The 206,530-nt window shown below is 38.6% G+C and overlaps 1 protein-coding gene and 2 pseudogenes across 2 annotated transcripts; 2 read left to right on the top strand and 1 right to left on the bottom strand.

Annotated features, from left to right (window-relative positions):
• The first annotated feature begins 378 nt into the window (after positions 1 to 378).
• On the top strand, positions 379 to 172,507 carry DOCK11 (dedicator of cytokinesis 11). 2 transcript variants are annotated; one of them, XM_087829402.1, is made up of 54 exons: positions 379 to 484; positions 44,155 to 44,271; positions 44,365 to 44,454; positions 44,859 to 44,941; positions 46,607 to 46,676; positions 47,290 to 47,385; positions 59,771 to 59,905; positions 62,321 to 62,498; positions 62,888 to 62,967; positions 64,619 to 64,702; positions 68,097 to 68,237; positions 69,399 to 69,611; positions 75,406 to 75,528; positions 77,001 to 77,083; positions 80,621 to 80,743; positions 81,024 to 81,100; positions 83,932 to 84,116; positions 84,208 to 84,273; positions 85,986 to 86,078; positions 88,325 to 88,448; positions 92,082 to 92,203; positions 92,703 to 92,789; positions 94,269 to 94,358; positions 99,367 to 99,485; positions 100,995 to 101,064; positions 101,145 to 101,270; positions 101,897 to 101,968; positions 103,575 to 103,721; positions 106,637 to 106,720; positions 107,738 to 107,849; positions 108,356 to 108,394; positions 110,023 to 110,201; positions 116,032 to 116,148; positions 117,951 to 118,026; positions 119,090 to 119,199; positions 121,252 to 121,366; positions 126,452 to 126,518; positions 128,053 to 128,100; positions 129,496 to 129,638; positions 130,896 to 131,011; positions 132,860 to 132,997; positions 137,311 to 137,493; positions 139,691 to 139,804; positions 143,959 to 144,174; positions 144,263 to 144,320; positions 148,229 to 148,335; positions 155,037 to 155,159; positions 159,320 to 159,433; positions 159,979 to 160,125; positions 164,952 to 165,162; positions 165,534 to 165,724; positions 166,176 to 166,276; positions 167,509 to 167,647; positions 171,175 to 172,507. In XM_087829402.1, the coding sequence occupies exons 1-54, from the start codon at positions 383 to 385 to the stop codon at positions 171,295 to 171,297; spliced, it is 6,267 nt and encodes a 2,088-aa protein (XP_087685528.1). In that variant the 5' UTR covers positions 379 to 382; the 3' UTR covers positions 171,298 to 172,507. The 2 variants fall into 2 exon arrangements, with proteins under 2 accessions (XP_087685528.1, XP_016058190.2); XM_016202704.2 differs by lacking the exon at positions 108,356 to 108,394.
• Positions 26,089 to 26,408, top strand: LOC107529319 (large ribosomal subunit protein eL30 pseudogene; annotated as a pseudogene).
• A 6,179-nt stretch (positions 172,508 to 178,686) lies between the features above and the next one.
• Positions 178,687 to 179,538, bottom strand: LOC107529335 (small ribosomal subunit protein eS4, X isoform-like; annotated as a pseudogene).
• Positions 179,539 to 206,530: the final 26,992 nt, after the last annotated feature.

Below are 206,530 nucleotides of genomic sequence, written 5' to 3'. Positions count from 1 at the left end.
GCCACTTCCCCCTCTTCCCTCGTGACCTCGCCCCCCCCCCCCAGCTCTTCCTCCGCCACCCCCTCCCCACACCCTTCCTCCCAGACACGCCCTCCTCCTTGGGATCTTCGCGCGCTGGGCTTGATTTTTCTAGGGGAGGGAGCGGCCGCCGCCGCCGCCGAGGGGCTAGACGGAGCGCGAGCGCGGGAGGGGACGAGGGAGGAGCCGCGGGAGAGAGGGAGGAGCCGCAGGAGGGAGGGAGGGAGGGAGGGAGGAAGGGGTTGGCGGGCGCGGTGCGGCGATGTGGCCGGCCGGTCCTCGGGTAAACAGAGGGAGCACCAGCGGCCGCCACCGGCCCCGCCCGGGGCACTGAGCACACCCGCCGAGACCCGCACCGGCGACCATGGCCGAAGTGCGCAAATTCACCAAGCGGCTCAGCAAGCCTGGCACGGCGGCTGAGCTTCGGCAGAGCGTGTCGGAAGCCGTCCGGGGCTCCGTGGTGCTGGTGAGTGGCGGGGGCATGGGGCGTCTCTGGGTACCCGCTCCGGGCGAGAGCCACTGGATGGCTTCTCGCGCGCGGGGGCTGGGGCTGGGACCGGGACCGGGACAGCGCTCCGGACTGCTCCCCGGTGCGCCCGCGCTCTTCGTCTCTGGTTCAGTAAGTTTGCGCACCAGCCGCAGCTGGCCGGGGTCCGAGTCCTGGGCGCCTGCTGACAGCTCTGCGGCTTCCGGGCGCGGAAGGTTGTGCGCCCAGCTGGACGCTGGCGGGCCGTCGGGGGCTCGGAACCCAGGCCCGGGGTGAAAGCTGGGGAGCGGACCCCGTGCAGTCCTGGACCCTCCACAAAGAACCGGGGACCAGGAGCGTCCGGATTCCGATTCCCGCCTGCTGGCACCTGAGGCAGCCTAGGCGGAAGGATGCGTTGAACGTTTTGCACTTACACACTCGCGCGCGCGCATACACACGGTGTGTACAAAAAAGAACCCCACCCAAAAAGCCCGGGGTGCCCAAGCTCTGGCGGGCGGTGAGAACAGAGGAAGCAGAGCGACTTCCTCCTGCTACTGGGGAGAAAGAGGGTGGTGATGGGTGTTGAAGAGGTGCTGCTGCTGCTGCTGCAGCCGCGGAGGGAGGGGACTGGAAACAACGGGGTTCCGGGGCAAGTGGGCCGGGGTCGGCCGCTTCAGGGCGAGGAGTCCCGTGGGACCTGGGAGTGCTCCAGAGAAAGGAGATGGGGAGCCGTGGGGGTTTGGGGGAAGGTGGGGTGTGCCAGTTCAGGGATGGAGGACCTGGAGTGAGAATCCCACCGCTTAGGGCTGGGGGGATGGGGATTTGAAAGCGCGCTGACCCCCTGGGAACCCTCCCATCACATCCTCAGCCTCATCCGGATTGTCTGACTGGAGAAAGGGGATGGGTGCTAAACGGGCACTTGCCCCTTCTCCTGTTTTCTAGACAGTCGTTGCTAATTTCCTGGACTAGCGAGCAAGCCCTAAATAAGCAATCAGACTGGTTAACGAGTGTTTTTTGTTACTTTGGTTTTTTTTGTTTGTTGTTCGATTTCCTCTCCACTCTCTACCTTTAGTATCGTCTGCTGTGTTTAAATTGCATCATTTGAGAGTGGGCCTTATTGTTGTTGTTGTTGTTAAAACAACTTATCGGAAGGGAATTTCACAGCTTTTTCTTGTAATTTTTCTGTTGATATTGTAGAATTTGCGATAAAACCAACATTAAAGGGAAGCCGGGGGCCTGATCCCAACAGTGGAGAAAGTTGACATTAGTGGGAGTTCTGGAGGAGGATCAAAGGTAGAATGTGTACCTTTGAGATAAAGATCTGATCCGTAATAGCTACAACTGTGCAAAGCCAAGTGACTTTAAAGAAATCTCTCTCTATGGTGGCTGAAGCCTTGGAAGTTTAATCCTGCTGTTTAGCAGAGCAAAACCCAGACCTTTAACGTTGTTTAAATGGACTTGGCTTATTGTGTGTCTCACTGATTTTAGAATGAGGTCCTGTTGGGTCAGATTAGAACCTCGATTTGTCATCAGCTAGTTAAGAGAGAAAGGCAAGCTGTGTGTAGGGCATTTATACCAGGGCCCTCTCTTGGGTAATTGCTAACAAGTGATTCAATCAGCCTAGCACAGGAAATACTTTCCTAAATTCAGGAAGAAAGAAAACCTTGCTTGAGCAGCAGTGGCTGGCTTACCACATTGTGTGAAGGGAGCCTGTGAAGTGGACAGATGGTCTCGAGAGAATAAATGGGACTCAGCAAACCTCCACTGGGATTTGACCAGCATTTGACCTGCTACCCTCAGCAGCAAAAAGTTAATCTTAGCACTCTTGTCCAGGTTTTTAGGTTTTAAAAAGAATTTTGTGTAGCACAGGTGCAGCTGCTCCTTCCTAACCATTGACTGTGTGGCAAAGCTGGAAAAACTATTAGTGGGAGGAGAGTCTTCTGGGAGACAGTGCCAGCCTAGCTTTCTTGGAACCAAGGCCACAGATTTTTACCAGGCAAGGCACAGGAATGATATTTATTACTCCTCTGGCTTGTGATCCACATTGAAATTTGGGGGGAGGGGGAGAACAGATTCTAGGAATTTTAATCAACTGATATCTATTGAACCTCTACCGCGTGCAAGACACAATGATGCACTACAATTATAAGTGAATGTGGATGACTTCTTCTCCATATATTTTTATTAGTTCCAACCTGGGTTGGGTCTGTCCGTGCGTATGTCCTTCTCAATAGAACACCCAGAACATGTACACAAGTCAATTTTAGATTATTCATGGCACCTTAGTGAGTGCTATTTTCAAGCAGTTCATTCAGTTAAGAAATAAGGAAACAGGTTTAAATGGAATGTAGTCTCCCAAATGGCTCTCTTTCTTGGCCCCTGCTTTTGACACAAAGAGCTGGTAACCAGAGTTAGCAGTGCCACAGTGGCCAGATAGCCAGTGGACCACGTGACAGCTGCCTCCATAACTTCTGATTCTTTTCTGATATAAGCCCTAAAGTATTTATTAGGAGTATTTGAAGTTGGACCTTACACTTGCTGCTCTAAACCCATGGCACTAATGTCATTAGGACTTCAGTATGGAGTCATTCCCGCAGCAGTTCAAGCTTTCCTCTGGTGTATCTGTCACTAGAACTTTGAAAACCCACCAAGCTGAACAAATACAGTATTTCCTGTTTAGGTGGTTGGTTTTCTTTTTTTTCTTTCTTTCTTTTTTTTTTTTTTTTACAATTATACCCTTGTAGGTATGTTGCTACCATCATTCCCTTTTGCTCACTGTTTGAAAAATTCAGAAGGCGTGGGCTATATATAGTATGTAGTTGTGTATTCAGACCTTCATTCAGTTGTTAGGACTTCCACAAATCTGTTAGCTATGTAATGGAGTACACAGAGAGAGACTATTTCGTTGCTGCATTTTCCTGTATGGCATTTTTATGAAGGTCAGTTTTAACCCAGGGAAACGGGTAATTACAGAATTGAACACTGGCAGAGAGTTCTCAAGGGAGGCATGGAGAAGAATATTATAACCCAAGAGTGTATGTGATTAACTGAAAAGTGTTTACATATATACATGTTTTAAAAGCAGAGGTTTTTAACGCTGTTTTTGTTATAATTCAGGATATAGCTATTTGTGTCTGGGGGAACAATGGCATGTGATAAATTTGTTGTATTCTCCTCTCCTTGAGAGGAGTCATTGGGCCTGGGAAGGTTACCTACTAGGTGTTTAAATACTGTTTGCTTGCTACTGCTGAATTTAGCCTCAATTCCTTGTGCGCCAGAAGATCAGGAAAGAGTTGCTAGATATTACAGGTTGTAGCCCCTTGAGGCCGGGTAATGCATGCAATGTCCCCTGGCAGGCACAGCCAGATTTCATATAATAACTCCTACAGAGAAAAATTCCCCCAAAGCTGAGAATGGCTGAAAAGATTCTGTAGCTGTTGACTCCCCCACCTGGCTTACACTACCTTTGCATGGAATGTTTGTTAGGTTGGAATTTAGGGAAAGCCTGAAAAGGATTCAGGGAGCTCCTCTGCTCCCTTGTCTCCTGGGGAATTTATGGAAAGTACTTAATATAGGACAGAACAACTGACACTGGGAGTAAAGCCAGTTTCAGTGGGCTTCTTGACCAAGCGTTTCCAATTCAGAGACTTAGCTTGGATCTGAATGAACTAAGAGTCAGGAGAATTACCTGGAGTGTTGGTTCCTGAACATGGAATAGTCTCACTACTCCTGCGGGCCTTTCCAGATTAGGAAGGTCCTGGGCCAAGATACTCCTGGAGGATCTTTCCAAAAGCACAGCTCAGAGTTTGCTGTGAAATATGGTAGAGTTTGTTTTCTAAGATGAACACGTTAGATTCTCTGGATTGATTCTTTTCCTATTCTAATCATCAGTAAGCCTTCTTTCTGAAACGTTTATTGTTTTATTACATAATGTATGTGTGCTGTAGAAGAGTTAGAAAACCAGAAAAGAATAATCATCAGCATCTCATCACTCAGAGGGAGCTCAATATTCTGACATATTTATGTCAAAACTCCTCTCTGTCTCCTTTGTGTATATATGAAAACATGGATTGCCCGGCCTGGCGTGGCTCAGCCATTGAGCATCAAACTAGGATCCAGGCGATCAGGGTTCGGTTCCTGGTCAGGGCACATGCCCGAGTTGTGCGCTGCAGCTGATCAATGACTCTCTCATCATTGATGTTTCTCTCTCCCTCTCCTTTCCTCGGTGAAATCAATAAAAAATATATTTTAAAAAAAAGAAAAGAAAAGAAAACATGGATTAAATAAATATATAAGCTTTAAAATTGCTTTTTTCACTTACCAATATTGTCTGAATATTCACACTAATAAATAAAAATCTACATAATCATGTTTAATGACTGCCAAAATTCCACTTTGGGTGTAACATAGGTAATTGTCCTTTATTGTTTGATATTTTGATAGTTTCTAATTTTGTGGGATTATAAACCTGAGCTGTCTAGCACAGTAACTACTAGCCACATTTAAATTTAAATTAAATTTAAAAATTAAAAAATTCACTCCTAAATTGCACTTGCCACAGTTCAAATCCTCACTGTCTGGCTAGTGGCCACCACATAAGACGGCACAGACATAGAACATTTCCATCATTATAGAAAGTTCCTTTGGACAGCACTGGTATAAACATTAATTGAATGAACATCTTTGAGCAGGCATTGTCAGACTTGTTAGATTGTCCCTTTTGGATAAATTTCTAGCATTGGAATTGCTTGCGAAGACATTAGACACTCTTTTAGTGTTAAAAATTCCTCTAAACATTCTTAAATTGCTCTGCAGAGAGTTGTTGCTATTTACTCTTTCACCAGTAGGATATATGTGTGTTCATTTCCTCTCTCCCATGCCAACACTGGTTATTAATATTTCTTAATTTGTGTAACCTGATAGGAGGTAAATGGTACATCACATTTCTAATTTGCATTTCTTTGAGAACTCTTGAACAGTTTTTGTATGTTGATTAGCCATTTGTATTTCTTATTTTGAGGATTTGAGTGACTCTTCTTACAGACTATTTCCTTGTTTGTAATTCTTGCAATAACGGTCTCCACCCCCAAGATTCTGTTTCGATAAGCCTGGGGTGGGGCCAGGCGTCTGTATTTTTAAAAACTGGTGAGTCTGATGTGCACAGAAATGCTGATCTAGACCACTTGCCCACTCAGGGCAGGAATGTCTCTTATACTCGTCCCTGGCAAAATGATTATTTGGCTTCTCCTTAAACACTCCCTGCCTTTTAGAGGACTGTTAGAAAAGGTTCATGAGCTGAAACTTACTCTGAAGTTCCATCCTGGGCTAGGCCTTGCTCTGCTGTTCGCAGCTACACAGCATATGTTTGCTTCCTCTTTTACATGGCAACCCTTTAAACATTTGGAGACAGCCACCATGTCATTTTTTTTTTTTTTTTTAAATACATTTTTATTGATTTCAGAGAGAGGAAAGGAGAGGGAGAGAGAGATAGAAACATCAATGATGAGAGAGTCATTGATCGGCTGCCTCTTGCACGCCCCCAGCTGGGGATTGAGCCCACAACCTGGGCATGTGCCCTGACCGGGAATCGAACCCCGATCGCCTGGATCCTAGGTCGATGCTCAACCGCTGAGCCACGCCCGGCCGGGCACCACCATGTCATTTTTAAATTCACTCTTTGAAAAGCCGAAAAGCCTTCATTTCTTTCCTTTATTCCTCACATTACTTTGTTTCAAGATTCTTCACCATCCTGGTCAACCTGTTTGGGCTCTTTCCCAAGGTCTCAGTGTCCTACTTAAAGTGTGGGAGGAAGAGCACAGGCTCAAGAGTCAGACCTGGGCTTGCATCTGACCTGTCACATGCTTGCATTGTGAACTGAGGCAAGTAATGGAGTTCTTGTGAGGATTAAAGAAGGCAATATATGGGAAGTGCCTGATGTATAAGTAAAGCATAAAGGTTAAAAAACCAGAGATCTGGTGTGGGGGGAAATGCATTCTGGAAGGGTCTATCAGAATGCAATGGGGAAGAGGACAATATTTCTTACTCATTCTGGATATGAGTCATGAAGTTAGAAGCTGTGTATCTCAATTCCCAGTGCCTCACTCAGTGCCTGCAATGCAGTAGTTACTCTGTGGGAAATGCACTAACAACAGTAAGTAGGATGGGCCGGATGTTCGGTGATTGGAGGCCAGGTAACTAGTTAAAATATGTAGTTCCAGAGAGAGATATAACAAAGGCTTTAGCAGAGGTAGTGAGAATGGAGATAAGGGGAAAAGTCTGTAAGAGGTATTTCAGTGATAAAATCAACAGGATTTGGTAACTCTTGAAGGGGGACGAAAGGGGCAGGGAGGAAGAAGTGGGAGGAAGAGAGGGAAGAGAAGAGGTGGAGTCAAGATGATTTTGAGATTTCTCAGCTTTGGTGAACTGATGGAAAAGCATGTTCTGTACTACGGGAAGGAAAAAGAAAGTGAACCACCTCAATTTGAGAGGGTTGTTCAGGGCAAAGCGAGGTTTCATTTAAGTAAGGTGGTGGGGAGAACATTCCAGGAAAAGGCTGAGCAATAGCCATGTATTTTGACAAAAGACCAAGGTTCATGAGGACAGAGAAGTGTTCCAAGTGGGATCAGGAAGGGGAGGAAGAGCCAGAGGAGATTGTAAGATTAGCTGATTGTAGAGGTTTGCACCATTGGGGGTGATTAGGGAAATGGGAGTCAGGCAGGGTGTGGAGGAATGGTCTTGAGGCCAGCCCCAAACTTCCAGTTAGATCTGTGATGGTAAATTATGTCACCCCCTGGGGCAGCTCCCACCAGGGTTTGAGCAGTGTTGATGAGGGACTGACTAGTGTCCTCCCCCAGGTACCTGAAGAAGCTGAATAGGACATTTCCTGTGCTCAAGGGACTCACCAGCTAAGAAGGGAGATTACATGTATGCAAAGAACAGAGAAGATAGGAGCACAGCAGGAGGCTAGTGGTTCTGCCTTCTACTTTCAGTTATTTACAACATTTCTGCCCTTGCACCTCAAGCTCTTTTATTGTGATCCTTAATGTTTTTCAAGAGTTTGATTTTTCCTGCCTTCAACAATGTTCAGTAGGGCTTTGCTAATGAACAGTGTTAATCTCTGTGGCATTTCCTACATTTATTTGACTACAGTGGCCTTTTTAGAACTGGGAATGAGGAAAGTAAATGGTAGCTCTGGCACTGAGAAATTCGCATATAGTGTACGTGTGTTAGTCATCTTGGCATTCCTTTACTTGACCTCTGGGGACTGTATAAAGTGCTTAACTACCCTCCCAAATCCCCAGGGTTCCACCCCAGGACCCCCTCTTGCTCATTGGAATTCAGAAGTCAATTTGTTCACCTACCTGGTTTTGGCTTCTGAGGTGCAGAATTGTCAGTAAGGAACATTGAAAAATTATTAGTTTTTTGTTTTTTAAACACAGAAGGGAAGGCTGAAAACCACAGGAGGGAAAAGTAGCTAGAGCAGTTTCTTTTTTTTCTGTAAATGCTAACGGTAACTTTATGATACATATCTCTTTGGGATTTGATCTGTTTTCCTTTAGCGTTTGACAGGAGTGCAGGGCGGTTCATGGGTAACATTGGCCAGTGGCTTATATTAACGTAGAGCCAGATGCCTTGTTGATTCTTGTAGGGCCCCACCCTGGAGACTCCCAGAGCAGTAAGCGGGGTAAAAGGACAGTCTCATTTGGCTGGAATTTGCTTGGAAGCTTGTGCTTGTTAGAGCAGAGTGCTTTGGAGTGGGCTCTGGGAGCACACAGCCCAGGTTCAAAGTTCAGTTTATGTACTTACCAGCTGGGTGACCTGGGGCCAGTTATATTCCTGTGCCTTGATAACCCTCTTCTGGGTTTGTTGAAAGGCTTAAAGGAGTTTTTGCATGCAAAGCACTTAGAACAGAGCTTGGTACATGGAAAGCCCTGGATAACTATTGGTTCTCATTTTTCCCAGGCTTTATGGTGGGCAAGAGAAGTCTTTTGTGTGTTACAAGTCAACAGACAAAAGTAAACTGGCAGAAGGGAAGCAGGTATCCTTGCTTTTTAATTTTGTTTCCTTGTTCCAGATCATGCCCAATGGGTGAGCTACATGGCTGAGCCAGGACTCAGACCCTTCCTGGAAAAAAAAGCTGACAGACCCCTCTCCATCTCCATTATGTTCTTAGTAATATCCATTTCCAGTTGGACTTGGTCATGGTTAAGAGCCCAGGGGATGTGAGCTAGGGCTCTGGGTCTTTGGCAGTTCTCGCCTTTAGACTAGTTAGTTTGATGTGGGAAGGCTACTCCTCTAGTAGGGAGGAACACCCAGTCCTGTGCCCAGGGAGAAGGCCCTCCAGTCTGGGGAACTTGTGTATGTGGCCCCTGCAGAAGCAGTCACTTTTATGACAGCCTATTCACTGTAGTTTACACAGAGGGTGGATAGAGGAGAGTTGGGCTCTGTATGGAAAAATAGAACTTTAGTGCTCTTTCTCTCTCAAAACTTTATTGACATCTCTTTCAGTCATTAATCCTCTCTTTCAAAAATCAAATGAGTATTGAAATTCAAATGCCTTTTTAAAGCTTTATTTTGGAAGTATGCATTTTTAGTGGAAACATTTAAATCTTAAAGGTCTCCTAAGATATTAATGTACTTTTCTATTTGGCTATTCTGGTTTTGTGGTAGCAGGATAAGTTCTATTAGGAATAGCGTGTACAGGTTTCCAGCATAGTCGGTACTGCAGAAAATATGCCATCTGCTCCAGTGACACGTGGTTTACCTATTGTCTGTGCACAATCTCACACGATCATGCCTAAATTTGCTATTAATGATTTCCTGCAATTCTTCTCCACCTTATTTTTATTACCCATTGAGTTGATCTCTCACAGGAAGCTGTATTTTTGCCTTTCCTGACAGCTTGTGTCGGATTGTATATGTTTCGAGCTGCTGAGAAATGTTTGAAGATATTCTGGTACTTGGGCTTTCCCATCATGCTGCTTTCTCTAATGACTGAAACATTTTACTGGGTGAGATTTAACTAAGAAGTCAAGTGTTCTTCCAGGCCTCTGGGAAAGAACATCTTTATTTGAAGTGTTTCAGTGAAATGTGTCAAGAGGCTGGGGAATGCCTTTGTAGGAAATGTTTTGTAGACGATGACAAGAGCTTGTATTTTTATAGCCCCAAACTTATGAAGAGTTAAAAATGCCATTATGCCTGTGGCCTCGCATGTTCTTACAGGTCATGATTAAACACATACCACATGATCACCACCTCTCTTCTCTAAGTGGGGAAACAGAGGCACGGTGTCAGGTGAGGCAGACTGTAGGTTGTCCATATTTACTGAATGACAGAACAGATGATGAACTGGAGATGTCTCGGTTCCTTTGTAGTAATTAGGTAAAGAAGTACTAGCTCCTGGGCCAGATTCCACAGTAAATCAGGTGGAGGAAGCTCTTTTTATGTGGTTTTGGTAATGATCTCTTTCTATTGGGAAATAGTGTTTATTTCTGAACAAGCTTAGGTTTTTAGTGGAAAAGTAGGAGGTGAAGACAAAAAAAAAAAAAAAAAAAAAAGGAGAGGTGGGGTTGTTATTGAGAAATGTGGGCATGATCAGTATAGATTTTTCCTTACCAAAGTAAGCCTAAGGATTTTGAGAACTGTTTGCAATTGGCTGTTCTTCCTTTCTTTGCTATTTGAAGAACTGTATGGAAAAGAAAAGCTACAGAACACTGGCCCTGCGGAGATCCATGGGATCATTTTCATGGAATTGTTTTTATGATGTTTTTCAAGTGGGTTAGTGCTGTCCAAAAATAACAACATATATATTTCTCTCCATGCCTTTTATGTTAGTTTAGTTTTCCCACTTGAGAAATTGCCAGCTCTATGCCTTGCAGGACCTGTTGTCAGTGTTCATGGTGTGAGGGGAAGAATGCTATTGGCATAACCAATTTATTTTCATAGGCTAACAAGTTCCTAATGCATTGGTGCATTAAATGGTTTCCCAGAGACCTGCAGAAGAGGATACTACCTTCTAAGATGCCTAATTTACCACCAAGAAATAACTTAAGTTCACCAGGGCTCTGAATCAACTGTTGCAAAAATTGAACTAAATAGTTATTTAAAAGCTTACAGGGACATGAACAATGGTGGGGCGAGGGACTGGGAAGGGGGAAGGGACAGAGTGGAACGGGTCATTGGGGAGAAAAAGGGACATCTGTAATATTTTAAACAAAAATAAAATTAAAAAAATAAAAAAATAAAAGCTTACAAGGCCAATAGGGCCCCTTCTGTCCAGCAGAGTGTTTACATCATGCTCTATTGCTTGTGGGGCAGAGAACGCTCTCTCTGCTAACCTGCCCCGGAGGATAATTGCTCCTCCACTACTAATGACCAACATGACTGCTTGCAGGGGAACTTGGCCTCTGTTTGCCCTTTTCAAACAAAATGGTCTGGCAGAATTCTCATCAGAGGAGCCAGAGGAGAATTCCATAAGGCTCCTTTAAAATAAAATAAAATAAAATATAAAATAAAATAAAATAATAAAATAAAATAAAATAAAAAAATAATAAAATAAAAATGTTTTCATTGATTTCCGAAAGAGGAAGGAAGAGGGAGAGATAGATAGAAATATAAATGAGAGAGAAACATTGATCAGCTGCCTTCTACACGCCCCCTACTGGGAATCATTCCTGCAGACCAGGCATGTGCCCTGACCGGGAATCGCAACGGTGACCTCCTGGTGCATGGGACGACGATGCTCAACTAACTGAGCCACACCAGCCAGGCCATAAGGCTTCTTCAGTTCTGTAATTGAAGCCCTTCTCCCTTTCCCTGCCTCCTTCCCTCCTTTCTCTGCATGTAGCTGGAGCTACTCTGATATCCAGAGCTGGCTCAGCACTGCACCAGGCCCAGATACCAGCCTGGGTCTATGCATAAGACATAAGAGGCTCTCTCATTCAGACTCTGGGCCTCAAGCCCTATAAGCCATTGGTTCTGCTCTGTCTTTAAAATCCATTTAAAGTCACTGGATTTTTTCTTTTTCTTTGTCCCCTTGTGTCACTATCCCAGTCACTGTGTCCTTATCTTGATCCCCTACCCTGTATGTAACCCTATGCCTTGGTTTTCCTGTCAGTTGCCCAGTTCTTCTAGGAGTAAGGCTTGGTCTTATTGCTGGTCTTGAGGAGAGCTGTCTGTCCTATCCTCACCATGACCTTATCATAGCTTACTCAGCGTGGTGGTATGGTGGACCAAAGGGATGCCTGCTTAGAGAACTCAGAGGAGACAGTGTCTGGGATGACGCGTTCTAGCCAGTGGCCCTGCTGAGGGTTGGATTAGATGCATGGCCTATTAGTATCCTGTAGCTGCTATAACAAATTGCCACAAACTTCATGTTTTAAAACAACACAACTTTATTATCTCACAGTGCTGGAGGTCAGAGGTTGTAAATGGGTGTCCACAAGGCCTCACTCCCTTCAGAAGCTCCAGGGGAGAATCTGTTTCCTTGCCTTTTCCAGTTTCTCGAGGCTGCCTGCATTCCTTGGCTCATAGTCCCTTCCTCCATCTTCAGGCCAGCAGTGGCTTGTCCAGTCTTTCTCACATTGCATCATACCGACACTGCTGCTGCCATCACATCTCCTTCTCTGATTCTGACTCTTCTCTGCCTCTCTCTTTCACTAAAAAGGACCCTTATGATTTCATTGGTCCCATCTGGATAATCTCCCCATCTCAAATTTCTTAACTCAATCACACCTGCGAAATCCCCTTTGCCCTGTAATATAACATAGTTACAGGTTCCAGGGTTTAATATGTGGACAGCTTTGGGAAACCATTATTCTGCTTACTGCTCAGGCATTGCTGCAGGTTGAGGAATGGTGGAATGCTGGGGTCAGGTGGGTTCCCACTGTAGATTCTGACATTATGGTGGAGGAGGGACAGGGATCTAATAGACCAGCAAACAGCCAGGTGCAGAAGTCTTCACAGAATAACAAGGACACATAATCACTTTTGAGAATTTTGGCCAAAAGAAAGCAATACAGGTTTGCAATCTGCAGTTTCAATTTGGATGTTTTCTTAAATTCTTCATAATTAAACATTTTTATCCCACACAAAACTCCCTCAGTCTGGAGTTCTTGTAAGTGGGCACTGCTTTCAGACTTGAGGTGTTTCAGGATACAAGCTGGCCAGACACTTGGCAGGCACTTAGCCAGTTCAGGCCTATGGAATTTTCCAGCCTCAGTTAAAGAAAAGAGTAAAGAGGTAGGTCTGTGTGTGTTTAAAAGAGAAAGGGATGGCTGCACATCACAGAGAATAACTCTGGCTGGCATCTCTCATGTGTCCTGTGTGAGAGGCACTTCAACCATCCTGAAGGTCAAGTTAGACCGTGCATGGCCTTCCTTCATTTCCAAGGTAATTAGAGGACCCTTTTGTTACTGAGGAGACAAGTATGTTACTGGGAAGATGACGAAACCTTGGTTCTTGTCTTCTTGAGGGAAAGAGTTCAATCAAGAGACAAAGTGTAGAAAAGAAAGCAAGAACTTATTGGCAGCAGCAAAAATATATTTAGAACAGTGAAACAAGAAAGGTGCATAGAAGAAGTAACAGAAGAGCCTAGGCTGGGCCGCTTTGGCTCACTGAGGAGTCAGAGAGAAGGGGGGCCTTAGAGAAAGGTTCAGGGAATAAGCCTGGGATGAGCTGCTGCTGCCCATTGCTCCCCTGGTTGCAAGTCTCCTGGGGTCCCCTGGGGGCGTTGGAGATGGTGCTGGCATGCTTCCCTGGGGGGAAGAGCAAGAGCTGGGTCCTTTGTCCTGAGCATATTTATCTCTTTCTTACAGGCGGGAAACTTAGAGGGTGTCTCAGGGGAATGTCTCAATAGAATAGTCATCAGCTTTCCAGGTGTGCTTCTTCGGGGTCATGGTCCTCACTGATTGGTTGGTGCCAGGGCAGGGGGTCACTAGTCAGTGTAGCTGGTCCTGAGGCAGCCACAGCATCACTTATCTGGTTTTGCTGCTTTTCTGGGCCTGGAGCTGAAATACAACTGAGGCCTAGATGTTGTCTCTAGGGAGGAAAGGCTCACGGGGTGTAAACTGCATGACCAGCGATATGCTAGGGGAGGATAGGTCACCCTGGGGAACTGTTTTCCCAGTTTCGCTCCTTGCTAGGCATCTGGGGCTTTCTGCCCTGGTGAGTTTCTGTACCTGGCCCCGTCGTTCTTGCTCTGCTCATGTCTATCTAACTGCCTATATAACACTTTCTTAGAAATGGGTTTCTAAAAACAAACATATGATTGGAGAAGCAGAGAGAAGGACTGGAAAATCTCTCAGATTTCTTCCTGCTTCATGATGATTTCAATTGAGAGAGAAATTGAAACTTCCTCTCTTCACCAAATCTAGTCACTGCCATTTTAGAGACAAGCACCACAAAAGCTTCCTGGCTGATCACATTTGCACCAGCCCTCATGATGAGCTGTCTGGCAGAGAGCTTTACTGGCTCAAAGAAGTACTCTATCATAGATGTGGATTGCATTTTCTATTTTTACATCAATTCTAATTGGCCATGGCTATATTGCTCCAAGGCCTCGCCCAGCTTTTTTTTTTTAGACCCTTGGATAACTGACCTGGCTGTGATGCACTGAAAATCATTATGTAAAAAGTTACGAAACCCCCAGATTTTGTTTCAAAATATGTACAAAATATAAATTAACTGCCTTCACTTTCTCCTGTTCTATTTTTCATTTTTTCCACCTCAATAGGAAAATAGTTTCAATTTTCCTTATAAGCCGCCTCAATTTAAAAAAATTCAGATGTTTTCACTGGAATTATCTTAAATTTTTTTCTAATGTATTTGTATACTACTAATCTCTACTATCTCTAAAACATGAAAGAGTATTTATTAACTCTTTAATAAATACTATTTAAATCTTCTTTAGAAACTGGTGTTCATTTTCTTCAAATTATAGGCTCTTTCCCTTCAACTTGGCTTATTATATTTTATTTCATATTATTTTACTGATTTACTACTTTTCTGTTAGAGATTTTTTACGTTTTAATTTTTTAAAATTTATTGATTTGAGAGAGAGAGAGATTTGTTGTTCCATTTATTTACACATTCATTGGTTGATTCTTGTATGTGCCCTGACCGGTGATCGAACCCACAGCGTTGACGTATGGGGACGATGCTCTAACCAAGCTACCTGGTCAGGACCAGGGGATTTTTGCTTTGTTACAGGCTCTCATCTGAAATTCATGGCTTATGGGGGCAGCTATATATGCATTCAATCAATGAGCTTTGCGACAGAGTCGATGCCTTAGAACTTGAACATGCGGGGCTGTGGTTTATACCAGAAGGAACTAGAAAGCAAGTGTGTTGTTAGAGAGGGAGCTAGAGAGAAAGAAAGACATGCTGAGCTGTGGAAGAGAGCCTTAGCTGAAGGAAAAGATACTTTCCTCAGTTCATGCTCAGATCCCAAGGGAAATGGCTTTTAGAACTATTGCTTGAATTGAAAAGAAGCAGAGAATGTATTTTCACTGATTTCTTTTTAGTGGATTAAATCCACTTAGGGCAAGGTTGCAGAGAGGTTTGGGGAAAGGAAGGCAAAACAAGGACTTAATTTGAGGAAACTAAAAGATTTAAAAAAAAAGTTAAGATGGAAGGAAGGGTTTGTGTGTATGTTTGTTTTTTTTTTTCATTGTAGTAGACCAAGAGACCAGAGATTAAAATATTAACAATATTTAATGAGTATATTTTTAGATTCAGACAGGAAGAAATCAAACCCTTTAGAAATTGTACTAGGTAAATAGAACTGTTAGATAGAACAAGGGTCTCTCAAGGTCTGGGCAGTTCTAAATGTTATTTCTTGCTAAATATTAAAATAAGGCACAGCATTTTGTAGATGCAGTCGTAAACAGGATGAGCTGACAGGAACACAAAGGGTTGAAAGTAGCCAACTGCAAGGAAGAAATCAACATATAACCAAATGGTGTATATAAACAATGGCTAAGCCTTCCTTCAGGGAGGCAGAGCTTTAGGTAAGAATCCTGCCTCCTTTCCTTGCTGCAAGTAAAATAACACTACTTTGTGACAACCGTCTCTTGTTTTTAAATAGAGTGCCCCAAGCAGCGAACCCCTTGAGTTAGTTAACGGAACAGTTTTGTTTGGGACAAAAGTGGTGTCTAGACACTTATTCAGGGGATGGAGGCAGTCAGTGCACATGGTCAACTTCCATAATTCAAGACCCTAAATCAATTAGTTGAGGAACATAGGGAAAACTTGTATGCAGTTCCCTACTGTATATGGTATTTGGAACCCAATTCTCCAATTTAGGTGGAGGATAGGATTTGTGAGCACCAGAAACCTGTAAAGGCCAGATTTCTTTTGAGGTTTCTAGGGTGGAGGGACTCATGTGTGAGGTTTGTCTACCCTCACTTCCTCGACATCCTCAGGTAGATGGGGCAACAGCTCACACCTATTCCAGACCCATATTTCTCAAGGCAGCAAACCCTGCTAGACAGGAATGGGAGCATTGAATTTGAAGGCTGCCACTCTGAGCCCTTGAGACTTCCTCTGAGAGTGGCCTTCACCAGGACTGGCTTCCTCTTACTATGTCCTCTCCCTACTAAGTTGCTTTCTTTCCCTTTCCACCTTCTACTATCCCCTACTGTTATCCCCTCATTCTGATTTTCCTCAACTGCTGCTCCTGGTGTTCACCTCTGCTGTGTCACTCACATTCCAGGATAATCTGTATAACTGACTCCCTGGTCCAGCCTCACCGCCATACCTCTCCCATAGCCAGGCCCTTTGCTTTCCCTTCCACCATGCTCATTCCACTGTGGGTGGGCACATTCCCACTCTCCCATTCTTATCTTTTTCTCACCTCTTCCTTTCCTCTCTCCTCAGTGTTTGCTCAAAAAGTGTTCTCCATGGGACAGGGCCATTATGGTGTTTATTTTTTTTAACCTTTTTCTTTAGCCAAAGATGGAAAATTCCAAAGGCCTGAGCAAGTAAGGGATGGCTGGGTGCCTTTTCTGGAAATCCAGTGGCCTGGATGGTAAGGGAATGTTGTGGAGCTACAAATCTGGCAAGGTTGTTCCCTAAAATGTCCTGGCTGTGGATTTCGTTCTAATTAAAAGAAGTAGAGGTCCTATTCTGTGGAATTATGGTGTAAGAATGAAGAGTTTAAGAAATGATATAATTACAACTACAGAGCCCAGTTTATGTCACTTTGTTTTTTCTGCTTGGTTTAATTGGGAAAGAGTGGCCTTTGGCTTAGTAGACCTTTTAAAAGTAAAACCTTCCATGTGAAAGACAGATGAAGTTCCCATGGCCCAACTGAATGGAGGATTTTGCTTTGTTGGGGTAATTATTTGGGAGAAGCCATACCCTGTTCAGAGTAACCAGGTACATTTCAGAGTTGGTCTTTGGACCCCAGTTGACATTACGTGGAACTGAGTAGGTCTACTCCACTGCCGTTTTTCCTCTCCCTTCCCTGGAGGAATATTTTAGGCAGGATTTTTTTTCACATATCCCTAGGCTTGTTGTGGTATTTTTTGTTTTTTGATAAATCACAGTGGACCATTTTGACAATAAGCAAAAATGTTATTGTCTTTATAGCTAGAAACTGACCATCATTCTGTTGTCTCTCAAGAGAGGATAAGGGGAAAAAAAAAGATTCCCAAACCCATAGAGATATCAACTCTATCTGCATTGGCTCTACATTGCAGTGAATGAGCACCCAGAATTCCTAGCAGCCCATCCCACCTTTGAATTCTCTTCCAACATATTCCTTTCTGTAGTCTAGCCATGCCATGGCTGTGGACAAAAAGGGGCCATATACTAAACCTGACAAGCTCAAGGAAGGCCTGCTTGGCAGCCTTACAAACTCAGAGACTGAAAGTAACCACATAGGATGATCTGAAATTAAAACATCCTACCTAAAAGCAGGTCATATTGGGCAGTCATGTCCTAGGCTAGAATCTTCCCTTACAAAAGTAAATCTTTACGTTAACTGAGCCTGTCTATTGTCTTTTGTATCTATGATAACATACCTTTGGCATGTCAAGGTAACTTCCCTTTTTTCTAGACCCCAAAGAGCAAAGACCACAAATCCCTTCATTGCTGTTACTATAGTGTTAATTGTTGACTGTTAACTATCCTGTACTCACCTATGTAAAAGATGTATATGTCTATCATTTTACTTTTCATCCAATCCTAGAGGTTTCCTCACTTTGCTTTCTCCTACCTTCCTAATCTATGACCAATAGATTTCATGTAACCCACATACGTCTTCTCTTTTGATTATAATGTATAAAATAAGGTACAAAACTGCCATTCTCTGGAGCATTATCTCAATCCATTGAGATTACTCAAAAAAATTCTCTACAGATTTCAATGTTTCTTACATTGACACAGTCCATTGCTGCTCCCCAAACACACCCTACATTTTCTCACCTCCATGCCTTTGTGCATGCTGACCCCTCTTCCTGGAATGCCCTTCTAACCCTTTCCCTACTAAAGGGAATCCTGTCTGTCCTGCTGGATTAGGTCAAACCTCCCTGCGCTGCCCCTCCCCCCCAGCAACTTGGAGCACAATTCTCCTGCAGGATTATAGCCCCTTTCTGGTCATATTGGTTTCCTGTGGCTGCTGTAACAAATGACCACAAACTATGTGGCTTAAAACAACAAATTTATTCTCTTATAGTTCTGGAGGCCAGAAATCTGAAATCGGTATCACTGGGCCACACTTCCTCTGGAGAATTTAGGGAAGGATCCGTTCCTTGCCTCTTCCTGTGCCTGTAACTGCCAGCATTCCTTGGCTTGTGGCTGCATCACTCCAGTCTGCCTCTGTGGTCACATTGTCTTCTCTTCAGTTGTGTGAAATCTCCCTCTGCCTCTATCTTACAGAGACATTTGTGATTTCATTTAGGGCTCACCCAGATCATCCAGGATGATGTCCTCATCTGAAGACCCTTGATTCAGTCACCTATGTAAAGACCCTTTGCCATAAGGGAACATTTGCAGGTTCCAGGGATTAGGATGGGTGCATGTCTTTGGTGGGGGGTGGGGCATTTTCCAGTTTACCATGCTAGTTCTTCAAGTTTTAGAGAGGATTGATTTCATTCTGCCTCGTGACTATAGTTGAAAACTTCTGTGAGCCATAATAGCGTGTGAATGCCTTAGGGAGCTAGCAGGAGAGTGAAGAAGCTAATGCTTAATGGGAATGCTGGAAGGGCCCAGCAATTCCCCTGATAATCTGTTACCTTGGGCAGGCTATTGCTCTTTAATTTTGTGGAACCTCCTTGTGCTTATTTGTGAAATGGAAATAGAATTGACCTCAGTGAGCCCTACAGAGCTGTTTACAATAGTAAAACAAACAAGCAAACAACAACAACAAAAATATTCCCAAACTTAAACAACCTAAATACACAAAAGTAAAGGACTGGGCAAATATACATCCAAACATCAGAAAACCATACAGTCATTAAAATGCCCTCTATAGCCCTGGTTGGTGTGGCTCAGCTAGTTGAACCACACCAAAAGGTGGCGGGTTTGATTCCTAGCCAGGGCACATACCCAGGTTGTGGGTGCGATGTCCAGCGGGAGTCAGTCGATCAATGTTTCTCTCGCACATCTCTCCCCCCTACCTTTTCTCTCTAAAATCAATAAAAGAAAATTAAAGTGCCATCTATATTTATTATTGACATGGAAAAAAGTTTAGGTTATGAAACAGCATGCAAAGTATGATCATATTTTGCTAAAATAATGCATGTGTGATATATGTAAATTTAGTTACTTAATCACTCTGCCTCAGTTTCCTCATTTGTAAAATGGAGATAATAATAGTATTGACCTCACAGGTTGTTGTAAGGATTGAGTAAAATAAATAATACAACAAGGCACTTAGAATAATGCCTGGAACATAGGAAACACTGAATAAATATTAGCTCTTTTTATTGTTACAGTCAAAGAAAACATTCTCAAAAAGTGGGTGCGTGTATGTCTACATTGTATGTGTATATATATAATATCAGTGCATATCTCTGGATCGTGGGATTATGAGTAAATTTTATTCTTTATATTTTCTGTTTTTAAAATGTTTATTCATTTATTTTATTTTACATTGAGCATGTATTTTTATAATAAAAAAGGTAGCATTTCAGATAAGTTTCATACTTTTTAATTTGCTATTTTTATGTGGCATATATATGATATATAGTACCTATATGGTAATTAGCATGGTGCTATTATTATTAAGGTAATTTCTCCTATAATCCTGCAGCTCCTTGACCATTACTTTGCACATCTCACATTATCTGACTGCTGAACCAATAAAATTAGGATGGTCTAGAAATTCTATTTCAATTCCCATTTGCTTTCATTCCTGTCTGCTTAAATTCCCCAAATTTTGATCACAATGTATTCTTTATAAAGTGAAGTTCCAGAGAATACATGTATTTGTATATACACTCACACCCGTGCTATACATGCCTGTATGTCTCCATATAGCTATGTAATTAATATTTCATATTATCTTTAATTTTTGAGAAGCAGAAATGTATACCTTGAATTTCTTGAAATATAAATTAAAATCGCTCTCATCTTTCTTGCATGTGAAACCTGTCTCACATTGTTGCTACTATAGTCATCCTCTCTTCCATTAATAATAACATTAATCACTAGAGGAGCTTAAATTTCAAGTATAAAGCCAATTAATAGATGACATGCATTGATATTGTGAGGATTTCTGGTTTCAGTTTTTCTGATTTTGAACATGCTGTATCTTTTCTTTTAAAAAAAATAACCTTAAGACTTCATGTGGATTTAAAAACAAATGCATAAAAGAATTACTGATGAATTAGGGGCTTTGAAATGGAAGATCTTGTCTCTGGCATTTAAGATAATTAGATTCTTGTTCACTTCTAGGTAAGCAGGGTCTCTTTTTCTGTCTCTATTGTGTCCTTTCCCCCCATCAGCATGCCCATCCTTGATTTTGTTTTTTGTTGCTTCTGTTCTTCTGTCTTCTCTCCACATTTTTCACTCTTTCTTTCCAACCTCCAACTCTGATTGTAATATAAAAGTGGATATAAAATGGATATGTTGTATTTAAACTGAGTTTTGAATATTTCCTCTTGATAAAAAAGTAGGGAGAGGGAGGCATAAAGAAGCAGAACACAGGGGGTTTTTAAGGCAGTATGAGACTTTAATGGTATATATATGTCCTTATATATTTGTCCGAACCCATCGAATGTTCAGCACCAAGAGTGAACCCTAATATGAACTATGGACTTGGGTGACTGGTATGTCAGTATAGCTTCATCGATTGTAACAAATGTACCAGTCTGATGGGAGATGCTGATAATGTGAGAAGCTGTGCTTCTTTGTGGGCAGGAGATACATGGGAACTGAACTCTCTGTACTTTCTGCTCAGTTTTTAAAACCTGTTTTAAAAAAGTAAGAAGCATGAAATATTTTGTTTTCCTGTTTGTAAAAAAATAAACTTAAGTATTTTTTCTTTTTGCTGCTCTGATTGTTTTTCTACCTTGTCTTCTAATTCGCATATTCAAACCTCTGCTTCATCAAGCCTTTTTTTAATTCCTTCCAGTGTGTTCTTTCTTTTTTATTTTTAAAACTTTTTTTAAATTAATTTATTTTTTTCCAGCGTGTTCTTGATGTCAAATACTATTCTTCATTTCTGCCTGGTTCTTATTCATAATTTCTATATCTTTTTTCATGCTGATGTAGCTTCCACTAAGTTCCTTGTAGTTCCCACTGAGTAAAATATAACCAGAAACATGGAAAAATGGAATAGACTGACTAATCTCAGAGAGAAGGGGGGTGGGGAGACAGGAAGAGATTAACCAAAGAATTTATATGCATATATACATAACCCATGGACTGGGCCAATACAGTGGTGATGGCCTGGGGTGGGGTGGGAACCACTTGGAGATGGGCAAGGGGGGGGAGAAAAGAGGGGCATCTGTAATACTCTGAACAAGAAAGATTTAAAAAATAAAATAAAAATAATTTGAATATAAAAAATAAACTTAAATGTAGTTCTTTTGTACTTATGTGAACCTTTAATTTTTCTGCCTGTCCATGGTCCTAATTATCCCCTGCCCATCCCTAATAGCTTGGAAGGTTGCATTTCTAGTTTTCTTGCCAACTTGTTTGGCATAATTATGAAGACTAGCAAATGTGTATTGAATACTTTGAAGGCTTTGATGATAAGTGCTAGGTAAAAGCAAAGCAATTTTATTGTTAGAGTTGGGGAGTGAGACAGAAATTTTAAGGTGGACTCCTCACAGTATTACTCTGGAGGCAATGCCCTCCCCCCCCCCCAGTAAAATGGGTAAGAACCAATGAAAGCACAATGAAGGGGTACCTAATCAAACTCAAGCTTTGGTACAGCTGTACTTGCTCAATGACACCCATATGCAAATTTAGCATACATTAGGGGAATCTGATTTTTGAATAAACTTGATGGGAATACTTTGGCAAAGCAAAGTCCTTTGTAATGCAAATGACCACCCACTAATTTATGTCTTTTGCAAGGTGGGAGTTAATGCTTTAGGGTTTTTCAACTCCTGCCATTTAAAATCCAATTGTTGTGGGGGCGGGGAGAGAAGAATCTCTGGGGAAGTCGCATTAACTCCTTCAACCCTGAAGAAGCCATTTAGTCAGTTATTGTTTCTGGGAACTAAATAATACCCTTGTCACCTGAAAGATTTAAAATAGCCTTTGTAAGTGACTCCGCAGTCTCTGAAAGAACATGACTCATTCCTTCTTTGTAATCTGAAAGAAATCCAAGTGTCAGAAGACACTGGGAAGTGGCCTTAAGTTATACTTCTAAACATAAATGCTAGAGGTTTGAAATATTAGGAAACCATTATGATATGGGTTGAAAGTCGATGGGTGTAGTCACTGTATTAGGATGTGATTAAAAGGGCAAGGGATGGATTCACAATCCTTTCTATAGTAATCCATGGGGAAAATCTTGCTGGCAGATTTAAGGGTCTTGAACTCTGGTTGTACTCTGTGTACCACAGGTTATCTTATTTTTTTGTTCTGGAGCCCCTCACCCTGCATTTCTGACTGCCCCATGTTTACACAGGGCCCCATAATGTATCTTCTGCCAGCTCTACTTAGGGTTGCTGACCCCCTCAAGCAGCTTTTGGATCCATTTTCTTCTGCATATGACCAGTGAAAGGAAACTATTAGAAGGTCCTGCATTAGTGCTGGGAGATAGATTGCATTCCTGTACCTCTTAAAACTCATGTTCTTGACAATATAAAATGGGGCTGTGGAGGGTAAGGTTCTCCAAGTCTGGGTCAGCCTTTGCCTTTCATTGACCTCAGTGGATGCCACTTAATGGAAAAAATGTGATCAGGGTTCACCCTATGGAATCATTGCTTAATATTGTAGATGACTCATTGGAACTAGTGTGTGAGAAAATCACTTCCAGATGTGTAGCCGTAACTTTTCCAAATACACTCTGGAAAACTGAATTCGTTTTCTTTTTATGATCTTAGGGCAAGAATCGAATCTTCCTGTATATGGTTAGTCAACGTATATTTGGAGTTCTCAGTAGTATGATCCAATATCGTCCTTGCTCACTTACTTTTAGATTGGCACCCACATCAGTGTGGGGGCTGCCTTCAGCCTGTCTCCTTATCTCATATCAACTTCTTCCCTCTCCATGCCTCCCATCTTCTCACAGGGATCAATGGTCTGGAAGCCTTACCTACTACGCTCAGGCCCAGGCCTCCTTCTTTATTGTTATCAGCAAACATTTCTTGAGCATTCCTATGTGAAGGCACATTGCTAGTTCTGCAAAGGATGGCAGAACTTCCTAGTTGGAGAGCAGCAGAAGTAGGGGTAATACAGCAAAGTGACTGAGAATGTGAGCTCTGGTTTCAGCATCTGACTTGAAATGCCACTTTTCTGATTGTTCAATATTGGGAAAGTGACTTAACCTTTCTAAGTCCGAGTTTCTTAGCCTATAAAATGGGAGTGATAGTGATAATACCTACTTCATAAGGTAAGTGTGAGGCATAAATGAGATAATCTTTGGTAAACACTTGGCACCAGCTCAGTCAGTGTTAGCTATTATTATTCATCTAATTTGCCATCATGTACAGTTTGTGTGTGATAGGAGACCATGAAACAGGAGTTTGCTGACTGACGCTGTCCAAGAAGCAACCACAGGGTTTGATTTTGGGGGGATTCTCTTTAAGTTGATTTCATTCTAACAGAGAATTCACTAATTTCTCCTATTCAGTGAATTGGGCCCTCTTAAAAGAGGTAATGTGTTGTCATCTCTTTGGAGACACTATATGACAGATCTTGCAGATCATGCAATAGTCAAATATTCAAAAGTAGCACAGCCTGAGCCTGGAACCCTTACCAAAGCCACACCTGCTTCAACAAGGTGTTTTTGGTAAATAAAATCTTATGTTTTACATACTACTGGTTTTTTCACTTCTTATCACATTGTATTTGAGCAGTTTTCTATTGAACCAATAAATGTATCTCTTTACTAGAATATGATGAAAACATTTTTAAAACTTGAAAACTGCATCAGAAAAGGAAAAGATCATAACCATTACTATTCAATAGAAATGTATGTCTCTATTCTTTTTGAAGAGTTAAAAAATGGTTAGGAATTTGTGAAACTGATACAAAAACTACTGAAGTGGTTGAGAGCATGCACACCAGAGTCAAACAGCCCTGGTTCGAATCCTGACTGTATTAGTTTTCTGTTGCTGTGTAGCAAATTACCACAAACTTAGCAGCTTAAAATAACACTTCTCATTTCATAGTTTCTCTGGGTCAGAAGTATGGGCAGGGCTCAGCTGGAGTCTACTCAGGGTTTTACAGGTGTTGGCAGGACTGTATTCTCATGTGGAGGCTCATGGGCCTTTTCCAAGGTACTTCAGGTTGGCACAATTCAGTTCTTTGTGATTGTAGGACTGACTAGTCTGCTGTCTTGCTGGCTCTGAGCTAGGGATGGTTGTCAACTCCTAGAGGATACCCTTAGGTCCAGCCACATGGGTTTCATAACATGCCATTCTGCTTCTTCAAAGCCAGCAGGTGTATCTCTTTCTCCAGTAAGAGCCCAGTTCCTCTTCTAGGGATACCTGATTAGGCCAGGCCCATTTAGGATAATCTCCCTTTTGATGATTTTAGAGGCAGTTTATTAGTTACATGATCAGGGGAGTAGTGACATTTCATAATATTCACAAGTCCCACTTACACTGAAGTGGAGGGGATTATATAGAGCCAGTAGACTGGGAGCAGGAATCTTGGGATACTGCCTACCACATGACTATATCTCTTACTTGGGCAAGTTGCCTAACCTCTCTCGGTCTTTGTTCTCTTTGATAAAATCTGAGTAATGATAGTATTTTCTACCTTGTAGGATTATTTCAAGAATTAAATGAGATAACATATGTAATGCATTTAACACAGCACCTAGGGCTTAGCAATAAATGTTTTCAATAAATGTTAGCTTTCAATAAAAGCTTTCAATAAATGTTAGACTTATGGTAGAGAAGAGCTACTTTTTCTTTTTCTCTTTTTCTCCTCTTACCTTCTCTTTAACTGGCCTCCACCCCAATAATGAAATGGCTTTGAAGGTGGAACATGTGAGCAGATGGTAAAGGAGTTGAGGGTTGTTGTTTTTTCCTAATTGAAGTACAAAAAAGGATTTCCTAAGAATTATTTAACACTAACATTTCTAAGCCAGTTGCTTTGGAATGTCTAAGTAAAGGCCTTCCTACAGATATCCTTCTAATTTGATTCTTTGCTAAGTGTATGCATGTGCAGGACTCAGTTCATGCCCCTCCCTGCCCTGGGGTTTGAGGTGTGTTTCTTAGTTAAGGGATAAGTTTCAGATATTAGTCTACTTATGAAAAAACAGTTTGGTAGATCAGTGCTCTATACTTGAGAATACTTTTGATAGCAAATGCTTACTTTGTAGAGCAGGAATGTTAGTTTACAGGACCTGCACTGGGTTTCTCACCTTTAGTCTAAGGATATTCAACAATTCAGCCTCCCAGTAGTCCTGAAATTTATACTTGTTTTATTCACATAAGCTCCTGAGACAATCATTGCAGGGGATTTGACTATCCCCTGATAGTGCCAGGACCATCCCTAGAAGAAGATGAGTATGTATTGTTTCTTCTCACTGCCTGTAGAAATTGATTATATTTCAGAAATACTTGGAAAGTAAATTCCCACGTGGCAAATAGTTGTTGAGAAGCCCTATCTTGTTGGTGGGAGTGGAGAGAGGAGAGCAGAAAAACAAAAGGCAGAGAAACAGAAAAAGGCAATGACTCCAATTGACAAACGGAGGGAATCATTTCTGGAGAGTTTGATTCTTTGGGGTGGAACTGACCTTGGGTGTCACTTTTCACAATAATGACATAAACATTCCATTCAGTAATAAGTCTGCATGTTTATCTTTCCTGTGAGAAGTTGGAAGTTTTGGGAGTTTGAATATGTGTAGTCAAGACCCAGCCAGAGAAAGGGTAGCTGTCTGGCCTGTCTCATTCCCTAGCCATCTCCGATGCTGCTCTTGTTTGGTGACCATCCCACATCTCAAGCAGGAAGATGGTGGTCGTAAGAAGATGAAAAAGTTGCTAGAGTCGATCAACTCTAGGCTCCAACTTGTTATGAAAAGTGGAAAGTACGTGCTGAGGTACAAGCAGACTCTGAAAATGATCAGACAAAGGAAAGTGAAATGACATCCTTGCCAACAACTGCCAGTCTTGTGGAAATGGATTACTACACCATGTTGGCCGAGACTGGTGCCCATCACTACAGTGGCAATACTTTTGAATTGGGCACAGTGTGTGGGAAATATTGCAGAGTATATACACTGGCTTTCATTGACCCAGGTGATTATGATATCATTAGAAGCATTTCAGAACAGACTGGTGAAAAGTAAATCATGCAAAAAAAATTTTTAATAAAACTGACCAGAGCTTGTTTAAAAAACAAACATCTGCTGGGTGGAACTGAGGAATCTTAAAAGTCTATAGGATTTCTGCCCCCACTGGGCTCACCTATCATACCCAGTATGAGTTCCCTTTCTGTGACTCTCACTAGCACACAAGTGTCCTACAGCATTAGGTGCCTAGGGAGAAGTCAAGTTGAAGGGATGAGTTATGAGTTGTTACCTCATTGAGAAGACCTCAGTTCTTTCTTTAGTCATCCAAGGGAGGTGTAAAAAGAGGTATAAGGATTCCCTTCCACATCTATACCAAATGTTGGAGAAGCTGTAGAGAAATCTGAACCCTTGTGCACTGCTGTGGGATGGTAATATGCTGTAGCCATTGGGGAAAAGAGCTTGGCAAGTTCCCCAATTGGTTAAATATAGAATGACCCTATGATGCAGCAATTCCAATTCTAGGTATTTACCCAAAAGAACTGAAAGCAGGGACACATACTGGTACTTGCACACCAGTGTTCCTCTCAGCATTATTCACAAAAGCCAAAAGGTCCAAGCAACCCTAATGTCCATCAGCAGATAAACAAAACACAGTATAAGTCTACAATGGAATATTATTCAGTCTTTAAAAGGAATGAAATTCTGACACATGCCGCAACATGGGTGAACCTTGAAAACATCATGCTGAGTGAAAGAAGCCAGGCACAAAAGGACAAGTATTGTGTGATTCTACTTATATTAAGTAAGTATAATAGGCAAATTAATAGAGACAGAAAGTAGATTAGAGATTACCAGGGGTTGGGGCATGTGGGATGGGGGAGTTAGTGTTTAATGGGTACACAGTTTCTGTTTGGGATGATGAAAAGATTTGGAAATGGGTAGTGGTGATGGTTGCAGAACAATGTAAGTGTACTTAATACCACTGAAGTGCACACTTAAAAATTGTTAAAATGGTAAATTTTGTTATGTATATTACCATAATAAAAAAAACAAAGAGTGTGTGTGTGTGTGTGTGTGTGTGTAATAGGATTATAGGATTATAAGAGCAATATTTGTGCTAGAAAAATTTCAAGAAAAACAAAAGGAAAAAGAAGAAAAAAATCACCCCTAATTCCACCACTCAGGATACATCTTTTCATTTGACCACATTTACTTTCAACTACTCTCCCCTTGTCAGTAAAAATGACAGTCACTTTCTACCACTTCCTGAATAACTGGCACAGCAGCACCTACTCATTCCTTGGTGAAATTTTGGTGTTCACAAACAGAAAAGAAATAAAAAAGGCTGCAGAGTAGTGCAAACCGTAGCTGGCGCGGGGGCCTTTGGTTGCAAAGCCTTTCCCCAGCAGCCAGCGTTCTCAAACCATGATGGTATCGTGGGAGCAGCTGCTGGCCAGAGCACAGGGCCCTAGGGTCAGTAGGCCTGGCTTCCAGCTACAGTTTTTATGGAAAGTATATAAAAGGGCTTGCAGGTCTGGTCATTCTCATGCTACACATTGAGCCCTGGAGCAGCATGCATTTAGCCACCGCTCAAGCCCTCTTTATACTGTGTGTGGTTCTTATCTCTTGTGTCCACTTTCAGCCATTCTATCTACTTCCGAAAGAAACTTTGGCCACGGGTTCCTGAGGGAGAGAAAGATGCCACAGCATCACAAGGGACTGCCTCTGCCTCTTTGCCTGATGGGTACCTTGCTTACAGCCTGAAAGCTAAGCGGCTACCCTCCCATTGTGGTGTTTACAAGAAAGCAGGGCCAGCCTTTGAAGTGGCCAGAGGCTGAGGCTTCTACAGAAGATGCTAGTACATTCCTGAATTCCAGGAAACTCTTATTGGGTTAGGCCTGGATTGCTCCCTCAGAGAAACCTCCAATGGTCAGAGGAAAGAGGAAAAGGCTCAGTGGTTTAGCAAGGAATGGGGCAACCTGATAGAGCTCTTAAGCATTTCACTGTGCCCTGCCTTGAGTTCTGGAAAGAGATTTATTTGCTTTCCTGCTTGAAAATGGGATATTATTTAAATGTGGGATGAAAATTGTATTGGAGAGAGTGGATTTAGATGGCAAGGAATTCTTCAGTCGGCCCCTCCTCTGCCTTATATATATTTAAAGCAGAGAACCAGTAATCCTGTTTTGCCAGAATTATCTTGATTGTGAAATATGTTAGCAGTGATGGTGAAGTAATTACACTGATCTTCCTCTGTAAACACAGTGGAATTCCACCTGCAAACGTTGCTGTCCTTTTAATGGTCACCACTATAGGAGGCCACAGTTTCTCTCTAATGTCATTGCTCAAAACACAAGGAATTTCCCCCAGAAAGAGTTTATGGGTCCTATGAGATTACCAGGGCCTTTACCATATACTCTTGTCTCATATGTATTTATTTTTACTATGTATGTATTTTTATCATTAGATGAGAGTCCTCATTTTGGTAATAAAGGAAAACTCATTAAAAACACACCTGACTTCTAATGATTTAATTGCATTTCTCGAAGTCTACAATGACATCATTGTTGCTGTCTGCCTCCCCCCCTTTCTTAGGTTGGGGATTCACATAGCCTATTGAAATCTCTAGAATTTTTAGCCATCATGTGTGAGAACTTGGATAAGGATTTCCCTCTTTTATTTTGGAGTAGTACGTCATGCACACAGGAGGTGTTCAATAAATATTTCTTGGTGGATGTGTCTTGGATTTTTGAATATTAGTCCCAAATTCTTTGTACTGTGAAGTTTATTGTATATTATTTGGAACACTGTAACTATCAGAAATCAACAGTGTGAATCCCATGTGGAAGGATAAAAAAATAGAAAAGAGATGGAGGAACATTAAAATGGTAACAGTGGTCATCTATGGACGGTGGGATTCTAAGTGACTTCTATTTTCCTTTTTAAAATTTTAGGCTAAAAATTCTTTTATTTCCCACATCTGAGTAGAAGTTTCATTTTTTTCCAGTTCTTCCAGTTTTTCTTTCTTTTTAAAAATGGAATAAATTTGACGTGTAATGTTGCTTATGTTTAAGGTATACAAGGAGCTACTTTGATGCATTTATATATTATAATGATAGTCAATTAGCAATATTTATCACATTACATAATTATAGTACAGTATTATTGTCTGTATTCAGTACAGTGTACATTAGATCTCTAGGGTCATTTACTACTCATTATAAATTTGTACCCTTAAACACCATGACTATTATCCCCAGCCCCAGATTAAAGTTTTTTCAATAAACATGTATTGCTTTTATAATTATACAAAACCAATACATCTTATATAAAAATAATGCAACCTGTTTATAAGAAGTTGGTAAGACAGTACATCTTAAACTTTCTTGGGTCACCCACTCCTTTAAGATTATGGAAAGCTCTGGCGCCTGTCCTACAAAGATGTTCACAGAACATTTTCCATATAATTTTAGAGTTTCATAGCCCATCTAAGGATCACTTAAGTCCCCAGATTAGGAGTCACTTTCGGAATGGAGAAAGTGGCACCCAAAAAGGGGTTGGCTACCAAATAAATGTGGAAGGAAGTAGAGTTACATGTATGTTGTTAACATCAGTGTGGGGACATCTGATTCAGTAGTACAGCCCTTTCATCAGGCTATGCAAATCAATCAGGGCATCTTTGTAAGAGGAGATTTTCCATTTGTGAAATCGCGAATGTCCTGTTCTATAGGTCAGGGAGCTAACCAGATATAAGTAAAAGCCTTGGGGTTGGGACTGAGAGCCCAACTCAACCTAGGATTTTGTGTCTGTGTAAATGAAGTCTCCAGCAGCAGCAAAGAAAAACAATTCAGGGGTACGGTGGGAGTGTTGATCCAGGGCTGGGGAGTGGCTGTAGATGTGATTCAGAATGACAAGGGATTAGTAAGAGGGGTATTGGCCATGGGGTACAGGTTGAACTGAGAATGAAAGCGAGGCTGGAATGCACTGTCATATTGAGAGAATGGGCTTATGTTAGTCTAGCTGGAGAATTTACTGGGGAGAAGGTGTAGAGATTCTTTTCTGGAAAAAGAATAGTTTTATTGTTATGACAGTGGTTCAGCCACATGCTCTAGGTCAGGGGTGGGGAACATTTTTCTGCCAAGGGCCATTTGGATATAACATTATTCACGGGCCATACAAAGTTATCAACTTAAAAATTAGCCTGTTATATTTGGTCATACATTTAGCTCACCCCTAATGTGATGGCTGGAACTGCTTGTCTTTGGTGAGGCTTTGGTAGGGCCAGACCAAAGGATTTTGTGGGCCATATAAGGCCCGAGGGCCAGATGTTCCCCACCCCTGCTCTAGGTAGAGGCAGGATTGTTCTAAGTCTGTCTCATGGGGTATTCACGAGGGATGAGGGTTAGCATTGCAAAATGCTTAGATCAGGGATTGGGGGAGTGCTTCTTGCTAGTGCTTCTGGGCATGTGTAACAGGGATACACTTTGGATTACTTTTAGAGGAAGAAGCAAGAGCACACAGAGTAAATGTGAGTTGGAGGAAGAGAAGGATGGGGAGAGAGAGGCTATTTAGGAGAAAGTTTGGCAGTGGGGAGGGAAACTATTACCAGTACAAATGGAGTTTTGCCTGAGTCATCAACTTCCTTTCTGGTTTAATTTGAATGCTCAACCAACACGATTTTCTACTTCCTGATACTACATTTCTTCTTGTAGGTGTGCCTGGTTCTATGAAAGTTTCATATATGACATTGTGAATTTACCAAATGAGAAACTAATGGGTGATGATTTATGTTATGAGAGTGTTCAATAGCAGGGCTCCTTTGGACAGCAACCCAGATGTTTGTATTTCATTGAGTATTTTGTAGATTGTGGTCATCTTGAAAAATTAAGAGAAGCAGAAAAATCTTAATGCTGAGTGTTAGAAAGATATTGACAATGGGTTTATAGTTTGTTCATTCAGTCATTCAAGATAGAATTTTGGGGAGCTAGGAATAGAGCAGTGAATAAGACAAAGACTGGAATTATAGAGCTTTCATTCTGGTTGCGGGGGGACAGACAGAAAAGGAAATGGACAGGCAGTGCACCTCAGCACCTTGTGATAGGGCTGGGATGGGGAAGGAAGTACAGGTACTAGCTCTGGGTTTGAGGAGGTGGGTAGCAATGGGTAGGCAAGAGTGGCCATTTATACCTAGAGAAATTGGCAGCTTATAGAGTCTTGTAGTGGGGCTCAGGGGAGAACTAGGCAGAGGTTTCAGGATAAGCAAAGATGGCATAACAGGGCCCATTAGGAGATCTGCCCACTGTGGTTGGAAGGCTTGGGCTGGAAGCTGCAGGTGGAGGCCAGATCTTAGAAGTCTTAAACGGTTTGAATATTTTTTCTGCAGGCTATGGAGAGCCATTAAATGAGTGTCAGCAAAGGAATAGTGATCCAACTTATGTTTCATCAAAAGTTTAACTGTGTTGGATCAAATTAGCCATTGAAAGTGTGTTGGAAAGTGCTGGCCAGTGTGGCTCAGTTGGTTGAGTGTCACCCCATGCACCGAAAGGTTGTGGGTTTGATTCCAGGTCAGGGCACATGCCCAGTTGCAGGCTTGATCCTTGGTAGGGGGTGTGCAGGAGGCAGTCGATTGATGTTTCTCTTTCTCCCTCTCCCTGTCTCTCTAAAAATCAATTTTAAAAATCTTTAAAAATTTTTAAAAAAAGAAAAAAAAAGAAAAAAAAAGAAAAGGTGTTGGAAACAAATTAAGTACAGATTGGCAGCTGTTCTTTTCACAATGAAATGTTCAGGCTAATTTCATCTCTGTCACACAAGGAAGATGCAAGCATTTCTCTCTTTCAAAGAAAGCCTCTTCACAGACACAGCTCTCACTTTATTTTCCTCAGTAGTTTTGTATGTACCTCTAATGAGTAGTTTTCCATAATTCAGCATATTGCTCCTGGAAAATGTAGACAATGGGTCAAATTTTCAGCCTATGCTGTCATTTTATGGATTAATTTCCATTAGCGCTGACCTTCTGGCTTTCTGTGCATAATAAATATGAGTAAAACATCTGTTCATGTCATTCCCCTGCTTAGAAACCTCTGCTGGCTCCCCATTGCCTACACTAGGAAACAGTCCAAACTCATTGCCTTGGCATACAGGGTCCTCCACAAACATGCCTTTCTGGCTCATCTTGGTCATTTTTCACTATTCTGTTCATCTTCAGTCTCTGAGTACATGCTGTTACTCCATGCTGTTATGCTTTCTTCTTTGCCTGGAATGCCTTTCTTTATTCACCTTGCCTGCCATGGGCATTTTAAATCAGTTCATCAAGGCTCAGCGCACCTGCTGCCTCCTCCCTGAGCCTCCTTCACCAGTAGAATTAATCTCTTCCTTACCTGCATACCCACAGCACTCTGTGTCCCCTGTGCTAGCCCTTACCCCATCATATTTTAATTTTCTCTTTAGTCATCTATCCTTCCCTCAAGCCCATGAGTTCATAAGGGCAAGGCCCACATCTTGTCCATCTTTGTTTTCGCAGCTTTCTAGCCCACTGCCTGACACATGGTTGATGCTCAGTGACTTTGTAGAACTAAGCTGTGTGTTTTGGATTTCTGTTTATAAGATCTCCAGAATAGCCGTCAGAACGATGGGGCTGCCTTACTTTTGTACTCCTCTGGTCAGTGGGATCTATGTCTACAGTATAGGATCTTCAGGCATTGACACCTAACCATTCTAGAGAGGAATACCATGGTTTCTGTACTGGGAACTCATCTCTTACTAAATATTGGAGGGACTTTTTTTAGATATGAGGAAGTAAAACTGAGTAGGTTATTATTAAAAAACTTTTTCAAGTACAGTTGACATTTAAATTTATATTAGTTTCAGGTGTTCAGCATAGTGGTTAGACATATAACTTATGAAGTATTCTCCCAATATTTCCAGTACCCACCTGGCACTATACATACTGTTGACCATATTCCCTCTGCTGTACTTTACATCCCCGTGACTGTTTTGTAACTACTAATCTGTACTTCTTAATCCCTTCACTTTTTCTCTTTTAGTATTCTTAAGAGCTTTGTTGAGATATACTTCACATACCATACAACTTATCCATTTAAAGTATATATTTCAGTGGCTTTTAGTATATTCACAAATAATCAGCAACTATCACCACAATCAATTTTGGAACATTTTCATCACCTCAAGGTTATTTACTTAAGACTTTCAAAAAACCTTTCATAAGGGTCAACCCCTAAAACTCTTCTTTCAAATGGTATCTCTGGTGACAGGACATTTGTCAATAGGGAGGGAATTGGCTTAAAAAAGGAAACAAAGATTATAGATAGGGCAGCATTTTTTTTAAAAAAATGAAACATGTGAAAAAGCTGAATAGCCTAGGGGTGGTTGCCCAGAGGATGTCAGTCTGATTTAATACCCTTTCGTATGAGTTGAGAGAGTCCAAACTACAGGAGCTGTACTGCAGTGCAACCCCATAAGGCTGGATAATGTGGACAGGAAAGTGAGAGATGAGTTTCTGGATGAACAAGAACTGGGGAAATAACTGAAACTTATTAAATAGGAGAGTAGATTCTGAACTTGATTACATTCAGTTAAAACATCACGAGAGTGATTGTAGACCTGACATTGAGGGCAGTCTGCCCAGGATGCGCTAGGGCCAATAGGACAGTAAAATGTGGAACATGGTTAGGAAGGACTTTGCAACCATTTATAGACTCCTGTATCACCTCACCAAAAGACAGAGCCTCGCTGAAGGTGTGCCTGCTTAATCCTGGGTGGGTAGATTGGATAAACATGGATCAGGCCACTATCTACTTACTATACCAAGAACTGGGACATCTCCTGACATTTTAAAGAGGTAACCTTAAGAAAAGTCAAAGGAGCTATCACTTTATTTACTTTAAATAGCTTTTAGAATATATTATCTCATGAAATGCTATAGGCTGAAAAGTACTGTTAGGTTCAAAAAAGTCAGAGAGAATTTCAATTCATGGCTAGATCCAATATGTCCGATCATGGAAAATGAAAATATTTATAGAAAGGTACATTTTTGCCCCTTACAAGGTTGATTTAAAAATGGGGCCCATCAGTTTTCTTTACTCCATTATCAGGAGCAAATTAATGGGATGGGTAAAACAGTGGTCGGATCCAGTGTGGAAAATGATGTGTGGCTGCTTTATAGATTACTGAGATTTTGTAACTAAATAGACTTGTTTTGTTGTGTGTGTTCAGATGGACACAAACAGGACTTTTGGGTTTTTATGTTTTCATTGAATGCAAGTAATCTAGCTAGCTAAATCCACATACCTACAGAGCATCAGTGCACTTTACATTTTGTTCTTCTCAAGAATGCAGTGTATGTTATGGTTCTGCTTATAAAACTCAGGAAAAAGTCAACGAGATTTTTTGTTGTTGTTCAAGTTTACAGTGGGCACCAAGATCTAAGGCAGGTTATGCATTAGTTGACAGGCACAGAATGAGTACGATCTAATTTCTCCTATGAATGAATTATCTGCAAACAATAATTTTGTATGTCTGTGTGAACCTGTTAATTCTTTGATTTATTAGAAAGAAAGCCATTATGTATAACCAAGGCATGTTCTTTTTTTTTTTTTTTTTTTGTCAATAATGGTTTGCTAAAGAATAGAAAGTGTTCTATGTTTATAAAGGTACTTTGTCAGTTTCTCAATTTATTCAAGACTTTCTTTTAATTTTTAACCATTTTTTAATGTTTTTATTGATTTCAGAGAGAGGAAGGGAAAGAGAGATAGAAACATCAATGATGAGAGAGAGTCATTGATTGGCTTGCCTCCTGCACTCCCCGCTGCCCCTACTGAGGATGGAGCTGCAACCGGGGCATGTATCCTGCCCTGCCCTGCCCTGCCCTGATGGGAATCAAACAGTGATCTTCTGGCTCATGGGTCAACCACTGAGCCACCCTGGCTGGGCCATTTTTACCTCTTTTTGTGTTATCTTTGAGTTATTTAAATATTTATTAACACAAAGTGAACACAAAGTCAGGAATTCAAATCAATTGAATTAAAATCAGTTTTCCTACCTGTCAGCATATTCAGTAAAGTTATAAGTATTGGTTAAAATGAAGTTTTGGGGTATAGAGTTCATCAAAAGTTTTGGGGTATAGAGAGTTCATTAGTAGATAATCTAGATTATTTGCATAATATTGTGTTGGATGTAATGAAAAGTACTTGTTAACGGAGTTGGAACTAATATGTATACAGACTTGTTTATTTTATGACTTTTAAATAAACAATATAAATTCGTTGTACGTTTTAAAAAATAGTTCTTCACTTTATATAAGTAGTTAAATAGACTTGGAAAAGGGAAGTAATATGTCATTTAAAAAGATTTCCTCCCTCTGCAAAAACTCAAACTGTAAAGAGAAAAGTGTTTTATTTTTCCTGTGCTTCTGTTAGATTTAAATCTCATTTTGCTGATTCTTAGAACGGTTGTTTCTAAATTAAAGCTGAGATCTGAAAATTAATTCTGAAAGCCCTAGCAATGCCTTTTCTCTCTCTTGTGTGCTGCCATTTTGGCTTGGTAGGCACATACGTGTAAGATCACTCTCTTTGTATTACTCAGCTGGTTATCCCTCATGAGCCACAAAGCTTCTGGCTTTGTAGTTCTCACCGCTCTCTGCTAGGTTCTGTGGAGGAAACAGATGAATTAGGCACGGTCCTCTCAGGGTTGTTGTGTGTTTTTTTGTAATTTGATTCTTACCCACTTGAAGTTAAAGCAGCCAACTCCTTCCCCTGAAGTAAAAAGACCTCAGGTGCTAATCCCTCCTCAATGAGGGCAAATGCTAAATTGGAAGTAACAGCTTAGAAATGCAAAACTCCTTATCCAATTGTATTACAAGCTTTCTAAGCCAATCATGCTCAGCACCATCAGGGCAAGAGAAGGCAAGATCTCAGTTTAGTTAAAATTATAGGGTAGTTTGAGAAAGCTTTAGCAAATCCTAGAATGCAAAGTCCATTCATGGAAATGAAACGTGGTAGGAGCCAGGGTGGGGAAATGTTTTGTTTTTGTTAAGTTCAGTGTGCATAGGTTTATGTGTTTGTTTCATGGTTAAGAGCACTGACTCTGGAGTCCATCAGATACAGATTTGAATCCCAGCTCTACTAATGTGTGACAGTAGACCTGCCTGAGCCTCAATTTCCTTATCTGTAAAATGGGCGCAATAATCTCCCCTGCAGGGTTTTTGAAAGAATTAAATGAGATAATAGATATAAAATGCTTAACTTGGTATATAGTAATGCTCAATGTAAGTGGTAGAGAAAGCACAAGGCACCCCATTTCTCCCTCCAGATAATTACAATTCTCGTAAGGAGACTACTTAGCAAACTACCCACAAAGCCTTTCTGTGCTACATCTGAGTAAATGCCACAATGGTCGGTAAAGACAGTAAGGGCTGTAGGGTTAGAGAGGTTGGTGGTCGAATGTCAGAGGAAGAACATGAGCCAAAGTGTGGACTGGGAATAAGCATGACCCAATGGTCTCATAAAATGTTATTTGCCCTTAGTTGTTAGCTTTAAAAAAGGTCAGCGTCTTGAATGCAATTTGTATGTGGGTTTTTGTGCCAAGATTTGCCATGATAATCTTTATTAAAATATGTTCATCTATTTTGCCAAGTTGGGTTGTACTAATAAAAAGAATGACTTTCCCTCCTGTAGTATCATCATCAGGTTATATTAATTCAAAGCTTCTTCAGTACTTGGAGTTCCTACTGGGAAAGAGGAAAAGAAATGGGCTGGTGAAGGTAATTATATGATTTAGAAAAGAAAGGATCATAACAAAGTCAAATACTGTTTATTTGAACATTATGAAAAAGTTCCGTATAGTTATGGTTTGTTGCCAAGCTGTGTAGGGTCCTCCTCTAGAAATCTCTGGTCTGTTGTGGTGACATTTCTCACTTTTGTTAGTCACAACACAACTTTTGCTGCCCCTCATCCTCCTACTCTCGACAGTTACCTAGTCTCTGATCTTACGGAGTTTTCAACAAAAGTAGAAAACAAAATGCAATGATCAGGGACCACATATACCCATACAGGGAAATTCTTCTGATTGATATAGATGTGGATAGATGGGCTCACATACTTGAGCATGCAAAAACACTTGTGCATTCGCTTTGTTGGAACAAGATGTGGCTGTGAGAGAGTGTGACAGATGCATGGAAGCCAAGTGGCACTCTAAGTTACAATAGCTTTAGTGATCAACTTGACCATCTTGGGTTTATTGTCCTCCCCATTAGACTATGTGCTTTTCAAGGGTAGAATCTGGTTCTTTTTCATCTCTGCATTAATAGGCACCAGCACAGGACTTGGACCTGAGTAGGGCCTTGATAAATTTGCCTTACACCAAACTTACTTTCTTTTCTTTGTTGCCGGAAATTGCATGCCCCCAGTGGCCATTTTGAGTGCGAAGTGTTATTTTAAGATACTCTCTGTGGAGAAAGCACTCCAAACCGTGCTACGAACGTCTGAAACAAAAGGGGAACTGAATGCGCAGAGGGTTTGGAGAAATCGCCAAGGGAGGGAGGCGGAGGAGTGATGGAAGAAGAGACTCATTGAGTAACCCCCTTTTTTTTGAGTATGTTACTTCTCTCCTAAGATTGTTATTTTTCAATAAGAATAGCTTCAGATGCCATGAAACTAGTCTGACAGCAATAAATGAGCTTCTAACTTTTGGGCTAAATAATTCTTTTTCTTAAACCAGCTGTTGCCATGTTCCTTCTTGCACTGAAATTTAATTTGGTGAATTGGGTGGTGGTGGTGCAAGGAGATTTTTGAGTTGGCCCTGTGCCCCACTGCTAAGCTTTCTGTCTGCTTCTGGTCTCCCTCCCAGTGTGCTATAGGAGGCATTCTGTGAAGTCAGTGTTCACTTTAGACTTGCAGAAGAGACATTCTTAGAATTCTTAAGGAGAACTTGATTCTAAAGTAAAAGATTTACCAGGAAACTAATGACCTTTGGTGTAATATCTAAACAAAAATAACCCAGCCTTTTTCACATTCTTGACACAGAAACATCACACAATTTATTGCTTTTTAAATGAAATTAAAATTATACGGTTAAGTTTTTAATGATAGCATAAATAGACTTGCTAGTCATGTGTATTTATTTTTAAATACATGAGTGGTTAGATGGGTGAATATCTACATGGTACATACATATTTACATTTTTATTTTAGGATTACCAGCTTGGTTTTACATTTGTACAGATATAGTTCAGATGGTGAAAGATCAGTCATCCTGTACAGCATGCACAGGAACTACCACAGAATCATTAAGCCTAAGTATTTGATTTTGTTAGTGACTCCTAGTTAGGAGCCATGTTTCCTCCCCCTGGCCCAAGAAACAGACGGTAACTGAATCTGTGCTAAGTTTCCTTTTTCAGTGTCCGTCCTTTCACTCTGTCTAACACAGATTTGATTTGATTTTTAACAAATCAAAAAATCATCTAAATTTGTGGAATTGTGTATTTCTTCACAGTTTTAGGGTTTATACATGGAGGAAGTCCATTTAGATTTGGTCCTTAGAGGCCTGAGCAAGCCTGGAAGAGTGCACTGTGTCCCAAACTATGGTACAAAGATGAGATTTTTTATTTGTTAGAGATTAGGAAAATATTGATTTATTTTCTTGTATGGGGATGATATAAGATGGCTGTTTTAATAAATGTATTTCAATTAAGAAGAGATTTAATTTGAAGAAAAATATGAAATACATGATAGTACAGAAGATGTGCCAAAAATTTTGAAGATTGTACGTAAGTTTGGGAAACACTGCTAAAAAAAAAAAAAAAAAAAAAAAGATGAATCTCAGAGGGAGGGGGTGGATGGGAAGAGATTAACAAAGAATTTATATGCATATAGGCAGTGCCTATGGACAAAGACAATAGGGTGATGAAGGCCTGGGGTGGAGTGGGAACAGGGTAGAGGGGGCAAGGGAGAAAAAGGAGGGGCAGCTGTAGTACTCTCAACAATAAAGATTTTTTAAAAACTAAAAATAAATAAATAAATGAATGAATAAATAAACAAATGAATAGAAAAGAAGATCAGGATCTGGAAGACCTGCATTTGAATCCTAGTTCTGCTACTAAATGTAGGCCTCTGACCCAGTTTCTTCATGTATAAGTTGAAATGATAGTATTTTCTTTGTCTACTGGAGAGGTTTTTGTGTGAAAAAGGTAGAATATATATTGAAAGTGGTGTGTGTGGTTTTTGCTGGCTCACTGTTTAAAAATTTAATTTTTCAATTACAGTTGACCTTCAATATTATTTCATATTAATTTCAGGTGTACAGCATAGTGGTTAGACAATTATATGAAAGTGTGGGGTTTTTTAAGATTGCAGAGCGATCATCAAATTAAACAACACTAACAACAAACCAACCTGAATAATATCACTAGCAAGATATTTCAAAAGAGATTAGGAAATCAGTAAATGAGAACGTTCAAAGGCAAACCATTTTTTTTTTTTTTTTCCTCTTGGAAACTGAGTAGGTTCCAAATTTCAGTTGATTGTTTTCCTGTCACTATTTAGGAAGAGAGAAGTCTGAAACATATGTTGCTTCTCTCCAGATTGTATAAATGCTTTTGCCTTTTACTTAAAACTGCTACAGAACTGTGTAGCAGTGCACAGCGTGACCTTGCTATTACTTGAGTGTTTGTAAAGTACTGTTTATTACATGACAGCTTTCTTGAGTTGTGAAAAAAGCACCTTTCAGGCCAATCCCCACACAAAGTAGCAGGGAGGAAAACCTGAGAGAATGACCCTTTTTGTGTGTGATAGAAGCTTTATTTAGGGTAAGCCTAATAATAAGTCTAATAATAAAATGATAAATAAGAAAGTTAGATAAGGGATATGTACTAGACTGCAGAGCAGGGCCACCATTAAATCATAATTCGAAAAGTCAAAGATTTTCCTTGTCTTGGATGCCAACAGAGTTATAAGAATCCAACTGGAAGGGAAATGTAGGGTGCGGTTCTTTGGGACTGACTACTACTTTAGCCTCTCTCTTCCACTTCTAGTTTGAACTGTGCTTTTAATGCCTGGGAGAGGGATGGAGTTAAAAAATGGGGATTAGAGGCAGGGGTGGGGTGGTGGTGGTGGTGGTGGCGGCGGCGGCGGCTCAACCCCTCTTTTTCTTCTTTAAAACATGAAGTCTGATTCACTGGACTAGATTTTCTTTTAGGGGAAGCTTTGTGGGTATCAGAATAGCTACCCCAACTTTTTCTGTAATTGAGTTAGCCCTGACAAAGGAAGTAGGAATGAAGACCCAGAATGCTTAGTTTAATCAGTTTTAAATGAAAAATGAAACCTTCTTTTCTGTAACATGAATATATGGCCTTCAAAACACATGGGGAACTGTGAGTTTCTTTTTTAAAAGGTATATACTGTGCATTTAAGGAAGTGATTTTGTTGTTGTTGTTGGTAATCCTCGCCAGAAGATATTTTTTTCTATTGCTTTTCAGAGAGAGTGAAAGGGAGAGAGGGAAGAGGAGAGAGGGAGAGAGAGCTAGAGAGCTAGAGAGAGAGAGAGAGAGAGAGAGAGGGAGGGAAGGAGGGAGAGAGAAACATCAATGCAAGAGAGACACATCAACTGGTTGTCTCCCGAAGGTGCCCCCACTGGGGGTGGGGAGCGAACCCGCAATCCAGGTACATGTCCTTGACCAGGAATGGAACCCCAGACCTTTCAGTCCGAGGGCAAATGCTCTAACCACTGAACCACACCAGCCAGGGCAGAAGTGATTCATTTTGACGTTACTTTTCCATATTAGTTTGTCAACTATATTACAAAGCTGAAGGAGCATTTTCTTTTTCACAGTTACTTGGAGAAGGTACTGGTGAGATTATTGTATGGAAAGATTAGCAGATTCTAATTCAACAGGTTAAACATTGAAATTTGAGGACTGTTTTTGCAGTCTGTATTAGCAGAATGGTTGGCACCCAAAGCAAGACTTTGAAATTATTTTCAGTGCCTGAGGCTTGCCTTCTAAGATGAGGCTTTATTCATTTAACTTCTCTGAGAAATTGATCACAAACATTGAGTGTTAGAGCTGGAAGTTGCAGTCACAGTTTCCTTTCACTTGGGTCCATGAGAACATGGTACATATGGGACAAGGGGTCCAATTTTCCTATTAGAAGATCTCTGAGGTCCCTAAATTGTTTTTGTGTTTTTTTTTTTCTATTTTGACTCATTTATCATGAGTACTCACAAACATGATAGGGATGATCTGCTTGATTTGAAGTGTACAATGTGATGATTTAATATATGCATACATTATGAAATGGTTACCACAATCAACTTAATTCACGTCTGTTGCTTCACGGTTACCTTTTTTTATATGGTGAAAACTTATAAGATCTACTCTCTTAGAAACTTACAAGTATACTGTAGTCACCATGCTGTACATTAGATCCTCAGAACTTATTCATCTTACACTGAAGGTCTTTGACCAACATCTCCTTTTTTTCCTTCATCTCTCTGCCCCTGGAAACCACCATTCTACTTTTTTTAGATTCCTCATATAAGTGTTACCATACAGTATTTTCTTTCTCTATCTGGCTTATTTCACTTAGCATAATGCCTTCCAGACTTATCAATGTTGTCACAAATGACAGGGTTTTCTTCTTTCTTGTGGCTATATAATACTCCATTTTGTGTGTTTGCATGTGTGTCTATGTATATGTGTATCACATTTTCTTTATCCATTCATCTGTAGATGGACACAAGTTATTTCCGTGTCTTGGCTATTGCGAATAATGCTGTAATGAACATGGGAGTGCAGATAGCTCTTTGAGATAGTGATTTTATTTCCTTTGAATATATACCCAGAAGTGGGATTGCTGGCTTATTTGGTAGTTCTTTTTTTTTTTTTTTTTTTTTTAATATATCTTTATTGATTTCAGAAAGAGGAAAGGAGAGGGAGAGAGAGAGAGAAACATCAATGATGAGAGAGTCATTGATCGAGCCCGCAACCCGGGCATGTGCCCTGACCGGGAATCGAACCCCAATCGCCTGGATCCTAGGTCGACGCTCAACCGCTGAGCCACGCTGGGCCGGGCTGTAGTTCTATTTTTAATTTCTGGAAGAACCTCTGTACAGTGTTTGTTAGGATTGTTTAGACTTGTTGGACACTGATTCTCACTGGTCAGAGTGGATTACTCTAATCTTTCTAAGTAATTTTATAAAGGAAACTCTGAGATGCCCTTCAGATTTGGAACTGTGATATAGCTGTGACCTCTTATAAACCAATTACAAACCGTTTTCAAAGGATTGTGTTGATACAGTATACTGGAGACTGCCTCAGATACTGTGTACACAAATATAAATATAACCTCACAATCCATCATGATACTAAGTTTTAGTATAATCTTAAATTCATCCATTATGATGTTTTAATATATTTCACATTCAAGTTTTCTTTATGTAGTTTTTTATTATAAATTTTTAAAATCATTTTCAATTTTTTAATTACAATTGACATACAATATTATATTAGTTTCAGGTGTATACCCCAGTGATTAGACATTATATAACTTACTAAGTGATCATCACAATAATTTATTATAAAAGTTTTAAGAAAAATAATCTAATTTAAGTAAAATATTATTATTAGAAATCTCTAATATAGCCACCTTGGTTTAGCATAGTGTATTGAGACATGGCTCTGATTGAATCTGAATATGTCCAAGTTCATTCAACAATTAGTGATGTTCTAGGTGCTGGGATTATGGCAGTGAACTAATGAAGGAGAATCCCTGTTCTTAGATAGGCAGAGAGGTAAATAGATGGTGTATCAGATCATTGTAAGTTCAGTGAAGGAAAAGATGATAGGAAGGGAGGTGATGAGACCCTATTCCAAGATCAGTACCTTGAACATAAGTAGCTTTGTGTATTTCAGGGGGGGAGGAAAAGCTGCTTGAGGTAGAAAGAATAGTACCTTTGTATTCATGGACCCAGGTTTGAATTCCAGCTCAGAAGGCAGGCAAGTTACTTAAACTGAATTGAGCTCAGGATTTCCTCATCTGTAAAATGAGGACAAAGATTCAACCTTTTTCATAGGGTTGTTATGAGTATTACATGAGAAAAGGTAGAGAATGCACTTGGCGTGGTGCCTGGCATATAGAAAGGGCTCAGTAAATGCTTTTAGCTCTCTTATTAATAAATCATGTCTTAGATTACTCAGTGTCACTGGCCCTGCTCCTTGTAACCGTAGCCTCAGGCTGGGGCCTTACTATCAATGGCCAGGTTGCTTGAAAGTCCAACAGGGATCCACTGACTTTGCCACTTGGAACCTCACCCTTTTATGCCCTTCCCACTGGATCAAGCATCTCTAGTACCTGTGCTTGCCCCAGCTGTGCTGGAACTTGATACACCCTTTGGACAGTGTGTCTGGTACAGAGTAGACACATGAACGTTGAAACTTTCTCCCCTTCAGTTACCCAGTGAATGGCCCATATTCAGTAAATATCAACTGCTAGGCTTCCAAATATACCACTTTTTGTGTTATTTTAAATTCAGTCAATTTTTAGGAGGCACGTGGATAAGCCGAGTATAGTGCTTTCTCTCCAGAACTCTCATCTTTAGCAGAGAGGCCTATGTGTATGTATGTGTTTGGTGTGTGTGTCTAGTTATGGAGAATATTTTTCTTGAAAAATGTCTTCTTTAAGTGCTTATTATAATCTGTAATCACTTTTCTTGTGAAATAATGTATCTCTAGTACATGGAGAGAAACTTACCTCTTGTGAGTTTAACCATATTAATTTTCTTTTTGTCTCTTATTAAGGAGAAGACCAAAGTTGTTGAGCCCTTGGACTATGAGAATGTTATCACCCAAAGAAAAACCCAGATTTATAGTGACCCCCTCAGAGACCTGCTTATGTTTCCAATGGAAGATATATCCGTGAGTTCACAATCACTTTTTTTAAAAAGAAAAAAAACAACACCTGCATTTTCCAAACCAGTTCTTACAGCAAGAACGGTCCTTGTCTTTTAGATCTCGGTGATAAGTCGTCAGCGCAGAACAGTGCAGTCCACTGTACCAGAAGATGCTGAGAAGAGGGCCCAGAGTTTGTTTGTCAAAGAGGTAAGAAGCTCAAAGGCTTTTTATATATTCATCGTATATTTCAAATATTCTTCCTTTAGGGTAAGTGGAAAATAAAATTACTGTCACTATAACTGACAAGTCTATGTGATGTGGTACAGATATTACAGCTTCAATCCTTTCACAAGTAGCATGTGTTCTTAGTCTTTTTCTTTTGGTTTTGAATATTGTCTGCACTTGGACTCAGTGTTCAAAAGAGCATAGAATTGGCATTTATTACTTCCAGTTGGTTTAGGGAAACACAGTCAATCCCCAAGGGTTGATCCGAATACCAAAATTTCCCAAGTGATTTTTAAAAGCCTGTCAGCTTATTACCAGAATTCTAAAAAATGGTTATATGTAGAATTTTTGTACACATCAAATGAGAGATTCCTCTTTTCTTTCAGTGTATTAAAACCTACAGCACAGATTGGCATGTGGTAAACTATAAGTATGAAGACTTCTCTGGGGACTTTCGAATGTTGCCATGGTAAGTTCAGAATTCACAGGAAGCCTCCAAAAGGAGAATTATCAAGCATTTTACTTTTTCTTTAACCACTTGTGAAACTTTTTAGTTATAATTTACAGTAAAGCAAAACCTCAAACAACCAAACCAGCATGTTTCGTAAATGCAGTGTTTTGGGTAACTGAATATGTTTTAACTTTGCTCACTGAAATCCTTTCCAAAATGTATGAGTTCACGCTTTGGCTTTGGCGTGTCTGTATTGACCATAAAATCACCTTCATTTGATTCTGGATAACGTACTGAGTATTTTCCAGTGGTGTCAATGAAAAGGCTAGAAAATATATGTCTCAATCTGATGACCCTAGATAATCTCTTGACAAAGTGCCTCTCATTCAGTTGAGTTGAAGAACTGCCATGACCACACTGGCCCAGAAGTCAGACTGTCAGGGTTCAAATCTTATATCTACCACATACTGGCTAGATGACCTTGGGCCAGTCTGTTTGAGTCCTCACTTTTTTCCTTTTTCTCATTCATACTACCAACCTTACAGGATAGCATACAGATAACGTTTTGGAGAAATAAGACTTTGTGTAGCCCTTTAAAGTTTTTAAAGCACTTTCCCATAGGAGAAAACTAAGTCCTAAAGATGTCCTTTAAAACTGAGTCCACCAAGGACATGGACAATGGTGGGGAGAGGGACTGGGGAGGGGGATGGGACAGGGTGGAATGGGTCATTGGGGAGAAAAAGGGACATCTGTAATATTTTAAACAAAAATAAAATTTAAAAAAATTAATTAAAAATAAATAAATAAAACTGAGTCCTACCCTGACCGGTGTTGTTCAACGGTTAGAGTATTGGCTTGCACACTGGAAGGATCAGGAGTTTGATTCCCAGTCAAGGGCATGTACCTGGATTGCAGGTTTGATCCCCAGCCCTGGTTGGGGCACGTTTAGGAGGCAACCAGATGATGTGTCTCTCTCACATCGATGTTTCTCTCTCTTTCTCTCCCTCCCTCTCTCCCCTCCCTCCCTCCCATACTCTCTAAAAATCAATGGAAAAAAATATCCTTGGGTGAGGATTAGTAAAAAAACCCCCACAAAAAACTGAGTCTTAAGATAACCAGTCCAAGGTCATACACCAAATAGATGGAAGAGCCATAATTACACTATGTTGTTTTTCAAAATATATGTTTTTATTGATTTTTTGAGAGAGTCAAAGGGGGAGGGGAGAGAGACAGAGACATCAACTGGTTGCCTTCCGCTCCCAGCCTGACCAGGGATCAAACCTGCAACCTGGGTGTGTGCCCTGACCTGGAATCAAACCTGTGACCTTTCGGTTAACAGGATGACAACCAACTGAGCCACGCTGGCCAGGGCGTATATTGCATTTTGACTTGGGGAAAGATAAGGTTCTGCCACCAATAACAGCTCTGGCACACATTCTTTGGCAATTTCTGCCCTTTCCTGACAATGTATCTTTGCTGCTGGATGCACATGTGGGAGTCCTTATATAAAAGGTAGTATACATTTACCAGAAGGGAGAATGAGTTTGGAAAGGAGAAAAGAATTTCTCTTCCTCATGTCTTGGCATTTTCTTGGTTGTGAAAGAAAGACGTCCACTGATCTTGTTTTGTTTTGTTTTTGTCTGTTTTGTTCAGTGTCTTAAGACAATTCTCTTGCATTTTCAGCAAATCTCTGAGACCAGAAAAGATTCCCAATCATGTATTTGAAATTGATGAGGACTGTGAGAAGGATGAGGTAAAGATTGGGGCCACTGCACTGGTTTCTTCAAGGTCACTTCTACTGAGAGAGATTTCCTTAGGAAAAGATGAGGGAAAGAATTGTATTTGAATGATCTGTGGACAACTTTCAAACTAATGAGTTCTTTTTTAAAAAATTAAAGAAAGTTGTTGCATTTCCTAATGGAATTGAGGAAAAATCAAGTGAACTGGGTTGTGATTTGTATATAGACATGTTTTCCCACCTGTGGGACATGCATATGCAGTTGCTTTTCCCGCACTGGACACGTGGTGTGGTGATTCATCTGGACTCTCCTGCCTGATAGATCCCTCATGGGACAGATGAGGGATATCTGTGACATTTTGAGGTGCAGTTTGCCTGTTAACATAATGCAGAAGACTTTCCCGGGTGATGGCTCATAAGATTAAGTAAATATTGAGTGCCTACTGTGTGCACAGCACAGAGCCTTTCATTTTATAGTTAAGGATTTCAAGTTTAATCAGACATCTTCTCAGAGGGAGGGGAACTTTATGCTTCAATTAGAAACGGGCAGGGCCTCGTTCATGCCCCCCAAATAGTATTTGATTAGATGCACTGCTGTTGTTTCACTGATGATTTTTGCTCTTTCCAGGATTCATCTTCTTTGTGTTCTCAGAAGGGTGGTGTGATAAAACAAGGCTGGTTGTATAAAGCGAATGTAAATAGCACCATCACGGTTACCATGAAGGTAAGAAGTAGTTATAGTATTTCATCATTTTAAGGATATTCTCATTAGTAGCCTGTATGGAAAGAATATTTCTTTAAAAAAATTTTTGCAATGAACCCCTACCAAAAAAATCTTTAATGAGCGGATTCTCACAGATGTATGCAATTTTAAAAATCTGAAACCTCGGGATGAGTTTAGAAGTGCAGCTTTTTAAAGAAATGTAATTACCCTCTGAATCAAGAAGCTGAAAAAGGAGGCTGTCAGTGGAATAAAGAAAATAGATTTGAACCCAAAGGGCATCAAAGGTTTCTTTTATTTATTTATTTTTATTTCTGAATTACAGTTTACATTCAATATTATTTTGTATTCAGGTGTATGCATAGTGGTTAGATAATCATATACTTTACAAAGTGTTCCCCCTGATATTTCCAGTACCCACCTGGCACCATACATAGTTATTACAATATTATTGACTATATTCCTTATGCTGTACTTTATATCCTCACGACTGTTTTTGTAACTACCAATCTGTACTTTATCCCTTTACCTTTTTCACCCAGCCCTTCAGGTTTCTATGTGGAAATAAACGTAGTGAGTAGAGGGAAAATATATGATTATGTAAGATGGGGGTTTCTCTCCTCCATACTAGCTAGATAAGAAACATACCAAAATAACTACTATATAAAGCAGTACATTAGTACTGTCAGAACTAGAGAGTTTTGTAGTTTGGTCAGAATAGTGAATTTATGTAAGGGCTTTGGTCAGAATTGTGAGTTGTATAAAGACAAGGTAGAAATGGAGAGAGGGATTAAATTGTGCAGGGCACTGAATGTCTCAGACATGAGGTTGGCTTTGTTCGGGAGGCTTTAAAGAGCCATTAAAGTCCAAAGGTAAAACTACTTGAAGATTCTGGGCAGGGAAAAATGTTATTCTCTCATACCCAATAGAACTGCTCTTTCAGATGTTCAATATAAGATCATGTGGTTTCCTGAGGATGATTCACACTTCCATTAATTTTTGAAGGTCATTCTTTCACATTGCCTGCAAGCAGAAACCATGGGCGTCTACCAAGGGAAGACTCAAATTTTATCTTAATTTAATATTTCGCCTGCTGGTTTCCATTTAGTGGTCATGTCCTATTCTCACTTTCATTTTCAAGCTCTGAAAATAACGAATACAAGTTGTAGGATGCTTCTTATGTGTCTCCTGCACCTAAGCACGGGCCTCTGCAAGTGATGATAGGAGAATCCATTTAGTGAGTATGAGCCAAGCACCATACTGATTTATATTCTGTATCTCATTTAATCCTCATGGCAGCCCTGTGTTCTAGGTACTGTATTATTCTTAGTTTATAGATATGGAAAGTGAGACATAAAGGAATTCAATGATTAATCCAAGGTCACACAGCTCCAACTCTTCAGAGGTGGGATTTGTGCCTAGGCAGGCTGATGCCTGAGCCTATGCTCTTAACCAGCACACTGTTGGTGCTCACTAGCTGAGTGGGTGAGACTCAAGTCCTTATTATATCTCCTGTCAGAGTTACCAGGTAAAGAAATGCATGTGTGAAGGTTACAATTCTGTGCAGGTTGTCAGAAAATGGTTTTATGGTTTTTAAAAAAATTATATATGTTTTTATTGATTTCAGAGAGAGAGGAAGAGAGAGGGAGGGAGAGAAAGAGAGAGACATAGATGTGAGAGAGAAACATCAATGTGAGAGAGAGACATTGATGTGAGAGAGAGACATTGATGTGAGAGAGAGACATTGATGTGAGAGAGAAACATTGATCGGCTGCCTCCTCTATGCACCCCAACTGGGGATCAAACCCCCAACCTGGGGCCTTGATTGGAAGTCAAAACAGCGACCTTTTGGTGCACGGGATGACGCTCAACCAACTGAGCCATACTGGCCAGGGAAGTTCTATGGTTTTTGACTGTACTCCTTTCCCCTAATATTCTCAAAATATTTAAAGGTTTTATCCATGCTCAGGCCTAAAATAAAACATTAGGGAATTAACATATTTATAAAACAGTTCACCACAAGGTTCCTTTCAATAGTGAGATGATCTAATGCTGGTAAATTGTAATTTGCTTTACATAAAACTTTTTTTTAGGAGCCCATTATATTATAAATCAAAATACAGTTGCCTATAAAAAGTATATGCTTTAAATTTTTTTTCATAATTTATCAAATACAGATTGGTTGATGTGGGAGGCAGAATAATGCCCCCCCCCCCAAAGATGTCCATGTTGTAATCCGTGGAACCTGTAAATGTTCCTTTACACAGCAAAGGGAATTAAAATTGCTAATCAGCAGATCAGATTATCCTGGACTCTCCAGGTGGGCCCAATGTAATCACAAGGGTCCTTCCTTATAAACTGAAGAGGGAGGCTGAAAAGGAGAGTTGAGGAAAGAGACAGAAGGATGCAAGCAGGGTGAGAGCCTTTGATAACAGAGGAAGGAGCCATGGGCTAAGAAATGTGGGTAGCTACTGGAAGCTGGAAAAGGCCAGGGAATGGATTCTCCCCTAGAACCTCCAAAAGGGAACACAGCTCTGCTACAACTTTTTTTTTTAAGCTTTCTCACTGGCAGAGACTTTTTAAAAATATATATCTTTATTGATTTCAGAGAGAGGAAGGGAGAGGGAGAGAGAGATAGATAGAAACATCAGTGATGAGAGAGTCATCATTGATCAGCTGCCTCCTGCATGCCCCCGACTAGGGATCGAGCCCCCAACCCGGCCATGTGCCCTGACCAGGAATCAAACCATGATCTCCTGGATCCTAGGTCAATGCTTAACCGCTGAGCCATGCCTGGCCGAGAACAACTTTTATTTTAGTCCCATGAGACCTATGTCAGACTTCTAGTCTGCAGAACTGTGAGGTAATACATTTGTGCTGTTTTAAACCACTGAGTTTGTGGTGACTTGTTACAATGTCAGAAAACGAAATTCCGTCATTTGGTCTGAGGTTGATTGTTCAGCTTGTGTATTAGCTATCCCCAGGGTTGCAAAGTCCACCACTTACAGGGGCCAGCCAGGAACCAGAAATGCATGAAGTGGGTGGCGGGTCTGAGGCAACCTGGTGACCATGTGGCCTGGCTGAAGGGAACAGCTGTTGCTTGTCTCCAGCTAACTGTTTCTCTGCTGCTGCTGAGCCCAGGCTCTTTGCTTTTCCTCCTTCTTTCTCCAGCTGTTCATATATTTTGGCCACTTCTTTTTATTTTTAGTGAGGTAGAATTCACATACCATAAAAATACTTATTTCTTTTGAAAACCTCTACCAAACATTAGGCAAACGAAGGAAAAGAAGAATAAACCAAACTGGTCATATGTGCTACATAGCTTTTTTTTTTTAAAATGAATTGAGAATAATTTGAAATATAAAGGCCATAATGAGATTTGGAAATTGTTTCTGGGTATGGATTTCACTTATTCTAGCTATTCTCCATTATGGATTGTGGGTCTCCATTTTGGATTTCTGGGAGGTGAACATATATCCTGTAATCTTCTGGTTTCACCTCCTAAGCCATAGCAGTCGTGTTGTATTTCAGGATTTATCACAGCGAGAATGGGCATGAGAGGAAGGTTCAGCTCAATTCAGTTAAGGTGTCTGAAGGATTTTGCCAAGATACTTTTTCCTATAATAATTGTGTTTGAACTGTTTTTTAGTTCAGCATCGCTGAAATTAGTTGAAACTTGCAGTGTTCACTGTACTCTCTCTGCCTGTGAATAGAGGGCATGTGAGTATGGGGAGCAGAGCAAGCCAGGGGTGGACTGGGCATGGGCAGCCGTTTTGTAGTCACCAGGCTGGAATTTGGAGTGAGGGGCAAAGGGAAAGTTCAGGCCTATAAACCAAGGGGCATGGCCGGGGGGCGGGGGAGCTTCGGCTTGTACCCTTAGGTATGCTGTTCCGGGGATGGAGGGGTCATCCACCTTCCTCCTGCTTCACCCCTGGATTGGCTCGGGCCTAGAAGAGAGGCTAAACCTAAAGGTGGGGTGAGTGGCTGACCCAGCTCTTGGGGAGTTGGGAAAAGCAGAGGCAGAACTGAGGCAAAGGGCTGACAGAATGTATGAGACATTCTGAAATGAAATTTCTATATATTTGTTTCTACTATGAGATCTTTGAAGTGAAGAAAATTCATGAGTCTCTCAAGCAGATGGGAAGATGATTTGGGCGTGCTATTATCTAGTCACTTTCCTAGTACTGGTGGCAGTTTTACCCTCAGTGCATCTGGAGTCCCCTGCCTGCTGGGACCTTCAGTCCACACTGGTGAGAAGCTTTGGTAGCCTTAGCAACGATCACCAAAAGGCTAGAGCTCACAGCGTTGAGAGCAGAGAACCTTTTCTATTGGAAAGTTCAGCTTTGATAGCCTGGCTAACTCACAGCAGAGGAACCAGGAAGGTACAGCAGAAGGATCTGGGTGCTCATCATGACGCAGTGGCAAATAACAACCTGCAGGAGCCGTGCATCTTCCCTCCTGTTTCATCTGGGCCTCCTCAATGCGCTGTGGCTTGACATTCACCTGTAGATCATTCTGGGGCTGACAGGGATTAAAGCAGAGCAGCTTGGTGCCTTTTAGTGTGAGGCATGCATGTAAGGGTCTTTATTCATCTAAACATTTCTGGATTTTAAAGATAATGTAGAATTTATCTTTTGGCAGGTTCGAAATGATGCACAACCATTTTAAAGTGCTTGTATATGGTAGTTGTATTTTTTATTTTCTGGAAGAACCTCTACTGTTTTTGTTTAGACTTGTTGAACAGTGATTTTCAGTAGTTAGAGTTGTTTACTCTAATCTTTCTAAGTAATCTTATAGAGGAAGCTCTGAGAGTCCCTTCAGATATAGAACTGTGATATAGCTGTGACCTCTTGTGAAGCAATTAAAAACCGTTATCAAAGGATGGTGTTGATTTGTACTGGAGACTGCCTCAGATACTGTGTACACAAATATAAATATAACCTCACAATCCATCATGATATTAAGTTTTAATATATTTTAAATTCAAATTTTCTTTAGTTTTTATTATAATTCAAATCATTTTTAATTTTTAAATTACAGTTGACATACAGTATTGTCTTAGTTTCAGGTGTACACCCCAGGGATTAGATATTTTAGCTATCAGAAATAAGGGAATGTAATAGCAATGAAGAGAAAAATGAAATTATGAGAGAAGGTGGAAAGAAAAGAATGAAGGAAAGAGAAGAAATTCATCAAAATCCAGTGGATAAAAGGGAATCAGAAGATTCTTACTGTAAGGTCTTTTGAGAAAGCAGCCACAGGACCTGTAATGTGATGTGGATAATGTAGCCAAAGTAATTCATATGTGAGTTGCTTTAGAAAGCTAAACCTCCCTAGCTAGCTGCCACAGAGTTTTCAAGAACATTCAGGTTGATGGTGAGGGGCTCTAAGGAAAAAGGGGCTGGTGAAGGAACTAAGCTGGGTTCTTCATATTGGAAGATTATATGACCCCATATTTGTGGGATAAAAATTTGCATTTCCCCCAGTATACACCTTCCCCCAAGTTCTGGTCTGTTGTTATAGTCGTCACTGTTTTCTGCAGTTGTCATTTTTTTCCCCCAGAAGTGCTTCCTGAGCATCCCCATTATTGACTGAGAAAGTAGCCTGGAGGAACCCAGGCTTCAGGAGAGCAGCTAATGATATGGATCACTCTCCAAGTCTCAGTCTCAGTGCCGGAGCACTTCTTCTCACTGAGGAGGATGCTGGCATCACATAGCTCTTGTAGAAGCTCTGGTGGTTGTCTGGGCACAGTGATCACTTTACTCAGAGCCTATAATTGGCTTTGTTTTTGGTGTTCATGTTAAAACAAGACAAGACTTGTCATAGGTGATTAATTTCCTCAATTTTTACTTTCTAGTTAATGAGAACACACCCATTGGAAAGTTCAATTCCTGGAAAAGTTTTAGAGGGAAGTTTAAGATATCATAGAAAAGAAATCCTCCCTTTGACAGAGACTCTAATTCCCACAGAAACCTATTCGTTTACATTCTCTCTCAAGAAGCTGCTAGACACATCTGTTTTCTTAAACTTCTTTATGTATCAGTGCAGGAATTCATTGTGGATTAGCTAGCTATGATATTGGACATGACCTTCCCCTGGTATTTAGAATTGTTTTCCCTAAGGGATATAATGATATATGGAATAAGGAAGACTCTGCTCTTTGGGGTGGTTTTTTCATTAAAAAAAAAAAATCTGCTGCAGATTCTTGGCCAACCCTTGGGAGACCCACCTTTATGCATCTTCTTGGCTCAGTTTGATCACATTCCTCTAGCTTCCTCCTCCCCATCCTCAGCAATTAAACGTTGAAGTGTCTTGGTATGTTATCGGGGTTGCAAGTTTAACTGCTTGATATATGACTCACTTTTGGTGCCCTTTCTTTTTCTTCCTTTTTTTTCTTTGCACAAAAGAGAGTCATTTGTTATATATCTAAAGTCTAAAAGTCCCCACTTGTTTTTGGACTGTTACCGGAGGGTTTTTCCCCCTTCTGCAGTGGGAGAACAAACCAAAAGAGTATTTTACTTAAGAAAATAAGAAAGCACATACAATATTAAAATAATTGCTGGGAGGTCAAGGTCACCGTGTTTTTTGGAACAAAAAGGAGAAAATCTTTGATGTGTTAGTGAGTCGTATTGCCAAATCTACCATACTGTCTCTCACAGCTAACAAATGGATTGCACTCATTTTATGGGTAAGGGATTTTTCATGAATTTGTTTTTTATGCTTTATTTTCTCTTATTCATTGGTGACTGTTGAAAGTCATTTATTAGGGGCTACTCATATGCCTGATGCTATTAGGAATCAATTAGTTCATCACCAAATATACACTGAACACTAGTATAACATGCTAGCATTGCAGACGGTTAAGAGAAGTGTGACTTGTAGAGCTTAAAACCTATTTGGGGCGATGAGACATAATAAAAATAATGAATTGTTTAAAGGTGTTACAGAGACCAAGTGTTATATGAGTCCAGATCACTGTGATCTGGAGACAGAGAAGGCTTCTTGAAGGAGGTAGTGCCTCAAAGGAAGGGAATCAGAAAGGAGATGAGTATGGCAGGTAATATGTACAGGGCAGTTGTGTTAGGAGAAGTTGGGTAGTCATGGGAGATAAAGTTGGTCTGGTCCTTTGGTATTTCCTTGTACCTCAGTTTCTCCTCTGTAACATGGAGATGATAATAGTAATTACCACACAGGGTCGTTATGAGCATTAAATGATATAATATGAGGAAAGCACTTTGCCAGAAAATGTAATGGACTAAGCATTCCACAGATGGCAGCAATTGTTATTATTTTATATTATTAGTAGAATTGTGGGAGCCCCTTGAATGCTGGATCAGGCATGTGAGTCTTACCATGTGGATAATTGAGGGTGATTGAAAAAAATTTTTAAATATGTTTTTATTGATTTCAGAGAGAGGAAGGGAGAAGGAAGGAGAGAGAGAAACATCAATGATGAGAGAATCATCAGTCGGCTGCCTCCTGCACACCCCCTACTGGGGGTCAAGTCTGCAACCCAGGCTTGTGCCCTGACCGGGAATTGAACTGTGACCTTCAGGTTCATGGGTCGACACTTGACCACTAAGCCACACTAGCCGGGTGAGAGTCACTGAAAATTTGAGCAGGGCCATTAGATGCTGAAATCAAGCTGATAAAAGAATTCATCTGTAACAAGAAGGGTGGATTGTAGACCCCTCCTACTAGACTTTGCCTCAAACTAAATAGTTAAAAAATGTCCAGTGCTCAGTTATGGTGGAATTATTTAAGAAAAGCTATTTGATTTTTAACCAGTTGCATAGAGGGTAGACCTATGTGATAGATTAAAACTTGGTGGGACTATAAAATGATATGGTGGAGAGAGATGAGTGATTTATTAGATTCCAACCTACTGATAGGGGTTCTGCAGCAGGATAAACTTCTTGACATTCTTTCTTAATTAAGCACAACCCAATTTTCTGGTAAGTTATGGGGTTTTCTTCCCCATTGTGTCTTTAACCTTTGTGTAGAACAACTCTGAGACCCAGTATGTCTCTTGCTCTCCTGCTTTGTCCCTTTCCTCACTGCCTCTTCTTTTCTGTTCTGTCTGAGACCTCCATAAAGTCAGTTTCCCTGGCCCCATTTCTACTTTGCTAAAGCCTTTAGCGCATCCTTTCTCAGGGGTCCTGGTTCATGTAATTGGCAGAAAAGAATTACCCTCTAGGTAATACACATAGGTAAGCACTATTGAGATTTGGTATATAAAATGATAAAAGGCTCTCCTAAATTAAAGGATTCTGGGCTCTCAAACTTTCCTGCCTTCCATCTTTGATTCAGATGAGTGTTAAAAGGCCTTTGTTCTTGCTCCAGAAAGGGTCATGTTTAAAAGGTTTTCATCCAGACAGCTCAGGACCTCTAGAATGATCTCTGGCTTTCTCTCTGTTGTTTTCTTCTGGGTGGTCTGAGTGGGCCCCTTGTCAGGATTCGTGCTTCTCACTGAGCAAGGTGGGAAGTTTTCACCATCTAGGAAAAATAATAAAGGCGAGGAGGAGAAGTATGGGCATTAAGAAACACCATTCTATTGGAAGAAACTACTAGAAAGTTTGCACTAGAGAATGAATTATTCATTCATCATTCATTTTGCAAAATTTGATTGAGTCTAGGCACTGTTATAGGTACTGGGGGTATAGCAGTGGATGAGACATGGACCTTAGTAGTATAAAAGAGAGAGAGCAAATAAACAGATAGGTGAATACGATATATTTGGATAGTGATCGTTCTATGAAAAAAAAATATATATGGTATTACAGTGAGGCCTCTCAGAAGAGGTAAGATTCAAGCAAAGACCTGAAAGAAATAAGAGAGTGAAGAATGTGTATAGGTGGGGAAAAGGATTCCAGGCCAAGGGAACAGAAAATGCAAAGGCTTGAAGGATTGTGTTTGAGGTGTTTGAGGAACAGCAGGTAAGCGCAGCATGATTAGAAATAAAGTCCATGAGGTAATTCGAGGCCAGATCATGTACGTTATTCCAGGCTTTGGTGAGTATTTTGGGTCTTATCCGAACCGTGATGGGAAGCCATTGGAAAGGTGTGGGCAAAAGTCTCTTTGTTTGTCTCTGTCACATGATTCTGATTCCAGCTCCAAAACTGACTTGCCTGTGTGAATTTTTTTAATATGTTTTTTATTGATTTCAGAGAGAGGAAGGGAGAGGGAGAGAGAGAAACATCAATGATGAGAGAGAATCGTTGATTGGCTGACTCCTGCACACACCCTACTGGGGACTGAGTCGACAACCTGGGCATATGCCCTGACCTCAAACCATGACCTCCTGGTTCATGGGTTGCCATTCAACCACTGAGCCACATGGGCCAGGCTTGCATGTGTGAATTTGAGTGAGCTCTTGGTCTCTTAGTTTGCTGTTAGGTAAAATGTGGATAATGATTCTTATTCCAGAGTGACATCAAAGGAATTAGTTATTGGTTACAAAGGACTTGAGGCCTTCGGATGAAAGGTATGATATAGAATAATTACCACTGTTCTGTATAGTCATTATTTTAACAGCTGTCTTCTTTTTAAAAAGGAAAAAAAACCAACAACAATGTAGACCTGTACCCAAAATAGCAACATCTTGGAAATTTAAAAAGTGTCAGGGAAGTCATGTTTCTGATTTTCCTTTTGCTTCCACGTGAGAGATTTAGGCTACTCCTTTCTTCTTTGAAAGGCACCTTAAAAGCTTCCTGGAAGTTGAAACCTAACATATATCATAGAATATTAGAAAGAGAAGAGATCTTACAGATATGTTGAGGCAGAGTCTGATTTCTACAGAAAATGACTTTTAAAACTTCCTTACTGTACAAACTGTGCTTTTATTTATTTTTATTGAATTATTGGAGTGACATTGGTTAATAAGATTATATAGATTTCAGGTGCACAGTTCTACAATACATCATCTGTATATTGTACTGTGTGTTCACCCCCCAAGTCAAGTCTCCTTCCATCACCGTTTATCCCCACTTTACCCCCTTTTACCTCCCCTCACCCCTGCTTTCCCTCTGTGCTTTTAGCCTGTGGGAAATTTTTCGGGGAGGGCAGCTCCTAGCCTAGGAAGGCTGCTGTGTTATTCATTCAGTTTAAATAAAATTATTTGTAGATCATGAAAAAAATGATCTTGCAGATCATCTAGTCTGATCCCATCATTTTACAAGTGAGGAAACTGAGAGAGAAGCAGTCTTGAGACAGTTTCACTGCTGTGAGCAGGAGTGCTGGATGAGAATCAAGATCATATGACTTGTAGGCATCTGCTCTCTCCCCAGATTCATGAGCTACCTACCTCAGTGTCACATTTAGACATAATTACAGTGTTACAGGAAGTGATTTACTATAATTTCATATCCCTTTCCATCTCTTTTGTAATGATGTGCTTGGCTAATATTGGAAGTGGCGGCTGCCACAAAACATCTTTCCTTGGTGAGGCACCTGTGCATGAAAAAATTTTTACAGACTATAATTTGACTCTGTGCCACAAATATTTGCTCTGTATTTTCCTTTCCTCTTCCCCCCCTTTGTTGCTGGCTATGGATTCTGTAAGTGGATTCTACAGACTGTACCACTGTACTGAGTTTTAGATTTGATCATTGTTCAGATTCTAATCTGGTTGTAATCTTTCATATTCATTTTTGCCTGGAAAATGTATTTTAATTTTCCTCCAATAGTTATTATAACAACTTTTTAAAAATTGGTGTTTTGTTCATTGGAAATAAGCTCACTATGTAATTTTAGGTCCTCTGGTTCCATCATTTTAATAACAGATGTGAATGAACCATTGTCATGAAAATAAGCAAACATATATCTATTTCCGTCTATATATATTTACCATGTGTATACTTGTGTATGAATCTAGATTTCTCCAATCAATCAAGTTTTCTCAGATTGAGTAAACTTAACTGTGGGTAAATCAAATATGAAAATGTATGTATATGCTACCACACACACACACTTTCTACCTTAGTATCCTAATGCTGTAACATTTACTTGATTGGCATTGAAAAACAAAGTGATATTTTCTTGCTTGGACTCCTTTCTGTTGATACGACATAGCCCACATGGCCACTCCCTGAAATAGAAGCTGTAGCATTTACCAGTCTAACCTGTTAGGGTGTTCCTCCCACTGGTATATTTTTGTCATTCATTGTAAAATTGATATTTAAACAAGGCCAGAATAACTGCAAGTATATTACTTCTATTTACTGGTTTTCCTAAAAAGAAATGCCCCTTAACATGTTTCTATATTTTGTTTACTGATGCTATGGAGAAATAAATTGTTGATATTTCAGGTACTTTGCCAGAAGTGAAGTAGTTTTCAAGAATGAGATTGCCAAATAATACTCTTTTCATAATTATAGTTCTTAAAATAGTCACAGATCATAACTGGATAATTGGATGGGCGATTAAATATGGCAAGCTTAAATCTGAAAGCGAACTCCTGCGAGTAACATAAGATGCATTGGAATGCATTTCCTCAATAATAACTAAAAGTCTATTTCCTAGTCTCTCTTCCCATTCCCTGATGTTATTCTAGATCCGTCATCCTGGTGAATTTTACCCTAACAAATGCTTGACACAGCTTGGAGTTTGTGGCTTACTGAAAGAAGCATAGATTCATCAGCAAGCTCAAAATCCCCTTTTCTCACTTTCTTCATCAGGTCCAAGATTCTTTTCAGGGGAGAATAAAGGGATAGCATGAACGAATCAGGCTTTTTCCTTTTCCCCAATTCCTGTGGCTTTTGCTATGAGTTGTAGGAACAGACTACTTCTTAACTGTTGTGAATCCCCAGTTGCAAACAAATGGCACAACTCCACTGGGCCTTTTGACTCAACTCTCAGCATTCAGGTCATTGCACAATTGGTAGGTAACTAGTGACTCTCAGTGAGTGCATTATAAGCTGGACTCTCAGAAGTGGGGACACTGGAACAGCATAGGTGAGTGCAGTCAGATGTGCGGGTGAAATATAAATATGTGATAGAGGGCTGTGTTTGTGTATGTATATATTATGTTTATACTTGGATTTGTGATGATATGATGGAAATTATAAGACCAGTCATGATTTGCAATTAAATGGGAAAAGGATGCTATAGTGAAATAAATAGTAATTCAAATACAAAAATACTTCATAAACTTTAAAGTGTTAAAACCTCTTCTCTAGATATTTGATTAACTGAGAGTAAATCACTTGACTTCGAATTCTCCATCTTAAAAAAAAGAGTCATTATAATTCCTAACAACTTCTCACAGTTGTCTGAGGATTGTTCAGATATAATGCCTGTGGCAAGCTTTTCAAGGTTTTTAGTTCAAAGAAACATTTCAAATGCAGTGTATAAAGTAACAAATGTATCATTGCTGGTCTTTCCCCCATAGGTGTTCAAGAGACGGTATTTTTACTTAACTCAACTTCCTGATGGTTCATATATTCTCAATTCATATAAAGATGAAAAAAATTCAAAAGAATCTAAAGGTTGCATCTACTTGGACGCCTGCATTGACGTTGTTCAGGTAGGGCTGTAGAGGTAATCTTTCTTTATCTCTCTTAAAAACGGTTATTGATCAACTCTTAAGAACCTCAGCATTTTTCTCTCTTGGTTAACGGCATCTCATCCACCAACATGGTTATACTAGACAATTCAGAATCTTCTGCAGTTGGCCCACTCTTGATCTGTGCCAGTATTCAGGTGTTTGCCCAGTCTTTTGAAGTCTAGCTCTGAAGGGCTTCTTGAATCTCTTACCATTTTTCCATTCTCATTTCCCTTCCTCTGGTTCTCCTCTTTCTCCTCTCTTGCCTAGAGCCTTGCCTTCCTGCCTTCGGATTTGTTGTCCTGCTCCAATCTATCTTCCTAAGACAGACATAGGGTCCTTCAGTTGTCTACCCCAAACCTTTTGGCTCTTGGTTTTTTAAAAAAAAAAAAATATCTTTATTGATTTCAGAGAGAGGAAAGGAGAGGGAGAGAGAGAGATAGAAACATCAATGATGAGAGAGTCATTGATCGGCTGCAGCCCGCAACCCGGGCATGTGCCCTGACTGGGAATCGAACCCTGATCGCCTGGATCCCAGGTCGACGCTCAACCGCTGAGCCACGCCCGGCCGAGCTTAGCTCTTGATTTATTGTCTTGCAGAGTGAGATCTAAATGTCTTACCATGGCATTGCAGGCCCATAGTGATTGGGCCTTACCCTGCTTTATAAGCACATCCCCCCATACAGTCTGTGCTCTAATCATACTAGGCTAAGCCCTCTACAGAGTTTCACATGTATGTGCCTTTCTTACATTTGTTTCTCTGCTTGACATATACATTCCCCTTCTGTTCCTGTTTGAACCTTATCTTTCAAGACTCGGCTCAAATAGCACTTCTGCCATGAGCAATTTTCTTTTTCCTTCCTCATCCTCATACCCAACAAGTGGAATTAAGCTCCACCTTCCCTGTGTGACCACTTTGCTTTTTCCTCTATTATTCTCTAATTTGTGAATCATACTCTAACTTGTGGGTAATTCTCCACCTTCATATTTGGACTATAGGGGCCATGTCTTATTCATGTCTGTGTCCTCTATAATAATTATCAGTGTTTTACACACAGTAGTGGCTTACAGATGTTTGCTGATTTGAATTATTGAGAGGTCATGGACAAAGATGGGTGGGAAACAGGGCAGAGAGATGATCTAAATAAAAAGTCAATTGACCAAGAGATAGGAGCCATTACTACAGAACCAGGGTGGCATGGTCAATTAGAAGGAGCACTGGGCTGATTAGGAGGCATGAGATGTGAGTTCAATGCCCTCAACATACCTGAATCTTAATTTTCAAAACTGTAAAGTGGGATTAATGATGTCTATTACCTGATCAAATGAGATTGTCATAAGAATGAAATGAAAAACAACTTGTAAAAATATGAAAATCTATGTAACTAGAAGGTGTCATATACATATAAATAACAGCTTTTTTATCTTACTGGAAGAAAGAGAACACACAAACCACAGAAACTCTCAATTAGCTGTAGTCTGGATTGACCTTTCTTTATAGTGTTCCTAGGCTCTGCTTTCCTCATCTATTTATGATCACCCCTCCCAAATATTTTCAAATATATAAATCTTTATGACTTACTACAGCAGTCTGATGTCATCCTTTACTATGCTTTGAAGATGAGAAGGAGCAAATTTCTTGGTTCCTTCTTGAATAATGACTGTGCAGTAGAAATGATTGATTCATGAACATTTCTTAAAGCTAATGCTGAGGTATTTGGGAGAGGGAGTGTGTCATTTCTTTGGTCATGACAGAGAAGGTGGTAATATAAAAGAATGTGTCATCATGTTTGAAGAAAGGAGGCGGCTTTTATTTGCCATTTTATCAGCATTGGCCATTTCCATTTTTTATTTTATTTTTTTACTGGGAGCCACAATTTAATGTGAATCAACTACAGTTTTGTGCATCTTATGCATGGTCAAGTGAATTAGATATTGATACTGCATTTTATGTTATGATATAAAGCAAGTACCAGATTTATTTCAGGTCCACTTAAGCCTGTTTTTAAGGGCCAATTTTGAAAATCTACAAATATGCAAGGAAAACTTTAAGCAGGGTGAAAATTATAAAACATTGGTTACTTTTATGTTGCAGTGTTATTCTCTAAATGTGATGGATGTCAAAAGGCCTTAAACGATAATACTCAACAAATAGCATTTTATACTGACTTTGTGCACATACCACTGTGCTCAGTACTGAGAGAACGAAAAAGATGACATTTGACATGGTCATTCATTGTCTTGGAATTCCTATTTCTAGTTGAAAGAAGCAATTCTTTCGTAAAAGTATTGGTGCACTTATGTGCTGTGTTGAGGTAGAAGTAAATAAACTAGTGAAATCTAATATTAAAAGAGCAACTAGACTAACTGAACACATGCTTTCTTTTTTTCCTCTAGTGCCCCAAAATGCGCCGCCATGCTTTTGAACTCAAAATGTTAGATAAGTACAGCCATTATCTGGCTGCTGAAAATGAGCAAGAGATGGAGGAATGGCTGATAACTTTGAAAAAGATTATCCAGATCAATACTGACAGTTTAGTGCAAGAGAAAAAGGAGACAGTAGAAGCAGCACAAGGTCAGAATTTTTTAACGATTCATTATTGAGGTAAAGCCCTTGTCTTTAATCCATAGAAATGTCTGTTGTGTAGGGTGAACATTTAACTCTTAATCTTGAAGGTTGACCTGCTTCTTCATTAAAAGTGACTATGGAGGTTGATAGATTTTTTTAAGAGTTGATACTGTGTAGGCTCTGACACATGAAATATAACCAGACTAAAATGGATAGAGAATTCATGGCAGATTTTCAAAAGTCCATTAAAGTTTTCCCTATGCTTTCATAATCAAAATTCTTTGCAATAAATCTAGTAGGTGAGGATGGGGTGGGAGAGATAGTTAAGATATTCCTTTTAGGTTATTAGTAATGGTCTGCATGATTTGGAACATCTGCTTTCAATGAATTTACAGATGATGAAACTAGCAGCCAAGGCAAAGCCGAGAGCATCATGGCCAGTTTGGAAAGGAGCATGCATCCAGAACTGATGAAGGTACCTCTTTCTTATGGCAACTTGCCTTCAACTGAGATAATGCAGGATTAGCTATTAAAGTTTTAATGCTGGATTCCATTTGGCAATGTCATTTCTAAGTTAAAAGCAACAGCAAATTAGTGCAACAGGTAGAGATTTTAAAAGAAAAGTTACACTCCTGAAGTTGGACCTGTAAAGTGCCAACTAACAGTTTGGAAAATCTTTTTTCTTCTTCTAGGTGCCAGGAAGTACTTGTAGATTGTTGTGACTTTATTAGTTTTATTTGCTACTTCTTATTCAGTTCAATTACAACCATCCCTCAGTATCCTCACGGGATTGGTTACAGGACCCTGGGGAATACCAAAATTCGAGAATGCTCAAGTCCCTTATATAACATGGCATAGTATTTTCATATAATGTACCTACATTCTCTTGTGTACTTTAAATCATCTCTGGATTATTTATAATACCTAATACAATGTAAGTATTAGGCAAGTAATTGTTATACTGTATTGTTGAGAGAATAATGACCAGGAATAAAGTCTGTACATGTTCAGTACAGGTGCAACCATCATAGGACTAAGTACATAGTACACCATAGCAGCAATGTAACATTTAAAAAACAATATTTTTGATCTGTGGTTGGTTGAATCTGTGAGTGTGGAACCCATAGATATGGAAGGCTGACTGTACTCTGTGTCATTCATAAAATAAATATTCTCCTTTCAAGGGGCTGTTGATGCAGATTGAACATAATATTCAATCTAATGATTTATATATGTTAATTTCATATGCAAATCATATATTTTCTATATGTAAATACATATGTATATAAATAATTTCAAAGATTTTGGTGAACATATATAATTTGTGTTAATTACTCTCTGCGTGGAGCTTGAAATGAGCTAATTTTGAAAGCATGGAGGTGATTATCACACCTATCTTAGTAGGGTTAGATATTATACTCTGTGGACTCTATACTACAATAGATTAGAAAGTTTAATGACTCATTTATTTATTTAAATACTTGTCAAACCTGTTTATTTTTACTTTATTCCTTTTCCTAGACTACTAATTTACACAATTTTAGAAGTATCTTTTTATATTTTAAAATTATCCTTCTCTTAAGTTTCAAAGCTATTTTCCAAAATTTAGGAACATCCTCATGACCCCCTGATCTAGGATTTCTGTGATTTTATAGATTTTAACATACCCCTTCTGACTCTTTGTCATTTCAGACTGTACAGCCCATTATGTTTTTCCTAAGGTGACAGAATCAGAATTGTATATAATATTCTATGGCTAGCACCATGAATATGTAAAAGAGAGTATTTTCTGTCTTGTTTATTTCTCTTTTGCATCCAGTCTCTTGGATTCCTTTTGGTACTACTACGGGTTGAACAATATTCTTGATGTTATGAGAGGAACATAGAGTGTCTAAGAACCTGATCTATAGCTTATTGTGGGTGATAGTGACAGTGACTCTCTGCCAAGCAAGCATTCTTTATCTGTCTTAAGTACATGGAAATAGAGAATGGGATATTTTTGAAGCTGTGTCAGGTTGCTAGTTTCACAGAAACTATATATTTAAATGGTATTTAATACTGTTTTGAAGGAAATAATGTTTGGTGCATGTATGCATATATATAAATATATATTTTGAAATTTTTAGTATGGAAGAGAAACTGAACAGCTAAACAAACTCAGTAGAGGAGATGGAAGACAGAACCTCTTTTCTTTTGACTCGGAAGTTCAGGTATTAATAATGTATTTATTTAAATAATCCTACAATTATTGCTTATTGGGAAAAAACGCCACCTGTAAAATGTTGAAATCACTGATTTTTGCACTCCTGGGAAATACTGATTGCTTTATATTTGTCATATGAGGACTGTCACATACCCAGATAGTTTGGGACTAAATATATATGATTTTCTTTCTCAATTCTGTATGTTCTTTTCACTTCATCTCATGCCTCAAAATGGATAAGTTAAAGAATCCTTCAAGATGGTGTTGGTGCTCCTTTAACCTATTAGATACAATTGTGGTCTAGTAACAGTGAGTTTCAGCAGTATAAAGAACACCAGGTCACGTGAAACAGGCGACTGATTTTCCAGTTTTGATGTAGGCCTGTAGAACCGGTAATTTTCATGTCTGGCTTACTATCACTTTAAATGGGAAGTGCTACAGGAAATGCAGGTTTATGTGCATGTGGATTTTTACCTTTTCATGAGTTAGGTACTTTTTAAACGAAGAGATACACAGTTAATATTTAATTTCATAATATTTTCTAATTAAATTGCTGATTGGTTGAAATGGAAAAATTCTACAGTATTTAAGTATTACATGTATTTTTCCCAATGAAAAACATTTCATGAGAAAATGCAATTATTTGTGGTATGACTGATTTTTTTCTTTTCACTTTTTCTACATGTGATTTCTAGTTAAAATCTTTGTGTGTTTTTTTAAATAGAAAAATATGCATTATATTAGCATTACAGTTTTTTCTTAGTGAAAATATAATTTTGGGAAGACTGATTTGGTGCCTTCTTTTTGCATCTTACAGTTTCCTAATTACAATATTTTTTTGTTTGAAATGGAAAAAGTATATAGTCTGTAAATAATGCAGAAATTTTTTCCAAGTAATTTTATTTTTTCATGTGGTATTTTTATTATATGGGAAAAATTTGTTTTAAATGTTTCATCTTCCCTTTCCCCCCTATATCATTATTACACTGTGCATATAAGTTATATGACTTAACAGTATAGCAGGCCTTGGGAATGTTAGTTCTGAGATATTCATTCAGCTATTTCCTTGTTCCAAGCATGTCTGAGGCTTTGATCCCCCTCCCCCCTCCCTCCTCCTGATTGGGCTTTAATTGGACATGTCAGCCCCTTTCATTCTATACAAAGAAGCCAATTGACTGTGGTTGAAACTAAATTCAGCATCTTTAAAAAAAAAAAAGTGATGTAGTGTTTTTGTGGTCATGGAACTAAACTGATTTTATGTTTGAATTGCTTATCAGTGAGCTACAAGTGAGAGAACAATTCACAGTAGTGATGAAACTTTGAAGACAGAAAATTGAATTTAATGTTGATTATGGAAGGCAGCCTCGTTAGAGAGAAGCCCATGTCGTATGTGTTGAGTACCTTTACTAGGCGAAGTGCCATCCTGTGACATCAGCCTTCTCTTCTCGCCACAGTTCAGTGTTTACAGATATGCTTTCTACCATGGACTTTAGAGAATAAAGAAACACTGACTGACTGAAGGGAATGGCTCCCACCTTGAACTACTGGGGGGCCATATGTCCCAATATTTGCACTCACAGACCTCAGAAGGGAAAGGATTTGGGGGCTGGGGTGGTTTAGTTCAGCTTCTCTTCACATTCCACTGTCTAAGATAGAAAGGAGAGCAGATAAATGGACGGAAATTAGAATTGATCTCCATGGCAATGACTTGCCTCCTCTGGCTCCACAGATAGATAAGTGTTCAGGGGGGAGCTGTCTAGGCCCACACATTTGTATTCCCTTTGTAGATAAATAGACTCAGGAGTGGGGAGGGGAAGGATTGTGCTTTCAGGTATGCATATTATATTTTGGGCTCTTTTAAGGAGGATTTTGTTAGTGATACAGGCTGGGTCAGAATGGCTATAATTATCCAAGATTTTTTAGGTGCAATACCTGTTTTGGCTTGAATTACTTGGGCAATTGAGAAAAATTCTTGTGTTTCTTGGCTTGAGTTTTTCATATTGGCAGTATTTTCTGCTCAGATTCACCCAGTCATTTCCTGCCTGCCATGTCTCTGGTCTTAATGAAAGTAGAGTAAGTTGTCCCACAGTCGATACTTTTCCTCCCACTTGTGAACAGAATGTCAGTCTGTTCAAACGTTCAAAATGAACAGATGAACTTAGATTGCCTGAGCTCTGTGAGCTGAGGAGGAGGATTCTGTGAGTTTGTTTGGGGAGGGACAAATTCCTCCCGTACTAAGAGGAATTCCTTGACTCTCAATATCTTTGTTTTAAACTTTAAGCAAATTCTATAATACCAAAAATTAAAAAATATATATATGTGTGTGTGTGTGTGTGTATATTTCTGTGGCAGCTAAGGTACAATACCACAGCTCTTTTAGAAGCTGAGCTCAGTGTTTATCAGTTTCCTACACAGACACCTCTCTCCCTCTGTTCATCATTTAAATGTAGGTGGTCACCAGGGTTCCAACCTTGTCCTCATTCTCAACCTAGTTGCCACTGACTCCCAAATCGAGATCTCCAACCTAGACCTCTCCTGTTTTTCCAACCACTTACATCACCTCAGACTCAACACATCCCAAACTGAAATCATCTGTACTCATTCTCTCCTCATATTTGCTATTCATCTTGATTTCACAGTTAAGTTCATAACATCACAATCTACCGAATCTTCCAAGTTAGAGACCATTGTGTAATTCTTGATTTCTCCCATGTCCATTCATGTCAGTTTTGCCTCCTGTACAGCTCATAAAAGAAACGGAACTCCTACCATTCTCAAACATATATTTTGTGGGGAAGGCAAACAATAAACACCTAAGTAAACATTTTAAAAGTATTGTTAGAAAACTAAATCAAGGAAAGGGAGTATAGACTCTCAGAGCGTGTATAGTTTTTTATAGAGTTAAGGAAGGTCTCTGCGGAAATGGCAGTTGAATGAAATGAAGAGAGTAAGCCATTTATCTATCTGAGGAAGGAGGGTTCCCAGCAGAACAGCAAGTGCAGAGGCCCTGAGGTGGGAGTGTATTTGGTGTGCTAGAGAAACAGCTGAGGATGCCAGTGTGGCTGGAACAGAGGGTGGGGGGAAAGTCAAAAGTAGTAGGAAATGAGGTCAGAGAGGAGAGGTAGGAAGTCATGTGATATAGGGCTTTGTAGGTCATGGTACACCATTGTGACTTTTCCTTTGCTTGAAATCAGAGCCTTATTATCTCCCTCCAGCATTTCTTTATTGGTGTTTGAACCTTAGTCTAAGAACTCTACAAAGGCTTGTTGAATAATAAAATGAAAAGAGTTCAAATGAGGAATGGACAGAGAACTGTTGGATTCTGTAATTTTTACTCATAGATCTATATTAATATGAATCCTATTTTCCTTTGGAAATGATTCATGTTATCTGTGTTGTAGAGATTGGACTTTTCAGGAATTGAACCTGATATAAAGCCATTTGAGGAGAAATGCAATAAACGTTTCTTGGTAAATTGCCATGATTTAACTTTCAATATTTTGGGTCAAGTTGGAGACAATGCAAAAGGACCACCCACAAATGTATGTATGACTTTTCCTTCTACCTCCCTTAAACCAGTGCATTAAGAAAACATCTTTTTTTTTAATCACTGAGAACTAATTTACTGGATAAAACTTCCATTGCTACATGTTTTGATACCTTTGACATGGAAGAATTTCATAAATGTCTTTCTTGTGCCAAAATAGGAATATGTCTTCATGTTGAAAGATTTGTGAAAGTGTTACCTATTTAAAATAGCAGATAGAATAGGCTCTTGACATTCAAGAGAGACATGTCCCCAGAACCTGGAGAACCCTCAAATTTGTGAATTCTACTAGAGAATGTGACTTCTGTGAAATTGGCTCAGAGCCATGAGTAATGAACACCAAAGCCATGCAGGGGTCCAGATGCTGTGCAATCAGCCTCACTCACTGTTCTCAGAGTGAATAAATTTTGTTCTGCACAGAAAATTCTGATTATTAGTGGATCATTTGAATTGCTCAGAAATACTTGAAACTATAAATGTAAATTGCCAAGAGTCTGCATTTCATGATCATCTTGATTGTTTTTGGTTCTAGTTTTGTCTTTGAAAAATATTCTCTTACAATAGAGCCGAAATACACCAGCAGACTTTCTGTGTGTGAAGGGTTAATCTTTATGCCATCTGGCATGAAATTTCTCTTTGTGACCAGCTTTCAAATGCCATCTGTAGAGAGGAATCATGTCTTCCAAAGCTGCTGATGGGGCAGCAAAGCTTTTGTCAAGTAATGTGATGTTGACTGATATTAGCTCTTATGAAATGTATAATCCAGTTCACTGTAACATAACAAAAGGGAAGATTTATTTCTGTTCTATAACATTGGCATTATTTTGGGGTAATTTCGATAAATCTATAGAAAATTAAATGTTATTTATAGAACAGTTGGTGTGCTTTAAATTTAGCTTCTGATTTTTACTCATCATTTAAAAAATTATAAGTGTGAAATTATTTATACCTGACAAAAGTTAAAATTTGTATGCTTGTCATCTAGAATGTTCTTTCTTCTGTACAAATGAGCTGTAATGCAATTTTAGCTAAACTCAGAAAGAAACTGTAATCACAGATACTTGAGGAATAAAAAAATTATTTTGTAATTTGTGTCCCTTCCCACCCTCCACTTAAAAAAGTCTTAGTTTAAAAATGGAATTGTCTTCATTCCCAGGTTGAACCTTTTTTTATCAATCTTGCCTTATTTGATGTAAAGAACAATTGTAAGATTTCAGCTGACTTCCACGTAGACCTTAATCCCCCATCTGTTCGGGAAATGCTGTGGGGCACTTCAGCCCAACCAGCCAGTGATGGACATGCAAAAAGCTCTTCACCCGAGTCTTTCATTCACGGAATTGCTGAGTCTCAGTTACGCTACATAAAGCAGGTAAACGATGATCTTTTCGTTTTGGCAGCGCCTTCAGAATAAGAAACAGAAACACCCTTGGGTTATTTCATTGTTTCAGGCCAGTGTTTTCAATGGGCATTCATCTCTTGTAAGATCTGTGTATAGGTGTTTTTCTAGTGGCTGAAGTTGGAGAGTAAAAATAGAAACCAACAAATAAATATGCTAGTAATACACTCGAGAAGTAATGTTTTAATTGGGATCATGATGTGAGTCTCAAAGTGTTTTGTGACATAGACTGCAGGTAACAGACACACATACACAAGCATAGAGACAGACAGACACATAGATACAGACACACACGCGCGCACACACACACACGCCCATGTGCATACTTCTGAGCAGGGCAATAGGTGCCTGAAAGGCTTATTTCTTTGAAGAAAAAGTGACCTCACAATAACCTCCCATCCCTAATTCCTATTTCCATTATGAGTAGATAGTTTTAATGGAGCATAAAGGCTCTTTATATAAGGAGTTCCGGTTGAAAAGCAATGGGAGGGAAATGCTTGTGTTGCAGCTGTAATGCTACTCTCTTCCGTCCTGTCTGGTACAAAGAATCCCCTTTAGAAAGAGCCTAACAGTTCCCTGGCATTTTGACCTCTGACCAGAGTGGCAGCTATAAGAGGTTAGGCAGAGCAGAACTGATTGCCTTCTAGACTTTTGCAATTGAAAGGAAACTAGAGTGTGGCAAAGAATTAAAGAAGAACAAAGCAGCTCACATTGTAAGGAGGTTTATTTTCCCCAAAATAAAAATGTTCTTTTTTATGATTATAAAGATAAACACATTATTATGTAGAAAATTCACACAATAAAAAAGTAGAAAGAAGAGAGTAAAAACACCACCCACAGAGTAATTATTAACAATTTGGTGAACATTTTTCTAGATAGCTCTGTTGTGTGTATATATAAACACATACAGTTTGTATAAAAGTATATGTAATGTATATCATATTCATGCTGTTTTATACCTACTGTATTCATTTAACATTGTGGTTATCATTCTATATCAATATTTCTAGATAGTCACATTCTTAAAGGCTAACAGTATTCCATTGATTTAGCTAATTAGAATATTTCTAATTTTTGGAAATCATAAATAACACTGCATTGAACATCCTTGTGTGTACACGTTAGCTAATTTTTTGAATTATCTACTTAGAATAAATTCCCAGCATTGGGGTTTTGAGGGTCAAAGATTATGCTCATTAATACAGACTGCCAAATATGTGCTGTCACTACCCTCTTTGGGCTATAGCTCTTTGGTAGCTTTGTCCATTGTCCCTTATTCCCTTACGGCCCCTTAGCTTGTTACTCAGACTATAGTTGTCTCATATATGCACATTCCATAAAACAGTCTGTGCTTCTAAAAGAGAGATTGAGTGAGTTCAGTGTTATAAATATTTGAGAACTTGCTATTGAATTGTATGTTTACAATTTCCTGTACAATATCAAATAGGTCCTTTTAAGCCAATGATGTATTTTACTGTATTACTTCAATGTACCTAGCTATATGTTCAATGCAAGAAGTTGTGATCTCACTTCCAGGTGTCATCCCACTTGTAGTCTAAGTCAGGAAGAAAATCAACATGTTTTGAATATCTGCTGTGTGCCAGAGTTTTCCACTGGTGTCTCATGGAATCATCACACTCTTGTGAAATCGTATAATCATTGCTGTTTTGCAGATGAGGAAACTGCAGTTCAGGGAGGTTAAGTAAGCTGCCCATCATTACAGAACCAGTAATGGTGCAGGCAGGGTTTGAACCTAGGTCTGTTCGAAAGGCCTCAATCAACAATGTCAGGCAGAATGCAAGTAAGTGCTAAAGTATACAGCATAATTGTAGTAGAAGAGCTTGGAATGTGAGGAGAGGTCAGTGGTCAGGAGTTAACTTAGAAGACTCCATAGAAGATGTGGGGCTTGAGAGAGGGCTCAAAGGAATAGATGAGAGCTGGGCACATGAGAATGATGGGCAGTGGCTTCAAACAGCTTTATCATTTTGAACCCTTTTTCAAATCAACTAAAGATACCAGAAAATGGTCATTGACTTCAAATAGTTGAACATTTTATCTGGAAGAAGTCTTTTTCTCAACTTCTTCCCATTTAGGACAAGGAAGCAATGCTATGTAAGAGACTCAATGCTAGCAGATCTCAGCTCAGCCATTTTCCAGCAACAATGGCAATTCAAACACTTACTACTGATGATGTATTTCTCTAGGTATTTATCTGTATGAAGTAATTTAATTCTTACAACACCCCAGTAAAGTAGCTAGGCACTATTACTATCCCCATTTTACAGATGAGCAAACTGAGCACAGAGCAGTCAGTGGCTTGCCCAAGGTCACGGAGCTAATAAGATGGGGAACACAATGTGAATCTAGGTATAGCAGGCTCCCTAAAAAGCCCAGGTTTTTACCCCTATAATGTACTGCTTTCACATCACCCTAGAGAGAAGGAAGCAGCCCCAGCACTCCCACAAAGGGCTGACTGGCAGCCATTCCCTTCCAGCTCGGCTATTCAAGTGGCAGCATTATCTATAGGAAAAAGCAACTTCCAGGGTTTAGTAGATGTCGGGGGCCTGGGGGCCATTCTAGGCTCTCTCCATCTGCTCCTCAGAGTCTTTCTCTCCAGTGGCTTCCTGAGGAGCAATGGGGTGGCCACAGGAAATGGAGGAAGTTGGCTCCATTTAGTACTTTTGCTTCCCTGACACCACAGTTAGTGTGACCAGTCACTTTACTCTCAGCCCCCTGGCAGTTTCTTCCCAGATGCCCTGAAAGCTCAATGCCCCATGTCCCCCAAGATTGAGTTGGGATTGTGGGGAGCTGCTGACTCTTGGGTGTCTGCCTCCCTGTGGCTCTTTGGCCTCCCTGCTGGGGGATAGCAGTTGTTGGGCTGGTGAAAGGGTGCAGAGAGCACCCCCACCCCTGCCACTGCATGCCTTGCCATGCCCTAGAGGGTTATGTAAGTGCTGGGAACTGGGGGAACCTGACCTATTCTTTTGAGGGAGGGAGAATTGAAGTGGGTAAGAGTTACCTTGTGGGGGGTGTGGGTACAGGCACATCTATGCCTCCTTGGTGAGAAAGGAGGACTGGACCAGAGGCCTTGTCTAAAGGGCAGACTCCCAGCCCACATGGGCTTCCTGGACTCTCTCTGGCTACCCTTCTGTGTGTTGGGAACAGGGCAAGGCTAGAAGCTAATTCGACAAAAGGCAGAACAGCTCCAGAGAGTATACCCCTACATTGGAATCCTTGGTGTTAGTTAAAAAATGAACATCTCTGTGCCTCAGCATCCTTGCCTGTAAACTGGAGGTAACATTAGTACCTGTGTCCCAGGGCTGTTGAGAGGGTCAGACAAGGTGTGCCATCCTGGAAAGTGCTCGGCACTGGACCAGGCTCACCATGTTAGCTCGGTGTCATGTGGTTGTTAGGAGGGGCAGCAGTAATAGTGATCACAGATAAACAAGTGGAAGCAGCTTGCTCTTGTCAGTTGTCAAATTGTTTCAGGTTATCATGCTCCTTGCTGGCATTGTCAGTGTGGGGAAATGCTGAGTACTGGGAATGAGAAACCATAGATACTCAGTGGACGTCAGCTACAGCAGTAATCAGTACAGTGGAACCTCACTTCTCAACTTAATTCGTTCTGGAAGGCTGTTCAAGAAGCTATTTGTTCGAATACTGAGTCATTTTTTTCCATTAGAAATAATGTAAATGGAATTAGTCTGTTCCAGACCCATAAATGATTCTATTTTAATATTTGTTGTATACAGTACATGTCTAATATATTGTTTAATCTATAAATAAATACTTCTTAAATGTATCAAACCACCCCTACTAGCCTTAAACAAATTTTTCATGTATCACTACCTCTGAAATGCTATCACCGGCTAACTGCTTTTCATTTATCCAAATCAACAGTTTTCCTGCCTAATCATTTGCCTGTGATTGTGGTTTTGAGAGCACTTTCACACCCTTAGCAACATTAGCACTCTTGATGGCCTCTTTATGTTTTAAAATTGTGTTAATCTTCAATTTTGCCAGCAACAAAAGCATTCTTGCCTTTGTTGCCTGAGGGACACTTTTTGTCGTGCTGAGGTATCAGCAGGAAAGGGTTGTTAGGTTGACAACTGAGACATTTTTTTTCCTTGAACATCTTGGTCGAGAACCAAATTGTTCGAGATGGGAGACGTTCCAGAACCGAGATAGTACTATTCTCACCCAGCGTCATTGCGTGAGATGTTGGCTGCAGGGCTGTATACAGTCTGGAAGCCCTGGCCCACTTACTTGCTGTATAAACATCTCTAAGCCTCAGTTTCTTAATCTTTAAAATATGGATACCATAGTGGCTGCTTTGAGGGTTTTTTTGAAGACTGAGATAATGCACAAAAATCTAGCATAGTTAGGTGACAATCGGCAAGCATGAAATGACACTCGAGGCAGTCTGCCAGCCACATCTCACAGCTCGAGCAGCATGTTCCTGGCAGTATTGGAAATCCAGTTCTGTGACCTTGAGTTGCTTTGGGCCACTCTAGTCAATCAGGTACCTAATGCATATGACTTCACTGAATCCATACAAGAAGTTGATTGAGTGGCTAGTACTATCATCCCCATTTCATAGATGAGAAACTGAGACATAGGATGTGACTTGCCTAAACCCCATAAATGGTAGCGCCAGAATTTGAACCCAGGAAATTGGGCTCCTGAGCAGTTTTAACCACTTCGTTCCATGCTTGCTGCTTGGGAATTCAAACCCAGATCAGCCATTAACCCGGGATCCTTACAAGCTTTTGGACTATGGGAGGAATTACTTAGCTTAATGTCTTGCACTCACTTTTCTCTTCTGCTCTGTCTACCTCAGAGGGTTTTATCTGGAACAAATGAGATAATGTGTCTGAAATGCTTTGAAAACTGGAAAGCACTATCTTAACACAGTTGATAATATACCAAGTAGAGAAACAAAACTTGGTAGAGTCCCAATGATGGATTTTTCCACTTCAATTCCTTTGTGTGATGCTCCTTTAAACAACAGACATAATCAACTAACAGGCTGTTTGGAAGACATTATATTTGGAAAAAGCTGAGCTGGGCAGGGGGATGACAAGGTTGTTCCACATGCATTCAGAGAAAACGTCTGTATCTTCAGTTACATCTACATTAGTACCCTTAAATAAAGCCCACAGGAACAAAATGAGATTTGGATCCTTTGTCTCCTGCCTTTACATTGAAAGCCCCAGAGCTCTTTACCTGTCACAAATAAATCCTTTCTACAGGATGTTTTAGTTTTTATGTTATGCAGTTTGAAAGCTGTTGAGCAGACCAGTACCACATTTTCTTCCTTAGCTGCAATCAGTATTAATTGTCAGTGAATGGATCTGGAGTTACATGCAGTCACATTTAATTAAAAATGTTTACCCAGTTCCATTTGAGAAAAGCACAGTATTTTAGCACATGCCAATTAAGCCAAACAAGACGCGTTGTATTAATTAAGTCCAACAATGTACCTTGCGAACAGCTAAACACAAGAAACTAAGCAGCAAGGGCAACCACCTGCACTTTAGAGACTAATTGATGTGAAGTAGGTGACAAAATAGAAAATCCACTTTGGAAGGAACATCGGGAGTTTGGGGAACTCTGAAAGGAAATGTTAACCTATTTCCATAGCCCTGGACATGATTCTCTGTTGACTACCAACATTCTATGCTAAAAACACTACTAGGAATCGTTAATCAACAACAATATGTGTGAGGTTACATAAACAAGTCTAATGGAAATCATTTTTTTCCAGGGAATTTTCTCAGTGACGAATCCACATCCTGAAATTTTTCTAGTTGCACGGATTGAAAAGGTGCTCCAGGGCAACATTGCGCACTGTGCAGAACCCTACATCAAAAACTCAGACCCAGCAAAGGTATTTATAAAGATCGTCTGTGAACATTTCAGCTTAATGTAGAACTTGCCTTTTACGGATATTCTAAATGGAATTGTCAGTGACCCCTCAAAAAAAAAACCCAAAACCTACTTTCTCGACATGTGAAAATATTGTACATTAGACTAGGTGACTGTGCATGCTAAAGCTTGAATGTGACTCCCCACCCTTTTCATTTATGCTTCGTTTACATGACAATCTGATTTCTGCTGGCTTATCAAAATAAGAGCTAAAGGTTTTTCAGTAACATCTGTTCACTGAGACTGTACTGTGTCCTTGGCAATAGCCACCTTTCTTCCCCCCCCCCCCCCCAGCCAAGCTCTATGGACGACCCTAGAATGTCAGAGGTGGGAGGGTAAAGATCCAGTTCTGTAGTTCCCAGACGCCAGACTGTAGTAGTCGAATTTACTCCTGTGTGAAGATGAAATGAGAAAAGAAAGACAAGATAGTGAGCAATTCCTGAAGCTAATTGTGCTCAATTCAAAGGGCTGGGCTTTATTCTGAGATTTTTGCCCTTGCCATTTTGTAAACATTACACGTATTTCTCCTTCATGAAATGTTGGTATATTAAATGGTAGGGATTTTTACTGTTTCTTGTATTTAAATGGCAACATTAAAAGTCAGCGAACCATATAATCATCCAAATTTCTGGACTCTGAAGTCTAAATTTAAGGAAATTATTGATTGAATTCTCTGCTCTCATTTTATAAATGAGAAAACTGAGGCCCAGAGAGGGACCGTGTTCACGCACAGTTCATTAGAGCTCTCCAGCTACTGAGTATTTATGAAGAGTCCATCTGTTCTATGTGGCATTTACTTGTGTATTTGAGTAGTGTTTATGAAGTGGAAGATGCTGAGGAGACGTGACTAATTTATGAAGAAAAAAGGGTCTCAATATAGATAAAAGCTCCTGGCATCTGTATCCCTAAGGACAGCATGCAGCCAGCATTTCACAGCCCGTTGAGATTCTATAGACAGTTAATATCCTTTGTCATCTCCCAGTGCCTGTGCGTACAGCAGCTCCTATCCCCGCTAAATGAATTGTATTGACTCTTGGTCACTTGGCTTTTAGTTTGAGAGTTCAGAGATCAACTATATCCACTTCTCCCAAGAATGATGAGTGTTAGTCTGCTCATGTGTAAAAGGAAATACACATTTAAACTGCTTAAAATTTTCCCAATTGGAGTCTTTGGTCCAGAACATACCCTACATCCATTTTGTCTGTCTCCAGATATCTCAAAGGCTCTGTTAATGGGAAAACATAAAACCTTTAAGAAAGACTGCTTTGGTCTTGGAAAGTGGGTACCTGATGTGTGTTGTGTTTTATTTGTAGCTATTTCAATATATTTTTTCTAGATTTTGGTGTTTTATACTATATAAGTTGGGGAAATTATTTTAGGGGGAAATCCCTGATAGTTTGAACAAATGTGAGCTTATCTTATTTCTGACCTTAGACAGCCCAGAAGGTGCACAGGACAGCCAAGCAAGTGTGCAGCCGCCTTGGACAATACAGAATGCCCTTTGCCTGGGCTGCCAGGTGTGTACATATGTAATCTTGACCCTCCTCATCATGCTCATATGTGAACTTGAGGAATGTTGTCTTTGCCAGCAGCATTCAGCAGTTTGTTTCTGACAAGCCAGTTATAGTTTGCCAGTTATGTTGTGGGGCACCTGGGATGTGTCCTAGTCCCTTCAGGCTGCTATAACATTTTACTGGCTTAAACAAATGTTTATGCCAAATGTTTGTGGCTTAAACAATAAACATTTATTTCTCACAATTCTGGAGTCTCAAGATCAGGATGCCAGCATGGTCAGCTTCTGGTGAGGACTCTCTTCCAGGTTGGAGACAGCTGAGTTTTTTTGTCCTCATGCTGTGCAACGAGGGCAGGCAAGCTCTCTGGCTTCTTCTTATAAGGGCACTAATCCCATTCATGAGGGCTTCACCTTCATGACCTAATCACCTCCAAGGGTACCATCTCCTAATGTAATCATCTTGGGGATTGATTTCAACATATGAACTTTGGCTGGGGAGGGAGGGGGGCAGGGGCAGGATCCAAACATTCAGTCCATAACAGGATATGAGAATTCTTTCTCTTACAATTTGCTGTGCATCAAAGAACCCTTCCATTTCTTCTTATGTTTTGCTTTCAGGGAATTTTTTTTTGGCTTGGGGTACTGATCCCACTGACACCACTCAGTTTTATTGCATTTTAAAGCAGAGCTTATTTGCTAAAGTGATGGAAATTTTTTTCCAGAAAACCAGAAATTATAGTAAATGATGTACATCCAGTATGCCCACTATTTCAGAGTTGGCTGGGTTTATGCTTTGAAAAGCTAGCATAGAATAATTCTGGAAAACATACAAAAACGAGAAGGCAAAAAATGCAGTTGTTAAGTGCAAGTGTGTAATTAATAGATTTTTTTGCTTTCTGATGACTAATTCGGCAAACCCTTCAGAGGTAGTATATTTATCCGGAAACGTTATCTATACCACATATCTTATGGTAGATTTACATGATCGCCCCCTCCCCCAAATATTGCAAATCTGTATACAATGATTACTTAAAATGTGTTTCTTGCTTATCCCACCTTTGAAGTACAAGGTTCACTGGCTTGTTTGTGGAACAGCCTGTACACAGCTCTCTAGAACTTCTGGGGAAAGGGCACCATGTTCTGAATAATTCAATTAATTATGTTCCGTGGGTGCTGGAGAGTAGCATAAGGGTAGGAGACTCTAAGTTAATTAACTCTTCCGTCACTATTTATAATCATGTCATTTTTGTGAAGGTCTCAAAATGCATTGTATGTTGATAGATGAAAAAGCACACTGTCCTTGTTTTACAGAATGGGGAAAAAAAGATAGCCAAGGATAGGTGAATCGCAAAGAGTAGGGAAGGGTGGTATAGTTAGGCATTATATAAGGTTAAATATAAGCATCCTTAGTGATGCCCCGGCCTGAAAAGTCAATTGCTGCTGCTGCTGTTATTATCATTTATAGTTATTGAGTGCTAACTCAATAACTGTATAAGGCAGTGGTCTAATTGGTTAATGTACATTTTCTTAAGAGATGGATACTATTATCCCCATCTTGAAGGAAATTGAGGCACAGAAGTAAAACGAAAAAATTTACACAAAATGTGTGTGAGCAGGGATCAGAACCCATAGCTGACTTCAAAACCTACTCTAGACTACTGTTGCACACTGTGCCCCCTTAAGGCCATAGCAGTAGCTGCTTGATGCTCGTTTTGTTTTGTTTTGTTAAAAATATTACAATGCCCCTTTTTCTCCCCAATGACCCGTTCCACCTCATCCCATCCCCCTCCCCAGTCCCTCTCCCCACCATTGTCCGTGTCCTTGGGTTGTGTATATATGCATATAAATTCTTTGGTTACTCTCTCCCCTCCACCCATCCGCCCTCCTCCATCCCTCTGACATTCGTCAGTCTCATCTATGCTTCCATGTCATTGAATCTATTCTATTCATCAGTTTATTAAGTTCTTTACATTCCACATATAAGCGAGATCATGTGATGTTTGTCTTTCGCTGCCTGGCTTATTTCTCTAAGCATAATATTCTCCAGGTCCCTCCATACTGTCCCAAAGGGTACGAGATCCTTCTTCTTTACAGCTGCATAGTGTTCCATGGTGTAAATGTCCCACAGCTTTTTTATCCACTCATCTACTGATAGGCACTTGGGCTGTTTCCAGACCTTAGCTATTGCAAACTGTGCTGCTATGAATAAAGGGGTGCATATATTCTTTCTGATTAGTGTTTCAGGATTGTTAGGATATATTCCTAGAAGTGGGATCACTGGGTCATAAGGCAGCTCCATTTTTAATTTTTTGAGGAACCTCCATACTGTTTTCCATAGTGGCTGCCCCAGTCTGCATTCCCACCAGCAGTGTACTAGGGTCCCCCTTTCTCCACACCCTCGCCAGCACAAGTCATTTGTTGATTTGTTGATGGAGCCATTCTGACAGGTGTGAAGTGATTGATGCTCTTTTGCTCATAGAGAAATTAATTTTAAAATCTTCAAAGTTAGAAGATTTGATTCCCTAGTTTGGATGAGAAATTATGCTATTTTTCCTTCCTGAATTATTTTGGTTGTCAGCAGTAGCAGGAACTCACTCTGGAGGCTTGGCTGGAGTATTTAAAAGATGTATAATAAACCTGTTTACTGAAAATAAAGGATGTATGCTTAGAAGTAGGAACAGTGGTTAATGTCTGTAACCACATCTTCAGAGGCTTTGCCAGGGGAATTACGTTTCTGGCGATAGCTATTCCAGTGTGTTGGCTACTTGCACATTACTTCACATATTTTTGCAGTAAAATAGCTGCTTTAAAATGGGAGAGGAGAAGGGGGAGGGAAGAATTCAAATTTATACTGGAAACTCTACATGTATTATAAACTCTATATAAATTGATCTAAAGATCTAATTTATGTTTTGTCAACTTTGAGATATACTTTATCTTTGATGAAAATGTACACATTTTATATGTCCAACTTAACGAATTTTCACAAATGTATACAATCATGTGAAGTAGAGAAATTGTCAGTCACTCCTGAAAGTTTCCACAGGTTTCTGTCCAATCAGCCATCCCACCCCCACCCAGGCAACCACCAATCTGATTATCACTATAGATGACTTTGATCTATTCTAGACCTTCGTATAAGTGGAATCATACAGTGTATACCCTTCTATTTGGTTGCTTCTGTTCATTCTGTTTCTGAGATTCATCGTATTATTGTATGTATCAATTTTCATTTTGAGTAGTAGTCCATTGTACGAATATACCACAGTTTGTTTATCCGTTCACTTGTTGAGGAATATCTGGGTTGTTTCCAGTTTGGGGCTATAACAAATAAATATGCTACGCACATTCATGTACCATGTGGAAATATGCTTAGGGGCGGAATTGTAGAATCATGGTGTAGGTGCATGCTTAACTTCCTGAGAAACTGCCAAACTATTTTCCAAAGTAGTTTCACAATTTTATACTTCTACCAGTACTCATTTTATTATTTATCAATCCTGTAAAAAAATTTTTAAACCCCTTTTTGTTGCTATTTTAGACCCATTTTCAAAGATATTCAAGGCTCTCTGGATCTCGACGGGAGATTTTCTCCTTTGTATAAACAAGACAGTAGCAAGCTTTCAAATGAAGATATTCTCAAGTTGCTCTCAGAATACAAGAAGTAAGTATGTGGAGTTACTGCAGTAAATCAGTATAATAGAATTATAATTTCTTAAAATGATGAATGTGAGTCATATACAGGGTAGGCAAAAGTAAGTTTATAGTTGTTTGTGTAGAAAATAATGCAATAATAAATAATATAAGAATAAACCATTTCACATACTCAAAATTATAAACCTACTTTTGCCCCACCCTGTATGGGAGATTAAAATTTTTAAGTTTAACCAGTCCATTTAGTAAACATCATTTTTAAGCATAAAATATTCTTATTTTATCCCTAGGCCAGAGAAGACCAAATTGCAGATTATTCCTGGGCAGCTAAACATCACAGTAGAATGTGTTCCTGTGGATTTATCAAGTAAGAACTCATGTATTGCAAATAAGTCTTATGGCTATGCTTAAATCTTAGGTTTTTACTTTTTTAATATTTTTCTTGAGGTTTACATGGTGTATTCATATCCTGGGGCTGCTGTAAGAAAGTATTACAAACTGGGTGGCTTAAGATGACAGAAATTTATTCTCATGGTTCTGGAGGCTACAAGTCAAAGTCAAGGCGTCACCAGGGCTATGCTCCCACTGAATGCTCTAAGGAAGAATCATTTCTTGCCTCTTCCTAGCTTCTACTGGCTCCGGGAAATTCTTGGCAGCCCTCAGTTTGTAGCTGCATCACTCCTTTCTCTGCTTCTTCCATCACTTGGCCACCTTCCCTTTTCTAAGAGCGCTAGTCATTAGATTTAGTGCCCACCCTAATCCAGGATGACGTCATCTTAACTGATTACATATTACAAAGACTTTATTTCCACATAAGATTACATTCTAAGGTTCTGGTGAACATGAGTTTTTAGGGGCACACAAATTCAACCCAGCACACATGGTGAATAGTTACAGAAAGCTGATTGTATAAGATGCTGCTTCATATATAATACATGATGTTGTGAGTGTGCCCCAGTCACTTTCTGCTGCCTTTTGCCTTGGATAAGTTTCATCAACTAAGGGATCAAAACGGAGAAGTTCTTATCTACAGACAGGAGCCTAAAATCCCAGAAGAAAAATGAACAAAAGACACTTTGCAAGAAATAAAATTAAGTGGCTAGTAAATATTTGAAAAATGTTTAATCTTAGTAATAATGCCACTAATGCAATTTTAAAAAGCTTTTGCTCATCTATCAAATTTACAAAAATGTTTAAAGTGAAGCTGTCTGATGCTGGTAGGTTTTAGCCAGGCACCATCACCTATCATGAGTAGGAGTACAATTTTGCAATAGATATCCATAGATGTCCATAACTAAGGCATTCTAACTCTGAGATTCTATATATCCATTTACTCACTGAATAAGAACTTATTGAGTTAATATTTATTGAATACCTACTAGGTGATTTAAAATTATGGAGATTAAAGTCTAGAAGGAATGACACAGAATAAATCGGAAAACAAATGAGTGACTAATTTCAGGCTGTGATTGGGGTGGGCTGCTTTCAAAAGGATGGTCAAGGAAGGCCCATCATGTGGCCCAACCAGCATGCAGTAGTTGGTGGGACTGTACCGTTCCCACTCTGGGCATTGCACATGTACAGACCTTGAAGTGGGAGAAAGCTTGGTTTATATGAACAGAAAGGAAGCCATTGTGGATCTAGTGTGGTGTGCAATGGGAACAAGGGAGACAGAAGACAAAATACGAGAAGTAGAAAGCATTTTATCATGCAAGGAATTGTATAGACCATGGTAACTCCTTAAAAGATTGGATTTTATTCCAAGTGCAATGAAAAGTCACTAAAGGATTGTAAGAAGGGGAGTAGCAGTTTATATTTTAAAACATCTGAGAATACAATGGATTATTTTTCCTAAAGAAATAATATGAAATGTAGACAGTTTATGCATAAAGATGTTCTTCACAGCATTGTTTATATTGCGAGAAAATTGGAAACAACCAGAGTCCAACATGGTCAGATAGGGTAAGCCAATTATGGTACAATGATACCATGAAACTTTATGCAGCCATGAAAAATGATGTTTATAAAGAATTTGTGAAATAAGACATCAGATAAAATGCCCCCAAAAGGAGGATAAGGTCCTTTATATACAGTAGGATTTTTGTATTATTATTATATAAAACATGCCTAGAAAGAAGACTGGAAGAAAATATGCCAAAATATTAACAGTTGTTACCTCTGGGTAGTGGAATGGTCACTTGATCTGTGTACCTTTACTCCAGATATTTTATTGTAAGTATTGCTATAATAATCAGAGAAAACTACCCCCACTTAAATACTGTGTCCCCGGGTCTGCCTCTCGCTGGACCTTCCTTCTCCATCATTGTGGCCCTGCAGCAAGGACAAGCAGTCTTAGAACCCCTTAGAACCCCTTTACTATAGTGGCTACTTCAATAAAATACACTGCTACACTTCTCAAAGGCTTTGTATTTTCCATGCTCAGGAGTATTGAATTTATTTTTGGTAACACATCGTAAGATCTGTAGTTTCAAAAGGCTTCCATTATTTCTTAGGTGGAAATTTGCACCTGCACCAAGTTAACTTTTTAAAAGTGACTGGCCATGATCTAATAATGGAGGCATAAATTTACTGTTATTTCCCTGATACCAATAAAACTTTGCAGTAAAAGCGAAATTGCAGCCCCAGGAGGAAAAGTGTAATGGATTTCTTTGCAGACTTTAAATTTGTCAAAATTATGATGTGTTATATTTGGCAAATCACTCTACTGTACACTGAGAATGAAATAGCAATCCATGTCTAGTTTGAAGGGTTCCACTGAAACAAGCATCAGGCTACTCTAGCTTGTTTTTGTGGGCTCTTGAAGTGATTATATGACTTTTTGTCAATCACTGAGAATTCTGTTTTTAAAATCACTCTTTGAGCCTTGGAAGGTGTGACTCAGTTGGCTGAGTGTCATCCTATGTACCGAAAGGTTGCCGGTTCTATCCCCGGTTAGAGCACATGCCCACGTTGCGGGTTTGATCCCCTGTTGGGGTATGTACGGGAGGCAACCGATTGATGTTTTTCCCTCTCTCTCCCCTCCCCTCTCTCTAAAATCAATAAAAACGTATTTAAAAAAAATACTCTTTGAGAATACAGTCAATGTATGTTTTTATAAATGTAGGAATATGTTAATGATTTTTAAATTGTATTGTCTTTGCCTGTGTGTTTTTTTGTTGTTGTTTTTTTTGGCTATAGATTGTATTACTTCTTCATATGTGCCCCTGAAGCCTTTCGAAAAGAATTGTCAAAATATTACTGTGGAGGTTGAAGAGTTTGTTCCAGAAATGACAAAATATTGTTATCCTTTTACCATTTACAAGAACCATCTGTATGTATATCCCTTGCAGTTAAAATACGATAGCCAGAAAACATTTGCCAAGGTAAACAGTGAAAAATATACATTTGGGGGTATAAAATGTTATTTATAACCTTCTTATTCTGTGACTCATTTGGAATGATTAATCATTTTAGGCAAGGAACCTTGCAGTCTGTGTGGAATTCCGGGATTCAGATGAAAGTGATGCCAGAGCTCTAAAGGTTTGTTTATGATATTAATAAGCATCTTTGGTAGAGATAGAGATTTTGGTAGAGATAGAGATTTTGATGCTTAGTAGTTCCATACACTAAGTTTAATTTATTTAAATGTCAAAAGAAAATGTACTAAAGTGACAAATGTTATACTGTCTTTTCTACTCTTACATTTGTTAAATATTAAGAAATAACAAAATGAGGTAGGAGCTTTAAAAATGGGTAAGCTTCATGTACCAGATTTCTGCCTTTGCTCCACATTGATTTTTGCATTCTCTGATGCCCAAGTACAAGGTCATTTTCTCCTTTGACCTGACAGTTTATAATGGTACCATCAGGGGAGTATAAACTCCTTTGGTTTTGAAATCTGACCGGGCTTTGAGCTGACAGAAACACAGCATGACTGCTTTCATCTGAGATAGACATCTACTTTGTGACTCGCCAAATGGTACCTCCAAACTTGGATTAGTGATCTATGAAAAGCAGCATCTTAGTACTATCTGATACAGCAATCCTTAAGTACCTATGACCTCACATTGCCTTTGCATTTTTACTCTTTCTGCTTTTTGCCTTTTGCTCTTTACCCCATTAATCAGAGGCCTGAGAGAGAAGGCAGAACATTTAGCCATCATAAAGTGTTTATCTGGCTCTCCATTTCTCTAGCTTGAGCCTAAATCAGACAGATGGATGGCTAGTCTTCCACTCAAACTACCTAGGGAAAGAGGCTGGACTGCCCCCTAACTAAATTGTAGAGTGTTTTATAGCCCTACCTTTGAAAAGAGATTTCTTTTTCATAGAGAAACCTAAGTTAAATTAAGGCTGGCTCAAATGAAGCCTGTTTTCTCTGATTCTCCCTTTATTGGAGATGAGAATAACTGTTCCTTTTCCCCACGCAGTATCCTTTTGTGTACTTAAAGATTCTTAGGTTACCTCTCAGCAGTTCCTGCAAATTACCTTCATAACCATATTTAAGGAGAGCTGGCTCTATACTCACATGGAGTCTCAATTTCATTTCTTAGCTGCCCTAGAGGCTGGCTCTGAAGTAACAGAATGAGGCAATTAATACCTTGGCATGCTGACTCCATATTCATCCTTGAGCTTATTAAGGCCTGTGGAAGTGAAAAAGTCACACTAGGAATGAAATCAGATCTTTTCATGGAACCATAGAAGGCCTTACGTTTATTTTATTGGTATCACAGAAAGCCAGTGACTTTTAAAATGTGGCTGGTAAAGTGACAGAATAGTAAGTTGTCTGTAGCTTAATTTTGAATTTCTTTGGGCTACAAATGTGTCTGCTGTTTTTTGTTGTTGTTTTTAACCCCTCGCCTTGCCCACTGCACAACAAGCATTCAACAATATTGGTGACTTGCTGTGTGGGAACTTTTCGTATTAAAGCAATGCAAAGAGCATTAGAGAAGTAAGTTTTCTGGACCAGGTTTGAGAGTGTTTCCCTTCCAATGATTAGCTGGGTTAGGTTTCTTATTGTCAAAAAGTTTGCAATTGCATTTCTTTGATGGCTGGAAATTCAGAAGCAATCTTGCAGCCAAGTTAGGTGTTGTCTGGGGTGACTATAAATGATTCGGAATTTATAAGCTCATGGTGAGAACTCTGTCAGTGGCCTTGGCCATGGCCTTGTGCTCACAGGTACTTCTAACTGTATGTGGTTCCCTAGCATCATGTTTGGAGAACTGCATTGGATGACTCTGTTTCTTCTTTTGCAGTGTATTTATGGGAAACCTGCAGGGCCTGTTTTTACCACAAATGCTTACGCCGTTGTTTCGCATCACAACCAAAATCCAGAGTTCTATGACGAGGTAAAAATACATTATTTTGGCATTTATAAAACACAGTGGTTGCTCTTCTTTTTCTCTTTCAGTTGTTTTCGTGCACTTTTAATCCCTTGAATGTTTTGTCCCTTGAAAATGGAAAATGTCACATTAAAACAAAGGGTCACTGCCTGCTTGGTTCCCTTTGATTACAGCAGAAGGTTTGCCCACAAATTGAAGGGCTCTGGCATGATGTCACAATGTAGGAAACAAACATCAGACTGGGATTAGGATTCTGGCCCTACCTTTGACATTAACTGGCTCTCTGACTTTGAGCAAGTCACTTCCCCTTTCTGAGGCTCCATTTCCTTAGCTTTAAAATAAGAAATTCAGAAGAGGTTCTTTGGAAGGTCCTTCTAGCTCTTTCCTCCTGTAGTTCTGCACAGGGGTGTGTACCTCTCTGTAAGTGAAAGGTTTCAAGAGAGAAGTACGGCTGGACCACCAGAATCCCACTGGCTGTACCAAATGCCTCTGTGCAGTGTTGAGTGGCATGGTTTCCCTGTCACTGCACTCCCTTCCTCAGACCCAGTCTCTGCCTTTCTTTCCTTCTTCCCATGTGTCTGTCTCTATGTCTCTGTGTACTTCCCAGTGGCTCTCTTAGTGTCTCTTTCACAGCCTCTTCTAGTCCATATATACCTGGCTTATCCAAATCTGCACACTGCTTTTTTAAAAAATATGTTTTTGTTGATTTTTGAGAGAGAGAGGAAAGGAGGGGGAATAGAGAGAGAGAAACATCGATGAGAGAGAAACATCATCGATCGGCTGCCTCCTGCACGCCCCCCACCAGGGATCGCGCCTGCAACTCAGGCATGTGCCCTGACCGGGAATCGAACCAGCAACCTCTTGTTTCCTGGGTCAGTGCTCAACCACGGAGCCACACCAGCCGGACTGCACACTGCTTTTGATTCCCACATGTCTCCATGGCACCTGGATGTAAATCCCAGGCCAGAAGCTCTGCTGTTTCTGCTTCTCAGGCCTCATGTCTCCATTCTTGACTTTGTCTGAAACTATCACCCCTGCTGTCATGATGTCCCCAGGTCCACTTGCTGTCATGTGGAAGCCTTCTATGCCAGCCTTAGACCTCACTCATTGCTTTCTCAATCTAGTCCCCCTAGTCTCATAGCAGATGGGGAAAAGGATAGTGACCTTGTGTTTTTCAGCCCAGGGAAGGAGTATGGCCATATTTATGTGCAGCAGAGCATTAGATAACCAGATGGACTGGATGGTGTGAATAGGCACATTCTGTGGTGAAACATACATACAACAGAAATTAGTTAAAACATCAGAACCATGCTTTATGTGAATGATAATTACACCAGATGTCCCTCACCAAGCTGTTGAACACATACTCCTCTATAGCCAATGCCAGTCACTACAGAAAACGATGATGTAGTAAGTAGTCCATATTATCTTTAGGATGCCAGAGTTAAGTAGGCTTTATAATTATTCACTATATATTGACCAGGAGAGAGAGATGGAGAGAGGGAGAAGAGAGAGAGAGAGAGAAAGCATGTTTGCATGTGTTTCTGTGTAGGTATATACATGTATGTTAAATCAATTAAATTTGTAATTTGTTTCACATACTTTCAAGAGGCATTACAAACATTCAGTTCAGTTCTGTTTGGAAAATTACTTGAGATGTTTGTATTAAAGTATTAATTTTTAGGATTAAATTCATGCGTCAGCTATGACGATTTTTTTTTATCATGGGTAAAGTATTTTTCTTTTAAAGAAATTTATATGAACTGTAATTTGTGTATACCATAATACCAGAGTGACTTTTTGCATCTTTAATTGCAAAGCTTCATTTTTTTTTTTTTCATGCAAAGAAGGGCAGCAACTTAGAAAATAGTAGCCTTTCAGATTCAATGCCTGTTTTGGATGATTGTATTCGCTGACTCAAATTGGGTGACAAAGCATCCCTGGGCTGTGAAGATGTGGTTTTGATCCAGTGTTTCAGAAAATCCTGCTACAAAGTTGAATCCAGGAGAATCCACTGGACTTTCCTTCAAAAGTAATAAGTTGGCCCCCACAACCCAGGAGAATATTGTCATCAAACTGAAACTGAACAGATAATTGTGTGGAATACATTTTAATGATACCTATTTTACCACTTGGCCTGTCATTTAGAAAAGTATGTCATTGGAAAAGTATGACGAAACAACTGTAGGACTGACAGTCCATCTTAACAATTAAAATAAAACAAAATTCTATGTGTAATTTTGTCATTTCAGATTAAAATCGAGCTTCCCTTTCACTTGCATCAGAAACATCATTTGCTTTTCACTTTTTATCATGTAAGTTGTGAAATTAACACAAAAGGAACAACCAAAAAGCAGGACACAGTTGAAACTCCAGGTACGTGTATGCTTTCAATGTCTCTCTCCCTCCCAGGCTCTTTGCGATGGAATTGTCCAGAGCACAACCTCTTTTCATCAAGCAACAGACCATTTCTTTTCCTCACCAAAAAGTCTCCCATTTCTGAGTTAAAAATTTCATTGGTAAAAAATGAGTTATATGTTCACTTTATCATCATTTCTATCAAATGTCCAAATGCTTGCCAATGTGCTTGGACTACCATAAGCAACATAAGTAATATTGCCCTTCTCAGAGAGAAACACATATTGTGATGCAGTAATTGTACTATTTCTTTTATGTAGAATAGCCCAGCAGCTAGAATTTTCCAGTTCTACTCACTGAAGAAGAAGGAAGGAAGTCTAGAGCTAGGGGCATTTTTTAGCCTGAGGGAGATTGGGGGCTGCCTGGTTCTAATGAGAGAACAGATTTGATGAATTTGAGTAAGCTTGAGTAGTGAAGCCCCAGTACTGGTCCTATTCAGCAGGGCTTTAGATAAACTGATGGGAAGCATCCTTGGGAGAACAGAGAAGTCTCTATGAACATGGCCTGTGTCACACCTACTATATAAATGTTAGCATGCCCCAGGATTCAGATCCAAACTAGCCTGGATTAATCTTAAATTAATTCATTTATTCATTCATCAAATATGTCTGAATATTATGCTCAAGATGTTGTAGTAGGTACTATGGGGAATACAACAGAGAGTCAAAGGTAGATCTCATCTTCAGCGAACGTATGATCTTATAGGGGACATGAGACCTATGTATATAACTATGATACAAGATAGAAAGTAGTAGTTACCAGGAAAGTGGTGTTGTGTGATCTCAGAAAAGAGCGAGCTATTACTTCAGCTGGTGGAGGGACATGTGGCTGGGAATCCGGGAAGGCTTCCAGGAGGAGATGGTGTTTGGGTGAGGCCTTAGGGGCAGGGTAGAGTTTAATAATGCACTGATGACAGAAAGGTAGAGGATTCCAGAATAAAGCAACAGCTTGTACAGAGGCAGAGTATTGAGAGAAATGAACAGGGAGTCATAAAGAGTTCAATACAACCAAAGCACAGGATGCTAGGAGAAGAATAAGGGATGTCAGGTTGAAAAGGAGGCATCAGATCATGGAAAGCCCTGAATGAATGCCAGGCTGTGGATTTGATTTTATTCTGTCATCAATATGGAAATACTAAAGCATTATAAACACCAGTAAGGGTTTATTTTGTAGGAAATCCAACCAGGCAACAATATAATGGGTGAGGTGAGTTGGAGCAGGAAGAAGGAAGGAACACCAGTTAGGGAGTACTTCAAAAGCCCAGGAAAGAAAGGGGGCACACTGTGGCAGTAGCAGAGGGGTGGAGACAATGAGACTTGCAGAATAAGAATATATTAGACCTAGCAAATGAGTGACTACTAGAGAGATGACTCGGAGTTAGCACTGCAGTTTCAAAATTGGAAAGAAGGTACAGTTGACTCTTGGACAGCATGGGTTTGCATTGTACAGGTCCACTTACATATATTGGATTTTTTCAATTGACCTATGCAGTTCAAAACTGCATTGTTCAAAGGTCAATTGGTGGTTGGAAATCACATGTACAGAGGACTGATTTAAGCTATATGCACATTTTTGACTGTGTGGGGGTTAGTGCCCCTAACCTGCACATTGTTCAACGGTCAATTGTATTGCCAAGTAACAGAATTGCAGGTCAGAATGATGATTTGGACCAGTGTTGGGTCTGACATCTGAGTAATGTCCAACAGGTGGCAGGACTAAATATTAGGAAGTTTCTTTTGTGGATAGTATGGTCCTGTTCTGTATCCCTATAGAGGGTTGACAAGAAATCTTGGAGAGCAGAGTGAACCCATGACAGTGTACCTCCTGAAAGACAAATTACTATTTCCTTATCCAAATCCTAGGCAGAAGTCGGCAAGATGTTCAGTAGAGCATGAGACTGTTATTTTATGTCCCACTCATCGTTTTTAACTGTCCATCCTTTAAGTGGCTTCACACCTTAGAGCCAGATGGTGTGTGCTTGACATTGTACATTTACAGCTTCCAAGTGCTCTGTATGAGTTTTGACTGAGAGGCACACTTGACCATGCTGTGATGAATTCACAGTGCGAAAATGTTGTTTAAGCAATTCCAAAATGACAGAAAGTAAATTAGTGGTTGTCAGCGACCAGTGGTGTGGGGGGGACTTCTAAGGGATATGGAATCTTGTTTGGGGTGATGAATAGATTCTGGAATTAAGGTAGTGGCAATAGATGCACAAATTTATGAGTATCATAAAAACCGTTGAATTGTATTTTAGATAGATGAAATGTATGGTATCTGAATTATATCTAAAAAATTTCTATGAGGAAAAAATATTGCCTAAGAACAAGAAATTATATTTTCCTATTTCCTGGGCTGGAAACCTTCTGTCATTTGTCTAATTTTCAGTTTAATTACTTTGACAGAATCCTTTTGAATGGTTCTTCTGTTCATGTTACTTTCCTGTATGTTTTATAAAGGAAGAGCTCTGGGTAAACCATTTCTGAAGTTTTACTAATAAAGATGCCCTTCAGATGTGTTTCAGAGTCTGAGAAAACCATTTCGTCTACTTAGAGAAAGCAACATATTAGTCTTCTTTTAAGAATTAAAGCATGTGCCAAAGTAAACACGTGAATGAAAATATTCTAACCAGATTTGTGTTGACTTCTGTATTCACAGTATAAACACGCAGGCACGCCCACACACACGCTGACGGAAAGATTTTAAAGAATCAGAAAGCAATGGCTTTAAAAAGTGCTCTCCAGCCAACACCCCCTTTCAAATGCCAAAACTCCATCCAGAGAAGATTTTTACGGCTGAGTTAAAAACCCTTGAATCCCAGAGCAATCTCTATAATGGAAATACTGACACAGATGGTTCTGGCTTTTTTAGCTAGAACATGATGAGTTTTCTAATACAAAGCCAAGAGGCTCTTTTGAGTAGAACTGTTAAGAAATGTAGAGATGGGGAAATCTCTCAGTGGATTCAAGTTGTAAACACTGTGCCCTGATTGCATTTTCCTACTATACTTCCTCCTTCTGTAATCAAGAAAGCTGTCCAACCAAATACTGCCTCATGTAAATATGGAATGCAACCTTGACTTGTAACCTTAGTCTTTCATAGTCCCTTACCCTAGGGTGGCTATAAGATATTTCAGACCCTGGTCATTGCTGTCTGAGATAGGCTCAAATAAGGGACTGCACCCTTAGTAAGGGTAGATGAGACAAATCTGAATTGTTAAAAAATAAGTCTACCCAAATTTATCCCCAAAGTGTAAAGATAATGATATCGATGCACTTTTCACATTTTAAAGTGTTTTCATACATTATCTCACTTTGGTCTCTCTATAACTCTATTAAATGGAAAGACTGCATGTTGTTCCCATTTTTATAGTCAAGGAAATAACATAAATAACTTGTTAGTGGCCATGCTGGGGTTAGGATGTGACCCAAACTCATTGTCCCTCCCCCAGTACTCAGATGCCCAACACCTGGACTCCAGGTGCAGACCTCTGGAAACATCACCACCTTGTCCTGCTCCCCAGCAGTCAGACAGTTGTGTAGCTAATTGCATTTGCAATTTCATTTCTCATGGTGATCATTGTCTTGGCAGTTGGCTTTGCCTGGGTTCCTTTGCTGAAGGATGGTAGAATCATCACATTTGAGCAGCAGCTGCCAGTTTCCGCCAATCTTCCCCCAGGCTACTTGAACCTGAACGATGCAGAATCAAGAAGGGTAGGAAAACATCTGCATTTGTTGAAGTAATCATGGTAAAATGTTGAAAAAGTAGAATTCTGTTGGCCTAGTTTGGTCTAGTTGATAGCAATTCAAAGTGTAGTCTGAGGAGTGCTGCTGGTTCACAACAGAGATACATATGGAAAATGAATGATTAGAAAACTTTATAATAGTTTGACAAAGTAACCTTATGCCTGTTGATTCTAATAACAATCTTAAAAACGGGTTTGGGTTTTGTGCATCATTTTAAAAGATTCATTTAATTTATAATTCATTTTTATTGTAATTATAAAACTATCAGCCTGTGAAGGATTGGAAATTCAAAATGATCTAGGATACATTTATTCTAAAGGCAGGTTATTTTATTCAATAATTCCCTTTGTATGAAACTAACACATTTGTTTCTGAAAAAAAAGTTGAAATGCATAAAGGTGTGATATATTGCTCATCTAGCCATTGCTATGTTATAGAAACTCATGTGTGTATTTTCTGTTCCCAGCAATCTAATGTGGATATTAAGTGGGTAGATGGTGCAAAGCCTTTGTTGAAGATTAAAAGCCACCTAGAGTCCACCATTTACACTCAAGTAAGTTGCATTATCTGAATTTTGTCAGTTTTAATACTAAATAGTCTATATATGATTCCTACAGCTTTATAGACGTTGTGGCCTGGGAGACTTTCTCATTAGTAATAACATCATTTTTAATAATAATAGCTCAAGTTTTGTAGTTCTTCTCAAATTAAAAAATCCTTTTATTCCCATTAATAGGTTTGAGCCTCATAAACTCTGAAAGGAATACGGAGGCTATTACCACCATTTTTTAAAATTTTATTTTTTTTAACAGTTTTAGATTTACAGAATATTTGTGAGGATAGTACAGCATTCCCATATACCCTGTACCTAGTTTCCCCTATTATTAACATCTTATATCAGTATGGCACACTTGTTACAATTAATGAACCAATATTGATACATAATCATTAACTAAGGTCTGTACTTGATTCAGATTTCCTTAGGTTTTACCTATTAATGCTCTTTTTCTGTTCTAGAATTCTATCTAGGATAGCACATTACATTTAGTTCTCATATCTCCTTAGGCTTCTCTTGGCTGTGACAGGTTCTCAGACTTTCCTTGTTTTTGATGACCTTGTCAGTTTTCTGGAGTTACTGGTATCTTGTAGTTATTTTGTAGAAGCTCTTCTATTAGAATTTGTCTGATGATTTTCTCCTGGTTAGATGGGAGTTGAACACAGATATTCAAAGTCAGTGGATCATGGGTGTCTAGCTACTGTAGTTGGCTCTTAGCCTCAGCATCCATAAAATTACAGTCAACTGTCTATGAGAAGCCTCAGGCACAGTTTGAAAAATCATAGCTGGAGAAGAAGACTTCCATGCTCCTTGATGTGGCCTCCAGGGTCCTTCTCACTCCCCCTTGCCCACATCATCATTTTATACATGAAGAAACAGGCTCAATCAGTTTAGGTGATTTACCCAAAGTCACACAAGTAATAATTAAAGGAAGCAGGTCAAAATCCAAATTTCATTATTCCAGTTCCTGATGTAGTCTATGCTGTCCACAAAATCAGTGCTTGTAAGTTCCATAGAGGACAGCTGGACTCACTGGCCAGTGAAACGTCATGGCAACTTGGGCACTGAGTGCCTGAGACTATTGTTCTGGTAACCCCCTGCTGCTATCTTTGCTTCACCTGTCAGTTCATACATGTTCCTGCTCATTTCATTCAAATGTAGAAGCAGCCCAACTTCAGAGACTATACTACCAGTCAAAAAAGGAATTAAATGAATGAAGATTAGTTGGGCATAAGTTGTGGCCTACCTGATATGCTCAGGCACATGTTGAATTTACCTGGTCTTGCTGCTTCATGTGATGGGTGGTCAAGAGGCTCATGGGGCATGGATGCACATGTTGGTAGGTGCAGCTGCCAAGTCTGGGCATCAGAATACTGGATAAATAGGTTTGCAAGATGCAGGAGGAGGGAGAAGGCAGAGCCTGCGTTTGAGGGTAATGAATCAAGTTTCATATGCCTGTGTCCATCTGTTTTCCAGGATCTACATGTGCACAAATTCTTCCATCATTGCCAGCTGATTCAGTCAGGCTCGAAAGAAGTTCCAGGGGAGCTCATTAAATATTTAAAGGTAAATGAACAGCAGCTTTCTGTGAAAGGGTTGTTTTTGATTGATGCCTTTCTGTTGCCACATTTTGATTGGAGAATCAAACTAATACGTTAAAATACTTTTGGTGGTGTATCCTCAAGAGAACACTTTCTGTTATGTACTTTTCCAGCAAGTGATTGTTTAGAAGCAGAGTTGCTCCATTAGGAAGAAAATGTTATAGCCGGAATTCGAGGACATCTTTTGGAAAATCTCACGACAATGTTTATTTCAGTCCTAGAAATTGATTTTTCAGATCTTTTCTCTTCCTGCTGACTGCCCAGGAAATGTAGAGAATGCTATGGGGGAGAAGCCAAGAGAGGTGGAATCATTTTGCTTGGAAAAAAATGTGAAATGGTTCCCATGGCCATGCATGAAAGACTATCATCAACTAAAGAAACCTAGTTTCTTTGTGTTGCATAGAAGAGAATCTAAGAAACACCATATTTATCAAATGTGTTGAGAATCCAACACTTTATTTAACCTGCTAGGACTGAAGTTCATGTCATAAGTTGCTGACAGCAACTTTTTATCTGCTTGCTCCTTTACTAGGTCAGCCATGGGTAGTCTGAGGAATTTGGATTTTTAAATGAAGCCTCTACAGGATTTCCCTTTGGACCTACGTTAATGCTTCATGATATTCTCAGGAAACAAAAATGTTCATTTCTTTTAGAGAGGTAGTATAACATGAGATGATATGGATGGGTTCTGGAATCACAGACTTGAGTTTGTATCCCAGATCTGTGACTTAGTAGCTCAGTGATTGACCCCAGCCAAGTTACTTCACTTCTCCAGGCCTTTGTTTCCTCATCTCTCACACAGGGATAACAATAACACCAACTTGTAGGGTGGTTGTGAGGCTGAAGCAAGATAGGGTATCCACTGTGATAATTTATTCCACACTTATTTTTTAAGTGCTTCCTATGGGCCAGGCATGTTCTAAGCATTGGGAATGTAAATGAAGAAAGCAATGTCCCTATTGTCAAGGAGCTTGCTTTCTTGTGGAGGCAGATGGACAATAAACAAATAAATGATTAAATATTTATGTCATGTCTGGTAATAATAAATGCCATAAAGAAAACCAAAACATAGTGAAGGGGAATAAAGGGTGATAAGAGGTCCCTCTGGAAGATAAGGTATCAAAGAAGAGCTCTTTGGTAAAGTGACATTTGACAGAGATCTAAAGGAAATGGGGAACCAGCTATGTGGATTTCTGGAGGAGAGATGGGAAAAGCAAGTACAAAGGCCCCAAGGAGCTTGCTTGGTGCATTCAAGGGACAGCAGGAATTCCACTGTGGCTGCCCACAGGGTGATAGGATATCACATCAGAAAGGTAGCTGGGGACCCAGTTGGGTTAAGGCCTCATAAGCCATGATAAGTAGTTTGAATTGTACCCCAAATGAGATGGGAAGCCTTGCAGGGCTTTGAACAAAGGAGTGACATCCTATGACTGATTTTTAAAGTATTATTCTGCCTATCATATAGAAATGTACTGTGGGAAGGATAGAAGCAGGGAGATAGTCAACAAATGGTGGCTGTTATTCTTAATTATCATTAAGAAGTATAGTAGCCATATACCTTTCAAGTCCTTTCCTGAGGCAATGTTTAGAACTCCAGCTCTATGGATGAATGAATGCTTAGTCTGCTAAGATATTTGAGTTTTTCTCCAGTTAGGCAGCTTTATAAAGGTTTTAACAGAATGGAATGGAACAGGACATCATTTTCATATAGTGTTATTCTTAAAATGGAAAGAAGAAAGTACTCATATTTGTAGTTGTAAGGGTGTGAAATTCCTGACATTTGTGACCTACGCTCTCCCTCTAGTGGCAGTGAGTGAAGTGCCATGTGGTTACAGAAATAACCCACCACCTCTAAGGAATGCTAGTGCTGAAGGAGATTTTAGAGATTTTTTTTTTACAGATGAGGAAACAAGCCCAAATAGAGGAGACTTGCTGTGGTTATTCAGCTGGTTGGTAGTGGAGTTGAGCTGAGCCTGTCACACTTGTCTCTTGACTCCTAGTTTTATGTTCTTTCTACCACACCTTGTTGTCCCTATAAATGACATTGTTTCATCAACCCAATTAACAATTACTTGTTGAGCTCTTATTCGAGATTTAATATTTCCTTAGATGATGTGCAGCTTGTGAAGAAGAATAAGTTAGGGTTATTGTCTGTAAGGATCTTACTCCCTAATCGGAGAGGCAGTACGTACATAAGTTAAATGACAATATAAGTTAGCAGTACAAATGATTGTCCCAAGTAATATGTGATTAAATGCCAATCGAAGGATACAGGGTGTAAATGCAAAGGGTTCAATGAACTGAGGAACTGCTGAGACTAGAGGCTCCAATTTTTATTTTACCCTTTGGTTCCTAATTTTATTTATTTATTTAGTCATTCACGAAATGTTGAGCACATACTGTATGCCAGATAGTGTACTAGGTGCTGGGAATATAATGGGGACCAGTTCCAACAACATTCCTACAGTAGTTGGGGTAGAGAGATTGTAACTGAGTAAGTAGTGTTACATAGAGATGAGTGCTGTGAAGAAAATAGACCCGGTTAATGGGATCTCACATGACCAGGAATGCCTTCTAGATAGAGCTGTCAGGGAAGGCCTTTCTGAGGAGATGACGTGTTAAGCTAAAGAGACTGATGAGAGGAAGATAAACAGCTGATAACGCTGTGTAAAAGGATAACAGAATATTGCAACAGCTGTAAGCCCCTTGTGGTGGCATGTTTGAATGACGGGGAAAAAGACAGGACAGGGTAGCTAGAGCACAGTGAGCAGCGAGGGGAGAGGATGACATGAGATGAATTTGGAGAGATAGGCAGGGTCCTGTAGGCACGGAAAGCCCTTGACAGCTTTTTGTTCATGGTGTTTTGTGTTGTGTTGTGTTGTGTTGTGTTTGTTTTGTTTTGTTTTGTTTTGTGTTGTGTTGTGTTGTGTTGTGTTGTGTTTTGTTTGTTTTGTTTTGTTTGTTTTCCACAAGGGGAAATAGCATCGAATGTTCCTTTCATAAAGAATGCTCCGGCTGCTGTCTTGAGAATAAATGGAGAAGCAGCACTGGCGTAGGGAGATCAATTCTGCATGCACCACCCATCCCTCTTTTCTCTTGTACATTATTCCGTTTATCCTTTAAACTTCTTCCTCTCAGACATTCTCTGCTCACCTGAAGACTCAGTTGCTTTTTCCTTTGTGCATTTTGTGTATAGCACTATTGTACTCTTTATTGTTTGTATTGTAGTAATTTAGTTCTTTGTCTTTCCCCCATAGACTGAGAATGGCTTGATGGTAGGAATCATGTTTTTTAGATGTGCTTGGCAATTGGAAGCTCATTCAGTGCACCTTTGTTGAATGAGGGAATGAATGGCTTCATTGAAGGGGGGTTTGAACTTGACTTGGAAGGGTGGCCAGAATTTGGCTAAAAACTGAACAAATGCACAAAAGTAGGAATGCTTACGATACACGTATTCAAGGAGTAGTGAAGACACCAGTTTGGTCTTGGGAAGAATGACGACTGTTAAGGCTAAAAATGTAGGTTGGGTCTTAAGTAAAACTTGGACTTAATATTCTAGGTCCGAGCTTCTCAACCTTGGCACTGTTGACATTTTGGGCAGGATAATTCTTTGTTGTAATGGGCTGCCCTGTGCATTGTAGGATGTTTAGCAGCATCTTAGACCTCTACCCACTAGGTGTCAGTAGCACACCCCCAGTTGTGACAACACAAAATGTCTCCTGACATTACTGGGTGTCCTGTGGGGGATAAAGTGACCACTGATTGAGACCTACTGCCCTTGGTAATGGGGAGGCTTAAAAAAAACTTGGCAAGGATGAACTGACATAATCAGTATATGAGGAAAATTAATGTAGAAATGAGAGTTAGGGTATTGAAATTAAAGAGAAATTGTAGAGACCTAGAAAATTATTAGACTATTTTGGTTATAGGTTAGAAGGTCATGAAAAGAGATGATGGTAGTAGGGGTGAAGGGAAGGGGAAGGAAAAACTTGAAGGATAGCCCATGGGTTCCCTGAGCTCAACGTCTTGCCTTATGCATCTGCTTGAAGAGAGTTGCACAGAGATCTAAAAGGTTCCTGTTGAGGTGACTCAGATATAGATTAGATAGTGTCGTGGAAAGGGATGGTGAGAGAAGAGATGGGAAGATGAAGCATAAGTCAGAGAGACAAAGATAAATATTGAATTCCTTAGGCACAGAGGCTTGTCTCATTCATCTCAGTACTTCCTATAGCACTAATTGAATTGATGTAGTAGGAGGTGCTCAGTGAGATTTATTTTCACTTTTTTTTTTTTTTTTTGGTTAGCTGGTTGCTTAGATGAGTGAGTGACTGAATGTGGAGAGAAGAGGAGGAAGAAGAAAGAAAATTTACCAGTTTTGCTGCATGTATTATTTCTGGGTGTATATGCACACATTTCATCTTTATGATGTTAGCACACCTATCACTAGAGACAGAGTTGTGGCACTTTGAAGTGTTTTATGAGGGTGTTAGAATGCAGAACTGCCTCAGTTTTATAGATGGCGCCAGTGTAAAGCCAACTATATATAGAAACACACTTTATTGAATCCCACTTATCTTCTCATCAGATTAACTGATGGCCCACATTCCCATGTAAAACACACTGAATGCTCGGGTCTAGTAGGCGTCTCCAGTACCTCCAAACACATCTGATCTCTCCTCAATTGAGTGTCGGTTTACCAAGAGTCAGTTGTCTTTATTCCAGAACCTGTTTATCTCAGTTATACTTGTTATTTTCAGTAAGCATTTACTATTAAATATATTAATGAGATCTGAGTGCCAAAATAGAGATGCAGATAAAATAATTAACAAAATCCCCTGTTCCATGGAGCTCACATTTAAATAAGCTTATGTTCTAGTGAATATATTTCTCACTATTTCATTTTTTGTTGTTTCACATTTGCAAGTTATAGCATATTTCTGTTTGTCTTCATAACTAATAATGACTTATTTTAGTGTTTGCATGCCATGGAGATCCAAGTCATGATACAGTTTCTACCTGTAATGCTTATGCAACTCTTCCGAGTTCTCACAAATATGACCCATGAAGATGACGTTCCTGTCAACTGCACCATGTAAGTTTTGGTGTTGAAATACCAAGAAGCAAGTTTTGTTTCCTTTTGCATTTCTTCATTTTAAATATAAATTGCTCTTCCAAATGAGAACCTGAATATCAGAAATTTAATATCAGTTTTCTTTAGTTTCATGTTTCTCAGATGGAGGGACTTGTATCCCCAGGGATGGATGGTACCATAAGCCATAGTAGGATAAGCTTCATGTGTTTTCCTTGACCAGGGGTTCTAACACTTGGCTGCATGGTAGAATCACCTGGGGAGCTTTTTAAAATTCCTCTGCCAGGCCACACTTCATACCAATTAAACCAGAATCTCTGGAAGTAGAACTCAGCATTAGTATTTTTTAAAGTTTCCCAGGTGATTCCATAATGCACCAGAGTTTGAGAACCATTGCCCTTGACCAGTGTTGTCCAATACAACTTTCCCCAATCATGTACTATTTACACCTGTGCTGTCCAATATGGTAGCCATTAGCCACATTTAGCTATTGAGCGCTTGACATGTGGCTAGTGTAACTGACAAATTGAATTTTTAATTATATTCCATTTAAATTTATATAGCCACTTGTGGCTGGTGGCATTCATATATTGGACAGAGTCACCTTAAGCCATCAATTTTTACTTGAAAGGGAAAAGAAGTGTTATTTTGATATGAAACAATATGGATATGTTGTAGAGTAGAATGCAAAATGCAACTGAATTTAGAAATTAAAACAGGAGACTTCAAAAAAATCGTGAGCTCAGTGGTGGATGTTTCTGGCCTTGCTGCTTCTGCTGCTACCACCATCAGGACTCAAGCTACACACACCTGCACACTGTTTGCTCTTCTCCGCTTGCTGTTGGGGATAGTCTGGATGGAAATTTAAGAAGCATTACTCTAGTCCAGAGCTTCTCAAAATGCGGTTCCCAGAACAGTAGCATCAGATCACCTGAGAGCTTAGCTTATTTAAAATGCTAATCATTGAACTTCACTCCGGACCTAAAAAATCAGAAATTCTGGGAGAGGGGCTGAGCAGCCTGCCCTCCCTGTGACTCTGATTCATGCTAAATTTTGAGAACCACTGCTAATCTCTTAACTTTAAAACTTTCTACAACTTTTATATTTACTTCCAATTTTAGTTCATGTTATTATACCTGTCCTACCTCTCCCTTCCCTTTTTCCCCATCTGTTGACATGCTGCTCATTTTATTTTTCTATTTCTTTTCTTCTCACTAGAGGGAATTTCAATATTTACCTTACTCAACTTCTTTTACTTCATAGTAGCTATGACTATACTTCAAATGTAGACAGAGATTTAAAAAGGAGATGAACATTTGGGTTGCCAAACTAAAATATCCTTTTGAACCAGTTAGACACAAACTACCATTACATCTTATGCAAACATCTCACCTTTAATTATTCAGGCAGTAATGGGAATTTTTAGGGTTAGATATGGTGGTCTTATCAAACAGTCAAATGATGGTAATTAATTGTAGCCTGACATGCTGACTTTTGTGACTGTTGTTTCAGGGTTCTTTTACATATTGTCTCAAAGTGTCATGAAGAAGGCTTGGATAATTACTTAAGATCCTTCATAAAGGTTTGTGGAATAAGCTTACTTTCTGAGCAGTTGATTTTGTGTGAGAATTTTGTCTTACGGTTCATTTTCTTTATTTGTAGTATAGCTTCCGACCTGAAAAACCAAGCGCTCCTCAGGCCCAGCTAATACATGAAACCCTGGCTAGTACAATGATAGCAATATTGAAACAGTCTGCAGACTTTTTAGCAATAAACAAACTGTTAAAGGTAAGGAAACAGGACAAAAGGGGAAAAAAGCAGCCAGAGGTAGACTTGTTTGATACCCTCCCATTTCTAGTCTTTTATCATTTTTTCATGTGACCCTCACTTTCCTCATCACTTTGCCCATGCATCCTTTTTCCTCAAGTTCTCCAGAATTTCGTTCTCTTCACCCTCCCCATCCCCTCCACCTCAGTCAAATGTGTAATAGAAAGAATTTTGGATCAGGTAGACATGACTTAGAATCATGTATCCACTACTTAATAGTTCTGTGGCCTAGGGCTGTTATTTAGCATCTCTGAACCTCAATCCCTCATTTCTAAAATATAAGTAAATCATAAGACATCGTTTCTAGCATGTAGTAGTCATTCAGATGGTGGCTCTTATTATTGTCATTATTTTCCATTAAGCAAACATTCTCACCAAAAGCCCATTTGTACATCACAGTTGGCTCTGAGGTACAACTTGACCTTTCTGCCACCATTTGAAGTTACTCTGTGGAACTTAGATTGTGAATTGTGATCACTTTAAAATGTTATTAAAGTTAGACATAACATCCATATGGATTTGTTAAAGTTTTCTAAGCTTCAAAGATTTGGGTAACTATTAAGATTGATTTTATTTGTTTATTTTAGTACTCATGGTTTTTCTTTGAAACCATTGCAAAGTCTATGGCCACATACTTGTTGGAAGAGAATAAAATTAAGGTAAGTAGACTCAAGGGTAATACTTAATTAGCATAGACAAAGAAGGCTAATTGTATTCACAGGTGGCCATGACATGCAAAGCCACTTTTATATTTAAGGGCTCTTAGCCCTTCGCTTTTTCAATTTTGCTTTAAAAAATGTATTGCATAGCCACTAAGGAAAACAGTATGGAAGTTTCTCAAAAAATTAAAAATGGAACTGCCTTATGATCCACCGATTCCTCTTCTGGGCCATATCTGAAGAAACCCAAAACACTAATTTGAAAGAATATATGCACCCCTATGTGCATTGCAGCATTATTTACAATAGCTAAGATTTGGAAGCAACCCTAGTGCCCATCAGTAGACAAGTGGGTAAAAAAGTGGTGGTACATATATAATGGAATATTACTTGGCCATAAAAAAGAATGAAATCTTACCATTTGCAATAGCGTGGATGGACCTAGAGGGTATTAATGCTAAGTGAAATAACTCAAGACAGAGAAAGACAAATACCATATGACTTCAGTTATATGTCAGATCTAAAGAACAATATAAATGAACAAACAAAACAGAAACAGACTCATAGACGCAGAACAGACTGTTGGTTGTCAGAGGGGAGGGGGCGTTGGGAGGCTGGGTGAAAAAGGTTGAGGGATTAAGAGTATGAGTTGGTAGTTACAAAATAGTCATGGGGATTAAAGTACAGCATAGGGAATATAGTTATAACTATGTATGATGCCAGGTAGGTACTAGTAATATCAGGGGAACACTTTGTAAAGGATATGGTTGTCTAACCACTGGGCTGTACACCTGAAACTAATACAAAATAATATTGAATGTAAACTGTAATTGAAAAATAAAAAAATTTAAATGTATTGCATAAACCTGAGGTCTGACATTGACAGTTCATATTTTTTTAAGTCTAATCTTGAGAGGTTCTTTTACCTAGATTCTTTCATATTAGTTATTTGCCATGTAAAATGTATTATCTTTGAAGCTTTCCATTTGTCTTATGGTTTTAAAATGTCTATGTTGAAAACATTCATTTGGAATAACAAGTACCAAATCAGAAATGACCTTCCTTTTAGAAAGGTCAAAGGCATGTACACAGTTAAAACCACTTTATGCAATAGATGTGTTCCTAGAATGTGGTATATACATTTAGTTGTGTTTTCAAACTGTTTTAAGGTACAAAGAAATGTTTTTAGTTATTAAAATTATAAAGCCAAGACTTGTAAATTAAAAAAAAAATTACCTCATCTCTATCATTTTAATTATAATTTTCAGAGAAAGGGTTTACTGAAATTGAGATGCATGGATGCATCTATATTTTGTGTGTTAGGAAAAAAAATGGAATGAAAAACTGGGATGTGTCTACATCTGAGGGACAGGATTCTAAACTTAGATCAGAATTACTATACTCTTGTTGATGATTTCAGCCAGTTAAATTAGTAGAGATCCAGATAGTTCCTATCATGATGTAAAATATGCCATTTTTTAACTTGGGAGAAAAATTATACTCTAGTTAAAAAAAACACTTACATGTAGAATATATGTGAAAATAAAAATGACAATTGATTTAGACCTTTTGCAACTGACTGTTTTCTATGCCTGTTTAATTTAAGCTTCCCAGAGGCCAGAGGTTTCCTGAGGCATATCATCATGTCTTACATTCCTTGCTTCTGGCAATAATTCCCCATGTGACTATTCGCTATGCGGAGATTCCTGATGAGTCCAGAAATGTCAATTATAGTTTGGCTAACTTCCTGAAGGTGAGTTAAAGGCAGCCAGAACATGGTTAAGAAGTTATTCTTCACCCATATCTTCTTTAAAGCCAAAGGAAAAAATTAGCTAATTTCTAAAGATTCAGCTAGGTCTCTATAAGGCTGCTGGAGAGACTTGTAAGTGAATTGATTTATCAATTTTGTTAAACAGCCAAAGTTTGATTTTTTTTCTTCCCACTGAAATGACTAATTAATTAAACTAGAGGTCCCACACTGGTGACTTTGCCAGAGGCATGTTTTACATGTTTGTTTGTTTGTTTTTTCAAATATATTAAATTGAGTGTCTTTAGTTAGGTTACCAAAATCCCCACCACTCCTTAGTGTACCCCTGACTCTCTGTGCATTTATATCACTTCTCTGACCCCTGTTGGTCTTTTGAACTTAAAGCAACCTGTTACTGATGTAACCGCAGTCTACATGTTGCTAATCCATGTAGGTGAAAATTGGTAATTTTGGTCAGTGAGATTATTTTGTTTGAGTGATCCCAGAAACTTTTATAGTTATGGAAGACTGCATTTATTGTTATATTTTGTTATCAGTATGTAAGGGGAAATGCTAGAATGCAGTGCTCTGAAGCGGGTAACAACACTGTTTGATTTGTTGTGGGGATGGGGCATGGATTTGTAATGCACTCAGTTTTGACTTGCTCCTTTCCACCCCCCTCTTGTCACAACTCCTTATCATGTATCAACCATACATTAAAAACCTGATAGCCAATAATCCATTCAAGCAGGTTAGATGTCTAACATTACCCTCATTTTCTTATTAAAAATTCACAGCCAGGTTTCAGATCTCCAGAGTAGGATTTTCTGATATAAGACCACTCTTTGCCAGAACTAAAATAAAGTTTTAACACTACTACACAATACTTTTTGTCTATTAAAAACCAAACATCCACATATCTTTTTATTTTTTATTCATTTTTTATTTTTATTTATTTATTTTATTTTTAAATTGATCTTTATTGTTGAAAGTATTACAGATATCTTCACTTTTTCCCCCGTTGATCCCCTCCACCCTGCATCTGCCCCTCCCTGCCCCCGAGCCTTCCCCACACTATTGTCTGTGTCCATGGGTTATGCATATATCCATATAAGTTCTTTGATTAATCTCTCTCCACCCACTCCCCCAACCCCGCCTTCCCACTGAGACTCATCAGTCTGTTCCAAAATAGATCTCTGGACCTATTTTGTTCCTCAGTCTTTTTTGTTTATTAGATCCCACATATGAGTGAGATCATATAAAACAATCAGGAAGAATCAGAAAACCTGACTAGGGTAATAACAACTGATGAAATTGAAGCAGTAATAAAAACTCCCAGCAAACAAAAGCCCTGGTCCGACAGCTTCACAGGGGAGCTTTCTAATTCTTTAAGTTGTAGGGTTAGATAGTTTACTAAAAATTGTTCTTGCTTTTTGAGGTAGGCCAGCAGTGCTGTGAACTTCCCTCTTAGAACTGCTTTTGCTGTGTCCCATAGATTTGGGGTTGTGTGTTCACTTTCATTTGTTTCCAGGAAGTTTTTTATTTCTTTCTTGATCTTATTGGTGGTAACCCATTCATTGTTTAATAACATGCTATTTAGCCTCCATGTGTTTGAATGTTTTTGAGTGTTTTTACTGTAGTTGATTTCTAATCTCATGCCATTGTGATCTGAGATGCTTGATCTGATTTCAATCTTCTTGAACTTGTAGAGACTAGTTTTGTGTCCTAATATGTGATCTGTCTTTGAGCATGACCCACGTGTACTTGAGAGGAATGTACATTCTGCAGCTTTGGGGTGAAATTTTCTGTAAATATCAATTAAATCCACCTGATCTAGTGTCCCATTTAAAGTCACTGTTTCTGTGTTGACTTATTGTCTGGGAGATCTATCCAGTGAAGTCAGTGGGGTGTTAAAGTCCATGCCTATGACTGTATTGCTCTTGATCTCTGCCTTAAAGTCCTTAAGGTTATTGTTGATAGGTCCTTATTTATTGCCATTTGAATTCTTTATGCCTATGTTTCTCTCTCTATTTCTTCTTATTACAGCAGTCCCTTTAATATTTCTTGCAATGCTTCTATTTCTTAGAGGCAATAGAGAACTCTTAAAAGCTTTTAGGAAGGCAGGTGACATGATTAGGGCTTGGAGTTAGAGATTAATCTGGAAACACTTAGGTGGATGGAAAGATTAGAGGCATGAAACTGGTTAGGAGGCTAACTGTAGTGTTCAGCTGGCAAGGTAATGAGAGCCTTAACGAGGAGAATGACAGCAGGCAAATATGAACAATTAGGAGGGCTGTCACAGAGGAAGAATGTTTTAATAGCCAAGACTTCATAAAATGCAGAAAAACATTTGGGCTGAAATATTTACATAGGCAAGCCTCACTTTGAATAGCAAAATGACCACTTTACACTTCACTTTACACTTTGAGAGTTGACCCAAATGGGGCCGTGCAACTGAATAGGTTACATATATGTGTGTATGTGTATATATGGAAATATATGTGTATGTGTATTTATGGAAATATGTATATATAGATAGTATATGTATGTTTTTGTATATGTGTATATATATAGGGTGTCCCAAAAAATGTATATACACTTCAACAACTGATAGCTCAAATGATGTTTCTTTCTTTTCAGATTTAACCCATTGGAATTAATAATTATTCAACTTGTGTATACATTTTTTGCGACACCATGTATAATTTTATTTATAAAATTGTACAATTGCATTCCAATTCCAGTGACAACTCTCTCTTTCTTTAAGGTCACCTAATGATCTGAAAACTGTTATTCTATTACCTGTAAAAGAAAAAGTGTCATCCCAAAGATGTGGAACAAATTTAAAAATTAAAAAAAAACTTATATTGACAGACTTAGACTTATGAAGCTAACTGTTCATTGTGATTTGGTTTCTCTAGCGCTGTTTGACACTAATGGATAGAGGATTTGTTTTCAATTTGATAAATGACTATATATCTGGATTCAGCCCCAAAGATCCTAAGGTAAGTTATAAGGACATAACTGTAGTAGATGTCAGACATTGTAGTGTGAGATCAAAGGTGACATTTATTGTCCCCTGGAGGATTTGAAACTGCTGTTTTCATTTAGGTACTTTGAGTATAGCTGTACCTCAAAGAAGGGAATATTGCCCAGCCGGGCGTGGCTCAGCGGTTGAGCATCAATCTAGGATCCAGGCGATCGGGGTTCGATTCCTGGTCAGGGCACATGCCCGGGTTGCGGGCTTGATCAATGACTCTCTCATCATTGATGTTTCTATCTCTCTCTCTCTCCCTCTCCTTTCTGCTCTCTGAAATCAATAAAGATATATTAAAAAAAAAAAAAAAAAAAAGGGAATATTACATAGTGTTCTGGGGGTCACCTAAGACCATCCACATGTTTGGTGGTTTAGTAGAAAGACTCATAGGACTCAACATGTAGTCGTACTCACAGCTAAGATGCTCAGCTAGATCAGTAAGGGAAAAAGACATCAAGTGGAGTCCTTGGCAATGTGTGTGCAGGCTTCCCAAGCATGTCCTTCCTCCTGTGAAGACTCACACAGCACGCCTTCTCCCCAGCAGTGCAAATGCAGCCACCAATGTGCAATCTTTCTGTTCAGAGAAGCCCATTTGAGACTCAGAGTTTAGGGTTGTTATTGGGGCAGTTCATGGATTGAAAACTGGTCAAAATTTCAGCCTTGGAAAGGAAAGGAAAGCAGGTGTTCACCATAAATCATATTGTTTGTACAGATAGTCTGAGCTGGCTGGCACAGAATGTACACTCTTATCATGTAGGGAACGTTTTAAAATCCAGTTTCCCAAATGCCAGCCAACAACCAACCGGTCTTTTTAAGAAGAGCAGTCTTGGGCCTGTTGTGTTAACTCTTTCCTGCACGGGTCACCTTTCCAGAAATACTTAAAATACTAAACACTTCTGTTTTGAAAATTAATGTTCTGTATTTAATTATTAAAATATTTAATGCCTCCTGACTATGTATTCATGTCTAATTTCTTTCCATTTAGGTTCTGTCTGAATACAAGTTTGAATTCCTACAAACAATTTGCAATCATGAACATTACATTCCTCTAAATTTGCCAATGGCATTTGCAAAACCTAAACTTCAGCGAGTTCAAGGTAGGTATTTGTGTTTTCCATCATTTGGAATTGTGTTCTCCCCCCCCCTTTTTTTTTTTTTTTGCTAGCACTAGTATAGTATTTTCTAGTTAAACCAGTCAATTTAACCTCAGAATTGTTACTATCTGCAGATAGGTTTGTTAATGGTATTCTGCATTTCCTTCATAGTGTCAGTATGGTAGTATTTATAGTGTGAAGAAATCTGGTGTGTTACAGAGATTGTTACTTAAACACAGATGTTAGATACTAGAAAAATTGCTCTCTGTAGTAGTGTTTGTACTCTTGTATGAGAATGAATTAAGAAAATCATATAAATGCATTTCTGCTGGAACGAGCTCAAAAGAACTGTATAAAGGCAGAAATAAAATAGTAATATGTATGTATTAAATTTGTGAAATGCCTTCACTTATCTCCATTGCTAGTTTTATTGAATGCTTTGTTGTGTAGCACTATTCTTATGTTATTATGTTTTTTATTTGTCCCTTTTCTTTTCATGTATTAATTAGATTTTTTTTCATTTGCGGTGGACCGTTTGACTTCAGTAGGTAGGTTTAACTCGGTTCACTCTAAAGTAGTTTGCTTTCTTTAAAAACAATTGATTTGATGAATGGCTAAGATGGACGGGGCCTTTGTTTGCTTTTCAAATCCTCCCTAGCCAAAATGAGGCTTTAGTTAATATATCCAGAAAATGTAGGAGGCAGTATATTTGTTTGCTTTTAAAATAAACTTGAGTGTTGATTTCTAGAAGAATCAACTTGAAAACATTATCATCAGAAAACAAGTTTAGGCTCCTGCCAGCACGAGGGCTAGAGGGTAGCTAACACAGTCCTTTAAGTGTGTGTCATCTGCCATGCTTGCCTTGCTTCTCTCTGACCCTGTTTCATGACTGCTTGGGCACAGTTTTGAAGGAGTGGGTGAACTCATCTGATTAGATTTCTTTAAATCACTGCAGTGAAAAACTGCCATTGTAAAATCTGCCCAGATAAGGCCACCCGGGCTAGTCAGTACTGGCTCTTGTGCATAGAAAGTGATGGGGGTTCACAAAGGAGCATGACTAATGGCAGGAAGGAAGTCATCTGCTTTGGTTTCTAGGGTGTAGCTGCTGAGCAGTGGTTTCAGTGATTGAATTATAGCCAGTGAAAACAGAGGGAAAATATTCAACTGCTCCCTTATTAGATTTTGAGCATGTATAGCTCACATACTTCTCCCAGTATTTATTAATAGTTATGAGGAAGTCAGAGAAAAGGGGTGGATAGAGCATCAAGATTTAGGATTAAATCTGACTACTCACAGCATTTATTAACTCCTAACTGAATGCATAGCATTATATTAAATGCTAAAGTGGCCAAAAAACAAAATAGAAGATGTATCCTTTGGCTTTATGGCCTAACTAAATTAAAGCATAGCCTAGAGGAAATATTGTAGAAATCTACTCTAGAAATTACTAAACTTAATCACAATCTTTGCTGGATAGTTGTAAGGCAAGTCCCAACTAGTGTATTAGCAGCTGGGATTGAAAATGGATTGAGGATCTAAAAGGAAGTGAAAGACATAATTTGAAGTGTTGATTTTATGAAATAAAATTTAGATTTGTATTTACATGAAGATGAATTGGAATGGAATGAGGCTGCTTTTCTTATTGTTCTTGTATCTCATTGTATTTAGGTCACTATGTGACATTTACTAGAACAGCCAGTAGTTAGTACTGTTAGAATGATTCAGTTGTCTAGTTTTTCTTCCTTTTCCTAATTTGCAAGTATAAACAGATAAGTAAATCAAGTATTGTCATATAGAATTACTCCAATTTGTAGTCGTAACTAAATCTCTTCAGATAATAAAGAAATGTGTTAAGACATTGCCAAATATTACCATTATCATTCTAAGTTCTATTCTAAGATTTCCAAGCATTAAAAGAATTAGGAAGGAAAAGAATCTAGGGACTATCCTACCCCCTGAAATTACCATTAAGGCTATCATCTAGACCTAATTATGAGGGCCCCTGTCTTGTAAAATTTTGCATGCTAGTTCTGTATGATAAAATAATCGTTCAGATTCATTAATAATAAAATAATAACTCTTGCTAGCATGATCATATATTACTAAATAGTATTTTAATATTAAAATAATTTTTGAATATTTTTATAAATGAGTTTTAAATTTCATTGTACTGCAGATTCAAATCTTGAATACAGCTTATCAGATGAATATTGCAAGCATCACTTCTTGGTTGGTCTACTTCTGAGGGAAACCTCCATTGCTCTTCAAGACAATTATGAAATCAGATATACAGCTATCTCTGTCATAAAGAATCTTTTGATAAAACATGCATTCGATACTAGATACCAGCACAAGGTAAGGATGTCTATATAATCATCAATGTCATATTAGTAAATTTCTGCTAAGATTTCACATTAAAGATGAAATTTTCAGTAAGGAACATAATATGACATTGATGAACTTATTTTTACAAATATGTTTTGTTTCCATTTCAAATGATTAGGTTTTAAAAATATTGTTTAGTTAACTGTTGGAAAAAAACACTGTTTTCTCCCTTTGGCCATATTTTTCCCAGGAAACTCAATGGGATTTTTTTTTTAATATATCTTTATTGACTTCAGGGAGAGGAAAGGAGAGGGAGAGAGAGAGAGAAACATCAATGATGAGAGAGTCATTGATTGGCTGCAGCCCGCAACCCGGGCATGTGCCCTGACCGGGAATTGAACCCGGATCGCCTGGATCCCAGGTCGACGCTCAACCGCTGAGCCACGCCCGGCTGGGCAATGGGATTTTTTAATGATATATAAACAATGTGTATTTGCCTTCCTTGAATGAACTGAAAGTGTTGTCTTAGTTAAAAACAAAAAACCCCCACTGATTTCTCATGTTACGTTTAAGAACAACATAACCATTTCATGATGTTACATGAATGTGTATTTGCCTTCCCTGAATAAACTGAAAGTGTTGTCCTAGTTAAAAGCAAAACTAAAAAAACCCAAAGTGTTGTCCTAGTTAAAAAACAAAAACAAAAAAACCCACTGGTTTCTCATGCTATGTTTAAGAACAACATAACCATTTCATGATGTTACATAAACAAATTATGATTTTTCAAAAAACGTCATATACTGTTGTATCCATGTGAACTCTTTCAAATATATACCTTAATATATATCCATAAATAAATATATTGATTTCTAAGTGATTAATAATAAAACATAAGTATGTCAACTATAGAATATGTAATAGGAAGTTTTTCTTCTTACTGAATAAATGTGGATGTGGATGTAAACCTTGCATACATTACACATGAGTCTGTGTGTGAAGGCCATGGCTATAGTTCATATTTGCTATACCTTTATTTTTTTATCTTATTATTATTTTTAAAAATATATCTTTATTGATTTCAGAGAGAGGAAAGAAGAGGGAGAGAGAGAGATAGAAACATCAATGATGAGAGAGTGATTGATCGGGTGCCTCCTGCATGCACACCCCCTACTGGGGATCCAGCCCGCAACCCGGGCCTGTGCCCTGACCAGGAATCGAGCCTTGATCTCCTGGATCCTAGGTCGACGCTCAACCGCTGAGCCACGCCCAGCCGGGCTTGCTGCACCTTTAATGTATATATTCAAACCTTATTAACATTAAATCCTATGGGCTTGAAAATGTGTACTGCAAACTATATGCATTTAGAATAACCTAACTCACCTGCTATCAAATGGCTCAAGGTAACATATTGTTTCATAACTAATCATCAGTCCCTTTGTTTTTGCATTCAAATATAAATAAAGTTATGTTACTTATTATAATCACTTTGGAAAGCTGACTTGGAAATTTATTTTATTCTTTCTCTGCAGCATTCCCATTTGTCCTTAATAAACAGAAAATGCCTGCCAGCTATATCCAGTTATATTTCCTTAATTACAACTTTTTAATTACAGTTTTTTGCTAGTTTGCTTTACATGATTTTATTATAAAATAGATTTAAACTCCTCACCTTTAAGATGTTATTTATTACTTACTGTAGTTTGCATTGTTTTTGTCACATTATAACTATAATAACATTCTCCCACTTATTGTAGTTTGCTCTGTTATGTGCCCCCTTTTTGGTGAATGTTGATACTGACCTAACACAAGTTAGCTTTTCATTTAGATATATTATACCAGTTATCTTAAAAGTCATCCATTCCAACCAAGCTTAGTCACACCTTTAAAAATGCTAGTTACTGCTGGGCTCTGGTTAATTGCTGCTTATGCCATTAGTGGGGAAAAGGATCTTATGCAATGTGGAGGAAAACATCTTTAGCTGTGATTTCAATGGATTCACAGGAAAGGTACAAAATGAACTTTCCCTCCATGAAGCAGGAAGCTGTACTCCCCTCTACCCTACCTCTTTAGGTGAAAGTGAAGGAAAAGGGATTTCACTAGTGCCTTACCTAGAGGTGGAATTTTAAATACAGATGCTCCTCAACTTCTGATGGGGTTACATACTAACAAACCCATTGTAAATGGAAAATATCGTAAGTTGAAAATGCATTTAATACACATCTTACCGAACATCAGAGCTTAGCCAAGTCTACCTTAAATGTGCTCAGAACACTTACACTAGCTTACAGTTGGGCACAATAGTCAAACACAAAGCCTATTTTATAATCAGGTGTGGAATATCTCATATAGTTTATTATGCATATCACTTTCACACCATTGTAAAGTAAATAAAAATCATAACTTGAACCGTCATAAGATGGGGACAATCTGAATTTTACATCACCCATTTGGACATTGTTTACTTTTAAAATTCTGAGAGTAGTATATGTACACACACACACACACACACACACACACAGCTATTGTTATCTGTAAATAAGTTAAACATTATGCCTGTTTGAGTGTTTGAGGTTTTAGACTATGGGAAAGATTGAAATGCCAAACCCATTATTCTTTCAGTAACTTCCAAAGCCCTTTCCTCTCTGTTCAAAACCTTCAGACAGGTATTAATGAGTATGGGATTCTCTCCAATAGAGCTTTGCTTCATGGGCCTGATTAACCAAAGCTTAAATTCCTTCCTCTGTTTGGTCCAAATAATCCACAGGTGGCCTAAGAGGCCATTTGTCAAATAATAAATAAAGATGCCAAAGTGAGGGTAGAGAGAGGAGCTTCAAGTACCTATAATTTCAATCATGTCTCCCAAAGTGACTCCAAATAAATACACAGTCAAGAAAAGAAAATGCTTCCCATGGAAAGGCTGCTTTGAGACTAGATCCCCTAGTCACCTCCTCTTCTCAGTTCCAACCACATTGCCATTCCTCAGCCCTCCTCTAATGAAATTATGGAGGTGTCACTGGTCCCTGTTCCATGTTATTCATAAACTGCTTTGGGAAATCTCCCAACTTCTTATAAATTACCATGAGACATCTTTCCTGCTCAGAACAAGAACGTCCAATGTCTAACGTGTGTCCTGAGGTCTGTATCAGTTACTGTACCCACTGCAAGTGATGTTGATACCTAAGAGAATTCCAATTTCTACTTGGGCTGTGGTCAAATCTTTTTTTTTTTTTTTTAAAGTAATCTGCATACATGGTAAAAATAAATAAATAAATAAATAAATAAATAAATAAATAGTGCCTTTCTTACATTCCTTACCTCCATGCCCCAATTCATCTCTCCAGAAGCAGCTGCTGTTATCATTTTCTTATATATGCTTCTATTTTACACATGCACAAGCCTATATATAATATATACAGGGTGGCGCAAAAGCAGGTTTACAGTTGTTCATATGAAAAATAATACAATAAATAATAAATAATAATGCAAAAATAAACTGTGTAACATGTACTCACAACTCTAAACCTACTTTTGCCCCACCCTGTATAATAGAAACCATTATGCATTTTCCTTTTTTCATTTAACAATACACCCTAAAGGTAGATCTACCACATTTAAAAGAATTTGCAGTATACCATTATATGGATATACCTTATTTTATTTAGTCATCTTCTATTAATAGATTCTGAGGTTGTTTTCTTTTAATATATTTTGCACTGACTGTATGTTTTCCTGTGTTCCTGTTCACCTGAGAGAACTGTAGCCTCTCCTTCTCTAGTGATCACTCACTATCAGAACTAAAATGGGCTCTAATCTAGAAGCTATAATATTAATAATAGTAGCTAAAATTTATTGAGGCATCTCTGTGCCAGACACTGTATTGAATAACTCACATGAATTATTATCATCCCCATTTTACCAAAGAGAAAACTGTGGTTAAGTGATTTGACCACAATCAAGTTACTAGTAACAGGAGAGCTGAAATTCATGTGTTTCTAAAATCTAAAATTCGTGCTCTTACCCACTAGATTGTATTGCCTCTCAAATCTTAAGTGGGACACTGAAATATTAGAGAACTACTAAGAAAGGGTGATCGTGATGGTGAAAAATCTTGAAACCAAAGCCATGTGAAAAGTAAAGGAAAGTAATAAGGGCTGTTTCGCCTTGCAAAGAGTGAATTAAGACAATTGATGGTAACTGTCTCCAAATATTGAAAGGGTTGCCATGTCAAAGTGGAAGTGGAAGTGGAAGTAGGCTTATTCTTTGTAGTTCCAAAGGGAAGAGTTATACCTAACAGGTAGAACCTTCAAGGAGTAAATCAGCTAAAGAACCTTTCTATCAGAATATATGAAAAAATTGGAATGTTTAAGAAGTTTATAAACTAACCATTTGTCAAGGATACAGGTAAGGTCCATTCCTGCCTTGAGGAAGTTGGACAAGATTAATATACCCAAACCTCTGTGCACATCAGCATCATCTGGGGCAGATTCCCAGGACTCAGCCCAGTCCTACTGAACCTGAATCTCCCAGTGATAAGAGACTGTTATCGATAGGGTTAGAAATTAGAAGTCTGTTAAGATGGGTCCTTGAAATGCACAAAAAAAGTGCAGATGGCAAATTAACATGCAAAATTGTTTAAACTCAAGAATAAATGCAAATATGCAAATTAAAGCAAGATGATGTACTATTGATCTGTGTTCTCTAGGTTGACCTTTGTGCCCTAGAGGTCTTATCTAAATCTCCAGACAAGCCTCCTAAAGTCCTGAAATATAGAGGGCAACTCTTGTGTCATGAAAACCACTGTTTTTGCTGATTTGAGTGTATGCACATATCTGGTGAGGAATGTCTATAGCTGAGAAAAGCAATAAATAAATTTGTATAAGAGGTACGACATGAGTTAAGACTATTGTGGCCAGCTTTATTTACATATTTATAAATATATCAATCTCCCAATCCCTATAATTGATTTAGGGGCCAAGATCACATTGTTTTAATTGCTGTTTTAATCAAAGCAAAAAAATGTTTCTTGAACGAATACAGTAATTTGTTTTTTTCACTTCATTCATTCATTTATTCATCTATTCAGCTAATGTATATTGGCCATCTGCTATGTGCCCAGGCACTGGGGATGAAGCAGTGAACAGGACAGACATGCTGATCCCTGCTCTCATAAAACTCAGCCCTCACTGGAGTGAAAGAGTAGGACTAATATTATCTGCTTTTCTAGATCAACTCTTCTTTAAAAAATAACTTTTGCCTTTTACATTATGTAGTTGTGTTTGAGGCATGTGATTTGACTGTATTCTGTATAAATCCAAATACCAACAATGTTCTGTGGTAATTCTGAGACTGTAAGTATAAATAGACTCATGATTCACTAATTGGTTATGGATGTTAGCCTGCTTTTAGTCTTAAAACTGATAGAGCCAACTTTATTTGTAATACATACATATTTTATACCTATTAAACTTTTTTTAAATGTATTTTTCAGTTACAGTTGACATACAATATTATCTGTTTTAGGTGTACAACATAGTGATTAGACATTTACATACCTTATGATGTGATCATCCTGATAAGTTTAGTACCCACCTGGCACCATACATAGTTATTACAATATTATTGACTATATTCACTATGCTGTACTTTATATCCTCATGACTATTTTATAACTACCAATTTGTACTTCTTAATCTCTTCACCTTTTTCATCCTTCCTCCCAACCCCTCCCATCTGGCAACGGTCCATTTATTCTCTGTATCTATTAATTTGTTTCTGTTTTGTTTGTTCATTTATTTTGTTTTTTAGATTTCACAATAAGTGAAATCATTATACCTATAAGCTTCTGATAATTATTTTTCAGAACCAGCAAGCCAAAATAGCACAATTGTACCTCCCATTTGTTGGACTGCTTTTGGAAAATATACAGCGATTAGCAGGCCGAGATACCTTGTATTCTTGTGCAGCCATGCCTAATTCTGTAAGTAGTAATGTGTTTCTATTGGTGTTTTATCTTGTTTTATTGACTACATTTGTAATTGGGCTCATATGCTGTATGGTCTCAATTTACGTGGTTCACTTTTCACTCCATTTTTACATTTACACTTCTTCCTAGAGCAGTGTTTCTCCAACTTCAATGTGCATAAGAATCACCTGGGAAATTTGTTAAAACAAAGATTCTGATTCAGCAGGCCTGGATGGAGCTTGAGATTATGCGTTCTAACAAACTTTTGGCTGCTTCTGCTCCAAGGACCACACTTTAAGTAACAAGGTCCAGGAGAACACCAAGAATTCCCTGTACCCAGTGTTTTAAGATTTGCTGCTGTTCTGTGCCTTCATATATTTATTCAGCCTGAAAACGGAACAAAAGATTCTTCACCTCCAAAATGTTAGGCACCTGGGATTAAACTGTTCCTTTGCTCCTCTCCTCCCTTGACAGCCCCCTTTCAGCACTTCTTGAAGAGTTGATTTTAACTCATCACAATTGGTCTGTGCCTTTTTTCCACTTAGACTCTTAGAGTTGAAAGGAACTTTGGAGGTGATCAGTCTCCCACTTAGCCAAACACCTTTTGCCATTATAATAATCAAAACTTCCCTTCTCACATTAGACCTAAAAGATTTTCTGTCCACTTGTTCTAGTTTTGCCTTCTAGAGATAGTATATAGAACAATCTACTCCCACCTTTACATTGATACCTCTTATACATGTGCCTTCTAAATTTTTCTCCAGACCAGCTATCTCCACTTTATCATTTGTCATTCTAAAACCTTTATATTCTTGGTTATACTCTTCTGGATATGCTCCATTTTACCCATCATCCTATTAAAATATGGTGCTTAGAAATGTACACTTTATAGTCTGCCCAGTGGGACTATTAACTCCTACCTCACCTCCCCACTCCATGTTCTGTATGGCCCAAGATCACTGTTACACTTTCAGTAGCCCAGTCACATTGTTGAGTGGCAGGTTAAACTGTGTCCTTTAAAGCTTCCTTTGGAAATACCCCTATCTCAATTTGTCAGGCCTGCACTGGTTTCCCCAGAAAGCTACTTCTATGCCTCCCTAATGATTACCTGTAGCTCCCGATTATATCACCCACCTGGGTGTCAGGCTGGTCTTTCTTCACAAATACAGTAGCTCATGCTTATGTTTACTTCACAACATTTGACAATGATATTTGGAAATATTTTACTTGCCTGTTTTTTCTTTTGGAGCTCAAGTTCACCTAGGGCTTCTGTTCACACCCCTCCTTCTAGCATTGCCCCTGGTTCCAAGCAAGGAGAATTGAACCAGACTGTACCAGTTGCAGCTTTTACCAGTCATCTAGAGTTATATCACTAATTGTACCTTAGCCAGAGGTCATGCTTACTACAGTATGCAAATACCCATTTTTTAAAGATTTGTCGCCTAAATACCGATACTGATTTGGACTTTCACTGTGAGCTTCGTTTAAGCATCAGTCCTGGCTGGTTTGTCTCAGTGGTTAGAGCATTGGCCCACGGACTAAAGTGTCCCAGGTTTGATTCCAGCCAAGGGCACATACCTCGGTTGCAGGCTCAATCCCCGGCTCTGGTCGGGGTGCATGTGGGGGGCAACCAATCGATGTGCCTCTCTCACATCCGTGTTTCTCTCTCTCTCCCTTTTACTCTCTTTGAAAAGCAATGGAAAAATATCCTCGGGTGAGGATTAAAAAAATATCAGGGTATCATTTTAGTCTAATTTGATTTCTTACCCTAGTGTACAAATTTGTTTAAGTGACAGAGGTATCACTTTGTGTTACAGGCATCCAGGGATGAATTTGCATGTGGCTTCACTTCACCTACAAATAGAGGGAGCCTGAGCACTGACAAAGACACTGGTAATTAAGTCCTTTAAAGATTATACATTGCATGGCTGTTTAGAAATGTATTTTTTGAAATATTTTACAATAAAAACTATACATAGCATGATCTCTACTAAAGTTTAATTAAAACCTGACTCACACTTGCAGCCACATTTCTTTGTTTAGATTTCCTTGTCTAAGCTTGTCAAATATATCTTAGTATACTGAGATAGTAGAGGATAATGAGAAAAACACTGGCCTCCAATCCTCTTATCTGTCTCTAGTCTTGGACAAGACACCTTCCTTTTCTGGGCCTAAGTTTCCTTATCTATAAAATTGCCTCTCAAATTGTGTGGCTTTTTAAAAAAATTATTTTAAAGGAATTTCATACATAGTAAAGTGTTTCAAGAGATACCAAAAAAAAAAAAATGCTAACCCTTTATTTGGCTTCTTATGTGTTTTGATATAATATATAAACTTTACAATTTTAGCTGATGAAGATCTAATCCCTAAATTGTATCTTTACTTAAATTAAGCTAGTACTTAGAGGTTTCACTGTGAAGCACTCACTGTGAGAATATTGTGCTAATCAAAATAAGCCAGGCAGAGAAAGACAAACATCACATGATCTCACTTATATATGGAATCTAAAGAACTTAATAAACTGATGAACAGAAATGATTCAATGACGTGGAAGTATGGATCAGACTGATGAATCTCAGAGGGATTGGAGGGGGGTGGGTGGGTGGAGAGATTAACCAAAGAACTTATATGCATATATGCACAACCCAAGGACATAGACAATGGCGCAGAGAGGGACTGGGGAGGGAATGGGACAGGATGGAATGGGTCATTGGGGAGAAAAAGGGACATCTGTAATACTTTGAACAATAATAAATAAATAAACACCATAGAGAAAAAGACTGAGAGATTTGACCACATAAAAACTTAAAAGTACCATATGTCCAAATAAAAAAATTTTTAAAACCTTAAAAAAAAAAATAAACAAAATTAATTAATTAATTAACCCAGTACTTATTTTAAAATGTATTTTTGGCAGTTCCTGCTGTTGCTAACAATTACTTGGCTTTTTTTCCAGCTTATGGATCTTTTCCAAATGGACATGGACTTAAGAGGGAAGACTCAAGAGGTTCCCTCATCCCAGAAGGAGCAACAGGATTTCCAGATCAGGGCAGCACTGGCGAAAATGTAAGAATATACATACATGCACGCTCGCATGTGTGTGCATGCATGCGTGTGTGTGTGTGATAACCCTAATGATGTGTTTGGCTACAACAATCTTCCTTTTTATGTAAATAAGAGGCCACTCTCCTGTAGTCTGTACTGGATTTGTCAAAAGCATCCCATAATTTTTGGTTTAGCACTTGCTTCCTATCCTGGCAGCTGCTACTTGGACATCTTGAACTCTTCATAAGGGCTAAGACACTTATCTTTAAGAGTTCTAACTCAGAATACCTCCTTCAACCCCTAGCACACAGTACTGTAACCTGTTTTAGAGAGAGAATGTTCAAGTTTAAAACATCTAATGTACCTTGTCACTTAAACCAAATCACTTCCTGGCAGGATTAATTCAGCCTTACATTCTTTTATAATAATTACATTAATATAGGGAAAAAAATTAGATCCTCAAATTAAGGATTTCAGCATCTGATATCACTTCATCAGAATATGCTCTCTGACTCTTCCATCTCATTTTTTCAAGCCTAACACTAAAGTTTATGGGATATGTATGCACTGAGTCAGAAAAACCTCATTTTATTTTTTAATTTTTTTTAATAGATCTTTATTGATTTCAGAGAGAGGAAGGGAGAGGGGGAGAGAGAGAGATAGAAACATCATTGATGAGAGAGTCATTGGTCCGCTGCTTCCTCCATGCCCAACTCTGGGGATCAAGCCCACAACCTGGGCATGTGCCCTGACCAGGAATCGAACCTTGATCTCCTGGATCATAGGTCGATGGTCAACTGCCGAGCCACGCCAGCCGACCAGAAAAAAAACTCATTTTAGACCAGTAAAACCTTGTCATGCTGCTATGTGATATCATAGAATCATATAAAAATTAGTTAGAAAGGTCCATGAGAATAATAAATTTCAACTTTCAGTTTACAAATGAAAACTGAGATTGTGATTTAGGACAGTCACACAACTCTGTCAGGGCCAGACCTGGACCCAGATTTTCTAATTCCAGCACTTCTCCTCCTATATCATGGCACTCGTTGTGTGCATCAGAATCCCCTGAGGTGCTTAATAAAATAGATGGTTGGGCCTCAGCCCCAGAGTTTCTGATTTAGTTGGTCTTGGATGAGGCCTGCTAATTTGTATTTCTAAGTTCCCAGGGGATGCTGATGCTGCTGGTTGGGAACCACCCCTTGAGAACCACAGGACTATACTTCCTTAAACCTTTAGATAAATAGTAATTTACTCACAAAGGTTTCTATTTCACACCATTTAGAATTACGACACTATCATAGGTAAGGCAAATAAAGGACAAAGAGGTTAAATGACTTGCTAGTAGTTACACAGCTAGCAGTCATTCAGAACTTAGATGTTTTACTCCAACTGAAAGTTCTTAGTAAATCTTACTTTATTAAATGTGTATCCCCAGCCCACTGTAGCTCAACTGAAAGTACTGATTTTTAACAAGGGTAAATTATTTATTCATATAAATCCCCAAATAGGTCAGTTCTTGGCATGCTTAACGACTGATACTTTAACAGAATAGGAACATCACTACTTTGTAGAAGCTCTAGTTTTGAAGTATTACTGGGTCCTCCTTATTGTAACTATCTTGTAGTATCATTAGCCTTTTTGAAGGTAGATTTCTGACCTGTAATTTGGAGTTTGGACTATAAAAAACTCCAATGAGAGATTAAAGAGTTTAAAATGTTTCTTATACTTTTATGTACCTTAGTTAAGTTCCTGCTTGATGTAAAAGCTATTTTCCTGGAATAGCCACATATGATTATTTAAATTTTTTACTACTAAAACATGGGACCTGTGGGAATTAAACATTCACAGTCTTTATGGCTATATCTTGGTGAAGACACGAAGGTAATTTCTAGTGATATTACTAGGTGCGGTAGCAACAAAGAGCCCATTTACCTTCCAAGTGTGATATAAAATTTGGATTCATTCTTAGAATTTTCCCAAACAGGACTAATGATAAAAATAGTTGAGTTAAAGGCTATGGGAAACTATAGTACCAGTATTGTTCACAAAATTCCTGTCTTTCTATTATAGACCCGGCAGAGTTCTACAAGGAGCAGTGTATCATCCCAGTATAATCGATTGGATCAGTATGAAATCAGAAGCCTCTTGATGTGCTACCTGTATATAGTAAAAATGATTTCTGAAGGTGAGTTACCAGCATATTAAGCCTGGACTCTAGTAGACATTTACCTTCACAGGCTATTTCATGCAACAAATGTTTGACCATCATTTAGAGCACAGGCTCATTAGAAACAGATCTGTGAAGACTCTGTTCCTATATTTTAAGGTTCATTTCAGTCATGTACATTTGATTCTTTGAAATAATTTTAATTCAAAATTCAGTTTCTAAAATGAGGAAATAGTTTTTAAATTGCTAAACATTTTTTCCTGCAGAGCATATAATGGATTAAATGACCAATGTAAACAGAAAAGAATAACAATAACAGGAATTCATATTTAATACTTTAACTTTTATTTGACCCAGGATTTGGAAAACAAAAAGCAAACAAAAAGACAAGAAGGGTTCTTTGAGGGTAAGGAATGCCATTGTTACATAGTACAACTTTATGGTTTTGTATGGTTTCAGGTTCCTTTTCACACTTTTCCCCCCCTTGGTATGTAATTATATTATTTACTAGTATTATCAATTCCTCTTTACATTACAAAGAATTTTCATAAACTACATGTCTTCTGGACCTGGAAGTCAAATCAGATTATCTTATTCTCAAATATCATATTTATTCACACAATTCCCTTCCTTTTCTGAATATTTTTGCTCAAAAGAAAAAATGCAGGAATGAAGAACATAAAAGCACCTGGGTTCTGTTCATTACAGTGGTTATCTTTCACTTATTTTCCATTTTCAGTAAATATACATTGCTTTAAATCTTTCTTATAACAATGGATAAATAATAAAAAACATAAAGTAAGTTGATAGCTAGAGAGACATTAAAACAAATCAGTAGCTAGATATAATAAATTCTAAGGTACATTTTAATAAAACAGATAAAATAAACAGATAAAACAGAATCTTTACTTAAAGTAAAAGTCAAAGACAACATATATGCATAATAGTGTGGGGAAGGCCTGGGGTGGGGCAGGGGTTTGTTGGAGGGGGCAAAGCAGGGAAAAGGGGGGACATCTATAATACTGTCAACAAAAAAAGCTGTTACCCCCCCAAAAAAGAATATTTTAAAAATAAAAGTATATTTATGTTTTACATAGTACTTTATGGAAAAAAAAAGAATATACTGAGGCTATGTGATGGACCTCCATGTTTTGTGAAAGAAATGAGTAAAGGGAGATCATTTTCAACCTGGCAGTATTTTTTCCCAGGAGCTAATGGATCAGTTAACAACTACAGCTGTAGCTCACTGTTTTTGTCTTCCCACAAGGTGAAAAGTGGGAGAGTATAGACAGTTAACTGCTAATGTGTACAAGGTTTCCTCATAGGGTTATGAAGATATTCTAAAACTGTGGTGATGGTTTTACAACTCTTGAAATATACTATAAACTGTTATGCTGTGTACTGTTTAAAATGGGTGAGTCTTAACGATACATGAATTTTCTCAATAAATCAAAAAAAAAAAAAAAAAAAGACCCAACAGACACATGGAAAAAAAAAAACTGGGAAGAAAAAAAAGTTCACCACCACCACAGCTCAGGGAAAGTAAGATTGAAGAGAGGAGGAGATGCATTGCTGACTAGTTCTCCCCTCTTCCACTCCAGTACATGTGCATACATGCATGACATGCACACACACAAACACAAACATACCCTCCATATACTGTGGCATACGCGAGGCATGTGCATACACATGCACGTGTGCGCACACACACACATACCCTCCATATACTGTGGCATACGCGCACACACACACACACACACATACATACCATATATTGTGATGCCAGTGACAAGCTCCTGGCTGCTTTTTTGATGTCATGGGTAAAACCATAACTGCTTTGTTTCTTGAGAACTTCATAAGTCCTCCTCATAAATGTTGACCTTACTTGCTAAAAATTTGATCTTTGTTAGACTTTTCTTTCTTCTGCTTTTTGATTTTTTAAAAGCATATTTTTAATTAAGTAGTATACAGTCAGTGTCACATCTCCTTTTTATCTTATGTACATATAAGGTCGTGCTGTATGATATCTATAAAGTCATATTCATTTTATTCTGAAAAATTTCAGCTTCTGGGTCCTCATCAGTAGATGTATTCTAGTTATTTGTCTTGTCCGGTAAATATTTCATTTTAGTCATTCTATATGTGTTTAAGTGTTGAACTCACGTCAGGTCTTCTCTTGGCTTTCTTTTATATTAGTTCATAAACAGTAGCAACTTAATTTCAACAAAAAGATGCTTTTATATAGAAGTAGAGGGAGCAGTAGTTTTTTAACTGGCAGTAATTCAGTTTCAAAGTCTAAGATATTTTCCAAACTATGTTTTAAGTGTTATTGCCTTGTTTACTATGTCCTGAGAAATGGAATCAGAGTCAGAGGTTATCAGTTATTTACATAGTGTCAAATGACTGGAAGACTGTCCTCTTGTGAAAGAAAAGCAGTTTCCTTAAGAGAGAGGATGAGGGAGAGTTACTTCCTTCTTTCACGCTGCATCCTGGCTTTTCTCTTTATCCTAGACCCCAAAATGGGACTGTCATCACCTTGAGGATTATCAGCACCATACCCTGTTGCAACTGTAGATTCACTAGTATTCTTTCTCACAGTCAATTGTTCAGTGGAAGATATCTGGCAACTGCTGTCTCTCCCCAAAAACCCAATGTTGTAACGAGGAATACCAACTGATGATCTTTTCCTACTTGAAGTATAGTCAAATGGAAATACATTTGAAGAGCGTGTTTCTTTTTTCTCTGTGAAAGAGTGAAGTGAGATTCTATTATCAGGCATATTTTCCTCTGCTGAAGTTTCAGACATTACTTCAATTGCTGGATTTTGTTCTGTAGAAAAACTGGAAAAGCTCCAAGGGAAGTCCATCTGAGTAGAGGTCTTCTGTGTGGAGGTCTTGTGTGTAAATATCTGTATCTTTTTTGCCTGGTCAGGCTTGTCTTCAGAACGGTTTGAGACAACTTGAATTTCATGCTCCCTTTGAGTACTCTGTGTATATATTAAGGGAAAAAGTGTAGGTGACTTCTGGGTGGAAGTACCTCCAGTGGTAGACTTAGTGGCATTAGACGCAATACTCTCAAAAGTGGTGTCTGCCATGTCAAAGAGGTCTGGACTAAGAAATGGCTTTGTATGTTGTTCCTTTTTCCCTCTAGATTTCATCTGTTCAGTATTTGATTCCTCTCTTAATCTCATAGGCAGAAGCATCAGATTTCCCTCTGGTGGATCCCTGACTGTAAAAACTGACCCACGCTTTTGAGCACAAGGAATGAAGTCATCATCACTCTCAGAAAAACTAAGCTTTTTCTGTGTCACTTTAAGTTTTGCAGAAAGCATTTTATTTTCTTCTCTTAGTTTATTCCTTTCTGCAGTAATCTCGGCAATAAACCTAAGGTTTCGTTGTTGGATATCATAAAATTCTTGCTGTAGTGTATTCTTGTATGTTTCATTCACTATACAGCGGTCACATGTTTTTGAGCGTAACTGCTCTCGCAAGGCCTGAATGGTGCCATTAAGGACTTTTTGTTGCTCAGTCAGCTCTCTAATTTTGGCTGTGGAACCTGTCCATCTTCCATCCCCCAACCGCTCTTTTCTCAAACTGGTTAATTTTGCCTGTAAACGGTGTAGCTCTTTGTCATGGAGCTTTTTTAGTGTTAGCCAGGTTTTTTTAAAATCATCACTCGACACGTCACATATACTTAACTCCATTTTATCAGATTCTGGAGGTATCTTATCATCTTTCCTGTCTTCTCCACCCATGTTCCCTGTGCGCATCATGTCTCACCAATTTCGGATTTGGAAATGGCTGAGACTAGCCAGCGGCTTGATGACGCCACAGACTAAAAGATGGTTTAAGAGTTTCTAAGTGTTAGCCCGCCGCAGGGATAAGCCCTTCACCGTTTTTACAGACCTTATGCAAAGCTGCCTCAGGGTATGGTGTCACGGGGCAGGGGATGGCTCAGGGATGACAAGAAGGAGTCCGGATTTTTGGTGGAAAGGAGGCCCCAGTCTTTTGACAGGAAAAGCTGGTGCGCAGCAAAGGGAAAATGGCGCCTGTGGTCGACCGTTTTGTAGAGGCCGGAAGCCGGAGAGGCCGGAAGCCCGGTGACTTCTGGGAGCCCAGCTTCTCAGAGCTGAGAGGCATCCAAAGGCAGGCGGGAGGGGGGGCATACAGGAAGTCACTTCTAGCTGAATTTAAAAATACAAAACAAATCTAATTTGACTCAGGTCTAGCATTTTTATTCTTGATGACCAATATTTTATAATCATTGGAAACTGCCAATACTCCTGGTCTTTAAAAAATTGTAAGTAAAGTCAAAACCCTCATACATCTCCCCCTTCATATAAACCAACATTACCTGGTCCTCCATCCCTATCCGCTGGGAGGCTCTAGCTGGGCTTGCAATTTGTTCGTTTGCCTGCTTTTCCGATACCTGCAGGATGTTTACACTTAGAAGTGGATCTGCTGACACCGCTAGCTATATCTGAGAAAGATGAAAAAGAATTAGAGAGTTAAGCGGCAGCAATTTCCTTTAAAAAAACAACTCCATAAGCAGGTGTGTTGGAAGTAAAGAAATAGGTAAAAATATAAGTATATGTAATAGATTTAAGGGACTTTTATATCTGAAATAGTTGGAGTTTGTGTGTGTATTGCCAGGACTTGAGTTTATAACCCAAAGGCAAAGAGGAGGAAACATTATCTACTGTAAAGTTTACAGTTGTCAGACTTTTTGGTTCAGAGACCCTTTGAGTAGCAGGCAGAGGTACTTGATATCCCCACCATTAGGCAAAATGCTCATAAATGAACCATCTTGCATAAAATTTGAGGAAGTTCATTAAAAACCCCTGGTCTGCTTCCCTTCCTTTGTTTTCAAGGATGATAGGAAGATTGGGATGAGCTATCCAAAAGAACATTCATAAAATAAAAAGAAGTTAAAATAATTAGACTAAAATACATATATTTGGAATTAATTCAAAAGAATACAGTGTGTGTATTGAGCAAAATTGGCGGTGAGTTGATGGTTGTTGAAGCTGTTACTGGTACTTTGGGGTTCACAGTGCTATTTGCTCTATTTCAAGATCTAACACTTTATTTATTCCTTTTTCAGATACTCTCTTAACTTACTGGAATAAAGTATCACCTCAGGAGCTCATAAACATTCTCATACTTTTAGAGTAAGTTAACTTACTTTTATAAATTTTCCCCTTTTGGGGGGAGCTTAGTTTTATACATAATAAAATATTACCTTTTTCCTGCTTTCAACATCTTATTTGCTAATAATGTAGGAAATTTTAAACTATTTTGATAATACAGATACTGACATACAGGTTCTTCACACATAGAGGGAAAATATGGTGATGGAATACTTGTGATATTATAGAAAACCCTAGCTAATAATAGATCATTTTTATAGCTTAGTAGGAGTCTTTTTGTGATCTGGAAAACTAGAAGTGGCATCAGATGTCCTACATCATTCAGGGCAGATGCTGGCTTAATAGAGAAGCTTAAATGATTGGAATTTAGAATTTGTACTCTAAGGTGGAGCTGAGTAATTCCACCCACTTCACAAATGCATAGATACATAGATAGATGATAGATTGATATAGATACAGATATCTCCATTCCAAGGCACTTGGGGGAAAATCTAGTCTTTTTTTCTAGGTAGATGTGGGAAGTTGTTCTATACAGGGCAAGGCAAAAGTAGGTTTACAGTTTTGAGTATGAGAAACAGTTTATTGTTGTATTATTATTAATTATTGTATTTTCCATACAAACAACTGTAAACCTACTTTTGCCCCGTCCTGTATTGTATGTTGAACTATTTTTACATTAATGAAAACTAAAAGAAAAATTAGAATGAAATGTAGGAAAATTTAAAATAAATAGTACATATATTATTATTATTATTATTATTATTATATTATGTTATATTATATTTATTATATTATATGTGCATATCTACCAAAACAAGAGTATAATCAATTCATAAATATTTATTAAAGTCTTTCAGAATTTTGCAGGAAATTGCAGCAAACAAAACACTGAAGATTAAAAAGAAAACAAACTAATTATTTGAAAGTATTGAAATATTTCCTAATGAAAACATATGATATTAGGGATTTGCTTCAAAAACTATGGGAAGTATGGAGGGAGGGTGGAGGGAGAGCAGAGGACTTGTTCAGTGTAGAGATTAAACAAAAATGGCTATGAATTGATTATTGTTCAGGCTGGTAGGTGCTGGGTATGTTGGAGATTAGAATGCTGTTCTCTCTAATTTTGTATGTATTTGAGATTTTCAGTAATAGAAAGTGTTTTAACACCATTATAAAAAAGCATAGCAATTACTCCAGTTTTTAGGGCTTATGAACCTTTTTTTAGGTATTAATAACTGTACTAGATACCTTTGCTATGATATGTTATAGGACTCAAAGGATGATTTACATTGACGGGGTTTTTTTATGTTGTTAAAATTGTACATGAAGACATGGACGTTTCTGATGCCGATGTACTTTTAGCAAATAAATGTAGAAAGATATAATATGGCAAGCCCCCAAGTAGTTATGTGTATATTTATTTCTGTCTGCCAAAACATACATTATAATATGACTTAAGTAGTCATTCTTTGTAGCACATGACTTTTCAAATATTACTTGTTAAATTGCAGAGAATTATACTACTTTACTAACATGCTGCTGTTCTTCTTTCTAGAGTATGTTTGTTTCACTTTAGGTACATGGGGAAAAGAAACATAGCAAGGTAATTCCCTTGGCAATTTCCACTTTTTTCTTTTTCTTCCAACAGAGGGCAACCTTGATCATGCCATGTAAAAAGTACATTATTAATACATTTTGAATTCTCTTGAAACCTATATAATTTTATTAACCAATGTCACCCCAAGAAATTTAAAAAAGGACAACCCTTGATTTATATAACATATCTCAACTCAAAGTTTAAATTAAACTAATGTGAGCTGATACATTTAAGTTTTCCAAAGGGTAATGGTTAGCCCTATACGCAGAGTTTCTTTCCTAATCTGGAACAAATGCTGTCTTTTCTGAAGGATGTATTTGGAAGGGCTAGATTCAGGAGAAGGCAGGAAACCATAAACTGAGGACAGTTGTAAGGTCTGTACTTTTATCTACAAACTCTCAGTACACACCTCAGTTGCTAAGGTAAACAGAAATCCTCAACAGTGATTGGGATAACATTATAAATGATCAATTTTTCCTTTTTGCTGTATAAATCTTAGTGAAATAAATCTTTAAAAGTGCTTGAGGGACCCTAAGGAAAATATTATTTGCTTATCTCAATGAGATAAATTGTAGGAGTAGAGTTAGTTGTCATTAAAGAAACACAAACAGAGTTCATTTTTTTATGTTAAATTCCATTGCACTTCCAAAAACTGAAGAGGCTGTTTGTATAGGGTTTATAATTGCTGCGTCTCTGGAACATCCTAATAATAGGTAATTCAGGTGACAATTTCCACTGTCTTTCCCCGTGATTTGAAGCTGGCATGGCATCTACCACCATGAGCCTTAACCTCTAACATTCTGCTGACTCCCACTATGTTTCCTAGAGAATAGACAAACTCATTTTCTTCTTTTGTTCCTGTATGACCCGGTTGTAATTTTTTTTTTAATGGAGCCTTAACATTAAAGAAAAAATTGCAAATTCTTGCAATAGGCCTGTTTAAAGAGTAAAAATTTCTGGCCCAAGTTTAACACAAGTTTAGAAACATTTGATTGACACTCGTTCTTCAACATCCAGGAATTCCCCCCACTCCATTTCAACTCTTTAGCAGCCCTCTCACTGTTTCCACTGACTCTTGCCCTTTCTCACCTCCTAAGAAAAGATTGAATCTTGTAGAGTGTTGTCTACTTTACACTGATGTAATTGATGAGAAGGAGGGAAGTAAATAACTCTAAATTCCTTAACTATATTCTTAAAGTATCAGCTCTTTTAAATATACATTAAAACTTCATAAAATTTCCAGTGATGTCTCATTTAAGCCAAGTAATAGTTGGAAGAATATTGATCATAGTATAGTGTTTATGTGGAAACCTAATCTTTTTTTTTAGTTAAAAAAAAAACACCTAACATTGAAATACAGTATCAGAGTACTCCAATTCCTAACTTTAAATTTTATTTTAGGGTGCATGATGCCTGGCTGTCAAAACACTTTGGAGTAGACAGAAAATCTCAAACCATGCCAGCTCTTCGAAACAGATCAGGAGTAATGCAGGCCCGACTTCAGCATCTTAGTAGCCTGGAAAGTTCATTTACACTTAATCACAGTAAGTGAAAATGTGTGTAGGGCACCCATTTGAAACAGACATGTAATACTATTTAACCTTGTTTTAAATAACCAATATAATTGAAAATGATTTCACATACATTGATCTGTTTGCATATCTGTGTATTTATATACCATCATTTCATCATACATGACTGTAATGAAATATGCATGGATTTTTCAGCAATTTTAGGTAATGTATTTTTTTCTTAGTTCAGCATTAAGTTAATTTTTCTCACTGAGTTGTTCTTATTCTGGATATTCTTCATTGCTACTGTTAAACTTTTTTTTTAAAGAATAGTTTATTGATTTTTAGAGAGAGAGGCAGGGAGGGGGAGAGAGAAACATCTATGTGAGAATGCAACATTGATTGGCTGCCTCCTGCACACCCCCTACCATAGATTGGGCCTGCAATTTGGACATGTGCCCTTGACCGTGAATCAAACCAGCAACCTCCTGGTGCACAGGACGATGCCTAACCAACTGAGCCACACCAGGGCTCTACTATTAAACTTTAATGCAAATAATAGTATAACATAATAGTATATGTAATATTTATTTAAAGTTACTATTCAATGATTTTAAGGGATTATACATGCTGAGCTGACTGCAAAAATTAAAGAACTGTAAATACTGTTTTGACAAAGGTGTATTTCACACAGGTTGAACTATTGACAAGGCATGTAGGACAAAGAGAGAAATCTTGCCCAGCTGGGGAAGCTAGAGGGTTATATAAATGGAAGCTATCCTCTGAAAAGCAAATATTAATAAAAAGTAAAAGAGAACACTTTCATTTTCATACAGTCCTCTGGAGGTTGCAGAGAAGGAAGCCAGCAAAAGTGGCCTTGTGATAAGGACTAATTATAAAAACAAATGCCTTGAGCAGATGGGCCCTGAGCTAACAGACTCAAGACGTAAAAAAATGCGTCTTACAGCCTGCATGGCCTAAAATGCCTCCCACATTATTTCCTAGTTATATCGCCCTAGTTCATCACTAAAATCTTGTCTCCAAAGGAGTGGGCACCTAATTATGTGTACAGAGCTGTTGATATGTAGCTGAAGTAAAAATTAGTAGACTTGATTAACCAAGACCATATTTGATTCAGGAATAAATACAGGGAAACTCATTAGATCTGCAAGTATGGAGAGCTTCCTCTCTTCTTGCTTGAGTTTTTTTTTTTTTGGAAAAAAATCATTCAAAACTATAATGTGAATCTCCCTGTTCAGCAGTTTTACTTTACTTTTTTTTAAATCCTAGGTTCTACAACAACTGAAGCAGACATTTTCCATCAGGCACTTCTTGAAGGCAATACTGCTACTGAAGTTTCTTTAATAGTACTAGATACCATATCATTTTTTACCCAGTGCTTCAAGGTAAAAATAAAGAGTTAAAATTCAGCTGGCATCATTGCAAAGAAAACATTATACAAAGAATAACCAGTCAGAGGAAGCATAGCAATCAGGAAACTTGGATGGCAGACCAAGTTTGACTAAAGTGTGACATTGAGAATTCACTGAGATTTACTCATATCTAATAGTTTCATTTTGGTGGTTAAAAACAGTTCTCTTTCATACTTTCATTAAAATATCCAGTAATTTTTAGCCCAAATTATGATTGAATCGGTTTGCTCAAATCCGCGTTGTGATGAGATGTCTTCTTAAGCTAGATAATGTCCAGGCAGCCTGGCTGGCATCCCTAGTCAGGCACTTAGTGTTTTTTCTCAGCTGTTTGCCTCTCAGTACAAATCATTATTGCTATGATTAAAAAGAATAAGGTAAAGGCAGTGACCTTGCAAGGTTGTTAAAGGAGTAGACTGAGATAATAGAAGTGTTAGAAGAGTTAAAACTACAAAACTGTAATGTAACATCGGGGAGAACTGAAAATTGAAAAATCTTGCTTGCTTATACCTGAGTTATACAGATAATTTTTTCTTTTCTCCCCCTTCTGTCCTTTTTAAAGAGGCTCATAAGGGAAAGCAGAATTAGATGCTAATAAGAAATAGGCTTCAGAATCCCTTTATGAAATATTGTTTGTTCTCATTAAAATGCAAACCAAATTCATTTTTTATTGTGCCAATAAGTAAGGGTATTTAGTCTCAAGGCTTGCATTGTATTCCTCCCTCCTGTTAAGATGCTTCTTATTTATTTAACAAACATACCTCTTGATTGATGTCAGGTACTACCCTAAGTGCTTTACAAATATTAATTCAGTTTTTTTATTGTGGGGCTGGGGGAGGGAGAAGGGGGATGACTGCAAATGGGCACCAGGGATGTTTTTGAGGTAAGAGCAAACTGAGGCTCACAGGGAGGTTAATGTCATATAGCTGGTCAGTGGCAGACTCAGGATTCAGATCTAGGCCAGTCATCACAAGGCTCTATGCTTCTAACCATACATCATACTTGAAAATAGACTAAGGAAAGAGCCAGAAAAATCTAACACCCTTCATAGATTCTGGCTGTCGATGTTACCATTAGATTTATCACAACTCTGCATATTATTTTGTTTTTTGTTGTTGTTGTTTTTGGCCAAGTTGTAACTTGTTAGTTTTTTGAAGGGATAGGAGAATAGGGCTGGAGAAGTTAACCAATACTTTTTTAAAGAATAGCTTCATAAACCAATAGATATATTTCTCTACAATTTATTGTGTCATTTATATCTCTCTTTACAAGGAGCATTTAAACAATTTATATGGTCTGTTCAATTGTCATACCTGTTATCTCTACTCATAGGGGGTTTAATTTTTCACCAGCGGCTAAACATATCTTATACTAAGCATGCTTTAAAAAGTAAATTAGATAATAGACTTTTAAAATAGGATTAATATTTTCCTTAATTCTTACATTATTTAGTCTCCCTCAGAGGAATACAAAGGCCAGTTTCTTTTTATCCATTTATTTTAAGTTTACTGGTTTTTTAATTGAGAAGTAATATGGTTAGGTTAATAGAAATTACTCTTCCCATACTAGTTCTGTATTTGGCGTGTTGCATTGGAAAAATAATTTTTTCATCTATGCTTAAAATGATAGAATCAAGTACAAATGAATTTATGTAGTATTTTGAGATTTCCAAGTTGAAAGATGGCACCGATGTTTTAAACTTCCTGTGTTTCTGAAACTTTCGGACAGTGGATTGATAAATGGGCATGGGTCAAGTCAGATCTCTCATTCTGGGGGCATGGTGGCATAAACTATTTCTATAAAATGTATTTTCATGTTTTTTAGAGTCAACTTTTAAATAATGATGGCCACAACCCGTTAATGAAAAAAGTATTTGATATTCATCTTGCTTTTCTTAAAAACGGACAATCTGAGGCATCACTGAAACATGTATTTGCCTCATTGCGAGCTTTCATTAGTAAGGTAAGGACAAGAGCTTTCTAGCTGCTAGTGGGCTTGCTTCATGGAAAAACGAAAAGAGGGAAAAGAGGATCGTTGTGATGAGATCTACATCTCAAATACTGAACCCATTAAGCCAGTACAGTAAAACCTCCATATAACGGACTAATTCAGGTGAAGGGGTGTCTGGTTTCCCGAATACGTATATTAAAAAAAATTGACAAATCAGTTAGTTTACCTGTTTTTACTTAAGTAAACATGTTTGTGTAATTAATGTATGAAAAGTTTAATTTCACAGAAACATTTTCCATATGTATTACTGTCATTTTAAATTTATACTGAATAGGTCTAGTAAATGCGTGCATTCACCAGTCACTGAGATTAAACAAATGCGCATGGCTGGGGTGTGGCTTAGCACACGTGGGAACATCTGCTGCACAAAGTCATGCTGTGGGAAAACAGAACCAGTTACCATTTATGATACAGTGTGATCATGTGCTAATCATTCCCTGAACATTGTTTATGGGCGGTGACTCTTGGATTTAAATATGTATACTGTAGCTGTAGATATGTAATATTAATGATGGTGAAATTACTACAGTGTTTTTTCCAACATATGGCCTATTTGTTTAAAATAACAGTGAATTAATAACAAAAAATAACCTGTTAATTTAATTATAAGCAAGTCTTGGTTAAAAGCATTTTAAAATTAACAGGGTGTTAATTTTCACATATGATATATGGACTGGAAATTTTGTCCATTAAATCAAAGTCCATTAAATCTGAATTCCGTTAAATGGAGGTCTGCAAAATCGAGGGTTTACTGTACTGCCTTTGTAAATATAGAAACAGAGCAGCCAAATACATAAAGAGGGTCTAACCAAGAATCCCCTAAAATCAGAATGTGCTTTTTATTTCATTTCACCTAGTCATCGCTGCACCTTTTTCAGTAAGCTCCTTTGAAAAATACCATTTTCAATTACAACTTTGCCAGTTTTTCTTCTGTTTTGCCTTTTTTTAAGTATTATGCCGAAGGTATATAAGCTATTAGTGCATTCATGTATAAGTACTTTGAAAGCACACACTGAGTTTTATAACCCCTTGTGTAATATCTTGCAAATGGTAGACACTCAATATAGGGTCAAATGAATGAGCTCTTCCTTTCAATGCTAATTGTATCTGTGGGCTGTAAATTTTCAGGCCACTTACCTCATTTAAAAAAAAACTTCAGGCTGGACTTTTAGGAATAAATATGACTGAAACAGCAGAGAATTATTTCTGGTCTGCTGTTAGCTTTTAAACATAATAAAAAGCATCATAAACCAAGATGGAGTTAAAATTATAGAAAGGTACAGTTCAGGCCTTCCCCTCTGGTATGTATAACTCTAATAAAATAAAGAAACGCAGTTAATTGATTTGTATAATCGGATAACTGAGCATGGAAAACTTTTTTGTCATCACTTGTTGCATTTAATTGATATAGAAATTAGGTAGATTCGAAGGTTGTTTTTAATTGCAATTCCTTAATACAAAAGAAATAAATGGAAGACCAAATTCACTATAAGCATCTTATAAGAAATGAGAAAGAGATTCAAAAATAGTTCATTTAACAATTACTGGGTAGGTTCTTACTGGTGCTAGATACTATGTTGGGGATATGGTCCGAGAGCTTATTGTCCAGTAGAGAGAAGTGTGCACACAAACACACACACACATCCACAAATGCCATTAGGATAAAAGAAGTCTATACAGAGAACTGAGGGTGGGCAGAGAAGGAGAGCAAACACTCTAATTTAGCAAAAGCTTCTCTGCAACTGTGGAGCTAGGACTTAGCATGGACTCAGCAAGAGATGGGATGAAGAGGTAAATGTGTACTCATCTGAGGAGTTAGACTGCATCTTTCAGGCACCAGGGAGTTTTGAAGTAACCCAATTAGATTTGTACAGTATTAACAGAATTGGTGTGGACAGGGAAAAATCTTTAAAAAGTAGTGTGGAAGATGGATTGGTGATGATACTAAAGGCAGTAAGAAGACGTTGCAATGGGCTAGATACAAATGAGGCCCTAAAGTAAGGCAGTGGCAGTGGAAGTGGAGAGTCAAAGGCAGATATAAGACATGATAAGAATATAGATTTTATAGGATTTGGTCATCAGTTTAGTGATTGTATAGTGGGTCATGGTGGTTGATACAAAATGTAGAGAAAAGGGTAAAAGGTAATGAGTTCTTTTTTAGGGTGCCTAAAGGATATCCAGTTAGAGCTGCTAGCATCGACAATCAGATATATAGACCTTTGCTCTGGAGAGAGATTTGGGTTAGAGAGCTAAACTTGGAGTCATCATCCATATATTCATCCATACTATATTTGTTAAATACCTTCTGTCTGCCCAGCACTGTAGCAGGTACTGGAGATAGAATAGTAGAGATATAAAAGAACAATCTTGTCTTCATAAAGCTTTCAGTCTCCTGGGGGGGGGGGAGGGAGACAGCAAATAAACAGGTAAATAAAATAGTAATTATGATAATTGCTAAGAAGGAACCAAGGTGCTATGATAGAGAATAATGATTTGTGAGAGATTTCTTACTTTAGATAGGTTTGTCACTGTTTAAATGAGACAAAATATGAAAAGGGGCCAGCTGTTGGAAAAGCTCAAGGAAGAACACTCCAGGGAGAAGGGCAAGCATATGCAAAAGCCCAGAGTTGGGAAAGAGCTTGAAATTCTGGGGACTGAAAGGCCCAGTTTAGCTGGAGCACAGTGAACTGAGGAGATCATCAGCATATGAATGGTGGTTGAAGCCATGGGAATGATTTGATTTCTCCTGGAGTGTATATAGAGGAAGAAACAAAAAATAAGTCAAGAGTAGTACATTGGAGAAAAACAACATGAAAGAGGTTCGAAGAGAAATCTGCAGAAGAGATTAAAGGAAGCAGTCATAGAAGTAGGAAGGCAAGAAAGAAGGCTATCATGCAAGCCAAAAGAGAAGAGAGTGTCAACATTATTATGAGTTACAGAGTGATCTAACAAGATAAGGGGGAAAGGAAGTCCATTGGAATTGACAGTTGGGAGGTCACAGATAATTTTGGCCATTGCCCACTCAGAGTAGTGATGTGGATAGAAGACTTAATATAGTGAATTAACTACATTACAGCTATGTCCTCCCATATACCTTTATTTTCATAGTAGAATATCTTGTCCAGCAAGATTTGTTTTTATCTGATGAAACTGTTAGTGAGATTTCCTGTTGGCCAATCAGAAAACACTTATTAAATATTCATATCTTCATAGCATTGTGCTTGGTGTTAAGGTGATAAAAAGATAGATTCCTACAACATGGGTTTAAATTCAAGATTTCCAAGAAGTGATTTTGTAAAGGTTGACCCTCTAGCTTCGCACTTCCTGAAAAACATCCATTGTGTACCCAGAAGCAGCTTACTTCTTGCTTGCCTAGGCATGCAAGCATGAGAGATTGTAACAAGCCCATGTTATGTGTATAGTTTATCTTCCACAAAGCAGACTGAATACATTCTTAAAGTAATAGCCACTTGGCTGTTTTAAGTATTAGACTGTTGTACTCTCTTTCTATGCCAAAAATACGTCGTTTTAAAGTAAAGTTGACATACAATATTGTATTACTTTCAGGTGTACAGCATAGTGATTTGACACATATTCATCAGATATGATCAGCACAAAAAGTCTAATAACCATCTGTCACCAAAGTTATGATGATAATATTGACTACTTTGCCTATGCAAAATATATCTTAACGCTTTTTATAAACAGAGGGTGCATGTATATGTTTGTGTGTATACACTTCATCTATACCCCATTTTGTTAAAAGGTGAACTTTAATTGCTCAGTAGATTCTCACTATAATTTTCTCAGCATTTGGAAGTTCATAATATAAGGAACTGTTTAAATATAAAGCACAAGAGTAAATAATTCAGATTGTCCTTCCCATTTTTAAGGGTCAGATTGAGACCCATCAATCATTCATTGGTTCAGTCATTCATTAATTTAATGCTTATTATCAACAGTCTACTTATCATTTTTTCTAGATCATGATGAGCTCTTCTCAATCTGTACCATTTATTTTCAGCACCTCACATATTTATAGTGACTTGTATACTGACTCAAATGGCTCTGTAATTGACACATTCTGGCTTTTATGTGTTTAACTAGTTCAGGTTCTCTAGAGCAGAGCCCTAGTCTTTAAGTTCATTATGTATCCTCAAAGCACCTAGCATAGACTTAGGTGAGAATATAGTTGGCATTTGATAGTTGGTTGATTTCTATGATTGGGTTTTCAGATACTTAATTATGTTTTTCCTGTTCTTTAGTTTCCCTCAGCCTTTTTCAAAGGAAGGGTAAACATGTGTGCTGCATTTTGCTATGAGGTTTTAAAGTGCTGCACCTCAAAGATTAGCTCAACCAGGAATGAAGCGTCTGCACTTTTGTATCTTCTGATGAGAAACAACTTTGAATACACCAAAAGGAAAACCTTTCTGAGGACCCATCTGCAGGTCAGTGAAAATCAAAGCTCTTCCTCTTCTATTCAGTCTTTAGCCTCTAGATCAAGACCTAGAGCTACCCAGTCCAATATAATAGCTGTTGGCCACATGTGGCCATTTAGCACTTGAAATGTGGCTAGTCTGAATTGAGATGTGCCATAAATATAGCTTTTGAAGACTAAGTACCAAAAACAGTAAACTATCTCAGTTGTTTTATGTTTACAATATGCTGAAATGGTATTTTGGGTATATTGGGTTAAGTAAAATATATTGTGTCTTTTTACTTTTTAATGCAGCTATTAGAGAATTGAAAATTATGTGCATGGTTCACATCGTATTTCTATTGGAAAGCACTACTCTAGAGCATAAGTGCTAAGAACATAGACCCTAGTTCAGGCTCCGGGACTAACACACTGTATGACTTTGAGCAGGTTACTTCCTTAGTGTGTCCATGCCTCGGTTTCTTCATATGTAAAATAGTGGTAAATATTTGTGCCTACCTCATAGGATTGTTGTGAAGATTAAATGAGATGACTAAATAACAAACAAAACACTTATTAAATATTTCATAACAGGTAGTAATACAGTTTGTGTTTTTCGTGTTCCAGCATGACCAGTAAGTAAAAAATGAGAGAAGTCTCAAGGTGTAGTGGAAAGAATGAACTTTGGAATCAGACCTACCTGGGCTTAATCGTAGCTCAGCTACTTACTATGTGACCCTAGGCAAGTTTCTCAGTCTGTCTTAACTATTTGCCTCATCTGTAAAATGAGGCCAAGTATATTTCACCTTGCAGGGCTATCATGAGGGAGAAAAATAAAGTGTGTGTAGTGCCAGGCATAATGACTAGCATGTAATAGACACTTAGTACATGGTAGTTGTTATTTAACATCTCCATATTTTTCTGCTTATTTAATGAAACAGCCTTGAACTAAAACATAATTGGAACTTCTTAGCTTAGTGGACCTCTTTGTAATATGGGAAACCTTTGGTTATATTTATGTCTTCACTGCTATGGTCTGTCCCATTGCAGGTGTTTATTGGAAATGGGTCATGAATGGGGAAACAGCTATAAGCAGGTTTTTAGAAATGTCATCAGTAACATGGAAATCCGATGAAAGTGTATTCTTTTTGTAAAAATCTGCTATATAGTTACTTTTGGGTATTAGGGCCAGCATTATATGTAAGGGCCTTTATAATTCACCTTTATATGAGGATGTCACTTGAATAACATCTTCCCCCAAACATATCTGCAATTAGTGTGCCAGTATGCCTGAAATTCCCCAGTAGGGTCTGTTCTTCTGGGTCAAAGCATCAGCTCTCTCAAGTCTGTTATTCAAATGTAAATCAGTTCATAAATGTGAAGACTTGGAACCATGTCTGGCACATAGTAAGTGCTCAAAAAAAGGATTAACTAGTATTATTATGATTATGACCTCTCTAATCCTCAGAACATCTCATTCCCATATTACAAATGAGGAAAGTGAGGCACAATAGGGTTAAGTAAATTTTCCAAAGCCCCACAGTGAATAATTGATAAAGTCAAGATTGGCATCTGAAGCAGTTTGATTCTAGAGCCTGCACTCATAGCTCCTATAGTATCCTGCTTCCCAAGACCAGAGGTAAAGCTTCCAGCCATTAACACCTTAGCATGAATTAATCAGGCATTCCTTAAAGGGATCCTGAAAGATTAAAAAGCACCATCGGAGGCCATTACATGTACTGCTGTCTAAACTAGATAAGCACTAGTCAGAAACAAAAAAGGGGACTGAGGTGCTGGAGTTGGGAGTTCAGGACACTTAAATAGACTAGCGAAAAGGAGTGAGAAACCATAGAAAAAAATATCATTTATTCTCAACTTTGCCATAGGTACAACCTAGCAAGCATATTCAAAATAGAGACCTGATCACCATTGTTTCAGTTCACTGTTAATGAAACAGTTTTGAATCTGGCTGTACTATGAGCTTTGAAAAAACTTTCATATCTAATCAAGAAAAGTTCCAAAAAAATGTGAAATTGGGACCTTTGAAGTTGCTATTTCAGTAGAAGAATTTAAACTCCTCATGTCTGAAGAAAGTAGATGATGGTGGAACTGTGTAGAATCTTTAAAAGAAACATTTCATATGAGTGCTTATGGGCTTACACAATGATGAAAATAAACAGCATTTGTTTAAAAGACAATTGAAAAACAATGTTTGCTTTTGCCCACAGATAATAATTGCTGTAAGTCAGCTGATAGCTGATGTAGCACTAAGCGGAGGATCAAGATTTCAGGAGTCTTTATTCATTATCAACAATTTTGCTAATAGTGACAGACCTATGAAGGTATGTTCTCGCTTTAGTCAATTAGAAGCACTTTCACTGTCAGGGAAGTTTATACTCCTAGAATTAAACTGTTTTTGGATTCACGACTTTCAGTAGAGTAGAGTGTATAGAATGTAAGCTTCATGAGTCCAGGCTTTGTCTTGTACACCAATGTATCTCTAGCAGCAAAACGCTGCTTGGTACCTAGCATATAGTCAATATTAGTTGAACAAATGGAAGACAGACTATACTGTGTAAACACAGTTGTTATGGCTAGTAGGATTTGAATTTTTTTCTGGGCTTGATTTCTAAACTTACTCAGAAAATAAATGTATCCTTTCCTTTTTTAAAAAAATATATCTTTATTTCAGAGAGAGGAAAGGAGAGGGATAGAAAGATAGAAACATCAATGATGAGAGAGTCATTGATCCGCTGCCTCCTGCATGCCCACAACTGGGGATCGAGCCTGCAACCTGGCATGTGCCCTGACCGGGAATAGAACCCCTATAGCCTGGATCCTAGGTCGACGCTCAACCACTGAGCCACGCTCATCCGGGCCATTTCCTTCTTAACTATCATATTTGAAATTTCACAAGATCTCACTTCCTAGAGCAGTTAAAGCTGCCCGATCCATTTCCAACAGATGAGGAGTGGCACAGAAGGAATTTATTATTTGATGAGTTTTAAGAATCATCTGTTAACTGATTATGGCTTGCCATAGATAACTTTTTAAATTTTTTTAATTGAATTTATTGGGGCAACATTAGTTAATAAAATTATGTAGGTTTCAAGTATACAATTCTATAGTACATCACATGTATATTGTATTGTGTGTTTACCACCCCAAGTCAAGTCTCTTTCCATCACCATTTATCTCCCCTTTTCCCTCTTCTACCTCCCCTACACTGCCTTCCCTCTGGCAGTCACCCTGTTGGCTCTGTCCATGAGTCTTTTTTTTCTTTGCTTGATCCTTCTCACCTAGCCCCCAACGCCCTCCTCTCTGACAGCTCTCTGTCTCTTCTCTGTATTCATGAGTCTGTCTCCAGTGTGTTAGCTTATTTTGTTCATTAGATTCCACATATAAGAGAAATCATATGCTATTTGTCTTTGTCTGACTGGCTTATTTAACTTAGCATAATACTCTCCATACTGTCACAAAAGGTAAGATTTTCTTCTATTTTACAACTGAGTACTTTTTCATTGGATAAAGGCACTACAGCATTTTTATTCACTCATCTACTGTTGGGCACTTGGGCTGCTTCCAAATCTTGGCTATTGTAAAATGCTGCTATGAACATAGGGGTGCATATATTCTTTTTTTTTTTTTTTTTTTTAAGATATACATCTATGATGACAATAACAGGGTTCTTTTATTTATTTTTTTAATATATCTTTGTTGATTTCAGAGAGAAGAAAGGAGAGGGAGAGAGAGAGATAGAAACATCAATGATGAGAGAGTCATTGATCGAGCCCGCAACCCGGGCATGTGCCCTGACCGGGAATCGAACCCCGATCACCTGGATCCCAGGTCGATGCTCAACCGCTGAGCCACGCCTGGCCGGGCTTCTTTCAAATTAGTTTTTCAGGTTTGCCATAGGTACTTATTGGCACTCCCAAAGACCCTGAACTCCATTCCTCTTTGTTACCTACATGCTTAAAACCTGTATCACTGTCAAAATTCATTTGTTGTTTTGTTGCACAGAGAGCAGGTTCTTTCTAATCTTCAGTGATATATGTATACAAGGGAAGAGGAAACCTCTGCCAATAAAGGACTTTTCCTCCCAGAGGAATCATCTCCATTCTTGGGAAAGGTCATCTTCCAGCATAATTGGGCAATCTTGTTTAAAGTCTGAAAAAAATAAAGCTCACAGTCATAGCATACTTGATGTTTGGGACGTGTAGACTCTGTGTAGCAAAAAATATTCCCACAGGAACATCACTCAGACTGGGAAGAAAAAAAAAAGCACTGTCAGGCTGGGAAAGTTTGCTTTCCAGCCAGTTCTATTGGTTCCCCAGGAAATAAGTATATGCTCCAACTATTCCCATGAGCACAGAAACAGCTTCTGTCATTTAGGATCTTTTACTCATATTCTAACAGTTGTTACCATCCTTAATTCCATGTTATATAAAAGTTGGATTTGAAACTTTTTCACAGTCAATGGGGTCTGTTTTGGCTCTCCTTGATAGGAAATCTTTTGCATGACTCATTTCTGAAATGACTTAGTTTTATTCTGGTAGGTTAGTCACTACCAATAAACCCTATTACAACAAGGTATGTCTTTCCTCCAGTAAGTGTAATCTCTCTTAATGTATAAGAAGGAACTTTATGTATATAAGTATTACTTGAAAGGGATAAAGAAGGCACTTTTAAAATCTATTTCCTCCACTTTTAGTTATATTCACATTGGAAAGCTCCCTAACCCCTATATTTGTCACTTATTCATCGTCTTTAATCATACAGATAATTGTGATTACTCCAGTGGGGTTAAGAGAAAGTGATAGGACTATCTTAATGGCCATAATAAAGAGGAAACTCTAACTTTCTGGTTTGGGGGAACGAAAACAACATTTGAGAGAGGTTATCTCTTTAAATCCTTTAGAGTGTTCTGTGCTTCATAAGCTCTAATTTGTATAAGTGGGCACTGTAGTATGGTTTTCACCTTATTGTATGTGGTAGTTGGTGGATAGGATAGGTATACTTGTCAGTATGGAAGACTAGCTAAGATCACTAGCTCTGGAGCCAGACTACCTGGGTGTAAATCCTGTCTCTACCACTTACCAACTGTGAGACTAGCCAAGCTACTTAACTGCTGTGTGCCTCAGTTTTCCATTGGTAAAATGAATCATGATAGTGCTTGAATCACAGGATTGTTATAAAAATTAAAACATGTAAAGCACGTAGACCACTGCCTGATAAAAAGTCTACTGTCAATTTTTAGTTACTGTCCTACCAAGCAAAATAGAGACATACTCGTAGATAGAGAGCAGGCAGACAGCTGAGGGGGGTGTTGGGAGGGAGGTAGAGGGATTGAGCAAAAAAGAAAAAAAAAGAGAAAACTCATAGACATGGACAACAGTGTGGTGATCACAGGGTGAGGTGGAGATGGAAGAGGGGATAGAGGGGATAAATGGTGATGGAAAAAATTAAATTAAAAAGGAGAGAAAACAAAACAAAATTTTACTGTCATAAGTAAAATTACACAATAAGGTGACTATAGATTACTCTCACGGCTATAGGATCTGGGTTCAAAACCAGGTAGTATGGCTCCAGTGTCCATGCTTTTAGGTATTGTAAATATACTGCCATCAAGTTTAGAGCCTTCAAAGCCTGAGCTAGTTGGATATTTTAAAAAGAATTAATTTAAAGTTCTTTGCCCGGCCGGGCATGGCTCAGCGGTTGAGCGTCAACCTAGGATCCAGGCGATCGGGGTTCGATTCCCGGTCGGGGCACATGCCCGGGTTGTGGGCTTGATCAATGACCCTCTCATCATTGATGTTTCTACCTCTCTTTCTCCCTCTCCTTTCCTCTCTCTGAAATCAATAAAGATATATTTAAAAATAATAATAATAAAGTTCTTTGCCTGGTTGGGTGTGGCTCAGCGGCTGAGCGTCGACCTAGGATCCAGGCGATTGGGGTTCGATTCCCGGTCAGGGCTCATGCCTGGGTTGCGGGCTCGATCCCCAGTTGAGGGCGTGCAGGAGGCAGCCGATCCGTGACTCCCTCATCATTGCTGTTTCTATCTCTCTCGCTCCCTCTCCTTTCCTCTCTCTGAAATCAATAAAGATATATTTTAAAAATAATAATAAAATAAAAATATTTAATAATAAATAAATAAATAATAAATAATAAGTTCTTTATACATGCCCCATGCCAAGAACCAAATACCAAGAAGCGTAGCTTAGTTGGTTGGAGCATCGTCCCATATACCGAAAGGTTGCGGGTTTGACATCCTGTCAGGGCACATATTCAGGTTGCGGGTTCAATCCCCAGTTAGGGCGTGTACGGGAGGCAATGATATTTCTCTCTCTCTCTCTCCCCCCTTCCTTCCTCCCTCCCTCCCTCTCTCTGTAAAACCAATTTTTAAAAAATCGTATGTTAGTCCCAGGATTGAATGCCGAGGCTTAGAGCACATGAGTAATATTGATAAACATGTCTTTTTTTGTTTTGAAATTAGGCAACAGCTTTTCCCACAGAAGTCAAAGATTTGACCAAGAGAATTCGTACTGTTCTTATGGCCACTGCTCAAATGAAGGAGCATGAGAAAGACCCTGAAATGCTAATTGATCTCCAGTATAGCTTAGCCAAGTCATATGCAAGCACCCCAGAGCTCAGGAAAACCTGGCTAGATAGCATGGCCAAGATTCATGTGAAAAATGGAGATTTTTCTGAGGTAACTACATTAGGCTTTGTTCTAAACACAACCCTGCCAAACCCCCAGAGCACATTCTAACAATTCTTTATTTGTCATCCTTTTTCAGGCAGCAATGTGTTATGTCCATGTAGCAGCTTTGGTGGCAGAGTTTCTTCATCGAAAAAGTAAGATATTTCTGTTATTAGAGATGGGGAGAATTTCAGTTAGCACAATAGTTTTTATCTTTGTAGCTTGTAACTGCGAATGTGATATAATTGAGCTCTGAAAAATATGTTCACCTTTAGCCTCATTCAGTGTTTAACAGAGGTTGTTATTTTTAAAAAACTGGATTGTTCATTTTGCCTTCTGCTTTCATTAAGAGTTAAATAGCACAGGGCCAAGCCTGATAGCCAATGTTTATTTTCCAACACTGTCTCCCTGGAAGTCTGCTACAAATTAAATTCTTCTCAGGGCTCATGAGAAGCTCTGGATAATACCAGTCACTTACTTTCCCCTCGTCTGCCTCAAGTTCACCAATAACTGGCCACAGATTTGATCTCCACGGCCACTTTACTATAACAGTACCTTGGCATTAAAGGGAGTCAGCACATCAGCAACATGGCCAAATAATACATCCCTGTTTGTCTCCCCCCCCCCCCAACAACAACAATTTGGCATCCATTCATGGACAAAATTGCCTTTGTGGGAGCTGTGGGATCCAGCGCTATATGCCAAGGGGCCTGGGAGAAGTGTTACCCACCTCTGCATTAGATAGTAAGCAGACAGATCTCAGTCCTGGCTGTGGATCCTGCAGTGGCCCAAGAACTGGTTCCAGCCCTTCCCAGCTGCAGTCTAGGAGGCCCTGGAGAATACTATTGTAAATAGTCACCCATAAACAAGAGAGCCTTGGTGGGAATCCAGGAGTCCAGTGGAGAAGTTCCAGCGTGCCACTGGAATACACACACAGGCACACAAGTTTAGGTGCATTGGAGAGGGTAGTTTAACTTTACTAGTGTCACCCCTTCCTCAAGGTGGCACAGCTCAGTGCCAAGAGAGACCTCTTGCCTGTGATTTCTTCCACAGGGAAGAGAGAGCATGTGAGTGGGCACCTGGCTTCCACAGATGTACAGGATGCTGCCAAAGAGGCCCATTGCTCTTTTGCCCCATCCGGAGTGCTCAGTTGTGAACTTCATGATTGAGGGTGAGGGCAGGAAGAAGCTGAGAGAACGGCTGATAGGACTCTCAGAAGGCATTAAAGGGACACAGATTATATACTATATCAAGAGTCCCACCAACATGCTGCTAGGGACATTTAGCCCGTAGATCCCTCCAACTGGCCCACAAGCACCCCCAGTGCTCCATGTGCCTCAGCCACACCTCTCCTGTCCTGTCGCCACCTCCCTATGCATGCCCCTGTGGGATTAAGAGCAGGCTTTAGCAGACAGCTAATGAGCATGCGCAGAAAGTCGGCCAGAATCTGTGGGCCAGGGAGAGACCACAAACTTGAATTTTAGCACCACTCTTGGGAAAGCAAAAAGGGAGGCTCTTAGTACCTGGCCCGATGTGTTGCATGATGGAGAGAAGGCATATAAGCTTAAGAATTCTCCCACAAGAGGCAACAAGAAGTGTGGAGCCAGTGTATCCATAGAAGATCTATGAAAGCCTCAAAATCCCAAGCAGGGCAGGTTGAAGGCATTTCTCTCCCAAAGTCAGTCAGTAAAGATGATTGGAAGTGACTGCTGCTTTCAAGTGTAAAGACAGCAATGCAAGACTTCAAGGAATATGAAAAATGAAGGAAACATGACATCACCAAAGGATCATAATAACCTCCCAGTAACCAAACTCAAAGACATGGAAATCTGTAATTTATCTAATGAAGAATTCAAAAGACCCTAAAACCAAACAAAAAATCAGGAATTATCTCAATTATCAATCCTTAAGCTTTAAAAATATAACTATAGGATTAGACAAAATAGCAACTAATATAGAATCTACGTATTGCTGTGATTTTTTTGGACGTTAGCTTGAAGCAGCTTGCCTGAGCACCAAGCAGTATGACATATTTCAACAAGTGGAAATTGTGCTTTTAACTAATTATTTAAATATTTATTTTATAATGCCTTCAAGGTTTTTTAGAATTTGTACTTCATAGAAATCAAAAGGCCCTGTCTGCATGGGAAAAAGTGATGTTTTGCATTTTAAACAAAAATAATATTTAGAAGTTTGCATGTTTATTTATAGGTGCCATCTATTTTTAAAACTGTAATATTCTACTTGCTTAAACTAGAAAAACTTATTCTAAAATGGTGGCAGTGGGAAAATCCCCAGGCTTTTTCCCCTTAGATTCAATCATTCAGATGATCCAAAACACCTTCTTTTGTTAATTATTTGGTCAAATTGACAGTAATACTAAAGGAGACTACTAATTTAAAACAAGTTAAAAACTGAATCTTTAACCTGTCATCCAGTTGGAGAACTCCATGATCTAGACAAGACCTAGATATTCACTGAGTAAATAAAAGTATGTTTGTGTACAGAACTGAAAAAAAAAAAGGTTTTATTTACACTTTTAAAACAAACTTATTTAACAGAAAAAGAGGGGAACATCTGTAATACTTTCAACAATAAAGAGAAATTTAAAAAATAATTGAATAATTCTGGAATCATTTGTTTTCTATCATTAAGTGTCCTTTGATAATGAGTACAAAAGGGAAGGAGAGTTAGCTATATTATAAATCTCTGGCATATCAATTGCCAATAAGTTTATGTTTTCTCAAAGTCTTAAGCCATTATTCTTGAAGTCAATATATTGTTTAAATCAAGATGGAATGAAATACTACTGACCAGCTGACTCGTTGGGGACTCATTCTTCTGTATAACGTTTTTAAGAAAAAAAATAATGTGTCATTGGGTGGTTGCCTAAACAAGCAAGGGCTTGGCCCTTGCCCCCCAGGGGTGACTACAGATTTTTTTTCCTTATGTTTCAGAACTGAACTGAAAGGGAAAGGGAAAGGGGAGGGAGGTGTGCAGTTCTCTCTGCCCCACCCCCAGCCTCATACTTCCTTCAGCCAGAGCTCTAGTTCCTTCTACAAGAGAGACCTTAAGGATTATCATTCTCTTCTTTTAACCAAAGTTACCTTGAAGTGGTGATACTGGGTGTTAGTTATTCCCACCCCCAAAAATATAAAATAAAAAACAGATCTATTTCTTTTTTGTCTGAGAACCTCAAAATGTTCTAGATCTTTCTCTGGAGGACAGACTTGATGTCTCTCTTCCTGAGTAAGGGCACAACTCTTTTCCCCCAGGGAAGACAGAGTCAAGTTTCTACATTCTTCCACCACCGCATAGCACCCAAGGTTCAACAAAGCTTCAGGCTTGTAGGGCTCCCCCATCAGCCCTGAAAAAGAAATTTTCTTTCCCAGAGAGTCTGTTATTTTCATTCCTTATAGGGTAATGTTGATCCCTTTCCCAAATCTTTATACTCAAGATCTGATAGCTTAAGTTCTACAAAGCTTTTATTCCCCAATGCCTTCCCAATCACAGGTTTTTTCCTCCCCCTACCCCTTCAGGACTCTTACCTCTTACCCTTCTTCTGACTAGTTGTCTTATTTTATCAAGAGTTGGACAGTTTCCCTATCCTCCAAATTCCTCCCACTTTTTAATGGAGAATTTGTGCTCGAGGCAGTGCTCTCTCCTTAGAAAGTTTGCATCTTGCTTTCCCTAGGGTAGCAGTCAGGAATACAGAAGCTACAGCTATCTATGAAGGGCAAGTCTTTTTTCTTTCATAATTGAGATTTTATCCGTTGTTTTGAGGATAATTACACAGACATTTCAGTTTGCACATAATTCTTAACTTATGTACCCAAAACCTAAAAATTCATATAGTTGTGATTGTTTTCTAAACAGTTATTTCAATGACTTTCCAGCTTAAAATTTGAAAAAATTTTGTAACTGAAAATTATACTTATAACTTTGTTCCTCACAAAAATATCTGCGTTTATTTTTAAGGGTAACCAATCACTGTAAGGCTACCTGTTATTTACAATACACTTTCTTATATAAATTTACATCACTGTTTTTTTAATTCACACAGAATTATTCCCTAATGGATGTTCAGCCTTCAAGAAAATTACTCCCAATATAGATGAAGAAGGAGCAATGAAAGAAGATGCTGGAATGATGGATGTCCATTATACTGAAGTAAGATTCCAGGGCCTGCATTGTCAATTATATAAATTTAACTTCTTAAAATATATTTTTATTTAAAAATTATTACAACTTAGAAGGTAACTAGGGGTTGATGAATTGTAAGCATTAAGACTGCCCAGAGCAAAGATGTTCCTGTTAGGAATGTGGAGCGTCCTGTATCTGGAACTCTTCCTATTGTCTGGTTTGAGAAATGCAGTGTTTATTGTCCTCAAATCACCATCACAGTAACAAGACTAGGGTCAACATACTTTGGGGAAATCTCCATTAAAAACATAGTTAATTCACATTAAAATAATATATAATAAATATTTTAAAAATTAAACAAACAAACAAAAACATAGTTAAGGTAACAGCTAAGCAGAGTATGCATGTAAGTTTTTTTAAATGGAAAATTTCTACTCTAAACTTCATATGGATAGCAAAGAGCTTCCGTTGTCACACAATCAACAAATATATACTAAGCACTGACTTATAAGCAAAGCTCTGGACTTGAAGATATAAGAGCTATCAAATAATTAGATATAGCTGATCTCTAACCTCTAATGTCTACCTGAAAGATAAGACACCGTCACAAAAGGGAAATCAGCAAGATGGTGCCATTTGAATAATATAAACTATGTTCCATGCAAAGTCAAAGGTGAAAGAGATGCCTTTGAGCTGAGGTAGAACAGAGGAAGTATTAGATTAGAGAGGGGTTTGAAGAATGAGTTCATCCTGAAGGCACTCTAGCAGGAGACTAGCAAGGACAAAAGTTAAGAGGCGGGAAAGTATAAGGCATGTTTGGGGCACAAGCAAGGGGATTCTTTGGACTAAGCCAGTGGGTTCATATAGAGAAGAGTAGTAGCTGAGGGCTGATTTTGAGAAACTATGAATATTTCGGCTTTATAAATTAGAATGTTGAATTGCTATCAAAGGTTTTTGAGCAGAATAATCACAAGATGAAAGCAAGGAAGAGGAAAGATTAATTTGTTGGTAATGTGGGAGATGTATTGGAGATAGGTAGATAGGGGCTGGAGGCAGAGTCTAGGGTGGGGGTTGCCCTAAGGGTCCAGATGTGAGGCAGTTGAGGCCTAAACCGAGACAGTGATAGATTCAGGCAACACTATGACAGAAAGAGGAAACCTTGCTGACTGTGGGAGGGTAAGACTCAAAAGTAGCTCTGAGATTTCAGGTTTGGATATTAGAGAAAAATCACAGATGGATAATTTTACAGGGAGGATGATGAATTCAGTTTTTGATGTGTGTTGAATTTGAAGTAAAAGGTTATTGAAATGGAAATAACCATTAGGCCATGAGAAATTCAGAACGGAACCTAAGCAGAAAGATAAGGGTTGGAGATCAACATCTGGAAGTCATGTCTGTGTGAGAGCCAAAGCAGAGTGAGGATGGGAGATAACATAGCAAATGAAGACCGGAGGACCAAGGACTGAACCATAGAGAAGTTCACAATTGAAGAATGGGAACATGAAAAAAAGAAAAAAACAAACAACAAAAGCAGAGAGATTTAAGAGATTGTAGTCCCATAGAAATATATATTTTTTAACTTGTATTAAGAAACACAAGAAGCACTCAGGTTAAAGTGACAGAGACACACTTTAGAAATATTTTATGAATTTTTTTTTTAGAATACAAGCAAATCTCAAGTTAGCTCTGGTTTATTTAACTAAAATGATATGCCTGGAAGCTTTACCTATTGTTTCCATATGGGTGTCTCTCCTCATCAGTAAAATATAGTAATACTATCCTGGTCATTTCACAATAAACATAAAGGCTCTTTATAAGTCATTAAGTGCTGCATGAATGTCAGGCTTTATCAATGACTTGAATGACAGTGAGATTTCCTTTTACTCCCAGAATCTAAGAATAGATATTTAAAACATAGTTGCTGAATTAATCATAACAGAGAATCAAGGTACTTGAATTTTAATTCCAGTTCATTATGTGACTGAAGCTTTGGGTAAATCAATTCACTTTTGGGGCCTTAGATGATTTTCCATAGACCTCCAGTTTTTATGACTGGCAGTGGAAAGATTGCAGGGAGTTTGTGGGAGATAAACGGATCAGCACAAACTGAAGTTTCATCATTGCCTTTCAAAAAGCAGCTTCAACTTACTCTTAGAAATATCCTTGAGCCTGATTCTTTTTCATACTCTCAAGGAAAGCAGTTAATGTTTCCTTTTAAAAAATAATTTTAACTCGATTGCTGTTTTTTTAAAATATTTTTTATTGATTTGTAGAAAGAGAGGAGAAAAGGAGAGGGAGAGAGAGAAACATCAATTGGCTGCCTCCTGCACGCCCCCTGCTGGGGATCAAGCCCACAACCTGGGCATGTACCCTGACCTGGAATTAAACCTGCAACTTTTCGGTGCATGTAATGACACCCAACCAACTAAGCCACTACTGCGAGGCTGGGACATGTTTCCTTGTCTCCCCATTTTGGTTGCCTCTATTTGTTTCTTTGTATTCGATAGTTTTGCTATGTCTCCCAGCCTTGGTAGGTTGACCTTATGTAGTAGGTGTCCTGTGGGTCTCAGTGGTGCAGTCTCTCAGATCACCTGAGCTGGGTGCTCTGGAAGTCTCTCTTGTGTGGTTATGTGATCCCTCATGTAGTTAAGTCAGGATTGCTGTTGGCACGTTTGTGGTTTGGGTTGACCCTCAGTCTGGCTGGCTGTGAGAATTGGCCCCAACCGCAATGTACAAGTTGCTGGGGGGGGGGGGGGGGCTGTCCCCACAAAGTGTAATTTGCCCCAGCAGGATCTGGTGCCTGCAGAGACCATCCTTTGGGTGTACCGCATGTGGAGCTAATTGGACAGTGCTCTGAAGCCAGCCACCAGTTGTGTTGGTTCTGGGGCCTCTTTGGAGGGACCCTGATGCAAGTCAATGTCAGGCGCTGCTTGTGACCAGCCATGGGCTACGTATTGGGAACTACAAAGTGATCCATGATTGGTAGCTGCCTGTGCTGGGCCTTGATTGCATGGGAGGGGCCTCACTGTTCACCAAGGCTGGCTGCCACCAGTTCTGGGCCTGGAGCAGGTCAGCAAAACACTTAAGGCACCCTGAGATCCACTGCTGACTGTCCATTAGGCTAGCCACTGAAGGAGCGTTGGAGTGGGGGTATGAGATTTACATGAGGCAGGTTCTCAGGGAGTCACCAGGCGCATGAAGCTCACCAGGGTAATATACAGTGTGGAGCAAAAGTAGGTTTGCAGTAGTTTGTATGGAAAATAATACAATAATTAATAAGTAATAACATAAGAATAAACTGTTTTGCAAACTCACACAGTAAACCTAATTTTCTCCCACCATGCAGATTCAAACTGCCCTATGTGGGAGCAGAGCCAGCCCTTTTTGTGTCTCCACCCTTCCTACCAGTCTTGATGTGGTATCTTCTGTAAATCTTTGATTATAAGACTTCTGTTCAGCTAGTTTTCAGATGATTATCCAGGTAGACTGTTCTGTAATTTAGTTGTAATTTTAATGTGGTCATGGGAGGCAGTACTTGTACTTTCCACCTATTCTGCCATCTTGGATCCCCTTCAAAATGCACACATCTTAAATGAACAGTTTGATGGATTTTAACAATTGTATACACCCATGTAACTTACCACCAGAAACAATAAATAGAACAAGTCCATTCCCCTAGAAAGTAGCCTTGTGCACATTTCCACAGTCTCCCCACACCCACCATCTGAATTCAATCACCGTGGATAAGTTTTGCCCATATTTTGGTGTCATAAAAATGAAATTGTTCGGTATGTACCCTTTTGTATGTGGCTTCTTTTGCTTAACCTGTTTTTGAGAAGCATCTATGTTCAGTATATCTCATATTTGTTTTTTGCTCATTACTAAGTAATATTCAATTGTATCGATATATTATATTTTAATATATTTCCTGTTAATGGATTTTAGATTGTTTCCAGTTTGGTGCTGTTATGAATAAGGCTGATTTAAACATTCTTATGTATTACCTTTTGAGGACATGTGCTTTTATTTTATTAATTAATTTATTTTTTAAATCCTCACCCGAGGATATTTTTTCCATTGCTTTTCAGAGAGAGTGGAAGGGAGGGAGAGAGAGCTAGAGAGCAATATCGATGTAAGAGAGACACATCGATTGGTTGCTTCCTGCATGTGTGCCAGCCAGGGCTGGGATCGAGTCTGCAACTGAGGTATGTGCCCTTGACCAGAATCAAACCCCAGGACCCTTCAGTTTGCAGGCTGATGCTCTAACTACTGAACCAAATCTGCTAGGTCATATGCTTTTATTTTTCTTGAGTAAATATTTATGAATGAAATTGCTAGATCCTAAGGAAGTTATATATAGTTATATATTTTAACTTTATAAGAAATTACCAAAGAGTTTTTCAAAGTGGTTGGACCATTTTATACTCCTACCAGCAATGAATGAGAGTTTCAGTTGCTCCACACCTGATGTTGCCAGTCTTTTTAAATTTCTGCCATTCTAGTAGGCATGAGTTGGTATATTACATTGAATTTTTCCATAATTGTAAACCAACTTTACATTCCTAGGACAGACCTCACTAGTTTATAACAAAATTTTAATTCCTTGAAAGTTCTTCCTTCCCATTGTTGCTGGAAATTTTAATTTACCTATTAAATGTTAATATAAGATCATTTGTTAAAGTAACAACATTTAACGGACAACTGTGCACTGCCACTATCCAGGTGACTGAAAAAACCAATATAAATAAGATATTGTCCCTACTTTTAAAGAATCACAGCCTAATTGGAAAGTCAGATGCATAGATAATGGGCAAGTTTAGTGATAAATATTTATTCAATGAATTATCATAGTAGGAAAAAGAAGTCTAGTGTCTTGCTGCTCTGTGTGGATCAGTAGAAGAATCCTGGAAGAGGTGATACCTAAGCTGTTTTAAAGAGGTTAACCAAGTGAAAGGGATTAAAGAACAAGACAGTATAGCATGAACAAAGGCACAAAATTAAGACAATACTATGGTGCTTCAGGGGAACTACAAGTAGTTTTACTATTGTTGGAGCATAAAGTACCAGGCTGGGTGTAATGAGATAGATTATAGAAGTATCAGCAAGATCCTTGCATGCCTTGTGTGCCAAATGAAAGAGTTTTTCTTTATTCTGTAAATGATAGGCAGCCATCATGAGATTTTAAGAAGGGGAGAGGTACATGGTTTGGTTTGCATTTTAATCAGAACCCTATGGCAGATATGTGGATGATAGATTGGAAAGCACCAAGGCTGGAGGCAGGAAGATCAATTAGGAAAAAATAATGAGGTCTTGGACCTTAGCAATCAGAGTGAGATGGACAGGAAGAACCAGTTTGAAAAGTTTTAGGAAGTAAAGCTGGTAAAACTTGGTGATGAACTGATTAGGGGATGAATAAAGAAAGAGAGTGTATTAGTTTTCTAGGCCTGCCACAACAAAGTACATAAACTATGTGGCTTAAAACAGCAGAAATTTATTGTCTCACAGTTCTGGAGTCTAGAAACCTGCAATCAAGGTGTCATCACGTCGTCTTAGACTCTGAGTATCCTTGACTCCTTGAATTTCTGATGATGCCTGTTGATTTTTTGCATTCCTTGGCTTATAGCTGCATTACTCTAATCTCTGTCTCTAGTCACATGGTATTCACCCTATATGACTGACTTCTTCTAAGGATACCAGTCATATTGGATTAAGAGCTCACCCTACTCCAGTATGACTTCGCCTTAACCAATTACATTTGCAATGACCCTATTTCCAAATAAGGTCACATTCTGAGGTACTGGGGGTTAGGACTTTGGTTTTTTGAGGGACAACTCAACCCATAAAGAAGGTAAAGTAAAAACTGCTCTTAGTTTTCTAGCTAAGGGTTTATAGGGTGTTGCTACCAGCTAAACAAGAAACACAAGTGAAAGAGCTGGTTTAAAAAGATGTGTTCAAAACTGTTTAAAAGACATATAGGAAAAGCCATTTTATTAATCAGTTCTATAGGTGTGAAGTAAACATCTTTAAGATAAATAAACTGTGAAGACTTATGGATAGCATCAGTAATTGGCTTCATCATTTTATTGTTGAGAACATGAGGTGATGGTTCACAAAAGTTTGTTGTATAGCAGCTGTTACCGTTCTGGCAAGGTCAGAGATCTCTATCCTGAGCTATCACCTATCATTCTCACTAATTTTAGAACCAATAGTCAGGAAGGAAGCATTCTTTACCAAAATCACATCATTTTAATAAATACCTAATCACGAATGCAACAGCTTAAGAGTTGTCAAATTTTCTTAAGATTATTATATGTAGTATATAATTTCAATGTAACGGAAAAATAAGGGACATTTATAGGCTTGGTGAAATTCGCCCTGTTAGAGATTCAGACATCCTCAGTTTGGAACGAACAACTTACCCCCTTTAAAAGATAATCCTTCCCAATGTGTTACCATTTGTAAGTACAGTCAATATTTTCATTATGTGAATAAACAAAATAAATGTAGTTTACTGTTGTCAACAATTTCATATTTTTAAGAACGGTTTCAATTTCAAATATTTCAGCTATTTGATTTCAAAACTATAGTTACAGAAATATAATCCCGTGCATTTCATTTAAGTTAGTACATTCTATTTATCCTTTATTAACTTGAAATGGTTCAAATTTTATTTGTCCAGAACTCTAAAACTATTGTTAATACCTGATTGCATTTTTGTTTTAATGCAGGAGGTTTTGCTGGAGTTGCTAGAACAGTGTGTGGATGGCTTATGGAAAGCAGAACGTTATGAAATAATTTCTGAGATTTCCAAGTTGATCATTCCAATTTATGAGAAACGCCGTGAGTTTGAGGTCAGTAGTTTAAACATTTGCATCATTACTCCATTTTTTGTTGAATTGTGAGAGGTCTTTATATTTTCTGGATAGTAAACCTTTTCCAAATCTGTGATTTAATATTTTATTTTGGTCTTGGAAAAAATAGTAATGTAGTTATGGTACTATCACTCTACTATGTCACCTCTGAAGAACAGAAGGTTAATTATAGTATGACATTTGTATTTTATCACAGAATATAAATACTTAGTGTATCACTTTGACACATTTGTCCAGTTGGAAAGTTATAATCCTTAAAAATGTTCAATCCTTAGAATCTTACCTTACATTTATATAAATGCTCCAATTGAAATGAAGGCTAAGGCAACCAAAATATAAATTTAGATGATACCAGTGGTTCTCAAACCAGTGGTTTTCTCTAGCCATCTTCCTGCTTCTCTCAGGGCATAAAAAAAAAATCAATGATGACTTCACTAAACCTTCACTTTAAAAAGCTACTGAATTTTCATGTTGCCCCAGAAGAGGCATAGACTTGATTCTATTCTTTGCAATTCCATGGCAGAGGCTAAAGGTGGTGCTGGCAGATGACAATTTGGGAGGTAATAAGACACTAGTAATAGTTCTATTATGAGGAGTTTTTCCAGATTAATTTGCCAGACAAGGCTGTTGATAAAGGTTAGTTAATAAAGCATAGTAGTATAATGAACAGCTGTTGCCACCAACGCTAAACAGGATATTTTTTTAAAAAATATTTGCATCTCTGAATTCATGTCATAATTTCTACTCCTGCTGTGCTGGGAAGGGTCCATTTAGAAAAGAAAAAAAAAGCAAAGCTGTTTTATACTTAAATATAGCAAGCAGGTAATTATAACATATATATCAGTCTGTTTTTGTTGAAGATGTTTCTAAGAGTGAGAACACGGGTACTTAGTATCATCATCTGCACAGTGTTCTAATCTCCTCTCCAAACTGGCTCTGATAAAACTTTCTTTTCCCAGGTCCTGAGTCTTTCTCTCTTTGCCATACTTTTGGTGTATACGGGGCATGCCTGAGAAATCATAGTGGAGTTCAAGTGGTTATGTTAATAAGCAAGAGTTAAATAAATAACTCTAAGTCATATAGATGGCAAAGAATGGGCTAGGGGACAAGAATTGGCACTACCCCTCCTATCAAAACATTATATCTTAAGAACCTCTGGGAAAAGACTCAAAATACCTACTTTCTTGCTCTTGGGTTTAAAGGTCAAGCTATTAGAAACCCAGGGAACACTTTGCTACTTAGTCAACTAAAAGCTAAGAAAGGAAAATGGGTGTTCCCTATACATTAAAGGAAATAATATTTTTTAATAGGGAACAACAACTGTTTCCTTGTAGGGGTGTAAGGGTCTGTATAGATCCCCAAACACTCTGCATGTGATGAAGTCATTGTTCTTAGGATGCTGATGTGTAATTTTTCAGTGTATCCTTATGGGATAGGCTGAGAAGTGTCGGAGATAGTAGCCATAGAGGTAAGGAAAATTTCCCTCAAATTGAACTCAACTGCAGGAAATAATATGGAAAGAATTTTAGAGACAGAACTTCTGCTTTCATACTCTCCTTTTTTTTAATTTTAATGTTTAAAAAATATATCTTCATTGATTTCAGAGAGAGGGAGAGATAGAAACATCAATGATGAAAGAGTCATTGATCAGCCGCCTCCTACACACCCCCTACTGGGGACCGAGCCCACAACCCGGGCATGTGCCCTGACTGGGAATTGACCCGCGATCTCCTGGATCCTAGGTCAACGCTCAGCCGCTGAGCCACACCAGCCAGGCGCTCTCCTTTTTTATTGAGGTGAAGTTCATATAACATACAATTAACCATTTTAAAGTGCATAGTTCAGTGGCATTTAGTGCATTCATGATATTGGGAACCCATCACCTCTCTCTCTTTTCGAAATGTTCTCATCACCCTGGAAAAACACCCCATACTCATGAAATAACCATTGTCCACCATCCCCTGGTAACCACTAATCTGCTTTATGCCTATTGTGGATATGCCATAAAAAATGATTAATACAAAATATAACCTTTTGTGTCTGGCTTTCTTCACTTAGTATAATATTTGTAGCATGTATCAGAACTTCATTTCTTTTTATGGCTGAATGATATTTCACAATTTATTTATCCATTTATCTACTGACAGACATTTGGGCTGTTTCCACCTTTTGGCTATTATGAATAGTAATGTTGTAAGCGTTCATGTATAAATTTCTGTATGGACATATGTTTTCATTTGTCTTGGGTATATATCTAAGAGTGGAATATCTGGGCCATATAATTCTATGCTTAACTTTTCTAGTAACCACCAAACTGCTTTCCCTTTTACTTCCCACCAGCAATGTACACATGTCACATCCTGACCAACACTTGTTTTGGTTTTTTATTAAAGCTATCCTAGTGGATGTGAAGTGATATCACATTTTGGTTTTGATTTGTATTTCCTTAGTGGCCAATGATTTTGCACATTTTTGTGTGTACTACTTGTCCATTTGTATATCTTCTTTGGAGAAATGTATATTCAAGTCCTTTGCCCATATTTTTTCTTTTATATATAATTTTTAATTTATTGAGGTATAATTGACATAACATTATATCAGTTTCAGTTTCAGGGGTACAACATAATGATTCGATATTTGTATTGAAAAATGATCACAATATGTCCAGTTAATATCCATCACCATATACAGTTACATAGTTTTTTTTCTTGTGATGAGAACTTTCAAGATCCACTCTCATAGCTTCTTTCAAATATGCAATACAGTATTATTAACTGTAGTCAACATGCTGTACATTACATCTCTGTGACTTACTAATGTTATAACTATAAATGTGTCTCTTTTGACCCCCTTCACCCATTTTGCCCCTACCCACTCACTGCCTCAGGCAACCACCAATCTCTTTTCTACGTCCCTGAGCTCAGTTTTTTTGTTTTTTAGATTTCACATATACGTTGAGATCATACAGTATTTCTCTTTCTTTGTCTGACTTATTTCACTTAGCATAATGCCCTCAAGGCCCATCCCTGTTGTTACAAATGGCAAGATTTCATTCTTTTTTTATAGCTGAATAATTTTCCATTGTGGGTACACACACACACCACATCTTCTTTATCTGTTCATTAATGGACATTTAAATTGTTTTCATGTCTTAGCTGTTATAAATAATGCTACATTGAACATGGAGGTGTGTATTTCTTTTCATATTCTTCAGATAAATACCCAGAAATGGAATTGCTCTACCAGTTAGTAATTCTACTTTTAATTTTTTGAGGAACCTCCATATTGTTTTACATAGTAACTGCACCAATTTATATTCTCACTAACAATGCATGAAGAGTCCAAATCCTCACCAACACCTATTTCTTGCCTTTTTGATAATAGCCATTCTAAAAGGTGGTATCTCAGTATGGTTTTGATTTGCATTTTCCTGATTAGTGATATTGAGCATCTTTTCATGTACCTATTTGATTTGCCCATTTTAAAATCGAGTTGTCTTTTTTGTTGAATTGTGAGAGTTCTCAGTATTCTCTGTATACAAAACCTTTATCAGATCTGTAATCTGCAAATATTTTCCCCAATTCTATAGGTTGTCATTTCACATTCTTGATAATATTCTTTGCACAATGTGCTCTCCTTTTCTGGGTGTGCAGAATACATTCTTTGAAAACGTCTGTGAACTTGTATAAAAGCAGCCCTCACTGAGGCTCAGTATTACTTATTTTTGTATCTGCCTTTCATTTTATCTCCAAAAGTTTTTGCATAAATTGTTTATTCTATCTCTCCACCTAAAGGTTCAAGCAAAGCATTTTGCTTCTCTTTCAGTTTAAATAATTCAGACGTACCGAAAATAGTAGTCAATAATAATATAGTATTTTTAAAGTGCATGTTACCATTGAGATATTAAGGAAATAAAGCATGTTACTTAAAAATACAGTGTTGTTTGACTCTTTTTAGCTCTACCCTTAGAGCTAAAGTTGTTTAAGAATTTTGTATAATTGTGACAATAGGAGAGAGGGTTTTCAAACCATTTAAAAAAGAAAATACTGTTGTTTTTCCCCCCAGGGCATTTATTTACCTTAAAGACATTTAGTAATTAACCAACAGACAAAGCTGATTTGTATATTCTCATTTTTCAGAAACTTACTCAAGTTTATAGAACTCTTCATGGAGCTTACACAAAAATTCTGGAGGTTATGCACACCAAAAAAAGACTTTTAGGCACTTTCTTCAGAGTTGCCTTTTATGGGCAAGTAAGTATACTTTAGTTCATAAAGTTTATTTTCTTTTTAAATGTTCACCTTTGAATGATTAGATAATTGTAGCAGCAGTTACTGGATCTGGAATTCTGTCCAGATAGAGTGCCTATCACAGTAGCAGGAAGCCTCTTATGTAAGTGTAAAGTTCACTTTGGCTCTCATATCTAAATCCATTAGGTCAGAGTACAACATAGAGCATTTGAATTTTCCCCTTACTTTCATTTTCTGTTAAGCTTCTAAAAGTATATATTTAATATCTAGTAGCACAAGCTTTCAAATAAAAAACAGGTAAGTATACTGGGAACAAGAAAAATCTAGTGTGGAAATCTTCAGGCCAATTAGATGTTCATATGACTGTGAATTTGAAAATTCTCACTTATCTGAAGTTAAGAGGGGGAATATATGGATGTGGCTTTTAGTGCATTACTATTATTTAAAATGTATTTCAAATGCATTATTGCTAGGTATTTAGTAGATTTTCTTTCAATGCTATTTGCTCATTCCATTTATAAATTATTGTATGTTTAATTTTACAATAGTCCTTTTTTGAAGAAGAGGATGGAAAGGAGTACATCTACAAAGAGCCAAAGCTCACTGGCCTCTCGGAGATTTCCCTGAGACTCGTTAAACTTTATGGTGAAAAATTTGGTACAGAGAATGTGAAAATAATTCAGGATTCAGACAAGGTAACTCTACCCTGCATAGTGAGATCATTAATTGTTAGTTCCAAGCATGGTTTATTGCTCCTGACTTTTCCTCATTAGCTGGTGGAGGAGAATCATGGAAATAGAGCCTTTCCAGATAGTGAAAGAAAGGACGGGGGCTTTGGAGTCAGAGAGAGTGGGATTCAAATCTCCATTCTCTGTCATTTTCTAGCTGTGTGACCATGGGGAGGTTACTTAACCTCTCTGCGCCTTGTTTTTCTCATTAGTAAAATGGAAATAATAATAATGCCTTCACCCTGGCTGGTATGGCTCAGTTGGTTGGAGTGTCATCCCATACACTGAAAGGTCACAGGTTCAATTCCCAGTCGGGGTGCATACAGGAGGCAGTCGATCGATGTTTCTCTCCCACTTTAATGTTTCTTTCTCTCTCTTTCTCTCTCTCTAAAATCAATAAAAAGCATGTCCTCTGGTGAGGATTAACATAATAATAATAATAATGCCTTCCTGGTGGAGTTGTTATATGGATTAAATGAGTTTATATATGGAAAGTGATTATAGAGTTCCTGGTACATAAAAAACATTCATTAATAATAATAGAAGCCAGCAGACTTAATAAAGGTTAGTTATTATTTTCATTGCTGTTGCTCATCATGATTCTCAATGTCATACTTTATGATTAAAATCATCTTGGGTCAGGGCACATGCCCGGGTTGCAGGCTCGATCCCCAGTCGGGGGCGTGCAGGAGGCAGCTGATCAGTGACTCTCATCATTGATGTTTCTATATATCCCACTTCCTTCCTCTTTCTGAAATCAATAAAAATATATATTTAAAAAATCATCTTGGGGCACACATTTTATTCTAAGATATCCCTAGTTCAGTAGTTATATTTGCAGTGAAGTGGGCTTAGGAGAGATACCTTTGGTCTTGTTCTAAAGCTTATCCATCCCACCAGGTCCTGCCAAGGCAGGATGAGAAAGGTTCTATCAAGAGAAGCCTTTTCACCCTAGCTAGTTTGTCTCAGTGCTTAGAGCGTTGACCTGCACACTGAAGGGTCCCAGTTGGGTTCCGGTCAAGGGCACGTACCTCGGTTGCAGGCTCGATCCCCGGGCCCGGTCGGGGTACGTGCGGGAATCAGCCAATCAAGGTGTTACTCTTATATTGATCTTTCTCTCTCTCTCTCTCCCTCCCTTCCACTCTCTCTGAAAAGCAATGGAAAAAATATCCTTGGGTGAGGATTGAAAAAAAGAGAGAGGCCCTTTCCTGGGAAATGCATAGATCCCTATAGATGGAATTTCAGGAAAGCACAGCACAAATGCCTGACCATCCTTAGTCACCTTGGGAATGATCAGGATGAGAGCTGATTTTTAAGGTAGAAAGGACTTATACAGTTAGGATCTGGAGGCCACAGCAGTATTTACTGAGTAACTCTGATGGGCCTGGTGCTTTGCAAAGCGCTTAACAGGTAGTTGGCAGCATTGCCAAAGTGCAAAAGCCTATGGCAGTGGTGGAGACTTCACTGTCTACCATGAAAATGATCTCTTCACTTTGTATACTTACCTACATCTCTTGGAGATGGTTTTACCTTGAACCTTAGACATATAAAAATAGATTTACTGGTACATCAAAATTCATTAATATTTGGCAAAACCTCCCTGCTTCTTTCCTTATCAGTTTTGACTATTTTGTATTTTATTGGATTAAGACAACAGAAGACTGTATCTCCTTGTCTGAAGCCAGATAGTCTTAGGCTTGCTGCCACACTACTAATACTATAAATGGGAAATTAATAGAAAGCCAGGCTTGCTGAACAACATACAGTTTTCTGTTTTATTCTGCCTCTGAAAACCTGGCCACCGTGTGCTAGTGACAGACCACCATCAGGTGCTTGGACTCATAACATTATGTGTATGCACAATATTGTAGTCATTCTTCACAGGCAACAGATATAATAAGCAGTTGCTACTTTTAACATCCTTATTTCTTTCTTAATGTGTGACAGTAAAAATTAAAAACACTCTTTTACCTTGCCAAAAACAAAATCTGCTTTAAGAGCACAGACAATGTAAAGAGCAGTTTGGTAACATATTCCAGTATTTTAAACTGTGGGTGTCCTTGGACCCAACAGTTTCACGTTTAAGATTTTATCTTGTAGATGTACACACATAAAAAAGTATGTTTAAAGGTGTTTATTGCTGCAGAGTTTATATAGCAGAAACCTGCAAGCAGTCTACATGTCCATATGGCTAAAGAAATGGTGGTATTACCCACAGAATTGATACAGTAACCTAGGTGTTAAGAGTTTCACATCGCCCGTTCGGGCGTGGCTCAGCAGCTGAGCATCGACCTAGGGTCCAGGCGATCGGGGTTCAATTCCCGGTCAGGGCACATGCCCGGGTTGCGGGCTCAATCAATGACTCTCTCATCATTGATGTTTCTCTCTCTCTCCCTCTCCCTTCCTCTCTCTGAAATCAATAAAAATATATTTTAAAAAAAAGAGTTTCACATCAACACTTAGAAATCTACCAAAATGTTATTTAGTGGGGAAAAGATGAGGTGCAGGACTGTATGGATAATATGATCACATTTGTGTAAAAGCTTATTCACATACACTCGTATAAGCTAGGCTTAGGAAATTTATGAAATGATACAGATCAAATTGTTAACCATAGTTACCCCTGAGGAGAGGGACTAGAGTCTTACATGGAAAGAAATTTTTACTTTTCATATATACCCTTGTGTACTATTAGAATGATTTACTACATATGTAATTCACTTTTATAAAGTTAAAATCAGGCTTAACCTTTTTTATTTGCCTTCTATGTTTTGTCTTAGCCAGATAATTACATGAACTATCTCCTAAGAGCTCTCTGGAGAGATCTAGCTTTTTAATGGGAGGGAAAAGAAGGTTAAGGTTTCTGGAGATAGACTTTTAGGTTTTTATATAAGAACAAGTAGAATGGATTGGGAGAAGTTAAAAGATGGTAAAAAACTTTCTATCCCCTGTCCGTCCTATATATGTGGAGGAAAAAAGGGGATACAGGGACTATTTCTTAGAAGGTCTCTGTTGTTTGATATTTTGTTTCTTACAAAACACAAAAAGGCCTGACTATCATAAAATGCAAGGATATTGATAAAGTACAAGTCAGTGTTAGTTGGCTTAAACACTGAAAGAGCATCCTAGGCATCATCTGGAGTTCATGGAAAGACTGCTGGAGGAGAGGGTTGTTAGAACCTATAGATTGAAACTCCAAAAGGGACAGTTCTGGGATTTGCCTCCAGCATCATAGCTTCTTAACATGGAATTCAGGCTTTTTACAAAATGGTCCAAAACACTAAAATTTTATGTCTCTAGAACAGAACCAGTGTGCTTTCCTGAGGACCCCTTACTCCATAAGATAGGATTAATACGGTCAAGAGTACCCATTCTTACAATGTCAAACACTGCTGTGAATGTACAAATTGATAAGGTTTTCTGTAGGGTACTTGGTAATATATATCAAAATCCATAAGAACATGTAAATCTTTTAACTAAGCAACTTCTCTGAGAATTTATCCTAAGGAATAAGTCAGGAGGGGAAATTGCACAGTTTTAAATGCAGAGATGTTCATCGCATCATTATTTGCAATAGCAAAAAGTTGGAAAACAACCCGAATCTATTAATGAGGGACTGGTCCGATAAGTCATGTTTATCCATACAGTCATTAAAAGTCATGTTGATGACAACAATATACAACTACATGTTTTTATGGTGGTAAAATGCACATACCAAAGTGTACGTTAACCATCTTAGGTATACAGTTCAACGATACTGACTTTGTTCACATTATTGTGCAGCCATTACCACTGTCCATCTTCAGAGCTCTTTATCTTGTATAATTGAAGCTTTCTACCCATTGAACAATAATTCATTCCACCTCTGCCCTCAGCCCCTGGCAACTACCATTCTACTTTCTGTCTCTCTGATTTTGACTTTTCTGAATACCTCATCTTAGTGGAATTGTCTTTTTGTGGCTGGCTTATTTCACTTAGCATATCTTCAGGTTCGTTTATGTTGTAGCATAACGTGGACTATTCTTCCTTTTGAAGGCTGAATAATATTCCATTGTGTGTATATACCACATTTTGCTTATCCATCTGTCAGTGGGCATTTGGGTTGCTTTCATGTTTTTGCTGTTGTGAATAATGCTCTTCCAGGAACATGTGCACAGGTGCTGCCTGACATGGGGCTGAGGTGTGAGGTATGAGTAGCTGCCAAGAGCTGAAACGGATCAAAATCAACTGCAGTTTTCTGTTCAAGTCTTCCCCAGAAGTTGCAAGCCTTCAATAGACTCTAGAGTTCGAAAATAGTTACACTGGCCAAGTCTGTCTGATGTAACTGTTGTCTAGGTAGGAAGGTAGATTTCTGGTGCTCTCTCATCTTCTCAGAGTCCTCCCTCTAATAAATATTTAGGTGGAATTCAAATATACAGTTGACCATTTTAATATGTTTTTAAGGATTCAGATTATAAAGCAGTGATCTCAGTTTTGTAAATATATGTGCATAGAAGAAAGATTGGAAGGAAATATATGAAAATGGGAATAACGGTCACTACTGAGGGGCAGGGTTATAGTTTTTAATATTCTTCCTACATTTCTGTAATCTCCAAATAGGTTTCTGTAACTTCTTTATAATCAGAAAGAAATGATCCCTAATAAAAGAACAAAGACCTCCTCCAGGTGTCTGTTCAACTTGGGAACACAGCCATAGTGGCAGTGTTCCTCAGTTGATCTCAAAAGAGTTAGTAGCTTACCTGTACCCCCTTTTCCCTTTTATTGAATAAAAAGCAAAACTTTCTTATTTATAGGTAAATGCCAAAGAGCTTGATCCAAAATATGCTCATATCCAAGTCACTTATGTGAAGCCCTACTTTGATGACAAAGAACTTACAGAAAGAAAGACTGAGTTTGAAAGAAACCATAATATCAACAAATTTGTTTTTGAGGCTCCTTATACATTATCTGGTAAAAAGCAAGGCTGCATAGAAGAACAGTGCAAACGCCGTACAATCCTGACCAGTAAGTAGGACTTTGCATATAACTTGTCTGACTTGATCCTTTGTAAGAAACACAAGTAGCAGCTGGCCAGCCAGGAAATGTAACTGAAATTTTAATCATTCATTGTTCTGCTGTTCAGCCACTGGCTTGCACAAACATGGGCATGTGATAAAACCATGGTTATTCTATATGTAAATCGTGATTGCTCTGAGGTGTCTCATAAAGAGAATTTCTTTCTCTCAATCCTGAAGTAATAAGGTACTATGTGGTACCCTAAGCTATTGTCTAGAGAAGGCATGGGGGAAATTAAGCACAGTGGATTTTTAAAAATAATTTGGCTGTTCGAGTAAACGACTTTTTAAGATAGTAAATCAATCTTAACATTTCAATAGCTTCAAACTCGTTTCCATATGTGAAGAAGAGGATCCCTATAAACTATGAGCAGCAGATTAACTTAAAGCCAATTGATGTTGCTACTGATGAGATAAAAGATAAAACTGCAGAGCTGCAAAAACTTTGCTCTTCTGCTGATGTGGACATGATTCAGCTCCAACTTAAATTGCAGGGCTGTGTTTCAGTGCAGGTATGTTGGTTGCTAAACATGTATTAAGTGTTTCTTGATGTTCCTCTTGCTTTCCCAAGGGCACAGAGGAAGCATTAATTACAATTGTGTGTTATAGTCTTATTGAGTGCAAATACCTGTGCCTTTTTTATTAACTCAGTACAGATACTGTGTTCAATTTCAATAAATAAATTTTGTGTTGTGTCAGAGGACTTGAACATAAATCCCTCTGAATATAGCCAAACTCTGTATTTACATATCAGAAATCATTACCTAATTTATTAGAATATCATCTTTGCAGATTATTTGCTTTAGTTAATCATTTTTCAAATAACCTTATAGTAATAATAGTAAATATGTTTCTCAGGTGCAGATTTTTAATGTATTTGGGTTTTTTTTAAAAAAGAGAAATGCAAAAATTACTTTTTGATTACATTCTGACAACTCTCATATTTCTCCTTCTGTAATTTAGGTAAATGCTGGTCCTTTAGCATATGCAAGGGCTTTCTTAAATGATAGCCAAGCTAGCAAGTATCCACCTAAGAAAGTCAATGAGTTGAAAGACATGTTTAGGTAAGTGCTTTGTAGTTTTCAGATCAGACCTCTAGTCTTTACTCCATTTTTTCTTAAACCAAAATATTCACCAAATAATATCCATCCAAAAAAGGGCACTCTCTATTCTCTTTACAGTATTTTAAGTGACCTCCTAATGGTAATTTAGTGAGTAAATTTGGGATCTCTTTCTTGCTGCAGGACATTAACAGTGTTCTAGTGACACAAGAGATTAACTATACCAACTTATTATTGCTTTGGATGTTGTGACACAAACACAAGCCTAAATTCATTATGCAGTTTCCTCCTTTGCCCCACTGACCTCATGCCACAGCATTTCTGACCATTTAGGATGGGAATGAAAGGTTGAAGAGGCTTGCCTCCTGTCCTGTGTCCTTAGTTCTACTTGTATTCTGCCAGTCTAGGGCATTTAATATAAGCTTGTCTTCAGTGAGCATTCCTGTAAGCTAAGGGATGTCTGAATCTATGTAATATATGAGAAGAGTTTACATTCAGAATAAGAGAGACAGTTGAATAAATAGACTAAACAGAAAGATGGTAAGTTACCCATTCATTTGCTCCCAACTTATTTCATTTACTTTTCCTGTCTATGTGTTATCAGCTAGGTGTTCCAGGTTGCAGAGTAACCAGTAGTCATTCATTCACCAATATTTATTAGTGCCTGGAATGTACAAAAAGATTCTACTAGTTGCTATGATGGGGATACAAAACAAATGGGCAGTGAGGTACTTTGTCTCCTAAGACCTACACTCTAATTATGGATATTAAACATAAACACACAAAATAATGGAAAAATCCTTTTATGATGTCATCCACTCTGCCCACTCTTACGAGCCCAGGGCAGATGCTTCATCCCTACGGCACCCAGAACTGTACTGGGTACATAGTCCCAAATAAATTATTTTTTAATGAATGACTCATATAAAGATACAAATTAATGTTAGCACAAATTTAGCTAATATAATGACAAGTAAATGACTGAGGAAGTAGGCGTCCTGTACATTTTGAACCAAGTTTTAAAGGACGTAAGAAACTGGAGAGAAAAGACAGAAAACAAAGGAAAGGTTAGTTCAGATATGACGTGGTATTAGCAAAGGCACAGGGGAAAAATACAGTATTCTTATTTTCCTTCTAGGCAAGCAAGCCATGGTTAAAGTTAATATCAGAATGATTGTCAGCGAGACTTTCTGGGAGTAAATAACAAAACCTTCATCTTTGATCTTCATCCACAGGAAATTCATACAAGCATGCAGCATCGCACTTGAACTAAATGAGCGGCTAATTAAAGAGGATCAGATTGAGTACCATGAAGGGCTAAAGTCAAATTTCAGAGAAATGGTGAAAGAATTGTCTGACATTATCCATGAGCAGGCAAGTATTAGGGTGGTTGAACATGAAAACATGATCTTGGGTCCTTAAACTATTACTTAACAAAATCTATTCAAAGTGTATTAGCTTGAAATTATTCAGTCTGTATTTTAAAATTTGCTCATATTATCATTAATCATTTAAATGACATAATGCTAACCAAACTTGAAGCAATTATTCAAGGCAATTGATAAAGCAATTATCAGATATAAACCATATTGTTCTTTGTGCCACAATGCCATTAAAAGTGACTAGCTGATCAAGTCTGAATTGATCTACTGTGCACATGGATAAGAGTCTCTCAAGAAGGTTCCTAAAGAAGTTAATGATTGGCTCAATAGCCAAATCCCTAAATGAATATCCCTACTGTGGCTGTAAGAAACTAGATACTGTCCTTTAGGTAAGATACTGAGTGATTTCCAAAATTTAGAAATTTTCTTAATACTCATACAGCCTGTGAAACTCACTATTTTCATAAAAGTTCTTAGCATTTTAATCTATGACTGAGTGAAAATGACAATTTAACTTAGTAAAACCCAACCTGTAAAATACAGAAACAAAGACCCTTTATCACGTAGAGCCAAATTATGCCATTATTAGGTAGTTAGGACTTTTATATAGCTACGTACCTTAAAACTGGTGTACTCCTGGATTATCCTGGGGAAACTTCACTGCTATATTGGGGTCCTGAAATTTGTATTTACAACCACCCTATACATGGACTGTCTTAAGTATTTTAACATCTTAAACACGCGTGTAAAAGTCTCAGAATGACGGCCTAGTCCCTCATTGGCTTAGCCTATTAAGCTTATAAAGTCTCCTTCATTTCCTTACTCAGGAAAACACCCACTAAGATAAATATTTGCTTTAGAAACACTTCAAACTCTCAATTTTTAAGAAATTAAGACTCAAAAGAAACAAGATAACTACAACCCTTTAGAAAACACATTCTTAAAGATGGTTCCAGAAAGGAGACCATCATCTGTCCCACTGCCTGTATTTCAGTGATTACTTGAAGGCACTTACCCTCATGAGACTGCCACAGAAAAGTTGTACTTACAAACAAGCTGACAGTGGTTAGCATCCAAAGGATTTCAGTGTGATGATGGAGAAGAGAAGGGAAGAATTTTTCTAGGAAAACAACTAGTTGGCTTTAAATCAAGTTCTACTTCTCTGAATTTATTTTGTCTGCTTTTTCTAAGAAAGAGCTATGGGGATTTTAGTTACTGTTAGTCCAAGGCTGCATTGAGCAACCAGGAGTCTAACTTTCCAACATCTGCTCAGTATAGAGAATCCAGTCAGCCACACTTTCATTATCCCATCTGTTCGATGACCAGTTGGTTGTCCCAGTCTCCTCCTTGCCCTTCTCTGTGGCTGAAAATCTTGTTGGCTTGAGGAGTCTGGAATCAGTGTTCTTTTTCTTCTTTTTCTATCTTTACTTCTATTAGCCCCCTTAGGAATGATTGCATACTGTTCTAAGCATCCCTTTGCTGCTCAGTTTTCAGAGGCCCTTTTTTGTCTCCTAGGAAGATGGGGAACCATTTCACTTTCTTTATTGTTTCTATCTCAAACTCAGCCCATAAATACAGTGGGAGTATACCTTTCTTTACCATCACTTTTCTGAGGTGTACTTTTATCAAATAGGTGACATGATTTATTCCTAGAAACTGTCCAGTTTATCAGTTTCTGTTCTTCATAATCCATAGGAAAAAAAACACACAGCAAAAGCTCCTCCTTCACAAAAGATATAAAATAATTACACATGTCATTTTAAGCCAATGTCTACTATATTGAAATTGTTTAATTTGCATGCAGCTGCATGACCTAACTGCATGAACTCTTAAGATATTCAAATTGAAAACAAATTATTCAGATTACTGCTATTACTGTGATCAAGATATTTAGAGCAATCATTTTATAGTTTTCCCCCATGAACCGTAGATTTTACAAATCTGCTCTCGTATTTCCCACCTGTCTCATTTAATTCCCATAAATCATGACTATTTTATTTAGTTGTAGAGACCAGTATTTTAGACACTTGAGATTATATATTGCTAGCTAACCAAGGAAAATCTTAGTTTCTGTTGGTTTATATTTATGCAAGCTCTCTTGTCCTAATATATCATATTCAGATGTGCCTTACTTGAGGCAAATGTTGACTTTATAGTCAATTTTTGTAAATCAATATTTTCTATTAGACTCTCATATAAAAGAAAGCCCCTTTTTGGTCACATATGTTGAAACATTATTTCCCAAAGGAAAATATAATACAGAATAAAATAAACTGTTAACATGTACTGAAATATGAGTTATTCTGTTGAGCCCCATAAGTGATTATTTAACAAAAAGATATGGCTTGGCTATTTCTTTTCAATATAATGTGTTACAGTACTAAAATATACAGTCCTTTTAAAAATTTCTTCAAGCTGTTGACTTTTAAAAAGGGACTTATATTGTCTTAAACCTATTAATTACAGACTTCTTAATCAGATAGAGTTTGTGGTGGCCATTGTAGTGTCTGTTTGGTATGTTTTATTTTCTTTACAATGAGTTGCCCTTTACAGCAGTCACATCTGAAAGGTGTAGGTAATCAACTAGTCATCTCTTAAACATCTATATGCTTTCAGGTTCATGTCATGAGTGGTGATTGTTATAAAGAGGAGTTGTTTCTATTAGGGACTTTATATAAGACATGATTTGTAGCAACGTAAGGGATATGATGCATTACTGCCACCATAGACCAATTTGCAGGTTTAATACTCAAGTTTCAGAGCTAACTTGAGAGAACCAAGTACTGAAAACTTGAAACCTAAGTTGGGATGGTATGGTGAAGAGATTGGATGTTATGTGTATGCTATTCTTTTCTTTCACCTAATCTAAACATAAGATCTCTGTTGCTTTTGATCACACAAAGTAGATAATTTAAAAGTATGTATACTAATATGGGTATATATGTTTATATATTTATGGGATATAAGAATATTTTTATGAAGTTCACATTCATAAAAATCTATCAATTAGCTTATATAATTACAGAGCATGTTTAGAAATAAGCACTTATGACTTTTTCTCATCATTTAATATTATTTTCCAAGTCTCCAGGGAAGGTGCATGGGTATCTGCATGTTTGAAAAGCCCCACAGGTGATCCTGAGACCTACTATGCTAGAAGATGGTCCGTAAACTCATATCGAAGAGCCCACTGTTTAGAGCTCTTGTTATGATCGTGTATTAAAAAACACTTTAAAGATTACATTACCTCTCACTTCTTACTGAATTTTGCATTATACAATCTTGTGTTTTTCTTAATGAGTAACCAGATCTTTTCTGCTTTTTTGCTACGCTGCCTTTGTAATACAGCTTTGAAGACTTAAGTCGGTAATGTTATTTTTTTGCTCTTTTTGCTTGATGTCATTTTAAATAGCTAAGTGTCACTGATAAATTGAAATATGCCTGTAATTTCAGAAACACATACTTTTGGGCAGTGGCTATTTTGCTTCCTGATAAACATGCAGATTTCCTTTGTTTTAGATATTACAAGAAGACACGATGCATTCTCCCTGGATGAACAACACGTTACATGTATTTTGTGCAATTAGTGGTACATCGAGTGACAGAGGTTATGGTTCCCCGAGATATGCTGCTGAAATATGAGGACCCACAGATGTAACACAAGATCGAGACTGACCTTTCTCAGGAATATTTGGAGCTGTGCAAATGTTAAAATTGAAAGATTTGATGTACATGGAGTGTTTCCTTCTGACACCAAAATGTTCATGCTTTCAAACAGGGTGCTTACATATTTGTAAATATTTAAGCAACGTGGAAGTGCCTGAAAAATTGCACCCCTGTGCTTGGTTTATACTTTTTTAGGTAAATCTATATACTGAGAAATAGAACTCAAAAACATAAATTCAAATTGCTTAATTATTGCTTAAAATAATAATGGTACTATGTAAAATTGTATAACGGAACACAATAAAAGGTAAAACTTATTTGTAATTAGAAGTGAAGGAAATAATACTTTGAACTTAGCATTTTTTTTTTTTTTTTTGACAGCACACTCAATTCATTATACTAATCCTTAGAGAAAAAATGGTCAAATTTCCATAAAACATGGATATTTCAGATTGGGGAGATAATTTAGAGTCTTGCCTACTGGTAGTCAAGGCTGGGCTAAAAGAAACAAAAGCATTATTTAAAAAGGAAAATTTCACAAAGAAAGCACATACATAGAAATACCAAGATCACTGTTCCTTCAGTCTGTTCCTTTTGATCTGATGATGCCAGGTAATCAAATTGGTCTCCTCCAACACACAAGATGAGGGATTCACATGTGGCATGGGATTCCCTAGCAAGCGGCATCTGTTGCCAGAACTTTATCATCTGAGGCTATCCATTAGCTAAAAAAACATTTCTGAGAATTTGCAGTCAGTACATGCTATGCAACTTCAAAGTTGGGAAGCAGAGTCTGAGGTAGGGATTTGTAATGATTATTTTCTTCAGTTTACAAGGTTAAGAAGCATTTTGCTAGAACTTAATGGTTGTAGCATTTCTTGGGTCAGTATACATAACCACCGCAGACTTAGCAACTGCAAGCTAGGAATTACATTTCTAACAATGAAGAAATCTCAGACTACCTAAATAATTCAGGAGAAACCAAGATGTGAAGAACTTTTTTAGCTTGAATTATCCATATAATTTTGGCTGCTTTTCATGTAAATTTTAAGTTTTAGACTTATTTTTCTTATGTAGGTTAGCCTATTTTGCAAACAACAGAAAAACAGACACTGAAGTATAAATGGATTGTATGGAACCTTGGCTTTTTAAATACTTTGTGATCAAGTAAATCTTTGAGATTATGCATCTGACTTGGTCATTTTTCTTTATATTTTTTTATTTTCAATTACAGTTGACATACAATATTCTGCTAGTTTCAGGTATACATCCCAGTGATTAGACATTATATAACTTACAAAATGATCATCTCAATAAATCTCGTACCCATCTGACACACTATACATAGTTATTAGAATATTATCTACTATATTCCCTATGCTGTACTTTACATCCCCATGACTATTCTGTAACTACCAATTTGTACTTCTTACTCTCCTCACCTTTTTCACTCATCCCCTCACCCCCTCTCCCATCTGGCAGCCATCAGAATGTTCTCTGTATCTATGAGTCTGTTTCTGTTCCACTTGTTTATTTTGCTTTTTAGATCCAATTGTTGATAGATACGTATTTATTGCCATTTTATTATTCACATTTTTATCTTTTTTCTTCTTCTTTTTAAAGAAGACCCTTTAACATTTCATGTAATACTGGTTTAGTGGTGATGAACTCCATTAGCTTTTCCTTGTCTGGGAAGCTCTTTATCTGTCCTTCAGTTCTAAATGATAGCTTGAGTAATCTTGGTTGTAGGTCGTATATTTTGAGCCAGTTCCTTCTGGTCTGCAAAGTTTCTGTTAAGAAATCAGCTGACAGTCTTATCAGAGCTTCCTTGTAAGTAAGTAACTGCTTTTCTCTTGCTGCTTTTAAGATTCTCTCTTTGTCTTTAACCTTTTGCATTTTAATTATCATGTGTCTTAGTATGGGCTTCTTTGGGTTCATCTTGCTTGGGACGTACTTTCTGGACTTATATGTCTATTTCCTTCACCAGGTTAGGAAAGTTTTCCATCATTATTTTTTCCCATTGATTTTTTTTTTTTTTTTAAGAGAGAGTGGGAGGGAGGGGGGAGAAAGAGAAACAAACATCAGTGTGAGAGAGACACATCGACTGGTTGCCTCCTGTACACACCCCGACCGGGGTCAGCCAGGAATTGAACCTGCAACCCAGGTACATGCCCTAAACCGGGAATCGAATCCTCAACCCTCCAGTTCATGGGCTGACACTGTAACCACTGAGTGACACCAGTCAGGGCCCATCATTTTTTTTTTTCTTCCATCATTTTTTTACATAGGGTTTTTAATTCTTCTGGCATCACCATGATGCAAATGTTAGTATGCTTGAAGTTGTCCCAGAGGCTCCTTATACTATTCTCATTTGGGGGGATTTTTTTTCTTTTTGCTGTTCTCATTAGGTGTTTTCTGCTTTCTTGCAAATCTCTGATTGATCCTCTGGTTCATCTATTTTACTATTGGTTCCCTATAATGTATTCTTCATTTCAGTTAATGTATTCTTCATTTCTAACTGGTTCCTTTCTATGTTTTCTAGTTCTGTTTTATGTTTCTTATCTTTTTGTTGACATTCTCACTAAGTTCATCTACTCTTCCCCTAAATTCATTGAACATCCTTATGAACAGTGATTTTTTTTTTAATCCTTACCTGAGGTTATATTTTTATTGATTTTTAGAGAGAGAGGAAGGGGGAGAGAGAGAGAAAGAAACATCAATTGGTTGCCTCCCGTATGTGCCCCAACTGGGGATTGAACCCACAACCTAGGTATATGCTCTCCCCTGGAATTGAACCTGCAACCTTTTGGTACATGGGACGACACTCCAACTGACCAAGCCAAGCAGGGCATAACCAATGTTTAGAACTATGCATCTGGTAGATTGTCTGTATTTTGTTTAGCTATTTTTCTGGAGTTTTGTTCTTTCATTTGGGACACATTTTTTCTCTCCACATTTTGGCTGCTTCTCTGTTTGTTTCTGTGTATTAGGTAGAGCTGCTGCATCTCCTAAGCTTGGTAGAGTGGCCTTATGAAGTAGGTGTCCTATGGGTCCAGTGGCACAGGTTCCATTCCCCTGAGCTGGGCACTCCAGGTACACTCATCTTGTGGGCTGTGTATACCCTCCTGTTATAGTTGATCCTTGATTACTATTGGCACATTAATGGGATGGATTTACCCCCAGGTCAATCAGACTGGCTGTAAGGACTGACTTCAACCACCATGGAGGAAAAGCTATGCAGGGGCCCACCCCAAGGAGCAGGGCTTAGTCTGCTCCTTGAGTTGTTGGGTGGTGCTTCAACATGATCTGAAGCTGTTCACTGGAGTATGCTGGCCCTGGGGCCTCCCCAGAGTTGCAAGGCAAGGTCAGCTGCCACCTGTGTTCTTCCCTGGGCCATCAAGTATGAGCTACAAAATGATCTATACATGTCTGCTTGTGCTGGGTTTGGAGGTGCCCCAGTGAGATTAAGCTGAAAACCAAGGCCGACAGTCCCTAGTGCCGGGCCTGGAGCCATTTAGCAAGAGGTATGGGCCACGCCAAGGCCAGATGTTGTTTGTTTGAGAAATTTGAAGAAAGTCTGAAGCATGAGCCAAGACAGGCCATTCATTTGGAAAAGCCACTGGGAATAGCTTGGGTGGGCCTGCAAGTTGGGTGAGGCAGGGTCTCAGGGAATCATCAGGGTGGGGCAAACAATGATAGCCAAGTTGATGGAGACTCAGATATGATGCTCGCCTGCTGGCTCAGAAAAGGAACAATGGCCTCTGCCCTCACTTCTCTATGGGAGAAAGCTGCCCCCCCCCCCCAGATCTTGCCCTGATGCCAGAGAATTCAGTTCCTCCCTGTATGTCTCTGGTGCCTTTGAGCTGCTTCCCCAGTGCTGGAACCCAGAAGGAGTGAGCCTGAGTAAGTCTGTGCATACCGCCTTTTAAGAGGAACACCTGGAACTCCCACAGCTTCTGTCTCATTTAGCCATGATCCCCACTGGTTTTAACAGCCATAAGTTATGGGGACTTCTCTTCCTGGCACTGGAATCCTGGTCTGGGCGGCCTGGTGTGGGGCTGGGACGCCTTGTTCCTAAAGGGTGACCTCTGAAGCTGAGATATCCCTCCTGATTTTTTTCTGCCTGTGGGTATGGAACTAGCCCATTCCTCATCTCTGCCCCACCTACCAGTTTCAGGCAGTTCTGAATCATAGTTCCGTAGTTATAATTTTGATGTGGTTATGGGAGAATGTGAGTACCACATTTACCTACGCTGCCATATGGATTGGAAGCCAGTAATCCCTTGGCCATTTTTCTTTACATGCCATTTTTAAACTTTCAGGGGGGCATGAAATTAATTATTGAAGACTAACTTGGTAGTTTAATAGGGATTCAGAAATTTCAGAGGCAGTTTGTAATTCCTTAATATCTTGGAGTGACCTGTAGAGTTAGTTTACACTTTAAAGTGATTATATTTGGCATGAATGTGAAAGGAACTGTCACTAGAGTGCTGCCATGTGAGAATGCGGCATCTTGGGAAAGCCAGCACTCTTGTCGATAATTAGTTCCTGTCACATCACCAAGCACACTGTTATGCACTGTGGGTAATTATTTAAAGTACAGTCAAACCTCAGTTCTCGAACATCTCCTATCTCAATAATTTCGGTTCTCAACCAAGTTGTTCACAGGAAACAATGTCTCAGTTGTTGAACAAAACTTCAGTTTTCAACCCGACAACCCTTTCATGCTGATACCTGTATGATCAGTCACGTATCTCTCAGGCAACAAACAAAGGAGAGAATGTATGCGTATAAGTCAGTTTACCGCTAAACTTCACTTTGTTGACATCTCAGGAAATTGTGTTGTGAATATTTTCTAATTGGAAAAAATGATTCATTTTTTTCAACACACCGCTTCCCAGGCAGCCTCCTGGAATGATTTAAGTTCAAGAACTGAGGTTCCACTGGCCCCTGCCCTCAAGGAACTTGCGTCTAGTTGAGGAGGCAAGATATACACAAAAGGAAATAATACAAGAATTAACAATATAAGTTGTATATGAGCATTGCCAAATATTCATTTGGTCGTCCTTAACTTTTTTTTGTCCTTAACTCAGCACATTCACAGAATGAGAGGTCACTGTGAATTGCAGTGTTCAGGGATGGTTTCATGGACAAAAGTAAGCCTTGAACAGGCTTTCAAAATGAGAGGCTATTTTAAGCAGGAGGAACATCATAAGCAAAGGTACAAAAAGAATTAGCAGAAGTTCAGGGGATGGAGAGGAAACCAGTTTTTTCAAGAAAGTGGTAGGTGGTACATGTGGAAACAAAATTTGCACCTAGATTTTGGAAGCCTTCAGTGCCAGGTTAATAGTGTTTGAACTTGACTCAGTAAACGGGGGAGCCAGTCAAGGTTTTTAATCATAGACATTACTTGATTAAATGTTATTTTTAGAGATTAAATCCTTTATATTGTAGTTTAATATATTTAATCCTTTATATGTGTATTTGAGTCAGAGAGAGATGGAAATATGGAAACCAATTAGACAGCTACTGCAGTATTCTGGTTATGGGTTCATAAATCCCTAGATATGAGTAAAGAATAGAAAAGAAAGGACAAGCACAAGAGGTATTTTGAAAGACTGGACATGACTTACTGATGGCTAAGGAGAAAAAAGGAAAAGTTGAAAATAATTTTTTGTCCAGTGGCCAATGAGTTCTCCTGATCATGACACAATTTTCCTAGATTTATTTTGCCAACTTTCAGAGTATGGGCAGAAAATTACAGAGAACAACAGCCTTGGAACTTTGACCAACATACCATAGAACAAGAGATTACTCACTGGTTAATTAAACAAAATAGGTCAGCATAATAAAAGCCTTTTTATTGTAAATACTACTTTTATCTGAGGTGAAGAACCTGAACAATGTATTGGAATAATAGGAATTTCCAAACTCTTGAAAATATTCATAATCAGATATATATTTCAGGCTCTGATCCACAAAATGTTGGGCTATCTTCAGTCTCAGTCTTGTTGTAACAGTGTATTACTTCAGCTATCAAAACACACAGGGAAGGAATAGAATAAAAGTTGGTTGTGCATGGGGACTGGGTTTGTTTAACAAGGCTATTCCCCTATCCTGGGAGCTGGCTAATAAGAGTGCTTTATTTATCTGGTCCATTTACAATAAATGCTTTTTTTCTAGTCCCTAACCACATAATAGTCGCTCTCTAAGAAAAGTGTGTGTGGTTTTTTTATCGAACTCCTGCTTGAAGTTGTAACTAAATTCTTCAAAGATTTTGCCTCTGTGTATGGCATTTTAAAACATTTTCCAACATGCTTTTTTCTCTTCTGTTTTTATTAAGATACTATTCACATACCATACAATTCACCCATTTAAAATGCAAAATTCCATGGATTTTAGTATATTCATTGAGTTGCGCAACCAGCACCACAATTAGTTTTAGAATATTTTTATCACCCCAAAATGAAACCCCAAACATGTTAGCAGTAACTGCTCATTCACCCCCTAGCCCCTGACAACCATTAGTTTATTTTCTGTGTCTGTGGATTTGCCTGTTCTTGACATTTTATGTAAACGGAATCATACATTTGTGGCCTTTTGTGACTGGCTTTTTTCATTTAGCATGATGTTTTCAAGGTTCATCCATGTTGCAGCATAAATTAGTACTTCATTTCTTTTTTAAATAAGTTTTTTATTGATTTCAGAGAGAGGGAGGGAGAAGGAAAGAGAGGTATAATCATCGCTGAGAGAGAAACATGGATCGGCTGCCTCCTGCAGGTGCCCTACTGGGGATGGAGCCTGCAACCCGTGCATGTGCCCTGACTGGGAAGTGAACCGGCGACTTCCTGGTGCATAGGACGATGCTCAAAGAACTGAGCCACACCAGCTGGGCAGTATTTCATTCCTTTTTACAGCTGGATAATATTCCTTTGTATGAATAAACTACATTTTATCCATTCATTAGTTGATGCACATTTGGATTATTTCTACTTTTGTCTATTAATAATGTTGCTGTGAACACTTACATACACGTTTGTGTAGACATGTTTTCAGCTCTCTTAGGCACATACCTAGGAGTAGAATTACTGGGTCATATGGTAACTATGTTTAGCCTTTTGAAGAACTGCCAGACTATTTTCCACAGCAGCAGCACCACTAGACATTCCCAGAGTAGTATATAAAGGATCTGATTTCTCAATATTCTCTACAAGACTTGTTATTATCTGCCTCTTTGATTATTACCTTCATAGTTGGTGTGAAGTAGTATCTTATTGTGGGGTGGTTTTGTTGGTGTGGATTTTGTTGGTGTGAAGTGGTATCTCATTGTGGGGTGTTTTTGTTTTGTTTTTTGCTGTGTTATCTTTAAGTATAAAGACTCTTCCAATCATGTGACCTAGAGCTCACTTCACCCACTGCTCTGGCTGCCAGTCTCTCGTCTCTCTCTTCAGCAATGGTGAGGCAGATACTCCTTCCATGGGGAAGGGAAATCTATGGTTTGTTGCCTTTGCCAATAACAAAATATTGGAGAGCCGGGTGGCAAAGCTGTTGCTAATTGACATCTTTCATATGAGCTAGGTCAAAAGAACCACAGTGTCTTTGTTGGTGATCACGCCAATTCTTCCCAGGCTAACTAACACCTCCAGTCACCATACACCAGTTACCGTCAAACTTGAGATCAGTAATTTTGCCAGTCTCCAAATCAATCTCAATCATGTCGTTCACCTTGATGACGGGATCAGGGTAGCAGACGGTGCAAGCACATCATGAGTTTACTAGATGAGGGATTTTTTTGTGTGTGCTCACAAAGATCTTCCTCACTTTGCACAACTTGTACTTGGCCTCCTCAGGTATAATACAATGAACAGCAAAGTGACAGTTGGTATCAAAGATCAGATAGAAATTTTCTCCGGTCTTGTCAATGCTGATATCCATAAAACCAGCAGGGTAGGTTATATTGGTTTGGACCTTGCCCTCGATCTTAATAAACTGCTGCATGCAGATCTTCTTTACTTCATCTCCTGTTAAGGCATACTTAAGTCTGTTCCTTAGGAAAATGATGAGAGGGAGACATTCTCTCAGCTTGTGGGGACCAGTAGATGGATGAGGAGCAAACACAACAGTCAATTTATCCAGCATCCAATTCTTTGGAGCTGCTACATGCTTCAGATGCTTCTTGGGACCACAAGCCATGGCTGTGCTAGGCACAGAGGAGCTCGTTGTGGTTTTTGTGTGCATCTCCCTGATGGCTAACAATATTGAGCATTCTTTCTTGCATTTATTGGCCATTTTATATCTTCTTTGGAGATATGTCTATTCAGATTCTTTACCCATTTTTTAAAAATTGGGTTGTCTTTATTGTTGAGTTGCAAGAGTTCTTTATATGTTCTAGATGAAAGTGCCTTATGAGATATATGATTTCAATCTATTTCTCCTGTGGGTTGCCTTTTTATTTTCATAATAGTGCCCTTTGAAACATAAAAGTTTTCAATTTTTATGAAGTCCAATTTATCTGGTTTCTTTCATTCCTTATGCTTTGATGTTGTATCTAAAAAGACATTGCCTCATCCAAAGTCATGGAGATTTACACCTATGTTTTGTTCTAGTTCTATAGTTTTAACTCTTACTTTTAGGTCTTTGATCCATTTCAAGCTAATTTTTGTAGATGGTGTGAGGTAGGGGTTCAAAATTCATTCTTTTGCATATAGATATCCAGTTGTCTTTGCACCATTTGTTGAAAGGACTATTTTCTTCCACTGAATTGTCTTGACACCCTTATAAAAAATTAAAAATTATATTAAAAATTAATATAAAATATATAAAAAATTGACCATGAGTGTATAGGTTGGTTCTGGGCTCTCAGTCTATTCCCATTGATCTATAATGTCTGTCCTTATGCTGGTACCACATAGTCTTGATTACTGTAGCTTTGCAGTAAGTTTTTAAATTGGGAGGTGTGAGTCCTCTTTGTTCTTCTTTTTCAAGATTGTTTTGTATATTCTGGGCCCCTTGCATGAATTTTTGACTCAGCTTATCAGTTTTTGCAGGGGGAAAAAAAGGTAGCTGGGGTTTTGGTAGGATTTACTGTGAATAATTCAATTTGAGGAGCATTGCCATTTTAATAAATTAAGTGTTCAATCCATGAATGAAGGATTTTGAAAATTTATTTAGGTCTTTAATTTCTTTCAACAATGTTTTGTAGTTTTCAGTGTATAAGTCTTGCACTTTGTTAAATTTATTCCTTAGTATTTTATTCTTTTTAATGCTATTGTAAATGGAGTTGTCTTTTTAATTTCATTTTCAGATTGTTCATTGCTAGTTTATAGAAATACAACTGATTTTAGTATATTGACCTTGTATCCTGAAATGTTGCTGAATTCATTTATTAGCTTTAAGGGTTTTTTGTGTGAATTCTTTAGAGTTTTCTATATAAGATCATGTCATCTGAAAATACAGAGACTTTTACTTCTTCATTTCCAATCTTGATTTTTTAAATTTCATTTTCTTAGACCTTGCTAGTAAAATGTTGAACAGCAGTGGTGAGAGTAGACATCCTTGTCTTGTTACTAATCTTTGGGAGAAAGCTTTCAGTCTTACCTTTAAGTATGGTGTTAGCCGTGAGGTTTTCATAGATGCCTTTGAGACAGTTCCCCTCCAATAAGATTTGTATCTGTTTTCTGATTTAGTTCTCCCAGTGACCATATGATTCCTATATAGCATATAGGGAAATGGATGATAAAGGGTTAAGAAATGTACTCAGAATACACATCAAATTAGAGATGAGACCAAGGTATCCTGACTCACAGTCCACAGTGTTTTCAACTGTTTTATACTATATCCTATGGTCTGCTGCAACTTTCTAGAGAGACCAAAAAAGGTTCAATTCTTCTACCTTTTTACTAAAAAGGTAAGATTTATAAGGGTAGAGTCTGTGATTTTCACCTCTTTTTCCCCAGAATCTAAAGGTGCCTGGCACAGAATAAGTGCTTTGGAGCCTTCACTTTGTACAAGGCAATGTGGACAGTATTGCAGCACTCAAAGAGACTGTGGTTGAGGAAGATATAGTCATACAAAAGATAATACAAAGAGATCTACTAATATTAAATCAACAATAATGACAAGTGTCTCTAGTAGTCAGAACCATTCTAGATGTAGAATAAAAAAATCTTTGTGGAGGAGACAGGCACGAACAGAGCCTTGAGGGATGGGTAGGAACGTGTGTGTGTGTGTGTGTGTGTGTGTGTGTGTGTGTGTGTGTGTGTGTGTTGAGGAAGTACCTTAGGCAGAGTTTTTAACACGAAGTTAATTTTTAACTTCTTCATTTCATTATACAAATTGACCACTACTGCACGGGACACGCAAAGCAAAATAATAATAGAATGTATATAAAATCAGGTATCATACTCTATCTTGTGTTTCTCAGACTCCTTTATTCCTTGGTCTTAGACTCAAACTGAGTAAATCAGCCTTTTCTTTTTGTCCAGAAAAATTATGCTCAATTTGCTTTGTTTTCCTGATAGAAAACTTTTTCAGGCAACCTCAATTTCTGAGCTATAACTCTGGTTCTTTCTGTATGGTAGTATTTTGTAATAATTGCTTCAGTAGATCTCCTAGAGTTGAGAATCTTAAAGGATCTGGACTCACCCTTCATGCTGCCCGCATGTTGCTTTGATAGAAAACTAATGGAAGCTATTATGTGAACAGGTCATGGCTGCAATCTGGCAACTGTAGACCATTCATCACACACTTATTGATTACCTACTGTGAGCCAGGCATATGAATGATCAAGGCAGCATTCAGTGGGCAGATATGCAGATAAACTGTTATGATCTCATATGTAATCCAAAGGTAATCTTTTTCTGTCATTAACTGAATTAATCTGAATGCTGTATCCTTGAAGAGAAACATCTTATGTCTCTTTGAAGGATATAAATAATAGTGCTTACCTTTAATATATTTGAACATTTAATATTGAGACCCAAAAGCAGAGCCAGTATAGATGTGCAGTTATGTTCAATGCAAAGCTGATCAGGTCTGATAGCACTCATGCAGTGAATTATTTCAGAATTTTTCCATGCAATAGTCAGGATTTGAGAGGCCTCCAGAGCCGCTCTACCAGCATGGTAAAAAGTACTATGACATCTTTCCTCCTAATCCCAAACTAAAGCTAGGCACACAAAATAGAGAGGAAGGGAGACTGAGTTAAAAGTTACCCCTATAGAATACGTACTATGAAAATGAGAGCCTTTCAGAAGGTAACTTTGTTCCGCCACAACCCCAAGTAGTCACAGGGTCAACTGAATACATTTCAGGTCACATGTAAGAGAAATTATTTTCATGCAAATAATTTTGGATATATACAAAGAATGTTTATTTTTGAAAATAAGGTAACCCTTCCCCGGCTGGCATGGCTCAGTGGTTGAGCATCGACCTATGAACCAGGAGATCACGGTTCAATTCCTGGTCAGGGCACATGCCCAGGTTGCGGGCTCAATCCCCAGTAGGGGTGTGCAGGAGGCAGCTGATCAATGATTCTCTCTCATCATTGATGTTTCTATCTCTCCCTCTCCCTTCCTCTCGCTGAAATCAATAAAAAACATATTTTTTTAAAAAGAAAAGAAGGTAACCCGCCACCACCACTTCGTTATGGAAACAAAACTCAAAGATTTAGCCCTGGAAAGAGAATCTTCAGGAGGGAAAATTCCAGCACTATCCCCATTGGTTTAACCGTCTTGTGATTTTTGTCATTACTCTTTGAATTGCCACCACCATGATGGCCCCCAGGGATGTTTCATAATAACTCTGTGATTCTGGATGAGACTTTTTGGTGGGGATGAGCTAGTTAAGGGTCCCCATGCCTCACCTGGGGGCTTTGGCTTCCCTCTAATGATGACTCATTTTGAGAGTTTGGGCATTAATTCTATATAGCATCTAGTGGTTAAGTGCAAAGAATCTGAAACTCAGCTGGCTGGGTAAGAATCCCAGCTCTGTCATTTACCAAGCTGTGGGACCTTGGGCACATTACTTAACCTCTCTGCCTTCATTTTCTCATCTGCAAAATGAGGTATTAATTGTACCTATTAACATTATTGTGGAAATTCAATGAAGTATGTAACACATAGAGAACACTACCTGGTACATATATATATATAATTGGTAAAATCTGTATACATGCTGCCCCAAAGCATAGAATTTTGCCATCTACCACATCAATGTCTCTGGACCCATCCCTCCATTCCAGGTGGAAGTGGAGGAGGGAAAATGGGCAGGTCGAGGTCAGGCCATTTTTGCCATTTGATATTCTACAGATCACCTAGCTTCACTAAGTCTCATCATACGATGGAGAACTTTGCCCCCATGCAAGGACAGTATTTCCTGTATGGTATGGACGCTGGCCAACACACACAGATGCTAGCTGTTAACAACCAGTGCTGCCATATTGGTGCATCCTGGCTAAATATTAGCCCTGCCGCTGTGTCTGTCTTCCTGAACAGAAGCCAGTTGTTTATCGTCATAGGTTCCATACACATCTGAGCATGGAGGAGGGGTCCCTTATGCTCCCTAACTGTAGGGTCCCTCTGCTTACTGGCACGTCCTCTGTCTTCCTTCCACTATTAGGATTACACAGAGTGGTTTTTTATTTGAGATTGAATTGATGGGGCTTGCTCCCTCAGTATTCCCTTTATAAAGTCTAAAACACAGCCTCCTTCAATTGAGTTTCATTTATACCTCTCATTTGGATTTCAACTGTCAACACTCACAGATAACTATTTTACAGCTCTCTTAAAATAGATCAGACAGCTTTTCAGAGTTCCCCTTCCCCAGCTCCTGCCCATTTCTCTGTAGCTATAGAAACCCTTTAGGGGAAATTTTGCCCAATTAACCCTATTTACAGACATTTCATTCTCACTTCAGGTGATGGGGATTGGAGTTGAGGTCTACTGTCTCCTTGACTCTAGTAAAATGCTGGCCCCTACCCCCTAGTGCCATCCCCCACTTAGTCCTTTCATCTCTCCAAGTAGCACCTGCATACTCCTGTGCTGGGCACTCTCCTCACACTAGGTTCACAATGCCTAGTCTTGATAAATGGATTTCCACAGCCATAACCCATAAATCCAGCCCATCTCACCTAAGGACATTTCACCAAGCCTCTACAGCTGCTGCAACTCGGTGAAACTGACATTTAGTCAATATCTGACAAGCCTCCACTAAGTAAACATCTTGAAGCGGAATTTCCCTCTTGACATAAAATTTGAAAATTTTCTCTGAGATGGATACCTCTCTGCCCTCAGTCTCCCTCATTCAGATGGCCATGAGCAAATGGGTCTCTGCCCCTGCTCCATTTCTTCACCTCCTGTGCTGATGCTGGGACAACCCTAGGAAGTCAGCTACCCCACCATCCTGCCTCCTCTACCAGGATGTGGCAGAGTGGGGGTGGGGTATCTTGTACTTCCCCTTTCCAGGAAGCCAACTGGGCGAGACTTTGAATTGCATAGGCCCCAACCTTCACCACTGGCACCCTGCTAGCTGACCTCACATGCTCACGTTGGTTGGTTGTTTGCTCCATGGTCCCTTAGATCTTAGCAATGGTTCTCGGTCAGGAGTGATTTTGCTCCCTCAGAGGACATTTGGCAATGTCTGGAGACATTTTTGGTTGTCACATCTAGGAAGTGGGAAAGCTACTGGCATCTAGAAAGTAGAGATTAGATATGATGGTACACACCCTACTATACACAGGCAGCCCCCCACAACAAAAATTTACATGGCCCCTAATATCAGTGGTGCAGAAGTTGGTACATGCTGTCTAAGAAGGACTACCTGCCTCACTGGCTTCCTGGATGGCTACTCCACAAGATGGTTTGTCCTCAAGGACCCTTTTGTTGGTCATCCCACCAATAAGTCCACTGAGAGATCTCACTGTCCTACTAATGGATGATTTTACCCTCAATTGCAACTATCTGCCCCTTGCACACTTGCATACCACAAGCGGTAGTGGTCTGGTTGACCTTCATTTCTGTGTTCAAGGTCTGCTTCATGATCTCTGTAGCTATTCCTTCCACTTTCTGGAGAAGTCTTTCTCACTACTAACAACCTTCAAACTTGGTAACAAGGCCAAACAATTCCAATTCTATTGTTGTCGCGGCCTGATTCCTTTAATAAAACAAAACCCAGGATCTCTAAGATATTAGCCCTGAAGGAAGAGCAGTGGGTATAGAGGACATCTACTGAAGGACATAAAAATAAAATCCTGAATCAACGGAGAAACATACCTTGTTACAATTATAAACATGCGACTTCTCTTCTAAATATCTGTAAATTCAGTGCCATACTAATCAAAACCCCAAAAGGATTTTTTAACTTGACAAATTGTAAAGTTCATCAGAAAGCATTAAAATGTAAAAAGACCTAATACCAAAAATGAGGAATAAGAAACAAAGGCTTGCCCTCACAGACATTAAAATGAATAATATAATTAATCAAGAGGAAGTATTTACAGAAGAACAAAGTTGGAGGACTGACACTACCCAACTTTCAGGCTTACTATGAAACTACAGTAATTAAGACAGTGTGGGATTGATGAGAGAAAAGACAAATAGATCAACGAACAGAACAGAGGACCCAGAAATAGACCCACATAAATATAATCGACTGATCTTTGACAAAGGAGCAAAGGCAATACAAGGGAGCAAAGATAGTCTTTTCAACGAATGGTACTGGAATGAACAACTGGACATCTGCATGCAAAAAAATAAATCTAGACATATACCTTACATCCTTCCCAAAACTTAACTCAAAATGGATCACGGATCTTAATGTAAAATGCAAAATCATAAAACTCTTAGAAGATAACAGGAGAGAACCTAGATGACCTTTGGTATAGTGATGCCATTTTGGATACAACACCAAAAACAGGACCATGAACCCGGCCAGTGTTGCTTGGTGGTTGAGCATTGACCCATGAACCAGGAGGTCTGGTTCGATTCCGTCAGGGCACAAGTCCGGTTTGCAGACTTGATCTCCAGTAGGGGACGTGCAGGAGGCAGCCAATCGATGTTTCTCTCTCACTGATGTTTCTATCTATCTTTCTCCCTTCTCTCTAAAATCAATTAAAATATATTTTTAAAAAAGATCCATAAAAGAAATAATAAGCTGACTTCATTAACATTTTAAACTCCTGCCCTGTGAAAGACAATGTCAAGAGAATTAGAAGACAAGCCACAGACTGAGAGAAAATATTTGCAAAAAAACTATTTACAAAGGTGTTCAACATTATATGCTATCAGGAAAATGCAAATTAAAGCAAGAATGAGACCAGGGACACAAACAATAGTTCAGTGAAGACCGGGGGTTGGGGGTGGGTGGAGCGGGTCCATGGGGGGAAGGGGGACATCTGTAATACTTTCAACAATAAAGATAAATTTTAAAAAAACACACAACAACAATGAGAAACCACCATACACCTGTTGGAATGGTCAAAATCTGGAAAAGCACAACACCAAATGCTGGCAAGGATGTCAAGCACCAGAAACTCATTCATTGCTGGTGGGAATGCAAAATGATACATTCATTCTGGAAGACAGTTTGACAGTTTCACAAACAAGACCTACTCTTACCATGTGATCCAGCTATTGTGCTCCTTGATATTTACCCAAAGAAACTGAAAACTTATGTCCACACAAAAACCACCACATGGATGTTTATAGCAATTTTAATCATTGCCAAAACTTGGCAGCAATCAAGATGTCCTTTAGTAAGTCAATGGATAAATGAACTGTGGTACATCCAGACAGTGGAATCTTATTCAGTGCTAAAAAGAAACGAGCTATCAAGCCATGAACAGCCATGGAAGAACTTTAGATGCATATTACTAAGTGAAAAAGCCAATATGAAAAGGCTACATACTATATGATTCCAACTATATGACATTCTGGGAAAGGCAAAACTATGGAGACAAAACATCCGTGTTTTCCAAGGGTTGGAGGTGGGGAGGGATGATGAGGTGAAGCACAGGAAAAAAAGGGGGACATTTGTAATACTTTCAACAATTATGATAAATTTTTTAAGGCCTTGGCCCTGGCTGGTGTTGCTCAGTGGTTAGAGCATTAGCCCATGGACCGAAGGGTCATGGGTTCAATTCCTTGTCAAGGGCAGGTACCCGACCTGGGTTGCTGTTCACGTCCCACTCCCTGTCAGGGTGCATGAGGGAGGCAACCAATTGATGTGTTTTTGTCGAAACCTCTCCTCCCTCTCTCTTTCTCTCTCCCCGCCTCACTCTCTCTAAAAAAATCAATGGAAAAAATGTCTTCTTCACTCCTCAGTGAGGATTTAAAAAAACAAAAATGGAAGAAAATACTCTATATGACACCATAATGATAGATACATGTCATTATAGATTTGTCCAAACCAATAGAATGTACAACACCAAGAGTGAACCTAAGGTAAACTATGGACTTTGGGTGACTCTGATATGTCAGTGTAGGCTCATCAAGTGTAACAAATGTACCACTCTGGTGAGGGATGTTGACAATGGAGGAGGCTATGCATATGTGGGGACACGGGGTATATGGGAAATCTCTGTACCTTGCTCTCAATTTTGCTGTGAACCTTAAACTACTCTAAAAAAATTCTTAATTTTTTTAAACTGGGCATTTACTAATATAGAAAAGCACAGGCAGAAGAATGTAACAGAATAGATCCAGGTGTATACAAAAATGTATATGACAAAGGTTGCATTTTAAGAAATAAATCAATAAATAGTGTTGGAATAATTGGCCAAGTATTTGCATGAAATATAAAGTATCTCTACCTTACTATTTATACAAAAATAGATTTCAAATGTAAAAAGCAAAACCCTTAAGGAACCAAAATTAAACTTGCATTACTATGTGTACAATCTTGAGGTTGAGAAGGTCTTTCTAAGAAAGACTCAGAATCCAGAAGTTAAAAAAGAAAAGCGATTAATAAATTTGGTCACATAAAATTTAAATTAAAAACATTATAAGTAGTCAAAAGAAAAAAAAAATAAGTAAAATACAGGGTTGGGCAAAAGTATGTTTACAGTTGTGAGTACACAAAACAGTTAATAAAGCTACTGTAATCATTATAAGCTGCATGTCTTTTTTCATATGAACTATAAACTTATTTTTGCCCACCCTGTATTTGTAGTACATATGATAGATTAAGGATAAATATCCTTAGTATAAAAAGAACTCTTACAAATCAATAAGATTAATTTCCAAGTAGAAAAAATGGGTAAAGGACATGAATAGGCAATTTGCAGAAGTGAAAATATAAATGTTTGATAAACATGAACAAATGTTCAACTTTCTTATTAAAGAAATGTAAATTAAAACAATAATAGTCAAAGAAGGAGGAGGAGATGCCTTTATTGAACTCTAAGAAGGAACAAAAGGGAAATAAATATCTCAGATATCTAGCCTTAAAAAAGATTGGGACCACTTCAGAGACATCTAGCTTCCTTGCTTTTTCTCTCTGCTTCTCACCGCTACAACCTTCTTCTCACCCCAGGAGGTCCTTCCCAGACATTTTGACATCTTCTTGGTGAAAATGGAGAGTCAGTGTCCCACTAGACATACCAATGAAGACTTTCCCTAACACAGGCCTTTTACCAAGGTGACTGACATCTGGACTTGACTTGTTCAGGTGAGGACTCTCCCTTGAGTCACAGAGGTCCCACTTTACTCTGGCTGGCCCAAAGACAGAACCACATCTAAGCAAAATACAACCACCCCAGCATTCATAAAACAAGACTCATGCTTAGGCAGTAATACACATAGGGTAATTGCGGAACAGTAAAAAATGAGGAAAGGAGAACAAAGGTTAAGGAAGGGAATTATGACGTTAATAATAACTCATATAGTACTTAAATATGTGCCTGGGACTGTTATAAGTGCTTTGCATAAATTAATTCACTTAATGTTCACTACAACTTTGTGAGGTAATTATTAATACTATCTGCCATTTTATAAATGGGAAAACTGAGGCACAGTGAAGCTAGATAACTTGTTTGAGTTCATATGACCAATAAGTGGCAGAGCTGGAGTTTGAACCCAGAGAACCTGGTGTAAAAATTCATGCTCGTAGCCACCACACTGAGAGGAATCAACAGGAAAAGAAGAGAGATCTAGGAAAATAATAAGAGGGAGGGAGGGAGGGAGGGAGGGAGGGAGGGAGGGAGGGAGGGAAACTCAGTTCACTGACACCAGAAGGCAGTTGCTAGATGGAACCCAACCTCCTCCAGCCACACCCAGGCCCCTGCAAGCCCCACTTCTGTCTCTGTTATCAAGGCTTCCTAAGATCATTTCATTTGGGCAAAAGGGTTCAAACCAATGAAATAAGCGGTATCCAGAGAAATCAATGTAATCTTTATATTGTGAAAAACAATTATTTTCCAAAGTAATCCATGTGCATTCGAGAATACAAAATGCTGCCTTTTGCCCAGCCAGGCATGGCTCAATGGTTGAACATCGACCTAGGATCCAGGAGATCGAGCGAGGTCCGATTCCCCGATAGGGCACATGCCCAGGTTGCAGGCTCGATCCCCAATGGTAGATGTGCAGGAGGCAGCCAATCAATGATTCATCATTGATGTTTCTCTCTCTCTCTCTCCCTCTCCCTTCCTATCTCTGAAATCAATAAAGATATGTTTTAAAAAAAGATGCTGCCTTTTTGGTTTTGTTTTTCTCCACTCTGTCAAAGTACAACCTAGAACAATAAAATCAAAATATCCAGTTACACCCTTCCCCCACCATTTAGCTGTAATTTAAACAAGTTTTCTTATGTTTCATACTATGTCAATAATAAATAAATAAAAATAAAACAAAAAAAGGCCTTATATCCTAGGAAGACTAGAGACTAAACTGAAGATTACTCCAGTTTCTTGAATAAATTCTTAGAAGCCCTCTCTGCAGTTTTAACCCACTTTGTGCCACTCCTTTAGGATTCTATGAGAAATTAAAGCTTTATATTTAAAGCAAACACTGAAACTGAAGATAAAATTGGAGCTCCAAGCCTCCTACCAAAACAGTGGGAAGAGACTATGGAAATTTGGCAATTCACTTCCAGAGAAGGGTAAGAGTGCTAATACTCATGTCCACGTTCTCTAGCCTGGCCTCTCTCCTCAACTCTGCAGCCTTATACCCAGCTGCTCATTGGGCTTTTCCCCTTGGGGACCCACAGGCACCTCACGATCATCATGCTCCCACCTCTTCCCTGGGAACCTACTCCTCTTCTCGTGTTGTGCATGCATCTCAGTGATGACTCCACCTCCCATTCAGTTACCCAGGCCAGAAACCTACAGGTAAATAATCTAGAGTAGTGGTCTTTTTCCATAAAGGGCCAAATATGTAATATTTGAAGTTTTGCAGGCCATACAATCTCTGTCACAACTACTCAACTCTGCCGTTTCAGGAAGAAAGCAGCCACAGACAATATGTAGCAAATGGATGGGATGTGTGTTCCAGTAAGACTTCAGTTATATGCACAGAAATGTCAATTTCATATTTTCATATATTCTGAAATATTTTTGTTTTGATTTCTTTCCAATTATTTAAAAATGGAAAATCCATTCTTAGGTCATGGGCTCATCTTATAGAGATAGGTGGGCAGGATGTAGCTGCTCTGGAATCCTTACTGTCCTTCCTTCCCACATCTAACCAGGGAAGTCCCACAGATCCCACCTCCCAAACAGTTCTTGAATCTGTCCCACCTCTTCATCCATACTTACACTCTTTTAGTTGAGCTGCTTGTTCATATTGTTTTCTGACATGGACAGTTAAGCAAAAGTGAAGACTACAAGGAAAGATCTACAACCAAGACATGCGGAAGTACACGTGCTTCTTGTGTTTTCAAGTTCCTCATTGGGCGAAGTATAAGCTACAGATGAGTTTGCCTCTTCCTTCACCTGGCACTGGAGAAATAATATGTTATTGTGTGCCATTGTTTTCTGAGGTGGCCTGGGAGGAGAGTTAATAGTGCTCTGTAATCTAGTCCCAGTGACAGGGACTACAAAGCAAAGAATGAAGAGACAATTTGAACACATGCTGGCTCTGTCTAACCTCACGGGCTGGCTGGACTAGGGTTGCTTTCTTTCCTCCAATGGTCTCCAGAGTGGGCACTGAGACATGCTTTAGCTTGGAACCACACCATCTGCATGTAGCCAGGACCCAGATAATCTGCCAAGGACACCTGAAGGCATTTGCTCCTCGATTTCTAGTCCTCTGCCCTGTCTATACTTTCAGCGTGCCGTTGGACAGCAGCAGCATTCTTGTCTGGAAACATGACTAGTAGCAAAATATGGGAGTTCAGCCTGTCTACGTGATGACAGTTGCCAAATCTTGCTGGAAGCAAGGTAAATCACTCTTTGATGTCTCCCCTCCTGTGTAAATAAAGGGGAAATCCAATTCAGTTCCTATTCTCTTTTTTTATTTCTTCGTTTTATGTTGCCTAATAAGCCAGTTTCTGAATCTTTTGGATTATTTTGGACAGTATGATTTTAAGTATCTACATGTCTTTTAATTTAAAAGGAACTTTTTCCCTCATAAAAATGAGCTATGACAGCAAACTGATCATTGGATATTGCAAAAATCCTTCCCACAACGAACACCTAGAAACGTTTTATAAAATATAACATCACATAGTTATTTCATACCATCTCCCCTCTACTCTAACCTCCAGTTTCCTACCATCTCACTGTCAGCAAACGATCTTCCTTCTTATTTCACTGAAAAAAGGGGAAAAAACAAAACCAAAAAAAACCAACTGGAGGAATCAGAAGAGAATGCCTTCATCACACCAGTTTCCAAATCTACCAGCCTCCCTGCTGCCTTTCCTGGTGATCTTATCTAATCTCATAGCCATGGATATGCTGATGATGCCCAAATTTGTATCTCCAACCCAGATTTCTCTAAACTCAAAAATCCTATACCCAATCGTATAATGACCTCTCTCCTTGTAGAGCTAAAATTTAACCTGGTCATAACAGGACTCTTGGTTTCCATCCCCCAAACTTGCTCTTTACCCAGAGTTCCCCATCTCAGTAAACGGTGTCACCACTTAATCAGTTGCTCAGGTCAGAAACCTAGGAGGCCGATCCACCACCTTTCTCTTTCCCTCACACCTTGTATCTGATCCTTCAGCAAATATTTTTGGCTGTACCTTCAAAATATACTTCTAATCTTACCCTTTCTCACCACCTCCATTACTACCATCCTAATTCAAATAACTTCCATCTCCTGCCTTGCCAAAAACAGTATCTTTCTAACTTATCTCCCTGAATCCACTATTTACTATCTTAAAGTCCATTCTCAACTCAGCAGCTGAAGTGATCGTTTTAAAACATAAGGCAGATCATGTCATGTCTCTGTTCAAACCTACCAATGGCTTCTCTTCTCACTCCAATGAAAGCAAAAGCCTACCAAGCCCTGGCTTATCTGGCACTTTGGAATCTCTGGAGCACAGATGCTATCCCTCTCCAACCCCCCTCATTACCCCTCCCACCCGGCTCTGCTCCAGACTCACAGGCCTCCTAGCTGCTCCTTGAACAAATTGTGTCCACTTCCACCTCAGAGTGTTTACAGTTGCTCTTACCTCTTTCTGAAATGCTCTTGCCCAATAATGCCATAACTTTCTTCCTCATTTCATTCAGGTTTCTATTCAAATGTCACCTTATCACAGAGTTCTTTTCTGAATAGTAAGTGCTCATCACACTTCTACCACTCTTCATCCATTTATAACCTGTTTCCTTTTTCTCCATACCAATTCACACCCTCTGACATTATAGGGTTGCATTTTCTTGTTTGTTTATGGTCTGTCTCTCTCAACTAGAATATAGGCCTCATGAGGGCAGGATCTTTGTCTTGTTTACTGCTATAAACCCAGCTCTGAAAACAGTTCCTAGGCCATAGTAGATGCTCAATAAATATTTACTAAATGAATGGATGAAAGGCACAGTCGGGAGTGCAAGAAAATAAGGTGCCAGAAAAGATGAGAGAACTAAAAACTAGAGTGGTATACAGACAACCTGTGATCTAGTTACCTGAGATTTGAGCACTATGGCCAAGACTTTGTTATTCCCCAATATCCATTCTCCTCCATATCCATAGTCACAGAACTCCTAGTTTTGAGTTGGACAAATGACCACCCAGAATAAAGACTACTGTGACTAAGTTCTCACTGATGAGATACAAAAGCAAATGTCATATAGAAGCTACAGGAAATCTTCCTTGAAAGATAGAGACAGCTGTCATGCCCCATCTTCTTGACTTCTTACTCTTTCCTGCTGGCTGGAATGTAAAAGTGAAGGCTACAGCTGGAGCAGCCATCTTGGACCATGAAGTGATCTGAAAAATGGGCTACATAAAGTGGAACAACAAAATAGAAAGAGCCTGGGTATCTAAGAGCATGGTGGGGACAAACACTCCGTATCAGTCTGGACTGCCTTTCTCTGGACTGTTATGTGAGACAAATTTGTCTCTTGTTTATGGCACTATTATTTTGGAGTTCTGTTGCTCTCAGTACAATGCACATACAGAGAGGGGAGCCAAGGTCTTGAAACCAAGAGCATTATATAAGTCCTGGACTCTTGATTACTTATTCCCTCGGTGAAATAGCAAATTAGAAAAAAGCCTTCCCATTGGCAGAGGATACTAAATGAAAGATTGGTTACCTAAGTTCTGGGCAGAAAAACAGAGCTCCTTGAGAAATCATAACCACTAATAGGGAAGGATTGTATAAACAAGGTAATAAAAAGCAGAATTCAAAGGAGGAAATGATAAATCTGAATTCATTAAAACAAAAAATATTATTCCAAATGACAAAAGACACCATAAATGAAGTTAAAAACATGCCATAGACTACATAAGCAACAAAGGATTAGTGTAAGAAAAATAGAACCTGGTAAATCAATAAGAAAAAGACAAATAACCTAGTCAAAAACAATGGGGAAAGGACATGAAGATGTAGTTCCCAGAGGAGGAAACTTTAATGACCAGTAAACAAAGGAAAAGGTACCCAATGTCCATATTGATTATGGAAATGTTAATTAAAATAATAACTCACCCTTCTTGAGACCTCACTATGTACCGATCACCATCCCAAATGTTTTACATAGGGGACAATTTCACACCTATCAAATTGGCAAAACTTTTAAAAGTACAACAAATAAGTTTTGGCAAAAATGTGAAGCAATGGCAACTTGCAGGCACTGCTAGTAAGAGTATGACGACTTTACAAGGCTATTTGGCAATATCAAGTAAAGTGGAAGATGAAAATATCACTTCTAGACAGACACCTAAAGAAACTTGCATGGATGCCAAAAAATGTTCATAACAACCCTATTTGTAATAGTGAAAAAGTGGAAGAAATACAAATGCCCTCCATCAGTATGGATAAGTAAACATACATACTCTGCAATATTCTACAAGGGAAATGAATGGACTATAGCTACATGTGTTAACATTAATGAGTCTCACAAACAAAATGCTGAATGAAGAAGGCAAGTTTCAGAACGACATATGTACAGACTACCATTTTTATATAGTTTTAAAATATGCAAAATATTCCTATATTATTTATGAACACACTCATTGTAGTAATAGTATAAAAATATTCAAGATAATGAGAACTCTAAGGAGAGATGGTGTAAGAGAGACTCTGGGAACAGTGCATATGGGGTGTCAACTCTGTCTATGTCTTAATTCTTAAAAAGAAAGAAAGCACACTTGGGCAAATATGGTACAGTATTACAGTTTAATAAAGCTAACTTTATTAAAATTATAACCCAGTTTAATTGGTATATGTGTGTCCATCATGTTGGTCCCTATACATTTCTGTAGGCTTCAAATGTTAACCCGTGGACACAGACAGTAGTGTGGTGAAGGCCTGGGGGTGCAGGGTGGAGGGGGTCAATGGGAAGAAAGGGGACATCTGTAATACTTTCAACAATAAAGATAAATTTTAAAAACTAACAATTGACAAAAAACAAATATTAGCAATAAGTATATAAAACCAAATAAAATAATCCAATCATTTTGAGGGAAAAATGAGATAGAAGCAAAAAATATTGCATAACCTTATCATCCAAAATGTTAACACTTTAATCTACCTTTTTTTCATTGAATTCTAGTACTTATTGAACCCCTAGTTTCTGCCCAATCAGGATAGTAGACAGTTTAGATACCTTGAGCCAATAATATCATGACATTTCTGAATATCACCCTGGCATATGTGCTGCCAAAATCTCTGACAAAAGAGTCACAGCTCTGTTAAGAAGTATCTTTAAAAAGTATGTTTAAACATTCAATAGTCATCAAACGGATTACCCATCATTTTCTGGATATAACAGTAACTAATACTTTTATTGAGCATTTACTATGTGCCAGGACCTAAGTACTTTACATGAATAAATCTAATCCTTACACAACAACCCTCTGAAGTGTGTTATTATCATAATCATCCCCATTTTCAAAAGGAGGAAGCTGAGGCATAGAGAAGTTAGGTAACTTGCATAAGGTCATGCAGCCAGAAAGTGATGGAGCCAGGATTCAAACCAGGCAGTCTGGCTTCAGAGCCCTTACTCTTAACCACTATAAAATCTTATTTTTAGTATCACTAATTTTATAATAATAGCAAGTTTGGTTGGTTGTGTGTGGCAAATGGAATCATTATCATGTTGATAATTGAACTCCAACACTGCATTGCCTTAATTAATCTCATTTCATGTGTGTATGGCTTGTCTCCTTAAACAGAGTGCAACCTTCTGAAAGGCAGATCCCATATTTTAAGACAATGCTTTGTTTTTTGTAGATTGCTATGTACCTTCAATAGTGTTATTTACCCAAAGAACGTTTTCACTAAGTACTTACTGAATGATTGAAAGGAAATACAAGAACACCCATGAACCTTTCCACATTGAGGCATAAACATTTAATTTCCTAGATCAATCAACAAATATATTCCTCAAAAGAGTCTTTTCTATTATTTTGGTTTTCATTAATGTATTTGTTAACAACAGCTTTATTGAAATATAATTCACTCATTTAAAATGAATTCACAGCCCTGGCTGGGTAGTTCAGTCGGTTAGAGCGTCATCTTGATACCCAGGGTTGCAGGTTCAATCTCTGGTCAGGGCACATACAAAAAGCAACCAATGAATGCATAAATAAGTGGAACAACAAATCAGTGTTTCTCTCTCTTTCTCTCCCTTCCCCCCTTATATCAATCACTAAATTAAATAAATAAAATGAATTAAATGATTTTAAGTTTCATCACCAACCCCTCCTGTCCCAAAATCCTGTGTCTATTAGCATCATTAGTAGTCACTCCTCTTTTCATTCCCCTTCTCCTCCCAGCCCTAGGCAATGATTAAACTAGTTTCTGTCTCTATAGACTCGCCTCTTCTGGACGTCTCAAATAAATGGAATCAGACAATATGTGGTCTCTTATGACTGGCTTCTTTCATTTAGCATAATGTTTTCAAGGTGGTATATCCATACAATGAGCTATTATTTAGCAATAAAAAGAAATAATTCATTAACTATTCTGTGTAACCAATTTACTAATGTATTGCAAGATTTCAGTCATATTTATACTTTTTAAAATGTTTTATTTTTTATTGTGGTAAAATATACATATCATAAAAATTTCCATTTTAACCATTAAGTGTACAATTCAGTGGCATTAAGTATGTTCATGTTGTGCAACCATCACCACAATTTATCTCCAGAATGTTTTCATCATCCCAACCTGAAACTCTGTATGCATTAAGCAGTAACTCCCCATTTCCCACTCCTCTCAGCCTCTGGTGACCACCATTGTACTTTCTGTCTCTATGAATCTGACTATTCTAGACACCTCATATAAAAGGAATAATATAGTATTTGTCCTTTGGTTACTCACTTATTTCACTTAGCATAATGTCAACAGTGTTCATCACTGTTGTAGCATGTGTCAAATTTTTCCCCTTTTCAAGACTGAATAATATTCCACCATATGTATATACTATATTTTGTTTATCCGTTCATCCATCAATGGACACTTGGGTCACTTTCATGTTTTAGCTATTGTGAATAATGTTGTTATGAACATAGGTTTACAAATATCTGTTCACATCCCTGCTTTCAATTCTTTTGGATATACACCTAGAAGTAGAATCACTGGATAATATGATAATTATATGTTTAAGTTTTTGAGGAACTTCAAACTGTTTTCCACAACGGCTGCAACATTTTACAATGCACAAGTGTTTCAAGTTCTCCACATCCTCACTAACGCTTGTTATTTCCTGTGGTTTTTAAAAATAAATGGCCATGCTAATGGCTGTGGAATGGTAACTCATTGTGCTTTTGATCTGCATTTCCTTAACAATTATACCTTATTTTAAATACATGCCATTATCTCTTAAATACTTTATGAGATTTGAAGAATATTTACAAAGTCTATAATCGCCACAAGTGTCTAGAAGTTATTAAATTTAGTTTGTTTACAGTCAAGTCTACCTATAACTGAAGAAACTAACTACTTCAATACTTGAGGCATAAATATGGTAGACACCATGTTAGACATTTTTCACAGGTTAGGTTCCCCAGGATATAAACCCTGAGATAGTTTACAATGTAGGCTATTGAGTAAGGCATGCCCTTGGAATGAATCTGTGGGAGAGGCGAAGAAAGTAGGATTGGGGTACTCAATAATTTTTAAGAATTTAAAGGGGTCCTGAGATTTTTAAAAATTGAGAGAATAGAAGGCAAGGTAAAACCCCCTTTGAGTCACTTCAAATTGGATAGTTATCTGACTACTACATTTGAAAGACCTCTCCCATTTCTCATCTCCCTCTTTCTCTCTCTCTCTCCTCCATTCCCTTTCCCACTCTTTCCTAAATCTCTCTCCCCTCCTAGATGTATTTCACTATGCACCCCTGTCTGCAGCATATGTTTATCTCACCTTCTACTTCATATACTTTCTGTGGATTGCAAGAAATTAAATTGCTCTTATTTTCATGCTGGTAGCAGCATTCCCTTTGATGAAGATAGATCCAGTACATTTTATAGTTTGTTTTTTTAGAATTTTTCAGTCATGGAGAGGAATTTTGTTATTGTATATAGTCAGAAATGTGTTTGCATTTCACCTACATTACAAGTTGAAATTGTACTTTTGTAATAAAGAAATTTAAAAATACAAATACTATCTATTTAAAATTTACTATGAAGAATAAAATTAGTATATGCTAATTTCCAAAGGAAAAAAAAAGAACCACTCATGGACACAGTCAACAGTATGGTGATTGCCAGAGGAAACAGGGTGGGGGGAGGTAGGAGAGGGTAAAGGGGGGATAATGGTGATGGAAGGAAACTCGACTTGGGGTGGTAAATACACAATACCAATAGAGTATACAGATGATGTGTTGCAGAATTGTATACCCCAAACCTATATAATTTTGTTAACCAATGTCACCCCAATAAATTCAATAAAAAAGAAAAGATTAGACTCTCATATTGAAGTGAGGCCCATTCAAAATATGGAAGTTCAATATCTCTTTTTATTTCTTTTTTTAATTTTATTTTTCAATTGCAGTTTACATTCAATATTATTTCATGTTAGTTTCAGGTGAATAGTGCAGTGGTTAGATGATCATATACTTTACAAAGTGATCCCCGTGATATTTCCAGTACCCATCCGACACCATACACAGTTATTATAATATTATTGACTCTATTTCCTATGCTGTACTTTACATACCCATGACTATTTTGTAACTACCAGTCTGTATTTCTTAATCCCTTCACCTTTTTCATCCAGGCACCCTATCTCCCTCCCATCTGGCAAGACACCAGTTCGGCCTCTATGTCTATGAGTCTGTTTCAATTTTGCTTGTTTTGTTCTGCAGATTCCACATATAAATGAAATAATATGGTATTTGCCTTTCTCTGATTGACTTACTTCACTTAGTATAATCCAAGTGTGGAAACCACCAAGGAACAGAAAAACACCCAAAACTCCACCAAGTGACCATGTTCCTCCAGTGACACAATCTATCTTGAAAGAATGTCATGCTACAGAGGACAGAGAAAAAGCAAAGATCTGAAGTAACTGGAGTAAGGAATCACCATGCCAATAAAATACCAACTTAGAAGAGGGCTTCTTCTTTGGTCTGGGGTTTTTCTGCTTTTTGGAAACAATGGGTTGCTTTCTCCAAGCATCACATACACAAAAAAATATATATACAGCTTGCTAAATTTAGTTGTAGCTATGTCACAACAATGATGACAAAATTTTCCTCTGACCACAATGTGTTTGAGCACAACTTGTTCCTCTTTCCAGGCTCTGGTTTGTATATACAAATTTCTAGTGGGGTGACACCCACTCTCCCACAGCAAGATTTCTTCTTGAGAGTGGACAGTGAGCATCTGGCTATACTTCACAGGTGAAGGTGCTAAGGAAGTAAATATTATCCTAGCTAGTGAGTTCTCTGGCTTTACATTCATTTCAGAGAAAGTGAGGATTCCAGCTGATCCAATTTCACCATGGCTAGCCTAGAGTGATGCTCAGAGTTGGCTGCATGTTGGGCAATAGTTTATCATCTTGTGGAATGGGAATCAGTGGACAAGGCACCGCTCTGTCTCCTCCTGTCTCTGCTGCACCACCAAATCCTTCCATCCTGACTCTCTTCCCCAAGAGGCTCCACCATGGGGATAAAAGGGTAAGAGGAAACAGGAAATTGAATGGCAGCAAAGGAGAAATGAAAGAAAAAGCACTGAGAACAAATGAGACGTCAGCAGAAAGGAGAACAACAGAAGCGGAACTGCAAGACATGAGGGAACCCTAAGGATGAAAGAGTACTAGAACTTCTAATATAGTTCACATTTATTAGTGCTTACTATGTGCTAGGCATTGGATACACATTTTGTATGAGTTGCTTCATCTCATTTAATCCTTACAACATACACTGTAGTAGATACTATTATGATGCCTATTTTACAAAAGATAAAAATGCTCTTGTAATAAAAAAAATACCCCAAGCCCTCCACAACATTTAAAAGTCAAGAGAGGAGAGAATAAAAATAAATAGAGAAAAAATGGTACAAATGGCACATAATCAGATAGTAGAAATAAGTATAAATATATTAGAACTAAACTCCAAAGTTAAAAGACTATGACTTCCCATTGGATAGAAAAACCAAATTTGCACTATATGTTGTTTCCAAGAGCACAATCTGAAACAAAATGGTAGAGATAAGAAAGTGAAGCTGTGGGAAACATACCAGACACATACTAATGACAAGAAAGCTTATTAAGTTATAATAACATTTGTTTAAATAGGCTTTAAGGCCTACATCAATGAAAGTTGCTTCATAATGATAAATGACTTTGTTCACTGTGAAGCTATAAGAATTCTAGATTTGCATGCATCTGATGAAACACTCTTATCAGATATCCATCTATCTATCATCTACATATCTATCTATAGCCAAACTCAACAGAATTATAAGGAGAACTTAACCAATCCTTCATCATAGTATCATAGTGTGAGATTTTAAAACCTCTCTCAGCAAGTGATAAGTCCCACAGACAGAAACCCCAACAAGTATACTGATTTGACTGACACAATCCACATACTTGATTTAATGGACACATGTAGAACACTGAACCCAAAATTGGAGAATATACATTTTCCTCAAACACTTATGGAACATTTACAAAATTAAAATATACATTGTGTCATAAAGCAGAGCTCAACGAATTCCCAAGGATTGGTACCATCCTGGAAATTGAGGCTGCAGAGAAGTTAAATTACTCGCCTTTGCTTCTGTGGCTGGGAAGTGGTGAGGCTGGTCTTTGGTTCTAGCCCAGAGCACACACAGCCAAAGCACAGCACTAGAGATGCTACCAGTGAGGCAGGGCTGCAGTCCACTTTCTCTAAGTAGTACAGATCCAGAAAGGGCAATTCAGGTGAGGGGTTGTGGGAGAGATGGAGTAATTTGTAGACTAAATGAGGGTGGATTTTGCTACACCCCCATCCCGAAGCTCAGTGCTTTCCAAGTGAAAAGTGAGACCTCAAGTCTGTGCTTGCATAGAGAACTGTCCAACAGGCAGATAGGCAAAGTGTCCTCTGGGGATGTGCAAATGAGAGAATTGATTCCTGGTGTGGAGTCACAGCTGTACAAAGAGGCTCCTCATAGAGGCTTTGTGGATTGAGGGGACAACTAAGAGGGAAGAAGGACTGGAGGTTTCTATGTTCAAATATAAATATTATGAAAATATAAATTACCCTACACGGTCAAGACAAACAATGGAGACTTTTCAGGGCAAGGAGGTGCAAGCGACTAACATGCAAATGATGTTTTGAATCTTTAAACCCAGGAGTCCTGAGGCTGAGAAGAGAGGGAGGGATGGAGAGAGATACTAATGCTGCTGGGGAACTGAGGGGTGAGGCATCAATGGGGTTAGACATCCGCGGTGAAGAAGACACCATGAAAAGGTGTCAGGGGATCCTGGCTGAGATGCTGGAGTAGGGGCAGCAATGACAGCACCAGCACCTCAACCAGAAGCCAAAGGAGGCTACTGTGACGCAGAGGCTCTTCCTCTTTCAGAGACCAGTGTCAGAAAGCAGAATAGGGCCAATTCAGAGGCAGGTTTCAGCCTGAAGGGATGAGGCCGTGGAGCGACTGGAGGGGATATTGAATGCTCTCAAAGAGAACAAGAGAGAGTAGATGCCAGACCCCAGGGGCTCACTCTTTCTTGGAGCAGCACCCCAAGTCATTGGGCCCAGGGAAGAATCAGCCTCACAGCCCATGGGTGTGATGGCCACAGCAGTTCACCTGGAGGCTGACTAGGTCCCTGACTGTTAACACCTCAAAGTGTCTTTCCCCAGGCTCCTTGCTACTGGGTAAGCATTAAAGAAGTATGGTAATTCATCTTAGAAACCAGATCTACAAACACCACTCTTATTATGTCACTGCCTGGCTCGTAAAAGTCTGTATGATTCCTTATTGCTCAAGATCCAGCCATAAACTGATAGCTTCTCTCTGTCTCTCTGTCTCTCTGTCTCTCTGTCTCTCTGTGCTGGTCAACCTTCAAGGTCTAGTTCAACTCCAATCTACTCCAAGAAGCCTTTAAAAGCAATTCCAACCACACTGGTCTGTCTCACAGGTACCAATCTATATGCCCAAATGAACATTTTTACTGTTTCTGGTTGTTTTTTGCATTTTCTCTCATTGCTTTATATACCTTTCTACAACTTAAACTGGAAATTTCCCAAGGGCAACAACAAGAAATGCTGCTTTTTGTTGGTTGGTTGATTGGTTGGTTGGTATCCTTCACAGCACCTGGCAAAGTGTAATTTCTTCATTCATTAAAATATTTATTGAATATGTACTATGAATCAAGGACAGTTCTGAGTAGTAGGGATACAGCTGGAAGCAAATCAGAATAAATCCCCTGCCCTTGTGAAGCTTATACTCGAGTGTGGCAAGACGGAATCACCCTGGAAGGGGATAGGGAGTGAGTATGGATGGGGTTTTCAATTTTGGATGTGGTGGCCAGGGTAACCTCTATGAGATGTCGACATGTGGCTCTCTTTGAGGTGGGAGCAAATAGCAGAGGAAATAGGCAGGGCAGAGGCCCTGAAGCAGGGGTGTACTTGGCTAGTGTGAGGAATGGACATGAGGACAGCGTGGCTGGAGGAGAGCATGCTGGGCGAGAACAGGAGAGGAGGTTGGGAGGTGGAATGGGGTAGGGCCTTGGAGGCCATTGGAGAGTTCTGAGCAGAGGAGTGCCTTATTGAATCCAAGAGTCAATTCAATAATAGCTGTAGACTTTAGAGACCTAGAGGTTGATGGGCCTCAGCAGACTGGCTCAGACACCCCAGCATCACGCTATTCTGACTCAGGATACACCTGAAGGGTCCTGTCACAGGCCTCCTGTGCAAACAGCACTCCCTTGAGTGAACCACACTGAACTTGTAGAAGAAAACCACTTGCCGCAGAAACTTCAAGTCAATTAAACCTGCACATTGAGGGCATGGCATATCACTGGCCACATTACGTTCATCGCTATCTTCTCTGTGGTGCCAGATGGTATCTTTCCTCAAGCTGTCCCAAATAAACTTATGATCTAAGTAAGAGCAATGTGCTTGCTGTACACAGATGGCTTCAAGACAAGCCCCCTGGTGTTGTCCCTTCCAATCAGATTACTGTCCCTAAGCCCCTCTTATGTGAAAATCCTGGGTCACCCTGGACATTGTCTCTGGCCTCCAGGAACTTGAGTCCAGTGGCAGAAAAAGACATGCACACAAGCCTCTGTGTCATTTGCTATGGTAGAGAATTTGTCAAGTGCGATGAGCACACACATACGAGGGAGTAAAGAATTTTACATTTGGGGGTTAAAGAATTCAAAAAAATATGACATTTGAGGAATGGAAACACTTCCTGAGCAAAGAAACAGCAAGAGGAAAGATTTATAGTGAGAAAATATCAGCGGTGAGAAACAGGGGCCAGACAAGTAATAAGTGAGTGCCAGACCAGGCCAGGAAGCATGTGTCCTATTGCTAAAGTGGTCACCCCTGCTTAGCGCCTGCTGACTGCTGGTACACTGGAATGCAGGTCCAGTGTTACCAGAACTTCTGATTTCTCAAGGGAAGCTGGAAATCAGGGGTGTTATGCAAGATCTTCTGATTTTCTTTTCACTTTTAACTTATAAATTTAAACATGGCATTGGCCAAACAAAATGCCTACAAGGGACATTCGGCCTAAAGGTGGCCAGCTAGCTAAGAGTGTGAGAGTACAAGTGACTTGGGGAGCCTGGCAGGAGATGAAGCTGGAAGAGTTAGGGGAATGTGCCATGAAGAAAGAAGTCTGTAGGCAAAGAGGTTATGACTGCCCTTTGTGGCATTTGAGGGGAGGGGTGGTCACTTAAGAAACTTAAACTGGGAGTGAAATGATCAGATTTGCACACTGGGAAGATCTATCTCAGGGAGGGTGGACTTGAAGACTGTACTGATAGTATAAGGGAAAGGCCATCGAGATCTGAGTAGAACAGTGCAGGTGAGGAGGGTGGAGAAGAGTTCTGAGAGATGTTTTATGATGTGACTGCTATATGATGGGGTGGAGAAACTAGGAGCACTAGATACGAGGAAAGAAGGTATTAGGGATAAGTTCTTTTAGCATTAATCTCTCAAGAATTTTTGGTGGGCATGAGGACAATGGGGAGGTAGGGGTGAAGTACAAAAGATAACAAAGAGGATATTAGCTCAGGATTTCTCACCTTTGGCCCTATTGTCATTTTGAGCCGGGTAGGTATTCATTGTGGGGTACAGGCCTGTGCATAGTAGGATGTTTCGCAGCATCCCTGGCCTCTTTGCAGTAGATGCCAGTAGCAGACCCACAGCCCCAAGTCGTGACCACCAAAAATATCTCTAGCCATTACCCAATGTCCCCTCGGAAGGCAAAATTGGCCCCATTAGGAACCATTGCTCTAGTGTCAGAGGAGGGAAACCCCCTACTTACTACTTCCCTTTTTGCTTTGCAGTGAAGGTGAGGGTCCCTTCAGTTTTGTCTAACAAAAGTTAGAAGTCCCTTTGTGAGATTTTTGCCCAAGGAGCCAGAATTCTTAGCTATGAACTCAGGAGGGTGTCTCTAACTGGCTGGAAAACCAAAGAATTTATGTGCATATATACACAACCCAAGGACACGGACAATGGTGGGGAGAGTGACTGGGGAGGGGGAAGAAACGGGGGGGGGGGGAAGGGGTCACTGGGGAGAAAAAGGGACATTTGTAATACTTTAAACAAAAATAAAAATTATAAAAAATAAAAATAAAAATAAAAACCCTGAAATAAAAAAATAAAAAAATAAAAAGACCTGACTTTGAAAAGAGGGACATTATTCTTTCCTCCTGGATATTTTCTTGTTTGTGCCCTTTTCTAATTCCACTTACGGAAAAGGAGAAAGCCTTAGTGAGAAGGAGAAAGATCAAAAAAGCCAAGTAGAGGGACTGAGGTACATAGGTCAGCCACCTCAGGCTAAAATGCAAATAAAGTCGAATGGTAGGTAGTCTCACACTCAAGTCATCAGGGTTCACAATGAATTAAGGGTTAAAGCAGCTAAACTTGATGGTGACTCATCATGACTTTGATTACGCAAAGACAAAATGAGAGCTCTGTTTATTGCAGTTCCTGGAAAGCCTTCCATTTATTTTCATCTTCCCGCAGACCAGGACAGTGGCCTAATTCCATCCAAGATGCTCATTGAGTAAAAGTACATAAAAATTACAAATAAAAATGTGATGTTGAAGAAACAGCATTCCTAAACCTTGCCACTTTCTTCAAAAAAAATTTTTAATGTTGTTTGAAGTTTAGGGTCCAGAGGAAGTGGAACTGACTGTAACATTCTTATAGACAACAGGCCAGAACTATTGTGGTCATGCCACTGCTCTTTGTCTTTTTGCTCACAATGTCCAGATTCTCAGGGTCTTTTCTGGAGGCTAATGACAAGTCCTGACCCATATTTTCCTAATCAGTCCTGCCATTACTGTTCTTTCATTAAGTACTTGCTCAGTCTATGCAGACAATGTACCCAATGGCACTCGGCCAGTCCTCAGGGGCTCCGGTTCTCACTGGAGACTTCTTAAAGGAAGATGACATAATTGTTTTAAAGACATTGTTATAAACTTATTGTAAAATGTTTATGGCAAATGTCAACAAGTATGCATGTGTGTGGTGACAGGGAGGAGAGGTCTTAGGTTAGAGAATGGCTGGCCAGTTTGTAGGGGAATTCAGAAATTACATTATAAGAAATAATAACAGAAATAATCTCACAGTTCTACAGGCTTCGGTAGTTTACAAAGTGTTTTCATAAACATTATTTTGCTCAATAATATATGCAGGCAAGGATTTATTATGAACCTTGAACCGCAGGACTCAATATCCCAAAATTCAGCACACACAGGCCTGCCCTCTGGAAGCCTCCCTTGCCCCTTTGCTCCCATAAGGTGCCCCTTCTTTGTGCCCCATGGTTCCTTGTTCTTGCCTTTATGATAGCCCCTCTCACTGGATGTAGCTTTTTGTTGGCAGGACCTGCCTTTAATGACTGCCTACCATAGTTCTTAAAAGGACAATAAATATTCATTGAATTTGAGGGCCAAGAGTGAGGCCTTTGTTTTGGATAGGTTATACATTCCCATGCCCTTTGGAGAG

Source organism: Miniopterus natalensis, chromosome X, assembly GCF_054644295.1.
Source record: "Miniopterus natalensis isolate mMinNat1 chromosome X, mMinNat1.hap1, whole genome shotgun sequence".
Classification (NCBI taxonomy): domain Eukaryota; kingdom Metazoa; phylum Chordata; class Mammalia; order Chiroptera; family Miniopteridae; genus Miniopterus; species Miniopterus natalensis.
This window is presented reverse-complemented; position numbering and strand designations above follow the sequence as displayed.

What these genes read in the sequence shown, in the direction of transcription:
- DOCK11 (XM_087829402.1), top strand. Translation starts at nt 383, where the DNA reads ATGGCCGAAGTGCGCAAATTCACCAAGCGGCTCAGCAAGCCTGGCACG. An exon ending in AGGACTGTGAGAAGGATGAG is followed by an intron (nt 46,677 to 47,289) that starts GTAAAGATTGGG and finishes TGCTCTTTCCAG; the next exon opens with GATTCATCTTCTTTGTGTTC. An exon ending in CTGACATTATCCATGAGCAG is followed by an intron (nt 167,648 to 171,174) that starts GCAAGTATTAGG and finishes CCTTTGTTTTAG; the next exon opens with ATATTACAAGAAGACACGAT.